General features: G+C 52.7%; 5 protein-coding genes across 16 annotated transcripts in view; all 5 read right to left on the bottom strand.

Moving 5' to 3' along the window:
- LOC129405627 (collagen alpha-1(XIII) chain-like) overlaps nucleotides 1-8,158 on the bottom strand; it is a 75,418-nt gene extending 67,260 nt beyond the window's left edge. For all 8 annotated transcript variants that reach the window (XM_055142288.1, XM_055142289.1, XM_055142290.1 and 5 more), the window contains exons 1-3: nucleotides 8,056-8,158; nucleotides 7,500-7,559; nucleotides 6,840-6,977 (exon numbers count right to left, since the gene is read on the bottom strand). The gene's annotated coding sequence lies outside the window, so the exon portion shown is untranslated. The remainder of the gene's footprint in view (nucleotides 1-6,839; nucleotides 6,978-7,499; nucleotides 7,560-8,055) is intronic.
- A 27,141-nt stretch (nucleotides 8,159-35,299) lies between these two features.
- SV2B (synaptic vesicle glycoprotein 2B) lies at nucleotides 35,300-115,612 on the bottom strand. Of its 3 annotated transcripts, none has more exons than XM_055141069.1 (13): nucleotides 115,355-115,612; nucleotides 63,795-64,642; nucleotides 54,441-54,621; nucleotides 53,811-53,962; nucleotides 52,990-53,123; nucleotides 52,009-52,098; nucleotides 49,126-49,236; nucleotides 47,632-47,720; nucleotides 46,022-46,186; nucleotides 41,127-41,260; nucleotides 40,315-40,515; nucleotides 39,812-39,971; nucleotides 35,300-37,295 (listed from the first exon to the last, which is right to left on the bottom strand). In XM_055141069.1, exons 2-13 carry the CDS (start codon nucleotides 64,333-64,335, stop codon nucleotides 37,112-37,114), a joined length of 2,142 nt encoding a protein of 713 aa, XP_054997044.1. In that variant the 5' UTR covers nucleotides 64,336-64,642; nucleotides 115,355-115,612; the 3' UTR covers nucleotides 35,300-37,111. The 3 variants fall into 3 exon arrangements, with proteins under 3 accessions (XP_054997044.1, XP_004617685.1, XP_054997045.1); XM_004617628.2 differs by lacking the exon at nucleotides 115,355-115,612 and adding an exon at nucleotides 115,177-115,331; XM_055141070.1 differs by lacking the exon at nucleotides 115,355-115,612 and adding an exon at nucleotides 115,177-115,331 and having other exon boundaries at nucleotides 39,812-39,947.
- Nucleotides 115,613-117,948: 2,336 nt separating this feature from the next.
- On the bottom strand, nucleotides 117,949-138,756 carry SLC28A1 (solute carrier family 28 member 1). The gene is made up of 19 exons (XM_055141071.1): nucleotides 137,438-138,756; nucleotides 137,224-137,282; nucleotides 133,349-133,445; nucleotides 132,964-133,034; nucleotides 131,897-131,988; nucleotides 130,809-130,992; nucleotides 130,028-130,169; nucleotides 129,537-129,650; nucleotides 129,347-129,424; nucleotides 126,138-126,218; nucleotides 125,604-125,684; nucleotides 124,725-124,850; nucleotides 123,171-123,301; nucleotides 122,034-122,202; nucleotides 121,747-121,944; nucleotides 120,121-120,202; nucleotides 119,442-119,540; nucleotides 119,255-119,366; nucleotides 117,949-119,154 (listed from the first exon to the last, which is right to left on the bottom strand). Exons 3-19 carry the CDS (start codon nucleotides 133,427-133,429, stop codon nucleotides 119,082-119,084), a joined length of 1,914 nt encoding a protein of 637 aa, XP_054997046.1. The 5' UTR covers nucleotides 133,430-133,445; nucleotides 137,224-137,282; nucleotides 137,438-138,756; the 3' UTR covers nucleotides 117,949-119,081.
- A 1,330-nt stretch (nucleotides 138,757-140,086) lies between these two features.
- On the bottom strand, nucleotides 140,087-165,437 carry ALPK3 (alpha kinase 3). Of its 3 annotated transcripts, XM_055141065.1 has the most exons (14): nucleotides 165,240-165,437; nucleotides 161,720-161,758; nucleotides 159,347-159,468; nucleotides 154,985-155,102; nucleotides 152,514-154,635; nucleotides 146,113-147,730; nucleotides 145,621-145,768; nucleotides 145,132-145,259; nucleotides 144,991-145,041; nucleotides 144,026-144,306; nucleotides 143,482-143,570; nucleotides 142,821-143,035; nucleotides 141,631-141,679; nucleotides 140,087-141,442 (listed from the first exon to the last, which is right to left on the bottom strand). In XM_055141065.1, exons 1-14 carry the CDS (start codon nucleotides 165,380-165,382, stop codon nucleotides 141,136-141,138), a joined length of 5,430 nt encoding a protein of 1,809 aa, XP_054997040.1. In that variant the 5' UTR covers nucleotides 165,383-165,437; the 3' UTR covers nucleotides 140,087-141,135. The 3 variants fall into 3 exon arrangements, with proteins under 3 accessions (XP_054997040.1, XP_054997041.1, XP_054997042.1); XM_055141066.1 differs by lacking the exons at nucleotides 143,482-143,570; nucleotides 144,026-144,306 and having other exon boundaries at nucleotides 141,305-141,442; XM_055141067.1 differs by lacking the exons at nucleotides 140,087-141,442; nucleotides 141,631-141,679; nucleotides 144,026-144,306 and having other exon boundaries at nucleotides 142,895-143,035.
- Nucleotides 165,438-173,917: 8,480 nt separating this feature from the next.
- On the bottom strand, nucleotides 173,918-207,746 carry ZNF592 (zinc finger protein 592). The gene is given in 12 exon segments (XM_055141068.1): nucleotides 173,918-175,024; nucleotides 175,669-175,804; nucleotides 175,961-176,073; nucleotides 176,158-176,445; nucleotides 176,529-176,688; nucleotides 176,856-177,032; nucleotides 181,017-181,195; nucleotides 184,568-185,941; nucleotides 185,943-186,774; nucleotides 192,454-192,640; nucleotides 196,685-196,793; nucleotides 207,511-207,746. Coding segments are annotated over 9 exon segments (3,729 nt in total). The 5' UTR covers nucleotides 186,756-186,774; nucleotides 192,454-192,640; nucleotides 196,685-196,793; nucleotides 207,511-207,746; the 3' UTR covers nucleotides 173,918-174,535.
- Between the last annotated feature and the right edge of the window lie 20,634 nt (nucleotides 207,747-228,380).

Below are 228,380 nucleotides of genomic sequence, written 5' to 3'. Positions count from 1 at the left end.
TTAGTATGCCCATGCCTGAAAAGCTTAGCCAAAAATTCCTGTTTCATAAGCAAAGAATAAATAGCCATGGTCTGAGCATGTAGGGGTGTGTGTGTGTGTGTGTGTGTGTGTGTGTGTGTGTGTGTGTGTGTGTGTGTGCACATGCAAGAGAGATAGTAAACAGACATTTGACTGTGAATTTTGCATCTGCCAGTTACTACCAAAGAACATGACTGATTAAAGCCAAACTTCAGTGAATGGGCACCCATGGATGGGATCACAGTGGCAAGTGAATGAACATGCAGGCCTGTGCCTGGTCTAAGGATCAGGATCAGGAAATAAAGCAGTGGCAATCACACCTAGGTGGTGAGCCATGCAGGCTTACTTGCCAGCCCGTACCTGCATCTAAGGCATAAGACAAAGCTTTGTGTCTGTGTGTGTGTGCATTTGTGATTAGCCGATCATAATTGATAACTTATGGGTAGCAAATCATATGTGAGACACAAAATCATGGAACAAGAAATACAGAAAATACAGACACAAGAAATACGGGACATACAGGTATAACAAGAAACATACACATCAAACTGTTGGATATCATTGGTTTGTCCTTTCCCCCTTGCCACTAGGAGCTTAGGTTTATCAGTCACACCCATCAAAGTGCTCCCGAGTGACTCCCATTCTTTTGTTTATCTGTAACCAATTCTACCAGTTTATCTGCTCTTCCCTTAATCAAACTCTGTTAATTGGTAAGGTCAGAACTTCCTAGGACACTGAATAGTATAACATTGCCTTTCTCTCCTCTTTATGCCTTTTGAATAATTTACTTTAAAGCTATGTCCTTTTTGTATAGACACAAGAAGACAATATTATGTTTTTATAACTTAAGACTTAATTGGCCTCGATATTCCCTCCTGGGCATCTGCTCTCTCCACTTAAGCCTCAGTTGCCCTCAGTTCCTAGCACCCCAAAGTAGGGTCCCCGACGTGGGACGGGAAGGATCCAGGGCAAGCGGTGAGTTATGTGCTACCCTGGCATCGAGATGGGCCTGGCCAAAGTGCCTAATTCTTAACTATAAGTTAAGAGCTTGATCATAGACAAATGCTGTCATGATCCAATAGTAATTATGAGACTGGGACCCTGCTAGGGATAGGAAAGACTGATCTGGCCTGAGCACTGTAGTCTGAGATTGAGATGGCCCCAGGAGAGCAATTCTATAAGCTTTAATGCATCTCTTATTGTGTCCATACAAAATGATTAATATTATGAATTCTTATATGTTTGCTGGCTGAGGAGAAGAGAAACACATTCATGGGACTCTGCCCTTGGGTGGGTCTTCCTGCTGAAAGAGAATTAAGTCCTAGGAGAAGCATCCCCTGAGGAAAAAGAACCTTACCCTATTGCTGACCACACCTATGTGTATGCCCCAACCCCCTCATGCGGTGGAGATTTAACTAGGCTGTAAGAGTGGGTTGGGGGCCAGATCCACGGATCCAGATCCACGGGGCCAGATCCATGGGAGCCAGATCCATGGGGGCCAGATCCACGGGGGCCAGATCCACAGATTGAGAGAGAGACCGAGAGCCGGGAGAGAGGCAGAGAGAGAGAGAGAATGAAGTAGGATGGGGGAGAAAGAAGCAGGAGGAGAATCAGAGGAAAATGGAGATGGACATGAAATAAACCGATCGAGCAACCAGTTTGGCCTTCTTCCTTCCTTCGCCTGCCTCGCTCGCCTGCGCGCCCTTTCTTTTCTTTTTATTTTTATACACAAACAAGATATAGGGAACATAGAGAATTGAAGAAAACGGTCAGCACTACATGTTAAGCAACAGCTTACTTAAGTCAAAGCCAGAGCATGATAAACCACAACACATGCAAGAATGAGTATAATTTGAACCTTGTTCTCAGCAGCTGGCTGGATAAAAGGTGATTTCTGCAAATGCATCTTATGCGAGCAATGAATTATCGAGACCATCTGTGTTCACCTGTATCCTGTGATCACAGTTTTTGCGAGTTTTTTAAGTATCAGCACAACAATCTTAACATACCCATGTAACCATTGTAACAGTAATCTAATATAACCATACCAATGCTCAGAAACACTAGATCATGGTCACCTCAGCCATGACATAAAACCTAACAGCAAAAGCAGCAACACCACAAAGTAAGCACAAACAAACATTACACAAACATAAGTGAATTAATAAAAAGACCCAGGCACAGGTGTTGTAGTCTTTTATTAGTCTCCTCAAAACACACCCAGCGATGGTGTGTTGGGTGGCCTGCTCGTCACCCGACACCATGTGTTGGTGGTAAAAGACACACTGCAACAGCACCCCGACCACACAAAGTCCAGCTTCTCCAGGGAGTCCGGAATACAAGCCAATGGCCAACATCACAGCAGACATGCAAGTGTCCACAAGGCAGCGCTGAGGTCAGAAGAGGAACCCAGCCAACACTCTTCCACTCACTCACCAGAGGCCTTCCCGAGTTACTACCAGAATGCCAAACAGAGCAACAGGGACTGAAATGTCCATCCACAGACCACAGACTTGACCACACACACATAACTTGCAGCACCTACCCAAAGTGACAAAAGGCACAGAGTAAACTGAGAAGAGAAATAAAGGCCTCCCGAGTGTTCTTACTGACAGTGAATACTCTGAACACTAATCGATTGTGTGCCTACCTTACAGAATGTCATCATGAATGCACCTTCTCAAGGACCGACTAATGCCCTGAAAACAGGGGCCTCCCGTGTCCCCCAGTTCACTTCCTCTCCCTCACTGGGACTTCCTCACTGGCCCACTTGTAAGGCCAGAAAAGGGAGAAAACTTGCAAAGCCACACATTGAGAGAACCAGTCCATAAGAACTAACCATCTTTCAGGATGAATGCAGTAGCAGACAATCCAAACACTGGCATTGCTGCAACTACTAATACAGTCTCAGTAGAGAATAAAAGCACACTTGGATAATACATGGAGACAAAGTACAGCGTGCCACATGAGCAAGGGTGGCAAATCCACACATGAATGCAACGAGTCTGGAGAGCCCAAAAGAAACTTGAGACTCACTTAGCATCCATGTGAAAGTGGAAATCCATCAGAAATATTGCATGTATTTCTGCATATATAGTGCATATATTTTTTGCAACATATTACATGTGCTGACAGTGGTCTTTCCAAGCATGCTTTGTCATGGAGTTGCTGAGTCCTGAAAAGCTGTTCAGGACTCATGGTCATGAAATACAGGTGGTGCTTCCCAGGAAGCTCCTTGTGGGGAAAGATGATCTATTTTCAATGATGATCAGCAGTGTAGGACAGCTGTGTCACACCCAGCAAACAGTATGCAACCCCTAAAACGCCCTGCACCCAAACCAAGGAAACAAAGCATTGGGGAGAGGTTTATACATGCTTATACATGCCAGCAAGTACACGTGCAAGTAACTAAGAATAAAACAAAGCTCCATGTCTCTACATGCAGGTGTGTGCATGTGTGGCTAGTCAATCATCATTAGTAAATCATGTGTCACACTGACATGTACCACAAGAATGCACATACAGGAACACAGCACTAGGGAAAAATGAAGTACGATTTCCTGAGACAAGGATGCAGGCATGTTTCTGATCTGACACTAGGTGGACTTGGGCTGTGTGGCTGCAGTGGGAAAAGCACTGCCACTACACGGCATAGGTGCAGTAACGCCCTGCGTGCGTCTGTCAGAAATCAAGCCATTAAAACTTAAATTGAGCCACAAAATCTAAATGGCACAGACCACAAAACAAATTCTGGACAATAACAACATGGCATGCCATAGCAGACCGTCTGATGTGACGTCCAACCAAGAGCCACCAGAGGGACACAGACATGCCATGGACATTGCCATGGACATGGACATGCAAAGGAAGTGCTGCAGAGTGTATAACATATTTTTCATATGTTATGTTTTCAAAAAGCATAGACACGAGAATGAATCATGACTTACTCTTGTGTCCGGCAGCCTGCTAGACAAATGGTAATTTCTGCAAATGCATTTTATGTGAGGACTGAATTTGTGAGAACATCTGTGCTTGCTAACATCCAGGGCCTCCTCAGTTCATGAGGCCCCTGACCCCATGCTTTTTCTCTCTTATTTCTGTCTCTTTCCTGAATCCTCGTCGTGTTACTGCTTCAAAGCCTTTTCACCTTCGACTGGTCCCAGGCTACTGGCACCAGAAAAATGCCTCAACAATAAGGACTGTCTGATACAAAATCTAATCAGAAAACCACAGTAAACTGTGAGGACCCAAAACTGTAGGAGTGGATCCCTGCTAAAACAGTAAGCGAACCTCCGATTGTGAGTGTGTTCTGGGGATTTGCTACTCAGGGTAATAATCAGCCAAAGTACTTCAAAAGACAGGGAGTACATTCTAGTCCTTCGACAAACCAGCAGGAGGAAAATTAGAAGAATCAGGTTCACAGTGACATAGGGTATTGCACACAGCAGAAACACCACCGTCATAGCAAAAACACACAGAGCTAAAGTGCAGGGCTATTGCTAAAGGAGCACGGTACAACAATTTGAACAACTGCCAGTCATGAGGTGAACTTCACAATAAAAGGACTCTGCAACGGTTAAAAGTGTACAGTAATAGTACATCGCAGCAGACTGGACCATTCAGATGGATGGCTTTATAAGCAAATAAAGAATCCAGCAAGGCAATAAATACTGCAAAAGGACTGTAAGTCATATCCATAATTTCATAACAGCTACCTGAGCATCATAACAATTTCAAAGTCAATGAAGGACAAATATTGGTAACAATACCTGGTTCGGTCAGTCAAGCTCTATTGTTGCCCACCAAAGACACCTGAGATAAGATCATACAGCAGCAGACTATGCAAAGCACACGCAACAGACAAAGCAAGGATGGCCATGCTGCTTAAGGAAATGTAGACAGGTCCTATTTATGCCTCTATCATTTCACTAGCAGTCTCAAGATCTCCACACTGGGCAGAATCAAACAGTGGGAAAGGAGCTGTACTCGGCTGTTGACCGCATCAATGCTTCCAGAGAGGAAATGCAAAACAATGGGCCTGTGGAGAAAGCGGGAGCTACAAAATCCGCACTAGCATTCAGTCAGCAATGAGAGAAGCAAACATAAGTTCTGCAGTACAAGGGGGAAAATTTTGAATAAAATTAAATGGAAAAGGGGGCTGGAGAGATAACAAAACCGGGAGGGCATTGGCCGATTACCAGCATGCCATAGGGTCCCCCAAGCACCACCAGGAGTGATTCCTGAGTGCAGAGCCAGGAACCGCTGTGCATTGCCGGGTGTGACCCAAAGAGAAAAAAAAGGGAGAAAAGGAAAAGAAATCCATTTATTTTAGCTTGGCTTTGCACTCAAAGCACACATACACCTACCAGCCCTCAGGGTAACACCTGGATCTGTGCTCAGAATTATGAAGTTATTGAAGGGATAAAATCTCGACCTCCTGCAAGATGCAGTGCATGCTGCCTGGACCCTCATCCATTTAAAATCAAGGGGTTGGAGCGATAGCACGGTGGTCTGGGAATTTGCCTTGCACACGGCTGACCCAGGTTCCATTCCCAGCATCACATACAGTCTACTGAGCACTGCCAGGGGTAATTCATGAGGGCAGAGTCAGGAATAACCCCTGAGCATTGCCAGGTGTGACACAAAAATAAAAAAAAAATTAAAAATAACAAATATAATGAAAAGGAGTGGGAGGGATGCTGGGTTTATTTGTAGTGGAGAATGGGCACTGGTGAAGGGATGGGTTCTCAAACTTTGTATCAGGGAAACAAGAGCACTAAAATGCATAAATCTGTAACTGTACGCTCACTGTGACAACTCACTAAAAATAAGTAAATTTAAATATATATATATTATAAAATAAAATAAGATAAAAAAATAGGGGCCGGAGCGATAGCACAGCAGGTAGGGCGTTTGCCTTGCACGCGGCCGACCTGGGTTCGATCCCCGGCATCCCATATGGTCCCCCCAAGCACCGCCAGGGGTGATTCCTGAGTGCATGTGCCAGGAGTAACCCCTGAGCATCGCTGGGTGTGACCCAAAAAGCAAAAATAAGTAAATAAATAAATAAATTTTTTTTAAAATAATAATAAAATCAAGGAAGGGTAAATATACCAAAAAAAAAAAATCCACTTCAGCAAAAGGGCACAGCCCTTGCACATACAAGATCCAGACGGAAGTATCTGGCACAGCAATGCAATGTGCCAGCCTGGGGGGTCCCTGAACTGCCTGCCCTGTGCTCCCTGTGTCCCAGTGATAAGGCAACCAAGCGTGCCCTGGGGCCACCATGGGCCCAACTGCAGCCCCTGGAGGGAAGCAGAAGCCCATAATCGTGCCTTAGGAGGCATTTCTGGAGTATACCCCAGGGGCTCAATGCCTGACCCTGTGCATATGCTCAGAATTGCACCCCAGTGCTATTCAGAGGACATAAAGAAAGGATGAAACTGGGTGATCTGGTGGCCAAGAGACAAACAGCACCCCCTAACGCGTAGGTCTGGTCCCATAGTACCAGGAATTTAGGGAACAGGGTAGAGCCTGGTAACTGTTACTCCTTAATGCTGCCAATGGTGGATTTCTTAGAATCGAATCTCTTATCATGTTCTATAGCAATGTCAACACACACAGAAAACATGAGGTCAGGTTCTGTACATTACACACGTTTCACCGTATAAAGAGAAACTTCACTCCTGAATCATCGTTAGCCATTGTAAAAACTGGAAAAGATTAACCACAGTTGAATGCAATGACAACTTTTCCACGTGATGTGAAAATGAGCCTGTGATACGACACACGTGCATTGTGTGTGATCGGCGATGACTCACCTCTGCACAGCACCTCAGGCACGCTGGAGCTGGAAGCTAACAGTGTTGCGGCAGGAGCAGTCATGTGGGTCTATGGTGGAACATGATGAACATCAAGCCATGCATGCATGTCGGGGTTCTGGAGGCCGACAGTAAAACCTAGAAAACAGGCATGTAATGGTTGCTGAAAACCCATGGATGGATATGGTCAGGGATGTGCCTGTAAGAGCCAGAGTGATGTCTGCAAGTGGTCACTGGCACGATGCCCAGCACACTCCATTTCTGTGGATTTCTCCTTCAGACCTTTTGTGGGAGGGGGGTGGTCACCCAGTGCTCTCAGATCTGTATACTCCTATGACTGTCAATGACTGTGCAGAGGCAGAGCAGTGTGTGAGGACATGCCACCCTCCATCTGACAGTGAGCACTAGTCACTGTCTCAGACAGGGTGAAGCTAACTAGTACTCTACAATCCTGTCACGTATTGCACGTGAGTAACTGAATTTTTAGCTCACTGACACTAAAATGAATGCAGTCTGAGAACGAGTGCTCCCTTCAACACTCCATGACCTTTTAGAGTTGCTCCCTTGAGACACTTATGCTAAGAAAGGGCAATAATGATCGTCTTACAGTAACACCGGTTGCTATGCTAAAGAGGAGTAATAAGCGAGCAGGAGTCCTACCTCAGAAGCTCGGGAGCTCTGACATCATCTTCTGGTGCCCATCCCAGCTTCCAATGGAACCTAGTGACGAAAGAACACAAAGATCAGGCAAGGCACATTTCTGGTGCACACAAGTGCACCCGGCCCTGAGGAGGGAAACTGGGAACAGTGGTGGTGAGAAGCGTACACTGGTGGTGTTGGAACATTAGGATTTCATGACTGAAATCCAATCATTGACAACTTTGCATGCGTATCTCACTGAGTCGGTTTCTTAAAATGAATAATTAATTAAAAATAAAAATAAGAGCTTAATTCAAAAAAATTAAAAGGCAGGGGACAGTTCCCAGCAGTGCTGAACACAGCCAGGCATCACTGGCCAGCGCTGAGACGGGAAAGACGCCTGACCCGCCTGCCTGGCCAAAGCAGCGCCCCTCTCCGGGCGGCACGTGAGGGAAACGCCAAACGCCCCCGCGCTGCGTCTGCGGGAAGAGTCGGCAGCGAAGGGCGAAGGGCGAAGGGCGCTGAGGTGAGACGGGAGACAACACCCGGCACTGAGGGAAACCTGGCCCGGGCTCACCGAGTCTGCGACCCTCCCAGAGGAACAGCCGGAACCGAACTACACGGACGATCGGGCGCAGAGACCCCCAGTCACGGCCGTCTGCTCCCCTGCACGAGCGCCGGAAATAGGGAGGGCCGCGAGGAGGGGCACGGGCGAGGGCACACCCCCAGGGGGCACACGTGAGGCATGCGTGGCCACACCCCGGGAGGCTACAGGCGCCGGAAATAGGGAGGGCCCCGAGGAGGGGCACGGGCGAGGGCACACCCCCAGGGGGCACAGGTGAGGCACGCGTGGCCACACCCCGGGAGGCTGCCAAGTGGGGCCACACCCCCAGGCCCCCAGGGCGAGGGGCCACACCCCCAGGAGCCATCTAGACTCTGCCCCCTTGGCCCTGGCAAGCGAGACCATGATCAATAAAAGGGGTTCGGAGAGAAGGTGAGGGGTAGGGAGAGTGTATAGCGGGAAGATTGGAATAAACTGCAAGTGATGATGTAGGCAGGTAGATAGGGAAAGGCCCTTGGCAATGAAAATTGAGATTTAACAGAGTCTCTGGGAAGGGGACTCTTAAGATGTGCAGATTCAAGAAAACAAAAGACCCGGAAGAAACCATCAGCAGACCCTGAGGACAATAGACCCCTCCCCAGGGGGTTCCCCAAAGAAGGCCATCACCACTCCCAACCTCCCTGGTAACCTCCTTAGCAACGGACTTTTACCTGGGAAGAAGCCCCCACGTGGGGGCAGGTTGAAGAAACCCTGTAAAGGCCACCTTGAACAAAGGAAGGGCGCGCATATGCTGCCTGAGCCCATGTGCTGCTTGTGCCATGTGGCCGAGCACATGTGTCGCCCGCATCTCCCCCCTTGAGATGTGTACTTTCATGCTTTCGTGTCCAGTGCTAGGATGTGTGTAGAGCTCTCTCCATCTTTGGAGGAGCCCTCGTTCTCTCTTGAGCGCGTTATTCTTACTATTCTCTCTCCCACTTATCCCTTCCTCCCTCCCTCAGCAACTTCTGAATAAAATCTATTTACTTCACTGCTTGTCTACTCCTGAAATTCTTTTCCGAGAGCGAGACAAGAACCCAGTAACTCTGGGCCCCGGGTGGTAGAGGCGGTTGGGGAGAAAGTGACCGTCTTTCTCCTCCCCACTTCACATAAGTCACCCGTGGGGCCCACCGACATCAGTGAGACCAACCATCTTGGCTCTGTTCCTTCCTTCGCCTGCCACATCATCGCCATCAACCTCCCCGGGGAGGGGGAAGCGGCCGGAGACTACCGAACTTGGGTGGCAGGAGAGACAGCGCTGCTGCCCTAGGCCCTGTGCCTGGCTCAGGCGGTGAGGCATCCCTTCCCTCGCCCGCGCCTTTTCTTTTTATTTTTACACAATCATCCAAATACCACATGGCTAAATTGGAATAAAATTGATGAATATCTAATCATCATGAAAACATGTTATTTTCCAAATCAGACAATAGACATTTTCTTTGATTTGGGGGTCAGGCCTGGGAGTACTCCACGTTTACTTCCTGTATGACTCCTGTCCCCTCCCTGTAGTGCTCAGGACATCAGGTTAGTAGAATTGGAAAATGAACTTGGGCACTCATGTGCAAAGCATGAGCCCATTCCATTGCGACTACCCAATTGCTCTCAAGAACAATGTTATAATTATTTTTGTCAAGCTAGGAGTATCTATAATGAGAAATATAGGGTTTCATTGATTTTTAATTCAATTCTTTCATTGTTTTTACTAAATTACTAATTATGATCCAGGATGGTTTTTATTTTCAGTTTATATTCGTAAAAAATAAAACAGACATAAATGATACAAGAAGGATTGAAAAAAGAAACACATCTTATTTAATAACCTGGAGCTGGAGCCATAGCACAGCGGTAGGGCATTAGCCTTGCACGTGACAGACCCATGTTTGATTCCTCCGCCCCTCTCGGAGAGCCCAGCAAGCTACCTAGAGTATCTCGCCCACATGGCAGAGCCTGGCAAGCTCCCCGTGGTGTATTCGATATGCCGAAAACAGTAACAAGTCTCACAATGGAGACATTACTGGTGCTCGCTCAAGCAAATAGATGAGCAATGGGATGACAATGATACAGTGATTAATAACCTGAAAATAGAGCAGAAAAGGTAGTAAAAATATATGGCTAAATTTGGTGATTGAAAACAAGTTTTCATCAATTTAAGAATGTTTCCAGTGGGGGGGCCGGAGCGATAGCACAGCGGGTAGGGCGTTTGCCTTGCACGCGGCCGACCCGGGTTCGATCCCCGGCATCCCATATGGTCCCCCAAGCACCGCCAGGAGTAATTCCTGAGTGCAGAGCCAGGAGTAACCCCTGAGCATCGCTGGGTGTGACCCAAAAAGCAAAAAAAAAAAAAAAAAAAAAAAAAAAAGAATGTTTCCAGTGGGTTTAGGACAAGCATTCACTCCAGGTCCTTCATGAGCTTTGGGGTCAAGCCTCCTGGAAACTGCTGGTTTTGGTGCAGCATGGGGAGACAGCACAGGTGAGGGCAGGGTAGCGAGGATTCTCCGGTTCTAGGCCTGCAGCTGTGCTGGGACAGGACACCCGGGACACAGCTACAGCGAGTCATTTGCTTTGTGTACTAGGAGACAACCAATCATCTTAGTGTTATACCCCGCTTAGAATACTGAATTGGCAAAGAGAACTTCCACCACATACTGTGCCCTGTGGGTCCACACAAGGGTTTCAGGTTTGTCCTCAAGATCCGCGGGCACCCCTGTGTGCCCACTCTTTATCTCCATGCTGTCTCTAACATCTGGGTAGCCCCTGCACTTCTCTAGCACCACCTGGACTGGCTCCCTACACGGTACGGGAAAGTGTGCCCTGACCCTGAGCCATGTAAAGGAAATGGGTTCCTCCCATTTGCTCACATGACTGCAAACACACCTTGTTCCCTCACCTCTTGTCAGGATGTGAGACAATGTTTTGTTCCCTACATTCAAGACTCCATCTTGTTTGCTCCTAGTTACACACTGGAATGTAGTTTTGAGGTACAAATCTGACAGGAGTCTTGGGGTCCTTGGTGGAGGTTAGGTCACTGCACCCTGACCCACAGTGCGGTGATGGGTCACTGTAATAATTAACGCTTGTTGTTCATTTCTCCTATTTGGCACCGAGGGCTCTCACTGAGCTCAGGAGAACTCGGGTGCCACATCAGAGCTACCGTGTATGTGAGGGAGCAACTCATCCACTTCCGTTCCCCACACTGCCTTGTTTGTGCATCCGTGTTTATTTTAGTCCCATTTTGTTGAATTTGTTGGATACATTGATTATTTATGACCAGTAATGCTGATTTTTAATCAAATTTTAGACCATATATTTGGTTCCTTGGATTTATCTTGGTGTTTCACAGAAACAGGTGGTAAATTAAGTGATGCAGCCTGTGTCTAGGCTCGATTCATTTGGGGCTGGCGCTGGGTAACACCTGGCAGTACTCAGGGTTTGTGTGCTTGTAGCCTTGTCGAATGTGTGAGTCTGAGCACTAAGACAAGGCTCCCTGCCCAATGCATGTGTGCTGAAGGTCCTCCATGAGCTCTTTCTACGCTCCTGACAGGGTCAGGATTCCTCAGTGATGACCCCAGTACAGGGTCCTGAGGCTCATGCTGGTCTCTGGACCCTAAATTATAGACAGGACAGTCTTGTCCAGCTATAAATCCATCATCAGTGAGCAGACACATTCTAACAACTGCCCTAATAAATAGTTAAGGGTATATCTCCTCCAGGGGAAAGAATTTTCATCCAAGATAAGTGTGAGAATAAACGACTGTAAAATCAAACTGACTTTGGGTTGAACCAAACCCTATCAGAATTCACTATAACAAGAAATCTGACTGTTCAAATACAAATTTTGCTGCACGGTAGAAGGCCAGGACTTAAAATAGGAATATAGAAGGGCAGAGGCCTGTCTACGGGGTAGAGGCCCTGGGAGGGCTGGGTTTGGTCATCAGGGACCTGAGACACGGGAACTCTCCTCCCCAGCTGCCATTTCCCTCTCAGCAATTCCTGTTTCCTGAGAGCTCCTCAGCATGTTTCCTGTGCTGGAGGAAGAGGCCCGGCTCTGACAGGGCCCCAGGGACAGGCCTGAGTGCTCTGAGCCACAGTCAGCACCTCCTCCCAGGGAGCCCACCAACAACCTCCCCCGGGTCCCTACTTTCTCTACAGAGACGCCCCATGCAAATCTGCACTCGGGACCCAGGGTTAAAACCACGTTCACACTCACCCCAACTCGGGCTCCCTCTCACCTGACACGGTGTCTGAGATCATGGACCTCGTGGGCAGGAACATGCATCAGCGCTGGCTCCTCCGGAGGAGGAGCCAGCGCTGATGCATGCAGCTCCTGGGTGTGAGTATCCCCTGGACAGAGGCTCCAAGGTGGGCAAGGGGCCTCTGATCCCGTGACTCACTGTGGGTCTCTGTCCCCAGGTGTCCTCTCCCAGCTGCAGCTGCAGGAGTCAGGACCAAGCCTGCACCGTTTTACCCCACTATTTCAGCTCTCCTTTTAGGTGTGTACCTATTTCGTCTGACCAGGGTTTCCTGAATCTCTTTGCTTTGATGTGTACGGTGAAAGTTGTTCTGAAGTACACTGAAGTGGATGTCATTCTATGTGAGCTTCGTTCATGGGCACTAGAGTGTAGCAGTGAGAGATCACCCGGAAGTGAGAGTATTTTTATAGTTGAAGAGTTCCACTGTATTCGTGAAATCTTGTATATTGTGGAGTTACATGATAGACATGTATATACTAGAGTTACATCAGGCGACCGTTTAGGGGAATGTGGTTCTGGCGGTGGAATTTCAGTTTCAGTGTACTGATGACTGTTCAATATCATGGATCGCTCCAACGCCAGTTTTAGATACGTGCCAATTTCATCTTTTCCCGGTTTTTTGAGGCCTGTTGCAATAAGGGCTCCTCTTAAGAATGCCTTCGAGTACCGCATCACATCAGTGCATGTGAGGTGAAGCCCCTTCCTTTCATTGGAACCAGAGAGTTACAGTAACAGCTCTCAGTGATCTTCCTTTCTCGGTATATTTCAAAGTTTGTATTTTGGTCCTGATCTGCATATATGTGTAAGAGACCCTTGAAATGAGTTAAGAGGAATGTGTATCTCACATTGGAAGTGGAGTTTCAGTTGCCCTTTGACAGTTCCATTTTTAAGACCGTTACAGCACAAGTATTCGGTGTGGTCCCCAATGCTCTGCAAGGTGTTTTCTGAAGCCCTGGTTTGGGTGTTCTCATTAAGAAGGTGTGGAAATACTCCTCAAGTGGATGTCAGGTTTTGTGAGTTTCTTCCTCAGTTTTAGTGTGTAGAATTGAGAGCTCACATGTACGTATTAGTGTCCGTATATTTGAAGGGTTGTAACAAGTTCACGAATATTTCCAGTGTAGGTAGAAATTACAGAACTGAGGCTACAGTCTAGGTCAACCCTAATCCTAACCCTAACCCTAACCCTAGCCCTAACCCAATCCCAAGCCCTAACGCTAGCCCTAGCCCTAACCCTAGCCCTAGCCCTAACCCTAACCCTAGCACTAACCCTAGCCCTAACCCTAGCCCTGAACCTAGCCCTAGACCTAGCCCTAACCCTAGCCCTAGCCCTAACCCTAGCCCTAGCCCTAACCCTAACTCTAGCCCTAGCACTAGTCCTAACACTAACCCTAACACAAACCCCTAACCCTAAACTCTAACCCTTGCTAACTCTAACCCTAACCCTAAACCCTAACCCTAACCTTAACCCTAACACTAAACTCTAACCCTTGCTAACCCTAACCCTAAACCCTAACCCTAACCCTAACCCTAAACCCTAACCCTACCCCTACCCCTAACCCTAACCCTAACCCTACCCCTAACCCTAACCCTACCCCTGACCCTAACCCTACCCCTACCCCTGGCCCTAACCCTACCCCTACCCCTAACCCTACCCCTACCCCTACCTCTACCCCTAACCCTACCCCTACCCCTACCCCTACCCCTACCCCTGACCCTGACCCTGACCCTGACCCTGACCCGAACCCTAACCCCTAACCCAAACCCTAACCCCTAACCCGAACCCGAACCCTAACCCTAACCCGAACCCTAACCCCTAACCCGAACCCTAACCCTAACCCATGGTCGTCCGTTGATACTCTTTCTCTGGCTTCTATTCACTCTGGGACTTCTCTCTGTAGGGTTTCTGTTGGTGATTATCTAAGTCTTATCAGGCTTCAGGTGGAGTTTAAGCGCTTTTAAATTATGTCCCAAGAATTCGATGCCATGGTGTTCCTTAAATACTCGTCTGAATATCTGCTTCAGCATCATCAGTGACGATGAAAAGATCCACCTTATAACTATCTTTAAATGTCAGAGTTTCACTCACAAGGTAAGTGTCACTGTCACTGTCATCCCGTTGCTCATCGATTTTTTGGAGCGGGCACCAGTAACTTCTCTCATTGAGAGACTTATTGTTACTGTTTTTGACATATCTAATACGTGCGGGTAGCTTGCCAGGCTCTTCCTTGTAGGCTCGATACTCTCGGTAGCTTGCAGGGCTCTCCGAGAGGGGCAGAGGAATTGAACTCGGGTCGGCCTTGTGAAAGGCGAATGCGCAACTGCTGTGCTATCACTCCATGAGTGAACAAATACTGAGAAATTTGAATAATCTTGGATTGGTCCTGCCCTGTGATGGTCCTGCCCATTCACTGGGCCAATGACCCTGTGAGTTAGATACCACAATTTGCATTCATGGTGTGTGTAAAAACACAAAAAGAGAAGAAGGCCCAGTGGGGCTCTATCTCTCCCGCTGCCCACCGTTCGCTGCCCGCCATTCGGTAGTCTCCAGATGCTTCCCCACCCCGGGGGAGTTTGATGGCGATGATGAGGCAGGCGAAGGAAGGAAGAAGGCCAAACTGGTTGCTCGATCAGTTTATTTCGTTCTTTCTCTCTGCTTCTCTCCCGGTTCTTGATCTCTCTCTGGATCTTCCTCTATTTCCCTTTCTGCCCCGCTCGCTCTAACTTCTTTCACCTTGTGCTCTGCTTATGTGTGTGCCATTGTGCTCTCTGTGTCTGTCTCTCTGTGTCTATCTCTCTGCATCTTTAAGAAATCCTGTTTTAAGAAACCCTGTTCAGACGAGTATGGAACACACTTCTAACTCATGCAGTAAATGTCGAGGAATTGCACTTTCAAAGCGAAACTGAAACTCCCCTGACAATGAGAGAAACACATTCCCCGAATGGGTAAATTCTTTGCAAGGATCTCTTCCACAAAAAGGCAGATTAGGACCAATGTACAAACTTTCAAGTATGGGAGAACGGAAGATACATGAGTGCCGCTCCTGTGACACTCTAGTTGCAATGAAAGAAAGGGGCATCTCCTCACATCCACTGAAATGGTACTAAAAGACCTTTTTGGAGGAGTCCCTAATACAACGGGACTCAGGAAACATGGGTCACACTAAATTGGAACGCACCTGAAACTAGTGCTGGAACGATGCATGAAATGGAACAGTCAGCAGACCACTGAAACTCCAAAAAGAACATTGCCAGAAACTCATTCTCCGAAACGGTAGAATATTTTAAAGTTACTCTTGTATACACAGGAAGATGGCACGAATACTATATATCTTTTCAAGTATAGAGAATCGGTTAGTTCCATGTGCACTCTCAACCGCTGCACTCCCGTTCCCATGAGTGAAGCTCACAGAGAATGACTCCCGCGTTCTAAAAAACGCTGTTATCCGTACACGTCAATGCGAAGGCCTTCAGGAAACCCGTGTAACGAAATTGAAACACACCTAAAACCAGAGCTGTAACAGTGGGTTAACATTGAATAGTCACTTGATGCACTTGTAACACTGCACGTCTAGAGACAGAAAGACATTCAACTAGACACTAGCCTCTTCTCAGTGTTTACGAAACACACTGGAAGATTCGCCAAGGACCTAGGACCCTAGAAATACGCAGACAGTCATAGTTACAGATGTTATCTCTCACGGCTACACACTAGTTCCAATGAAAGACACTCAAAGAAACGGACATCCCTCTATAAGTACAAGATAACCCCCTTCAAAGAGCACATCAAGACGATCACTTTAAGAAACTCTGTTCAGATGAGTATGGAACACACATCATACTCGTGCTGGAAAGTTGGAGAAATTGGCAATGTCTTGCGAAACTGAAACTCCACTGTGACAATGAGAGAAACACATTTCTTGAATCGCTACATTCCTTTCAAGGATCTCTTACACAAACAGGCAGATCAGGCCCAATGAAAAACTGTCAAATATACAGAGAACGGAAGATACATGAACGCCTCTCCTGTGACACTCCAGTTCCAAAGAAAGATAGGGGCATCTCTTCACATCCACTAAGTGCTACGAAAAGACCTTCTCAGGTGGAGTCCTCAATGAACGGGACACAGAAAACATTGGTTACACTCAATTGGAACGCACCTGAAACTAGTTCTGGAACGATGCATGAAATTGAACAAGTACGCCAAAACACCAGAAAGAACACTGCCAGAAACTCATTCTCCTAAACGGTAGCCTAATTTCAAGTATCATACTCATGTATATACAGAAAAATTTCATGAATACAATAGATCTTTTCAAACATAGAGATACTGTTATTTCCTTGTGCGCTCTCCCTGCTGCACTCCAGTTCCCCTAAGAAACACGTTTTATAGAAAGCCGATGTCAATGTTCGTGAGTTTCCCTCAGGGGAGCTGGAATTCAGCATTGAGAGAGAACACGGATCCAAACCGCCAGCCTGGCCCTGCCGGGTCAGGCCGGACTGCCCGAATCGCGAGCCTGGCACTGCCGGGCCTGGCCTGCCTGACCTGACTGCCTGAACAGCCAACCTGGTTCCGCCGGGCCTGACCTGCCTGTCCTACCTGCCCGAACCGCCAGCCTGTCTCTGCCGGGCATGGCTTGCCTGCCCTGCCTGGCCGAACAGCCAGCCTGGTCCTGCCGGGCCTGCCCTGCCTGGCCGAACCGCTGGCCTGTCCCTGCCTGGCTTGGCCTGCCTGACTGAACAGCCGGCCTGGCCCTGCAGGGCCTGGCTTGCCTGCCCTGTCTGCAAGAACAGCCAGCCTAACCCTGCCGGGCCTGGCCTGCCTGCCCGAATCGCCAACCTGGCCCTGCCGGGTCTAACCTGTCGGCCCGAACCACCATCCTGGCCCTGCTGGGTCAGGCCGGCCTGCCCTGCCTGCCCGAACAGCCAGCCTGGCCCTGCCGTGCCTGCACTGCATGCCCGAACCGCCAGCCTGGCCCTGCTGGGCCGGGCCGGCCTGCCCTGACTGCCCGAACCTCCAGCCTGGCCATGCCGGGCCTCGCCTGCCTTCCCGAACCGCCAGCCTGGCCCTGCCGGGCCTAGCCTGCTTGCCCTGCGTGACCGAACTGCAAGCCTGGCCCTGCCGGGCTGGCCTACCTGCCCGAACCGCCAACATGGACCTGCCGGGCTTGGCCTGCCTGCCCGAACCGCCAACCTGGCCCTGCCTTGCCTGGCCTGCCTGGCCTGCTTCCCTTAACCGTAAGCCTGGTCCTAAGGGCATGTCCTGCCTGCCCGAAACGCCAGCCTGCCCTGCCGAGCCTGGCCTGCCTGGCCTGACTGCCCGAACCGCCAACCAGGCCCTGCCGGGCCTGGCGTGTCTGGCCTGCTTGCCCGAACCGCCAGTCTGGCCCTGCCGGGCCTGGCCTGCCTGCCTAAACCGAAAGCCTGGCCCTGCCGGGCATGTCCGGCCTGCCCGAAACGCCAACCTGCCCTGCCGGGCCTGGCCTGCCTGGCCTGCCTGCCCGAGCCGCCATCCTGGCCCTGCCGGGCCTGGCCTGCCTGCCTGAATGGCAAGCCTGGCCCTGCCGGGCATGTCCGGCCTGCCCGAAACGCCAACCTGCCCTGCCGGACCTGGCCTGCCTGGCCTGCCTGCCCGAACTGCCAGCCTGACCATGCCGGGCCTGGCCGATCTGCCCGAACCGCCGGCCTGGCCCTGCTGGGCCTGACCTGCCCGGCCTACCTGCCCGAGCCGCCATCCTGGCCCTGCCGGGCCTGGCCTGCCTGGCTGAACCGCCGGTCTGTCCCTGCTGGTCCTGGCCTGCTTGGCCGAAGTGCCAGCCTGGCCCTGCCGGGTCTGGCCTTCCTGCCCTGCCTGCCAGAACCGCCATCCTGGCCCTGCAGGGCCTGGCCTGCCTGCCCAAATCGCTGGCCTGGCCCTGGCGGGCCTAGCCTGCCTGTATGAACCACCACCCTGGCCCTACGGGCCTGTCCTACCTGCCCGAACCACCAGCCTGGCCCTGCCGGGCCTGCCCTGCCTGCCGGAACCGCCAACCTGGCCCTGCCAGGCCTGGCTGGCCGGCCCTGTCTTCAAGGACCACCAGCCTGGCCCTGCCGGGCCTGGCCTGCCTGCCCGATTTGCTAGCCAGGCCCTGGCGGGCCTAGCCTGCCTGCCCGAACTGCCAGCTTGGCCCTGCCAGGCCTGGCCTGACTGCCCTGCCTGCCTGAACCGATGGCCTGGCCCTACCGGGCCTGGCCTGCCTGGCCTGCCTGCCCGAAGCACCGGTCTGTCCCTACAGAGCCTGGCCTGCCTGCCCGAACCGCCAGCCTGGCCCTGCCAGGCCTGGCGTGCCTGCCCTGGCTGCGCAAACCGCCAGCCTGGCCCTGCCGGACCTGGCATGCCTGCTTGCCTGCCCGAACAGCCGGCCTGGCCCGGCCAGGCTGGCTTGCCTTCCTGAACCGCCGGCCTTACCCTGACTGGCCTGGTCTACCTGCCCGATCCGCCGGACATGCCTGTCGGGCCTGCCGTGCCTGCCCGAACCGCAGACCTGGCCTTGCCGGGCCTGCCCTGCCTGCCCTCCCTGCCCAACCACAGGCATGGACCTGCCGAGCCTGCCCTGCCTGCCAGAACAACCAGCCTGCCCTGCCGGGCCTGGACAGTCTGCCCTGCCTGCCCGAACGGCCAGCCTGGTCCTGCGGGGCCTGGCATACCCGGCCTGCCTGCCGAAACCGCCGGCCTGGCCCTGCCGTGCCTTGCCTGCCTGGCGGAACCGCCGCTCTGGCCCTGCCGGGCCTGGCCAGCCTGGCCGAACAGCCATCCTGGCCCTGCCTGGCCTGGCCGGCCTGGCCTGCCTCGCCTGCCTCGCCTGCCTTCCCGAACCGCCAGCCTGCCCTGCTGGGCCTGGCCTGTCTGCCCAAACAGCTAGCCTGGTCATGCCGGGCCTGGCCTGCCTTCCCGAACAGCCATCCTGGTTCTGCTGTTCCTGGCCTGCCTGCCCGAACCGCCAGCCGGGCCCTGCGGCCTAACCTGCCTGCCCTGCCTGCCCGAACCACCAGCCTGCCCTGCCGGGTCTGGACTGCCTGCCCGGAAAGCCAGTCTGACCCTGCCAGGCCTGGCCTGACTGCCCTGCCTGCCCGAACCGCGGGACTGGCCCTGCCGGGCCGGGCCGGGCCTGCCTAGCTGATCCACCAACTTGGCCCTGCCGGGCCTGACCTGCCTGCCCTGCCTGCCCAAACAGCCGGCCTGGCCCTGCCGGGTCTGGACTGCGTGCCCGAACCACCACCCTGACCCTTCCAGGCCTGGTCTGCCTGCCCTGCCTGCCCGAACCGCTGGACTGGCTTGCAGGGCCTGACCTGCCTGCCCTACCTGGCCGAACTGCAAGCCTGGCCTTGCCGGGCCTGACCTGCCTGCCAGGCCTGCCCGAACCGCCGGCCTGGCCCTACTGTGTCTGCCCTGCCTGCCCGAACCGCCCTCCTGGCCCTGCCGGGCCTGACCTGCCTGCCCTGCCTGGCCAAACCGCCGGCCTGGCCCTGCCAGGCCTGACCTGCCTGCCCTGCCTGGCCAAACCGCCGGCCTGGCCCTGCCAGGCCTGACCTGCCTGCCCTGCCTGCCCTAACCGCCGGCCTGGACCTGCCGTACCTGGCCTGCCTGCCCTGCCTTTACGAACCGCCATCCTGGCCCTAACAGACCTGAAATGCCGGCCCTGCCTGCCCGAACCACCAGCCTGGCCTGGCCGGTACTGACTTACCTGCCCGAACCGCCGGCCTGATCCTGCCGGGCCTGGCCTGCCTGCCCGAACCGCCTGCCTGGCCCTGCCGGGACTGGCCTGCTTGCCCTGCCTGCCCGAACCGCCGGCCTGGCCCTACCGGGCCTGCCATGCCTGCCCGAACCGCCGACCTGGCCTTGCCAGGCCTGGCCTGCCTGCCCTCCCTGCCCGAACCACCGGCCTGGCCCTGCCGGGCCTGGCCTGCCTGCCCGAACCGCCAGCCTGGCCCTGCCGGGCCTGGCCGGCCTGCCCTGCCTGCCCGAACCGCCGGCCTGGCCCTGCCAGGCCTGGCCTGCCTGGCCGAACCGCCGGACTGGCCCTGCCGGGCCTGACCTGCCTGCCCTACCTGGCCGAACCGCAAGCCTGGCCTTGCCGGGCCTGACCTGCCTGCCTGGCCTGCCCGAACCGCCGGCCTGGACCTGCTGGGCCTGGCCTGCCTCTTTGCCTGCCCGAAGCGCTGGCCGGGCCCTGCCGGGCCTGGCCTGCCTGACCTGCCTGCCCGAACGCCATAACCCTAACCCTAACCCTACCCTAACCCAACCTTAACCTGAACCCGAACCCTAACCCTAACCCTAACCATAACCCTAACACTACCCTAACCTAACCCTAAGCCTAACCATAACCTCAACCTCTAACCCTAACCCTAAACCTAACCGAACCCTAACACAACCCTAACTCTAACCCTAACCCAAACCCTAAACCTAAACCATAACCCTGACCCCTAACCCCTAACCCTAACCCTAACCCTAACCCCTACCCTAACCCTAACTCTAACCCTAACCCTTGCTAACCCTAACCCTAACCCTACCCCTACCAAAACCCCTACCCCTACCCCTACCTCTAACCTAACCCTAAGCCTAACCCTAACCTTCCCTAACCCTAACCCTAACCCCTAAGCCCTAAACCTAACCCTAAGCCTAACCCAAACCCTAATCCTAACCTAACACTAACCTAACTCTAACCCTAACCTTAACCTAACCCTAACCTAACCCTGACCCTGTCCCTGAAACTAAGCCTAATCCTAACCCTAACCCTAACCCTAACCCTTGCTAACCCTAACTCTAACCCTAACCCTAACCCTAACTCTAACCCTAACCCTAACTCTAACCCCTAACCCTAACCCCTAAACCTAACTGCTAACCCTAACCCTAACCCTAACCCAACCCTAACGCAACCCTAACCCAACCCTAACCCTAACCATAACCCTAAACCCTAACCCTAACCCAACCCATAACCCTAACCCGAACCCGAACCCGAACCAGAACCCTAACCCGAACCCTAACCCTAACACTACCCTAACCCTAACCCTAACCGTAACGCTAACCTCTAACCCTAACCCTAACCCTAACCCAACCCTAACCCAATCCTAACCCTAACCCTAACCTAACCCTAACCTAACCCAAACCCTAACCCTAACCTAACCTAACCCTAACCTAACCCTGACCCTGACTCTAACCCAAACCCTAACCCTAACCCCTAACCCTAACCCTAACCCTAACCACCAAGTAAATGTGGTTGGAGATCCCGCTCAGGAAGGGAGATTCATGCTCAAAATAGATTAGAGACTGAACATGATGGCCACTCAATACCCTTATTGCAAACCACAACACCCAAAAGGAGAGAGAGAACAAAAGGGAATGCCCTGCCACAGAGGGGGTGGGGTGGGGGGGATGCAATAGGGGGGTGGGAGGGATACTGAGTTCATTGGTGGTGGAGAATGGGCACTGGTGGAGGGATGGGTTCTCGAACATTGCATGAGGGAAACACAAGCACGAAAATGTGTAAATCTGTAACTGTACCCTCACGGTGATTCACTAATTAAGAAATAAACTAATTAATTTTTAAAAAAGAGTTAAGAGCAGTTAACTAATACTGGTCTATTTTTAACATTGGCCCTATTACATCAGTGGTCAGCAATTAGACAGCGGGTACCAATAACGGTTTAGGGTTCTTCCCAAGAAGGGTGTGGTAACCCCTCATGATTGGCCAGATCCAACTGCCCTGTTTCTTATCCAGGTGAATTACTCAATTAGGAGTTTACCAGAAACTGCAAGTTCGGCCTCAGGGAAACAGAACCAGAGGCCTAGTTGAGACTTAATGTTAGCTGCAGCTTGTCACGGCATCAGCTTCGCCCTCACATTTCCCCCTTGGCTTTGAGCTAAACTGAGGACACTTCCTCAGCCACAGGGTCATTAATGTATTGGTATTGCTGCCTCAAAACCATCAACTGTACTGTATTTATTCTGCCCTTCACAAGAACCGCTAGCTTGTTGAGGATGCGGGGGTCCAGGGTCAAGAGCAAAAGCAGGAGCACCAGGTGGGATAGGATCGGGTGACAAGTTGACTTTCCCAGTTCCCTTCCTATACCTGTAGCACCATCTTTATCATTAAACATAATTCAGGAGTGCTGGGATTGGCAGAATAGGAAGGAGACAAACAAGTGCCCAGTAGAGGCGCTCTTCTCGATGACCAGTGGTCTAATCCCTGGGAGGCCACTAGAGTTTGGGTTACAATAGGCTCGGTAGGGGGAACCTTGCAAGTTATCGGTCTCTGAACAAACACAAGTCCCAGCGTGAGCCATCACTGGCACAGATCAAGGTGAAACTATGGAGCCTCCTTCCCTTCCTGAGTGGTGCTGGCTGTAATTCTACCTGGCTGAGCGGCAGAAAGTACCCATCGCCAAAACTTGGGTGCGTAAGGAGCTCGCTCTGCAGCTGAGCACGCAGAAGTAGAGAGTAATCCATACCCCTCCTATGGTTCCCTTAAGTCACCTTCTCCAGTTTTATCTTGAAGGTAGCTTCTCCCGTTGTCAGGACACACCATTGGTCAGTGTCGTCCTGTCTTCAAGCGGGGAGGCAGCTTTCACACGTGAAGTGTGGACCCAGGTTTTGATTCTGTCCACCTTCAGAGCGGTTGGCGGCATCAGGATCACGGTGTAAGGACCTCTCCACTGAGGTTCAAGGGTGGCAGTCTTATGTCACCGAACCTAGACCTGGTCTGTCGGTGACTGTAGGCGAGGAGTTACGGATTCCCCCTCACTCTGGCGGTGTGCTCCAGGCCCCATATGCAGCTGGGTCCGAACGACCTGCAGGGCCTGTAATGACTGGAGGAGTCATACAGTCACACAGTGATCATACATTTCAGCCAACACTTCTTCTTTTGGGCTAAATTGGAATGGTGGCGGCTGACCAAGAAAAATTTCAAAGGGAGTGCAGTTCTTCCAGTAGGAGGCTTTCACACCCACAATAGTGCAAGTGGAATCAACCTACCTATATCATATCCTATAGAGATTTCACCACCTTAAAACTTTAAAGGGAAAATGGTCAAAGATCCGGCTTATGGAGCTTCTTTCTGCTGACAAAGGGGCGCTGAGCCTGCCTGCACAAAGGGGTGATGATAACCTCATGATAACATTCTTCCTCTTCTGCAGAGTTCTAGCTTGGAGCAAATATTCTCCAGATGGAGTATAAATCCCATAATGGAATAAGAATTTAAGAGCTGTTAAAAAAATCCCTGTTTCTCCAAATGACTATGCATTTTATAGGGCTAAGATTGAATACCTAGAACCAGTTAAATGTCCACTAACAGCACGTTAACCAATTGACAGGCGGGGGGATAACAATTAATCTTGCCCTTTGGGCTAAGGTTTCCCTAATAAAACTCTGGCTTCCACTACCCTGGCCAGGCTGGTGGCAGCCTGTGCAGCACTGAGTTTCTTAGAAGCCTGGGATGCTTACTTACTGAATTACCCAAAGGGGTACCTTTTTAAATCAAGATTAGAGTATATTTATTCAATCACCTCTGTAGAATTAGAATCTAAGTCTTATAAAAAGCAACTTACAGAAACATGATTTTCTCTCCACCTTCATTTCAAATTTGCTCTGACGGCTTAACAAACCTGGCTTGTTCCGTGACGGGAGCGATAGCACAGTGGGAGGGCGTTTGCCTTGCAGGCAGCTAACCCGGGTTCGATTCCCAGCATCCCATATGGTCCCCTGAGCACCCCCAGGAGTAATTCCTGAGTGTAGAGCCAGGAGTAACCCAGGTGTGACCCATAAAAAAAAAAACTAGCTTGTTCCTTTGCAGAAACACAGCGAGATTGGAGAACTCTCCATTTGGGGTACCCCGTTATTATATACTATAATATATATAACGTATATATTATATACATTTGGGGTACCCCATTATTATATATTATGTAATATATAATATATATTATATATTATATTATATTATATTATATTATATAGTCCTAGGGATTGGCCAAAGACAGAGCAGGAGACACACCAATAACAGCATTTAATGTTTTATCTCATGTCAGGGTTACTCCAGGCTTGGCCATTGTGAAAATACAAGAATCAGGTCTCAGATGAGCTGAAAGTGGCCCTGGGTTTCTAATCTACACGGAGTGTCCTGGCAGAAGGGAGCTCATCCCATCACTTCTTCAGGGCTGGGAGGGGTCCTGCTTTCCAGGTTTCTCTTTTTCTTGATGCTGAAAGTAGGGCCCAGGCTGAGTGGTCATTGCAGATTTCCAGCTTTCTCATTTTCCATTGGACAGATGATGTCCAGTCCTTCCTTGAGACGGTCTGCCTCCAAGGTCTCCCTGAGGCTTGTAGGGTACTTGAAACAGTACCTGATGTACTTGTTCCTGTCATTTAGACCAATCCCTGGATCTTTCCCTAGAAGAGGGCTTTTGGGGTTCCATAACTGGCTTTCCTGTCTCCTTTAGGGGTAGACCCTATTACAGAGTGGAGAGACTCTTTATCTGAGTTTATGAAACAACATAGTGCCATGAAGCATTAAAAAAAACATACTGAAGGTATAAAGAAGAGAAAAGCAAGCATCTCACTTTACTCACAATGTACCTGTTTGCTGTGGGTCCTACTCGCAAAGCATTAAAACCTGCAGGGATAAAGCATGCAGTTTAACTTCATATTTAATTGATTCAGTCCCATGTTGAAAAACCTTGATTTCCTGCAACTTTTTAGAGAATTCAATTATCTAAGAGCACTGTAACAGGAGTCCAGATAATTCGTCTATTATCCTTCTCATAGATCTTGCCAAAAAGGTACTAGAACAATCCTGCAGGTGTAATTTTTCTAGATAAAATAGGGCCACAAGATTCACAAGATTTATATATTTCATCTACTACTACACTTTCCCTCAATCTTTGCCCACTTTATCACTTCCAGTGGACTGTATTTTGTATTTTTGAAATGACTTTTAACTTTTAACTTTAAACAAACTAGTAGGGGCAGTCTTGGGCTGGGGCTGGTACTGGCTCCGGCTTGCGCTCCACCGAGATTCGAACCGGGTGGCCATGCATGGCCACTTTGCTGCTGAACGACCAAGATCCAGAGCCAGCTAGATTACTTCTGAACCCAGCAAGTGCTCGCACCATGTCCCCAGACTGTGAACTAAACTTTTGCTTTATGCTGCCCCAGGAACGGAAATAATGAAATTTCCCGCTTAAATCTCCATGTACTTAATGACTAAAACACAAATCCTAAACCGCGCAGCGGCTGCGCGACCTTATATCTCTTCATTCTCATTAGTGGAGAACTAATTATCAAATGTTTCCTTGTCAATAGGGCCGTATTTTGGGGGGATAAACTCCAAGAAGAATAGTGAGTTCTGTGTTGAAACCCCAACAACAATAGTGAGTTTTGTGTTGAAATATGGAATGTAATATAGGTAAAGAGAAAATGAAGTGAATTTTATCAGTTATGCAGGTGGGGGTGGGGGTTGGAGTTGTACTAGTTTTTTTTTTTTTTTGGTGGTGGAATATGGGCACTGGTAAAAGAACAGGCATTGTATAACTGAGACATAAGCCTGAGAACTTTGTAACTTTCCACATGGTGATTCAATAAAATAAATTTAAAAAAAAGAAAGAGAGAGACAGATATAGAAAGATTGCACTCATCTGTGGAATATAGAATAACAGAGTAGGAGACTAACACCCAAGCATAGTAGTACCAGGAAGTTGACTCCATGGCTTGGAAGCTGGCCTTACATTCTGGGGAGAGGGCAACTCAGATAGAGAAGGGAACACCAAGTAAAATGTTGTTGGAGGCCATGTGGGGGAAGGATGATGCATGCTGAATGTAGAGTAGAGACTGAACACAGTGGCCACTCAAAACCTTCATTACAAACCACAACACCTAAACAGAGAGAGAGAAAACAAAAGGGAATACCCTGCCACAGTGACAGGGTGGGGTGGGGGGGAGATGGGAGGGGGGGTGGGTGGAATGCTGGGTTTATTTGTGGTGGAGAATGGGCACTGGTGAAGGGATGGGTTCTTGAACTTTGTATGTGGGAAACTTGAGCACGAAAATGTATAAGTCTGTAACTGGACCATCACTGTGACTCACTAATTAAAAAATAAATTAATTAAAAAAAAACTAGTAGGGCTGGAACGATAGCATAGCCAGTAGGGCGTTTGCCTTGCACATGGCCAACCTAGGTTCAATTTTCAGCATCCCATAGGTCCCCAAGCACTACCAGTGCATGAGCCAGGAATAACCCTTGTGCATTGCTGGCTGTGACCCAAAAGGCAAAAAAAAAAAAGATAACTGCAAAAATTTACTTCACCTTAAATTAATCAAAACATACTAAGTTGTTTCTTTAGAATTCCAATTTCTAGGGAAACCGATATAAAAGAGCAAAGACACTCACAGAAAGCAGACAAGTTATTTCATTTGGGCGTCACTTGTAGTTGCTGGGGCAGCTCAGGGCCTTGCGCCTCACGCACTTTCCAAGGCCAAAGGGGCTGTATGTAGTCGCTTGAATTTTAAAGTGGCTCATTTTTCTCTTTTTATCTCCAGTAAAAGAAAACTGATCTGGAGCTTCAGCAGGAAAGCCCTATATCTTTAAAACATTTCAGACTATCAGGCTGACATCTTAACCCACTATTAACTTTTTGCTAATCAGCTCCAGAAATTTAACTTACTAAAAATCTCAGAGATCAAAGTAAACACTGGTAGGGTAAAAATTTTGCAACCAATCTTACAACTCTAAACACTCACATTTTAAGCTAAACCATTACTCTTGTAATTCACGTACCATAATAATTATTTTTTTTAACTCACAAGGTTTTCTAGGTCAAATATTCTAATAATCCAATGCAAAAACAAAACAAATATGTACATTTTGAGACACGAGCATAAGAAAGCCTTTGAACCATCAATTTTTCATGAAACATGAGAAACCTTCTTTGGCTTAATTTCAATAGTTATACCTTAACTATTTCAAATCATAAGCTTCCTACACCAAATACTTTAAAAATTTCACAATATAAGCATGCTTTTATTTTTTTTCATCTTTAGTAATATGTTTTTATTTTTTATTATTATTAGTTTATTTTTAATTAGAGAGTCATCGTGAGGGTACAGTTACAGATCCATACATCTTTGTGCTCATGTTTCCCCCATACAAAGTTCGATAACCCATCCCTTCACCAGTGCCCATTCTCCACCACCAGTAAACCCAACATCCCTCCCCCCCTCCCCAGTCCCGTCTCCCCCCACCCCACCCTGCCACTATGGCAGGGAATTCCCTTTTGTTCTCTCTCTCTGATTAGGTGTTGTGGTTTGCAATAAAGGTGTCGAGTGGCCATTGTGTTCAGTCTCCAGTCTGCACTCGGCCCGCATCACCCTTCCCCCACATGACCTCCAACCACATTTTACTTGGTGGTCCCTTCCCTGAGTTACCCAGAATGAGAGACCAGCCTCCAAGCCATGGAAACAATCTCCTGGTACTTATTTCTACTATTCTTGGTCTTATAGTCTATTATGCTATATTCCACAGACGAGTGCAATCTTTCTATGTCTGTCTCTCTCTTTCTGACTCATTTCACTTAATATGATACTTTCCATGTTGATCCACTTATATGCAAACGTCATGACCTCATTTTTTCTAACAGCTGCATAGTATTCCATTGTATAGATGTACCAGAGTTTCTTCAACCAGTCATCTGTTCTAGGGCACTCGGGTTTTTTCCAGATTCTGGCTATTGTAAACAGTGCTGCGGTGAACATATAAGTGCATATGTCACTTCGACTATACTTTTTGGCTTTTCTGGGATATATTCCCAGCAGTGGTATTGCTGGGTCAAATGGGAGCTCAACCTCTAGTTTTTTGAGAATCGTCCATACTGTTTTCCAAAAGGGCTGAACTAGCCGGCATTCCCACCAGCAGTGTAGAAGGGTCCCTTTCTCCCCACATCCTCTCCAACAGCGGTTGCTTTTGTTCTTTTGGATGTGTGCTAGTCTCTGTGGTGTGAGGTGGTATCTCATGGTTGTTTTGATCTGCATCTCTCTGACGATTTGTGATGTAGAGCACTTTTTCATGTGCCTTTTGGCCATTCGTATCTCTTCCTTGGTAAAGTTTCTGTTCATTTCTTCGCCCCATTTTTTGATGGGGTTGGATGTTTTCTTCTTGTAGAGTTCAACCAGTGCTTTATATACCATTGATATCAACCCCTTATCTGATGGGTGTTGTGTAAATATCCTTTCCCATTCTGTAGATAGTCTGTATTCTGGTCACTGTATCTTTTGCGGTGCAGAACAAGCATGCTTTTAGACACAAAAAAAGGTCATTGGTTCTCACCACACTTTTGAATAGCAGCATAAGAAAACACTTGAACTGTCCATGTTTAAGACAATATGGGAATACTTTATCTTAATGGCTTCTGTACCTCTGTTATTAAACTAAATAGCCTAATTTTTTTGCACTATTCCACAAAGCTCCTGGGCTCTAACGTTCAAGTATTTCACACAGACAGACATGCAGAGACTAACTGACCACACACCTCACATATATGTGCACACATATTGTGTTCCAAGAATCTCAGACAGAAAACTGATGGACTAAGAAAGGAAGGGGAGGTCCCCAAGGCAAATGAACCCTGTTGGCTGATTGGGATCCTCATCCCCCACTTTCCCAGCCTGATCAGACTGTTTCAGACAAAGGAGACCCCCTGGGAACTGAAAACAAGTCCTGAAGAGAGAGGACCACAGTCCGTGTTGTGGGAGCAACCGCCAGGTCCCCGCAGAATGAACCAGACGGAGGAATATCCTCCTCGCCAGGAAGGTTGGGGACATCTCCCACAACCCTGGTTGGCTACCATTCAGCGTGTTTGCCTAAGTAATCTGCCAACCTTCATAACCAGATAACCAGATGCCGGCTACAGAGAAAGAGATAAGAGATAGTCTTAAAGTGCAAAAAGCAGAACAGAAATGCAGAAAACTCACCGGCCAAGGCAAAACAGACTTGCTGGCCAGTGATCCAGGGGCCACCCCTTACCGAAAGTGGGCCATTTGGCACTGCAAAAAAGCAATAATTTCCCTTTTTCAACATCTACACTGAGATTAATGAGAGCTCTTGTCTTAACGTCTTTAAAATGGTCAGTCAGGATGGACAGAGTCTGAGACTGTCCCATGTTCGTCAAGAGAAAGTAAAGCAAGAGTAATCAAGGGAGAGAAAAAGAACGCCTGTCAGAGGATACGGGCAGGCAAATAGTTACTGGATTCCACGTCAACAACACCGGATTCCTCGCCAGTATCAACTGGAGACAGGGTTCCACACCAGCTTCCGGTAGCCCTGCCCCACAGTCCCCACCAATTTTCTGGGGGCCAGAAACATCTTCCTCAACCCCCTGTCGACGGTCCTGCTGCGAGTCCACTTAGGCCTTCTGTCAACCACCCAGATAACCAGAAACAGAAAACTTAGACCTTTCCAGAAAACAGAAATTGGTGCACCTCAGAATAAGACCCTCGTGCCCCTCAACATTAGTTGAGACTTAATGTTCAGGCAATTCCTCCAGAATTAGAGATCCCAGATGAGCCCCCAAAATGTTAAACCAGGCCAAGATCTCCCCAGAGGAATCACACAAAGACAAGTTGCGATGCAATAAGCAAAGGGTCTTCATTGGCTAGCTCGAGCTAGGGTCCAAGTCTCATCCAACTCAGTGGGGTCTTGACAAGGACCCTGACTCCAACTGACAAGCAGTTTACCATAAACTGCATTTGGAGTTTACCATAAACTGCAAGTCCTGCCTCAGGGAAACAGAACCTGAGGCCTAGTTGAGACTTCATGTTAGCTGCAGCTTCTCATGGCATCAATTTTGCCCTCACACAAGCAGGTAATTAGTGCTTTCAATGCTATAATTGAATTTCCTGGAAGCCAAGCCCTGGCCTCCAAACCCAGGTGCTGCTATTTGTCTACAAACAGACTCTCTAGACAATTGGAAGGCGGAAAGTCCTGTTTGTGTCTTCCTCTTCCACGTGGGGGTCTCAGGAGATCAGCTTTAGTGAAGAGTAGGGATCTAATTGGTACAGAATGTCTTCAAATGATGCCCCAGGAACCATAGCTCAGCTGGAAGGGCATTTGCCTTGCATGTGGCCAACTCTGGTTCAATCCCTGGCATCCCACAGGGTGTCCTGAGCCCCACCTGGAGTGATCCCTGAGCACAGCTGGGTCTGCCCACCCCATAAAATTAAATACAAATATTTTACATAAAATAGGCAAGATGCTTGTCCAGTGAAAACATAGAAAAGGCCCACAGACCTACAAAAGACACGGGGGAAAATGCTCAATGTGCTTATTAGGGAAAAGCAAATGAGTATTGTAATGAGTAATTATAATTACAATTGTAATTGTAATCTCAAATCCCATAAAAGTGTGGGGGTCTCCTAGGCCATGCCCAGCAGTGCTGGGGGGTTGGGGGACAGGGATGGAATTGGAAACTCCTGCACCCATTCCTCTGTCTCCCATCTAGCATTCTCGGCCTCTCCCTGTCCCCCCTCTCTTTCTCTCCCCTAAACTCAGTTCCCCAGCAGGGACAGTGCTGTGCATGCCATGTAAATTACAGTAGAACTTCATGGAAAGGCAATATGGATTTCAAAACAAGATTATGTAAATTGGGGAAAGTCTATTCCTTGGCTTGCTGAAAATCCTTCAGAAAAATTGCAAAGTTAAAGTTCTTTTACATGAGGCCAGCGGCTAACAAGTCAATTCAGAATGGTCAAGCCCTGAGACACACTTCATATAAGCACTTAGCAGAGCTGCATTCAGACAAGATACGCATCCTGGGTTGGAGCGATAGGGCAGCAGGTAGGGAGGCTTTGTCTTTAAGCAGACATTCTCCAATACTCAATCCCCGCAAATTCCCAGGCGCAGCCGGGGCTCTGCCTACATGAAATCAGACACCAGTAATAAAATGAGCAGCAGGGCTGCTAAAATGAGAAGGGTTTAAATACCAGCTGTGGGATTCCAAATCTGAATCTCCATCTAAATGGCCCCAAAGATGACCCAAAACTAAATAAATGAATAAATAAATAATAAAACAACCTCTATCAAAGGATCAGGGGGATGCTGGGGCTTTGAGTGAATGTGGTCTGGAATGACCCTCCAGGTCCCAGCACCCGCTAAAGGCTAGATGTTCATGGGTTTGTGAGTTTCTCAGAGATGACAGGAAACTCGGGCCAACCTGAATGACAGCATCCCGGTCTCTGCTGCCGCCTAGTGTTCAAGGATGGAATCCAACTTCCCCTGGAAACTAAAACCCCAACTCAGGCATAAAAACCCAAAACAGAGTCCTGTAAAGAACAGCAATGAGAGGGCTGGAATGCAGGTTTCTGGAATTTATCCTTATTCAAGTCATAAGTCCTGGGGAAATTAGCTATCATCATCCTACATTGGCTAGAGTTGCATTTTCTGGACCAGCGTCACAGTGGAAGGAAAGTTCGACCCTAAAATGCAATAGGATGAAATGATAATTTGGAGCTAATGGGACATCTAGGAGGTGATAGGTCCAAGGACCCAGGTTTGATCCGAGGTATTGCCTGCCCCCCTCGAGTGGCCCCTTTGGCCAGGAGAAGCTCCAGGTCCCAGGAACACTTCCTGGTGACAATCCCACCTCCTGTTTTTAAAATATAAAAATAGATTAATAAACGCTTGCTTTATCTCTTTGTACTATTTTCAAGGTGGGAATGACTTTGTCACTCTTCAGGAGAAGCATTTCCTTCCAAAATAAGAATCACAGTTTCTTCCCAATATGTGGAGCGTTCTGGTACAATTGGAGTCGTGTCTGCTCCTATGTCTGCAAGTGGGTCTCAATGGCTTTGCCATCGTTTGTGCTACAAATACAATGCCTTGAGGCCCTTTCACAGCCAGAGAGAAGGAACCCAGAAAGCAATGCTGTGAACCAACTTTGCCCAGGGAACCACCCTCTCTGGCTTCCCACTCTGTAAAATCAAACGTGGGACAGTTGCATACTACGCAGCTCTAAGAGAGAACAGCATTGGGGCCGGAGCAACAGTACAGCAGGTAAGGGACTAGGCCTCCAGCAGCTGACCTGGGTTCAATCCTGCCCCCCATATCCCCTATGACCCTCTGATCCCACCAGGAGTAATTCCTGAGCTCAGGGCCAGGAATAACCCCTGAACACTGCCAGGTGTAGCCCCATTAAGAGAAAAAAGAAAAAAAGAAAGAGGAGGAGAAGCTGAAGAAGAAACATAAGCAAAAAAAGCAGAAGCAGATGAAGCTAAAGAAGCAGAAGAAGTAAAAGATCAGAAGTAGCAAAAGCAGAGGCAGAAACACAAGAAGGAGAAGGAGGAGAACCCTTACTCCTGGCTTGAATGTTCCAGAAAGTGTTTTATGTCTCTTAGTACATGTTCTTTCTTCCACGCTATAATTGGAGGCAATGGTAACAACCTTTATTCTTCCATCCAGCCTCAATGAGTTGTCCTAAGTCTTTGTTCCAGTTATCATTAATTTATTTGGAGGGGAGACCTCACTGCTGTCACCAAAGCAAGCACATAAATTCCCCACCTTGTAATGAAATAAAATGTGCTGTAAACTTGCCTCAAATGCAAAGGTTCAATGGGGTTTATTTACAAACTCTTCTTACAATTTTCCTAAAGACATACATGGTGACAGAGCTATGCAGCAAAAACGTCTCTAGAGAAGCTTCCAGAACCCTTCATGCCACAGCCCTTTACGCCCAACTTCCTTCAAAAGCACCAAGTTTTACTTTTACTTTTTTTTTCTTTTTGGGTCACACCCAACAATGCACAGAGGTTACTCCTGGCTCATGCACTCAGGAATTACTCCTGGTGGTGCTCGGGGACAATTTGAGATGCTGGGAATCGAACCCAGGTTGGCCCTACCCACTGTGCTATCGCTCCAGACCCTTACTTTTACTTTTTACCCTTTTTTTGCCTTTTTGGGTCAAATGCTCAGGGGTCACTCCTGGCTCTGCACTGAGGAATCAGTCCTGGTAAAGCACCAAGTTTTCAATAGAGGATCCACACAGAGGCAGCAAGGGACAGGCGATCACTATTTAGGAAAACACACATTGCCTAAGGATTGAGTACAGGCATCTGCCCCTTTCCCTTCTATTGAGCTTTCAGTCTTCTCCAGAGATGCCTCCATGTCGCACTCATGCTGACGCTCCAATATATGTGTCTTGTCATAGACTTACTAGCCTCTAATGCAGCCCTGTGTGCAGAAGAAAGCTGAGGGTTGTTTTGTTTTGTTATTTTGAAAAGAGAGAACCATTACCAAAGCCAAATGAATTACAAGGCACCACAACATGTTTTATGTCTATGAAAAATCACTGCCATGTATAGGGTTGGAGAGACGAAACAGGTGAAGCGTTGGCCTTGCACACAGCTGACCTGGGTTCAATCCCCAGCATCCCACATGGTGGCTGGAGCCAGCCAGGAGTGAGTGTATAGCCAGGAGTAAGCCCTGAGCATTGCCAATATGTCATGATTTGGAGGGAAAGCGCCGTTATCATGTACACTTGGGTGACCGCGCAGCTAGACTGGCTCTAGACGCTGATGGTCCCTTCTTCAGGATGTGAGCTCATGAGTGTCAATTCAGTCTGGTAGTCAATCATTGGGGCCATGAACTTCCCCCAACAAAACAATATTGACACATCAGTGCAGTCCCAGATGCGGTTTCAGGACTAACACTATCCGTGTCACCTGGGAGCTTGTAAACAATACACATTGCTGCTTCCTGTCTGCACTGTGGATGTGAGGACCAGTGCTCCAGCAGCCTTCCTGGTCCACGAGGTAGTCTCAGGAAAACATGCACTCCCTCAGCATCACAGAACCTCAGGCAGGAGTCTGTCCTCAACCAGAGATGACAAAGCAGTCAGGGCTGGCTTTCCTCTAGGGCCCCCTCAGGAGAGAGAAATAAACTTTTGACTTATTACCATTGTCTGCTTAGCCTCTGAGCTTGGGTTTCCAACTATAAGTGAATCCTAACTGAGTCTCTAATATTGGGTCGATGTTAATTGAGGTGCCGCAGAGGAGGAAACAGTTCTCCTGCCCCACTCTCAGGTCCTGCCAACGTTTGCTGTTGCCCTTTATCCTTCCACGCAGGCAAACCAGTTTCATTTCTACAAACATGACCCGGCTTTTGAGGGGTCACCTGGCAGCTCCTGGAGGAAAACAAACACAGGTGAGCTGGTCTTACTCAGACCCCCTCCGTGAATGGTCCAGAAGCAGGAGTCCCTGATGGAGGAGGCATCTGAACCACGATACTTGGTGCCAACTCACCCACTTGCTGTAAATGGGGAATGACAGCAAGAACCACGGCCCCCAGGGCCCAGCCCAGAGACTGGCACCCAGGAAGGAGAATGGATGAACACACCTGGTGGATTTATATCGATTTTGAGTTTATTTATGCCAATCTTGTATGGATACTAATCTTTCTATTTTCTAATCTTCTCACTGCACCTAGGTGAATGGTATCATTCTCAAAGCCTCTATGGAGAAGGCCACGGGAGGTAGAGGTTGGGGGAAGAAATAGTCCAGAACTGAAGGAACAAACCACAGTCATGAAAGCAACCACTAAACTCATGGAGCACCTGCATACATAAGGCCTGTATCATTAGGTTACACTGGCGGTGTGGTAAGACTGAATGCTTAAAATGGCTATATAAAGAGCAACTTTGTAAATCATGGTGTTTTAATAAGGACTTTAATAATTTAATTTTTTTAAAAACAAAGACTTACCTCATTTGACCTTTCAGGAGCCTTCTAAGCAAAATTAGAAAGTTGAAGGGAACAATTCTCAACACCCCTCCTACAACACACACACACACACACACACACACACACACACACACTCACACACTCACACATGTACTGATATAATCAATCTAAGAATAGACAAGAAACCTACATATCTGAAAATAATCTCTAGCCTCAGCTCTTCAAGGTTTGTTGACAGTTTTTTTATTTTTATTATTATTATTATTCTTTTTAATGAACAAATACAAGGTTGCCAAGGGGCCCTGGGAGTGGGGGATTACTGATTACACAACCTTAGGCTAATGGGCTATCAACATCCCTTGTAGGATCCCCCCCCCAACACACGCACACACTAATCATTTCCAATAAATGACAGATTGAAAACCAGCGTCCAGAGATGACACGGTTCAGCTGAGACTCTCACAAGCAGATGTTCCCCAAGCCGGGCACTGTAGAAAACTGTGACCTTCCCCCTCTTGGTCGTGGGGAAGACTCACATGTCCTTAACCTCCCAAGTGTGTCATCCCAACAAGATGCCAGCTTTGAAACAAGCGATTCCTCTCAGGAGCAGTGACAGCCCTGATGGCAGCCCAGTGGCAGCCGGTCCTTCACAGGCCCAAGACACGATCCTTATGCATCCCTCAGTCCAAGTGATGGGTGAAAGAGGAATCACCCTGCTTTGCTTCGGAGGTTGGGGGAAAGTGCCAGAAAGAGACGGAGGACGTCAGAGCTTGGAAATCAAGTGGATTTCACGCCCACGACGATTGCAACCACTTCAGTGCCAGAGAGACACGGAGACATGGAGCTCAGAGATTTGCCCCTGGGACCTCACCCCTAGAACAAATCGGTCTCTGGTTTGGCTGCTAAAAGGAATAAAGGATTTACAGGGAAGAATGTAGTCTCCTTGCTCACTCACCCCGCGTGCGGTCAGGTAATGGAAGGGCTTTGTTGGTTCTCAGCGAGCAAGAAAGTCCATAGCCAGTGCTGAGGGGTGAGGTGAGCAGACAGAGTGCATCTGTCCACCCTCACGAAGGAGCAGGAGTGTACCCAGGTTACATGAACTATGCAGTTCTATTTACCCAGTGTATCATCCCCCAGGCGGAAAGTTAAATGGCTTTAAGAAGTTGTGCTTGCATTCCAATCCATACATCGAATCTCCCTGGACCTCACCCAGCCCATCCTTCCAAACGATGGGAAATGTTTGCAGGTTCCAAGTTGCGAGATCTTCCCGTTACACCCAAACACAGCTATGTACAAAGTTAGTTTACAGAGTAGCAATGCCTTTTCTTGGAGTGACCCAAAATAGGCGTGAAGAGCATCATTGAACTAACCAGTGCATCACCCTGGATAGCTGAGAACACTTTGGTGGGGAAATAGGTCCCTCGGGAGAATGCCGGAAGGTTTCGATTTTGATGATCAGAGTATCCACAGGGCAAATCTGCAAGTTTTCCAGGGGAAAAACGAGAGAGGCGATGCTTTGAAGTGCAAAAATTAGATGGAGCCTTTCCTGCAAGTGCTCGGGTGAGTTGGTCAGATCACCGCCTCCGAGGAAATTTCTGGGGGAGGTTGAGAGTTTTGTAACATCAGGCTCTGCGGTGCCAGGACACATGGAGAAACACACCCTCCTTGCCTAGTGCCTGGGAACTGTGGTCTTTCTCAGGTCGATTCCTGGGTATTCTGACTTCTCTTGTCACTAAAAAGATTTAGACTTTATCACCTCAAAGATATTTTGGTTTTTTTGTTTTGTTTTGTTTTGTTTTTTGGGGTGGGGTTTTTTTTTTTTTTTGATTCTTTAAACACAGCCTGGGGCTGTGTTACCTGACGTCAAGAGATCAGGGAGTGCAAAGGTGGCCTGAGTAGCCCCAAATCCATCACCTGAGTCAGACACACTGACAGCCCTGAATAAGGGGGTCACAAAAGCAACTGGTTTTAGCTGTCCGGGGGTAAGGACAGGAAGCGTGGGTGCCTTGGAAGCTCCTGGAAATGGTTCTTCTTCCCCTCACATCAGGACCTGTTCTCGAGTCTCTGGTAGCCGAAGTGCAATGAGGCCGCCACCCACTAGGGATGCAGCTGCCAGAAGGATGGGGATCACCTTGGTGATCCCAACAAACGAAGCAAAGATGGTGTTCCCCAGGATGGCACCAAACTTGCATATTCCATTGAGGATGCCAAAGGCAGTGGCCCTGCAAGGGAAAAAAGGTCCATAAGGATCACGGGATACTTGCTCTTCCTGGTGGTGGGAGAAGGTACAGAGACAGTAAGAAGAGAAATTGTTCTCCTAGGGTACGAAGTGATAGAACAGTGGGGAGGGTACCTGCCTAGCAGACAGCCAACCCAGGTTCAATCCCTGGCATCCTAGATGAGTGATTCCTGAGTGCAGAGCCAGGAGTAAGCCCTGAGCATCTCCTGGTATGGCCTCCCAAAAAAGAAGAAAGAAAGAAAGAAAGAAAGAAAGAAAGAAAGAAAGAAAGAAAGAAAGAAAGAAAGAAAGAAAGAAAGAAAGAAAGAAAGAAAGAAAGAAAGAAAGAAGGAAGGAAGGAAGGAAGGAAGGAAGGAAGGAAGAAAGAAAGAAAGAAAGAAAGAAAGAAAGAAAGAAAGAAAGAAAGAAAGAAAGAAAGAAAGAAAGAAAAGAAAGGAAATTGCTTTCCTAGCCTAATTGGAAATATAGAATAGTCCAGAGAAAAAATAATTCATGATAATAATAAAATTATTTTTTAAATAAAAACAATAATTTTAAAAATTATTTTAAGCCATTTCTATTTCAAATAATAAATAAAATTAAAATGATAATAAAATAATACAGAGCAAAAAAGGGGAAGGAGAAAAAAAAGGGAAGAAATTGCTTTCCTAGATTAAAAAGTAGCACATTCTCATTGTGGCCTAATTGGAAATACAGAATACTACAGAGCTTCCAATACAGTCCTATCAGGGAAAGGTAACCACCATTATTAACATTTGCAAATTTTGACTTTCAATAATGTTTTCACTGCATTTACGGTTGAAAAGTTCATAGGGAGCGAGTATTTGAACCTTTGAGAGAATGCGTGAGAACAGAGCAGAAAAGGTCAGTGCCTTGGCCCTTTGGCGGAGACTGACCCAACTAGACAGGTTTGGTTTTGTTCGTTTGCTGGGGGGGCTACACCATCAGTGCTTGGGGTCTACTCCGAGCTCTGCACTCAGGGGTCACTTAGGGGGGTTCAGGGAACCATATGGGGCCTGGGGGTCAAACGCAGGTCAGCCGTGTACAAGGCAAGCGCCTACTGACCTGACTGTGTTTGTGAGGCTACCTTTCCCAGCCCCCCGGTGTGAGAGGGTGGTCAAGTGGCTGTACGCAGGCCAATGCTGGGAGGTAGAGAGGGAGCTATCTAGGAGGAATTTTACTGATTTGGGATGGACTCAAGTTAAAGGAAAAATAAGGAAAATTCAATATTCATGTCATAATTTAAGCTTGGGATGTGACCTAGTGGTTGACAGCAAGGTATGTGAGGTCTGAGTTGGTATCTGTTCCCCCCCAACCCCCCGCAACATACACACACACACACACACACACACACACTTCAGTACAGTATATCTTGACATATATTTAAATTGTCTTTTATATCTTCCAGTAAAGCTTTTTGGTTTTTACTTCCCATAACTGTTCCATCTCTCTCATCAAATCAATTCATGGGTATTCTCCTTTCTCATGTCACTAAAAAGATTTAGATTGTATCACCTCTACTTCTGATAATTAAAAAAAGAAATCCATACGTTGTTGGTTTTATTCCTAGTCACTTACCAAAGCATTTCATGGCTTCTAACAGTATCTTGAATGATGTCTCTTGGGTTCCCTAGGTACAAAAATCACTTCCCACTCACATAATAATCTGTTCCCTCTCATTTTAGATAATACATAGAAATTCTTTGGCTCAAGAGAGAGGGTGTCCAGCTGTGCTTCTCCAAGCTGCCTCTCCCCAGTGCCCTGGGCAGGAGAGAGAGGAAAGCGGAGAGGACGCTTGCCTTGCATGTGGCTGACCTGGGTTCGATTCCCACCATCCTAGAGGGCCCATCAAGCACCACCAGGAATGATTCCTGAGTGCAGAGCCAGGAGTAATTCCTGAGCACCACTGGGTGTGACCCCAAAATAAATAAACTGGGGGGGGGTATAAAAGAAAACTTTGGAACAGGGGGAAGGTTCCCAGTGGACTTTCACTGACCTGCTATTCACACCCCTGGACGTCCCTTTGCTTCCTTTAAAAGTCACAACTGTCCCATGAAGGGAAGCATAGCTAGCAGGCGATGTGCCTTTCCTCTGAAGAGGGCATCTCCCCAAGTGACGGGCAGAGGAGTGAGGCTGGCGTGAGCGCCCCAGCCGCCTTCTTAGCAAATGTCCCCAACCCCCAGGTTCACACCAGCCTTCACTTCTCTGCCTCTCTTCCTGGCCCATTTTCTCCCACGATCAGGCTCATTCACGGTGCTCTCTGGCTGGCTGCGTGGGGGTTTCTCTGCCTCTCCTGGAGCTGGGCCTCTCTCCAGCCCACCCACTGCTGGTCACCACACAGGGGACACTCAACCACTTAAAAAGAGCTTAGTCCACAGGACCTCAGGCAGACCCGAATGGCTCTTGGGAGCTTCTGATCTCTGGCTAGAAGATCGCAACAGATCAGATCTCAAGAGCTCACAGCTCAGATGAGCAGGTGGGAGAACAGGGGACACAGACCTCTGGTTGGTGGGGTACAGCTCCACCGTGATCACATCCAGCGCGTTCCAGGCGGCAATGCTGGTGCCACAGAACAGGCACTGCCAGCCAATCATCGCCGACTCACTGTTGCCAAAGAACAGGAAGAAGCAGCAGCCTGCCGAGATGAGCATGGAGCCCCCTGTGAGAAAGAGCGAGGCGGAGATTCAGGCGCGCCCGTCCGCTCGAAGCCCCACTGTACTCTCGGGACCCAACAGGGAATGAGGAAACTGGACTCGACCAAGGGTGAGCGTTTCAGAGGGATTTATGCATTCTCTTACAAGCAATTGGGGTGAGGGGAATTCATGCCCTAACTGCAGTGCTAAGTGAATCAGGGATGTCACAGACATGAAGGGGCTTCCCAGGGCTGGAGCAGACATGTCACCCCCGGGCCACACACCAGCACAACCACGTGTCTGACCACTCAGCTTTCCTTGGACAGATCCCACTGCCCCCCCCCCCCCCCAACCAGTGCCTCAACTCACCGATCATCTTGAGCCTCCCGATTCTGTCCATGAGCAGAGCAGAAATGATGTTCCCAGGCAGGACAGACAGACTGCCCAGGAAGCTGACGAGGTAAATGAGGAAGTCGTTGTCCTCCTCCAAGGCCATGTGGCACCCCTCCTTCTGCTTCAGGAATGTGGAGTTGACGAAGCGGCAGTTGATGAATTTATGCTCGTAGAGGTCTGGGGAGAGAAGGAAATACATGTCTGGCCCACGGTGGGCAGACAGGGCCGGGGAGACTAGGGCAGGGGTGGGCTGTGGTCCAGAACTTGACCCGAGGCAGTGTTCTCATTTATGACGGTGAGGACACAAGCCTGGACTGGCCAGTTCCCACTAGGGCTTACACTATCATTTCACCCGTGTCCTCAAAGGTTCCTGCAAAGACCCTTCACATGTAGCACTAGTTACTTGAGATCAAGAACTTTGGTGCCCAAGAATGGAGCAATAGCATAGCGGGGTGGGCGCTGGCCTTACACGCAGCCAACCTGAGTTCGACCCTTGGCATCCCATTTGGTCCATGAGCACTGCCAGGAGTAATTCCTGAGTGCAGAGACAGGAGTAAACCCTGAGCATCACTCTGTATGGCTCAAAAAACCAGAAGGGGAAAAAAAAAAACAGTGTGTCTGGTTTGGGCCATACTTGAACCCGAAACCTATGTCCCCATCCCAAAATTCAGAACTGGGCACTCATATCTGTGAACACGTTTCTAATCTGAAAGCTTATACCAAGCAGTTTGAGTGTTAGACAAGAACAGGCATGTCAGAGCCAAGCTAGCTGCGCACCCACATCCTACCTGTATTATAAAACACCGATGACTCGATGGTGCAGTTTCTGAAGTAAGTATCAGTAGATGTCACATCTTCAAAGAAGCACTCGTTAAAGAAAGTGTTCTCGAACAGCACATGTTTCAAGTACATCCTTATGAATCTGTGAAAAAAGACATTAGCTGGTGAGTGACTCAGCCAGTTAGACGGGACACAGGAGATCAAAATCAAGCCCCAAATAGACCAAGTACCGGAATATTCTTTCCAATCCAGACGAGTTGCCCATTTCTCATTTGTGTATAAGATTTCTACATTTCTTTCTTTTGTTTTGGTTTTTAGGGCCACACCAGCTATGCTCAAGGATTACTCCTGATTCTGTGGTCAGGAATTACTCCTGATTTTGTGCTCAAGGGTCACTCTTTGTGAGCCCAGGGGGCCATATGGGATGATGTGGTTGACCCAATAAGCTGCTTGCAAGATAATCACTCTACTATCTCTCTGGTCCTGTACATAAGCCTTTCTTATATCAGTGTAGTCTCTTTGAAAAACAAGTTTGCCTACCCTCCCTTTGCCTTAGAAATATTTACAGGACTGTAACAATGTATTCCACATATTCTTGGTCATGCATTCAAAGAAATGTATTCACTAGTCTCCCCTAGCAGATGGCAGGTACATACATACACACAAACATGTATGCCCCATGACATACATGGGGCATACATGTTTGTGTATTGTAGCCATTGTAGTAATTAGAAGTATCAGTATGTCTTAAACTGCAATAATCTCCATGACATATCGTTAGATTAAAAAGTCTTTTTAACAGACACACAGATGAATCTCAGACCTGAGCAACCTGTGGCTGAGACGTGCCATCTGAACTTTGCAAAAGGCCTTCTCCGCTGGGCTGCTCCAGACAGGGGCGGGTGCTGTCCCTACACCTGCCCTCTAAGAGCCCCAGTGGTCGCCATTTTCTAGAAGCCAGCGAGAAGCACCAGGTACGAGTTCACAGTGGTAGCAAATCCCAATTCTCGTGGGACAAGGAAAAGTGGGCCATCCTTCCCCCCTGCCCCAATGGGATGCCGAGATGATGTCACATCCACCCACTGTCTACTTAAGCTCCCATGTGGCCACGATCCAGAGACACACAGATGAATCTCGGACCCGAGCAACTTGCTGCAGCGATTTCTTCAGACCCTAATTATTAAAATCTTAGAATTCCTTGAGCAATATTATATTATATCCATAACAAGCAATACAAAACAAATTGTACAACATTGCATTTTTGGCAGGTATGAGGGATGGTATGACTGGTCTTGAAATATCAAAAGTAACTAAAGTAGTGAAAGAATACCTTGCAAAGGGAGGTGTGGAATGAGGGGTAGGGGAATCTGGGGGTTTTGGTGGTGGAAGGGATGGGTGTTAGGTGACCATATGATCAAAGTTTAAACATGAGATTTTTCTTATTGTACCTCACGGTGAATTAATAAAAATTAAAAATAAATCAATTTAAAAAATTAAAAAGTCTTTTCTAAAAAGGGCTGGGATGGAGTGATAGAACAGTGGGTAGTGTGCTTTCCTTGCACACGGCCAGCCTGGGTTCGATCCCTAGCATCCTGTATGGTCCCTTGAGCACCACCAGAAATGGTTCCTGAGCACAGATCCAGGAGTAAGCCCTGAGCATCACTGGGTGTGGCCCAAAAACAAAACAGACAACAACAACAACAAAAATCTGTTTTCATTTTGTTCCCAGAGATGCATCAGTGAGTTTGCAGGTTGTTCACACAAAGGTGATGCTGGAGGCGACTCAGGTCCTGGCCACTTTTGTTGCTATTGGTCTTTATTTTTTGCTTCTTTTTTCTTTTTTCAATTTTTCTGCTATGTTGGGCTCAAGCCCAAATCAACACATGCAAGGTAGTATTTCTACCACTGAGGCACAGCCAGGCCCCAAGTTTTTGCCTTTCTCCTCTTTGATCCCATGAGACATGAATGACATAAACTTTGGTCATATAGAATGTTTTATAGTGTCGCGGAGAAAGTTGAGCCATAAATCAGAAACAGGCCTGGCCTTAAAGTATCTCACTGAGTCAGTTATCAAGAGCTAAAAGAGAGGAGAGGAGAAAGGACCATGGGTTAGTTTATGAGACTAGGATAAATCATGTCTGCCCACCGCTAATTTATAGGGTGAAGCGGCAGAACGGCGAGATTGGTTCAGGAGAGTGCATGGTCCAAAAGGCAGTTACTAAGTGCCTCTTGTGAGATGTCCCTAAGGAAGCAGAAGGTGTAGTCAGGTCACTGTCTGAATTGTGCCATTGCCATCATTTTATCTCAGGGACCCTCATGCCCAGGAGGTGCCCTAAATCTGCAGCTGCCATGTTTCAGGCAGGGGCTGGGAGACGGTGCGGGAGGAAGGGCATTAGCTTTGCACTTGGTCAGCCATATGGCTCCCGTGTGCACACGTGACCTTCCTCCTGAACTGTAAATCAGTGAAGATAAGGTCGCTGCCTCCAGATACACTGTCCCTGCCCTAAGCTCTGCCTAGGCAGTGCCCAGCTGTAGGGACACACCACAGCCAGCAGGTGGCAGCACGACGCAAGAAAAGACACAGGGTTCTCCTTGCAGTCCTCTGGGATAGGAAGTGGGAAGTGTGTGTGTGTGTGTGTGTGTGTGTGTGTGTGTGTGTGTGTGTGTGTGTGTGTGAATGTGTGTGTGCAGGAGCGTGTGTTTGTGCGCATGCATGTGCATGTGTGTACGTGTGTGTATGTGTTGTGTCTCTGTGCACGTGTTCTCTGTGTGTCTGTGTCTGTGTTGATGTGTGTGTATGTCAGTTTGTCTGTGTGTGTTTTTGTGCATCTGTGGTGTGTGTGCCTGTATGTATTTGTGTCTGTGTCTATGTGTCCATGTGTGTGTCCATGTGTGTCTGCAAATGTCTGTGTATTTGTGTGTGTCTATGTATCTGTGTGTGTCTGTGTGTGTCTATGTGTCTGTGTGTGTCTGTGTGTGTGACTGTATCTGGGGGTGGTGGGGACAGGTGATTACAAGTGTTGCTCAAGGGTCTGGGGAGGGGGGTCCCCTCCCTGTGACTCTCAGCCCAGCTAAAGGACCTATACAAGGGCCTTAGACCCAGAGTGATAGTGCTTGCCTTGCATGAAGCTATCCCAGGTTAAACTCCTCGAGTACCACATGTCCCCGAACCCACCAGAAGTAATTCCTGAGTGCAGAGACAGGAATAATCCCTAAACATCACTGGGTGTGACCCAGAAATAAAACAAAAACAGCCTAGAGGGAGAGGGCAGTGGATAGGCATTTGCTTAGTGTGTAACACTCCTGGGTTCCACCCCCAACACCCCATGTGGTCCCTCAAGCACCACAGAAGTGATCCCTGAGCACAGAGCCAGGAGTAAGCCCTGAACAGAGTGGATGTGGCCACTCTTCCTTCCCCAACCCCGAAAAAAAAAAAGAATAAAAACAAACCCCAGAGCCCTGTGGGAACTGGGTTTCCCAGTGAGACACAGTTGTGTGAATATGTGTGAATGTGAGCTGGTGGAGAGTCACCTCCGTCTCCATCCCCAACCATGAAAGAGGAAGTGTGCTTCCTCCTCCCAGGTCCCAGGGAAGACTGAGCTAAGATCTTTTCTCAGAACCTGGCGCACAGATAGAGGCTCGTGCTGGCTGCCCTGGTTGCTACTGTCAGTGCCCACAGTCACTGAGACGGTACACACGGGCTCTTCCTGTGAGCTCGGTGCTGCAGGAGCACTCTTGGGGGTGGGGAGCACTCTCGCAGGTGGGGAGCTCTTTCGCAGGTGACATCAACCCACTTCTCATGTCCCCAAGTGCCCAGCATTTCTAGTGCTCCAACAAAGCCACGCATCACCTGTCCCACACAAGGTCTCTGAACCTCCGAGGTGCCTCTCTCGCCATGACTCTGGCGTCCCTGGTTAGTGATGCCATCATGTCTGTGGAGTGTCTGTGTGCAGGTGCAGGCAGGGAGTGTAGACAGGTGTGACTGCGCTTCAGCACTGAAAATGTCAACGCCCAAAATTGGATTCGGTCCCCACTGCCCTCGCCCAGGTAATGTCTACTCCCAGGTCTCACATCTGTCTCACAGCTCACATCTTCCCTCTCTCTTTCTCCAGATACTGCAGGGAGTATGTGCTTAGGCCTGGCTCCTTCCCTGAGAGCAGGCAGGCAACAGACCCCCACTGGCTGACTGCGGTGGCCACAGGGGGCAGAAGACACAGGGTGGACATCTTGATGGAGATGGTCAGTCTGGGGCAGTTAGCACTGCCCGTGGGCAGAGCCTGCAAAGCCCTACACCAGAGCAGAAAACACGGACAAGGAATCAACTTTGGATGCCACGACCCAGAGAAATCCAGCCAAGATGCTGCCTGCCCAGTCGGGGGGCTCCAGCAGACAGACGCCTACAGCCCAGTGAGCGGGGCTGCCAGCCCGGAGCATGGGCCAAGGGTACAGGCCTGCAGAAACATGGACAGGATGCCCCCAGACTCCACATCCCACCTCACTCCTGGGGCTGAGGGGGCCACATGGAACCACCCGGGAGGTAATATTCAGTGAAAGAATAACACAGGATGGTCTCAAGTGAGCCTTGGCATGGAAAAGCTTCTAAAAGCAAAGAACTCTGTGGTCAAGCACGGCCGAGAGTGGGCAGTCTGTGGACTCACGGCGTCGGCCAGAGGTGAGGCTCCAGGAGTCTGCAAGAAAGTCTCATCTCTGGAGATTCGAGGTGTCAGTCCCAGGGCATGACGGGCCTCTGGCAGCTGTGACTATGCCGGTACATGGTTGCTATGGCAGCCTGGAGCCCGGAGCCCTGCCATGATTCATTCCTGCCTTTACACCAGCAATTTCCCAGGGGCAGCTCCCCAGCACTGTCCCTGGGCCCGTTGAGGCCCCGGGCCCTCCCACTTACTTGTCATTCACAAATTTCCCGTGCTGGTGAATCTGGTTCTCCATCGTGAAGTTGATAGTGGCACCATGGACGTGCTCCCCGAAAAACAACTTCATCTTCGACTTGTATTCTTCATCTTGGAAATACCGGATCATGTCAGGGAACCAAACCGTCAGCCCATAGTAACTGCGGGAGAGAGGAGGCCACGGGCTTTGGTCTCTCTGGAACAGAGGGCCCTGGGCTCCCGGCTGGACACAGGACAAGTTTACTTCAGACATATTAAAATAGTGCCCTACTGGAAAACTTAACCTGTCACATTAATAGGCTGAAGGGGAAAATGACAATCTCTTTAGCAGAAAAGACATTTGATAAAAATCAACATGATTCCAACATGATTTTGAAAATATATATTAAGAGGAACCATAGGGATAGTACAGTGGGGAGGGCACTTGCCTTGCATGCAGTCGACCTGGGTTCAATCCCCAGCATCCCATATGGTTCCTCAAGCACCACCAGGAGTGATTCCTGAGTGCAGAGGCAGGAATAACCCCTGAGCATTAACAGGTGTGGCCAAAAAGAAAAAAAAAACACAACCAAGACGTCAGGAATGGATGGAGACCTCCCAAACATGCAAGAAAATAACCATCTCAGTTCAGACTGCCAGGGCTGACTTCACAGGGAAACTGAACTTGCACAGAATCAGGAGCAAGGCCAGGCACCCATCCCACCTCTGCCCCATGATCCTCTCGGGAACAAGCTCTCGGGGATATAAAACTGCAAGACAGGAGGCAAAATGACCTCTATTTGCTGATAATGTGAACTGAATCCAGGACAATTCAGGATAATGCCCATTAGACATTCTATTAAAAAATATATGAGAAAGAAAAAAGAAAAGTCGTCCCGTGTCCCATCCCCCTCGTTAAAAGAGAAATGCAAATGATAAAACACTCGGAACTAACCTTTCTCACCATGAGAGCATTAAAATCCCGAAGCTTACAAGAACGCTATGGCTATGCCAGTCAGGGTCAGAGGGCCTGGGGTCGCTGGCAAGGACAAACGGGCTATATGACAGTGGGAGGAGAATTAGTCTGTGTCTAAAGAGTTACTAAGGGATTCACCATCTTCCACATGACAGCTGCTTTTGTAGGACCTCGTCCACTGATGGACTTGCCCATGAACAAAGCAGCTGCAAGTGGCAACTGCCTGTGGCCTTACATGAGGCCCTGGCACGAGGCGGCAGAGAAAGGGAATGTCATGGCCCTTCCACAGTACAGAGAAATGAGGACAAGCTCCAGGGACTGCAGGGAAAGTCCAAAGGTACTGCTGGGTGCAAACAGTGGGTTCGGGATAATGGGCCTTTGGAAAAAGAAACCCCAGAGCAAGAGCAGGCGGGGGATGAGGGAGGGGCTCTCTTCCCAGGCATGCCCAGCAGAGAAGGCCTCTGGCGGCTGCCTTTCCCAGGGTTCTTGCTTGCAGGGCCAGGATGCATCTGGACGGGCGGCCACGCGGCGGGCATGCATCTTCTGTTCCCTGCAGTCAGGTTTCCAGGGTGACACCACCCAGGAGGGGCGCCCAAGCACAGGCCTCAGAGGCCCGAGAGGCAAAGTCCCAGAGGGAGCCCCTGGTTTTACCTCAAGGCCATGGCGAACCAGACGACAGCCAGCATCAGCGTGTTTGTCCGGAAGGGCCCCAGCACACAGTACAGCGCATTGTCCAGGACCTGGAACCCAGAGACGGGACGTGAGCGGGGCCCTGGGCAAGTGGCAGACTCCTGCAAGGCTTCCTGTTTGGGTCTTGTCTGGGACCCGGTGATGCTCAGGAATTACTCCTGGCAGTGCTCGTGGGATGCCAGGGATCGAACTCAGGTCAGCTGCACGCAAGGCCAGTGTCCTCCCCGCTGTGCAATTTCTATGGTCCCTGTAAGACCTCTGTCACTCTGCCTAGGAGCCTGCCTGGGAACAGGATCCCAGGGTCAGACAGAAGGAAAAACCCATCTTACTCTCCGGCTGGCCTCTGGGAACATGATATCCCTTACCCGTGAGCAAAGACGCCCAGCGTGGGGAATGTCAAAGCACCTGGAAATCCTATACAGTGATCTCCGCCCCATGACTGTGTGAAAGGAGCACAGTGAGGACACAGTGACCGTTCACCTCAACGTCACCCAGGCTCAAGCAACCTGCTTCTCCCGAGAAGGGTCCTTACCCTTCCAGAAGGCTCTCGGAGACTTTGCATGGACTCAAAGGGCCTTTTCTTTCCTTTGTCCTTCCTTCAGGGGGGAGCTGTTACTCATACTGGATAGCTGACCCCGTCCCACATCCCGGCTTGAGCAGAGAGATGTATAGAGGGACTGGAGCAACAGGACAGCAGGGAGGGTGTTTGCCTTGCATGCAGTCAACCCAGATTTGATCTCTGGCATCTCACAGAGTTCCCTAAGCCCTGCTAGAAGTGATCCCTGAGCCCAGAGCTGGGAGTCAGCCCTGAGCATCACTGGGTCACTGTCACTGTCACTGTCATTCCTTTGCTCATCGATTTGCTCGGCAGGCACCAGTAATGTCTCCATTGTGAGACTTGTTGTTACTGTTTTTGGCATGTCGAATATGCCACAGATAGCTTGCCAGGCTCTGCCGTGTGAGCAAGATATTCTCAGTAGCTTGCCGGGTTCTCCAAGAGGGATGAAGGAATGGAACCCAGGCTGGCCACGTGCAAGGCAAATGCCCTACCCACTGTGCTATCGCTCCAGTCCAAAAACAAAAACAAAAATGTAGCTAAAGAGAAGAAGCTATTTGGAGAGTCTGAGCAAGGGCCAGGGAGACAGTACATTGGGGAAGGTGTTTGACTTGCATTCAGTCAACCTGGGTTTGATCCCCGGCATCGCATATGCTCTCCTGGGTATCACCAAGAGTGACCTCTGAGTGCAGAGCCAGGAGTGAGCCAGGAGCGAGTACTAAGCCCCACCAGGTGTGAGTGGCCCAAATCAACAGAGAGTTTGGCGTCCTGGTGCAGAAAGCAGAAGAGGCCAGGCACAGACAGCTGGCCCAGCCCAGCCCCCTTCCCATGCGCTGGGCTTCTGGGCTCCGCCCTAGGTCCCCAACTCCCACAGCGCCTCCCTCAGGCCCCCGTCGTACCTGCTTGAATGTGGTAGTGAACCTGACCAGCCAGCGCTGGTACCAAGTTCCCGTGGCGCTCTGGATCTCGATGAATTCATCCATCTGCTTGGGGGTCTTGATGTTGGAAACCTGCAGAGCGAAGACGAGCTAGAGAACCTCCAGGAAACCCAACTTTGTTTGATATTTTTGATTTGGGGGTCAAAAATTGTCAGGGCTTATGGCCTTCATATATGCAAACAATGAGGCAGAGGAAAGGGACATGAAAAAAGCAATCCCATTCACAATCGTGCCCCAGAAAATCAAGTACCTCGGAATCAGCTTAAACAAGGAAGTTAAAGATCTCTACAAAGAAAACTACAAAACACAACTCCATGAAATCAAAGAGGACATGAGGAAATGGAAACATATACCCTGCTCGTGGATAGGGAGAATCAATGTTGTCAAAATGGCAATACTCCCCAAAGCATTATACAGATTCAACGCGATCCCTATAAGGATACCCATGACATTCTTCAAAGAAATGGATCAAGCAATCCTAAATTTCATATGGAACAACAAACGTCCAAGGATAGCTAAAACAATTCTTGGGAAAAAGATGATGGGAGGCATCACCCTCCCCAACCTCAAACTTTACTACAAAGCGGTAACAATTAAAACAACATGGTACTGGAACAAAGGCAGAGCCGTAGACCAATGGAACAGGGTGGAATATCCCTACACACAACCCCAAATGTCTGATCATCTAATCTTTGATAAGGGAGTAAGAGATGTGAAGTGGAGCAAGGAAAGTCTCTTTAACAAATGGTGCTGGCACAGCTGGTCAACCACATGCAAAAAAATGGGCTTAGACCTTGACCTGACACCATGCACAAAAGTCAGATCAAAATGGATTAAAGACCTCAACATTAGACCACAAACCATAAGGTACATTGAAGACAAGGTCGGCAAAACCCTCCACGATATTGAAGATAAAGTTATCTTCAAAGGTGATACGGAACTAAGCCATCTAGTAAAAACAGAGATCAACAAATGGGACTACATTAAACTAAAAAGCTTCTGCACTGCAAAAGATACAGTGACCAGAATACAAAGACTATCCACAGAATGGAAAGGATATTTACATAATACCCATCAGATAAGGGGTTGATATCAATAGTATATAAAGCACTGGTTGAACTCTACAAGAAGAAAACATCCAACCCCATCAAAAAATGGGGCGAAGAAATGAACAGAAACTTTACCAAGGAAGAAATACGAATGGCCAAAAGGCACATGAAAAAGTGCTCTATATCACTGATCATCAGAAAGATGCAGATCAAAACAACCACGAGATACTACCTCACACCACAGAGACTAGCACACATCCGAAAGAACAAAAGCAACCTCTGTTGGAGAGGATGTGGGGAGAAAGGGACCCTTCTACACTGCTGGTGGGAATGCCGACTGGTTCAGCCCTTCTGGAAAACAATATGGAATACTCTCAAAAAATTAGAGGTTGAGTTCCCATTTGACCCAGCAATACCACTGCTGGGAATATATCCTAGAGAGGCAAAAAAGTATAATCAAAACGACATCTGCACATGTATGTTCATCACAGCACTGTTTACAATAGCCAGAATCTGGAAAAACCCGAATGCCCTAGAACGGATGACTGGCTGAAGAAACTTTGGTACATCTATACAATGGAATACTATGCAGCTGTTAGGAAAAAAAGAGGTCATGAATTTTGTATTTAAGTGGATTGGCATGAAAAGTTTCATGCTAAGCGAAATGAGTCAGAATGAGAGAGACAGAGGTAGAAAGATTGTACTCATCTGTGGAATATAGAATAACAGAGTGGGAGACTAACACCCAAGAATTGTAGAAATAAGTACCAGGAGGGGAAAGGGCAACTCAGAGAAGGGATCACCAACTATAATGTAGTCGAAGGCCATGTGGGGGAAGGGAGTTGCGGGCTGAATGAGGGCTAGAGACTGAGCACAGTGGCCACTCAACACCTTTATTGCAAACCACAACAGCTAATTAGAGAGAGAGAACAGAAGGGAATGCCCTGTCACAGTGGCAGGGTGGGGTGGGGGGAGATGGGATTGGGGAGGGTGGGAGGGATGCTGGGTTTACTGGTGGTGGAGAATGGGCACTGGTGAAGGGATGGGTTCCTGAACTTTGTATGGGGGAAGCATAAGCACAAAAGTGTATAAATCTGTAACTGTATCCTCACGGTGATTCACTAATTAAAAATAAATAAATTAAAAAAAATTGTCAGGGCTTACTCCTGGCTCAGCACTCAGGAATCACTCCTGGCGGTGCCTGGGGGACCCTCTGGGATGCTGGGGATCGAACCCGGGTGGGTCATGTGCAAGGCCAGTGCCCTCCCCACTGTCCTTTGGCTTCAGCCCCAGGAACAAAATTCTTATTCCCTGACAGTTTTAGGAAGGAGCCCGGCATCTTTATTCTGGGCAACATGCTCCCTCTCTCTTAGGGGTTGGAGCAACAGTGGGTAGGGCAACTGCCAACCCAGGTTTGATCCCCAGCACCCCATAGGGGTCCCCAAAGAGCACCAGGAGTGATCCCTGAGCACAGAGCCAGAAGTCAGCCCTGAGCACTGACCGGTGAAAAAAATCAAACAAAATCCAAAAGTGGATTCTATTACCTCATCCAACAAATCACTGAGCTCTGTGTGTATGTGTGTATCTGTGTTCTGTCTGTCTGAGTCTTTGTGTGTATGTGTGTATCTGTGTTCTGTCTGTCTGAGTCTTTGTGTGTGTGTGTGTGTGTGTGTAGGTGAGCCCAGGCTAAGGTGATACAGAACCTCCTGTGAGGTCTATTCCTCTGACAAACGTCTTTGAAGCAAGCCTGTGCCAGGGAGAGGCCCCGCCTGAGGTGCGACCCGTGTCCACTCACCGTGAAGACCTTCTCCGGGGTGCCCTTGGCCCTCATATTGGTGTCATGGACACGCTTGAGAATCATCCAGGCTTCGTCGTGTTTGCCCATCTGGGAAACCAAGGATCAAGGCATGAAAGAACAGCCAGCTGCGGGGGGAGCACCCCAGGGGTCTGCTCCTGGGCCACCCCTGAGTGAGAGGCAGCCTGGGTCTGGGCCACTCCTGCCCAGGTCCACTCTGGCCGTTAGAGGCACCAGCCTGCAGGGGAAATGCTTGGCTCTGCTGGGCCGCTCCCGCCCCGCCAGCCGCCGGAAGTGGTCAGCAGCAGAACAGCCGTCGGAAAGCTTTCTGCTCCTCACAGGCGGGCAAGGCCAAGGCGGCTGCTGGTGGAAGGGCTCATAATGTGGCCTCCGGGGGGCAGGAAGGCCCCGAACCCAGTTGGGGGGTGCCCTTGTGAGAAGGGAGCCTGGGATGACACTCATCGGTCAACCAGGAGCCCCTGAGCTACCTACAGGCCACCAGCCAGATGCCCGGACCGGCCAGGGGGAGCACCCAAGTCTTCTGAGGAAGCACAGCCCTGCTGGCATGGGGGTGTCTCTCTGCCTCTGTTGCCTATGGTCCACGCAACAGGAGCCCGGGGACCCGAGCCCTGACAGGGCCACATGCTGGCATTTCCCTCCCGGGGAATGTCACCGGGTCCCGGGCCAGGGCTCGCTCTGCAGGAGGCTGGGAGCTCTCGGGCTGCCCAGGCTGGATGGCCCCTCGGACGGCAGCCTCGGAGAGGGGCTGGACAGCGCCTCTCTGCAGGGCCAGGAGGGGCTTGGAAACACGGATGAGGGGGGCGGGGGGGCGGGAAGGGGGGCTGTGGAAAGCAGCGCGTGCTGGAAGGAGAGCAGTTAGCAGTTAGCCTCAGGGGAGCAGTTCGCAGGGACAGCCACATACCCACATGCACAGAGGGGGGCCCTGGACTAGGAGGGCAGCTGCAGGCGCCAACTCCTCACCTCGAGCAGAAACCGTGGGCTCTCAGGCATGAACTTCAGGGTCACCAGGGACACGGTGCAGGGCAGGGCGCAGACGATGACAAACAGCCTCCAGCTGTGGTAGTGGTAGGCGGTGCCCATGCTGAAACCCCAGCCTGTGGGAGCCAGACACCGCCTGAGGCCCGCGGGCCGAGCCCCACTTCCGGCCACACCCCCAAAACAGGTATCTAGACATGCAGGTACCGGAGCAGACTCCCCACCCCCACGTCTGAGGCAGCACTGGGAACCCAGAGCCCCACCGCCCCGGGGAGGCCTGCCCGACCTCTGTGGGGCCTTGGATCAGAAACTGGACTGAGACAGCGTCCCACAGTTCTCAGAGGGCATGAAAATATCCGTTCATGGGGGTGGAGCGATAGTGCATTGGGGAGGGCGTTTGCCTTGCACACGGTAGATCTGGGTTCGATCCCCAGCATCCGATAGGGTATTTCAGGGAGTTATTCGTGAGTGTAGAGCCAGGAGGAACCCCTGCACAGGTATGGATGGCCCCAAAATAAACGTGTGTGTGTGTGTGTGTGTGTGTGTGTGTGTGTGTGTGTGTTCGTACCAGTTCCACTGGCAGCTGTTTTCCCCCTGCTTTGGTTGGAGGCTGAGCTACATGGGGTCTACCCCAACCCCTCCTGCACAAGGAGGAACAAAGACATGAGGCTCTCCCACTCCCCCACCCATGTGAGGAGAGTAGGGAGCCCTGGAGTGGCCCCGGGGCTCAGCCTGTGCTGTGACAGGGAGGATTCAGGCACGACAAAAGCTGAGGCCCCTGTGCCACCATGGGGCTGAGCACTCACCATAGTGCGGGATAATGGTCCAGGCCATGACTGACGCATAGATGCCCCCGGTCATCCAGAAGATGCCTAACCAACTGAGGTGCTCCCCTCGCTTCTCTCGGGACAGGAATTCAGAAAAATAGGCAAACACGATGGGCAGAGCACCGCCAATACTGCAGAAGAGAAAATGCCAGAATCGAGTTAAGGTCAGAGAGAGAGCACAGCAGGGAGGGCACTTGCCTGGCACGAAGCCAACCGGGTTTGATCTCAGGTGCCCCACAGGGTCCCCCAAGCCCCGTCAGGAGTGATCAGGAGTCAAGAGTCAGCCTGAGCACCGCCAGGTGTGGCCAGGAAAAAATTAAAAATAAAAAAGTAAGAAAGAATCAAGTCAGACTCGGGAAATGGCCACAGCAGAAACCAAGGGGTGGGGTGAGCCCTCTGACCCACCCCGAAGTGAAAAAAATCCAACAGATCTGAAAATCTGGCAAGAAAGACAAGAAGGGCAAGGTGGGGGAAGGGCGGGTTCTCTCTGGGCGAGTCTGGCCTGGGGGTCTGCAAACGGGATTCCAGGCTGCTACAGTGTCCTGTTAATCAAACAGAAAGCCAGCCCCGGCCTCCTGGAGGACCACGCGGGCAGCACTGCAAACCTACCCTATGCCTGAGATGAGCCGGCAGAAGACGAAGGCGCCGTAACCCTGCACGAAGGAGGAGAGGGAGGCGAACGAGGCATTGATGGCCAACGAGGTGCTGAGGACGCGCTTTCTTCCCAGCTTGTCAGCCAGGCCACCCAGAACGAAGGCCCCCGCCATCATCCCCAGATACACGATCAGCCCTGTGAGGGGAGAGGAGCCGTCAGAGGCCACGCAACACTTTAGAAAGCCCAGTTCCCTGGGGCCCGAGCGACAGCACAGCGGGGAGGGCGCCGCCTGGCACACGGCTGGCCCAGGTTCAATCCCCGGCATCCCATAGGGTCCCCTGAGCACCGCCAGGAGTGATTCCTGAGTGCAGAGCCAGGAAGAACCCCTGAGCACCTCTTTTTGGTGTGACCCAAAAAGCAAAATCAGAAACAAAGAAAATCCAACGTCTGTTTTCAGGCCTCTGCAAAATTCCATAATGGCTGTCAGAGGTGCAATGCAGCAGAGGGTGGTCTAGGGATGCGCAGTAACCCTGATCCCCCAGCTGCCTCCCCAGGGGCCCCAGATGCATGCTAAAACAGACTGACCATTTTTACATGGCTTTCTTGATGACTTGTAGGTGAATGATCCACTGAGAAAGGAAACGAGGTTATTTTATTGAAAGCAACAACAAAGAAGTATTTGAACTACAAATATCCATACCTGCAGGGTTATGTTTATATCTGATTTTTTTTTTCTTTTTGGGTCCCACCTGGAGATGCATGGGGGTTATTCCTGGCTCATGCGCTTAGGAATTACTCCTGGCGGTGCTCAGGGGACCATATGGGATGCTGGGAATCGAACCCCGGGTCGGCTGCATGCAAGGCAAATGCCCTACCCGCTGTGCTATTGCTCCAGCCCTGCTGCAGGGTTATGTTTTAAGACAAAATTTCTCGGGGGAAAAATTATGGCAGAGTGGGCCTGGGGACATTGGGAAGGAAGGAAAATAGAGGCAAATTAGGGGTCAGAGTGTTAGTACAGCAAGTAGGGTGTTTGCCTTGCACAGGGCCAACCCAGAGGGTCCCTCAAATCTGCCAGGAGTAATTCCTGGGTACAGAACTAGGAGTAAGCCCTGAGCACCACCAGGTATAACCCAAAACAAAACAAACAAACAAACAAAAAAACACCCAAAAAGAACATATTAAAAGCACAATTGGAGCTGGAGTGATAGTACAGCAGGGAAGGCATTTGCTTTGCATGCAGCTGATCCAAGTTCGATCCCCAGCACCCCACATGGTCCCCTGAGCCCCAGCAGGAGTGATTCCTAAGCACAGAGTCAGGAGTAAGGCCTAAGCATCACCAGGTATGGACCCAAGATAAACCAACCAACCAAACAAACAAACAAAAAGGCACAATTGCCAGGAAGGCTGGCTCTTTTTCTGAACATCCATGAAGGACCTTTTCAAGCTATTGCTAATGTTGAGATTCTTGGTGGCAAAGCAGCTGTGAGCTCTTCTTAAGACACACAGAATTCAAGCAGCATGACAAGAAAACCAGTCCTGGAATAAACACACCAAGTACAACGCGGCCAGCTCACACACGGGACTCGCCGGAAGCCAGCTTCCTCACTTGAGGTGGCAACTCTCCAGAAACCCATGGATAATTCTTCCCTATTAAGCCTGAGTGCTTGGTAATTATCAGTGCTGGGCACACACTTTATGTCCTAAACCAAGGAAGGAAACGTTCCAGGATGTCTCGCCTGCGGAGCAAAGACTGAATCGAGTTCTTGGTATGAGTCTCGCATGTCCAGTTCAGGCTCACGTCGTCAGGGAGCACTGAGTTTTGTGGGACAAAGGCTTCCTAGCCAAGGTGCTGGCTTTGTGCAGAGGCAGGTCCGGAAGGGCCTGGTCACCCGAGCAAAGACCTTGGAGAGAGATGTGTCATCCACTCAGCTGCAAGGCCCCCAGCCAGCCTTTCTCTTCTGTTCATCTGGCTCTTTGAAATGGAAAGAGATGATGGTGCCAGGGCTACCACCAGCGCTCCCTCGTGAGAATGCTCTCCGCTCACCCACCTTGGAACCCGACACTGCTCTGTTGCTCTGAGCTATGGAATCGGGGTCCTCCCTTTCCTTCCCATGGATGGGGCTCTGCCGTAGAGCCTGGCCAAGTGCCCCAGCCACTAGGAGACACTGTGGTTAGCTAAGCACTCTTTTTTTTTTTTAATTTAAATTTATTTATTTTTTAATTAGTGAGTCACAGTGAGGGTACAGTTACAGATTCACATATTTTTGTGCTTGTTTTTCCCTCATGCAATGTTTGAGAGCCCATCCCTCCACCAGTGTCCATTCTCCACCACCAATGAACCCAGTATCCCTCCCACCCCACAACCCCCCCACCTCTGTGGTGGGGCATTCCAATTTGATATCTCTCTCTCCTTTTGGGTGTTGTGGTTTGCAATAGGGGTACTGGGTGGTCATCCTGTTCAATCTCTAGTCTACTCTTATCACTGCGGGGACGTAGGGAAGATCTAGCACAGTGAGCCTGTACGGAGCTTATGCTCTAGGTGGGGAGAAGGGGATATGTAAGCAACCGAGGCAGGCTCTAGTGATTAGGGGCTAGTGATTGTGCATTAGGGGGCATGTGGCACCCCAAGCCCCACCAGAGGGATCCCTGAGCCCAGAGCCAGGGGGAACCCTGAGCACCACCAGGTGTGTATTCTCCAAAAAGGGAAAAAAAAACTAAAAAGCTATCTACAAAGTGCGTCATTGAGAGGCTTACAGAGAAAAATATCACAAAACAGAAGGGACTGGGGTGAGGCAGGTGGAGGTTTCAGTAAGATGGTGCAGAGTGATTTCACTGGGAACCAACTTGCTGAAGGAAATGAGTCCTGGGGGTGTCTAGAGCAGACTGTGAACCCCACCTGGTGAGTTTCCCTCAGAAACAGAGAACAACTTCCTGCTGCATTCAAACCATAGGAACATTCTAGAAGATGAGTCAGAATTTGCAAGTTCAGGGTCAGAGAGAAGGTAAAGGGGTCAAGGGTCCTGCCTTGCATGCAGTTGGATGCCCAATACCACATATGATCCCCGAGCACTGCCAGGAGTGAGCCCTGAGCACAGAGCCAGCAGTCATCCCTGAGCACTGCCAGAATATGCCCCAGCAAAAAAAATTATATATATTTTTTTATATATATATATATATTTGCAAACCCAACTCATGCCCAGGTGGGTCAGTGTCTTCCTGCAAGATTCAGGCACATCCGCCTGGTCCAGCCCCACCAGGCAAAGATCTTGCACATTAGTTCTCAGAGACTCAACCCCACCAGTTCCGAGCCCGGGACCTTCCTCTACAAGGGCAGCATCTTCTGAGAAGGTCACGGAAGCCGCAGGGCGCATTCCCACTGAGAAAGTCACGGGAGCGGCAGCTGAAGGGCAGACAAGCTGGTCCATTCCCAGAACCGCAGACCATGGCAGACTGCCCAGAGGTGGAGAGGTAGCCTGGGGTGCCCGTCGGTGCCCGCCCTGCAAGCAGCTCAGTAGGACAGAGACTGTCCGGGAACTGGCGGGGGGCTTGGGTCGGAAGGCAGCTAGTGTGTGTGTGTGTGTGTGTGTGTGTGTGTGTGTGTTATGTCTGGAACCCGGGGAGAAGGGGAACTGGAAAATCAAGGGTATTCAGATAAATAACTCAAACTCTCCTGGCCCCGGCCCAGAGGGAAACAATGTGATAAAGGGTTTTTTTTCTTTTTTTTTTTTTTTTTGCTTCAAAGCAATCCTCAGTTCTCCAATTTTACTGTGCGTGCAAATCTCAGAGTGGGGGGTGGGGGGGTGGAAGTTTGTTATAACTGGATTCCAAGGCTGGGGAGAGAGCCCAAGTGTCCAGAACATGCCTGGCCTGTGCTAAGGCCCTGAGTTCAAGCCACGCTCTAACACTGAACATCACCTGCTGAGGGTGGGCCATATGAGAAATAAACTATAGTCTACTTCTGTGTCCTTCATGCCTACAGTGTGCCAGACAGCCAGAACCCCTCTCTAGAGGAGTTCCAACAGGGCTCTCTTCTCGAAACTTCAATTTATGACCCCTCCTTCCCCCACCTGTCTGCACTCCCCAACAGGCTGGAGAAACCCTGTGTTACTGTCTGAATGAATGAATGAATGCGCACCTCTGCTGTCTGAGTGAATGAATGCACCTCTGCTGGAATCACTGCATGATTCCCTCTGTCCCACACTGTCCAGGTACTGAGCCATGAGAGAGGAATTGGAGGCCAGGTTTGGGCCCAAAGCTTGTCTTCGCAGGAGTGGAGGCCGGAGCAGCCGAAGCAAGGTAAGTGCCCTCTCTGCTGTCCTGTCACTCGGACCCCATCAAAATGCTCTTGAAGAGGCCTTCCGCCCAGAGATGAACCAAGAGCCGCGGCACGAGAAGCAGAGCCTCCCGCCTACTGACTGTGATCCTGAGGTCTCCTAACCCATTTTGGCACCAGAGCAGACTCTTGCAGCCATGCATTTTGACTGCGAACTGAACTACAACCTCGTGCAGCCCGGGAAGGGATTTTTTTCCCTCTCCACCCCATTTTTCTGAGCGAAAATGGCGGCAGCGGCAGCAGCCACGCGGTGAGAGCCACCCTCTAAGACCCCTACACCAGGAGGTAGGACTTTCTTTAGTGACGTAGCCTGTAGGTGATCCTGGGAGGGGAGGTGTTCCCGGCGCGCCTTCCGCCCAGAGATGAACCAAGAGCCGCGGCACGAGAAGCAGAGCCTCCCGCCTACTGACTGTGATCCTGAGGTCTCCTAACCCATTTTGGCACCAGAGCAGACTCTTGCAGCCATCCATTTTGACTGTGAACTGAGCTAAAATATTAGAAACCCAAAACCGCGCGGCCGCTATCGCGCGGACTCAAAGTCTTCACCTTTGCCAAGGAAGAGAAATTATTAGATGATGCTTATTCAGCAGGCCTGATTGTTGGGGAAAATTTCCAATCAACAATAGTGAGTTCTGTATGGAAATATGAAATGTACTCAATATATAGAGAGAATAATGGGAATATCATCAGCTACTTAGATGGGGGGAGGGGTGGGAGGGGGGTGTATTGGGGTTCTTGGTGGTGGAACGGGTGCACTGGTGAAGGGATGGTGGTTTAATCAGTATTTGACTGTGACTTAAACCTGAAAGCCTTGTATTTTTTTTGTTTTCACGGTGGTTCAATAAAATATTTCTTTAAATAAAAAAAAAAAATGCTCTTGAAGAGACCCAAAATACACCGCCTTAGCTTAGGGTTGGGGAGAAGACAGCTGGGACACAGCAGGTGTGCGGTGGGGGGAGGGGTGGAGAGGGAGGCATGGGGGAAGCTCTCTGCTCTCCCCCACTTTCAGCCCTAAAGCAAGTTTGGGTCCTAGTGGTGACACCTGAGCCCCCAGGAAGCCACAGTATTGGCCGCGTCCCCCACCTTGCGCCGGAGACACCGTCTTTTTTTCAGAACCTCCCCGGAAACCTCGGGCCTCAGTCCTTCTCTGTCTCGTCACTTCCACCCGCTGTGCTCTCTCTGCAGCTGCTCTTATGCCACCCCTACTGGACGCACAAGCCGTCCTTCACTTCTTGGCCTTGAGCCAGTTCAAGTCACAGACAGAAGTCACTGAGCCCAGGAGAGAAGTCACACAGTTGCCTTGCCCTGGGCTGCCTGAAGACTTTGGTGCAGAAGAGGGGGAGAAAAATGAGCGCCAGGGAAGTACAGCAAGAGACTAACCCCCACCACCACCACCACCGACTGCACCACTGAACTCACTCATAACCTGTCGTCAGCAGGAGAAATGGACTCCATAGAGTTGGTGGATCCAGCAAATATAGAACTAGCGGGAGAGTGAGGAGGGCTATTAGCCTTCGATTGACTGCACAGCTCCACGGCCCAGTGGGAGAAAGGTACCCTCGCACAAGGTTAGGCTTTTATTGGCCTTTATTCTGGTCACCTGGTAGAGGCATAGTGCTTGGGGGCTGGGATCAAACCCAGGGTCTCTCACACGAGCACTCCAGGCAGACCCGGCACTTGGCGAGAAAACCCAAAAGCTGCAATTGCGACTTGCAGAAATGGGGACCCCAGAGGTGAGGAGAGGAGCTTTGCATCCACGTTGAACTGCTCCGGGGTGTGAAGGATGCCAGTGAGGAGGCCAGTAGGCACCGGGCGGGTCTTGAAAGAGGCTCTGGCCCAGGGCCTGAGCCTGACCTCCTGCACCCATTCTCCTTCTGAGAGCCAGGGCTCGGGGTTCAGCACGCAGAGTTGTCAGCCTAGGACTCATGTCTGGATGCTCAAAGTTTCTGGTTGCTTTCTGCGAATCGGTTCCAGGGACTGGAATGTCGAGGTGAGAGGGGTTAAGATGGCACCAGTGGCTGCGTTAGCTGCGGGTTGGAATCCAGAGAGCAAGGCCCACTGAGGTCTTCATCACTTATAGCAAAGAAGCCACTCCCTTGGCCCGAGGACATAGGAATTCAAGGTCTGAGTCATCCAGGCAGGACCCCAAGCCCCTTTTGCTACTCCCTCTCCTACGTTTAACTGTTTGCATTCGCTTTGCTGGGATAAATTCCCCCACCTCCTATCCAAACTCTTTCCACTCTGTTTCTCTACTCTGCAACTACATATGTGCTCTCTGAAAGGTCATATTCCCTTGACCGAGCACAGAGCCAGGAGTGAGCCCTGAGCTCAGAGCCAGGAGTGAGCCTTGAGCAGAGTCAGAAGTGAGCACTGAGCTCAGAGCCGGGAGTGAGTCCTGAGCACAGAGCCAGGAGTGATCCCTGAGCACAGAGCCAGGAGTGAACCCTGAGCACAGAGCCAGGAGTCAGCCCTGAGCACAGAGCCAGGAGTCAGCCTGAGCACAGAGCCAGGAATGAGCCCTGAGGGCTTGCAGAGCACAGGGTATACTGGGTCACAAGCTACACCTTGATCCATGAGACAGAGGCTCAGTCACAGATGCAGAAGTTGACGGGAAAAGGTCCACGTTGCTTCCGATGCTGGCTGGACATTGGGAAGGAAATACAAATGCTGTGATTGTGACTTGCAGAGATGGGGGTCATGGAGCTGAGCAGAGAACGCTCTGGACTTGCAGATCACATGCACGCCAGTGCGCTGAGGGCTTTGTTGGTGTGACATGTGGAATATGCAAACACTTCCTGCGGATCAAGGGATTTGGCAAAGAAAACGTTTGGCTTTAGCAATCTGCCTAGTGGGAACCAAACCGCCAGTCACCATAGTGGGCTTTGCTGATTCCTGGTGTGTCCAGGAAAGCCACGAGGGGCTGACTGAGACCATCCTCCGCCTGAGTTGAAGGAGGAAGATGTGCTGGGAGCGGGGAGTTTTGTGGCCCCAGGAACTGGGCCCTGGGCCCAGAGCATGTGATGGACCAAGCTTATTTGCTCTTGGGGGCCCAGTTTCTTGAAGGAAGACGAGACGGGCATGCAGGGCCTTCTCTGTCCCTTCATGGTCCCACTGACAATGCGACCTGTGACCACAGCCCCTTCCTGAGGAGGTCACGCCCAGGAGATTCCTCTGGGCTTGCTCCCTCACGCTGGTGTGGGCCTGTGTCAGCATGTCTGCACAACAGCTGGCGCTGTGCACTCGAGCCCGCCAAGCCCTGCAGAGGAACGAGCTGACACGTCCCTGACATCGCTCTGGCTGCCCACTCCCTCCTCCCTGCCCCAGGCTCAGTCTCTCAGGCTTCTGCTCTGGAACCCAGGCCAATTCTTTGCAAAGTGAAAAGCAACGGGACTCTCTCAGGCTCCACCGTGATGCCAGCCAAGGTGAAGCCCCAGGGTCTGTGAGTTCAAGCAAGTGGGCAGATGCTCTGTCCTGGGTAGGAAGAAGCTGAAAGAAACCAAATCTCAGAACGCTGGAGACGGGGAAAGCCTCCCTCCCGATCCGCGGCTTTCCAGCCCCCGTGCTTACCTGCAGCGAGCGGCTTCACCTGGGACTTGGGATGGTTTATCTGCAGGGCTGGGTGGTGGAGGTGAGGGCATTGTTTGGTGGTGGCCGGAAGGAGCAGTACTGTTGGGTCACACCTGGCAGTGCTCAGGGATCACTCCCAGCTCTGTGCTCAGGGCTCACTCCAGACACTCCCAGTTCTGTGCTTGGGGCTCACTCCTGGCTCTGTGCTCAGGGATCACTCCTGGCTCTGTGCTTGGGGCTCACTCCTGGCTCTGTGCTCAGGGATCACTCCTGGCTCTGTGCTTGGGGCTCACTCCTGGCTCTGTGCTCAGGAATCACTCCTGGCTCTGTGCTTGGGGCTCACTCCTGGCTCTGTGCTCAGGGATCATTCCCAGTTCTGTGCTCGGGGCTACTCCCGGCTTTCCCGGCTCTGTGGTCGGGAATCACGCCGCGCTCTGTGCTCAGGAATAACTCCCAGCTCTGTGCTCAGGGCTTACTCCCAGTTCTGTGCTCAGGGCTCACTCCCGGCTCTGTGCTCAGGGCTCACTCCCGGCTCTGCTCAGGAATCACTCCTGGCTCTGTGCTCAGGAATCACTCCCGGCTCTGTGCTCAGGGCTCACTCCCGGCTCTGTGCTCAGGAATCACTCCTGGCTCTGTGCTCAGGAATCACTCCCGGCTCTGTGCTCGGGGATCATTCCTGGTGGTGCTTGGGGGACCATATATGATGTCAAGAATGGAAGTGGGGGCATCTCTACGCAACGCAAAGGCCTTAACCTCTGTACTATCTCTCCTTCCCAGTTTCTAGATGCAACTCTCTTTATTTGCTGCACGCTTATTACAGACTACTGAATTTACCCATCAGCTTTCTATTAGCAAATGTCTGACTGGGAATTCTCTCTCCTACTACAACAAACAACCAGCTGTGTGAAAACACGCAGCCCTTGATGTGAGCTATCTCCTTTGCATACATTTTCTTCCTTATAAAAATTAAACAAGAAAAAAACTCATGCTTAGAACAGAAGTTGCTGACAATTCTTCAATTTTTAAGGGGGGCAACCAACCAACCTCGTTCTCCTTAGCTTGGATGTTCAAGTCTCATCTACGTGGTCACTAGAGTAGCCAATGGGGCTCTCTGGGGACTCTCCAGTGCCACATCCCACTAGGGCTGCCAATCTTCTATGGGCTACCGGAAATAGTTGGCTGTATCTTTAAACCCAGTCAGATCAGAGACCCGACCCCTAAATTCCAGAACCAACCCAAGAACCTTAAGCTTCTGTTGCTCTAAACCATGGTCAGAACCAGAACCACTGGGGCTGGATTAGTCTAACCCTGAGGTTAACCTCAGAATTAGTCTAGTCCTGAGGTAGAATCCTTTTAACGGTATTAAAAGGCTCTGTGACAAATCGAAGGTGTTTATGCTACATGGCTCTCCTTCATATGTGAAAGTTGCAAAGGAAACACCTGCGACCCACTTCCCACTTGGACTTACCAAGCATTCCTTTCTTGGCACTCGACAGACACATGTCCTTCTCTGCACTGGGCAGGGCAAAGCTCACCACGAACACCTCCACTCCGTCTGCCATTAAGGCCAAGCCCAGGACGAAGAAGAGCATCCACTGGAAGCGCCCGTGGCCACACTCCTCCATGATGGTTTCGTACTGGTGAGCCAACTGCTCCTCGTCCTCCATCCTCTCCGCCATCATGTCCGCCTGCCCGTGAAAACCATCGGCCCTGGAGGGTGCCATCTTGGCCTGCTTGCCCGAGACATCATCAGGGTGAGGGATGCCCTGGTACTCGCCCTCGTAGACCTCATCGTCCTCATCGTGGCCTTCCGTAACATCACTCTGCGCATCCTCGTCTGGGTTGGACTCCCCGCCACGGTAATAGCCATCGCTGGGGGCCTGGCCCCCATAGTTTCCCTCATATCCGTAGTCATCCACCCCTTGGTTCCGGGACTGTCTGGATGCTTCCCACGCTATATCCCTCGCCCCCCGGTAGAGGTTTGGACTGTTTCGATAACCGTCCTCCATGCTGTGTGCAGAGATCCGAACGCTGAATAAGTCCACAGGACTTCTCGGGGGTATAGGCGGTGCCTCTCTTTGCTCCTTTGTCTCTCAAATAGAGCAGATTGATGCCAGAGCAACGTCTGCGTCTTTGTTCATTCGATGGTTCCTGGAAGTCTGTGGAAAACTTCAAATTCGGGTATGGGTCCCCCCAGAAGATGACGGACGGGAGGTGTTAGTTAGAAACAGGTGCAGCTAACTTCAAGAACAAGGTGCTCAGCTGCCCTGCAGCTCCGTGGGTGGTCCGATTTGTTCAGCCACATAAGGGGAAGACCTGGGAGTACAGAAAAGGGAAAGACAAGGCATTAAGAAGTGGCAGATTCTGGGCAAAGTCTGGGCAAAACACTCTCCAGATTGAACCTGTGTATTTCCGAATGGCCCTGGTGTGGAATGGAGGGAATCTTGAGCTGCTGTCAGATTCCTTCTCAATAAACATGGGTTGGGTCAGGGAGATGGGAAGCCAAGGGAGAGAGAACAAGGCCCTCTGATGGGGGGACAAACCACGAGCCCCCACTAGCATGAGCCAGAAAGCAGACACGGGGTCACACCTTGCCAAGCCTTTGCCAACACAGCAGCCTGTTTGCAGCCCTGTGGCCTTTTGAAGGTACCAGCTTCCCTGGCCTCAGGATGAGTGGCCTAGCAGGGCGAATCTGCTCCTAAAAATGTGTAGCAGAGAAATCTCTGGGACCACTTTTCCCAAAGCCCTATTCCTCAGAGAGGCATCACGGCACTTGGCAGGAACAGTCAGTGACAGGGCAGACAGGAGGGCCAGGGGGAGGCAGGGACCAGTGTGTCTCAAAGGCAGTCATTAATGAACCTGGGTGATGGGACAGCAGTGAAGGTGTTTGCCTTGCACAGGGCTGACCTCCACATGCCATACAGACACACACACACACACACACACACACACACACGAGAAACCCTTGAGTGTTGCTGGATATGTCCAAAATGAAGAGTCATTCAACACACAAATCCCAGACCAGAGGGTTAGTACAAAGGGTGAGGTGCTTGCCTGGCATGTAGCTGACCCTAGTTTGATTCCCACACTGCATATGGTCCCGCAAGCACTGCCAAGAATGATTCCTGAGCACCGCCATGGATGGCCCAAAATCACTACTGAAAAATAAAAACTCTAAAATAAATAAAATCCTAAAACAGAAGAAAAGGAAACAAAGAGAAAGAAGAAAGAAAGAAAGAAAGAAAGAAAGAAAGAAAGAAAGAAAGAAAGAAAGAAAGAAAGAAAGAAAGAAAGAGAAAGAGAGAAAGAAAGAAAGAAAGAAAGAAAAGAAAGAAAGAAAGAAAGAAAGAAAGAAAGAAAGAAAGAAAGAAAGAGAGAAAGAAAGAAAAAGAGAAAGAAAGAAAGAAAGAAAGAAAGGAAGAAAGAAAGAAAGAAAGAAAGAAAGAAAGAAAGAAAGAAAGAAAGAAAGAAAGAAAGAAAGAAAGAAAGAAAGAAAGAAAGGAAGGAGGGAGGAGGGAAGGAAGGAAGGAAGGAAGGAAGGAAGGAAGGAAGGAAGGAAGGAAGGAAGGAAGGAAGGAAGGAAGGGAGGGAGGGAGGGAGGGAGGGAGGGAGGGAGGGAGGGAGGGAGGAAGGAAGGAAGGAAGGAAGGAAGGAAGGAAGGGAGGGAGGGAGGGAGGGAGGGAGGGAGGGAGGGAGGGAGGAAGGAAATTCCAAGATTCTTCCCCCAGGCCTGACGCAAAGTTGGGGGCAGAGCCTGAGAATCTGCATTTCTGACAAACCCCCAGGACCCCCCAGGCTGGCATTGGGAGCCCCAGAGGAGAAGGAAACAGTCTTACCCTCCTACCAGGAGCTGCACTATTCCCAGGAAACAAATGCCCTCCAGATTGTGCTGACCACTGTGTGTCAGACAAACATCGGGGGGGGGGGGGCAGCAGGATGAATGGACATGCAGGCCGGGAGTGTCCTTCAGGGCCAACGGTGCCAAGCTCTGACGCAGCAGCATGGAGGGCAGCACAGAGCAGTGGAAGAAAGAGCCCAGCATGGTGGTGGGACGGGGAGTCTCCCCACTGAGAAATGCCAACTCAGTGACTTTCACCAGTTTCTAGATCCTATGATTGCTGATAATCTCAAAGTTCCCACTCCAGCTGTAGCCCAGGGGCCCCCCAGCCCCGACCCGGCAATGACCTTCGTCGGAAGTAGCTCTGGGCAGTGGCGATAGGGTCAAGAGGAGGTATTAGGGTGAGCTCTGATCAAATAACCAGTCACTTTATGAAAGGGGGGACAGGCTGTGGCCAGGCCCCCAGACCGACTGACTGTAGGGCTTGGACGTGGGATATAAAGCAGAACAGTTTAAGAGCAAAGACCTTATCCAGATTCAACCCAACTCTGCCCCTTCCAACTCCTCACGTTTGCCTCAGTGTCCCCACCTGTCCAAAGGGCTACAAACTCAAACTGGAGGAGGAAACTGGAGAGTATCCATACCATGGGGTCCTCCAACTCTTTCTGCCGAGCCTTTTTATTGATTTTCTTTGTTATTTTTCCAAACCCAGCTGTGCTCAGGACTTACTCCTGCTCTGTGCTCAGGAATCACTCCTGGGGGAGTTTAGGGGGCCCAGGTGGTGCTGGGGCTTGAACTAGGTCAGACGTGTGTAAGGCCAGCACCTTCCCTGCTGTACTGCTGCTCTGGCCCCTGGCTCCTTTGACCCTTGACCCAATCCACGAAAGAGAGATTCACCAGAGAAAACCATTCAGTCTCATGCCAAACAAGGCCCACTGGGTATGGGCAATTCTGCTAGGAGCTTTATGCAGCTTAGAGACAAAGTTGGGAATTGGAGAGAAGCGGCAGGCATTCTGGTGAGCAACGTGGCCCGGACAATGCTCCGGACCCGAATCGGGGCCAGCAACACCGGGGGGCCGGAGGGAGGAGGTGCCGCCTGCACACCTTCTCCGGATGGAACCCCGGCGACACTGAACAGCAACTAACACGGCTCCAGGATTCAGGACTGGGACAGATCCGAGCCGCGCGGCCGCTTTCTCAGAGAGCCAGCCCTGTGTAACCTCTGAGATCCAGCACCTGAGTAACCTCAGAGAGCCAGCACCTGTGCAAACTCCGAGAGCCAGCACTGTGTAACCTCAGAGAGCCAGCCCTGTGTAACCTCAGAGAGCCAGCACCTGAGTAACCTCCGAGAGCCAGCACCTGAGTAACCTCAGAGAGCCAGCACCTGTGCAAACTCCGAGAGCCAGCACCAGAGTAACCTCAGAGAGCCAGCCCTGTGTAACCTCAGAGAGCCAGCACCTGTGCAACCTCAGAGAGCCAGCCCTGTATAACCTCAGAGAGCCAGCACCTGAGTAACCTCCGAGAGCCAGCACCTGAGTAACCTCAGAGAGCCAGCACCTGTGCAAACTCCGAGAGCCAGCACCAGAGTAACCTCAGAGAGCCAGCCCTGTGTAACCTCAGAGAGCCAGCACCTGTGCAACCTCAGAGAGCCAGCCCTGTGTAACCTCCGAGAGCCAGCACCTGTGTAACCTCAGAGAGCCAGCACCTGTGCAACCTCCGAGAACCAGCCCTGTGTAACCTCCGAGAGCCAGCACCTGTGTAACCTCAGAGAGCCAGCACCTGTGTAACCTCCGAGAGCCAGCCCTGTGTAACCTCAGAGAGCCAGCACCTGTGTAACCTCCGAGAGCCAGCCCTGTGTAACCTCAGAGAGCCAGCACCTGTGTAACCTCAGAGAGCCAGCACCTGTGTAACCTCAGAGAGCCAGCCCTGTGTAATCTCAGAGAGCCAGCACCTGCGTAACCTCAGAGAGCCAGCACTGTGTAACCTCAGAGAGCCAGCACCTGTGTAACCTCAGAGAGCCAGCCCTGTGTAACCTCAGAGAGCCAGCACCTGTGTAACCTCAGAGAGCCAGCACCTGTGTAACCTCCGAGAGCCAGCCCTGTGTAACCTCAGAGAGCCAGCACCTGTGTAACCTCAGAGAGCCAGCACCTGTGTAACCTCAGAGAGCCAGCCCTGTGTAATCTCAGAGAGCCAGCACCTGTGTAACCTCAGAGAGCCAGCCCTGTGTAACCTCAGAGAGCCAGCCCTGTGTAACCTCAGAGAGCCAGCACCTGAGTAACCTCAGAGAGCCAGCCCTGTGCAACCTCAGAGAGCCACAGCCCTGTGTAACCTCAGAGAGCCAGCACCTGTGTAACCTCAGAGAGCCAGCCCTGTGTAACCTCCGAAAGCCAGCACCTGAGTAACCTCAGAGAGCCAGCCCTGTGCAACCTCCGAGAGCCAGCACCTGTGTAACCTCAGAGAGCTAACCCTGTGCAACCTCCGAGAGCCAACACCTGTGCAACCTCCGAGAGCCAGCACCTGAGTAACCTCAGAGAGCCAGCCCTGCGCAACCTCAGAGAGCCAGCACCGGCACAACCTCAGAGAGCCAGCACCTGAGTACTAGACTATCAACTATGCCAGAGCCCCACGCCGGCTGATGACGGGAAATAACCATCCTCTTCGGTTTTTTTTCCCTTTGTCAGACAGCGTGGCGATTACTAAACAGGCGTGAACTCGGTGGCGCGGGGCAAGGGGGGGAAAAGAAAAGTTATGTAACAAACAGCGGGACTTAATATCTCTATATTCTTAGCAATGGAGAGCTATCAAATGCCTCCTTGGCAATAGGACTGTCTTTTTCTTTTTTGGGGGAAACCCCAGCAACGGTAGTGAGTTGTGTGTTGAAACATGGAATGTAATCGAGATAAGCGTAAACGAAATGAAACTTATCACGTACAAGGGTGGGGACTGGGGAGGTGGGAGGGGGCGGCAGATATACTGGGGGGGTTGGTGATGGAAGATGGGCACTGGTGAAGGGAAGGGTGTTTGAGTATTGTATAACTGACATAATCCTGAGAACTTTGTAACCCTCCACTTGGTGATTCAATAAAAAAATAAATAAATAAATAAATAAATAAAATTTGAAAAAAACAAAAGTTGGGAATTGGGGCAGCGGGGGGAGGGGGGAGTGATAGTCCAGCAGGTAGGTCAGCCTTGCATGTGACTGACCTGGGTTCGATGCCCGGCATCCCATGTTTCCCAGAGCACTACCAGGAGTAATTCCTGAGTGCTGAGCCAGGAGTAACCCCTGAGCATCACTGGGTATGACTCCCGCCCCACCAAAAAATCAAAAATAAGTAAATAAAATTTTTTTAAAGCTGTGAATCGGTGTCGGACAGAAAGAGGACATTCTCCCAGGCTGGTCTGCTCAAGGCACGCACGAAGTGAGCTGAATGGAGTGGACTCCGCCAGCCCCAGCCCACACGGGGTGGTCCCCGCCGCCCCCACCCGCAGCCTGTCCGCCAGGCACACTGCTCTCCTCTTGACAGAGATTCAGCTGCTTTGGGGGGAAGCAACAGCAGGAAGGTGATATTCATACACTGTATCTTCCATCCAGAAAAACCCACGAGCTGCTCAGCACGACTTAGAGGCCCGTCCTGAGGACTCAGGAGATAGTCCAGGAAGAGCACTTAGCACAGTACCTGAGCCAAACACAGTCCCCAGAGATGTGACCTTCCTGTCACCATTGCTGTCATTATGGCTATCTGAAGGGACATTGATCATGAAGTGTGTAGCCAAGAACACAGAGGGGAGCCTCTCCCAGTTCCGCCTGAGATTTGGGGCCCATCTGGGCTAAGCTGGAAAACCAAACGGTGAGAAAAACAAACTGACATTTAGTTACTCACAAGCCAATCGCCTCTCCCAAAACTCCAAACTCTGATTTCTCTCTTTTATTTTTTGCCTTTTAAAAAAATTTTATTTTCATAAGGTTGTTCACATTGATTACATTTAATATTCCAACACCAATCCCCCCACCATTACACCTTCCCACCACCATTATTTCAGACTTTGCCACCACCATTTAAGCCTGTCTGCCAGGGGGCAGATGCTAGATAATTTATTTTCTATTGCTTATTATGAGTATCAGAGAGGTCGTGCAGCCACAAAAATGTCTGTATGCTTCTGGAATTCTAAAACTATAAATGGTTGGGGTCCAGAGACAGCTCTGTAGGGAGCTAATCCATTTAGAGATTCATTTGATTTGGGAGTCTCTGAATCAAGGCCATTGATGCGCTGAGATGGCAGATTGTGGGTGTGACAGCCAGGACCCCAAGTGGGTGGGAAGGCAGGAAGGGCTGGCCAGTCTCAGCTGCCGTGATGTGGCCTGGAGTCTTAGTCCCTGAATCCGAGTACCTGGATTTTTCTTCTGGAAGCTTGTGGCCACCAGGGTTTCATCTGGAGTGGGCAGAAAGGGCATACCCACTCCATATGAGGTGCCCCAGTGAAATTGGCTCAATACGGGGTCTGGAGAAATCTCTGGCGAGCTACTGCCTTCAGGATTCCGGGATTCACTGCTATGTCTCTGGATCAAGGCCATTGATGCACTGAGATGGCACCCAGAGCGTCTCTCTGTTTTTATCTTTTTTTTTTTTTGCTTTTTGGGTTACATCTGGCAATGCTCAGGGGTTACTCCTGTCTCTGCACTCAGAAATCACTCCTGGCAGTGCTCAGGGGACCTTAGGGATGCAGAGAATCGAACCCAGGTCAGCCATGTTCAAGGTAAACGCCCTCCCTGCTGTACTATCGCTCTGGCCCTCGAGATCTGATGTCTTCAGCACCTCCTCAATCATGCAGCTCTGAGCTGGGTGCTGCTGGGCCCAGGGCAGGTATAGAGGAAACACTTGTTCAGAATTAAATCGCACAGAGAACAAAGCTAAAAATAATTTTCTGGTCAACTGATGCAATGCATGCCAAATGGGCTGTCAAACACTCACCTTTAGGCTTCTCTAGATATAGTATCATATCGTCTGCAAATAGTGAGAGTTTGATTTCTTCCTTTCCTATCTGGATGCCCTTAATCTCTTTTTCTTGTCTAATAGCTATCGCAAGTACTTCCAGTACTATATTGAAGAGGAGTGGTGAGAGTGGGCATACTTGTCTTGTGCCTGATCTGAGAAGAAAGGCCTTTAGTTTTTCCTGTTGAGGATAATGCTTGCCGTAGGCTTGTGATAGATGGCTTCGACTATCTTGAGGAAAGTTCCTCCAAACCCCATTTTGGCGAGGGTTTTCATCATGAAAGGATGTTGGATCTTGTCAAATGCTTTCTCTGCATCTATTGATATGATCATATGGTTTTTATCTTTACTTTTGTTGATATGGTGGATTATGTTGATTGATTTCCGAATGTTAAACCATCCTTGCATCCCCGGGATGAATCCCACTTGGTCGTGATGTATGATCTTTTTGATGAGTTGTCGGATCCTATTTGCTAGTATTTTGTTGAGGATCTTCGCATCGGTGTTCATCAGGGATATTGGTCTGTAATTTTCTTTCTTAGTGGTGTCTTTGTTTGCTTTTGGTATTAGGGAGATGTGTGCTTCATAGAAACTGTTTGGGAGAGTTCCTGTTTTTTCAATTTCCTGGAAAAGTTTGAGGAAAACAGGCAACAGGTCTTCCTTAAATGTTTGGAAGAATTCGCCAGTGAAACCATCTGGGCCTGGGCTTTTGTTTTTGGGGAGATTTTTGATTACAGTTTCAATTTCCTTAACATTGATGGGTCTATTCAGGTATTCCAAGTCTTCTTTGTTCAGTCTTGGGAGATTGTAGGAATCGAGGAATCCATCCATTTCTTTTAGGTTCTCCTGTTTTGTGGCATATAGACTTTCAAAGTAGTCTCTAATGATCTTTTGAATCTCACTGGTTTCTGTTATGATGTCCCCCTTTTCATTTCTGATTCGATTTATTAGGGTTCTCTTTCTTTCTTTGTGAGCCTTGCTAGCGGTTTATCAATCTTATTTATTTTCTCAAAGAACCAGCTCTTTGTTTCATTGATCTTTCAGATTGTCTTTTTGGTTTCCATGTCATTAATTTCTGCTCTAATTTTTATTATTTCTTTCCTTCGATCTGGTTTGGATTCCTTTTTCTGGTCCTTTTCTAAGGTCTTGAGTCGTGAAGTCAAGCTGTCTATGTGGGCCCTTTCTTCCTTCCTGAGGAATGCTTGTAGAGCTATAAATTTTCCCCTTATCACGGCTTTAGCTGCGTCCCATAGGTTTTGGCAGCTCGTGTCTTCATTCTCATTTGTTTCTAAGTATTTTTTGATTTCTTCCTTGATTTCCTTCCTGACCCACTCATTGTTCAACATTGAATTGTTTAATTTCCAAGTGTTTAATTTGATTCTCCGTGTTGGTGAGCGGTTAGCTTCTATCTTCAGCGCATCGTGGTCTGAGAAGATGGTTGATACAATTTCTATTTTTCCGATTCTATTGAGGTATGTTCTGGGGCCCAGTACATGGTCTATTTTAGAAAATGTTCCGTGTGCACTGGAGAAGAATGTGTATTCTTTCTTTTTGGGGTGTAAGGCCCTGTATAGGTCTATTAGGCCTCTCTCTTCAATTTCTTCTTTCAGAGTCAGTGTTTCCTTGTTGAGTTTTGTTCTTGTCGATCTATCTAGAGGCGATAAGGCCGTATTGAAGTCTCCGACTACTATTGTGCTGTTAGTGATGTCCTCTTTGAAGTCTGTTAGGAGTTGTTTTAAATATTTAGCTGGTCGCTCATTAGGTGCATATATGTTTAAGAGTGTGATTTCTTCCTGTTGTACATATCCCTTGATAAACAGAAAATGACCTTCGCTATCCCTTTTAATCTTTTTCAACCTGAAATCTATGTTGTCGGATATTAGGATGGCCACTCCAGCTTTTTTAAGGGGATTGTTTGCTTCAGGATTGTTTTCCATCCTTTGACTTTGAGTCTATGTTTACTCTGTTTGTTCAGGTGAGTTTCTTGCAGGCAACAGAATGTTGGGTTTAATTTCCGGATCCATTTTGCCACTCTGTGTCTCTTGATAGGTGCATTTAGGCCATTGACACTGAGAGAGATTATTGTGATGGGGTTTTGTGTCATCTTTCTGTGGGATTTGTTGTTCTTATGGGGCTCCTACTTGTCTCACAGTAGCCCCTTTAGACCTTCTTTCAAGTTTGGTTTTGAGTCTATGAAGTTCCTGAGCTGTTGTTTGTCCGAGAAGTAGTGTATGTTTCCTTCGAGTTTGAGTGAGAGTTTAGCTGGATAAAGTATTCTAGGTGAGGCATTCATTTCATTGAGTTTTTTCACTATGTCCCACCATTGTCTTTGGGCTCGGAGGGTTTCCTCTGACAGGTCTGCTGTAAATCTGAGGGGTGGTCCTTTGTATGTGATTTCCTTCTTAGACCTTGCTGCTTGCAGAATTGTGTCTCTATCCATAGCATCCGTCATTCTGACTATGATATGCCTTGGAGTCTTTTAATTTGGGTCTCTTTTTGCTGGTACTCTTCGGACTCCTTGTATCTGGATGCCTGCCTTCTCCAGCTCTGGGAATTTCTTAGCAATGATGTCTTTGACTGTGTTTTTTTCATTGGGGTTACTTCCCTGTGGCTCTGGTACTCCAATGATTCTAATGTTGTTCCTCTTGAAGTCATCCCCCAGGGCTCTGATTCATTCTATAGCCATTTTGAGGTCTTTGGCCATGATTTGTTGTTGTCTATAAGCTTTCTGTAGCTCATCTTCTAGGTCGCTGATTCTGTCTTCGGCTGTAGTCATTCTGCTGTTGAGGCCATCTAATGAGATTTTTAGTTCATCTACTGATTCCTTTATTTGTGTGACTTCCGTTCGTAGGTTTGAAATTTCTGCTCTCATTTCTTCCTGCATTTTCTTGGTAGACCGTTGCAGTGCTTCATTCATCTCCTCCCGTAGCTTATTGGATGTCTGTTCCATGGTTGCTTGTAATAGGTCGACTCTCTTCCAGATTTCCTCTCTGAATTGTTTATCTGAGAGGTCGTAGATGTGTGTAGCCCCTGATGATGTTTCTGGAATCTTTTCATTTCCTTCTCTTGGTGGAGGGGATTTTCGCTGCTTCTTCATCTTGATATGGAAGTGTAGAGTCTGAGCTTTATGGTTCTTTATTCCTGTTCCCTCTTGTTGTGGGAAGGAGGATTTCTGTTTGTGCTAAGCTTCCCTTATTCAGTGATAGGTTGTATAAAGTTAGACTAAGCTAGTGGGTATTTTGCATAGGTGATTGAGATGATTAAAGTGATTTTCAAAGAAATAGACAATACCTATTGTGCTAAGGTCAGAGATGATATCTGTGGAGCCGCTGCTCCGACAGAAGGCCACGCCCACTTTGAGACCACGCCCACTGAAATACAGGCCACGCCCCCAGAATCTTCCTGGCAGGGTCGCAGTTTCTTGCAGGTCCACGCAGCAGCGCAGGGAAGCGTTTCCCGGTCGGTCCTCACTGTTCAAGACGAGGGAGATGGGGCGGCGCTGGTCTGGAGTGGCCGCCGCGGCAAGGTGGAAGAGGATGCAGAGAAGCCCAAGCCGGCAGGAAGCCGCCTTGGGGGACCTGCAGAAAGCCTTTCTAAGTGCTATTTCCTACCTTGGCATGGGGCTGCCGGGGCCCCACTCACATTTACACAACCCACCTGGGGCCACAAACTTGCCTGTGACTCAGCTCGTGGCCTGACCTTCAATTTTTGTCTCTCTCCACAGGAGACAAGGGGGTTAAGGGAGGGGTCACCGGGTGGTTGGGAAGAGTCAGTGAGCTTCTGTGCCTGATCAGAAGGTGGCTATGTAGAACTATGGAAACTGCTTTGAGTCCAAGACCTCATTCTTCTCTAGGTACCCTTGGAGGTGGCCACGACACAGCCCAACTCTGCCTCTCATGACTGAAAGCAAATGAGAGCAGAGAGGATGGGGACAGAAGTCACCCCCATCCCTCTCCCTGAAGATGCCGGCCCACCAGAAACAGAAAGACGGACCTGAGAGTCACAACTGCTCTGATCTCAGAAGATCTCCCTGCCTGATCTCTCAAACAACCCTGCTCTCTCTCTCTCTCTCTCTCTCTCTCTCTCTCACACACACACACACACACACACACACACACACACACACGCACGCACACACACACTGAATACCCCTTGGCAGTGCACCAAAGTCTCCCCTACTTAGGTAGCAGATTCTTTCTCAGTCACCTATCACAGCGAAAAGCTCCATAAAATAGCGCAGGAAATGACTGAAATGACTGAGCACAGACATGCATGACTTTGCTTTCACTCAGCTCCACAGCAAGACAGAAACCTGGGCCGGTAACAGCCTAAATGTCATCCCCCGGTGGAACTCTGTCTCTTGCCGGGGGCCCCAGACTCCAGAGGCAGGCTGCAGCCCTGCCCTCAGGCACCCTGCTGGCTGCCTTCTGTGAGCTCATCCCATTCCTGGCCGACTAACCCCCCAACCAGCACTTCCCAAAGTGGAAACTATTCCCTTTGTGGGTTCCCAGTAAGATTCCAAGCCAACACACTGTTAAATAACACTGACGTCCCAGACACAGCGTGGCTCCACTGCCCGTGTTCTCTCAATCTCCTTTGCTTAAGGGAAAAGACTCAGGTGCGGTGCAGGGGGGCGGGGGGGCGCTCCCCTCTCCACACCTTTTTTTTTAAAAACAAGATGACATCAAGCCTTTGATTCACGGGCTTTATTTTATTATTTTTTGGCTTTCTGAGTCACACCCAGCAATGCTCAGGGGTTACTCCTGGCTCTGCACTCAGGAATTACTCCCGATGGTGTTCAGGTGACCATATGGGATGCCGAGAATTGAACCTGGGTCAGCCTCAGGCAAGGCAAATGCCCCCACCCTCTCCCTCACTGTACTCTCTGGACCCAACTCACAGCCTTTAGAAGGGAACCGTGTCTGGCAAAACATCAGCCATGAAATTCCATATCACTTCCAGTTTGTTTCTTTTATGTTTCAAACAAAATTCATGTTTTCTTTAGGTAGAAATAAGCTATACATATTTGATTTTTCTCCCCTAAAGATTAACAGCAATATTTTCATATTTCGCCAGGACGGTTGGAGGACACAGAACAATGATCCTTGCACATTTCCAGGGTTTGCTTATAAACGAAGATGAAGCAGCAAATACAGTGACGAGGGAAAAACAAGAAAACAGACACATCTGTGCTCGGTACCCCTGGGCTCTGGGCCTGTCTAAACCATGAAACAGATTTGCTCCACATGCAATAGCACAGCAGGTAAGGATTTGCCTTGCACTCGGCCAACCCGGGTTTGACTCCTCCGTCCCTCTTGGAGAGCCCGGCAAGCTACCGAGAGTATCCTGCCTGCACGGCAGAGCCTGGCAAGCTACCCATGGCGTATTTGATATGCCGGAAACAATAACAACAAGTCTCACAATGAGGCTGTAGTGATAGCACAGCGGGTAGGGCATTTGCCTTGCACGCAGCCGACCAGGGTTCGAATCCCAGCATCCCATATGGTCCCCTGAGCACCACCAAGAGTAATTCCTGAGTGCAGAGCCAGGAGTGACCCCTGTGCATCATCAGGTGTGAACCAAAAAGCAAAAAAAAAAAAGAAGAAAAGAAAAAAGAAAAAACAAGTCTCTTAATTGAGCCCTTACTGGTGCCCGCTCAAGCAAATCAATGAGCAATGGGATGACAGTGCTACAGTGCTACAGTGTCCCTGCTAAAGGCCTGTGAAAAACCCCGGCAGGTTGGAAGCAATGGCCGACTCATCTTCAGAACGCAACGCGTTCAAGCCCCTTTGAAAAAAGGACAAACTCTCCACTAACACCCTCCTCTGTTCTCATTTTTCTCCATCTGATCATTCATTTTACTGTCTGCTCCAGATTTTGAACAATAAATTTTCAAACTCCTACCACTCCAAAGTCAGGCGTGAGCTTCCACGCAGCATTTTGTGGACTAGATTTTTCCTCCCACACAGCCTCAGGATGTGTTTCTTCAAAGAACTGATAGCTCAATAGCCCAAATAGCTCAAATGGATGCTGTGTTACCCTGTGCATATGCTCAGGAGTGAGAGTTTCGTTCCTAAATCAAGGTACTTTGTGAGTCAGGATGAGCTGGTGTTTGCTCCGGGGGCGGGGTGGGGGGGCGACGGGCAGAGGCAGGATGCAGCAGGGAAAAGTGAATGTAAGGAGAGAAGAGTCTGACCTTAAGGAAGGTGTACCCAGGCCCTTGGACCTCGCCATCTTCTTCCCTCTCCTTCCAGAACATTTCTCGGCTGTCCACTGCCCCTTACAATGAGGTACACTCAACAAGGAACACATGTCTTTCCAAACTGGGCACAGCCCTGTAGGATCCCTGAGAGCTCACGTGCCCAAGGAAACGCTAAGATGGGCCGACTCAGAGACTCAGAGCAAGTCTGAGCAAATTTGGACCAAGTCCAATGATGGGAGGAAAGTTCTGGGGTGGGGGCCGGTGCACGCAGCAGCAGCTCAGGGCAGGAGACATATGTGGAAAGGCAGGAGGGGCAGATCGGGGGGAGCCTGGAGACTCTCAGAGGGTGTTCAGCCTCCTGAACCCTGACATGTTTCTGGGATGAAGCCAGCCCAGGCTCATTTGGAGAGGAAAAGGCAGCGAATGGGGGACACATTAGTTATTCTGGTCTGCTTTGCGTGGCTCTTCCCAGGAGGCAGCATTCCCTTTGGAAAGAAGGGAAATATTATTCAAAGGGAGCCCTGGGCGCGGCCCAGATCTGGAGACCGTGAGGGGGTCTGATCTAAAGCGCCATTTATAGACCGTCCACAGTACTCACAGATTCAATCTTCCGGAGCAGGAACAGATGTAATAACCCGCTGAGTGTTTCAGACACCTCTTTCTCCTTCCCAAAATACACGCGATTCCAATCCAGTCAACGGGATGAAAGTTGGGTTCAAGAGCGGAAACCAGCCCAGATCACAGGACAGGAGCAGGACCAAAGACACAGACTCTGGCCTGATGCTGCTGGTCACCCTCGGCACTCTAACGGGTCTGGAGTCAAGTTCTCAAACCCCCCCACCAGCTCCTCTGGCACCTCTTACCTGAGGAGCCCCCAAACCATCTGCTCACTCTCCCACAGCTCAGCCAGAGATTCTCTTAATGGCTTCTCGAGATACTCAACATGTCCTCAACTCACCTTGACAGATGGGCCCTGGTTGCCACCCCTCCGTTCCTCTCACGTCCCGTTCCCCTCTCTGGCTGCCCCTTGTGAGGTTCACAAACACTTGGGGGGCCCTTATTCAGAGGAGGGGGCTGAGAACACCAACGAGGCTTTTGCCCTGCCTGCCTCGGGGCCTAAGAACAGACTCCGAGTGGAATATCCCTCTGTCTTCACACACAGGGCAGTCTCCACCTCCTGTTCCCGGGCAGCCGTGCCAGCTTAGCCCCAAAAGTCACAGTGAGTACTGGCATGAGACATCAAAAGAGATTAATGGCTCCAATAAGGGGGCAGGAGGCTCAAAATTTGGATTCCTTCCTAAAGGATGAAAACTGCAGTGAATACAGATGGATGGGAGAGTGCAGAAGACGGAGCCTGGCAGATGGCGAGTGTGAACTGATGATGTTCAAAAGGAGCTATGACACCCCCACCCCCAGCCCCAGCCCAAAGCAAGCAGGAGGCCACAGTATGCTGGGGGCACTTACTGTCTTGCTTTGCCTCTGTGTTCACTGAATATATCACGGACCAAATGTACCTGCTCTGAGCTACATTTGAACCTTGCATCAGCCACGGAAATGCCCCTTCTCTACATTTGGCTGGGGGTGGGGGGGTAGGGCGGCAGGGCTACGGTCACCCTCAGCGGTGCTCAGAGACTACTCCTGGTTCCATGCTCAGGAATCACTCCTGGCAGTGCTCAAGAGACCCTATGAGATGCTGGGGGTAAAACCTAGGTCGGCCACGTGCAAGGCAGATGGGCACCCCCCCACCCCCGTTGTCCTAGAGCCCCAGCAATCCCCCTTCTCGGCTTCTGTCTGCAGTGAGCATTCCCCACACCTGGGGCAGAGGGCTCACCCCATGCCCTTGACTAAGAGCCCCCGAATTTCTTCTGCTGTACCCCACTTTCTGTGAACGTCTCTAGACGTCCAAAACTCTTCTTTGGGAGACAACTACATAGAGACGCAAAGCTTGGCTTGCCTCTCTCATCAGCTCCACACATTTCCCTGAGATAATTCTTTTCTTTTCTTTTCCTTTTTTTTTTTTTTAAGACTACATCTCTGCTTGCTGCCATTCCTGTTTCCAGCTACTAATTTTCCTGGAATAAGGCACCTCCGGGCCGACAGCCCCGCCCTGGAATATTACTTCTCCATAATTAGCCGCTTCTTCTCTCCACCCTCACCCCTAATTCTGCTCTGGGAAGTATAAACTTGGTAATTAGGAAGGGCTCAAACGCTGCCAGGAAGGCAAACAGATTTCAAGCCAGATCTTAGCATTTTGCACGTGCTGGGCTCTGCTCCAAATCCAAGAATCACCACAGAAGAAAGGCGGAAGAAGGAACCCTGGGAAGGCCCTTATGGCCCTGTGGGGGGCCTCCCCTCCCCCGGCTGCGTCTGAGCCTCCCAGAACCCTGAAGGCCAGTGCGGACACCTCAGAGAGGCCACGAGAATGACCCGCTGCCACAACCTGCAGGAGATGCTGCATCCAGCCCAGGGAGATTGAATCTGTGCCTGCTTTGCAGTCATCTTCATGCTCCCCTGTCAACCCAGGAAATCAATGATAGACCTTAGGGAAATCCAAATCAAGACAACAATAAAATACCGTCTCACACCAGTGCAAACGTATAGAATAATCTCTGCGGGCGGGGATGTGCTGAGAAAGGAACCTGTGTCCACTGCTGATGGGGAGGTTATCTGGTCCAGCCCCTATGGAAACCAGAGTGGAGGGTTCTCAGGGAACTCAGAACTGAGCTGCCATACAACCCAGTAATTCCATGTTGGGGTGTCTATCCCCAAGACAGAAAAATGTATGCACATCATTATTCACTCAAACCTCAGGACAATAGCCAAGATTTGGAATCAGCCTGGGTGTCCAGCGACAGATCAGTGGGTCATGAAGATGTGGCATATATACACAGCAGAATACTACGCAGCTGTAAGGAAGGATGAAACCATGCCATTAGCTGCCACATGGTGGAACTGGAAGACATCATGTTAAATGAAGTAAGAGAGAAGAAGGATTAACACAGGATGCTATTGCTTACCTGTGCTAGAGTAACTGGATGCAGGAATGCAATGGTTTAAAGGGGGATTCCCAGAGCAACCTCGGCCCCACAGTGTAGGGAGAAGGAAAGAAAGAGTGGAGAGGAGGGGGAGAAGAGACAGAGGAGAAGCAACAGGGGCCAGTCAGGGGAGTCAGGCACAAAGGCGGTGATAAGGAATGATAGAGCCGGATATCCAAACTACAGAGTCAGGTACACTGAAATCAAGAGGCCCAAACTTTAGTGACCAAATCCAGAAAGGGGCGTGTAGGAGGATGGGCTAGGAAGTCAACCCTGCTGGTGGGCTCATGCTGCCATACGATGCTTAAAACTCAACTATGAATAACTTTGTAAGTCTTAAGGTTTTCATTAAAAAAAAATTTTAAAAGAAAGAAAATCAGTGATGGAGGCAGAGATTACTGGACCCCTGCACTGCCAGCTCAGATGATGGCTCCTGTCCACACGCCTTTGCCCACAGCCCAGCTGCCTGTTGAAAGTTACTCCTACACACTTGGCGGGGAAAGCTTGCAAATGACATCAGTGCCTCGGGAAGCCTGGTGACATCACCAGCAGCAGGACTGTGTGGTCACTCACATCCCGGCTGCAGGGACAAAGCGCATGGGGCCAGGGGCTCACAGGACGGGGCAGGGACAGGCCTGTCATAAGTAGCACTGTCATCCCATTGTTCATCGATTTGCTCGAGCGGGCACCAGTAACATCTTCATTGTGAGACTTGTTACTGTTTTTTGGCATATCGACTATGCCAAGTGCAGCACTACCACCAAAAAAATCACAATGAAGACTGGGGGCAATCTGGATTTCGAATCCAAATCCAGATTCAATCACTGCATGACTGCCCCGAATCTGGGCCCCCAGTACAGACCAACCAGGCAGGATGAAGAGAGAATTTCTGTCTGAGTGACCCAAGGCATCTTGAGAAAGGAGAAGAAATGGGGCTTCTTGATGTTGGCCCAACAATACAGTTAACATCAGGCAGAAGAGTGGGATAAAAGAAGCAACTCTCAAATGCAATGACTAAGGTATGGGATCCTCCTGGACAGGAGCCCCAGAGCCAGTTGGGGTGATAGATCCAGTACAAGAGAATGAACCAGGAGCCTGAAGTTTCCAGAAGAGGGGCAGGGTTCCCTGGAGAAGGGAAGAGACCCACATTGGGGCCAAGGGCTCTGAAACCAGAGCTTTAATGCCTGGCACTGCTGGGGGCTCGCCACCAGAAAGGACATTTCTACAGAAACTTTAGTTCTGGGTAAGACTCCCCCACACCCCAATTTCTCTTTCTGCATAGTTTAGGGTGTGGTAAAGGTTGCTCATGAATCTCCATGGCTTTTGTCATCTGAGCTCAAAATAACCCCAAGGGAGAAGCTGGTTCTGCTCGACCTGCTTCTCTCTCCCTCTCCCTCTATCTCTCCCTCTCTCTCTCCCTCCCTCTCTCTGTCTCTCCCTCTCTGTCTCTCCCTCTCTCTCTCCTTCTCTGTCTCTCTCCCTCTCTCTCCCTCTCTCTCCCTCTTTCTCCCTTTTTATCTCTTCCTCTTTTTTCTCTCTTCCCTCTCCCTCTTCTCTCTCCCTCTCCCTCTATCTCTCCCTCTCTCTATCTCTCCCTCTCTCTCCCTCTCTCTCTCTCCCTCTCCCTCTCTCCCCCTTTTTATCTTTCTCTTTTTTCTTTCTCTTCCCTCTCCCTCTTCTCTCTCCCTCTTTCCCTCCTCTCACTCTGTCACTCACTCTCTCTTTCTTGTTTTCTCTCTCTTGGAGCACAGGCAAAGTTGCATCACATCCCTCACCCAATCCCAGCGTTCTGAGACATGTCCTTGGAGTTGAGAATAGCTGAGAACATTCTATCCTGGTGTCCTGAGAAGGGATAGAGGAGAAAGAAGGTTGGGATAGGAGAAAAAAGCCCAACTGGTGACAAGAAGTTCCTTTCCAGAAGGCCCCTTCCTGGACCTGGAGCAGTAGGACAGTGGGGCGAGTACTTGACTTGCGCACGGCCAACCTGGGTTTGACCCTGGCACCACAAAGGATCCCCTGAGCCCATCAGGAGTGGTCCCTGAGCACAAAAGCCCTGAACACAATAGGGTGTGGCCCCAAACCAAACAAGACAAATGTCCTCCTGGCCTTACTAGGCACAGAGCTATGGCACACGAGGAGGAAAACTGGCAGGGAGATTTGTGGGTGCCCCAGGGAAACAGCTGGACTAATCCTGCACCCCAAGAGCAAGAAAGACACTTCCAGTGCAGGACACACCCCAGAGCTGCCTGCAGCTGACACGGGAGGCACCAACCAAGAGCCAATAACCTCAGCCTCTGAAGGTGAAGGGGCTCAAGAAACTTTCACCCACGAAACCACATCACTGGGTTTTTCTTTAAACAAAAAAGAGGTGAAAATCTATTTTATTTTTTATATTTTTAAATATATATGTATATAATAGTCTGTTTCCTTAGAATACACACAACTTCAAAAGCAGGTCCTCACTGAGTTGTTTTTCAAGGAAAAGTCAAGCACACAGTAGTAACACCCAGACAGCAAGGAGGCAGGTCATCCGCAAGCGGGTGTGTGTAGAAACAGAATTCTTAGGGGCTGGCGCCATAGCACAGAGGGTAGGGCGTTTGCCTTGCACATGGCTGACCCAGGTTTGATCCCTGGCACCCCATATAGTCCCCCAGGCATCGTCAGGAGTAATTCCTGAGTGCAGAGCCAGGAGTAACCCCTGAGCATCGCGGGTGTGACTCAAAAAGAAAAAAGAAGAGAAGAGAAGAGAAGAGAAGAGAAGAGAAGAGAAGAGAAGAGAAGAGAAGAGAAGAGAAGAGAAGAGAAGAGAAGAGAAGAGAAGAGAAGAGAAGAGAAGAGAAGAGAAGAGAAGAGAAGAGAAGAGAAGAGAAACAGAGTCTTACAGCTTCATTTTCCTTACGCAAAATGGTGGTGCTGAGAAATTCTATGGGAACTGCTTAGACACCAGAATGCAGCTCAATGCCAGAGAAGCTCGGGAGCTTCCTCTGGCTTTCTGGCTGGGGGCACTGGGGGATGCTCATCCACCCAATCCCCCTCCCGACAGCAGACCAGGCTTGGGTCCTGTCAGTTGCCTCCTGCTGGCAGGAATCAAACACAATCACATCTACGCTGTGGGACTCCCACAGACTGGCACTAAGAAGGTCCCATCCTGAGACTGTTCTGTGTTCCACAAACGTGTTCTTCAATCCCACTGTTTTGAAAGGTTCAGGAAGAGAATTGTTAAATTTTCTGCTTTAGGGACCCCCTGAATCATAGCAGTATTCAGCCCCCCAAGCTGGACAGGCCAGTGCCAGGGATCCCCAGGGCCAGGTGAGATATGGTCAGGGGCTTTCAGGGCTACCCCAGGAGGGAGTCAGGTGGCCATGAGGTAGGCAGGGATTGACCCGGGTCCATGCACATCCAAGCCCTCGATTCTGGAACACTACTTGGCTATCAGAAAAGATAAAACATGCTGTGGGCTACTGTGTGACCAGGACTGAAGGGAAGTGCTGAGTGAGGTCAGCCAGAGAGAGACCTCTCACATATGTGGGGATGAAGAATAACAGGGAATAACAACTAGCCAGGAGTAAGCGCTCCTGAGAGCTGGCCTGCCAAACTCTTTCTTCACAGGGCCGGGGGGATGGGGCATGAAAAGAAAATAGTGATTTGTGAAGATGAAAACCCACAAATCCCAAATGTTACTTCCCAGCAGATGAATACAGAAGCTTATTAATATAGCTGAAATTTACACTCCATAAAAATTTCATGAATCTACTTTATCTTCACGGTGAGGAATTTTTGTTGCCACAATCAAATGATTTCAAGCTTCACACTATTCTCCTAGGTAGAAAACCAGTATTGGGCAGATGTGACCCTAACGCCCACCCATAAAAGCTCTACTTTAAGTACCGAGGTATTTTTAACATTTGCATCAATAGAGCAAACCCCAGGTGGCAGCGGCTTTCAGCACCATGGACAGAGCACCTGGCGCTCTATGAGGCTGGACTCTGCTGCAGCATCAAAAATGATTGATTAAATGTGAGGCTCTGAAGCTCATCTATCTCCCTAAGAGACACTGGAGGGCAGCTAAAATTCCCCTGCAAAAAAATCTATGGGGAAAGCAGAATCCACTTGCAAATATGGAGAAATCTTTCTTCAAGCAGTCCCACCAGGTCGACAAATTTCCCCAAAATGTAATGCCAGTACTTCCTTTTTAAAATGCAGCTCTCCCGCACGCAGAGATGGTGCATGCAAATAGTTCTGTCGGCCAGTCCCTCCCACACACATGGTTTTTCTGCCAGTACTCCACATGCATGACTCAGACTTCTGTACTTGTCATAAGAATAAAGCGTGCCCAAACAATTCTTTTTCTGGCACAGGCAAAGAAAATAAAAAGCGAACTTTTAAAAGATAAATTGCTTTGTGTATGTAATGGCCATGCCAAGCTAAGAAAGACTTGTATCTCCTCTGAAGTGTCAAAGGTCATAGGCACCTACGTTTCTTCCACACCCTCTAACTTGCTCAATCACTTGTGAGTAGGTGTGATTATTTCCTCTTAACGTCAGAAACTGGAGCGATAGCACAGCGGGTAAGGCATTTGCCTTGCATGTGGGTGACCTGGGTTCGATTCCTCCATCCCTCTTGGAGAGCCTGGCAAGTTACCGAGAATATCCCGCCCACACAGCAGAGCCTGGCAAGCTACCCGTGGTGTATTCGATATTCCAAAAACAGTAACAACAGTAACAACAAGTCTCACAATGGAGACATTACTGGTGCCCACTCAAGCAAATCAATGAACAACAATGGACAACAGTGCTACAGTGCAGTACTACAGTGCTAACATCAGAAACCAAGTCTCAGAGGGGTGGAGGGACATGCTGAAGATGCACAGCAAGTCACAACCGGATCAAGCTGAACTTTGAAACTTGCTTCCACCCTCCAGGCAGGCATGATGCCTCTTCATTGCTGTGCTGCTCCATGGCAGTATGCTTGACAAATCACTTTTGCCTGGTGGTTGATCTTATTTGCAGCAAGGCATAAAGAAGCCAATTTAAACAGTATCATTAGTTCTATTTATATCAAAGAAAACACATTTATGACAGTGAACTGCCAAACATATCTGCAGAAGGCATAGAGTCACTGGCTTTCTGCACAAGGAAGCGGTTCTGTTGCCTTCACAATGCAGAGCACTGAGAAGTACCCAGTTTGGCCAGAGTCCATTTTGTTAGGAGGAAGGAAGTGGGATATTCTGCGCCAACATCCATTGCCTGCCTGAAGAAAGACACTGCAGTGAAGAAATGCCCTACCAAGTGCCTACCTCTTGTTTGGGGGTGTTTTTTTTTAGCTTTTTGGGTCACACTCGGCAATGCCCAGGGGTCACTCCTGGCTCTTCATTCAGGAATTGCTCCTGGAAAATCCATATGGGATGCTGGGAATCGAACCCGGGTTGGCTTCGTGCAAGGCAAATGCCTTACCCACTGTGCTATTGCTCCAGCCCCAGCACCCACCTGCTTTGAAGGATGAAGTTATAAGAGATAAGGAGGGGGGTCCAGGTACAGCCCTGGACAAGATGCAGGCTGTGTCAGCAGGGGTCTGGTAAACTACTAAAATATAAAGAGGAGGAGGGGTGGAAAGATAATACAGCAGTAAGGCACTTGCTTGCATGCAGCCAACCCAGGTTCGATCCCCAGCATCCCCTATGGTTCCCTAAGCACCACCAGGAGTGATTCCTGAGTGCAAAGCCAGGAGTAACTCCTGAGCACCGCTGGGTGTGGCCCCCAAACAAAAACAAAATAAATAAAAAATTAAAACTTGTAACAGGGCAAACTTGGAGACACCTTTCTCCCAGATTCTTCACACAAAACAGCAGCTTCCATTGTAGATTCTTTCCTTGCCTGTACGATGTCATCTGCCCTTCCCCAGAGACTAAGTTCTGTGATAAAATGGGTTTTATTGTAACACACATTCTCTTTGCTCTGTAACTGCCTGAGCATTCATCAAACTGATGAAGGAAATGAAAACCCCGGCCTCAGAGCTGTATGGATGTCAATGAGCAAAGGGGTCAGAGATGTAAACAAGCCAGATCTACATTCGCTGGCAATGAGCAGGAAGCAGAATGGGGAGGGGGGGTGCTTGGGAAGAGGGGGGTAACGGGATGTTTACGCCAGGGACATTCCAGAGCACACAGACTGAATCTTCCTCCTGGCCTTTGAAAACATTGATATATTTACCTACTCATCATTTCTCCATGTCTTATTTTCACAACTTGCTTAACACTCTAAATTATAGCCTTGGGCCCAAAATACAATTAAACTTAGCAGTAGTAAGAGGACTTAATAGCTGGTGTTGGGGCTGGAGAGATAGCACAGCGGGTAGGGCGTTTGCCTTGCACGCGGCCAACCCGGGTTCAAATCCCAGCGTCCCATATGGTCCCCTGAGCATGACCAGGGGTAATTCCTGAGTGCAAAGCCAGGAGTGACCCCTGTGCATTGCCAGGTGTGACGCAAAAAAAAAAAATAGCTGGTGTTATTATGGTGAAAGATTATGGGGCCAGAGAGATTGTGCCGGGGTTAAGGCCTGTGGCTTCCCTGGTCACCACATGGTCCCCTGGCATTGTCGGGGGACCTCCATTGTAGCCTTGGAGTCCTGCCAGCACCATCCAGATGGCCTGGGGTAATCTCTGGCACCAAAGGCTCAAAGCAGTGCTTCATTCTTGCATCCTTGCCTTGAACCCCAGATTGGTTTGCTGAGAATGCCTAAGAGAGTTTCTGAGCACTGCGTCAGAGTCCCTGTATTCTCAGCCCACCCCCACCACCCACCCCCAGAAAAGAGTATATTACAGCCATCTTCATCTTTCATGAAGGGTCTAGAACACTCAACATCCTCAACATGAGTTAATAATGCATGAGTGAGGCCAGAGAGTTAGTATAGTGGGCAGAGCACTTGCTGTGCTTCAGCCGACTCAGATTTGATTCCCAGTGCTACATATAGTCCCCCAACTCCCACCAGGAGTGATCCCTGAGCATAGAGCCAGGAGTCAGCCCTGAGCATCGCTGGGTATGGCCAAAAAAAAAAAACAGAAAGAAAAAAAGAATGCATGAGGAAGGCTTGAAGCATCTCATTCCTCCCCACTCCTCACCCAGAATCTAGCTCTGGCCTATCCGTATGCCCTGTCAGTTGTTTTCATGCACTGAAACCCTGTGGGGCATGAGAGCAACTGGCCAAAGTGTCCAATGGGAGGCAGGAAGGGTCACTCAGGTAGCAGAAATCTGAGGGGTCTAGAGTCAAACAGGAGAGGCTGAATCCAGACCTCTATTTCCCAGCCACGTTATAGTGGGCAAACGGCCCAAATGCTCTCACCCTTAGCTTCCTTGTCTATCAAGAGGAAATGATTTCTTACAGCGTAGGAATAAGGTGAGAAATAAATCAGATCGCGCATATAGACACTCAGCACTTGGGTGTTCTCTGTCTCCTTAAAGCACGGAACAGGCTGGCTTGTCACAGATCAGTGAAGCGCAGTGGTTTCCTCTCCTATTTGTAGAGAAGTGAAATGGGGTACTTTCAAGATTCTACCAAAAATGCCCTTTTTTCTTTTCTTAATTTTTTCAATTAAAGAACTGTGATTTTTATAGTTCTTGATTTGTACAGTTCTTGATAATTCTAGGTAAATGTCCCAGCACCAGTTCCTCTGGTGCCAACTTCTCTCCATAGTGCCCCCAAGTTCAGCCCCCAGCCTGCCACCTTGACAGGATCCGTTTAAAGTTTGGTGGTTGACCACTTCATGAATATTCTCTGCAGAGATGCCAATCTGCAAAGAACTTCAGGTACCCCAGTGTCCAGGCTGAGAACCCTGAGTTGGTCTGGAGTGATAGCGGGCAGCCTTCCTCACCCCCAGTACTTCTGGAAGCCCCTAAGGCCATGCCCACCTCCCAGAACTACTGCCATGCCAACGCATGACACCTCCCTATTCCTCGATATTGAAACTCCAGCAGGTACCCACCAAATTAGATGGGAAAGTAACAGAGAAACCGACTAAACTAAACAAACAAAAATAATAACACAGAAGGCTCAACTGGCAACAAACAACTTAGTAAATTCTTAGAGTAGGACTTACCAACCCTATAATCAGATATAACAATTTTCCAGGCCAGAGTGATGATAGAGCAAGTAGGCCACTTGCCTTTCGTGCGGCAGAACCAGGTTTGATCATCCCATATGGTCCCCGAGCCTGCCAGGAGCAATCCCTGAGTGCAGAGCAGGAGTAATCCCTGAGCAGTGCTGGGCATAGCCCAGAAACAAACAAGCAAAAAAATATATAACAATTTTCACAATAAAAAATTGATTTTTAACCTCCAACAGCATCCCAAAATGGGGAGATGAAAGAAGTTTCCTCAAAAAAATTAATACAAATGGCCAAAAGGCACATGAAAAACTGCTCTACATCGCTAATCATCAGGGAGATGCAAATCAAAACAACAATGATATATCATCTCACACCACAGAGACTGGCACACATCAATAAGAACAACCAGTGCTGGTGCGGATGTGGGGAGAAAGTTGTTGGTGGGAATGCCGACTGGTCCAGCCTTTTTGGAAAACAATATGGGCATTCCTTCAAAAATTAGAAGTTGAACTTTCATATGACTCCGTAATACCACTTCTGGGACTATATCCTGAGGGTGCAAAAAAGCACAGTAGAAAAGACATCCATACCTATATGTTCATTGCAGCACTGTTCACAATAGCCAGAATCTGGAAACAACCCAAGTGCCTGAGAACAGATGACTGGTTAAAGAAACTCTGGTACATCTACACAATGGAATACTATGCAGCTGTTAGTATTGACAGATGAAGTCATGAAATTTGCTTATAAGTGGATGGTCATGGGGAGTATCATGCTAAGTGAAATGAGTCAGAGGGTGAGGGACTGACACTGACTGCACTCATTTGTGGAATATAAATAACATAATATGAGGCTGACACCCAAGGACAGAGACAGAAATATTGCTCCATGGTTGGAAGCCTGCCTCAAGAGCTGAGGGACAAGCTTTGTCCTGTAGTGAAATAGTACTTAGATACAAAGCATGGATATTGTCTACAACATTCTTGGAGAATGGGGAGAGAAAAATTCAATAAATTTCCCTGCCCATGAACGAAATAGTTGGTAATGCTTATACAGGATTGGTTGAAATGTCTAACTGAATTGTCACTTTCAGTATTGTTCATATCTGTAAAGGGTTGTTATTTAAGCCATTTAGTGTATGGCTTTCAAGCCTTTTAGGAAAGAACACTACTCAGTATAAACTGTACGTATGAACTAAAGACCTGATCAACAGACCTCCTGAATTATTTAAATAAACTTCTTCACAAACTGGAAAAAAAAAAGAGTTGAGGGAGAAAGCAGCTGGAATAGAGAAGGGATCACTAAGTCAATGATGTTTGGAAGGATCATTCTGGATGGGAGATGTGTGCTGAAGGATAAGGACCAAACATGATAGCCTCTCAGTATCTGTACTGCAAACCATAATGCCCAAAAGTATAGAGAGAGAGTATGGGGGAGATTATCTGCCATAGAGGCAGGGGGAGGGGTGGGATGAGGGAGGGGATACTGGGGACATTGGTGGTGGAAAATGTACCTTGGTGGAGAGATGGGTGTTCATCATTGCATGACTGAAACTCAAACATAAAAGCTTTGTATCTCACAATGATTCAATTTTTAAAAATTGATTTTTATACTTATTGATTTTAATAATGGAATTTTGTTATCCAATCGATTTCAACTCTAAAGCTGTATCAACAACTGAGGCTTTTGTCTACATTAAAATTAATTATTTTTAATTTTTTAACTTTAAAAATTAAGTTTAGTGGTTGTAGTTTAATTCTTGTGTCCTCAGTGTTGTGGGCAGCTGTGATCTAGCTGGTTGGCTAGAAGCAGACTCTGCTTTAGACACTCTCCAAGAAGCCCACGACCCACCACATTACCCACAAAGCCCCTCCTTCATGTCTGGCCTGTTCTGGCCCTCTTGTGACAATGTCACAGTGAGGGACCATCTCAGTGCTGATGATTGTTGATTGCGCTTGACTATAGGGGGGAAAAAGTGCATCTTCAAGGTAAGCTATTTATTCATTTCAGTATGGTTGGTGGATACTAATAATAATAGCAGCAACACTCATCGAACATTTGTTCTAAGCCAGAACCTTTGTTTAGTGCTTATGTCAAAGGGCTTGATCTTTAGGGTAGGAACAGGACCGTCCACACAACTGGGAGGACAGTGGCTGCAGGAACCGGGAGGAGGGGAGAGGTCTCTGGTGAGAGTAAAGTGCTCAGTGCTGTTGGCAGAAAGAGAAAGTAGCTCCGACAGAAATCAGGTGGGCAGCAGAGACTTCTTGGGGCTACTTCTTATCACTATCATCATTATGGCTTTTCTGGCCACAGCTGATGGTTCTCAGGGCTTCATCCTGTTTCTGTGCTCGGGGATCACTCTTGGTGTTGCTTAGAGGACCATATGTGGTGCCAGATCTGCTCTGTGCAAGGTGAGTGGCTTTATTCTCTGTATTATCTCTCAGGTACCCCACCAAACCAACCCCGGAGTTACTTAAAGTTCAGTCTTAAAATTGAGGCAGATTCTTTGTAGGGGTAAGAAATCAGCCATGACTATAGATCAAACATGATGGCCACTTAATACCTCTATTGCAAACCACAACACCCAAAAGGAAAGAGATCAAAAAGGAATGCCCTGCCACAGAGGTAGGGTGGGGTAGAGGGGACGGGGTAGGGGGGAGGCAGTAGGAGGGATGCTGGGATCATTGTGGTGGAAAATGGGCACTGGTGGAGGGATGGGTACTCAGCCACTGTATGACTGAAACACAAGCACAAAAGCTTGTAAGTCTGTAACTGTACCTCATGGTGATTCACTAATAAAACTTTTTTTAATGAAGAAATCAGCCATGAACCTTGTCACAAGTGTGCATAGAGGATGGAGAACAGAGAGCAGAGAAGGGACCACTATGACAATGATAGTTTAAAATGGTCACTGACTGTTGAAAGTAGGTAAAGGGATATGCCTGATAATCTTTCAATATCTGTATTTTAAATCATAATGCCCAAAAGGAGAGAAAGAGGGAAGGGAGAGAGAGAGGGAGAGAGGGGGGGAGGGAGGGAGGGCAGAGGAGGGAGGAGGGAGGGAGGAGAAGAGTGAGGAGAAAAAGGAGAAGGAGAAGGAAAAGGAGGAGGAGAAGGAAGGAGAAGAGGAGGAGGAGGAGGAGGAGGAGGAGGAGGAGGAAGAGGGCCTGCCATAGAGCATAGAGGCAGAGGGAGGGAAACTGGGGACACTGGTGGTGGGAAATGTATGCTGGCGAAGGGACGGGTGCCATCACTGTATGACTGAAACCCAATCATGAACAACTTTATAACTGTGTATCTCACTGTGATTCAATTTATTTTTTTATTTCTTTTTGCTTTTTGGGTCACACCCAGCAATGCTCAGGGGTTACTTCTGGCTTTGCACTCAGGAATTACTCCTAGCAGTGCTTGGGGGACCATATGGGATGCCGAGGATCGAACCTGGGTCGGCCGCGTGCAAGGCAAACGCCCTACCCGCTCAGGCCCCATCACTGTGATTCAATTTAAAAAATAAATTTAAGGGGCTGGAGTGATAGCACAGCGGGTAGGGCGTTTGCCTTGCACGCGGCCGACCCGGGTTCTAATCCCAGCATCCCATATGGTCCCCTGAGCACCGCCAGGGGTGATTCCTGAGTGAAGGGCCAGGAGTAACCTCTGTGCATCTCCGGGTGTGACCCAAAAACCAAAATAAAATAAAATAAAATAAAACAAAATAAAATAAAATAAAAATAAATTTAAAAAATTTTAAAAGACGGGGCTCGAGCAATAACACATGTGGCCTTGCATGTGGCCGACCCGGGTTCGATTCTCAGCATCTTATATGGTCCCCCAAGCACCGCCAGGAGTAATTCCTGAGTGCAAAGTCAGGAGTAACCCTTGTGCATCGCTTGGTGTGACCCAAAAAGAAAAAAAATTAAAAAGAAAAAAAATAAGCCATGGTCAGATAGGTTATATATTTTGTTGTCCTGTCTAAAGCCACAGCTGGGTTGATACCCATGTAAGAGTGTGTGTGTCTTACCCATGTAAGAGTGTCTTACCCATGTAAGAGTGTGTGTGTCACGCACGCACATTGCCAGAAACTGAACCCATGTCTCGTTAAGAAAGACCCTTCCTTCCTGCTGAGTCACATCCCCAACCCCAGGGGAAATACCCACCCCAGGGAAAAATCTACCTGAGGGAGAGGGAATGAGGAGGTTTGGCCCTAGTCTCCGTGCAGACTTTAGCTGAGGTTTCCAGAAAGTCAATAATGAGGGCAGGTGCAGAAGCTCAGAGCAAACAATCTGGTGGGCGGTGCTGGCTTCAGTCTTTAACTCTCTGTTGCCCACTTAGACCCCAGGGCAGCCCAGACCCAGAATATATCTCCAAATGAGTTTCCTTTTCCTGAATAGATTAAAGGGCAGGTGGCGGGCACGGGTATGGGACAAGACACAGGGGCTGGGGACACCCACTCACCTCTCCTTTTTTATTTCTGCTGCTCCATCCCAGTCATAAGCCTGAAATTCTTCCACAGGGAAGAAGAGGGGTGAGCCACAACAGTACCAAATCTCTGAGCAAAGCCCCCACTCTCTGAACACAGGAGTGATTCCTACACCGAGCAGAGCGGGAGAATTCCTCTATTTTTGTCTCTTTGTCTCAACCTAAAGTGGGCCAATTTGCATAAAGCACAGAACTGTGAAAAGCACTGAAAAATCCAGATGTCAAACTGGAGAGATAATTCCAGGGTTAAAGCACTTGCCTTCATGTGGCTGACCCTGGTTCCATGCCCAGGACCACGGCCTACAGTCCCCAGAGCCCACCCCTGTGTTTTGCCAGAAGTCACCACAGAGCACTGCCGGTCATGGCTCCAAATCCAAACCCAGAAACAAAAAGGCACCCAGACTTCAAGCTGTAGGACAGAGGACAGGGGAGGCAAAGATGAAAGTACGGGTGACAGGAGGTGACAGACTCATATACGGAAGGGGCCAGCCAAAACTAGCCTTCCCATCCTCCTGTGCAATCCTCAGCTTGCTCCCAAATGGTTGTGTGCAGAATTAGCCCCAGCAGCACGTCAGACTCCAAGAATGGAACTAGAGGGTAGTCTGGCTCCCAGCTCCCAACCTGGTGCCCGAGTGGAGTGGGCCAGCTCTAATCTCATCGCAAAGATGAAAACTCAATTGGCATGAGAGCAGCGTCACAGGACACCAAGCCCGAGACCTGCAAGAGTGCTGAATTGGTTCTCTGGTGTGGCCCATGATTGGGAGGTGCTGGGGGTGGGGGGGACACAAAGGCCACCTGAGGAAAACTCAGCCTGTGCTCAGAGGGAGGGAATCACTGCCCCAATAACTCGCTCAGGACCTACCCACTCACCCTCCAGAACTGAGCTATGCATTTCCTTACATGGAAGTCGGGGTCTCACCTGTGTGGTGACATTCAGAACCATCAAGTGGGAAGAGACACGCAGGGTGGCCTCGATGCCTTACAAAGACAGGAGGACAGTGTCCTGGGAGGAGCAGAACAAAGGACCAGACCAAGAGGAGACACAAGGATAAAACCAGAGCTGCAGGAGATACAAACGCTTGGGCAGAGCCCCCAGGAGCTCAGAGTACTGGGGCCTCCTCCCGGTGCCACTCAGGTCAGTGCCAGGGACAAGTGTGTCACCTAATGGTTCGAGAGGTCACACCCGGGAGCCATACCTTGGAAAAACTGGGGGAAGTCGGTGGTACCCGAAATCAAACTTGGATCGGCTGTGTGCCAGGCAGTCACCTGAACAACCCCTGCCACCCTGCTCTATCTCTGCGTCCCCCAGTGAGATCTTCTGAAGATGGAGCTGGGAGAAACAAACTGAGGGATGAAGGCCCTGAAGAATGAGAAGGGTGCGTGCTGCAGCCCCCGCAAGCCTCAGAAGGAGCGTGGGCGGCCAGCACTGAGCTTCACACTCTGGCCTCTGACAGCAGGAAAATAAAGCCATGTTGAGCTCAACTCCCAAACCCATAACGGCTTGCTACGTCAGGAAAGGGAATATGGATGATCTGGAATGACGCCAAAAGGGGGCGTTTGGGGGCAAGACGCCAGCCTGAGGTGCCTCCAGGGTGGGGAGAGTCCAGGAAGGGGCCCATGGGGCACCCAGGACAGCTGTTGGGACATTAGATTCAGGGGCACAGCCACAATAGTGCTGACCTTTGCTTTGTTTTGCTTTGTTTGGGGCCACACCTGGTGATACTCAGGGCTTACTCCTGGCTCTTACTCAAGGATCACTCCTGGCAGGGCTTGGGGACCTTAGGGGATGCTGGGGATTGATTTCAGGTCAGCCCTCCCCGCTCTCCTATCTCTCCAGTCCTTGTATTGCATAAATGTTTGCTCTCACGATTGTCTATACAGAGATGAGGAGATGTGAACAAACTTAGGATGATAACACTGTGTATGTCAACATCATTGAAAATATTTTGATGAGACTCTCTGGCTGTGTTGACAGGGTGTGTGTGTGTGTGTGTGTGTGTGTGTGTGTGTGTGTGTACTACACGAGAACACAGCAGCAACGCTTGTTTGCAAACCCTCTGATGGACAGTCATCATCCCTCCCACCCGTGAACACCAAAAGCTTGCTGAGCTAGGAAAAATTAACAAGAGGCAGCTACTAATTCGCAGCTGTCTTTGAGAGTATTAATTATCAATTCTTTAGCTAATTTAGCTATAACAGCTTGTTCCTTAACATTGCCTTACTAAACTTGTCACACAATACTCAAAATTGGAGGCAAAAAACAAAACAAAACAAACTCCTACGATCCCCCCGGGAGAAGTGGTCAGATGAGTCGGGATGCATAAAAGGTTCTTGAGAACAGTGAAGAATTTTTGCTAGGCAATCGCAGACAAAATGATGGAGATTTGGGCACAGAAATCTGATTTGGACAATCTGGTGAGCTCTAAGAGTCGAATTTGTGATGGAGCATTGAAATGGAGTCTGCATATGTACAGCCAGTGATATCTGTCATAGCTAATGATAAGAGCCGTGTGGACTGGGGACAGTCCACCACACGGCTGCTCCAGGATCCACCCCTGGCCACCAAAGCTGATACCTGAGCACCACACAGTGTGCCACGCCCCAAAATAAACAAAAAGAAAGAAAGAGTGGGGTCTCTGTTCAGCTTTCTTCCTGGGTCAGTTCACTTCTGGAGAAAACTGGGGACAGTTGTCCCTCATGCTGGATATCACTGAGAATTAATATTCAACTACACGTGTGGCCTTTAATAGATACTGAATCCTTAATAATCAACTTTGAGAAGGAAAGGAGCTTTGCCTTCTCTAAGATATACTCGAATACTATGAAAACAAGCTATTTGTCTCACGGGCCAAAACCAAACACTGTCCTCAAAATCATTGATGCCAGATGAAAACTAGGAGAACGCTTAAGTTATGAATAAGAGCCTTCAAAGGCAAGTGCTTAAACATAGCCCACAAAAGAGAATTCACTATTTGTATAGCAACAACAGATGCTGCATTAACATGAATAAGTTCATTTATTAATATGAATGAGTGCATTTCGGGTCAGCATTCCTTCCAGTTAGCTACATTATTGATGGTCTTAGGGACCGACTGGCGGAGGCTAATCTGCCCTAAGAGTTTGCAACTTACCCTGTGATACCCTACAGGGGAGGAGAAGGCAGTCAAGGGCCTGAAAAGACATAAAGTTGAACCCATTTTTCTAATAAAATTGTGGGCTATTTGCGACAATATGGCATGTGACAGTATGACAAAGGGCAAAGAGGTCAAGACTGTCTGTGTGCAGAGTTAGGAGACCCTGGCAAGCAAAAGAAGGAAGAAAAGGGACCAGCAGAAGGAGGAGATGAACCATCAGGAAATAAAACAGGCACTGTCTGATACTGTAAGTGAAAGAATTTGAGATGAGGATTAACTCCAAGCACCACAGATAAGACGCCCATTGCACAGGAGTGCCCCGAATCCACCTGCACCTTTAAATGCATCTTACACTATAGCTTCCAATGGATGTTCGGTGCTCAACTTCCCCCTGTAATTTATTTTCCTTCAACTGGGGATACTGGTGCTGGGAAATGTACACTGGTGGAGGGATAGGTATTGGAACACTGTTATGACTGAAACCCAACCATGAACAATTTTGTAAGGGCCTATTTCACAGTGATTCAATCACTGTCACTGTCATCCCATTGCTCATCAATTTGCTCGAGCAGGCACCAGTAACATCTTCATTGTGAGACTTGTTACTGTTTTTGGCATATTGGATACGCCATGGGTAGCTTGCCAGGCTCTGCCGTGCGGGCGAGATACTCTCAGTAGCTTTCCAGGCTCTCTGAGAGGGGCGGAAGAATTGAACCCGGGTCGGCCATGTGCAAGGCAAACACCCTACCCCCTGTGCTATCGCTCCAGCCCATGGTGATTCAATAAAAATATATATTTTTAAAAAATCATTTTTTCCTTCTTTGTGGCTGACTCCAGGATGAGGTTGAAGAAAGAAATCATGTGATTCTGCACGACTTTAAATTTCCATCCCAAAAAAGCACCTGCCTGAAGAAAGGTTGCTAGGAGGAAGTATGAAGGATCTGAGCATTAATACATGTGTGTGTGTGTGTGTGTGTGTGTGTGTGTGTGTGTGTGTGTGTGTGTGTGAGGGTTTGCTCAGTGACTATGACCCTAAGGTAGAAGTCTCCTACCAGAATTCACCGCAAAATTGTCACACCCTGTTGTTTTAGTCCAAGAGCTGGGTTGCAACCTTTTATCACCCAATTATAAAACAATCTAATTCTGTTTGTGACACCTCCTAGGTACCCAGAGCAATGACCTGCTCACTGCAGCATGTGGGCGAAGCATTTGTCTTCTCTGGCACCGCAAGCCCTGGGCACCTCTGTCAGTGTGTGCCATGTGCTCTGTGCTTCACAAGAAGGATGTGCTTCACCAGCAAGCACCCAACCTTGGGATGATTCTTCACAGGCAATAAAGAAACACAAGGATGGTCCCAAGGATGGGTGGGGCGCTGGCCTTGCTTTCAGTTGACCTGTGTTCTATCTCCAGCATCCCATAGTGTCCCCCAAGCCCTGCCAGTAGTGATGCCTGAGTGCAGGGCTAGGAGGAAGCCCTGAGCACCACTGAGTGTGGCCCAAAATCAGATTTGAAAAAAAAAAAAGAAGAAACAGCTGACACTGGGACAGTGATTCTCTGGGGCCATATGACACCCCCCATGGGGCCCCAGGATATCTCAAGAAGGTCACTGTAGGAGTATAAAATAACATCACATGAGGCTGACACCCAAGACAGTAGATACAAGGCCAGGGGGATTGCCCCATAGCTGGAAGACTGCTTCATGGGCGGAGGGGAGAAGGCAGATGGAATAGAGAAGGGATCACTAAGAAAATGATGGCTGGAGGAACCAGTTGGGATGGGAGATGTGTGCCGAAAGTAGATAATGGACCAAACATGATGACCTCTCAGTGTCTGTGTTGCAAGCTATAATGCCCAAAAGTAGAGAGAGAGTATGGGGAATATTGTCTGCCATAGAGGCAGAGGGAGGGTGGGAAAGGGGGGGTATACTCGGGATATTGGTAGTGGGGAATGTGCACTGGTGGAGGGATGGGTGTTTGATCATTGTGAGACCCAAACATGAAAGCTTGTAACTATCTCACAGTGATTCAATAAAATTTAAAAGAAGAAGAAGAAGAAGAAGGTCACTGTGAAAAAATTCACATCAATGGGGGGGGAAGGGTGGTGTATGGCACAAAATTACGTGGCCACCCAGTAAGGTCAGGAGGAGCACAGGGAGGAGCAAAGTCTGAAGGTTGCCATGGCGAGGAAGGGCTGAAACACTGTAGACAGGGCACAAATGTGGCCAGTGAAGATGTGGACACACACATGCAGCTGAGGACGGCAGGTCAGAGAAGGAACCTGTCACAGTGGCACAGGCCTCAGTAACCATACTTCACAACACCCAGAAAATTCACCGCCATTAGTTCTCTTCTGTAATCTTCCCATTATAGCACACAAATCAATAACAAATACTGTGTTCTTCACCCTCCCACCACCCTTTTTTTTTCAGACTGGAAAAATACTGAGTGACCACAAGGAAATTCTGCACACTGATTTGGACTATCCCATTGAACAGATTCTTCGCGAGCCATCTGCCCAGCCTAGTCTTGCATGGAAGACTGTTGAGAAAGAAATGATTTTTAACACTGGCATCATATTCTTTTTAATCTTCACCAAATGGTCATCAGCCACATTTTGCCAAAACCAAAACAAAGAAACAACAACAACCAAAAAAAAAAACCCTCAACAACAAAGAAAACTCAGCATCGAATTCTACAGTAAAATCCGGGTTCCCTCCACATTGATCAACCCCACACACAGGCTGCAATCAATGATAGGCTCATCCTAGTAGGACTGACGCAACGGTGATGCAGCCATGGAGACAGGCTACCACGGGGACTTCAGGCCACAGGAATATCCTGTGGCCCACATCCAGATTGCCCAGGCAGGAGGCAGTGGGGAAGAAGACAAAGGCCAGTTCTCTAAGGCAGGCTGGGGTGGGCACAGGCCCTGCGGGGAGGGCGCTGCCCAGTTCCTCCTAGGCAGACATCAGAGTCACATGGGGAAGAAGCACTTCAGGCCAGGAGGGTTTGAGAACTGGACCGGAAGAAAGTACCACCCTGTGAAAACCTTCTTGGGGAGAGGTTATGTGGGCATCTGTCTGAGAGAATCCCCATCTCTCTGTCCATTACAGATGACCTGTAATGGTCTGTGCCCTGGGAGGGCACTTACCTTGCACACGGCCAAGCCGGGTTCCAACCCCGGCACCCCATATGGTCCTCAGAGCCGCGCCAGGACTGATCCCTGACCGCAGAGCCAGGGGTAAGCCCTGAACATCACTGGGTGTGGCCCGCAAACAAAATAAAACAAGAGACAAGGTGGCTTGGAAGCATCTGCTCATCGGAGGGGGAGCTCAGGGAGCTCAGGGGACAGCTGGTGAACAGCTCTCCACCCCGCCTCCCCCGCCCCCCACCCCACTCAGGCGCCTCTCCGGACCCTCAAAAAGCCCCATGGACTGACATCGGCAAGTTCAAACGGGAAGTCGCGGCCTAGGGAGCCATGCTATTTGTGCCTGCATCTGAATAATTTAACACTCCCTCCAAAATAGAATATCATTAGGGCTTGTCAATTCCTGCACGGGGGAGCAGACCGCCTCACGGGAAGGAAGGAGGGCAAGGAGGGGAAGGAAAGGGCCCTCGTAGCCACAGTGGTCCTTCTCCTCTCTAGGCCTGGAGGCCACCAACAGAAGCGCTGCCCTTTAAGCCCTGTGACCATCCCCCTGTGCTCACATCTGTTTCCTGCCCTGGGCTTTCCCGAAAATGCCCACCATGCAGGACCAGCCTGGCTCTCCCCACTCCCCTACCCCAGCACCCTCGCTTTCTCCGTCAGCCTGTCAGCCCATCTTTGGGGTGAGCCTAGGCCAACCAGGTTAAGGATTTGGGGACAGGATCCCTCCCCAGGGGCTCCCTGGGAAAAGCTACATGACGGTTCTCATGTCCTCTCGAAGGTGTGTGGGGGGGGCTGGGGGGCCAGGGTCACTGCCCGGACCCCTTCCCCTGTTCTCACTCCGGGCAGAAAACTCTGCTCACAGGCGCCAGCGGGGATTTTCGAGGCCGAGAACAGCTTGAGCGTTCTCGCACCTCCTCCGCCTGCCTCTCGCACCCCACCCTCAGCCCAGCCTCAGCCCCCGAGGGTGACTCAGCAGTGGGATGGACGCCAACATCTCCGGGAGGGGCTGGCAGCCACTGGCGAGACACAGAGTCCCCTGCCCGGCCTGTGCCCGGGTACTCGGCTGTGTCTGCAGACGCTCAGGGTGACTGAGCTAGCAGGGAGAGCTTGCACAGAAGGCACCTTCCAGGGTGTGCTGCCTGCTTCGCCTCGTCTTACTCCCTCGTGGCCTCCACGTCCCCCCATACCCCCTATAACATTATTCCCCGTGGCCTCCACATCTCCCGAGATTCTGGGAAGTGAGTGAATGTTGCTTTAAGGAAGCTTCCAGCTCTACCCCCAATCTGCTTAGCTGGGCGGAGCTAATATGGAAATCTTGCTGGACCTCCTGGGAATTTGGGGAGGAGGGCAGCATTCGGGACCATGGCTCAGGGCTTACTCCTGGCTTTGTGCTCAAGGTTCACTCTTGGCGGGGCTCGGGAGGCCATCTGGGGTGCCGGGAAGGAAACCCAGGTCAGTCATGGACAAGGCAATCGGCCTATTGCTGTGCTATTACTCAGGCCCCACCCCTGGGACTCTTTACGCACCCCAATATGCAGAGTGTGCAACCCCAGCTCCACGGGAAAGCCTGTGGAGACCCCCCAAAACACCAAACCAGGCGCCTCACTCCTTCCCCTGGACCCTCGACTCCCTTGCACCCCTGGCCCCAACACCAGGGCTCATTCTGTGTCTACCCTGGGCTGCTTCCTTCTTCCTCAGCCGAAGGTTTCTGATCGGGAGTAAGGAAGAGGAAGATCAACTTCCTGGACCCCTCTGAGCATGTCTGCCCGTGCGGCAGAGAGAGCTGCTGACATAATGCATTCCTGGCAGCCCGCCACGGGGCATGATAAGCTTGTCCTGGAGCCACGCAGGGCAGAGAGCTGATCTGTGTCTGCCTGGACTCTGCCCGTTAATCAGAACATCCCAGAAATGCTTCGCTCTCCTGCCCCACTCCCCACCCCCGCGCTCTCCACTTTCTCCTGTAAAGATGGAGCCAAGCGGAGGGGAAGGACATCACTGCCAGGAGAGTCCAGGCAGCCTGGTTAGCAGCGCCTGCCCCCACCGTCGATCTGCTGCCCGGCTCCCCGGCCTCTGTGCAGTTCGTTAACGATGGCGCCCAGCCCTAGGTTTCAGAGCCCAGGCTGGATCCCGGGGGGACACAGGTCCACACAGCACTCCTGGAGAACGAAAAGTCTAAGTACCTCTATTGTCTACCACGTTCACCCAGGAAGGTACAGACTGGGTAACAATAATAAAACTACCAAAAAAAAATTTTTTTTGAGGGGGCCACCTCTGGTGGAGTTCAGGGGTTACTCCTGGTTCTGCATTTAGGAATTACTCCTGGTGGTGCTCAGGGACCTTATGGGGATCAAACCTGGGTTGGCTGCATGCAAGGCAAACGCTCTCCCCACTGTACTATCACCCTGCCCCCAACCCCCGCAAAAAATTTAATTTGAAAGAGTCTATCCACACCTGGTCATCACTGAACTTGGTCCAAGAGCCAGAGCACTAGTGAGCAAGCCCTTCCCAAGCAGGACTGCAGGGCACTGCCAGGCTGGCCTTCCCAAACAGTCCTTAGCTGGATGCTGGCCAGTCAGCTCTTGGCTAACGTTCCTTAAGAGAGTTAGAGGTCTTGATTTTAATTCGCTGAGAGTGTCGGGTATCTTTAGAAACACAGAGATTGAGTGAATAACACATCTTAAGTACTTAGCACATGGCTGAGGAGAGCAAGTGCTCAACCAAATGTCAGTTCCTCAGGCCTGGAGCCAGAGTATAGCGGGGAGGGCGCTGGCCTGGTACGTGGCTGACCTGGGTTGGATCCCCAACATCCCATAGGGTCCCCCAAGCACCATCAGGAGTGATCCCTGAGTGCAGAGCCGTAAGGAAGCCCTGAGCACTGCAGGGAGAAAGGAAGGAAGAAGGAAGGAAGGAAGGAAGGAAGGAAGGAAGGAAGGAAGGAAGGAAGGAAGGAAGGAAGGAAGGAAGGAAGGAAGGAAGGAAGGAAGGAAGGAAGGAAGGAAGGAAGGAAGGAAGGAAGGAGGGAAGGAAGGAAGGGAGGGAGGGAGGGAGGGAGGGAGGGAGGGAGGAAGGAAGGAGGGAAGGAAGGAAGGAGGAAGGAAAGTAGGAAGGAAGAAAAGAAGGAAGGAAGGGAGGACAGGCCAACCTAGCCCCTTTCCCCACAGGCTGCAAAATGTCTGCTTGTGTGGCCTGGACGGTGCCTCCCGGGATGCGGCTGCTCGTGAGTCCCAAGGAAGGAGGCACGTTTGTCCCCCAGTCCCCAGGGGGACCCGCTCAGAAACACAGAGGAAACACCACCCCTCCCTGAATCCACGCGAGGGGGGGTGGTGACAGTAAATGCAAATGACAGATTCGTGACTTCCCAGAGGGAATAAATAGCAAGAACAGATGGCCTGAGGCTGGGAGACTTCATTTAAATCTTAATAACATTTTGATAATTGAGTGAGTATGCTGAAGGAGAACAGACCGGAGCCTGCGAGCTCTCTCACTCGGACGCAGGACAGCTGGGCTGAGTGCCTGCCGGGGGCACACGGAAACGGAGCTGTGTCAGGGCTCCAGGAGGGAACTTTCTAGAAAGCACCTCAGCTGAAAAAAATCAAGAATTTTATGATTTTTTTTTAAGTTTGACTCGTTTCCAAATCCTATCAAGTACCACTTTTCTAACCAGAAAGATATATATGCATTTATTTAAAATATATATAAATATATATAAATCATATAAATTTACAATTTTATAAAAATATATATATGTAAAATACTGTAGCACTGTCACACTGTAGCACTGTCATCCTGTTGTTCATCAATTTGCTCAAGTGGGCACCAGTAACATCTCCACTGTGAGACTTGTTGTTACTGTTTTTGGCATATCAAATACGCCACAGGGAGCTTGCCAGACTCTGCCATGCAGGCAAGATACTCTCGGTAGCTTGCCGGGCTCTCGGAGAGGGGCGGAGGAATCGAACCCAGGTCAGCCTCGTGCAGGGCAAATGCCCTACCCACTATGCTATCACTCCAGCCCCTGTAAAATATAGTTATATATAATATAAACATATATAAAATAGGTACCTATTAAATATTTGTAAATATATTTACATATATATTTACGTATACGTGCATAAATATTTCTATTTTATATATTTATATTTTTCTAGTTAGGAAAATGGTACTTGATAGGATTTGGAAGTCAAATATATATTCGATTATATATAATACTATACCTGACAGATAAGTTGATTAGATATACAATAACAAAAATCCATTATATATACAATAACAAAAAAGGAACCCAACTGCTCAGACGGAAAGAGAGACAGATGCGTCTCAAGGCCCCTTGCAACTATCTGCCGCCAGCGGCACCTGACCCACTCTCGATCAACACAGCAGGGCAAGGTCGCCGGCCAGATTATCCTCCACAGCCTTCCTTGCTCTAGCATCCCACAGACACAGCTGGTCCCCCCCCCCCCCCGCCCCTCTCCCCTCTGGCTCTGCCATCTCCCCCTGAACACTAAGAACTCCCAACTCTCTCCGGACGATGCTTACCATCAGGGAAGGCGGGCGCCCTGCTCCCGGAGAGAGTCTGCTCCCGAGAAGCAGGTGACTGGGCACTCACAGCGGCGGCCATCTGCTGCAGGCCAGGCAGATGCTGGGGATTAGGAGTCAAAGCCGGGCGCCTCTGCCCACAGGATCAGCCCGCTCCCCGCACCCCTACCCGCCCTCTGCCTAGAGAAAGCTCTGTAGCTGGTGGGTGGGTCGTGCTCCTGGCTGGCCCCAGAGCTAGAGGGAGGCCTGGGAAGGAGCTGGGAAGCAGAGAGGAACCAAGGCAGAGGAAGGAAATGAACTTGCTGCCCCTGCCTGCCTTGCTCTGCCCTGCACGAGTCCCGGCCCCTGGACTCTGCTCAGCCTTACGCAGCCCACGAGCACTGTGGACCTCCTCTGAGAGTCGCCGATGGAGCTGCCTGCAGTTATCATGCCCTGGGCCGTGTCCAGGTGGGTGAGGACACAGCTCTCTCTTGCCTGGCTGAGCTCCTGCCTCCAGACCCCCAGCCAAAGCTGTTCCAGTGGGCCCTGGCACCACACAACTATGCATCTCGCCCAGCAGGTCTGTGGTGCCACCTCCAGTCAGTCTTCCTGGACTAGAAGCGGACAGTCTCCTGCCTCTGCCAGCCCAGTCCCCAGGAGCACAGGGCCTGGGGGGTCTTCTGCCATTGGGGCAGCAAACATCTAGGTGGGACCCAACTTTCCCAATCTCTATAAGACACCCCTGCATCCTTCCCAGCACCCCCATCCCCCGGCTCAACACCCCGGCTCACGAAGGATTTTCTCACTTGACTTTGTGGAAAGGGAAGGAAATCCTTTGCCTCCAGACTGAACAGTCTAGAACAATCTCAGGATTTCTGAGAGCGTCCCTCTCCTCTGTCTCGGCATGGTACAGACCTACCTGGGGACTTAGGGGCTCCATGGCCAGCTCCGGAAGACCAGGAGTTACTGTGGCCCCCTTCTCCCTGGGGGCAGGGTGGTCCCAGACAGCCCCTACTCTCAGCATCGGTCACAGTGTGGATTGCACACACGTCCCCTGGGGTGGTGACAAGTCCTCACACTCCCCGGAGCTCCTGTCCCTTGGTTTCAGTGGCCTCAGGCCTGGGCCATACCAACCCCAACTCTCCCTACAACTGGGGCAGGACCCGCAGAGCCAGGAAACAGCCCAGGTGACGCCATCCCTGGGGTGACTCCAAGTGGCGCTTATACTGGCCGGGGGCAGCCTGGGTATGGCACAGAGGCTCCCCTGAGCACTGGGACCCCCGCTGTGCCCCCATTTGCTCATTCCCTACTGGTGAGAAACCGGCTCAGGGAGGCCCGGGGGCCTGCAAGGTCCCAACAGGACTCGACCTCCCCGGCCATGTCCTGGGGCCCGGGATTAGTCTCAGGAGGAGCCATGTACAAGGTCAACAGAAACTGACCTCCGGGGACAGGCGTGGCGGCACAGGGCCCCAGAGCCCAGGCGAGGCCCGGAGTCGGAAGCCCTTAATCCCCTGGCTGGTGACTCGTCAAAGCAGATTAACCCTCGGACAGAGTCCCGGGCCAAATACAGAGCAGCCCCAGCAGGGCGAGAACAGAAGTGCCTGGAACAGGCAGAGCCGCGTCCCCTCCAGCACGCAGAGCCTGGCCTCAGGTCAGGATGCTAGAGGCTTCCTGGGAAGCCCCCACCACTCCCGGCAGTCAGAGCACCTCGGGTTTCAGGGTTCCCCAGAACGAGGCTGGTTTCGGGGTGGTGCTCCTGTGTGGTTAGCAAGACACACGCTGGGTGCTGGGGTCCCAGTTCTCGGGGGTCCCCATCAGTGACACAGATGGCCACTAGACATCCGCCATCGCTCCCCTCAGCCGCTGGGGCCCCCAGAAGCACAGCTGGCCCTGACCTTCTGCCGAGAGGCCCAGGGGGTTGAGAAGGGTAACAACACACCCCAGATTTGCCTCAGCGTTTCAGGAGCTGAAGACAGAATCAGAGCATGGAGCACTGCAGACTGAGCTGCCGTTGGCTTCCTGTCACTTCAGACGGAACAAGAGACTCGCCTGGGGAAGGGGCGGAAGTTCAGGGAATGTTTCTGCCGGCCCTCTTTTCTCTGGGGCCCTGAGAGAGCTCTAAAACGTGAAATCCAGACACACACAAGAGTCTCAGAACCCAGCAGCTCACCACAGAGATGCCTCCGGCTCTGCACCAGCTGATTTCACCGGGGTGCCTGACAGGAGCAGGCGCTGTCCCTCCACCTGCCCCCTAGGAATCCCAGTGGCTGCCAACTTCCACAACCCAACGAGAAGCCCAGGTACTCGGGCTTAGTGACTGCAAACTCCAGACCTCAAATAGGGGATGGTCTGGTCCTTCTCATCTCCCCACCCCTTTGGGACCCTGAAGGTCACTCCCGAGAGCTGCCTCCTGTAGGATAACATAGCCTCAGTAGTTTAGGTTTATTGGGTTACTCCCGTTACAGTGCTCCTATTCCTCTTTGTTTATTTGTAGCTTCTTTCTTGGTGTTCTGTTGACTTGTAAATAATGTTTTTCTCTTCTCCTTGAGTCCTTTGCATAGTTTATTCAGAGCAAGTCCTTTTTGTATGGACACAGGAAGACTTAACAAATGTTATGCTTTTGTAACCTGGGAGTCATTTGACTCTACATGATATTTTCCTCCAGGGCATCTGTTCTCTTGACCTAAGCCTCAGCTGCCCTTACTTCCTAGCACCCCCAAAGCACGGTCCCGACGTGGGACAAGAAGGACCCAGGGCAAGCGGTGAGTTGTGTGCTACCCTGGCATCGAGATGGGCCTGGCCAAAGTGCCTAATGCTTAACTATAAGTTAAGAGCTTGATCATGGACAAATGCTGTCATGATCCAAACAGTGATAACTAGATTTGGACCCTGCTAGGGTGAGGAATGATTAATCTGGCCTGAGTGCTGTGGTCTGAGCCTGTGGCAAGATGTTGCCAGGAGAGCTGCCTTGCAAGCCTCAATGTATCCCTTGCTATGTCCATACAAAAATAACTAGTATTAAGATGTTAATAAGTTCCTGGACTAAGGAAAAGAAAAAAACCTTAAGAGTGAGGAAGGGCTTTGGAGTGCCCTGCCCTCAGGAAGGGCTTTCTTATGTTGATTTTGCGACCTGGCTGGTTGTAGCCTGGAGGGTAAGGTGGGAGAGACAAGTAAGTAGGAGGAGAGAGAGAAGCCAGAGAGAGAAGCAGCAGTTGAGCAGTAGATCCAGAGAGAGGCTGGAGCTGGGAGTGCGGGAGATGAGAAAGCTTGAAGATTGAATAAACGGTAACTAATCAGCAACCAGCTTGGTCCTCGTTCTTCCTTCGCCTGTCCTTGACCACCGGCCGTCCCGATCCAGTCCACACACTGCGGTTCCAGAGCACCGAACGCGGGTGGTGAGACAGAGCCGCCCGGAGAGCCCGCGAGTGCACTCGCCCCCCCTTGGCGCTCTTTAGTTTTTTACAGCCTCCGGCTGCTATTTGAGCTCCTTAATGGCCATGATCCAGAGACACACAATAGAATCTCGGAACCAAGCAGCTCGCTGCAGAGATTTCTCCAGACCGTCATTATTTAAAAGTTTAGAATTCTAGGAGCACGGGGCCACTCTCAAGGCCATACAGCATCTTATGCTATTCATAACAAGCAACGCAAAATAAATTACCTAGCATCTGCCTTTTTGGTAGGTTTGAGCGGTGGCGGGAAAATTCAAAATAATGGTGGTGGGAAGGTGTAATGGTGGCGAGACTGGTGTCAAAATTTTGAAAGTGAGGGCCGGAGCGATAGCACAGTGGGTAGGGCGTTTGCCTTGCACACGGCCGACCCGGGTTCGATCCCCGGCATCCCATATGGTCCCCCAAGCACCGCCAGGAGTAATTCCTGAGTGCAAAGCCAGGAGTAACCCCTGAGCATCGCTGGGTGTGACCCAAAAAGCAAAAAAAAAAAAAATTGAAAGTAATCCTTTATTGTGAAAAACTTTATGAAAATAAATAAAATTTTTTAAAATAAAATAAAATATGAAATCTTGGGGCCAGAGCGATTACAACCGCAGGGAGTCAGCCTTGCAGGTGGCCAATCGGGGTTCCATCCCCAACATCCCAGTTGGTCCCCTGGGCACCACCGGGAGTGATTCCTGAGCATCATCAGGTGTGACCCAAAATGCAAAAACAAATAAAAAATAAAATATGAAATCTTCTGCCCACTCCTGCCAACGCCAAATGCATCATCTGCCTCCCACCCATGATCTCTACCCTCACTCACTAGGCCATGGACCCCCACCGAACCTGCCTCTATACTGGACCCTTTAAACATGCCCCCTCAAAAAGGCAGCTACAGGGAAGGAGAGACAGGACAGCAAGGAGGGAGCTGGGCTAGCATGCAGACCACCCCCCCAGTTCCATCCCCAGCATCCCAGAGGGGACCCTGAGCCCCTCCAGGAGTGATCCCCAAGTGCAGAGTCAGGAGTAAGCCCTGAGCATCACCAGATGTGGCTCCAAACCAAAAAAGGAAGCCACTGCCTTATGTCCTGGTCCTTTAAGAGGATGGGCGGGTGGGTACACAGCCCATTCTTCACTCACCTCAGGGGGCCCTGGAACCCTCCACAGCTCAGGTCAGGTGCCCCTGACATCCAGTGACCTCCCCTATGCCCTGCCCTGTGCCCAGAGCAGACCATGACACAATGCTACTTCCTCTCCCTCAGAGCCACCCACGTGCCAGCTGGGTCCAGCCCCAGTACCATCTGCTGCAGCCCAGATCCAGCGAGAGGCCACAGGCAGCCCTGGGACATGGCAGGAGAGCAGGGCTAAGGGGCAGACGACCGTGGCCAGGAGCTGGCCAGCAGGGGAAACCCCAGAGGATTTGCAGCAGCAGCTCTTGCCCAGGCAGGTGGAGGGGAGTTGAAGCAGGACAGTGAGGAGGCCCGGGCTCCCACCCCGCCCTCACATGGACCTGCCTTGCTGCCGACCTCTGTCGTCCTGTGGGACCGTCAGCAAGCCAGACTCCACAGCCGCCTCCTCGGCCCAGGAAAGAGTTTAGATTCCTGTTTCCTTGTTTGGGGGCCACACCCGGCTCAGGGTTTATTCCTAGCAGGGTTCAGGGGACCCTGTGAGATGCCTGGGATCGAACCAGGGTTGACTGCATGCACGGCAAGTACCCTCCCTGCTATCCTACTCCAGGCTCCAGATTTATGTCTTTTCAGGTCTCAGCAGCTCTGAAACACTGAAATCCAACAGCTCAAACCCATCTGTCCATTTTAGCTTTCTTCTAGGCCAGAGAGGAACCCTCCTACAGAACAGCCATGCTGAGCACGTCTGCGCGCCCCAGACAGTGACAGATGGCACGCTGATCCCGAACAGGGCCACGTGCATTGCAGGGTCCTGTCACAGGAAGACCCTGAAAACACACCTCTCAAGGCTAAGCTGGATTTCAGGACCCCGAGTTCCTGCTGGCACATGTATAACCCCTCCCCCAGATGAACACAGCAAGCAGTGAACAGCACCCAGCACCCAGCACCCAGCTTGCCAGTTTCCACACCCAGACATCTGTGAGTCAAGGAGACCCAAATATGCATTTTCTTTAATCACTGCAGAGCTGGAAACCAAAGAATGGAAATTGCTCTTCTCCTTTCCCAAACCCTGTACTTCCTTCCTGAGTCTCAGATTTCCCACCTGCATGATCAGAAGTTGAGGCCGGGTGCATCCACCTCCTGCACGACCAGGTGGGGGCCAGAACAAAAGCACAGCGGGGAGGGCCCTGGGTTCAATCCCTGAGACCCCATAGGGTCCCCTGATCCTCTGCCAGTAGCACAGAGCCAGGAGTCAGCCCTGTGCACCACCAGGTGTGACCCCCAAAACAAAAATTAATCAATTCTATTTGGTACAGCCAGCTTCCACTAATGTCCTGGTGTTCACTCTCTCACTCTTTGTTGTTGTGTGGTTTGGTTTGGGGTCCACACCCAATGATGCTCAGGGGGTTACTCCTGGCTCTGCACTCGGGAATTATTCCTGGAGGGGGCTCAGGGTACATATAGGATGTCGGGGATCAAACATGAGTAAGCTGCATGTAGGCAAATGCCCTAACCACTGTACTATTGCTCAAGCCCCCTCAACACACACACACACACACACACACACACACACACACACACACACACATACACACACACACACTTTTTCATATTCAGTACTTTTCTTTTTTCCCTCCCCCATCATTATTATGAACAAGATTCACACAATATTCGGCTACATTGGCAAACATAAGGGGTTGGGTGGGGAGCCTAGGGCTTCGAGATGAGGCTGTTCCAGCCCCTGTGTCTTCCCTCTGGGCCATTTCTCTTTTGACCAACAGGAACCCTTTATGCAAGATGCCGTGGACGTGTGATTTTTTTCAAGCAAGTCAGTGATGCTCTCACTTGGCATAAAATAGATGCAAATAAATTCCCCACCCCATGTTTTTTAGAGCCTTCCCTGCTCCTGCTTTTATCTTAAATTAAGAGCAGCACAATAATAACTCGAGAACATCACAACTCTGAATTTCAGCCGCCTCTCGGGAGGAGTTGCCTCTCTTTTTTTGAAAGTATGAGCTATTTTTTTTTCAACTCACTTCTCTGTCTCATTGCACATTGCTTTCCGCACGATCCAAGCGATCAGAGCCTTCACATTTAAAGTCTGTTTTTAGTCCACAATTAGGCTCCTATGAGACCTTGGAAAGGAAGTAACTTTGGGGGTGACACATTAAGACCCACCAAAGAAGAGAATTGCAGCCCTCCAGCAACTGCACCCTCTTACTTCCTCACCCCACAGAGTCCCACATGTGCATAGGGTGTGCCGGGAAGCACTGTGGGTGCAGACACAGCAGTGAGTGTCCACTGAAGGACTGATGAAGAACGCACCCACCATATGCGAATGTCCTCCTTCCTGAATCTCTTCCTCCATCTCCTCAACATCTTCCACTGGGAATCCAAGACACTGGCTCCAACTGTCCCACATCTCACGGCCCCAAACTGTCCTGCATCTCAGCCATCCCTACTCCTCTGTTTCTCACATGGAGATCCCTGCATCCACTCTCAGCTGCTTTCTTTCTTCCATACCTGGAATGGGTCCCATCAGCAAATCCTACCTGCTGTCATCTAGAAGACTGGCCACTGGCCTCCCTGCAGCCCACCCTGATCTGAACCAACCCACCACTGTCTTGCTCCTGGATCACTGCAGCAGCCTGGAAGCCCATCTGACCCTCTTCAGTCAGGACCCTGCAGATCTAAAGCCCTGAGCCCCTGTGAGCATGAGAAAGCATCCATCAGATCAGGCGGGCAGGGCTCAGAATGCAGCAGCAGCTTCCCACAGCTCTGGGGGAAAGCCATAGTGCAGTCGAGGGCAGAAGAGACCGGCCATTCGCCGGGCTCACTGCTGCTGTGCCCACCTGTTCACAGCGCTTCTCAGCACAGGGCACCGTCAGGCTCTCAGAGCCACTCCCTTCACATCATCCTGACCACGAGAGATCAGGTTCCCAGACTTAGCACAGCCCTCAACCTACATCCATCTTCCAGATATCTCTCACCCACTACAGTGATTCCCCTTGTTTCATGCCCAGCACTCAGGAAATAGCTGATGAGCGACTGTCTACAACCTAGTAGGTCTTGGTTGATCAGCCAAAGAAACAGAAACAACTAGAATAGTCCAAGTTCAGATGTGGCCCATCCAGAGTCTAGGAGGAAAATGAGCCTCAGACAAGTGAGATGTCTCTCAAGGCCAGAGAGGCCTCATGGGGGTTCCAGAGTTTTCCTTGCCTGTGGCTGACTCCAGTTCAATCCTTGGTATTGCATGTCCCCCAAGTACAGAGCCAGGAGTATCCCCTAAGCACACTGGGGGTGGCCCAAAACTCCCCCTACCAAGAACAAAACTAAGCGAAGATTACCCATGGAAGATAGCTGCAAAAAATACCTTCGTCCTTCCCCTCCCCAAGTCCATGCTCTGTATTTGGGCTGCTTTGCTCTTTGTCCACATCCCCTTGGACACAGAATTAAACCTCCTTTCAGGGCTTTGGTTCTGTCTGATGCAGGAGAGGGAACAAGGAGGTCAGCAGAAAGAGGACAGACTGGCCATGCCCTAGTGTCTCGGACCTTGCAGATACACAGGCAGGCAAACGAGTGAGAAAAGCAACATGATGTCCCAGAGAGACAGATCAGATTCCTACAGCAGCAGAATGAAAAGCCAGACTGTGGATGGATGGGTGGGTGGATGGGTGGAGCAATGGCGTGGATTGGAGGATGGATGGATAGATGGATGGATGGATGGATGGATGGATGGATGGATGGATGGATGGATGGATGGATGGATGGATGGATGGATGGACGGACGGATGGAAGGACGGATGGACAGATGGATGGGTGGGTGGGTGGATAGGTGGATGATGGGGAATGGGGGCCAGATGGATGGATGGATGGATGGATGGATGGGGGACAGATGGGTGGATGGGGGACAGATGGGTGGATGGGGAATGGAGAATGGAGGATGGATGGATGGATGGATGGGGAGAGATGGGTGGACAGGTGGATGGATGGAAGGGGGTGGAGAATGGAGGATGGATGGATGGATGGATGGATGGATGGGTGGATGGGTGGATAGGTGGATGATGGGGGATAGGGGACAGATGGGTGGATGGGTGGATGGGGGACAGTTGGGTGGATGGGGGACAGATGGGTGGATGGGTGGGTGGGGAATGGAGAATGGAGGATGGATGGATGGGTGGATGGATGGATGGATGGATGGGTGGATGGATGGATGGGTGGATATGTGGATCATGGGGGATGGGGGACAGGTGGGTGGATGGGTGGGTGGATGGGAGATGGAGAATGGATGGATGAATGAGGGAGAGATGGATGGGGAAATGGATGGATTATGGGTGGATGGACTGATGGGTAGGAGATGCGAGATGGGTAGGTGGATGGATGGGGGATGGATGGGTGATGGGTGAATAGATGGGTGATGGATTAATGGACAGAAGAAATTCAGGGAGGTAGATGTCACCTTCTGGAGGAGACATGGGTACACATAGCCTCACCAAATCTTATTTCAGGGACCAGAGAGAGTACGACAGGGAGGGCGCTTGCTTTGCACACAGCTGACCCAGGTTCAACCCCAGCATCAGACGGTCCCCCAAGCCCAGGAGGAGTGATCCCTGAGTGTAGACCCAGGAGGAACCCCTGAGCACCACCAGGTGTAGCCCCAAACAAAAACAATCCTGTTCCACAGAAGCTTTTGCACAGCTCCTCGCCTCTGTGCAGACACTGAAGCAGCTCAAGAACGAGAGAGCGGGGGGGTTGGGGGGACAGAGAGTTCTTATCCCCACATCAGACTCTTGATGAAAAGCCCCCCCAAAGGGCAGAGCAGGAGAGGGACCTTTACATGCAGTGTGTAGACGAAATCAGGAACGAGTTTGCCCATGAGAGTATGTAAACGCATCCCACCTCCTAAAGACTGGGTACGTCCAGTTGACCTCTGCATCCTCCCATCCCCACAGAGACCATCATCACTCTCAAAGCTGAAGAGAAGGGCAGCCAGTAGGCACACTACCTGGTCACTCATGCCAATCCTGTCACACCCCACTGGGGAATGCCGTGGGCATTGCGAAGACCATGCCCGGGAAGCACTGGCCCCTGGCTCCTGTGCTCCTGCCACCTGGCAAATGGCCCTGCCTGTGTCTGTTTCTGCTGACTGACCACTGGGACCTTCTCTGACACACAGTTTAGGATTTCAGCCACTCAAAAGAGAAATCTTACAGATACAAACCCTCAGAGGCAGTGATCGCCGGAGTGCTGACCCTGGGTCCTGCATCTGACCCCTCCATCCCCCAACCCCTCAGCATACCTCTCTCCCACCACAGGCTCTCTGCAGGTGTCGTTCTGCTCCTGGGATTCCCTCAGACATCCGCCGGCCTCATTCCCTCACTTCCTAAGGTCTAGTCAAAATGTCACTTCCCAGCAAAGCTTTCCATGCCCAAATGGCAGAACCAAGTAACCGTCCTGTCACGCCCCGGCCAACATGTCCCCCCACCCCACTAGCCCCCGCCCTGCTCTCTCTCTCCCTTGTCACGGACAGTCATTGCCTGCATCATGGACATTCTCTCGTTCACAGCCATGTCCAGCTCCGTGAGCAACGAGCAAACATGTTTAAGCATCAAGGAAGGATACTCAGGCATTTTGTGCATGTTACACATCAGGACCTCAAACTTCCGAGAAGCTGAGAAACTCTCCAGAGACGCTCAGCAGGGTCTGAGCACATGATGCCTTGCAGCAGGGGGTGTCAGGGATGGTCTCGTGATGAGCAGCGCAGGGCAGCTGCTGAAGGGTTTTCCAGAACCCTCTTCTGTCGTTTCTTATCACCCAGCCCGGTCTTCGCTCAGGAGGCTGGATTTTGCCCTCCCACACGGATAGTGCCCATAGACCTTGATTCCATCACTGAGAGACAATTAAGGTCAGCACTTTCCTTGGAGCTGGGACAAGGACACACAAGCTAAAGACCCAAGAGGCAGTGGGGTGGGCTGGGGGGGGGGGGGCGGTGAGGCAAAAGTTCATCTGCTCTAAAATGCTCAGAATTTTCCCCTTAGCCCTGCTTTTCTGAAGTTCTTGTAAAACTTCATGATCTTGAGATTGAAGGAAACAATCCACTTTTATATATTTATTTTTACAGCTTGCAGTTTTGCAGGGGCAGACCCTGAGGAGCGAAGGGCTCGGGGAACCCTATGGGGGGGAGGTGCATGTATTGAAACCAGGTGCAAGGCCAGCATCCAGAAACCAGTTATTTCTCTCTGACCAGGGAAACAAACTTTTTTTTAAGCAAGTCTGACCTGTAAAGGGCACGCCCCTCCGGCAGCTCTGCTGTGTCTACTGAACCCTGCCCCCCCACCCCCACCCTTGCAAGTGCCAACAGAGCTCAGGACCTGCCAGTCTCTGCCCACCTGGTGGCAGAGGACAGGAGAGTCAGCTGGGTCTTGGGGGAGCAGGGAACTCCACCCTCGCTTCATCAACGTCCCTATGACCCCTCTGCCCTCACCTGCCCCTTCCCCATTCCTGCTGTTCCTCTCCCCTAGGCGGGTTCGGAGAGTCTGGACTTTGTTTGCACAGCTCTGGGTCCCGGGAGGGCTGCCTCTGGCTCCCTGAGGATTTGTAGGGCGTGGGCTGCAATCCAGGGGCAGCAGGGCAGGGCAGTGCTTAGGGAAAGGGCAGTGGGTCCTCAGAGGAGAGAGCAAGGAGCTGGCCGCACTCTCCTCTTCTCCCCTCTCTGTCCCTCCACTCCCTGCGGCCACTCAACCTCAATTCCCCACGGGCTTCAGCAAGAGAAAATAAAAACAACAGCGCCCGGCGCCCCCGTGCCCTCAAGTGAGAGCTTCCATCCTCACCCTCGCTGGGTTCTACTTACCTTCCTTAACGGCCAGACCAGCTGGGCTTACTGCGGGGACGGTCCAGTTTCAGCGGCAGCGTCTCAGCTCCTCTGCGGAAGCCACAGCAACGCCTCGCTCCTCCCCTCCTCAACACACTCGCTCCCCCGCCCGCCCCTGCAGAGCAAATCATCTGCCTTCCCCCTGCACCAAACCCACCTAGAAACAGACTCTCCGGGAGAGTCCGTAAGAACCCGGCGCCAGCGGCCCCGCGGAGGGCGCCCCGCCAGCTCCGGGATGCGCGCCGGAATGCACGCAGAGATGCACGCAGAGATGCACGCACGGGATACACGCCCCGGGATGCACGCAGAGATGCACGCTCCTGGATGCACGGGGCGCGATGCACGCTCCTGGATGCACGCACGGGATGCGCGCAAGGATCCACGCTCCTGGATGCACGTACCAGTATTCACGCACCGGGAAGCGCGCGGCGGGATGCGCGCTCCTGGATGCACGCCCCGGGATGCACGCACACCTGGTTCCAACGTCCGTTAAAAAAAAAAAAAAAACCCACAGCAAGAACCTCCCTCACGGGAATAGCGTAAAAGCAAAAGGCGGAGGTTCTAGGAAGCTCAAGAGTCTAAATTCCAAAACTCCACGCAGCACCAGCAGCCCCAAAGGGGATTAACAAATAGGAATCAGACCAGGTCCACGGCAGCCTTCGGAAACGCTAGCTTTGAGCGCCGCTTTTCCCGGACTGCCCCCGAACTGCCGGGCCCTTCCTTGGACGCAGGGACACCCACGGTCTCTTGCCCTGGACTCGGGCCAGTCTGCACGCGCCCACCTGGCCGGCAGGAGCGCGGGGGGGGGGCGTCCCTCCGAGTCCAGGCACAGCGCACAGCTCCGGGTGGCTCCCGGGTGCGCCATGCAGAGAGGCCGGACTCAGCCGCGCCTTGCCCGCGCCTTGCCCGCGCCTTGCCCGGATGGTGCTTGGGAGACCAAGCCCTCCCCCGGAGCCCAGGGTGAGACGCGCCAGGGCTGCACCTCCAAGCACACATTAGTCCTTGCTGCTTATGCCTCGCTCTGGGGGGCGCAGGGAGGTGCTGTAGACCCCCTTCACTCCTTTTAAAGGATGGTGCTTTAAAGTCTATTTTTATTTTATTTATTTATTTATTTATTTTTACTTAATTACCATGAGATACACAGTTACAAATTTGTTTGTGATTGGGCTTTGGTCATATAATATCCCAATACCCGTCCCTTCACCAGTGCACATTTCCCACCACCACCAATGCCACCAGTTTTCCTCCAACCCACCCAGTTTCTCTCGTCTGTCTCTGTCTGTCTGTCTCTCTCTGTCTCTCTCTCTCTCTTATAATGGTTTGCAATACAGGTACTGAGAGGTTATCATGTATGTCCCTTTACCTCCTTTTTTTTTAATGATGTATTTCTAATCTAGCTCAAGCTGTGCTTTTTTATTTATTTATTTATTTGTTTGTTTGTTTGTTTGTTTTGCTTTTTGGGTCACACCCGGCGATGCACAGGGGTTACTCCTGGCTCTGTACTCAGAAATCACCCCTGGTGGTGCTCAGGGGACCATATGGGATGCTGGGAATCAAACCTGGGTCGGCCGTGTGCAAGGCAAACACCCTGCCCGCTGTGCTATCGCTTCAGGCCCCCTTTACCTCCTTTCAGTCAGTACTCAGTTCTTGTCCAGAACCCTTATTTCCAAACATTACTGTCCTGGTGCACTCCCCCCACCCACTTAGAGGAAGGAGAGGGGAGGAGGGGATGGGAGGGGAGGGGGGGAAAGGAAAGGAAAGGAAAAAAAGAAAAGAGGAGATAATTAAATACTACTCATTTACAAGAAAAGTATAAAATCATGCAATTTGCTGCTACATGGACGGATCTGGAGAGTATCGTGCTGGGCGAAGTCAGGCAGGAGAGAAGCAGACAGGATCGTCCTCAGATGTGGGATCTAAAGGGACACAGGAGGGGAATAACAGATGCCCCAAGGCAACTGAAACTGATGCCAGGTCTGCAGTAGGAAGCTGACCAGGAGGGGCATAAGACGGGGTGGACACTAAGGGAGGGGTGCTGGGCTACAAGAAGCCCCGCCGTGAACAACTGTAAACCACAGTGCTGAAAATAAAATAAAAACACTTTCAATAAAATGAAAATAATGTCTGTAACTTGTAGTGTGTCTCTGAAGGTCGGCAGGCATGAACTGACATCTGGGACTGAGGATGTACCTGGAGTTGCTAAACCGATTCTCTGGCAGGGTGCGCAGATGGTTTGTGTTTTTCCTTACAGGCAGAGTGGCATCCGAGCATCATTTAATGGTAGCATAATTGAACCCTCAAACTTCATGGAGTATTAAAGTCCAGGAATTAAACCAGCTAACCGGCCAGGCAGGCTCTGTGCATGCTCCCACCCCCACCCCACTTCTTTGGTTGAGTGGGAGGGAGCAGAGAGGAAGGGGGGTAATGCAGACCCTAGTATGGAATTTGGGGGGGCTTTCTGCTTTTCTTTTCCCTTTTTCAGGTGTGATTATTTTATTCCTGCATCCAAACAGATCATAGAAACTGTTTATAAAACTGTTTCTCTCAGGACTGGAGCCGTAATACACTGACTTACACGCAGCTGACCCGGGGTCGATCCCCAGCATCCCATATGGTCCCCAGAGCCATGCCAGGAGTCAGCCCTGAGCACCACCTGGTGTGGTTCAAAAACAAACAAAACCTTGTTTACCTGCAGTGTCAGGTGGCACTTTCCATCCTCTGCACCAAACAGAAATCCACCTTAGTAAGTTCACAAAGTGAATCTGATTATTTTGCATAGTTTTTATTTGTTAAGTTTTGGTTTGGAGGCCACACCCAGCAGTGCTCAGGGCTGACTCCTGGCTCTGTGCTCAGGAATCACTCCTGGTGGGGCTCAGGGGACCATCTGCGGGTGCTGGGGGTCGAACCCGGGTCAGCTGGCTTAGGCAAGTTCCAATCAGGCCAGATACTGCATCATCCCGGCTTGGAACCTCCGTGACGTGCTCCAGAGTGTACCGGTTCCACCAAAAACCATAGCAGGTCCTTGCCCTGTGGCCTCAACGCTGCCCCTCCAGGCAGGCGCACAGCACTGGGGGCTCCTGGGGGCTATAGATGAGGCCAGCAGCCCACAGGCCCCCATGGCTGTTCCCAGCTTCAAGGCTGCAGAGAGCACCCACTCAATTCCTTGGCATCAATGATGCACCGGCTCACTCGAGTGGATGCCACAGTCTGAGGGCCTGAGAAAGAGGCCCCATCAAACACGTTTCTTCTTGTTTGCTTCCTGCTTTGCGGCCACATCTGGCAATCCTGGGGATTGACTCCTGGCTCTGCACTCAGGAACCACTCCCAGCGGGCTGGGGGGGTGGCCCTATGGGATGTTGGAGATCCAACCTGGGTCGGCCACATGCAAGGCAAGCGCCCTCCCCGCTGTGCTGTCTCTCCAGCCCTCAAACACGTTTCTTAGGGTGAAATGAGTCTAGAAAATGTCTCACAGCATCCGTAGCAAAACAACAACAAAGCCAAAGCACCTGCCTAACTTTATTAGGTCTGGGGGTCCCCAAACCCAGCACATTGTGGAACCCCCTAGAATCACCAGTGGGGAGGATTAGGGGGTGTCCAGTGTCCAGGGGGCTCTCCAGGAGTAACTGTCCATAAGAATGAAAGTCACAGCAAACCCCAGAGTCCCAGAGATGGGTGAGCCTAATAGAAGGGGGAAAGAGAGGACCAGCGGGCGGTGGGGTAGGGGTCCTGGGGCCACCAGGTATAAGGGGAGAGAGGAGGTTAGGGGACCTGGAGATTCCCCCTCGGGGGAGCTGACCTGGGGGGCTCATGAGGCACCCTCACCCCCTGCTGCCCATCCATCACCCCCTCAGGACCTGTGACAGAGGGTCCTGCACAGGAGGCCGTCACCCGCACAGCGTGTGATTGTAGAAGTTACAGCAGCTGGACAGGGCGGCGGGGCCCAGGGCTGGGCCAGTGCTGCAAAGAAGTGAGGCTGTGATGCGCACGCCAGGCCCAGCGCCAGGGACACGGGGATGCTGCTGCCACCCCCTGCACCCCCTTCCCGCCCCCTGCTCACCCCTGGAACTGTTCCTGGCAGCACAGGTAGAGCTCGTAGCTGGCATTGCTCACAGTGGTGTTCAGCAGGGACGCGCAGTCCACCACGGGGTCCCTGGGCATGTAGAGGATGCCTGGGCGGGGACACAGCCAGGCCTCAGGTGGGGTCTGTGCCCACAGACCCCTGGCCCCACCCCACCTGCACTCACCTGCCACACAAGCATTAACCAGGGACACGCAGGCCCCTGTGAGGAGCGCCCGCAGCACGATCCCCGAGAAGTCGCCCTTCCGATGGGGCGCCATGGATGCTGCAGGGGACACGTGGGCTCAGGCTAGATCCCTGCCTGCCTCTGGGCAGCCTGATGCCCCAGGCAGGGGTGGTGCTTAGAGCTCTCCTAGCGGGTCCTGGGTGAGCCCCCACCCCCACAGGTCTCCGTGGCCCACCAGAGGCCACAGAGGAAACGTGTGCAGGTCTGGAGTTGGGCCATCCCAATGATCTCAGCCATCAGCTGCTGGGGTGACCGGAGCCCCCATTCTGGGGCAGTGTGAGGAGGAGCTGAGAGCTTGGGGGTACGTCCTCTGGAGGCCCCCCAGGCCTGCCCGGCCCCATGCAGTGGGAACAGCAGGCCAGAGTGTCAGGACAGGCCAGCAGTGGTCGGCAGTGGCCCCACGCCCACCCCCCACGCAGGCCAAGGTGTATACACAGGGACCACCCAGGCACGGCCAGGAAACCATCGGCTGGGGGAATGCCTCAACCATGTGGTTAGAGCTGGCCGTGGACAAGTGGGCCAACTGAGGCATGTTGGAATTTGGGCCCCAGGAAGCGGCTCCAGGGCTCAGACCAGCATCTCTGACCTCCGAGGTGCCGAGAAGCGCCCCAGGACTCACTCAGGCCTCCTAGCATGATCCCGATGGAGCTGAAGTTGGCGAATCCACAGAGGGCAAAGGTGGTGAGTGTCTCCGCTCTCACCTAGGAGGTGACACCAAGTCAGGAGGACCCTCGGCTCTGCCCCCGCCACAGCATTCCCGAGAGGAAATTTTTGACTAGAGATCATCAGGGAAGTCACACAAAGGAAAAGGTGGGTGTGGACCTGTTGTGTGAAAGTGCGTGTAAAGTGATTGGCACTGGCGGGGGTGGGGGGTGCAAAAAACAGGGCGAGGTGTGCATAGGGACACGGGGAGGGGGAACAGGTGAACCGGGGTTTTCAGAGCTGCGTCCTGCCAGCTTCTAGAACATCAAAGTGATACAGCCAGAAAGACTCGCTTCACCTCAATCCAGTTCTAACCAGGTAATTCCAAACCCACCAGGTGCTTCTCAACCCCAGGACCTTTTCACATCCTGCTTTCTCAACCCAAAGGTTTGCCCACCCCTGTCTTGTCTCTCCTGTCATGGCTCCCAAACGCTGATGCTCCGAGCCCATCTCTGAACATGAGCTTTAGCACTGGGGCTATCCCAGTTTTGTTTTTTAACAGAGTGTATTCCTTTACCACTGAAAACATAAATTGTTTGGGCTGGAAAGACAGTACAGCAGCCAGCTTGGGTTTAATACGAAGCCCCCTGAGACCAACAGGAGTAATTCCTGAGTGCAGTCAGGAGTCGGCCCTGAACATCATCGGGTGCAGCCAAAAAGAACAAGACAAAGAAAGCGTTAGAGAAGGGCCAGACAAGAGCTCAGCCACCTGGTGCCCGCTGTCATTGTGGGAGGCCTGGGATCCATCCCAGCTTCCCTGGCATCCCCAGGGGAAACCCCCCACCCCCACACACACTGAGCTGAGACCAGTGCCTCAAGCATCACCCCTGTAGCTCCAAAGTTAAAAAATAAAATAAAATTAATTAATTAAAAGACAACAACTAAATCTCTGGAGCTGAGCGTGCCCCGGGGCAGAGCCGCCTGTGCCCAGGTTCCAGGGCTCCCCACATGTAGGAGGGGTCCAGGGAACAGCCCAGAGGAGGGATCAGTTCGAGTTCAGAGAACAGCCCGGCGTCGGGGTGGGGGAGGCGTATGGAGAGCACAGGGGCAAATCACAACCACTCAGGCGGGAGCATGTGCCTGCACAGTCGGGATGGACCGTGAGGGACACACACTGCCCTGTGCCCCGTCCAGGAACCGCCACCCCGGCCCCGACTCCCTGGGATGCATTTCCCTTGCAGGCGTCCAACCCAGGTTGGGTCCCTGGTGTCCCACAGGGCACCCTGAGCCCTGTCAGGTGTGATCTCTGAGCACAGAGTCAGGAGTCAGTCCTGAGCACCACCTGTGGCCCCAAAATAAAAACCAACAGAGAACTTCAACAGAGCAGCCCCCCACCAATGAGATCAGGCAGCCCAGCTGTGAGCAAACCGTCCCCCCTTTCTCCAGTCCTGGCTCCTGGACTATCCCAGGGATCCTTGGGAGTCATGGCAGGAATCACCCGGGCCGATGGCTGTTGCCCAGCTCTGGCCCAATGAGCATGGGGGAGCCGACATTGGCAGGAGGACACCTGGCTGGGCTCCCCTGGGAACAGACGGGCACTCACTGAGATCCACTGCTTCTTGCCGTCGATCCACTCCTCCATCCCTGCCAGGCGGCGGTCCTTGTACACAGAGAGCTCCTGGTAGGCCACAAACTCGTTCAGAAACAGCTTCATGCCCAGGAGCTCGGCCACCACCGGGCAGTCCTCCCAGGTCACGCCCAGCAGGAAGGCCACAGGCCGCAGGATGTAGGAGCAGAGGAGCTGGGGGTGTAAGTGAGGACACTGCTGCCACCGGGCCCTGAGGGGTCTCCCTGACCTCCCTGGGCTGCATCCCCCTCAACAGGCCAGACCTGGAAACTGAGGCCCTCCACATCCACCATGCCTCCCAGCCAGGCCAGGGCGGCGTTGATGAAGGCCAGCACGGCCAGGAAGGCGATCAGATTGGCTGCAATATTGGCCACCACCTTCACGGAGATGGCAGCCCCGCTGCTGGCGGCTTCCAGAAGGTTCTGAGCATCCCTGTGGGTGAGACGGGCAGCTCCTGTCATGGGTCTATCCAAGCCACAGCACCTACGGGCTGGACAGCGTCCTGCTTCTCTCTCCGAGCCCGGAGAAGGGGGAGCTGGCCCGAGCAACAGGGACCCCAACTTCTAGCAAAGGTGCAAGCCAGTTGCCATAGAAGCTCTGGGTTTATACAGGAAACTGGTCCTGATTCAGACACTGCAAATGTAGAATATACTCCAGACATCGGAGGTCTAGTGCCAAAAGAAAATGCCACACCAGCAGTGCTCAGGGCCTGCTCTGCACTCAAGGAACCATCTATGGTACTTTGCCTTTGGGTGGGGGGTTGAACCAGGGCTGTCAGGCACTCCAGCTGAACAGGCATATTTCTTATGAATAATTGTTCATGTTGAGGCCAGAGCAATAGGACAGCAGTGAGGGCGTTTGCCTTGCATGCAAGTAGAACCAGGTTTGATCCTGGCATCCCCTACGGTTCCCTGAGTACCGCCAGGAGTAGTTCCTGAGTGCAGAGCCAGGAGTAACCCCCGAGCATCGCCAGGTGTGGCTCCCAAACAAAACTAATATGAATAATAATTGTTGGTGTTGCCCCCTGATTGAACCAGCCATACGGTGCTGCTAGCGGTCTGACTCCAATTCTCCTTTTAGACCGGCTGGCCTGACGTGGATGAGCGGGTAGACACCCCCAGGAAATGGTGAGGTTAGGATTTCACACTGCACCCTTCAGCCCAGCTGTGAAGGAAGGTGTGAAGAAAGGTCACAGGGCTGCTGGGACGCCGTGAGGAAGTGTCAAGGGGGTGCTGTGCAGTGTCCACAGCTGGTAGCACCCCAGCCCGTCTCCTGCCCTGCCCTGGCCGGTTTCTGCGCTCAGTCTGCGGGTGAGAGTGAGAACTGGCACATCAGCTCCTGATGGCCAGGGTAGGGCCGTGACGGGCAGGACCACAGGCCCCCCAGCCGCACTGGCTCACCCGTAGCTCAGCTTCACGCCTTCCTGGCTTCTGAACTTGGATTCCTCCACCTCGGGGTAGACCAACTTGGACAGGGCCAGGGCGCAGGGCGCTGCCATGACGGAGGCTGCGATCAGAGACGTGGGGTCGATCTGCAGGGCAGTGAGGACAGGCTGAGGGGCCCAGCCGCCCTGGAGGGCTGGCAATGGGGAGATCATGCCTCCCCCAGCCCGTTTGACAGCCGAGGGAACAGACCCCCCAACACAGCAGATCCAGGACATAGTGTTTATGGGGGCTGGTTTGAGGGTTCTAGGCTGGCTGCAGCTGGGACGGGGGCTGTGACAGTGTCCACCCCCCCACCCCCCCATACAAGGCAGCTGAACCCTAGCAGGGCTGGGCAGCAGAGGGTTAGGGGACCCTGTGGGCATGTCGCCCTCTAGAGGACGCCTGAGTTACTATGGGACACAAGGGTGCTCTCCCCCTCCTGCCCCTGGCTGAGCCAGCTCCTCCCTCAGCACCCCGTCCTCTGGCCGTGTCGATCTCCTGAAGGGCTCCCAGAAAGAGACAGGGAACCACCTGCACCCCTGGGACCCTCCCTTGCAGAACTGCACCTCATGGAAGCCACTCCCCCCGCCCGCCCATTTCCCACACTGCTGCTCTCCTAGCGGGTAAGTACCCAACAGGCACACTCAGTGCTATGTGGATGGCCATGAGCAGAGACAGGACGGTCAGTGGTCAGCGAGGCCTCTGGGGAAGGAGCAGGTAACCATGATAATGAGAAAAAACAGGCAGAAATCACACCAAGGGTTCAAATGACAGATGCCATGAGTCTCTCCTGGCTTGGGGGACCCAGGCTAGGTCCTTTGCCTTCTGCCCCCATTGGTGTTTCTCTCAATGCCCGGAGTGGGTGATTCCGCCCCCCTAAACACTATTGGGTACCATCCAAAGAACAAAAGATCAATTTAATGATTTCAGTCAATCCCGATACATCCAAAATATGTACTTCTCCACTCATTGATATTAAACTTAATATTCCTTTTATTTTTCTGATTTGTTTGGGGGTTTGGGGCCACATCTGGCAGTGCTCAAGGGTTATCTGGCTCTGCACCCAGGAATCACTCCTGGCTGTACTTATGGGATGCCAGGAATCAAACCCAGGCCAGCCGCATGCAAGGCAAGTGTCTCACCTGCTGTGCTCTCTCTGGTGCAATAAATTCATCCCCCCACCACCTTACTAAGCAAGTCACCATACTTTAAGGGCTCAGTGTTGGCGGGGGAGAGAAGCCCGGATTTTATAAATAAAAGGGGTGCAGAGTAAACAGAGCAGGAAGTTGGGCAACAAGAGAGGACTGAGGAGAGAGTGCAAGGAACCTTTCTGGAATTACACTAGGAGTGGCTGTCCAGAGGCGGCTCTAGAGGGCCAAGAGGTAGGGACTTGCAGTGGTGGCTGGAAGGCAGCAGGGGGCAAGCGAGAGCTTCTGTGGATTCCAATGAGGGCTGATTGAGGCTGCAGGGAGGGAGGGACCCCAAAAGATGGGCTTCGGGGTGTCCACCAGCAAAGGAACATGCCCTTACCCCAAAGGAGATGTAGGCGCCCAGCAGGCTGCCCGCGATGGTGGAGTAGCCGCCGGTCATGACCACGTGCAGCTCGGACAGAGTCATGTCCGCCAGGTAGGGCCGGATCAGCAGGGGCGCCTCCGTCTGCAGAGGGGACAGGGCCCGAGCTGGCTGGCCCTCCCCACCGTCCAAGGGAGCCAAGAGAGAGTCGGGGCGTGTCAGAGAGAAGCTCACGCAGGGGCACTGGCCATGCCATGCTCCCATCCAGGAGAGGGTGGGGGCCCGGGGGTGGCGGGGGAGGGGTCCTTCAGGAATCTCTGAGGGAGAGTCCTGGGGGATCTTTACAAGGGAGTGATCAGGAATGGCCACTGGAAGTGTCCGTTCCCGCCAAGTGACCAGTGGAGGCCCTGGGATCCACAGCTGGCTGGGGGTCCCGAGGGTGGAGCCCTGCTGGAAGCAGGGAGAACCAGCAGGAGGTGAGGTGGGGTCCAGGTTCCAGGCACCGAATTTCTTGTTTCTGGGCACTTGATCACCCCCAGCCTGAACTCCCATCTCCCTGGTGGCCTCACTATAGTGCTTGAGTCTCTAAGCCGGAATTTCCCCAGATTGGGGAGGCCCCCAAAAGGGCATGGGGACAATCCAGGGGGCGGCGGTCCCCTTGAGTACAATTGGGGCTGCTTTCTGCTTCTGGCTTAAAGAAAGTGGACCTCCCTCCTCGGAGCGGCGGGCGACTTTTCTTTCTAAGTCAAGGACTGTCACCAAACGGCTCCGGGCCCTGCTCCAAGCTGGCAGGGAGGCCTCAGGACAGAGCAAGCCCAGCAGAGCCACCCAGCAGGCGTGTTCCCCGTGCAGCACCCTTGGTGATCCCCCCGAGATAGCTCCAGGCGCAGCACCCACCTGGCTCACAAAGATGTTCCCGGCCACACTCAGGGTCTCCGTGGCGGTGGTGTCCATGGTCACCTGCATCACCCAGGCAATCTGCAGGCAAGCAGCAACCCCGGAGCCAGGAGTGGGGCATGAGTACCCCCAATCTCCCAACCCCTCCCCAGAAACATCCCCTCAGGCCCCTCCAATAGAGTGTGTGTGTGGGGGGGGGGGGTCTCCACCATTCCAACCCTCTGGGAGTGTGTCCACACCTGGGCAGGCCTGTGCAGGCTCCAAGACGTGTGCCCACCACTTTTGACTCTGTCTCACCCAACAGCCAGCCCAGATGCCCCAGATTCTTCCACCACCCAGGGGTCCTTTTTCTACCGATGCACATCAGGAACGGGAGTTTTGCAGGGAGAGCTTGGGGGAGGGGATTCTGGGGTGTCATGGGGTCCAGGAGGAGGATGTTGGGGACCCTGGTCCCTGTGGGAGGGGGCAGCAGGGGAGAAGGTGTGGGTCCCGGAGCGGGGCGGCCCAAGTGCCCGGGCGGCCGTGCAGACTCACCTTTAGGATGACCCACTGCATGAGGCCAACGTAGTAGAGCATCGACATGACACAGCTGAAGAAGACTATGATGGGCAGCACCTGACGGGCACAGGTGGCACTGAGGGGCCCCGCAGGCCAGCAGCCAAACCCCACAGGCTCCGGTGGGCCCCTGGGGTCTGTTCCCTTCAAAGTCTGACGTCCAAGCAGGACCCGACCACCCCTTGTTACGGCCACCTCTGTCCGGAAGGGGGTCCGGGGTGCATGCCGGGTCCACCCCTTCCCGAGCAGCGTCCCAGACTCTGGCCTTGACCTCGCTCCTGCGTGTGGCTGAGGCCGGGATCCCCCATTTGGTGGGTTCTCCTCCCACCCCTCGTCACTCTCCCTCCCAGTCCCCCACCGCCAGCCTGTCTGCACTCGGAGCGGGCTGCCCCCTGCCTCTGGTTTGAGGGAGTGGCCCCTACATGTGTGCCTGGGGGGCCAGCTCATCCTCTCCAGAGTGACAAAAGGACTAAGGCAGAACAAGCCCAGAAGGCCATCAGGATGGCCACCAAGGGACAAATGGCTGGGACAGGGGCACTGGCCCCAGTGCTCAGACACGCACGGGGGTGGCTCTATGTGTGGTCTCTGCCGTGGCCAGGCAAAGTCCCAAGACAGCACTGGCCCCAGGCAGGAACAGGCCTCGGGGTCAGTGGAGAGGAAGACTCACGCTGGAATGTTCTAGTTCCTGTTGTGTGATGGCAGGGAGGTGTGCAGACACAGTGGGGGAGCCCGGACAGTCCAGGGCAGAGGGAAAATGGGGCTCCCAGGCCACGGTCACGGGCGAGACCCAAGAGCCCGGGGCTTCTCGGCCCTTCTCCACAGCCCTCACTGTGGGCAGCTCCTCCGGGGCCCTGCTCGGCCAGAGCTCCAGACGGCGGGAGCCAGGGCAGGAGCCCCATCTGCGACTCAGGGGCCCGGCCATGCGGCCATGGCCATGAGAGAGGGGTAGACATGAGCCAGCCTCAGAGGAGTGGACAGGAGCGGTGAGGTTCGGGGGCGGGGACAGCCCCTGGGAGCAGCACAGGGCGCTGGAGTGTGGGGGGCTCCCTGGCACCTCCTAACCTGCAGGCCCTGCTGGAGGGCCCCCCAGAACCCCAGCAAAGCGACCTCAGAGCACAGAGGGGCCCAGTGCTGTAATTCCCATTCCTGGCCCTGCAGACAACTGCAGCCTCGTCCAGACACTAGAGCCCCGGCCATCCTGTGACCCCGCCTGGGGGACTGTCTACACACTCAGGGCTCCGCCAGGGAGGGCAGCTGGTCTGTGTCCCGTGGGGACCATCCTGGGGAGAAGGTGACCAGGAAAGGGGAGAGGTAGCCCAGCCGTGTGAGGGACAGTCCCGCCCTGGTCCCTGTGGTCCCCTGAGTGTGGGCACCAGAGGCGAGGGAATTGGGGACCCCAAGGCCACGGGGACGAAAGACCATCTCCACTTCCTGGTCAGGGTCCCGGTGGGTGACCTCTACCCCCTAACTTAAAAGAGAAGCTTCTAGCCCTCAAACTCCGAGATTCGCCCGGTGGCAGGTGGAGGGGTGGGTAGAAAAGCACCTTTTGGGCCCCCCTGCAGGTCCAGGACCTCACACGCGGTCAGTGGGGGGGCCTAAGAAACCGGCCTCTGAGAGCCAGGCAGGGCCCCAGCCTGAGACCCACTCTCTCCTCCCTGAAGGCCCAGCCCCAACTCCACAGCACACAGAGGGTCTCCTCCTGAGCACTGTCCCAGAGTCCACAGCCCAGCCCCGGGCCAGCAGACGGACAGACTCCCTAGAGCGGACCCTCCACCCTCTCCAGAGAGCTGAGGGGATGCAGTAAGGCAGACCCTGGCCCCCACCCAGAAGGACGTCACCCTGTCAGAGTCCCCTGGGAGGCCGCGTCCAGCCCATTGCTCCACACTCCCCTCTGCCCCCCTATGGCCCTCACTCAGCCACAGCCTAGCAGACAAGTCCCCGCAGCCCCCACAGTCAGTGCCTTGCCCACCCTTCCATTTGGGATTTTGTGAGATTTGGTTCTGCTGGCCTCTGGGGGTGGAGGAGGAGGGGGCCGGACACCCTCTCTGGAGCTGCAGCCCCCTTGCTGGCTGCCCTGAGTTCTCTCCAGAAGCCTTGAACCCAGCTCAGGCAGGAGCAGAGACAATTCCAGAGGCAGGAGGGTCAGGGGGACAGCCTGACCCAGGAGGGATGCACGACTGCTGGAGGCGCCAGCTGGGTGGGAAGTTTCTAGAACAGAGATGGTGCCAAGCTGCTGTGACTCATCGGGATGAGGTTCTGGGAGGTAGAGGCCATGTCAGCTGAGCTGGCTTGGAGGCCGGCATTTGGGGCCAGGGTTTGGAGGGGCAGGGGCCGAGGGGGCCTGGGGCGGAGCTCAGGCCCCCAGGAGTGAGGATCGATCGCCAGGGGCAGCTGGACTCCAGAAGGGCTGAGAGAGGCCCAAAGGCCTGGGGCTGGTCTCATGGGAGTCATGGCAAGAATGCCAAGAAAGTTCTGAAAGATTCCAGCTCTGTCCCCAAACCCAGCCCACCTTGGTCAGCAGCACATGTGTGTGTGGCGGGGGGGGAAGGGGGGTCATGTCATTCATGTACATGTGTGCAAGTGTGTACATCTGTGTGTCCTTGAGTGTGTGTTCATGTGTGTGCAAGATTATGTATGTGTACTCATGTGTGTGCTCATGTGTGTATATTTGTGTGTGCTTGTGTGTGTGCTCGTGTGTGCTCATGTATGTATATTTGTGTGTGCTCGTGTTTGTGTGCTCATGTGTGTATTCATGTGTGTGCTTGTGTATGTGTGCTTGTGTATTTGTGCAGGCTCATGTGTGTGTGTGTGAGTGTGCTTTTGTGTATGTGAGTGCGTTCATGTGCATCTTGCATGAGGCACAGGGACAGCAGGACTCAGGGTGTGATCTGTCACTCTGCAGGGGGCTCTGGGGCCCAACAGCATCAGTCTGATGGCATCAGTCTGAGCCTTTCCCCGTCAGGCCTGTTGCTAAGCGGTCCTGGTGCACCCAGGAAGGACAAGGTCCCCCGGGGTCAGGATGCTGGGACACGCGGAGGCCCCATCACAAGCCCCGTCTCCTGCTTGCCCTGTTCTCTGGACAGCACCATCCCCCTCCGCGACTGGGCACTGTGATCCTGCTCCAGCCCGATGCCCACACTGCATGCTGCTGCCCAGGCCTGTGACAGAGGGGGCAGGAAGGGGCTCACCTGAAAGGCAAAGACGTCCTTGACCAGAGCTTCCCCGAACACGAAGCTGGAGCCCGCCTCGGTGTAGCTCAGGAAAACCTGCAGGAGACAAGCGTGCCGGCCCTCCAGGCTGGGTCTGAGCTGCAGGCCAGCACCCAGCCCCTCTCTGGGGCCCCACCCACTGGCTCCTCCTCTGGACCCCGGGGCCCACCTGGATCTGGTCACCCAGCCATCGGAAGGCGACAAATCCTGGTTCTGTTCTGATGACAAAAAGCCCAAGTGCAAACTGCAGGCCAAGGCCCCAGAACACGGCCCGCCAGGACACCTGTCAGAAGAAGCACCGTCACCCGTGTCTGGGGCTGTCCAGGGGCGGGGCGGGGGCTATCCAGGGTCCCCCCCCGCCCCCCCCCCCCGCCAGCATGGCCGTCCACAGGCTGAGCTCAGCTAGGCCCTGGGTTACTCTCTCAGGGTCATAAAAGGCTACACTGGTACCGGCTGTACTGGGAGTGTCCTGTGTGGAAAGGTGCCAGCTAGGAGGTTGGAGACTGGCCGGCTATGCGGCCTGGCCAGCTGTGTGTCCTGTAGCCATGTATCCTGGGTCTGTGTGTCCTGCCATTCGAGGCCCGGGTGCCCTCCCGCTCCCCACCTTCCCCATGGGGGCTCCCGGCAGTCCAGGTCTCGGGAGACGAGACCCCCACTCACTGCCTGGTGCTGCTTGGAGCAGGCGAACAGGAAGCCCACGAAGACACAGAGCCCCCCGAAGGACACCAGCTGCTGGGGGCGCTGCGCGGTGTCCAGTGCCAGCCATAGGACCAGGCCCAGGAAGGCGGCAAGGGCCAGGGCTCTGCAGGGGACCAGAAGCCGTCCCCTCAGTACCTGCCCTCCCTGGACGCCAGATTGCTCTGAGCAAACACAGGCGCCCGTGGAGGTCACAAGCGCGTGTTTGGGGGCAACACCTAGGTAGACGCTGCACAAGAAGGGAGGGGGCGCCCCAGCCACGGCCCTCCTCTCCGCCCATGTGGTGGCCCTGGCCCGGCCAGCCTGCACGCGGCTGCAGAGTGGCCCTGTCGGGTCAGGGCACAGGCAGTGGACTGAGGTTCCCACTCCCGCTCCCACTTTGGGATGCACTAAGACGCCCCCTGAAATCTGGGTCTGGACCTGCTGCCCAGGGACCCAGTGGGCCCCGGGCAAATGCCCCAGGGCTACGTGCCCCTGGAGGGAGAGTCCCCTGAGGCTGGACAGTGCCCACGGCCCATGGGAGATGGTGGGCAGCAGGGACCCTGGCCTCCCCCTCGGGAGGTTTGGGCACTGCCGGGGGCCTGAAATTGGGACACAGGGGCACCCCGAAATGGGTAGCTGCCACCGAGAGAGAGGCTGACTCAGGACGGCCAGCACACACCAGGCAAACACGGGGGACCACCTCTGTGCCGGGCCTGACCCAGAGGCCCCAGTCGGCCCCGCCCTGAGGCTGCCGCTCACTCACCTCTTCAGCCAGAGGGTCAGGCGGGGCCGGGCCAGGGGCTCCAGGAGCCTCTGCAGCTTTGGAGCCAGCAGCGGCTGGAGCAGGCTCTGGGCCAGGAAGAACAGGACCACACAGGTGAGGATGAAGAGCGCCAGGGCCCGCTGGAAGTTCAGGAGGCAGGCTACCAGCAGGAAGGCCACAAAGGCTGGACAGGCGGGGGCAGAGAGGGGTCAGCCACAAGCAGGCGAGGGGATGAGGAGGGGTGGGTCAGCCCTGAGCAGGCAAGGGGATGAGGGGTGGGTCAGCCCCAAGCAGGCAAGGGGATGAGGCATGGGTCAGCCCTGAGCAGGAGAGGGGATGAGGGGTGGGTCAGCCCCAAGCAGGCAAGGGGATGAGGGGTGAGTCAGCCCTGAGCAGGGCATGGGGAAGGGGGATCAACCCTGGGCAGGTGGGAGATGAAAAGAGGAGTCAGCTCTGGGCAGCTGGGGGGACATGAGAGGGGTCACTGCTGAGGAGCTGTACCACCCGCATGGTCATCAGGGCTCAGGCCTGGGAAACCCTGTGTCCTGGGGGGCCCTAACTTCCTGCCCCCACACCTGCCCATCTACCCTGCTGCCTCTCGTGCAGCCCAGTGTAAGAGTGACTGTGATACATGCCTGTCTGAACCCTGCCCTGAGGCAGACCAGTCCCAGATGACCTGTAACCCCTACCCCCTCTTCTAGAACTTTACCCTGGGCCCCTCCAGCCAGTCTATCAGCTCTCTGCCCACACCCTGAGCTTTCACCTTTGCTCCTGTGCTTCCTCCACTTGGGGTACCTTCCCTATTGACCTGCCCCTCCCTCTCATAGGCATGCTCAGTCTAGAAGACCCAAATGCTACCTCCTCCTGGCAGCCCTCCTTGATCACTCCCACCCTCCCTGGGATTCCCAGCAGGCTGGCTATATCAAGAGAGAAAGAGGTGTGTTCCCCTCTCCCTCACCCACTGGAAAGAGTCTTGGGGACAAGATCTGGGGATCTGAGCTGGCTCTTGGTCCCCATCGACAATTTGCTGATGCTAAAAGGTGGAGTAGGGGTGTGGTGTGAGGCGGGCGGTGAGCCCGGGGGCTCACCGGTGCAGGCCAGGCCCCTGCAGATCCATCTCCAGAGCTGCGAGTGCTCCCTGCAGAAGCGTCGGAGCCTCTGGGCTGGCTGCAGGCTCCTCCTGGGGACGGTGGTTGACAGGGTCAGCCTGGCCTGAAGCTGCAGAGCTGATGGCACCCCCAGCCCAGCTGCCTCAAGCCCTCCCACCCTGGGCATCAGCCCCAAGTCGGAAGGTCCAAGGGGACCAGCACCCGGCCAGGTGCGAGGTGCAGGAGCCGCCCCGCTGCCCCGCACCTTGCACTGCAAGATCGAGTCCCTCCTGCGGGCCCCAGCCCTCCCATCGGCTGCACTCCTGCACCCCACCTCCTACAACTTCAGGCCTGAGAGCGCTGAGGATCCTCAAATCTGCCCCTGGGGTAGAAGGCAGCTGAGGGGCGGGAATCCCCGCAGCCCAGCCTGAGCAGCCAGGATGCAACTGGGGGTAGAAGCCTCTGGCCACTGGGTTCAATCCCCAGCACCCTACAGGATGCCCCAAGCCCGCCAAGAATGAGCCCTGAGCACAGAACCAGGAGTAAGCTCTGAGCACCTCCATGGCCGCATCTTCTCGGCTGAAAGTGGCCCAAAATCAAGGGGAAAAAAAAAAAGAAAGAAAAAAGGAAAATAAAAGAAAGAATAAATATTTGGGGTTGGAGTGATAGCACAGCAGGGAAGGTGTTTGCCTTGCATGCACCCAACCTGGGTTCGATTCCCAGCATTCTGTAAGGGTCCCCTGAGCACCACCCGAAGTAATTCCTGAATATAGAGGCAGGAGTAACCCCTGAGCATTGCCGGGTGTGACCCAAAAGTTAAAAAAAAAAAGGATAAATATTTGGGGGCTGGAGCGATAGGACAGCGGGGAGGGCATTTGCCTCCTTGCACACAGCTGACCCAGGTTCAATCCCGGCATCCCATCCCATATGGCCCCCAAAGTACCGCCAGGAGTGATCTCTGAGCACAGAGCCAGGAGTCAGCCCGAAGTACCGCCAGATGTGACCCAAAAACAAACAAACAAACAAAAAAGAAGCCCCTGGCCAGCCCCCCACCCCCTCACCCCTACCATCCTGAAGGGCGCTCCAGGGGGTCAGCAGTCCAGCTGTGCCCTCTCTCAGTGGGGTCCCGGCCTTCCTCCTAGAGAGACAGACCATCAGGAACATCCCCTGTGGGCTGCCCGTGGGCAGTGGTCGCGTTTCTCGGGGTGGTGGGAGATGGCGCCCCATTCCCTGGGCCTTGCCTGGGGCGGCCTGGAACCTGCCTGAGCCCCGCCCTCCGCTGCCCCTTCTCATCCCCCAATCTCACTGCACCAGGCCCTCCCACGCACGGTGGCCACGTGCAGTCGGTGCCAAGCTGGCCGTGAGGGGAGCGAGGGGGCCGCAGGGTGTGCGGTCGGCCCTAAGAGTGCAAAGGAGGTGGTCACGATGGACAGGGCAGGCAAGGGGTCAGACCAGACTCCGCAGGGACACAGCATCCGGGTTCTTGAAGCTGAGTGAGAAGGAATCTGAGCCTTGGGGCCGGGCCTCCTCCATGGCCGTGTATTTTCAGCTGAAAGAGAGTCGGGGCTGAGAGGCGGCAGGACCAGGCCCTGGGGTGGACAGGGGGCAAGGGGGGCACTCCTCCTGCAGAGACACCCCTGCCTTCCCAAGCCCCCGCACGATGGAAGAGGCCCTGTTCTTCCTTGCTCTCTCTGTTGGACCAAGAGGCACATCTGTCCACTTCCCAGAGGCCGGGTAGAAACCGGGTGATTCCTGGCCAGCACGAGAGCAGGGACATAATGCACCTGTGTGGTCCTGAAGCTGGCGCTTCATCATGCCCTGCAACTGGCTGGAAGTGTGGTCGCTGAGTCAGCCTGACCATCCTCCCTGCCCTGAAGCTGAACCTGAAGCCAGCCCTTCCCCGACTCCTCACACGGTCACTGTCGCTCTGGTTCTGTTGAGGGGCCAACGCCCCACTCTAAATAAGTTCCTGACACCCCCATTCCGTCTCTCCTGCACACCTCTTCCCTTCTTGCCTTTCCCCTGGGGGGTAACAGACTCATAAACTCGTTGAGTTGATATACCATAAACATGCACAGGCACGAGACAGAGAGAGAGAGAGAGAGAGAGAGAGAGAGAGAGAGAGAGAGAGAGAGAGAGAGAGAGAGAGAGGGAGAGAGAGAGAGAGAGAGAGAGGGAGGGAGATACTCCCGAGCACGCCCCAGGGGGCACGAAGCTGCAGTGATGATCTTGAATGAAGTGGTTTGATGCATCTGGCCAGGGCAGGGTCCCCCCTCGGGAGGCCCGAGCCACCCAGGGCTCCCTTCTCAGCTTATGCAGTGCCATCCGTCTGACCATCCGTTCTCCCACACTTTCTGCTCCTGTGCCCACTTTGTCCGGTGTGCTGACCAGTGGCCTGGACAGGGCGGGACATTTCCTGCCCTGCTGACCAGCCCCTTTCCCTCGGCTTTTGACTCTTGGTTCCCCTCCCAGGATCGCCTCAGCAGAGCAGCTGTTTTTCTCCCGGCTGCCTCGGGAGAAGCCAGGCCCTCCCCGACTCACGCGTTTGCCGTGAACAAGCCACGCAGGATGCCTGAGCACGTTTCCACGGGCCCCAGCCGCTGCCAACCTGCTCGCCTTGGGCCTCTGCTCCAGATGGAAATTTCCCGGGCAGAGTCCAGAGCTGAGTAGGTTGGGCCTTCCAGCCAACTGTCCAGTGCTCTGTGATGCCAGGGTGGGGGCCTCAACTGCTCTCAGGGAAAGGAACACAGGGCACCTGCTCTCCACACTCCGTGGCCCCGCGCAGGCCCTCCTCTTCCAAGTGGTCACCTGTGTCAGACTCACCTTGCCGGCAGCCCCTGCCCAGGCTGCTTCTGCACTGGCTCTCTGTGCTATAATGATCCCACGTGTGTGTGTGTGTGTGTGTGTGTGTGTGTGTGTGTGAGTCTGTGCACCTGTGTGTATATGCATATGTGTTAGTGTGTGTGTGTGTGTTCTATATGGCTGTGTATCTATGTGGCTGTGTGCACACATATATGTGTGTATGTCTATATGGCTTTATGTCTGCATGTGTGTGCATGTATCCGTGCATGTGTGTGTGTCTATGCGGCTGTATGTGTGTGTATGCGCATGTGTGTGTTTATGTGGATGTGTTTGTGTGTATGTGTGTACATATAAATGGGTGTATGTGCATGTGTATGTGTCTATGTGACTGTATGTTTGTGCATGTGTGTCTTTGTGGCTGTTTGTGCATGTGTGTGCATGTCTGTGTACAATGCATGCATGTGTGTGTCTCTGTGGCTGTGTGTGTCTCTGGCTGTATGTGTGTGAGTGTATGAGTGTGTGTCTATGTGGCTGTGTTTCTGTGTGTGCGTGTGTACATGAGTGTGTGTGCATGTGTGAGTGTGTGTCTAATGGCTGTATGTGTGTGAGTGTATGCATGTGTGTCTGTGGCTGTATATGAGCATGTTGTGCATGTCTATGTGTCTGTGTGCTTGTGTGTGTGCATGTGTGTGCATGTACATGTGTGTTAGTGTGAGTATACGCATGTGTCTGAGTGTGTGCATGTATGTGCATGTGTATTATGTATATGTGCATGTGTGTGCATGTGCGTGACTGAGTGTATATGTGTTCATGTTGTATGAATGTGCACATGTATGTGTGTTTATGTGCGTATGCATGTGTGTTCGTGTTGTATGTGCACATGTACGTGTGTGTGCATGGGTGTGCGTGTGTGTGCCTGTGAGTGGGTGTGCACATGTTGTATGTGCATGTGTGTGTGTGTGTGTGTATCTGTGTGTGTGTGTGTGTGCTGAGAATCAACCCTCATACACACCAGCCTAGACTCTAGCACTGAGCTGCACCCCAGGGCCCTCGGCAATCAGGCATCTTGCTGCCATTTTGCCTTTTGTAGCTCTCTGTCCGAGCACCCTCTCCGGAGCCCGGACAACAAGGATGCCACATGTCTGCCCGTGCAGTCCACTGTTCTCCGAGCACCACAATCACTGCCTGGCCCTCCTGGCATTGGTTTGTTTTTTTCTTTTTAATCTCACACCTAAGCAAGTTGCAAGGTGACCGGGCGGGGCGGCTGCTCACTAAACATTAACCTCCCGGCCCTGCTACAGCCTTCAGAGACTGACCCTCAGGTCAACATCCTCCCTCCTGGGTGCAGAGGCCTTTGCTGGAGGCTTGGGCATCACTGCCTGGCTGAGGTTCCCCCTTTACAGCTTCCCGGGGAGTCACTGGCACCCTCAGCACCACACGTGGCCCTCGACGACACTGCAGATCCCCACTTCCCTTGGACAAGGGGCCCTGCAGACCAGTGGGGGGCGGGGGGACGGGGGGGGGCTGTGCCCTGGGGTGGGGCTCACATCCACCCTCTGCTGGAACAAGGGTGGCCATGACTGAACACCATGGCCCGGGGCCTGGGTGTCCCTTTCCTTCCGTCCCTCCTTGCCCCCTGCTGCCTGCACTCCCCCTCCATCTCTCCCCTTCTTGAAAACTTCCCTTGGGGTCAACCTCCTGCACCCCGCCTTCCAACAGGTCAGGAAGCAGACAGGAGGGCCAGAATCCCCTGGGGGTAGACCAAGGCAGAAACCTAGGGGGGCTGCTGTGGGACTCAGCACAAGCTGGCAGTGGGGAGAGATGCCAACTCCACCCCCAGCAACGCCGGTCATTCCGGTGTGGAACCTTCCCAGTGCCCGAACCCTGCCCCCCCATCTGTGGGGTGGGGTCCCCTTACCCATTGCGTCTCACTGTGCCCACCCCAGGGTTCCTGGATGCCAGGTGAGATCCCCCTAGACTTCTTTCCAAGGGGCCACAGTGCCCCTCCAGGCGCATCTGGTGAGAGCGGGTGATGCACCTGGAGACTTTGGGGCTGTCATCTCAGGCCGAAGCTCCCGCCTCCTTTTCATACCACCCTGGGAGGAAGTGGAGTGGCTAAAGGGAGAGTGTAAAGCTGAAAGGCTAATCAGGGGCCTTCCCCCAGGGGTATATTCACTATCTGGAAGCGAGATAAGGGACAGCACGGCGCCCCCAAAGTGGGGAGAGGAGCATGGTTTGCCAAACCATGGAGGCCACATGGCAGCCAGTGGCACCTCAGCATCAACCAGGCATGACTGTGAAACTGAGTGGGTGAAATGGGAGTGACCGGGCCGGTGCCCTAGGACAGCGGGGAGGCGCTTGTCTCACATGTAGCCAACCCGGGTTCCATCCCCGGCATCCCATAAGGTCACTGGAGTATCTCCAGGAGTGATTCCTGAGCACAGAGCCAGGATGTAACCCCTGAGCATCACTGGGGATTGATGCTCAACCAGAAAAAGAGAGAGAAAGAACATGGCAAAACCTACCCCTGCTCCTTTCCCATTCTGTAGACTGTCTTTGTATTTTGGCCATTGTTTCTCTTGAGCTGCAGAAGTTTCTTAATTTAAGATAGTCCCATTTTAAAACAATATGAACAGTCCTTCAAAAACTAGAAATTGAGCTTCCATATGACCCCGCAATACCACTTCTGGGAATATATCCCGAGGATGCAAAAAAGCACAGTAGAAATGACATCTGTACCTATATATTCATTGCAGCACTGTTCACAATAGCCAACATATGGAAACAACCCGAGTGCCCTAAAACAGAAGACTGGTTAAAGAAACTTTGGTACATCTACACAATGGAATACTATGCAGCTGTCAGGAGAGATGAAGTCATGCAATTTGCTTATAAAAAGATATACATGGAGAGTATCATGCTAAGTGAAATGAGTCAGAAAGAGAGGGACAGACATAGAGGGACTGCACTCATTTATGGAGTATAAAATAATATCACATGAGGCTGACACCCAAGAACAGTAGATACAAGGGCCAGGGGAATTGCCCCATAGCTGGAAGACTGTTTCATGAGCGCAGGGGAGAAGGCAGATGGAATAGAGAAGGGATCACTAAGAAAATGATGGCTGGAGGAACCAGCTGGGATGGGAGATGCATGCCGAAAGTAGATAATGGACCAAACATGATGACCTCTCAGTGTCTGTGCTGCAGGCTATAATGCCCAAAAGTAGAGAGAGAGTATGGGGAATATTGTCTGCCATAGAGGCAGGGGGAGGGTGGGAAAGGGGGGGTATACCCAGGATATTGGTGGTGGGGAATGTGCACTGGTGGAGGGATGGGTGTTTGATCATTGTGAGATTGTAACCCAAATATAAAAGCTTGTAACTATCTCACGGTGATTCAATAAAATTTAAAATAATAATAATAATAGTCCAATTTGTTTATCTCTATTTCCACTTGCTTGGTCAATGGCATTTTGTCCTTAAAAATACCTTTAGCTTCAATGTTGTAGGTGGTTTTGCCGACCTTGTCTTCAAAGTACCTTATGGATTCTGGTCTGATGTTGAGGTCTTTAATCCACTTTGATCTGATTTCTGTGCATGGTATTAGGTAGAGATCTGAGCCGCCCCCATTTTTTTTTTTGCATGTAGCTGTCCGGTTTTGCCAGCACCATTTGTTAAAAGAGGCTTTCCTTGCTCCACTTCACATTTCTTGCTCCCTTATCAAAGATTATATGATCATATACTTGAGGGTGTGTGTAAGGATATTCAACCCTATTCCACTGGTCTGTGGATCTGCTTTTGTTCCAATACCATGTTATTTTAATTATTACCACTTTCTAGTACAGTTTGAAGTTGGGGACGGTGATGCCTCCCATCTTTTTTTACCCAAGAATTGCTTTAGCTATTGGGGGGGGCTTGTTGTTCCATATGAATTTCAGGAGTGTTTGATCAATTTCTTTGAAGACTGTCATGGGTACCCTTATAGGGATTGCATTGAACCTGTATAATGCTTTGGGGAGTATTGCCATTTTGACCATGTTAATTCTCCCAATCCATGAGCTGGGATGTGTTTCCATTTCCTGTGTCCTCTTTTATTTCTTGAAGTAGCATTTTGTGTGGAGTATAAAGTAACATAATAGGAGAATAACACCTAAGGATAGTAGAGATAAAGGCCAGGAGAGTGGTCCCATGGCTTGGAAGCTGATTTTACGCGACAGGGAAAAGGCAGGTGAGATGGAGAAGAGACAACTAAGCAAATGATGGTTGGAGGGATCACTAGGGACGGTAGATGTGTGCTGAGTAGGCTGTGGACCAAACATGATGCTTAGTGCCTATGTTGCAAACCATAACACCCAAAAGGACAGAGAAAGAAGGAATGTGTCTGCCACAGAGGCAGAGGGTGGGAGGGGGAGGGGGTGGCGGGAGGGACACTGGGATCATTGGTGGTGGAGAATGGGCACTGGTGGAGGGATGGATACTCGAACATTGTTTGACTGAAACGTAATCATGAAAATTTGTAAGTCTGTAACTATCTCACGATGATTCATTAAAATAAAAATTAAATTAAATTAAAAATAAAAACTTACCCCAGCTCGCTGCCTGTGGGGAGGGAGTGGCTACAGGAAACAGGAGGGGACCCACGCCATTATAACCCCTCGTCCCACACAAATGAATACATCAAAGTTCACATGACACCCTCTCAGGTCGAGGGGGCTGGGGGGGTGCTGCAGAGTGAGATGGGGACTGGCCATAGGCAAGGCCTAAGGCCCTGGAGAGGGCAGGACAGGCCCCACCAAGGGAAAGGTGCTGTTAAGGAAGCGGGCAGGGTCGAGGAGGACATGGATAGTCCCTGGGCTCCCTGGGCCGTCCTCACCTTCCGACACCCTGGAGGACTTCGGAACTGAAGATTCGAATTATAAACATGAGTCATAAGTGCCACTTGCCACAGTCTATCAGAGAAGTTCATCGGACGTCCCTCGTCCGTCCTGCCTTTCCAGGGTACAGGACTTGGGCTGGCTGTGAGTTTTCACGGGTTTTTATGGGAGGGCACACCCAGTGGTGCTCAGGTGTAATCCCTGGCAGTGCCCAGAATAGAACCAGGGTCACTGGCATGCCAGGCCAGCGCCCTAACCCCTGCAACTGTCTCTCCAGCCCCTGCATGTGGAGTCTCTCTCACACACTCCCTTCTTCTCTGTCTCTCCCTGCCTTTCTCTCTGTGTCTCTTTCTCTCTCTCTCTCTCTCTCTCTCTCTCTTCCCCCCCATCTCTCTCTCTCTCTCTCTCTCTCTCTCTCTCTCTCTCTCTCTCTCTCTCTCCTCTCTCCCTCTTCCCTTCTCTCTTCCTCCTTGGGTGGAGCAATTCCAAGGCCCAAGTGCCAGGTGCCCTACTCAGGGACAAAGCCAGCGACTCCATGTACCAGAACCGTGCCAGATGGGCTGGAGTGATAGCACAGAGGGGAGGGTACTTGTCTTGCACATGGCTAACCCAGGTTTGATCCCCAGTACCCCGTGGGGTCTCCTGAGCATGGTCAGGAGTGAGCCCTGAGCACAGAGCCAGGAGTCAGCCCTGAGTACTGCTCGGTGTGGCCTAAAAACAAAACAAACAAAAAAAATGAATAAATAAATAAATGAGGCCAGAGCTGGGGCTGCCTGGCTGGGGCTGCACCACGTCTCCTGCTCCCCCTGTCTGTGGCCCCTGGTGCAGTCAGAGAGGGGCCTGCACCTCTGCCCACCCCCAAGCACGGCACAGGAAGGAGAGCGGGGCAAAGTTGATGCCTTTATTGCATTCTGTGGAGGCGGCTCCAGACCCCCATTCCAGGAGGGTGCTCGGGAAGGACCCGGGGCTGAAGCCTAAAAGCAAGGCCAGGAGGGCAGAGGGCAGAGGGCAGGGGCAGAGGGCAGGCTCCAACCCCCAGACATAGGGACTGTCCCTGCACCCACGGGTGGGTGGCATCCACCCCAGAATCGGGACACATACACTCCCCATGCAGAGTTCATGGCTGGGGTGGGGGCCCGCCTGGCTGCATTCCACCCCTTTGGGCTGGGGCACCAGCCCCCACCGAGTCCACAGCCCGGTGTTGCCGCCCTCATGTGGGCAGTGAGAGGGAGGCGGGGTCCAGCCCTCCTTGAGCAGGGGGTGTGGGCGAGGGTCAGGCTGGGGTGCATGCGGGGCGGGCAGCAGGTGAGTGTGTGCTGGGTGGGGAGAGGGAGATGCACAGAAGGGCCAGGCACAGAAGGGCCGAGTGAGTGAGGTGCAGTGAGTCAAGGCAGCCCGGGGCACAGCCGGTGTGGGCAGGGGCCCAGGGCGTCTGTCCGGCAATGGCCAGTGTAAACTTCAAGGGGGGAGGGGGTGCCCCCACGCCGGGAGAGGCCAGATCCGGGGTAGCCCCCAAGTCTGCTCCTCGCTGGGGCGCAGCTGGGCAGAGGCCCTCGGCGGAGCTACTGCAAGCCCTGGGCCTTGGGGGCCCCATCTCGGGGCTGCGCAGCGCTGGCCTTGGAGCTGGGGGTGGCCCTCCGCGTGCCCTGGGGACTGGCCAGGCCTCTCTGCTGGTGCTGGGGGCTCAGCTGGGGGCCCTTCCTGCCCGAAGATGGGCTCTTGGAGCCCTTGGCCTTGCCCTGGGGATGGGCCGGCTCGGGACCCTTGAGGGCCGTCAGCCCCAGCATGGCGCAGAAGGCGTTGCATCGGTGGGAGGCGGCGAACTGGTCGAGCAGCGCTGGGGCGCAGCTCTCCTTCAGGCCCTGGTACCTGCGGCAAAAGGGGCGCTCAGCCGGGCGTTGTCTCCACCCGACCTGTCCCCAGCGGCCATGCACACCGGGCCCGCTCCTCCCAGTCTGGCACTCTCAAGGGGGCCAGGGACCCCAGGGGGCGGGTGGCCCCCCTGAGACAGGCCCAGGAGGGGGTCTGACCCCTGAGAGACCTCCCGGGACACTCACCCCCCCTGCTTGGTGGCAATCTGCACATCCGTCATTTTCCAGCCGACCCCTGAGGAGAGACAAGGTGGGCGCTGAGGGCAGCGGGGCGGGCACCCCACACGTCTCTGCCCCTCTCGTGGTGCAGCAGGTCAGAGGCCCCCCCCCCGATTCATGCAGGGCCCCCTTCGGGCCCCCCAGCGTGCACGTGACACCGACTCCATCCCGCCCCCTGCCCCGGCCACCTCGCCCACAGCTTCCTCTGAGCAGGTTAGCTGGGAGACAGGGGCTGAAGGTGGGTGCAGACACCAAAGCCCCCAAGGAGGTGGAGTGCTGATGGGGTCTCAGACTCATAAGCACCCAGGACTCAGCACCCACATGAGTGACCTGACCCCTGGCCCCACACCGTCAGGCCCACTCGCTGGCCCTGTGTGATGCTCTCTGAGACCCATGTCCTCCTGTGGGGAGGGTCCCCAGTCCGGACTGTCCCGGCAGAGCAGCTGAGCTTCAAGTGAGACCTCAGGGGCCCTGCCCTGTCCACCCACGGGCAGAGGAGGAGCCCGGTGCTCGGCTCTGGGTCACGAGCACTCATATCTGTGCACACACACTCATGTCCGCACACAAGGATTCACACCTTCACACACCTGCACACACTCACACACCTGCACACACACCTGCACATACATGCACTCACACTCACACACCCACCCACACACACTCACACACCTGCACACACTCACACACCTGCACACACTTACACACCTGCACACACTCACAATTGCACACTCACACTCACACACCTGCACACACACGCACTTACTCACATACCTACACACACTCACACCTGCACACACACACACCTTCACACACTCACACCTACACACACACTCACACACGCACACCTGCACAAATGCACACATCTGTACACACTCTCATACTTGCACACACTCATACACCCGCACACATTCTCACACACCTGCACACACACTCACACCTGCACACACATACCTGCACAACACACTCACACACCCATACTCTCACACACCTGCACACACACTCACACCTGCAGACACTCACACCTGCACACATACTCACACACTCTCACACACACCCCCACACACACTCACACCTACGCACACACACACCTGCATACACACACCCGCACGCACCTGCACACACACACACCCATACCCCCTTACCCGCACCCCGCCTACCCGCCAGGTCCGTGACCAAGAAGCTGCCGTTGGTCCACTGCAGCAGCCAGTGCTGGAAAGTCTGGCACTTGTGTGAGGCCTCAGAGGTGCCGGGTGTGTCGCTGCCACCCCACTCCCGAGAGCAGTGGACCTCCAGGGGCCGGCCCAGGTCCTCCTCCAGTGTGGCGTAGGGGATGTGGTTGGCCGGCCGGTAGATGAGGTACAGCGGGATGACCCTGCACGGGCAGCCCCACCCCATCAGTGCCCAGTCCTGCCCGCCCTGAGGTCAGTGGGGCAGGGGAGGCCCAGCCAGGAGGACAGCATAGTGGGCACGCGGGTAACAAAAGGAACATTCTGGAGAAGACCCCACCAGACCGGGCTGGGTGCCCAGCCACCCACAGTCTGGGAAGGCCTAGACCGGACTCAGGGTAGCACAGGCAGCGGGGACGGCTGAGTCCTGCCCCAGGGGCCCAATGCCCTGACTCTGCCTCAGGGAGACGTCGGCACGCAGGGGGCAGGCGGGGACACCGGGCTCCACCCAGGGGTTCTCGTTCTTGGTGTTGCTGTGATGTAGACGGTGCCCCAGAGAGGCTATGAAATCCTGTCCTTTGCAGACGCTCAAGACGACAGATCTGAGCACCCCAGCGCCCACCCTTCGCCGGCACCCAGCACACACACTCACTCGGGCACCTCCCCAAAGCCAGGCACGGCACGGGCCTCAGACGCAAAGATCTTGCAGTATTCCCGGGTCATGTTCTGGATCTTGCAGCCCTGAGGGTGATGGGGACCCCTAAGCAGATCAGCACACGTGTGCCCTCCGCACCCCCGCCACCTCGGCACTCCACCGACTTCTGCCTCAGGGAGAGACCCCCACCCCATCCAGGCAAGGCCGGGAGAGTAGCTGCCCCCCGCTCCTGCCCTGCGCCCGGCCTTGAATACACCCTGATTTTCTCATTCATCAACTAAGAGGCTTTCGGATTTGGTTCACAGCAGCCTCCAGGCAATCCCCTGGCACCTGGGGTTACCCACGGAGAGAATGGTGCCACGGAGAGAATGGTGCCACCAGAAGGGGGCGCTCAGACCCACAACGGCACCCAGGACCCCGCTCCTGTCGGAGGGCAGCGGCAGAGGGTTCTACTGCTTGAAGCACAGCCCCAGTGGCCCAAGCGCACGGCCTCTCGCCCAGGGCCAGCTCGGGCGGAGATGACTTGTGCCCCTGTGTATACCTGGATGGTGACATCGTAGTTCCTGCCCAGGAGCGAGGTCTCGCTGCTGGGCCCGAACACCAGCAGGCTGGACACCTTGATGATGCACGTGCAGCCTGATTCGAAGATAGGCTCCAGCCCGTAGATGACCTTGGCCCGAGACGCCTTCCGCAGCCCGCACCCGCGGCCCCGGCCTGGAAGCTCCTCGCTCACCAGGCGCCCAAAGAGCTTGTCCCCCCAGCAGCCGGAGCCCGCCAGGCCCTTGGCAAACACCATGGGGGTCATCTCGATCTCTTCTCCCACTGAGGGTGAAGGACACAGGTGGGAAACAGGCGCCCCGTCCCCCGCCTGCCTGCTCGCCGGCCACCTGTCTCGCCCTCTGAGTCCCCCACCCCAGCGGCAGCCAGGCCAGTGTCTGGGGTGGGGGTCGGGGGGAACTTCAGAGCAAGCAGCGGAAGCCAGAGACTCCGTCCTGCCTGATCAGCACTGAAGCCGACAAGCAGACAATTTCCTTTTTCAGTTTTGGGGCCACCCTCAGTAACGCTAAAGGCAGACTCCTGGCTCTGTGCTCAGGGGTCACCTCTGGCGGAGTTGGGGGAACCATATGGGGTGCCAGGGATGGAACCCGGGCAAACACCCATCACTCCCGTCCCCAGACTATTCCCTTTTAGCCCCCGGGTTTTATTTTGGTTTGGAGGCCACATCCTGCAGTGCTCAGGGGCTACTCCTGGTCTCAGAAATCACTCCTGGCAGTGCTCAGAGGACCTACGTGGTGCTGGGGATTGAACCCAGGTCAGCAGCGTGCAAGACAAACACCCTCCCTGCTTTTCTATCATCCCAGCCCCAGACTATCCCCCTCTTAGACCCCATGTTTGACTGAGACAAAACACCTGCAGGACCCAAGGAGTAGCAGGACCCCTGACCTTCCTCCCTCCCAGCAGCCGAGCCCCCCTCGCTCCCCGGCCCGTGGGAACCCCAGCTCCTACCTCGGGGCGCCGAACCTTCGCCTTCTTCTCTGGAGATGAAGCCAGACAGGACTGTGGAAAGAAGGAAGTGACCGTGGCTGCCCCCAGCTCCCGCCCTGTGCCCGGCCTCGCCGCACAGGGGGGCAGGTCTCGGGGGCTCACCCTCAGGGCTGAGGCGGAAGTCGGTGGAGGCGGCCCCGTGCTCATTCCGGATCTCACAGTGGTACACGCCGCAGTCCACGTTCGACGCCCGCACGATGGCCAGGGCCGCAGGCCCCTCATCCCCTGCACTGCAGGAGGGACCTGCCCGTGAGGTACACCCTGCCCCCAGCTGCGGGGACATGGGGGTCACAGGGATGCCGTGCAGACCAGCATGGGCTGGGGCATGGGGGGACGTGACACCTCAGCCTCGCCTGCCTGGTGGCGGACATGTCCTGGGGGTCAGTGGCACGAAGGCGGGGGGGCGGGGGGCTGTGAGGGAGGGTAGTGGGCTCAGGGCAGGGTCCCGGGGTCTGACCTCCTGCCCGCCTCGCCCACTGAGGGGGGGAGGGCAGCGGGCCCAGGGCAGGGTCCTGGGGTCTGACCTCCTGCCCGCCTCGCCCACTGAGGGGGGAAGGGCAGAGGGCCCAGGGCAGGGTCAAGGGGTCCGACCTCCTGCCCGCCTCGCCCACTGGGCGCTGGTCCTTGGTCCAGGTCAGCACCGAGTCGCTGAGGAGGTTGAAAAACTGACACCAGAGCTTCAAACTGCCAGAAGCGTCTGCAAAGGCCTCCACCCGGATCTTCCGGATCACCTGCGGGGCTGAGGGCAGGGCAGGCTGCGGGGCTGGGGGCTCTCTGGGCAACCCCCTGACCCCCGGGGATCTTCGAGGTGCAGGTGAGAGCTGACCAGATCCCAGTGTCCACACCAACCCCCAGCGTGCTCCCTCGGAGCCCACCAGCAGGAGAGAGGCCCCCAGGGCCCCCCAGCCTGGACCAGGCAGCGCTACAGAGAGGGGTCGAAGCTGAGGCCACGTGGCTTAACCCCAGGGACCTGCAGTGCTTCTGGTTCCATCCTTGACTCGGGCATGGCACCAGGAGCACTTTACACAGAGGCTCAGTCTGGGCTGGCAGCCTACTGGCAGGCCACCCCTCCCCCCTGCTCACCTTTCAGTGGGTCTGCGGCTCTGCTGGGCTTGGCGGGGCCGTCCTGCTTGGCCTCCTCAGGGGCGGCCTCTGTGCCCACTTCTGCCGGCTCCTCCTCAGCCCGCGGCACCTCCAGCAGGCTGGCCCGCCGGGCCTGGGTGGGGGACCGCCTCTCCCGCCCTGGAGAGCCAGGCGCCAGGCCCTTCCTGGACCCCCGGGGGGACACTGTGGGGCTGTCCCTGTCCTCCCCTGCCACTCTGGCCTTGGGGAGGAATCGCTTCCTCCGAGCCCCCAGAGCCAGTTCCTGAGGCGTCGCTCCAGGGAGGCCCGTGGGGGCTTCCTCTGGGCTCGCCTGTGCCTGCCCCTGGGGGGGCTCCGGGCTGCTGCCCTCTGCAGGGAGGGGCTCCTGCAGGCCTCTGTCCACAGGCTCAGGCGTCTCCTGCCCAGGGCTCTCCTCGCCCACCACAATGGCGGGGACGGAGAGGCCGGGGTTGGGGCCTCGGGCAGCCTCATCCAGGGCCTGCGCCTCCCGCTCCAGGAGCCCCGTGAGGCGGCGGGAGGTGCAGGGGCTGAGGGGCAGGGTCTGCGCGCTCTGCACCAGGTGGTCGCTCCCCGCCTGCTGCAGGAGACGGCGGGACGTGCGGGGGCTCAGGCCAGCCACCTCCACGCCGGGCTCGGCACCAGACAGCTGCAGCAGGAGCAGTAAGTAGTTCTTCAGGGAGTCGATGAGCCCTGGGTCACAGCTCTGGGGGCGTGGTGCGTGCCCGTGCCTGCTAGGTGCCGGGGCGTCCCCCGACTGACCCTGCTGGGGGGCGGCCTGCAGGGGCGGAGGAGCTGCTGCGCTGGGTGGCCCCTCCTGTGGGCAGCTGCTGGGGCCGGACACCCCTGCGCTGAGGACAGCTGGGGGACAGCCGGCTGCTCCCACGCATGGCGGCTCCCCAGGCGGCTGCTCCAGTGGCCCGGGGAGGGTCAGGCCGCCATCCAGCTGCGCTGCCCCTCCTGGTGATTCCGGGCCATCTTCGGGTGGCCACTGTCGGGGGCGTGTGCGGGTACCAGTGGCCGGGTCTGGACATGCTGCCCGCTGCTTCCCAGAGGCAGGGGTCTCGGCCTCCTCAGATCCAGGACTAGCGGCAGCAGACGCTTGAGGCGTCAACCCGGGGGGCTCGGTCTTCAGAGGAGACCCCTCTGAAGGGAGTGGCTCAGGGGCTAGGGGCTGTGGGCTGAGGCCACTCACTGACCCCTTCTCTAGCTGACCATCCATGGTTGTGGGCAAATTCTCTCCTTCCTGCCTCCTCTCATCCTGCATCCTTCCATCTTCCTGAGTCCTTTCTGCCCATGTCCCCGGCCTTTCCTGGGCCACCACGTCCTCCAGGGAGTTCTGGTCAGGCTCAGGCCTTCCTCTCTCTCCAGCGGCCTCGTCCACCGTGGTCCTCCGCTCTCCCCGTGGCCCCCATTCCACCTGTGCATTCCACCGGTCACTAGCCATGCGGTCGGCGCACGTCGACTTTTCCCCCTGGGCCGCTGTGTCCACGGGCTCTGTGGGGACCCGACTAGCAGGCATGCCTCGGCCAGCGGGATCCCGCTCTGCCCGAGGGTTGCCCAGTGGAGAAGGAGGCAGAGTAGCTGGGGCGTTGGGGACCTGTGAACACAGGGACAGATGCGAGAATGTCAGCCACCCTCCCATACTCTCTCCCTCCAGCCGCCCCAGGGCAACTGGCCCCCAGCTTCTCAGGCCTCGGGGTGGCAGGCGAAGGCCTTGTCCACGGGGCCATCCTGAATGCCAGACTGGAGGCAGGGATGCCCCACCCCTTGCACATCTCTCTGGGGGACTGCCTGGGCCACCCCATCCCTCCTGCCTCACCCCAGGGCTCCAAGCCACCAGCTGACTTCAGAGATGGTCCAGGGTGGGACCCAGTGGACAGGGAGAGGCACATCCACCATTACAGCTGAGTTCAGAGTGATGCCGCCCCCACCCCCATCCAAACAGAATAATGCCTCCACAACAGATCTGCCCCTCTGAACACACGCTGTCTGCAAAGCGCCACGCAGGGCCCTCAGCCAGCAGGGGGTCTCACTGACCCCCAGCAACACAGAAGCCACAGTGGTGGTTAAAGGGCGTGCCCAGCTCCAGGAAGGAAGGGCGTGAGGAGGAGAGCAGACAAGAAGGGTCTAGAAGACGCCGGAAGCTTCAGGCCCCATGCAGCCAAGGCCCCATCTATGTGGGGTGCGGGCACCTGCCTACATGGGGACAGACAGAGGTGCTCTGTGTCCTTCTCGTGTTTGACTTTGGCTTTCTGGAGTTTGATTTTTGGGGACCACACCCGGTGATGAGAGGTTCAGGCGTTACTCCTAACTCAGGAATCACTCCTGGCTGTGCTCGGGGGACCCTATGGGATGCCAGGGATCGAATTAGAGTCAGTCATGTGCAAAGCAGGCACCCTCCCCGCTGTGCTATGGCTCCAGCCTCTCCTTCTGGATGTATTAAAAACAACAACAATCATTCAGGCATAACAGAGGCACCACACAGAAACCTAAAGCAAAACACGGACCAAAGGAGTTTAAAATATATATCGTTATAGTGGGGATGTGGTTCCGTATCTAAAAACCCCCTTGCATGTGTGAAGTCCTGGTTTGATGCTCAGCGCATGTGTGCATGCACACGCACACACACACATTCAAGTTATCCAAATTAATAGAACTTAATTAGTTGAATATAGGACTCTGAAGAAATGGTATAATTATGGGGAAAATAGAAGTATGCCGAGATTTTTATTATGGGTTTGGAAAGCAAAGGAACTGACCAAATCTATTCAGCACTGTTGTCCCTTGGGGCTGAATATACACATGGCATGAATAAGATTGTAATCTTACGGAACCACCTCCACCACCCCCCTCTCCACTCAAAAACTCCTTATAGAACCTGCCAATCATACAAAAGTGTAGCCAGGAGGGCTAGAGAGATAGTCCAGGGGGTAGGGCACTTGCATGCAGACAGCCTAGGTTCAATCCCATCCCCGGCATCCCATATGGCCCCTGTGCCCCTCCAGGAGTGATCCCTGAGCACAGCCTGCAGTCAGCCCTGAGTCCACCAGGTGTGACCCGAACACAAACAAACAAAAAATATTGTAGATAGACTCTTGCCCTGGAGCACAGAACTAGGAGCCCAGCCCTGAGCACAGCTGGGTGTGGTGCAAAAGCCAAAACCAAAGACTGTGCCAGCACTGATACCAACAAGAGAAAGATTTGGGGGCAATAAACACCCATCAGCAAAGATATCCAGACTTTGTGTCTGACATCAGGATGCTAGGAAATAACCACATGGGCCTGTGGGGCTATGCATTTAGGAAGAAGAAGCTGATGCGCTCACACAAAGGGTCAAAACTTTTGTTGCTTGTTTTTTGTTTGGGGGCCACAGCTGTCACAGCTCAGGGCTTGTGCCCGTCTCTGCACTCAGGGGTCATTCCCTGACGGGCACAAGGCTCATATGGGATGCCAAGGAATGCACCCAGGCCAGCTGCGTCCAAGGCAAAAGCCTTCCCCACCGTCCTATTGCTCCAGCCCCCCCTTGTGAAAACTTGCTGGATGAAAGGTGGATGCGCTGGCCGTGTCCCCCAGCTGCTCAGGCGTGGGGTCCTATGGAACCCACTTCCCCGTTATCACCACCTCCCTACTGCCCCTCCCTCCCTACAGCTCACTCAGACTGCCAACAGCTGTCCTCACTGCTGCCAGGCCTGGCTTGTCCCCATGACTCTTGCCCTCACTAAACCCCTCGAACCCCTATGTGACTTTTCCAAAACACAGTCTGGCAGGGACACGCCCCTGCTTAGAAGCTCAGCTTCACCCTCGGGGATAAACACTAAGAACCCAGTCGGAAAGAACAAAACATTTAGGAACAGTCTGTGGCCAGGGTCTAGGGGACAGACCCCACCACCATCTGGCATTATCTTGCAAAGCTAAAATTAACATCTACCACACTTTGACCCAGCGATTCCATTTCTCAATTCCATTTCTCAGAATTCAGCCTCCAAAGAGTCACGTATTCATTCTGCTGATAACGTCAGTACTCAGCCTCGGGAGACGTGGAAATGGACTTCGAGATAAGGGTAGTCACCACACCAGAGTTTACAAGAGTGAAACACCGGCATTACTAAATGCCATCAGAGAGGAGAGTTGAGCCCCTGAGCCTTGGGAGACTCTGCTGCTGTCAATGAGGAAGTGGCCACGTAGAAAAGTTAAGAACAGGAATGTAAATAAACATGCAACCTGCAGGCCAGCCAGGGAGACGGTTCAAGTGTCAGAGCACGCACAGGGCGGAGGCCTGAACTCCAGGCCCAGCCCAGCAGGAGTCCTGGAACACTGCCAGTGTGAACCCTGGAGGGTTTCCATTAGACTGCGCAGCTCAGAGGCAGAGCGTGAGGGCTGACAGGAGGGAGGCATCCTGCACCTCAAAACAAAGCACAAAAATGGTTTTCCTTGCATTTAAAAAAAAGAGGGGGGACTGGGCAAAAGGAGAGAGAGGGGGGTAGGCAGGGTGAGAGAGGCGAGGGGAGGGGGAGAGTGAGAGAGGGAGAGAGAGAGGAAGTGAGAGAGAGGGAGAGGGAGGGGGAGAGGGAGAGAAAGAGGGAGAAAAATAGAAAGGGAGGGAGGAAGAGAGAGGAAGAAAGGAAGAGAGAGAGGGAGAAAGGGAGCAAGGGAGAGAAAGAGGGAGAGAGAAAGGGAGAGAAGAAGGGAGGGAGAATGGGATAGAGGGATAGAGGGAAAGAGAAAGAGAGGGAGAGAGAGAGGGAGGGAGAGAGGGAAGGAGGGAGGGAGAGTGGCTGTCATGGGTTTCATGACTGAAACAAAACGGTGAACAAACTTGTAACTATGTATCTAAATGGTGGCTCAATTTTTTAAAAATTAAAAATAAGGGGGCTGGAGCAATAGCACAGCGGGTAGGGCGTTTGCCTTGCACGCGGCCAACCCAGGTTCGATTCCCAGCATCCATATGGTTCCCTGAGCGATTGGTCCCCAGGAGTGATTCCTGAGTGTATGAGCCAGGAGTAACCCCTGTGCATTGCCAGGTGTGACCCAAAAAGTAAAAAAAAAAAAAAAAAAAAAAAAACTTAAAATAAACAATAAAAAATGGGCTGGGAGTAAAATTCAGGTGGCAGAATGCAAACCTGGCATGGGGGCAGCCCTGGGTTTGAGCCCTGCCACCACACTGGAACAGGACCAAGAGTGCCCCTTCCCCAAAACATAAGCACATACACTGGGCCAGAGACAGCAGAGCCTGGAGGCCACTTGCCCTGCACGCAGCCAGCCAGGTTCCATCCGAGCCCCACATAGGGCCCCCAGAGTCCTGCCAGGAGTGATCCCTGAGCACAGAGCCAAGCGTCAGCCCTGAGCACTGGGCCGGCTGTGACCCAAGAACAAAAGGCAGAAGCCAGGGGGCTTGGGGGCTTCGGCCACTGTTTCATCTCCCGAGCAGGGCACATGGCCAGGCCTTGCCTGCTGGGACCCAGGTCCAAGCCCTGGAGCTCTGCCTTAGGGCACGCCATGCCTTCCCCCAGCCCCACTGCGACTCCCTACCCCTCCCTCTGTGCCTGGGGGTGTCTCCCACCCCCAGTCTCCCACAAATATCATCCTTCCGCCACGGTGGCCCTCTCTCCCCACAAATCCGAGGTCCTCCTTCTCCCTCGATCCTGCTTCCTGTCCCTCGTCACCCGCCTACACCTCTCGGAGCGCCACAGAGCCCCACCGAGCTCTGAAAGTGCAGACAGAACGTAGCCATGGAGGCGAGACGGAAAACACCAGCGCTCAGCTGCAACCAGACCACGGGACTTTGTCAAGTGCCTGCCCAGGGGGCGGCCAGGGGGTGGGGGTGGGGAGGGAATCTGGGAACACCCGTGGTAAGACTGATGTTAAAATATTATATATATGCTGGGTTCATGCCCAACTCAATCAGCTTCATCAATGGCTGAACAAGTAGCAGTACTCCTACACTATTTTTTTAAAAACAAATACAAATTAAAAATATTTTTAAAATTTTAATAAAAATAAATAATAAAATAAATAAAAATATTATATATGTATGTATATGTATATATGTATGTGCCTAAAACAACTACCAATGACTTTGTAAATCACAGTTCTTTAATTAAAGAGAGAGAGAAGCACAGATGGAGCCTCAGATCAAGGCAGACCTGTGCGACTTTGAGAAGCAGGTCGAGAGGCGCCAGAGCACTGTGCCTGGTACCCCCTCCCCAAACCCCGGCTGGGTGGAGCCGGCAGAAAGCGCTCTCTGCTGCCCGTCTCCCCCCTGCCGTGGATTCCCAGGCAGGGCCAGGCCTGACCCTGCCTCGCCCCCTCTATGAATAGCCCCAGCTCACCAGCTGCCCGCTGAGCTCAGCTTCCCAGAGCAGCCGGCTCCCCACACTCACCTCTCCGGGAGCCCCGGCTCTGCGCCGGGCTGGGGGCGTCGGGCTGGGGGCAGGAGCCTGTGACAGCTGCGTCTTCTCTGAGCTCTGGGCTGTGGGGTCCGGAGCTTGGATTGGTGGAGCATTAGGATCCCCTTTGGCCTTCGGAGGGGCGAACCTCTTCCTGTTGAAGGGCCTCGGGGCCTCAGGGACCAGGGAGGGTGTGGGCTGCCCGGGGCCGCTTGTGCGAGGGCTGGGGGCCTTCCCTGGGACCCCCCAGGACTGGGGATCCTCTTCCCTCTGAGGCCCAGGTGTCTGGGTGCTTTCTGCATACAAGTCCTTCAGGGAGAAATACACGTCTGGGCCTGGGGCCGGGGCTGGGGCCCTGGCAGGGATGAGAGCTGAGACAGAAACTGGGACTGGGGCAGGGATAGGACGGAGGGGTGAGGTAGATGCCCGGGCAGGGGCTGGGGTCTGGACAGGGGCAGGTTTCTGGACAGGGGCAGGTTTCTGGGCAGGGGCCGGGGTCTGGACAGGGGCAGGTTTCTGGGCAGGGGCCGGGGTCTGGACAGGGGCAGGTTTCTGGGCGGGGGCCGGGGTCTGGACAGGGGCAGGTGGCCGGGGAGGGGATGGGGTCTGGACAGGGGCAGGTTTCTGGGCAGGGGCCGGGGTCTGGACAGGGGCAGGTTTCTGGGCAGGGGCCGGGGTCTGGACAGGGGCAGGTTTCTGGGCAGGGGCCGGGGTCTGGACAGGGGCAGGTGGCCGGGGAGGGGATGGGGTCTGGACAGGGGCAGGTTTCTGGGCGGGGGCCGGGGTCTGGACAGGGGCAGGTTTCTGGGCGGGGGCCGGGGTCTGGACAGGGCCAGGTGGCCGAGGAGGGGCTGGGGTCTGGACAGGGCCAGGTGGCCGAGGAGGGGCCGGGGTCTGGACAGGGCCAGGTGGCCGAGGAGGGGCCGGGGTCTGGACAGGGGCAGGTTTCTGGGCGGGGGCTGGGGTCTGGACAGGGCCAGGTGGCCGAGGAGGGGCCGGGGTCTGGACAGGGGCAGGTTTCTGGGCAGGGGCTGGGGTCTGGACAGGGGCAGGTGGCCGGGGAGGGGCCGGGGTCTGGACAGGGGCAGGTGGCCGGGGAGGGGATGGGGTCTGGACAGGGGCAGATGCCCGGGCAGGGTCAGGGATCGTGGTCTGGACAGGGGCTGGGGCTGGGGTCTGTACAGGGGCAGATGCCCGGGCAGGGTCAGGGACTGGGGTCTGGACAGGGGCAGGTGCCCGGGCAGGGCCGGGGGCGGGGGTCATGGATGAGGTAGAGGCCCGGGGAGGGACAGGGGCAGGGACAGATGCCTGGGCAGGGGGTAGGGGTGAGGTAGAGAGTGGGGACAGTGCTGGGGCAGGGGCTGGGGGGCTCAGGGCCTGCCCTGGAGAGTCTGGTGCTGACCGCCTGCTACTCTCTGCCACAGGGCTGCCCTGTCCACCTGCAGTCCTGCCTCTAGGCTGGGGCTGAGCTGCGTCTGTGGCAACCACAGTCCCCAGGGGCCCCTGGGCATCTGGCTTGTCCGAACTGGGGGCCGAGTTCTCGTTAGTCGGGGGGCTCCGCCTTCCCAGCAGAGGCCTCTCGTCCTTCTTCTTCTTCTTGGGCCCAGACCCCTTGGGGGGTGTCCTACGGGCACTCAGCTCCATGGCCTCACAGATGTAACCCAGCAGGTTCTGCTCCCTGTCCTCGCCGTTCTTGGGGGCAGCCTCGCCATTGGGGGTCCGCTGCTCTCCGGGATCCGCACTCTGGGATAGCCCCAGGCTTGGCTGCGGGCCAGGTTCAGCCTCCCCAGCCTGCCAGGCCCGGGGGGGCGCGACCTCCACCTCCTTGCTGGGGGCGGCGGGTGCCTGGGCCCCACTAAGCCTGCGTTTCCGCTGGAATCGGTCGGGGCTGAGCTTCCTCAGGGCGTCAGCCTCGCCCGCCGCTCCCTTGCCCTGCTTCCAGTTCTGCTCCACGTCCCGCATCTTGGCCACGGCCTTGCGCTTTAATCTGGCAAACCAGCGCTGGTGGATCTTGTACTCGGTCATGGGACCCACCTCCAGGACCCCGGAGCAGGACACGATGCCCTTGGTGTTGTGGGCGGAGGCCTGGTAGATGGCTGCATCTTCCTCTTCGCACCTGGGGCGAGGGGTGGGGGCTTAGTCATGGGGGTCCCCCCGGCTCCTCACCCTGCACAGGGGAGGGGACGAGGAGAGCATGCGGTGAGCTGGCCAAGGTCGCCCTCCTGGGAGCGACGAGACATGGGGTCCCGGCAGGCTCCCTGTGCAAGCAGGTGATGTGTGCACAGTCCTGGCGGCCACCGTGATGACACGGGAGCTATTTCTGGCAGCTGACCTCATGGAACATGTTTCTGTGGGCCGAGCCCTCTTCCCTGGCTGTCGGAAATAGCCCACCCCGGCCAAGGACAGGCCAGACACTGGCGGCAGAACCCCCTGGGCAGAAAGGATGGGACGGGGCCCCTCCTCACCTATAGAGCTGCAGTGTGTGACAGTTGCCCTGACGTGTGATCTCGTACTTGGGCAGCCCACAGTACCGGTCCAGCTCCACGTCATCCTTATACCAAGTCACCTCGGGCTCGGGGTACCCTGAGAAGGAAACAGGAGGAGACTGGGTCACCATGCCACCTTGTCGGCAACTGGAAGGCAAAAACGACTGGAGTCCTGCTACGACGGAAGGCCCCTAGCCCTTGGCTGGGAGAGAAGTACTTCTGTTCCATAACTCAACTGCAATGAAAGTCCCACTGGCACCAACACCCCACAACCACTGTCATCGTTTCAAGGACCCTCATACTCTAGCCTGCTGGCTCTCCCACCCACCCCGCCCACCTGCCAGACACCTATCAGCTACCCAGACCCAGATATTCATCTATTTGCCCATCCAATAAACCCATTCACCTATCCTCCCATTCACCTATCACCCAGCCATCGACCCAGCACACATTAATCCATCAAACGTACATCCACCTGTCAATCCATCTAACAAATCCACCCCATCTGTCCTTCCAATTATCCATCCAGGTCTCTCCCTCCATCCACCCATCTGTTAATCATTCATTCCTCTATCTATCCATTCTCCATTCCTCCCCTCTCCATTCGTTCTGTCGACACCTACCAACCCACCAGCTCACAGCTGTGACACTGTCTGCCCAGGCTCTGGTGACATCTTGTGGCATCCACCTAAAGAGTATCCAGTTGTTTACCATATTACCCTCTCTCCGTGGCATAAAGCTGACTGTCCCCAGCCAGTCTAATCTAATTCTTTAAGCTAGAATTCGGAATTAGGACCTCGAAAAATCTGTAGACCTTAATTTTTTAAAAAAAAAATTGGGCCATACCCACCAAGTGCTCAGGGATCACTCCTGACAATGCTTGGCGGGGGCTGTACGTGGTGCTGGGAGTATCCAACCGGGGTCGACCACATACAAGTCAAGCTCCCTAGCCCTGTTCTAGCTCTCTAGCCCCTATATTTAGCTGGAAATTTTACTTTGAAAAGGTACAGCCATGTCCGCCATAGGGACCGAGAAGCTGACAGCGTGCTCTGCAGCAAGATGGAAAAAGCAGAGCTTCAATAAAAAAATAAAATAAATTTAAAAATAAAAAGAAACACTGACTAGAATCAAAAGATACTATAAAAAAAAGAGAAAAAAAAGCAGAGCTGATGTTCACAGAGGAATGAAAGGTGGAGACGGGGATTCTGAGCAGCCGCTCCAGCCCGGCCCAGTCAGTGCCACAGCCGACCACTGTGTCTCCTGCCCTCCCAGACACCCTTGTCACATGCTTGCAAGCAGGTGAGTGAAGGGCAATGTGCAGAGTCCACACCTGACTGGGGACAAGGACAAGCATGTGGCCTGAGCAGAATCTGGACAGCCTCCGAGGGGGGACAGAATTTCAGAGGAGTGGGTTCCCAGGACCGGAAAGATAGTAGCACTTGCCTTTCCTGTTCCATCCCCGGCACCCCACATGGTCCCCCGAGCACCATCCAGAGTGATTCCTGAGCACAGAGCCAGGAGTAAGCCCTGAACACCACTGGGTGTGGCCCCACCAAAATGAACAGACCATAAAGAGTGATTCCTGACCGCCTCTGTGGCCTCATCCTGCGCCCATAATAGACTCCTTTCTCTTCTGGGTGTTTCACGGATCTATCCCCCGGGGGCGGGAACCAAACCTTCCTGACACCCCGTTTCTGCTGCCTCCCACTGTTCCTGCCACAGAAAAGGGAGCCTCGTGGAAGTAGGTCCAGGCGGAGGCACCCGAGGGCAGGGCTGATGGGAGGGCTGCAGGCTGAGGTGGGGGGACAGGTGGGGAGGGCACACTGGGGGGGGGCTGGGCAGCCCAGAACAAACTCTGGGCAGCCCCAGCTGTAAAGCGAGCCCTGTGTTTCCACTGAGCGCAAAGCCCCCAGTTACATCATGTGTGTGTGGCCTGGCCAGAACAGGTGTCCCGCCTCCAGGGGGTGACCTCACCCCTGCCAGAGCACTGCCGCATGAATCACACCCCAGGGCTGGGGAGAGGGGGTGGGGAGGACAGGAAGGGCGCTCCGCGTGTCCTCACAAAGATGAGAGCAGCCTGGATGCGTAGGGCGGCTATGGGTTCAGGAAACCTTCCCTTTAGTTGGGAAGGTTTCCCCCAATCTCTCGGTGAACTCAAGCTGTAAAATCTAAAATCCAGGGGGCTGGAGCGATAGTACAGTGGATAGGGCATTTGTCTTGCATTCGGCCAACCCAGGTTCAATTCCCAGCATCCCATATGGTCCCCCAAGCACCGCCAGGAGTAATTCCTGAGTGCAAGAGCCAGGAGTAATTCCTGTGTATCACCAAAAAACCAAAAAAAATAAAAAATAAAAATCTAAAACCATGAAAGCTGAGGTTGTGCCATCCTGAGACCCCCACACATCAACCAACCTAAAACACGTGATGCTCAGGGCTTACTCCTGGCTCTTCACTCTGGAATGACTCCTGGTGGTGCTCAGGGGACCTGCCGGGGGATGGACCCAGGATGGACCTGCCAGGCAAGTGCCCTCTCAAATAATGGCTCTGGCCCTTTATTTCCTTCTTTTTTGCTCATGAGGCACCTTCTGCTCTCTCCCCTCTAGAGCAGCTTCTCTCTTGTATGTGGTCTCTCTCTCCTCATAGGTCCTTAAATAAAACTATTTTATCTCACCAAAACATATATACATACACACACATACACGGGAAAGGTCAATCCAGCTTGTGGTGTACGTGTGTGGCCTTGTGTGTGTGCCCACAGGCAGGCGTGGACATTTGCTGGCACGCACACACACACTCACATGTACACACACACACACACACACACATTCACAGGCATGCACGCTTGGACATGCACGCACGCACACCTGCCCAGCGCTGGCGGTCCGGGAGCCCTGGCTTGCCTCTTGCCCTTCACACCTCAGACAGTACATCCCAGGCAGCAGACCGAGGGCTGGGACTCGGCCAAGACTTGGCCCCTTTTCCAGTTGCTCCCAGGTGGAAGCAGCTCAGTTGAAGGAGAAAGAGGCGAGTGCATGCAAAGCTTTCAACACGCTTTCAGAGCCAGTGTTTCCGTTAGCCTCACCAGGGTCCCGTGAACACAATGCTAAAGTTTACTGAGACCTGTGGTGTGCCAGGGTTATGGGTTATTGGTTATCAATGCCCCACTGAAGGCAGAGGAAAGCAATGCCTTTGAAATGAAGACCCTGTCCAAAGCCATCCAGCTGATTAAGTTCAAGGCCCAATTCCCAAACCCTCTGTCACAGGTGACAGGGGTGACCCCACGTCATGCTCAGATGCTTAGAAGGCCAGTGCTGGCTGATCAGCCACACTGCAGTTCCATGCTCAGGCCCAGTGGCGCTTGGGGGACGTCCAGGCTGTACCCATGGGTGCTCGGGATCAAAGCCAGGACGTGCATTGGGGTGGACAAAGGGAAGGGACATGTACACCTCTGCATTCCAAGGCTGTGGGGTCGGGCAGAATCACCCAGTCCCAGAGAAGAAGAGCAGCTGGCTGGGACAGACGAGTCTCCCGGTAGCAGGGCATGCCACCGTGGCACCACCAACACCCTCCATCTACATAAAAAGCAAGGGAACCTGGGCCTGGGGCCCAGAACTGCTGACTGCATGGCCAGCAGGGGCAACACCCGAGGGAGCTCCCAGCGTGATGCAGGTCAGGGGGGGCAGGGAGAGTCTCTGCAGGGTAGCCTGGACCAGGGACTCCTCTCAGTCCCGGGGCCCCTGACCCTCCTCCCCCAGCACAGACGCTACAGAGCCTGTCCACCACTTACCCGGCACAACTGTGGGCCCCGCTCACTGCCAGTGCTCTTTGTCTAGGCATCGGTCTCACGGTCGCCCCACTTGGTAGGCGAGGCACCCAGGGTCTACCAGGGAAATCACTGTCCAATCCCACCTCCTGGCCTCTACAGGGGAGCTGGGGGTTTGCAGCCTAGAAAGCCCCTTTTTTAAGCCCCACTGTTTGTGAAGTCTACCTGAAGGCCAGAGGCTTTACCTAAGACAAAACACTTTTTGTTTTGTTTGTTTGTTCTGGGTCACACCCTTCGATGCTCAGGGGTTTACTCTTGGCTCTGCACTTCAGGAATCACTCCTGGTGGGGCTAGGAGGACCAGATGGGGTGCTGGAGATTGAACTGGCTCAACAGCATGCCAGGGTAGTGTCCTGCCCAATTTCCTACCCCTCAACACCCCCAAGACAGGTTTTAAGAAAAGTGGGGAGGGTTCGAGGTCACACTCCATACGAGGAGATTAAACCAGAGAGAGCTGAGAAAATCCAGACCAGGTGTCCAGGCTGGGGAGAAGGGCTCACACAGCCAGCCCCAACTCACCAGTGACGACGCAGGAGAACTTGACATCGCTGCCCTGGGACACTGCCCGGGATCTGAGCGTGGTCTGGAACACGGGCTGCGTCTCCTCCGTCAGCTGCGCGATGATGGAGCAGAAGGTGCTCCTGGGGGAAGGCAGAGACACATTCAGGGCGGCTTCTCAGAGCTCCAGGCCCAGCGGGGGCCCTAAACTGGGTCTCACTGCGCCCTTCACCGTGATGGAGACCCCAGCACTACAGAGCGGAGGGAAACCCGCCCCAGGACTCAGGGACCCCTCCTGCAGTGCCCGTGTACGCAAGCAGGCACTGCAGGAGGAAAGCAGGCATCCGCTGCCAGATTCCCTTTCCTGGGGGACGAGGGTTTCCGAGAGGCTCGGGTGAGCGCTGGCTGGAATCTCCCCATGCCCGCCCCCCCCCACGCCCCATTTCCACCCACCATTCCCCCCACCATCACCGGGCACCACATGCTCAAATGCTAACCCCGCCGTGGCTGGCAGCCTGGGCCACACTGCAAACCTCCCAGACCACAAATAGATCCTCCCCGCGGCCACTGCCGGGACGCGGCGTTCCCTCGTGCTGCCCAGACTCCAGGGGCACCCCAGTCGGGGGGCGGGAGGGCAGCAAACCCCATGCCAAGCCCTCCCGCGGGCCAGCAGAGACAATGCGGCCTCAGGCATGAAGCGCGGCCTCGGGGCCAGGTGACAGACGGACGTGGTGCGCAAGCGGTGCCCAGCCCCCACCCCCCATGTGAGCAGCACTCCCCACGGCAAGGACCTGGGGTGTGGGGGGGCAAGCACGGGACTTGAGTGGATGGCAAGGCCTCCAAGGCTGCCCTTCTCTGTGCCTTGGAGTCAGGGGCCAGGTCGTGCCTGTCTGTCCTGACTGCTGCCCCGGGCTGAGTCCATTCCAGGTTCTCGTTTCTTTCTCTGGCTTTTGTCTGTTTGGGGGCCACACCCGGCGATGCTCAGGGGTCACTCCTGGCTCAGGAATCTCTCCTGGCGGTGCTAGGGAGATCCTATGGGATGCCAGGGATCGAACCCCTGTCAGCTGCGTGCAAGGCAAACGCCTTATCCACTGTACTGTGGCCCCGACCCAATAGGAAATCATTTCTGAGGCGACCACTCGGCCTGAGATGAAAGGGGGTGCTCCGGGATAGGTCTGGAATGGAGAAGGGAATGCAGGTGCCCGGGCCTTGGGAATGCTGGCGGCCCAGAAAGGGAACCCCAATCCCTCACACACTTACACACTTGCCTTGGCTCTGTGTAAGGCTTTCTGAGCCCTCCCCGCTCACTCTCGCACTCCCTGGGCCCTAAGGAGAACAGCCAGTGCTCCCCGAACACTGTACTTGGCAAGCGGCTGGTGCCGACTTGGGGGGAAAACAAACCCTGACGCATGGTGCCAGAAGAATTTAGACTCTGATTTTTGCCCCCAATTCGGCACGGCTCTGAGGCTGTCCCCCTGGGGAGAGCGAGCAAGCCTGGACCCAGCAGCAAGGCCAAGACCAGCTTCAAGAAGGGCAGCCTAGTTTCTCAGGCTCGGGAGCCCATTCCCTTCTTGGCGCGTGTGAAGGGGAAGCAAAGCTGGCTGGACTCCGTGCCTGGGCTAAGCTACCTCGTGTGGCCGCTGGGAAACTTGAGCGGGGAGCAGGACCCTGGGGAAGGAGACTGCTACGCGTTCAGTAAGGGGCCCGTGATGCCATCCCTGACTACACACTCCAGGACGAGTCCAACCTCAGCTACAGCCCTCCAGGAGCTCCAAGGGGCCCAGCCCTGCCCTTCCAGGGATCATTTTTCTTGTCACCCACCACCTTCCAGCTATTCCTGAAATAGTTTGGATCCTCTCTCCTGATCCCCAAGAGCCTGAATCCCCCAGAAACCTTCAGAGCTGCATCCAGAGAATTTGGGAGCCCAGGAGACCAGCTGGGCTCTGCTGCATCCCCATCCAAGTTGGAGGGGGGGGCACATGGTGGCCAGTGGCCTCAGGAGTCTGACTCTGGTGATCCCCTTCAATTCATCCTGGAGAGGGCTGGGCCTCAGAGCCCAGGCTGCAGAGGGTGGACAGGGGGAGGGGAAGTGAGCTGGCACATTGGAAAAACAGTGCCCAAGGTGGGACGGAAGTGGGAAGGGGCGTGGCTACAAAATTCTGGAACCAGGGCAGGGGCAGAGTGGACACAGAGGGACAAAGCAGGCTCTGTGGACCCTTTGCCCGTTCCAGGGTCCCTGCACCCCTCCCCAATGCCCATGCAGCATCCAAGGTGGGTGAGCCCCATGCCCACGCCACCGCCCTCCCGCCCGGCCCCCAGCCCTCCCTCCACCCATGCAGCCTGGTTAGTGCCAGAGGCCCAAGAAGTGCAGCCCGAGACACGCAACGCCGTTACCTTCCGGGGCCCGGGTGGGACGGCCGGCTGCTTGGTAAGCTAAGCGAAAACAGCAAATGGAACCATTAGGCAGGAAAAGCCACGGGGAGGTGGGAGAGGCGAGCTCCACGCAGCCACCCAGCACCTTTCTATTAAAGGGACCAGCTGTCTCGGTCTCGGGCCGGCCACCAGCGTATCTGAAACCAAGGGCTCGTTAAGGGCAGCGGATCAGGAGTTAGGTACCAAGCAGGCCCCCAGGGCTGTATGAAGGGGGCGCCCGGTCCCCACACCACGCGCACACACCAACTCGAGGAGCCACGCTCCCCGCCCCAGAGCCCACCAGCCCCAGGCCGCTCCTGAAAGAAGCATCTGCATTCCTGGAAGCCCCCAAGAGGCTGGGGAAGAATCAGGGATGCATTAATGTGCTCGTCTGCTTACAGAGGCTGGGGGAGCAGGTGGAGGAAGAGGAGGCAGGGCATGGGGGGCCCTGCTCAGGGGCCCAATGTCTGACTCTGGTGATCTTCAATTCAAACTCTGGTGATTCCCTTCACGGGCAGCGGGGCAGGGACCCCCGCCCCTCCCAAGGGATGCCCTTCCTGATTCTTGACTACCCAGCCCACTGGGTAAGAATTCCAGTCTGTCTGCCCAAACCTTCCTGGGCCACCTCTGTCACAGTCCCTGGGAGGCTGTGCCCGCACTCCCTCCTGCATCTGGGCACCCACCGTTGACCTCGTGCTGGCTCTTCATAACCAAAACTGGCCCCCTGCAGCAAAGCCCCCAGCACAGCCCTAGCCCCCGGGGGCTCCCACATGTGGGTGCCCACCCTTCACGCCCCACGCTCCACAGCTGCCTTCCCTGCTGCCCTTCCACTCCCACGCTTCACCCTCCCTCACCCTCGTGGCCAGAGCACCGAGCAGCGCCACCAGGTACTGCCCGGGAGCATGGCCCAGGGCTCAGCCAGCCTCCCTCCTCCTCGGCTCCTGCAGCTCCCAGACTCGGGCCCAGGGATGGGTGGGAGAGAGGGAGTGAAGGCGGGAGGGCTGAGGGGAGTGCCTCTTTCAAACCTTCCCAACAGAAAGGGTCCTCAGACACTGGGCAGGCCTGCTGCAGCCAGCCACACCCTTCCCTGCTGGAGTTTGCTGGCCACGGTTGGGGAGAAGGGGGAGAGAGAGGAGATAGGTAGCTTCCGGCTGGACACCCCATGCTGCGGGCAGCAGCTCAGGCCCACCGGGGCCCAGGCTGATGGCTCTTGCTGGCTCTCGAGTACTGGGCTCAGGGCTCCCACAGGCTGGCCTAGAGGATTAGAGTCAGGCATGTGGTAGGCCTGCTGTCGAGTTAAGGGCACCTTCATTACACAGAAGGGGGTTGAGGGCCCCAAGAAGAGAGAGACAGAGCCTGACACCCCAGAGGGTCTCGTGAATTCCAAGAGCAAAATGCTCTCTGTCTTATGGCTCTGGCCCCTGATGCTGTTTTTTTTTTTTTTTTTTTTTCCAGAAAGTCTCAGACAGTCTGCCTGGCCCACACTCGCTCTGAACCTTCCAAGTCCACCGAGACCAGGGTCTCTGAGAAATGGGGGGGCTCCTGGAGCTCCTGCGAGTCCCCCAGAAGCTGCACCCAGCCGACTGGCTCTTCACACCTCCAGCTTACCCTACACACCTCCCCTCCCCATGAGGGTGAGGTCCTGGGGACCTGGTGATGGCCGAGAATGCATGCAGGGCTGTGAGACCTCCTGGAGCTGGCCCTGGGCCGGGAGTCCGTCCATGACAAGGGGCCAGAGGAGGGGTGCACGGGGAGACAGTGGCCTGAGCCCTTATCAGGCAGTCCATGCTCCGCCTGGACCAAGACTCCCAGGAAATGTCGGGTGGCTCTCCCAGGGTTCCTCTGGGCCGAGTTAATAGGGACAGACCTCAAGGCTCCTCCCCACCCCGTCCCCCTGCCCCAACAGAGGCTCCCGCTGCACCCCTGCACTGCCTCCTCCAGCCCCCCTCACTCTGCGCCCTCTGGACACAAACATCTATCTCCTGGAGGTGTGGCTCTTTTCTGTGGGGTCAGCGGCCAGCCCAAAGTCAGCCCTGGTCAGGGCAAGAGCAGCTGCAGGTGTGGGCCCAGCTCCGTCCCCTCAGGGCAGAGGAGGAGCCCGAGTCTGGACTGGGGGAAGGCCACAGGTCCCATTCTGGCAAAACTACCGGCACCTCTCAATGGCCCATCCTGCAGTGCCTCCACTGTCCTGCTCTGTTGGCCTCTGCAGGGAAGGGGCGGTGGCCTGGCATGCAGCCAGTCCCTCCAAGGCGAGCTCTGAGTGCCCATATTTTCCTTTCATCTTTTCTAGGGAGACCTGGGGGGGGGGGCTCTGGCAGAGGCCTGAGTGCCGGACAGCAGGCCTGTGGCCTCAGACTCAAGCTGATTCCAGCCCTCGGCTCGGGCCCCAGACATGTGACACCGTCGGAGTTTTCTGCAGAAAGCAGTTCCGGTTACACATGAACTTTCCCGGCTCCAAGGTCAACAGAGCCAGCCCATCGGTGAGGAGGGGCCAGTACGACCTCTCCTGCCTGTCCTCGGACAGGGCTTCTCCAGACGCTACCCAGAGGGGCAGCTACTGTGCGCCTCCGCAGCAAGTGGGCCACGAGGCCTGCTCTGGTCCATGACCCTGGACACAGGCTCCAGAGGGGGACAAGGCCGGTGCCCAAAGGGAGTGGGCAGTGCTGTCTCCATGGCAATGTCCGTGTGCCCAGACGCTGTTCCTCCATCCTCGTGTCCTGGGGCAGCTGCACCTCCTGACCACTGGGTCCAGGGGGGAGAGCATCACTGGTGAGGCCCTCCCTGGGCATCCCTGTCCCACACTGGCAGGCCAGCCAGCGGGCTGTGTCCGAGGGACAGCGGAGGATCTTCAGAGGCCAATCAGTCCCTCACCAGCCCTTACAGAGCCTGAGCAGCCGAGGTCCCGGCCCACAGGAAGGCCCCAACACACATCTACTCCCCATGCCCAATGGAGCGGCCCCTCAGTGTAGCCCCCTCCCCCGCCCAGCCCTGCCCCGCCCCCCCATCTGGGAGGGCTGGTGCTTCAGGGCTTAGCCCGGAGGAATTTCAGCTCCTCATGGCCTCCTTATCACTGACTGTGGAATCTGGGCCAGGCAGCAGGCGGGGAGCAGAGCTTGGGGGAGGCTGAGGTGGGGAGGGGGCACCAGGGAAAGTCAGGAAAAAGACTTGGCCCACTTTGAAACCCAAGCACCCCAAAATCAGACTCTGCTCCCCTTTCCTGAGCCCCGCACAGCCTGAGGCCTGATGCCAAGGCCATAAGGGTCAAAGGGAGGGACTTCAGTGAGGGCTGAGCTGGCCTGTCCACATCCCCAGGACCCCTCCCCACCCCCCACTCAGGCCCCCCAATAGGACTGCGGACACCACGAGTCCTGCCCCCAGATCTCCAGGTTCCAGTGCCCTCTACCCAACTAGGCCTCCGGGTCCCTCTGTCCCCTCTCAGCAACACCCTCCCCAGGCCAGCCCCACACCCCACAGCCTGCCGGTCCCCCGGCGGTGCCCTCACCTGGCCTCTGGTCGCACGCTAAGCAGGTAACTCCGGCTGGCCGGCCCTGGCGTCCACACCGGCCCTTCATCCTCGCTGTCGCCCCCGGCCCCGGAGCGCAAGCCTGCACCCCAGCCATGGCCCAGGCCCCTCCGAGACCCCATGTTGTAGTCGCCTTGCTGCCGGGCAGCCGCTAGGCCCCTATTTATAGCCCGGGAATGCGTCACCTGCTGCTGTCTCTCCCAGGCCCGCCCCCACTGCACCCCACAGGGGCCACCTTCCAGGCTGGCTGGCACCCCTCCCCCACCCAGGCCCTGGGGTCAGGCGACAGGCGACCCCTCCCGGCTGCCCAGCCCACCTGCCTCCTCCCCGAGCTGGAGGCTTTCCGGAATTGGTTGAGGGCAGGGGCTAGAGAGATAACACAATGGGTAGGCACTGGCCTTGCACCCTGTTGGCCTGGGTCCGGTCCCCAACACCCCACAGGGTCCCCCGAGCCCCACCAGGAGCGATCCCTCATCTCAGAGGCAGGAGTCAGCCCCGAGCTGAGAGCACCGGATGTGGCCCCCCAAAAAACAAAAAGAGTAGACAAAGAACTGCTTGGACCCCTCTGCATGACCTCGGTCCCGAGTCCTGAGCTCCCCTGGTCATGAGCCTGAGGGCATGAGCACTCTACAAGTCCCCCTCCTTTGGGTCCCCCTTTCCTTTCCGGGGGTGCCTCCAAGCCCTGCCTGACTGGCTTCTAAATCTGAGCAGTGACCTCAGTGTGGTGGCCGTCCCCCAGCCGGGTGGCTGAACCCAGGCAGCGCGGGGCAGCCACTCCCAAGCCGAGCCCCGTCATGCCCGTGGCAGTGGCCTGGGCCTCAGTTACCTGTGGATCCGGCTGTTCTGGATCCCCATGGCCCTAAGCACCGTGCTGGGCGGGCACGCTAAGGAGGATGAGAAGCGGAGGCCAATGTGCTGGTGGCTCTCGGGCGACTCACAGCAGCCGTATTCCCAGCCTTCCTCACAGCTGACCGCTGAGCCAGTCCTTGGGCACTGAGTGCCTGAAAAGCACTCAGTGCTTTTGCTCAGACAAAATTTCTTAATAAATTTCTGCTTCATAAATTTCTGTTGGCAGGGCCCAGAGAGATAGCGTAGTGAGTCGGGCACTAGCCTGCATGCAGCCCTCCAGGTTTGAACTCAGGATCCCATGATATGGTCCCTGAAGCCCCACCAGGAGCAACCCCTGAGCACAGAACCAGGAGTAAGCCCTGGGCACCACCAGCCCAAAGGCCAAAAAAAACACACCAAACATCCTAAATTTAAGACTGTTTGAGTCCAGCACTGATCCTTCCTTATGTTTTTTCACCCTAAATGCAAAAATGTACTTTTTAATTTGGGGGTGTCATATCCGGCAATACTCAGGGATTACTCCTGGCTCTGTGCTCAGGGACCCTGTGGGATGCAGAGATTGAACTAGCTTGGCTGTGAGAAAGGCAAGCGCCCTCCCCTCTGCACTAGCACTCCTGCCCCTGTTCAGAAGTTTTAAAAGAATTCTTCCTCACCTTCTTGGTCCCATGCTTCCTTTCCCTCTTATGGAAATATTTGTTGTTTTGGTTTATTGGGGGGGGAGGAGCATACCAGTGGTCTCTGGGTGCTGAGAGTGCTCTAGCCCTATCTCCCAGTCACTGGGCTTCTCGATGAATTCTGCCTGTTGCTCATGGTGGTTATTCTTCCATGCTCTCTGCCCCAGTCAAAGGATGCACTTTTTTTTTTTTTTTTTTGCTTTTTGGGTCACTCCTGGCTCTGCACTCAGGAATTACTCCTGGGGGTGCTTAGGGGACCATATGGGATGCTGGGAATCGAACCCGGGTCAGCTGCGTGCAAGGTAAACGCCCTACCCGCTGTGCTATCGCTCCAGCCCCAAGGGATGTGCTTTCTTCCGAGTTCCTGACCCCTCGAAGAGGGATGCTTAGTGTCTGACGAGTGCCAGGCTGGGAATCGAGACAATTTCACATCCTGTTCTTTCCTCGGCCAGGTGTGACCTTGGGCAAGTGCTCCACCAGCTTTAAGGTCATAATCGAGGTCAGAGCTATTTGTTTGGTAACTCCTCACAGCCATCTTCATTTTATTTTCTTTATTTTCTTTCTAGTTTGCAGGCCACACCTGGGTGATGCTCAGGAGTCACTCATGGAGGGATTGTGGAAGGCTACTCCTTCCCATCTGCTGTTGGAATGCCGGGGCTGTGCTCCCAGTGGTGGTGCTCACACATGCGCTCACTGGGGGTGCATTCACTTTAGCTGTGACTCAGTTCGAGTATGGGGGTGACCATGCTGAGGACCGGCCCTCAGGGCTCTCGGGTTCTTGCAGGACTCCCTCGCCCCCCAAGAATATTGAGTGCATATGACTCCCTGCCAGCCACTGGCCAGGGACCAGGGGCACAGAAGAAAGGGTCGCCCACGCCCTCAGGAATCTCTGGAGTCTAAAAGGTGGAAAATTCAATAACCTGAGTACTCAGAGCACAGCCCTGGCACCAGGGTGCTGCCTGATCCCAGTGGTCAGGGTCAGGCTCTCTACGAAGTCTTGCTGGTGAGGAGCCTCCACCCGAACACACCCCCCCCACACACACACACACACCGTGCTCTATTGGGCCTTGCAGTCATCACAAGGTGACCGCTGCTTTCTGAAGCACCTATTGGAGGCCGCCTGCACCAGGACCCCTCCCCCCAAGACCGCTTTATCTGACCGGAGAAGCAGAACCTTTCATGGGGGTTCAGTTCCATCTCTTCCCCTTCCAGAGACCACAGAATTCCCAGGGTACCAACAGTCACTGTCCTCTGAAGCACTAGCCAGGGTCACACAGGACCCAGTGTGAGCCTTAGGGCTGGGCTGAGATTTCTCACTGACTTCCTGCAAAACCTCCCAAGTCCAGGCCAGGCACCCCCAGCCAGCAGCACCCCTGACCTCACTCTCTCAAAGACCGCTGTTTTCTGTGTGGGGGGCACACCGGGCGATGCTCAGGGACTACTCCTGGCGGTGCTCGAAGGACCCTATGGGGTGCTGGGAATCAAACCTGGGTCAGCCACAAGCAGGGGAAGCGCCCTAGCCTGTGTCCACTGCTTGGAGGGAAGCCCGGCTGCAAAGGAAGAGAGGTGCCCAGTTCCCTCCCTGCCCATCCAACTTCCCTCCCACAGCTGGACGGCTCCCAAGCTCACCTCCCCAAGTTTCCCCAGACCCAGAGAGTGGCTCAGTCTCAGGGCAAGGTGGGGGACTCTGACTTCTGCTCCAGTTCTGGTCACTAGCCCTTGGTCCTGACAGGAGGCCAGCACTGTGCCTCACCTAGCCACCGTTACTTATAATAGGATGGGCTCCCTGGTGCTGCGGGAAGGTGGACAGTGGGAGCCGATGGATGGGGGAGAACCCTCAAGAACTCAGACCTGACCAAAGCTGGAGTTTGGGCGTGAGGGGGGCCCAGGGATGATGTGGAGACACCAGGCACCTTCAGAGTTGAGGGCTTGGGCCAGGGAGACAGCTCCAGGGGCTAAGTGGGAACCCCAAGGTCCACCTCCTGAGACTGCTTGGATGTGCCCCCGAAAGCACACAGAAGAACCACAAAAATCCCAATCTGGCATCCTTGTCACAGAAACTTGCGTTTTCCTGTGCTTTTGTTGGTGTGGGGGGGCCACCCCAAATGTGTTGCAGCAGAGAGATCAGGAAAGGGAGGCAGCCTTCGGTCCGGGCTAAGAGCTGCCCACACCTGCAGCGCATCTCAGGATGGCCAAGGCAAAGCATTATGTGTTGGCCAGGAGTTGGAGAAGCATCACACACACACACCTCTTGCATGTCGCCAGTTCTTGCTGGACCAATCTTCGACCAGAGCCTCTGCAGTGTCCCCTGCACCAGGCAGCCGAGCCCCATTCTGGAGGGCATGAGCTGGCTCCTGGCGAGGTCACCCCCCGGGGACATCAGAGGGAGACCCAGCTGTGCTGGCAAGGTGGGAACCAATTAAAGGATTACTAGCCAGCAGAGGCAGTCCTGGCTACCTCTGATTGGAAGGGGAATTGGGGGCTCCTGTAGTGTGCCACCTGCTCCACTCGGTCTGAATGGAACTGCTTAACCCTGCAGGCAGGTGCGGGGAGCTGGGCTCGGCTCCCCTCCTGCTCCTGCTCTCCTGGTGAGTCTCAATCCCAGGAGCCTTCTCGCCCTCTCTGGCCCTCCTTGGCCACCAAAGCTCCATCATCTTCTATTTTGTTGTTTTGGGTCACTCCCAGTGATGCTCAGGGATCTGGCAGTGCTCGGGAGGGCAGGTGGAGAGGGAACCCTGTAAGACGTTGGGGACTGAACCTAGGTCAGCCATGTGCAAGGACTACCACTCCAGCCACAGTCTCTATCGCCCCTCCCACTCTCTCCAAGTTATGAAAACCTCCATTCCCACTGAGGAAGGCAACCCCCACTTCTGAGCTAGCCAGAGCTACACACATCCCCCTGCCCCCATAACTTACCACACAGAAGTCAGCTGGTGTCTCAGGTCGTGAACCCCATCCTCTTCCAGGCCCGCCCACCTGCCCCCTGAGCTGCCCCCTTCCTTGCCATCACCAACCCCCCTGTGCCTCACGTCCAGGTCATGCCCAGACCCCCTCTGCCTCACGTCCAGGTCATGCCCAAAGCTCTGCCAAGACTAGTCCCGAGTATGAATAGAAACCTGCTTCTTAGGCCAGGCAGGACCTACCTTCCTTCTCAGGGACCCAGAATATTCTGCCTGGTCTCTACAAAAGTCCTGGAAAACTGGTCTGGATGAGCAAACTTGGGGGCAACAGAAATTGCCTGGTGGTGACAGAAAGGGGAGGCTGAGGGGCGGTGGGGTGCACCTGTCGAACAAACACCAGGGCTGCTTCATGTCAAGGGCATAAGCAACCAACTGGCCCTGTACTCAGGGAAAATACAAAGGCTATGGGATCCCAGTTGAGTCACATCTGACGTCTCCCCCAGCCACTCAGGAGATCAGGAAACATGGCTGAGCCACTCTCCCCTGAGAACTTAATATGATGGGTTCTGTCGAACTAACTGAAATAGTTCTACCTGATCCTTCCGCCTTTTTTCCCTCCGCACCATTTCACATTTGCTGATTGTTTAGTATTCATGCACTGAGGGCTCAATTTCAATCTGCAAACAACAAAAACTATACAGTTACTCCTGGTTCTGTGTTCAGAGGTCATTCCTGGCAGGGCTCGGGGAACACAATAAGGTGCTGGGATCAAACTCAGATAGGCTGCTTGCAAGGCAAATGCCCTCCCTGTGTACCATCTCTCCAGCCCACATCAAAAAAGGTCAGTTCTGAGCACTGGTTCCTTCGCAGGATGCTGTCAGATACCAGAAGGACATGACCCCACGTGGGAATGGCCAAGGAAACAGCTGAACTAGGAAGGGTGTCACAAAAGGCAAGGGTGGCAGTAGGTGTCAAAGAAAAGCCAGAATTCTGTGAAAAAGCAAAACTTCATTGCAAATATAAGTGCAAAGTGCCGTCAAGTGGGAGGGAGGAGCTGACAGGAACCCTTCACCACTTCCATGTCTATCTAAGCCAACACCAAGAAGTCCAACAATTTGTGCAGACATAGAGAGTGCTCCATGGCTGAGGAGGCCTGAGGTAAGCTCCTGCACCACATTCTGTCACCACCAGGAATGAACTGGAGCACAGCCACGTGTGGCCCAAACCCTGTGCTCTCCCCTGCCCCCCTCTTCCCACACACACACAAACCAAACAACAGGAAACGTGTAAGGAAAATGAGGTTGATTCGAAAATGATCACAGTGACTGAAAATAATGATTAAAGGTTACATAGGTGCTGGAGAGACAGTAAAGGGTTCAAGGCACTTACCTTCCATGCAGCCAACCCCAGTTTGACTTTAAGGTCCTCTGAAAACCACATCTGGGAGTGGCCATGGGTATCAATCCAACAAGCACCAAGGTCTGAAGGCAATGAATCAACCACTTTGAACCTCCAAAAGCCTGATTGTGGTAGCATGCTCAGGACTGTGAGGAAGCTAAGTCAGGAATGAGTGTGAGGAGCCTGAGCGACAGTAGAGCAGGGAGAGCGTTTACCTTGCACACTGCTGACAAGGGTTCAATCCCTGGCACCCCACAGGATCCCCCAAGCCCGCCAAGAGTGACCCCCTGAGTGCAGAGCCAGGAGTCAGCCATAAGCATTACTGGCTATGCCCTGAAAACAAAAACAAAAAATAAAAGGAAAGAAATGTGTGCAAATAAAAAATGTTTGATGGGAGTCATGGGTTATCGTCTCGATCTTGCTGCAAACATTCTCCAGGAAGACTAAAAAGTGACAAGAAAAAGTGAACACAGCTGCAAAGGTAGATGAGGATTACAAAGAAGTGTTTTAAATTTTTATATTAATGTTATCCTATTCCAGTCGGAAAAAAGGCAGCTTCAATCAGGACCCCTCGGAGGACCTTCCAATCTTGGGGTCTGGCCCTGACGCTCTCTCCTCCAGAGGGGCCCAAGGGTCTTTGTATCCAAGTCCTGAAAGCTACTTTGGCATCTGCTGGTGGCAATGATGGTTCAGGGCCTGGCCTGGAGCCCTTGAAAATATCAGGAGCAAGTTCTAGAATCTAGATCATCTTCACAGATGGAATCCTGAGAGTACTGTCGAATCAGAGCCCCTCAGACATGGATGCATGCAGGCACTCACTCACTCATTCACTCTCGACTCTGCGAGGAGCTCCCCAAAATTAAGACTGCCCCACAGGGTGAATCTGGAATAATCTTCATTAGGTTAAAAAACAAAACAAAACAAAACACATACACATAACCTGAGCTTCAGAATACTGTGTATAGAATGCTACCATTTGTATTAAAAATAGATATATAAATATACATATTTATAAACTTATAAATGCATAGAATTGCTTGTAAAGGGTACACAAGATAACAGTGAGTCACGCGAGGGGGACGGGGCTCTGAGGGCTGACTGCTGGCCGGAAGCTCGCTTTCCACTCTGTAAAGTCTCAACATCTTACCATGTATACGCATTTTTTTTAAAATCTTTTTTAATAGTAAAAGCAAGCATGCCCGGTGCTGACTGTACAGTGAATACAGTGAGCAGGGGGTGGCGGTCAGGGGCTCGTTTTTGGGGGGAGGCAACATGTGTTGGCCTTGCGGGAAAGAGCTGGGGCGTGCTCACGGGCCAGACTGTTGACATGCGTTAAGGGAACAGTTCTCTCTACACCAATTAGCTCCCAGCAAGCCAAGGATTTTACAGAGATAAAGCAGTCAGGGAAATGAAGGAGCCGTCTGCCAGGACTGACAGGGCTGTAGCTGTCACGAGGGTGGGGCCTTATCTGTGGGACTGGATCAACGAAGCCACCGCCAGGGGAGCAGCTCAGTGCTTGTCGCAGCAACTGTTCTCTCCCGACAAGACTGCACAACCATCCAAGGACATGCTTCCCTAGAGGGCTGGGCAGCTGTACCTGGGATGGCTCCCCGTGATGAGAGGTGAGTCCCCGTGAGAGTGAAAAGGGCAGAAGACACGGTGTGTGCACCTGGTCTTCTCTGGGTGACAAGGCACAGATGGACTCAGAAGAGAACCTGACAGTCGAGGGCACCCCAGTCGCAGGGGAGGGAAGAGATGGCCACTGACATCACACTCTGGAGAAGTAGGTGGGTCGGGCCTTGGGCAGTCACTGAGGACCAAGGGACTGCTGGGAATATCAGCAAGAGGCCACAGGCTGGGAGAAGGTGAGCAGTGTGTGCCTTCTTGCTCTCACTCAATGGCCGCAGGGAGCCCTGGATGCTCAGGGCTGGCAACCCACACCTGCAGCTGGGGCCCAGATGGGGTGATCGTGTTCCAGCACCTGATGGCCTGGGGTGGGTCACCCCAGGATACTGCTGAGAATACCCCGGCATTCTTGCCACTCCACCCCATTCCAGGAAGGGGTCAGGAGCATTGTGAGCGACCAGGAACCCTCCACCCTCTTTTTCCAGAGGTTCTGTCCACACACCGCACACACCTCCCAGCCTCCTAGACTGCCTCTGACACAGGCTGGAGAGGCAGCAGGCCCTACACCAGAGGCCCCCAGAAACCGAGGCAAGCATCAGCATGTCCGTGAAGGAACCTGGCATTTGCTAGAGGAAGCAAACATATTTCTTTTTTCAACTGTGGAAAGGTCAGGCATATTTACCTGCCTTGATAATTCATCACTGATATTCAATGCCTCCCTTGAAAGGTCACCTCTAAGGCCTTGGCCAGCATCCCCTTGCTATCTCAGGACCCATTCCCGTCCTGCCCAGGCGGGCGGGCTGCTTGGGTTAGAGGTCAGAGGTCACCGCCACACAGCTGGCTCCCCCCAACTCTCCCATCAGCGAAAAGCCAATCTAGTTTGCCCCTGCTCGTCCTAGTCCTGCCACATCAGAACTGGCAGCCGTGGTAACACCAGGATCTCTTGAAGTCTGCACGAAAACCATAGGGTTCCTCCTGTCAGCCCTCCTCACTGGGAACGTGTTCCAGATGGCGAGCCACATGGAAGAGACACAGGTACCCAGAGAGTCCCGAGCGGCCCTCCTGTCCGTGTCACCAGACCCATCCCCCTCAGACATCTCCAGAGGCTCTAGAGTGCAGAGGGAAGCAGCTTGGGGACGAGGCAGTGGAGGGCACCGGGCTCCTTGGGCAGGCCCCCGCTCAGCTGGAGAGGAATACAGGAGCCTACCTGCATGGTAAGAAGATGTTTTTATTTGAAATACGGTCTGAGCAACAGGAGGGGCCAGGGCGGCAGCCTGAGAGCCCAGGGCCGGGGCACAGACGCCCCATCTGAGCAGGAGCAGGTGGAGCAAGGCTGCAGCTCCAGGGAGGGCCTGCCCTCGGCCGCCTCACTGCTCCCCAGCGCCACCCCCACACCTGGGGGCCATCGGGACGATTCTCTTTGGGAGGAAAGAATCAGAGCCAACAGGAGCACCCTCACCTCCTTCCCAGCTCCAAGGGAGCAACAGCGGCCGGCGGTGGGCCATGCGCACTCAAGGAGACCCTGGCGGGAGGCTACTGGCAGCTCTCTACAGAGGGACACGGCCACTGGGGCTCCCAGCCGTGTCAACAGCACTGGGGCGAGACCACTTACGCCAGGGCAGCTGGGGTGTGGAGGGGCACAGACCAGACTCGGGGTACCAAGAAGCAGCACAAAGCCATAAATAACAGAAGCAAGTCCAAGACGGCAAGGTTCCCCAGGTGACCCCACCCCACGCCTGCTCCAGGCCACACTCACGCAGGGCAGGATCTCAACCTCCCGCTGGACACGTGACCAAGGTGCGCCTCAGCACAGGCCCAACAGCCTCGGTCACACCCGAGGGGATGGAGCACCGCTGTCCTGGTCCTGAGGGGCCTGCGGTTGGCTTTGAGTGGCCGGGGCACCATCCTCCTGGGCGCCCGGGCCCACGGAGCTCCTGGCTTCGGGGCTGCCCGCCAAGGGCTCAGCAGCACATCCTTCCAGTCCATTCTCCCTGGGGTCCACAGCCACCTCCTCTGCAGAGCCCGCCTCCGGCTCCTCCTCCTCCTCCTGATCTCTCACCTTGTGGACGATGAAGAGGTGGCGGCTGAGGGAGCTGGCAGAGGTGTAGCACAGGGCGCAGAACGGGCACTGGGACGTGGAGCTGTCTGTCTGGTGCTGAGGTATGTGGCGCTGGAACTCAAGCCCTGAGTCTGTGGCAAAGCTACATTTCGCACACTGGAAAAGGGACTTGGGCCTTTTGGTGGAAGAGACCATCAGGCCATTGCTGGTGCCTGGGGCACCCCCTACCCCGCTGACGGGTCTTTTCCGGTGGTTCACCTGCAGAGGGAGACAGGGAGAACCCCAGAGGGAGCCACGGTCAGAACCGGGGCAGAGCCACTCAGGCACTCAGACTGTGTCAGGGGCCCTGGCCGTCGGGGGGATTCCGTGCTGCTGGCTCCTTTCTCATCTCAGAGATGCGGGGAGAGTTTGAAGTAAGTCAGGCACGCTTCTCCCCATTATCTGTAGGGGCTCTTCAAAGGGTCCATCTGCATACCAAACCCCCAAAGTGGCATCTGACAGGAGGTTCAGAGTGTGGGCGTGACACAGGTCCCTGTAGAGGCACTCTGGCATCCACTGTGGCCTGGCAGCACTGTAGCAAACACCCTTAACCTGCATCTCTCTCTCTCTCTCCACCTGACAGGAGCCTGACAGGAGCCTGACAGGAGACACCCAGGTCCAAGGGCTTGCACACCAGAGAAGGGCATGTCACAAAGTGGGACTATCACAATGGCGCCCACCTGCTGTGTGTGCCAGGGAGGGGGGTCCACTCTGCCAACCAGGGCCTTGCTGAGGTGCCAAGGAGGAGCCCCCCAGTGTCAGGCAGAGGGATGGCTTGAAGGGCTGAGGGAGGCTGTGGTGTGGCCGCTCCCGGATCCCTTCCACCTTCCTTCTGCCCCAACTCCAGGCCCCCCCGCACACACCTGAGGGGGTTGTCCGCCGGGGGCTCTGGCTTTGGATGACTGGCTCAAGTCAGGGTTCCTGATCCCGTGCATAAGGCTGATGTGGCTCTCCAGGAGCGAGAGCCGAGGGAAGCTGGGGCTGTCCTCGGTGCAATACCTGCGTGGGAGTGGAAAGATGGTAGGGTGCTCTGAGGCTCTGGGGGGTGGCACCTGAGGGTGTGCCTGCCCACTCTGCAGGCTCAGAGGGCTGTGGGGGCCTCTGGGCCAGCCCCCACCCTGCCCCCATGGCCAGCTGCTGTGCTGCGGGACTCACCCGCACACATACTCCTCCTTCACGGTGTCATGGTTGTTGCGGATGTGTTTGCGCAGGCTGTTAGGGGTGTGGAAGGACTGCTCGCACTGCCGGCAGGGGTAGCGCCTCAGCGTCTGCAGGGGTCAGAGCCAGGTGTGTGACCAGAGCAGGCTGGCCCCAGCCCCACCAACCTCACAGCTGGCACTCCCCGGCCTTACCCGTCCATGGCTCTTCTTCATGTGGGACACATAACTCTCCCGGTCAGGGACCCACTCCTGGCACTCTGGGCAGGTCCAGCCCGTGGCCCGAAGCCGGGGCCTGGCTTCGGTCCTGCGATGGGCTTCGGGCCGGCCCCAGCGGCTGGAGGGCAGAGAGCTCCCTCGGGAAGCCACGCTGGGGGCCGGGGGCTCAGCAGGATCCCGAGAACCAGGGCGGCTGGAGGACGGGTCCGCCGAAGCCTGGAGGCTTGATAGCTCATCCACATTCCGAGGAACCCCGTGGACACTCTAGGCAGAGAGAGGGGCAGCATGAGAACCCCATCCTGAGCCCCTCCCCAAGGCCCCTCTCTGGTCCCCATCTGGGCACCCACCTTGACGTGCAGCATGAGCTCCGGTTTCTGCAGGAACAGGAGGGAGCACTCAGGGCACTTGAAGACGCCCACCTGCGCCGTGCTGGCGTTCTGGTAGAAATGCTGCTGCATGTGCCTCTTCTTGTTGAAGACCATTTCACAGGAGCACTTGTAGATGAGCCTACGAGAACAAGGCGGCTGAGGGGCCAGTCAGGTCTGGGCAAGCAGAGCCCTGGGTCCAGGCCCTTCCCACGCTCCCACAGCTCCCCAGTCCTGGGCCCTCCCAGACACCCGCCTCAGGCTTGTTGTCCCCCAGGACCACGGCCCCACACCCGCTCGCTCACTCACTGGGAAGGCTTGTGGGGCTGGCTGGGGTGCTGGGAGGAGCTGTGCTCTGCAGTGCTGCTGGCGGTCTTGAAGGCCATGGGGCAAAATGCACATTTGTGGAAAACCTGGCAGTGCCACTCCTGGATGTGGCTTTTCAGCAAGGCCAAGGTCAGGTGCACGACCCCACAATGGATGCACCTGGGTGGCAAAGGGGAGGGTGAGGCTGTGCTTGCTGGCAGGAGTACCGGTGCCGACTCAGGGTCCCACTGCCATCCCACACACACCCCAGAGCTGACTAGCACCTCACCAAGGCCCCATCACTCCCCACAGAGTAAGGGGAGAACCCTGCCCCCATCACATGGGCCTGAAGACCCTCTGCTGTTCACTAAGACCAGTGATGAGGGTGGTAGGAGGGCATCAGCCCCAGGAAGACACAGCTCAGGAGTCCAGAAGGGGGTCTAGGGTGGTGCACAAGTGTGTGCACAATGTCAGGGCAGGCCATGGGTCAAAGGCCAACGAGGAAGTGCTCCAGGGACCACCACAACAGCCATGCCCACAGCTCTGTCCTCAGAGCCCTGGAGGAGAAACACCAGAACACGGTGAATGGGTGGGGACACTCCAGCCACGAGCATCAGGGTTTCTTCAAACAGGGGAGGACAGACCAGGCAGCAGCAAGTCAGGGCCAGGGTGGACCTCTCGGAGGTGCCTGCAGGGACAACTGTGGACAGCGTCTTTTTTCCTCCCTACAAAAACCTGTTTTCTGAGCCTCCTTTGGAGACTATATATTTCACAGTGCATAAAGTGACCAAGCACGCCTGGCATGTGGAAAGGCTCCCTGTGTGCACTGTGTGACCCCTGCCGGAATAATACAGGCTTCAAAAGCGCGACTGAAACCCCCCAAATCACAAGTTCTCTGGTTAGCAGTCACCTCGCTAAAAGTAAGAACAAAAAGGAGAGAAAGGACAGGTGCCAAGTGCCCCTCAGAAAAGGCCAAGTGCTCCTCAGAAAGGGTGGGTCAAGCAACGTTCATGGCGCACAGAGAGGTGCAGGAAGCAACGCAAGCCCACAGCAAACAACACACAGAACCATGCATGAGGTGGGATATTTGAGGAAAGATAAAGAACAGTTAAGGCACTGAATTTGAGTAATAATCACAAATAATAAAAAAATAACATGATTGATGCAGTTCCTCTTATCACTGGTCATTATTCAAATGAGGAGCAGAATAGTTTATAAAATTCTTATACACGATACCCACAATTTGCATGGAATAATAGAAAGATAGCAATGCACAGGCTGCGTACATTATCTTCAAGAACAAGCAAAAGCACAAAACATATTACAAAGCTCTATGGTAGAGCAAATGAAATGCAGCATAGACACCTTTTAAGAATTTACAAAATTCTGGGGCTGGAGAGATAGCACAGCGGGTAGGGCGTTTGCCTTGCATGCGGCCAACCCGGGTTTAAATCCCAGCATCCCATATGGTCCCCTGAGCATGGCCAGGGGTAATTCCTGAGTGCAGAGCCAGGAGTAACCCCTGTACATCGCCAGGTGTGACCCAAAAAGAAAAAAGAAAAAAGAATTTACAAAATTCTACTCTCATAGAAGAAGATATTTGCAAATAACTTATCTGATGAGTACCTGTATATATAAGAATACATACATAAAGAATTCCAACAGCCTAATAAAATAGCAACTCGGGGCCAGAGCGATAGCACAGCGGGTAGGGCATTTGCCTTGCACGCGACTGACCCGGGTTCGATCCCCGGCATCCCATATGGTCCCCCAAGCACCGCCAGGAGTAATTCCTGAGTGCAGAGCCAGGAGTAACCCCTGAGCATCGCTGGGTGTGACCCAAAAAGCAAAAAAAAAAAAAAAAAAAAATAGCAACTCAATTAAAACACAGAGTCAAGCGAGGCCAGAGAGATAGTAGAGCAGGCAGGGTGTTGGCTTTGCACACAAGGCAAGTGCCCAACCCTGCTGAATCCCTGGCACTCCATATGGTTCCCTGAGCACTGCCAGGACTGATAGCCGAGAGTCAGCAGAGCCAGGAGTAACCCTAAGCACCACCAGGTATAGTTTAAAAAACACAGGGGGCAAAGGATTTGAATAGACAATTCAAATACAACTACCTAAAGGCCATGGAAAGATGCTGAACAGTAGAAGACATAAGGTAAATATAAATCAAAAGCATGATATCACTGTGCACCCTTGGGAATGACTAAGGGCCAGAGAGAGAGTACAGTGGGTAGGGTGCTTGCTTGCCTTCCATGCAGCTGACCTGGGTTTGATCTTCAGCATCATATCTGGTTCCCTGAGCTCCATCAGGAATGATCCCTGAGCACAGAGCCAGGAGTCAACCCTGAGTACCACCGGGTGTGGCCCCAAAAGAAAACAGAAAGAAGCAGGAAGAGAAGAAAGAGGAGGAGAAGAGGAAGAAGAAAGGAGGAGGAGGAGGAGGAACGGAGGAGGAAGAGGTAGAAGAAGAAGAAGAAGGAAGAAGAAGGACAATAATAACAAATGTTGGCAAGAACAAAGAGATCACAACTCTTGCACATACACTTCTAGTGGGGGCATAAAAATGCCTCCACTTCTCAGTGAGAGCTCAACAGTGATTTGCATGCGGGAGGCCCAGTTAGATCCCCAGTAATGCATGGTTCCCTGAGCATTGAGAGGTGCAACCCTCAAACAGAGCCAGGAACAGCCACTAGGTATGACCCAGAAACAAAACCCAAAAACAACCATTTTGGGAAGCTGTCTGGGACATCCTCAGAGTTAAATAGAGTTAGTGTCTGACCCAGATCATCTATTCCATGGTACATATACAAAAGAACTGAAAATTCGTACCACACCATGACTTTGACATAAATGTTCATCAGCAGCAATGTGTCAGAAGGTTGAGAAAAAACAAGTTATGCAAAGTAAACTATGCTGAGCAACTGATAAATAATGTGTATCCATACAATAGAATTATAATTTTGCCATAATAGGAATGTCCCAACAATGAGGCTTTAGAACACCATACTAAGGCCACATATTATATGATTCAATCTATAGGAAAAGTCCAAAAGAGGCAAATCTGTGTGACAAAAAGGAAATTAGTAATTGCTTGGAACTGGAGGGGTAAGGTAGGGGGGTTAGTGAATGGAAGGAGTACAAATTAAGTGTTTCTTCTGGGGTGATGATGTTAGAAAATTGAGGCAGCACTTGAATGCCCAACTCTAAAAAAATCACTGAAATAAATAAATATACATTTATTTCCATTTTTGTAGTACTGGGGATCAAACTCAGGATCTCACGGGTAAGACTAGTATTCTATTACTCAGCTATATCCCAGACCAAAAATTAACCACTTTAAAATGGGTGGAATTCGGGGCCAGAGTGATAGCACAGCGGGTAGGGCGTTTGCCTTGCACGCGGCCGACCCGGGTTCAATTCCCGGCATCCCATATGGTCCCCCAAGCACACCAGGAGTAATTCCTGACTGCAAAGCCAGGAGTAACCCCTGAACATCTCTGGGTGTGACCCAAAAAAAAGCAAAAAAAAAAAACAAAACAAAACAAAATGGGTGGAATACATAGTATATAAATTACATGTGAGGTTCTTATCAAAATACAGATACCATTGATTTAGACATTAAGTATACTGAATACCTGAGTGGTCTGTCTTGGGTTTACTATTACTATTCAACTTATTATTGAAAGGATCACACAATACCACGATCAAGATAAATCTCTATACTTCTAAAACTCAAAGTGACAAAGTGAACACCTTATCTGGCCCAATCTGCCCCAAACCCTCCCCTTCAAAGCTTTCCCCCACCACCCAAATGTTCGATCCTTATTCTTCCTTCTTGGCTTAATGGCTCCTGGGTGAAATACAACAATCTTCACACACTTTCCTCTAAGGAACCTTTTTTGGATCATTTTTAGACAATTATTCATTAACAAGCAATACAAAATAAATTATTTCAGTTCTGCTTTGGGGCCAGGGTTTGGGGTTCGGGATGGAAACATTCAAAATATGGCAGTGGGAAGATGTAATGGTGATGGGATTGGTGTTCAAATATTAAATGTAATCAAATATTGTGAAGAACTTTATAAAAAAATTCCTTCTTCAAATGCTCGTGCACAAGGCAGTCAATGCATTTGCACCAGGGTGAGGGCCAGTGGAACCTACCTGTAGCCCACCTTCCGGGCATAGTGCAAACAGTTCTCCTTCACGTGGGTCTGGAAGTAGGCCGAGCGGCACAGGACTCCACACTCCGGGCAGCAGTAGGGGGACTTGTGTGCGTGTGTCCGCTGGTGGGCACAGAAACTGCACTGGTTGGGCAGCAGCATCTGACACACCTGACAGGTCTGGGAAGAGCAGCAGAGAGCAGTTCACCTAGGCACTGGGAAGATGCTCTGCCCACACATTCCCTCCTCAGATATGGGGGCTCCCCCACGCTGGCCCTGGCCTCACCGTGGCCATATAGACACCAGGCCGGCTCTCCCTGCTTCCTCCCCCCCCGCCCCCCCATGGCCTTATCAACCCAGACAGATTTGGCCCTGCATAGCCCAAGATTGGTCCTGCCTCCTTCCCTGGGATTTTGAGAGAACCAGGGTTTCCTCAGCAGAAATATGAGGTTCTTCTTGAGCTCTGAGCCCAGGCCTGCCCTGGTCCTCAAAGCCCCCGGGAAGATGCAGGGGCCTTGCCAGTTTGTGACCCTGGTGTGCCTACTCTGGGATGCCCAAATGAACACCATGATGGGGAACGATAAGCAGTAGACCCTTGGAGCCAACTCAGGAGACATTCAGAGGGAAACAAGTCCTCTGGCCCCCAGCCAGATTCTGGAAGGCTGCCAGCCCCAGGGGAAGCAGCCAGAGCTGGTGCCAACACTTGGAGGGGTCCTTCTTCGAGGAAAGGAGAGAACCATGCTAATTACTGGGGGGGCTCAGAGAAGCAGGCTATAAGGGAGGGCAGGGAAAGAGCTCTGCCCTCATCGCAAGAAGGTGGCGCCTCTACAGACAAACCAGTTTCTTCAAAGAATAAATTGCAAGGAAAGGCCAAGAGAGAGAGAGAGGGGAACAGTGACCAACTCATGGATTATAAGAGATGTAAGAGCTACTTTCCACAATTGCACTGTATGCCACACTTTAGGACCCCAACTCCTGATTCAAGCAAGCCACGTGTAAAAAGACAAAGCAAGGGCCGGAGCGACAGGACAGCAGGAAGACCGATCGCAGCTGACCGGGTTCGATCCCCAGGACCCCAAAGGCTCCCTGTCCCCGCCAAGAGTGAGCCTTAAGAATCTCTCGGTCTGGGCCTGGAGCGATAGCACAGTGGGTAGGGCATTTTCCTTGCACGCAGCTGACCCAGGTTCAATTCCCAGCATCCCACAGGGTCCCCTGAGCACTGCCAGGAGTAATTCCTGAGTGCAGAGCCAGGAGTAACCCCTGTGCATTGCCGGGTGTGACCAAAAAAAAAAAAAAAAAAAAGAATCTCTAGGTGTGACCAAAAATTAGTTGGGGTGGGGGGAGAGGAGAAAATACAATTAGAATTCCTCGCAAGATTATTGCGTGAGCAGCAACTATGAGTTGAGTCTTAAGCCACTAGGAAAGATAGTCTGGGGATCTATCTATAATGAAGGGATCTGAACATCACTACCTAAACTCATAGATCTAGGGGCTGGAGAAACAGCACAGGCGGGGAGGACGCTTGCCCAACATGCAGCTGACCTGAGTTCAAATCTGGGCATTCCAGATGGTCGCCCGAGCATGACCAGGAGTAATAAGTGAGTGCAGAGCCAGAAGTAACCCCTGAGCATGGCTAGGTGTGGCCCCAAAACCAAATTAATCAATAAACTCACCAATCCAGTTTGGCATCATTAAAAATGAGGCACTGAGGCCAGCGAGACAGTAGGGAGCTCAGGCACTTGACTCAAATGTGGCTTCAAGCCTGGTTCCAACTCACTTTTGGTACCCAAGCACCTCCAGGGGTCAATCCTAAGCATGGCTGGGTGTGGCCCCAACACCAAAGCATAGGTCATGGGGCCCTGTGTGCCTCCTGAAGTCAGGAAACAAGGACATGGCTTTCACCTATCTAAAACAGAACCTGAGTCTGAGCACACTCAGTGCTGACCGCCAGATGAAATAAACTGCAGAAGGCAGTTTATTTACTGAGGAAGCACTTAGTCGCTCCCAGAGCTGCACAAGGGAATTCTCATGATACATTTTCAGGGTCTTCTACAAATTAATGACACATATGAAGGTGGGATGAGGAAGGAGTGGCACTGTTCCAGAAGCAGACATCAAAGATAGACATATGCAATATCTGGTTCACATTTGAATCCTGATTCAAGACAAGTCCAACTGTAAACAATTTTTTTTAATAATGGGAAAAACCTGAAGTATTAGGTATAAGGTAGTGTAAAGGGAAGACACTGTTCTTCAACAAAAGCCTGGAGGTGGTGGAGCGATAGGACAGCAGGGAGGGCACTTGCCTTGCACATGGCCGACCTGGGTCCTATCTCTAACATCCCACTGGGTCCCCTGAACATAGCAAGGAGTTATCCTTGAGCACTGCCAGGTGTGGCTCAAACCCAAAATTAAAAGGGGAGCCTTATACCCACTTCCGTCCACCCCTCCCTATCCCCCATTCTCTGGCCCTCCTTTGGGCCAGGTTTTGGTCACAGAGCTCAATGTTCACTCTATCCCCTGACACCTGGGGGCCCACTAATGGGGAGATGGTGTTGAGGGATTCCGACGAGAAGAGGAGATCCTGGTGGGGAGACACAGACTGCACGATCTCCAGACATTAGGGGGCCACAGGGACACATGTGCGAGACCCACTGATCACCACAGGGCCTGCAGAGTCCTACTATGCCCAAGGGAAGCCTGGCAGAAGGGAACTCCTGGAGAGGGAGAGAGTCTTCTATGGAGACACCCAGACTGCAGTCTGCAGTGTCACCAACTCTGACAGGAGCACCAATAGGCGGGGGGGGGGGGAGGGGTTCCGCCGGTGCCAGGACCAACCCCAGGGCCTCACACACATGGAGCATATGCTTAAGAGATGAGTTACATTCCCTAGCCCTGTGCCAAAAGCTACCGTCCACAGGTGGTTTTCGAGATCTCATCAGGGGTGACTCACACAAGCACCAACACTGACACACAAGTGCTGTCCAGGGAAGCTGAGGCCCCAGAGCTGCTACAAGGGGCAAGTGCACCCTTCGCCCACAGCCTGCCCATAGCAATCCCACCGCAACAGCACACAAATGAGGACAGGGCAGCACTTGACTTCCCACTGGTCCTGAGTTGGCATATGGGAGCCTATCCAGCACAGATACCAGACACTGGCAGAGTGTCTGCAGAGATGCATGCCAGCCTGACGACAGGCCCCAGTGTCTCCCTGCAGGACACCCCAAGTGTGGGGCCAAGGAGACTGTTCACTTGCCTGTGAGAGGGCCCAAGTTCAATTCCCAGCACAAGTCCCCCTCACTGCTAAGCGTGGCCCCTACACAGATAGCCAGAGCCAGGAGAACAGGGCTAGTTAGCTTTGTTGTGAGACAGACGCTGGTTCAGTTAATTCACATCATCCTTGAGCACACGGCTGGGTGGCCTACGAGTGGGCAGAAAGCTGAACCCAAGCCTCACGGGTCAGGTGGGCACTGCCCAGCCACATTTCTTCTTCTAACCCTCACGGGCAGATGCTCGCTGTGGGAGTGCCCTGTGTCAGGGGTATCCACTTACCAGCCCCTCCGTCTCCTCCGTGGTCCTCTGGAAGTGAGCCGCCATGGCCATGTAGTCACGCATCTGCCGGTGGCACTCCAGACACTTGACCCCATGCCGGATGAGCCTCACAGGGTCCGGGTAGAGCGGCAAGGCCGGTAGCGGGGAGCTGGCACTGGCTGAAGGGAGGCTGGGCTTGGGGGAGGTGGCGGCTGGGGGCGCTGGCACAGGGGAGCTAGCAGGGGCCGCCACAAACATCTGGTCAGCGGAGATGGGCTTCACCAGCAGCTGGGAGCACTGCATGACAAGGCCCTTGCTCTTGTGGTCGCGGGCATGCCGCAGCAGGCTGCACTTGTTGAAGAAGAGCAGCGTCTGCGAGCAGGGCACGCACAGCACCTCGATGTGGACGCTGCGCCGACCATAGTGCTGGTTCAGGCTCTTCTCTAAGGCGAAGGCGTCCCCACATTCCAGGCAGCAATGGCCACAGGCCGGCACCTGAATCCTGCTTTCAGCAGGCGGGCTGAGGTTGGGCGCGTAGACGGGCACAGGGTTGGAGCTGTGCAGAACCTTGCTGAAGGCCTCCACGGCCAGCGGGGCGGCCTTCTTCACCTGGTGGACCAGGGGCACGGACATCTGTGTGGGCTGTGGTTGCCCACGCCGCTGCGCAGAAGGCTTGGCTGTGACGGAGGCGGCAACGCTGTGAGGCACCAGGTTTAGGTTGGCCAGGTGCACGGCTTTGGGCAGCAGGTTGGCAGGCCCCGGGGTAGACGCCTGCAGCCCGGTGCTCTGCGGGGGCTTCTTAGCAGCCCCCTTGGCGGTGCGGGCCCCAGAGCTGCTGCAGGGAGAGGGGGAGGTGCCTGCCTGGCTCAGGCTCCCATCCCCTTTCCTGTCACCCGAGGGGCTCCCTAAAGTGGGCCCCGCCTCTGGAGAGCCTTCCACCCCGGCCGGACGGGGGGCCTCCTCCTCTGGCCCCTCATTTGCGGCGCTCCCCAGCGGTGACCCTGCAGGGGACTTACTGGGATCGTCAGGATCCGGCAGGATCCTCGTGACGGTCCGTTTGATCTCGCCCGATGACGTCTTGATGGTTTTGATTCTAACTTTGGGGATTGCTGGCGGGGACCCTTTGCTACTGCCATCGCTGCAGATACTCCGCGGGCTGTCCGATGGCTTTGCACTCTTCCTGGTGGCCTCGAGTGGGCTTCGGGGACTCCTCGGTGACTTGGGCATCTTGGGGCTACCTTTGGAGGCCTCTTTCATGGGCCCTGAAGGATCCTTGGGGGGAGCCGGCTGCTCCTCCTTGGTGACACTGGCCACCCTTTTGGCCTGGAGTGCCACCAGAGCTGCCACGCAAGACGAAAGTTTGGAATGAGCTGGCTTGAGCCGCTGGCGGGGGGGGTACTGACGAGCAGGACGCGAGCTCCGGGGCTAGGCTCCTGGACTCCCCAGTATTATTCCCGGTGTGGCTATTGAGCTCCAAAGCCTCCCCAAAGATCCGACCAGCATCCAGCTCCTTGTGGGACTCTGCTTTCTGGCTGCCTCGCTCACACTGCTCCGGGCTCCCCAGGGGCAGCGGTTCTGGCTTTGGCTCTTTCTTACAGAAGTGATCGAACATGTGCAGCTCCGGCACCGGGAACTTGGCCAGAGCCTCAAGGACAGGCCCCGTCACGGACCCGCACCCAGGTGGGGCTGGGAAGTAACTGTCAGGGTGCTTGGCCTTCCCCCCAAACCCATTATCTTTGACAGCACCCTCGGGCTCTGGGCTAGAGATGGGGCTGAACTGGTCAAAGGTGGGAAGAGGCTCCGACTTCGCAGGCTCCAGCTTGCCAGAGACAGTCCGGCTACTGTCGCCATTCATAAAGGCCGCCTCGAACTTCCCACAGTCATGCCCCAGGCCGTGGGGGTCTGCGGGCAGCTCGGCACCCCGGAAGCCGTTGTGCAGGAGGCTGGGGGCGGTGTGCTCCTTCTCCACCTCAAAGGACTCCTGGCGGCTGGTGTTCTTAACGATGACGCTCACGGCCGGGACATCAGAGGTGGCCCCCGCGTGGACCAAGGACACAGCCTCCTCCATACACATGCCGGGTGGCTTCAGGGGACTCTCGTTCTCCTCACTGGGCGTCTGGATGGCCTCCTTGGCATCAAGGCTGGTGGGATCTGGGATGTCAAAGGCAGCCAGAAGATCATCAAAATCCGGAGTTTTCATATCCCCCATGGCTAGACGCTGGCGAGGGCTGAGGAGAAACAACAGAGTTAGTGAGCCAGGTCCCTCAGGACTCTGTCCAGGGTCACCTCTACTGTGTCCCATCAACAGGCATGCACACAAGAGCCCCACACACACCTGAGTTTGACCCAAACAAGTTTCCATCGAGCTGGGCACCTTTCTAGAACCTTTCTAGAACCTTCTACACTGTGGCAGTGGAAGTTTCTACACTGTGGCAAGCCGGCCCCACAGCCATCCACCTGAAAATTCCTGGTGAGGTGGGTAGCCAAAAAGAGGGTACACCTGCCCCACTTTCCCTCCGTTCTGGGGAACATCACTCTGTGACCGTGTGTGTGTTAGCGAGATGCAGAATGCAGGGCTGGGCACCCAGGGCTGCCCCAGTGGCAAAAGCTGCCAATCCCACCTATGTGAGACTCCATGCTCAACTTCAGTTGCCACCTGCATGTCCCAAGCACGGTTCTGGCAGCTGTGCTGTCTGGGTGGGCCAGCACCAACATCTCAGGGGCACTCTAGGCAGGTGTGTGTAAGCACCACCCCTCAGACTGTGGGAGCACCACAGCCGGGAGCACACGGAGGCCCCAGCAAGCACCCCAAGTAGATGTGTGTGATTCACATGCTAGTGTGTGAGTGCCACCACCAAGTATCCAAGCACCGAACCAGCACGAGCAGGGGCCAACCACCAGTCACCACAGCAGCTGGGGGCAGGCATGGCACCTCCTTTTAGCTTCATTTTAGCTTCAAAAAACACAAGCCACAACTGGTGTTTCTCGGCTTGTTCCTGGCTTTGTGCTCCAGGGCTACTCCTGGAGCACTGGGGACCGAGCCAGGGTCAACCGCTCCTAAGGTCAGTGTCTTGGCCCTGTGCTATGGCTCAGGTCCTCAGTACCTCCCTTCTTTATAGGAAACCTCCAACTCATTTAAGACTTGTCTAGAACTTTTGCTAACTTACTCTTAGTAATTAATTAACAACATTTTATAAATTTTGTCCCTTGGATGCATTAAATCAAATAAATTCAGAATAATTTGCTATTGCCAAGATTTATGCTGTTTCATAAATAAAGTCTAAAAACTTAAATTATTCCTGGCTTTTTTTTTTTTTGGTCGAGTAAGCATCTATGTGTTTAATTCATTCTCACCCAAAAATTTTTACTGGTAAGTGGCTGGACCTCTAGCCCTATGAGGCAAGGTGGCTTTCATAGTGCCACATAATAACCAATTCAGTCTGGCAGCTATTCTTTTTTTTTTTTAATTTTTTATTGAGTCACCATGTGGAAAATTACAAAGTTTTCAGGTTTAAATCTCAGTTATACAATGCTCGAATACCCATCCCTTCACCAGTGCACATATTCCACCACCAAGAATCCCAGTATAGCTCCACCCCGCACCCCCACACCCCTAACCCCCCACGCCCCTAGCCCCCCACCCTTAACTACCCCGCCTGTGTAACTAATAAATTTCACTTTACTTTCACTTTGATTGCATTCAATATTTCAACAAAACTCACTATTATTGTTTGGAGAGTCTCTCCCCTAAAGTCAGACCTGCTGAAAAGGAAGCATTAGATAATTTGTTTTCCATTGCTGAGGATGAAGAGGTATGAGGTCGAGTGACCACACTTAGCGGCCTCTCCGTTTCGGGTTTCTGTATTTTAGTATTTTAGTAACTAAGTCCAGAGAGATATCTGCCAGAAGTTGCATCGTTGCCAACTTGTACTTCTCAGTTACATTATATTCCACATATGAGTGCAATCTTTCTATGTCTGTCTCTTTCTTTCTGACTCATTTCACTCAACATGATACTTTCCATGTTGATCCATTTATATGCAAATTTCATGACTTCATGTTTTCTGACGGCTACATAGTATTCCATTGTAGATGAATCAGAGTTTCTTTAACCAATCATCTGTTTTGGGGCACTCTGGTTTTTTCCAGATTCTGGCTATTGTAAACAGTGATGGCAGCTATTCTTACGAAGTCTGAAGTCAGGGGCCAGAGAGATAGTGCAGCACATATCTGACCCATGTTTGATCCCTAGCACCCCACAGGGTCCCCCAAGTCTGCCAGGAGTGATACCAGAGCACAGAGCCAGGAGTGAGCCCTGAGCACAACCAGATGTGGCCCAAAACCCAAATAATAAAAAAAAGACAAGGGAAAAAAAATGGAAAAGGAACCTGAATCGTATTTAACAAATATACAAAGGAAAGACAATCCACCTAACTTCATAATGATCTGGAGAAGGATGCAGAGCAAAACAGCTGTGAAGGACTTGAACGAGCTGGAAAGCCACCTGGCTCGAACCAGCCTAAAGAGGAGAAAAGCCCAATGACTCCTCTGCTCAGTGTGTGAACCTGCACCCGCATCCGCACCAGAGACCTGCAGGCATGTCCATCTCGATTCCTGGTTGGAGCCTTGCCTTGTATCAATGGATGCAACTGATGGAAGGCAAAGACAGTAGCTACACAGAACCACCTGAGCGGGAAGTCCTGGCACCTCAGAACCTTAGAGGCAACACTCTATGCTAAAGAAAAAAAATTCTAAAACACAGAAGAAAAATTATATGCTATGTTATTCAGGCAGCATCGAAGAGAAATATATGCAAAAACAAGTGAGAGATCTGAGATCAGGGAATGATCACACAGTAGGGGCACAACTCTGAGCTGTTAGAAAGCTTCATTACAGGTATGTCCTGGGAGACAGCTTGCATGCCCCCTGAAAATACTGCTGGGTGTAGCCCTGGGGGTCCCCAGTACTGCAAGGCCCAGGCAGCTCCACATCCTTGGGCCCTACCACTGAACCAATCAGATTACCAAGGATCACTGGGAATCCCTGCCAAGTACTACTTAAGAGGCCCCGTCACCCACAAAACCACTAATTGTGAAAACCATAGAACAACATAAAAATGACTAATGGTGTGTTACTTAACACGAAAACACTGTCAGTTATAACACAGATATAGCTGAGTCAAGATGTAAGTGTGCGTGTGTGTACATACGAGGTGGAGAGATCACTGGTGTTTCGTTTTCCCAAAACCCTTGCTGTGCAGATTTTCACAGTCTTATAGCAGGACAATCACGGGAAACCCAGTTGGAAGAGCAGGGAACAGGTGACAGGGTAGAGATAGGATCAACAGGTTTGCAGTCTGGGCCCTGTACCCCCCTCCCAACCAACAAACATGTGTCTGCTATAGAAAATGGAAAATTGCTCCCTCCCCCATCGAGAAGATACCCAATTATGGCAGATAATAATAAAGGAATATACCAATTATCTAGACTAAATAGAGAGTGGCAGAATAGCTGTCTGGAATGAGATGTACTGAAATGTACAATTTCCGAATGACAAATATCTCCCAGACTAGGGAGTGTTGAAGCCCATAAGCAAGAAGAATGGACCACGCCTCAGTGGAGACATGGAGCATCCCAAGTGAACTATTACTATGCAAACTGTGCCCGATCCAGGGAAACGCCATGGGATGTCTGCGAATTTTCATCCCCTAATCTCAGAGCAGAGAAGCAGCCCAGCAGGGAAGGCATTTGTCTTGCATGCAGCAGACTCAGGTTCAATACCCAGCACTACATATGGTGTTGTCCAAATCACTGACTCCAGCCCCACTATAAGTGATCCCTAAGCACAGAGCCAGGAATCAGCCCTGAGCACAGCCAGGTGTGGCCCCAAAACCAAAACAAAAAAAACTCCTCTGGCCTTTTCATTATTATATTTTATCATTATCATCAGGAAGAGAAAGAATAGACTTATCCTTTCATGGGGGAAGGAAAAGCCCAGAGGGAAGAGAGGGAGAAGCTGATGGTATATGGAGAGATGAACTGGGACTTCACTGTTATCCAGCTCATCACAGGGACTTGAAGGAGAAAGGAATCGCAGCACAGGCCTGAGAACTAGAACAGCAGGAGGGCACTTGGCTTGCATAAAGGCAACCCAGGTTCCATCCCTGGCATTATGTACAGTTCCCAAGCACTGCCAGGAGTGATCCCTGAGTGCAGAGCCAGGAGTAACCCCTGAGCATCACTGGGCATAGGAAGGAAGGAAGGGAGGAAGGGAGGGAGGAAGTGAGGGAGGAAGGGAGGGAGGAAGGGAGGGAGGGAGGGAGGGAGGGAGAGAGGGAGGGAGGGAGAGAGGGAGAGAGGGAGCAGATGGGCAGGCAGGAAACAGAATAAAGCAATATTCTCTACACAGAGACAGAAGAACAAAGATTCTATAAGGCACCTATAGGCTAGAAGAATCAGAGCTGACCAATGTTGTGGTCACCTTGGCAACAGCAAACCTTCCTAACCCATGAGCTGTACTAAAGCTGAAGCTTGCAGAAGACCCAGAGTAAGTCCTGTTTGGTTTGGAGGAAACCACACCAAACCAGCATCAGCGATAACTGAGAACAGTGAAGGACATGTGATGCACATGCAATACATATGTGTTTCTTTAAATCTTGCTCCAAAATAAATATCACATTATTTAGCAGTAGAAAATAGAGGTAAAACAAAATGTACTGTTATAAAAAGCAAAGCAAGACTATTAAGTGTTACATTCATCAAAAACCTGTCAGCAAAGACAAAAGGAATACTGGCAACATGATATTTATTATAAGCTTTAATATATATACAATGTTAATATATAAAAGTTACTTCATTTATATGTATTTATAAAAACCCACAAGATGTAACTAAAAGAAAAGCAATCCAATAGAAAGAGCAAATCAATTTAAAAGAAGAAACACAAATAGGCAGTTAATACATTTTAAAAACCTGCAAGCAGGGCCAGAGTGATAGTACAGCAGGACTGCGGCTCTTGCTCTGCACTCAGCCGACCCAGGTTTGATCCCCAGCATCTCTATGTCCCCCCAAATCCACCAGGAGCGATACCTGAGCACAGAGCCAATAGTAAGCCCTAAGCACCACCCAAAACCAAAAACAACAACAACCAAAAAAGTTGCAATCTCACAAGAAATTATAGAAATATTCATTAAAATAGTGAGAAACCATTTTTGGTCTATTCAAGTGACTTTTTCAACAATAATCCCAACTTTGTAAATAAAATAACCCTTCCTAAAATGCAAATAATGGAAACTGCCCCACAAAGAAATTTAGCAATATGTACATAAGCCCAAAAATTTCACTTCCAGAAATTTATCTTCAGGAAATAGGGATGTGTGCTTTATTAATTTACAAATTTATAATAAAGGCATTATATGAAATAAGAAGACACAAAGTTCCAACAGGAGAAAACTAAAATAGAGTATGACATATTAACTCAAATAATTACCAGGTATCATATGAATCAATATTTAAGGCTGTAAGAGATGGCAGGGAGACGGCTCAGTGGTAAAGCACTTGCCTTGCATGTGTCAGGCCCTGGGTTCAATTCCTGGCACCACCAGAAAGGGATAAAAAGGTCACTGAAAATCATCAGTACAATATTCCAAAAGCACATGGCTCTGCAGGGAAGCCACAGCTAGAAAAGTGCCAAAGGCTCTGATTCACAGGAAATGCATCTTCCAAAGAGAAAAGAGCCACATCTGCCCGTGTCCGTGTCTGTCCCAAGCAGCGCAGATGAGCAGGGACAGCAAAGCCTGGGCCGCCTGGGATGACGCTTGGAACCCCGAGCCAGGGGTGGCCCCTGCCTGGGGGCCCAAGGGGCAGCTTGGTCCCCTGCGGAGTACGAGGATGGCACGGGAAGCTTACCCAGTGCACTGGAGTGGCCTAGTCAACAGGCAATGCCGGCTGGCAGCGGGTCAGTTCCTCACAGGGGCGATGCAGGAAGCATGCCACCATTGGCACACAGCTCTCTGGGGTGAAGAACAAGTCCAGGACACAAGCGGGTGCTACATACTCTTCAAGGCCAAGGCTCTCTTCACGGAACACCTGAACACTAAAAAGAGAAAAGGAAGTTGAGTTTAAAGGTTCCCAGCAGATCTGATTGGAGAACTCTCAGAGGGGGTCACAAGACCAAGTGGAACTCCTAGGCAGAGCCACTGTGGGCTTAGTCATTCTTGAAAAATTGATTCCTCTTCTCTTCTCTCTGCCCTCATTGTTGCTGCAATGACCAGAGACCACACACATTTGGTTGCAGTGATTCTCTGCAAGGTGCACTTTTTATTTTGGGGGTGGGGGTGGGACACTAATCACATCTGTGCTTGGGACTTGCTCCTGATTCTGCACTCAGTGGTCATTCCTGGCAGGCTCAGGTGATCTTCTGGGGTGTCAGGAAAGTGCCCCACCTGCTGTCCTGTTGTGGCCCCAGGGCTCCAGAGAGCAGAGTGACTGAACTGAGGGGTGACCTCACAGCCTCACTAGACTCAGACTTGCAAGGCCCTCGTGCCTCTGCCACAGAGCTGATCCTGAGCCCCTAGGGAGGCTGAATTTCTCTTTCTTTGGGCCTACCCCTGGCTGTGCACAAGGCTCCATGCACAAAGATTGTGCGCCAGCCCTGTGAGACATCCACCAGTTCTGCTCGGCCATAAATGCTAAAGATGTGCCAACAATTATTAAAAAGGTAATTTTCATAAAACTTAGAAAAATGTTAAGATGTGTGTGTGTCCATGACTGCCATTTACGGGGAACCAAAAATAGTAGGTTTCTAGACCACTGACCAGTTCTGGAGTGTAAAGTTTTCCTAAGTTATCTATAATGCTAGTTCCCATACTATGAGAGAGCCCAATTGTATATCCATAGATGCTTTCTCAATGACCAATCACTAAAAACACTATTACTAAATCAGGGTCTACGAAAACTTAATTTTCAAGCAGGGTGTCACGTTCCAAATGCTTTGGTAACCCAGTACTGATGTACAGCTCTGAGCTATAAGCTTCTTGAAAACAGAGGTTTCTTTGCGCCCCTGAATGCTGCCATTTCCATTAAGAAAATCCTTAATAAATACTGATTGGAGCTACAGTGTGAAACCTTTAAGGCTACAAATGGCCTTAGAGCTGTTCCATAAATCAAAATGTGAAAATTAAGAGACAAAGTCTCGTGAGACTGTGAAAGCATTAGCCAAGGAGCATCAGGGAAAGCACCTGGGAAGAACCTGCCAATAAACGCTTACAACACCGGGGTCCAAGCTAAACTGCTCAGAACACAAGACATCACCTTGCAGTCTTCACAAAAAATGTGGAAGACCCTGGGGCTTACCATGAATGAAATGAGTAACCCTTAACCACTCAGTGTCTAGAGCCTAGGAGTTCTGTTTAATTTGCATCCTTTAAGAAGGGCCAGAACAATAGCACAGGGGGTAGGGCATTTGCCTAGCATGTGGCCGACCCGGGTTCAAATCCCAGCATCCCATATGGTCCCCTGAGCACCACCAGGAGTGATTCCTGAGTGCAGAGCCAGGAGTAACCCCTGTGTATCACCAGGTGTGAACCAAAAAGAAAAAAAAAAGGGGGGGGGCCAGAATTGGAAGAACTAAGATTTAAGTTATAGAGGGAAGGGTTTTTCTGATAAAAACGCAAAACCAAACTGCATTTCCTAGTCAAATGAAGATTTAGGGGGAAAAGGGCATGCAAAATTGATGTGCAGGTTCATTAATTAAACCTCAAAACAGGAGTGGAGAGTGGCTATTTGAAGTTTGACATAAAAACTGTGAACAAACCAAAGATGAGCCCTTCATCAGTAGCTATGTAGGGCAGGGACAGGTGGTCTTGTCCACACTGATCCCAGCCTATGTATGAGTCAGAAGGTCCCCAGAAACTAAGAACAAGGAAACATGCAGAACGGGAGATTTCAGCCCTGCTCTTTGAAAGGGTTCACACTTCATATAACACTGAATGTGAGCTCTGCCTTTCTGCCCAGGGCTGAATTCAGCAACAGTAGATTTGTAGAAGTTCAGTAACAGGACAGGAAGCAGGCAGAGGCAGTCTAAAGCAGTCAGAAAGTCGATTTCTATTTGGTCCACACTGAGATAAGCCAGCACGGCATGAGGCAGACTTATCAGATGGAAGCAAAAGTAGGATGGCTGAAGAGCACTGGGCAGAGACCACAAACCTGCATCCTAGAAAGGCCACTGAGCACCGAGGACTAGGGGAACACAGAGGAATGGATGTTTCACACCCTGTGGATCAACTCTTCCCCCCCCCGCCCCCCACTCCCACACATACTGGCTCACACAATGATGTCATTCGGCTTCAATTGCCGACAGAATGGTCAGGAGTTTAAAAATGGATGTTGGGGCCAGGATGACCACATAGAGGGCCAGGCGCTGGCCTTGCACGGGGCCATTCCAATTTCAATTCCCAGCACCTCATAAGGCCCCCGGAGCCCTGCCAGGTGGGACCCTACACCTCCCACTCCCCAGGATAGCCACTGATGCCTATGAAAGTTCACTACCAGTAAGGCATCTGGCCAACTGATTAGGCTGTTTAGGTTTTCAAAAGGTTTTTAAAAACAGAGAGGTTTCAGTGGCAACAGGACTTTGGCCAGTGGGAGAGAGTTCAAGTGATGGAGCAAGTCACCGTCAATACGTCCCGGGCTCCCAGGGGTGCTAATCCTGTCACTAGTTTACCCATGGAAAATGCCTCCTGGCCAGGTCCCCATAATCATCTTTCCAAGGATGGGGTCCTAGTGGGCAGCATCACAGGGAAACATAAGCCACAAGAGAAGGTCCCCGAGAGGCCACTGAGTGGGCAAGCACTATCTGTCATCTGACTCTCAGTCCAACGGGGTAGGCACACTTTTCCTAAGAATGAAAATCAAGAAGAGGAAAAATCGTAGGCAGGGGCTGGAACTGGAGGGAGTTGGGATCCCAGGACTCTAAGGCCAGGAAACAGATACAAGTGGACACAGGAATAAGTAACAAAGCTGACAGGGACTTCCAAGAGGAGATAAGTGACCCTGTATAGTCTCACTCCCCTTCCCCTTTCCTCCATGCAAACATCAACCCGGGTTAGATCCATATGGTCTCCTGAGCCTTGTCAGGAATGATTCCTGAGCACAGAGCAAGGAGTGACCCCTGAGCACCACTGGGCGTGGCCCAAAACAATAAATAGATAACTAAATAAAATGGACACCACATTTGACTTTGTTATGGATATTTTACCACACCTTTAAACAGCTACCAAGAAATATTAAAAATTCCCTTACTCAACTTTTAACAACATTACTAATCTCTTACACGAGGGCTTAATGGCTCCTGGGTGAAATAACAACAATCTTCACACACTTTCCTCTAAGAAACCTTTTTTGGATCATTTTTAGTGGATTATTTATAATAAGCAATACAAAATAAATTATTTTGGTTCTGCTTTGGGGACAGAGTTTGGGGTTTGGGATGGAAATATCCGAAATATGGTGGTAGGAAGTGTAATGGTGGTGGGATTGGTGTTCAAATAGTAAATGCAATCAAATATTGTGAACTGTATTTGTACACTGTAGCACTGTTGTCCCGTTCTTCATCAATTTGCTCAAGTGGGCACCAGTAACGTCTCCATTGTGAGACTTGTTACTGTTTTTGGCATATCGAATATGCCACGGGGAGTTTGCCAGGCTCTGCTGTGTGGGCGGGATACTCTCGGTAGCTTGCCGGGCTCTCCGAGAGGAACGGAGGAATCGAACCCAGGTCAGCCGTATGCAAGGCAAATGACCTACCTGCTGCGCTATCATTCCAGTCCAAATATTGTGAACAATTTTATAAAACTAAAATAAATTTTAAAAATTGAAACAACTGGGGCTGGAGCAATAGCACAACGGGTAGGTCATTTGCCTTGCATACGGCTGACCCAGGTTCAATTCCCAGCATCCCATATGGTCCCCTAAGCACCGCCAGGGGTACTTCCTGAGTACAGAGCCAGGAGTAACCCCTGTGCATCGCTGGGTGTGACCCAAAAAGAAAAAAAAAATAGAAACAATTTTTTTAATTTAAAAAATAAAAATAAAAGTTCCCTTAGCCCCCAACTATCAGCCCCAGGCTGCTAAGACATACCCTCACGAGGTTCTCAAGACAAGGGTGTGGCAGGCACTGCTATGGGTGTTGGGCGATGGAGAAAGCAAGAACTTCTACGGAGGCACATTGTCTAGTTTCCAGATACCGCCTAGGGAAAGGAGAAGAGAATGTTTTTACAGTCTGAAGTAGAGGGGATGGTGGTGACGCTGTTGAAGGAGGAGAACGAGGAACAAACAAAGCTTTAGAAGCACAGGTCCAGTCAGGGATCCTGAGTGAGAGAGCACTGGCCTCAGATGATGGGGCCTTGAGTTCCATCCTGGACCTACACGCCCAACCTACCTCCCCCTCCATTCCAACACCACCAGATACTGTCCCCAAATGCCACTACCACATAAGAACAGAAATGTAATTCAGACCCTGAGAAAAACCTCCATACATACACTCAAAACAATTCTAAAGGTAGTCCAAGACCAAACTCTTCACAGGCCAGACCCCCTCCTCTTTCGCTCTCACAGAGTGGTGGTGCAGCACATACTCAGGCTGAGTTCAAATCCTGATATCACTCCCTACTAGTCATGTGACCTTGGGCCAGTCTCTTCATTCCAACCTGTTTCCTTATGCATCAAATGCATTGTTTCAATGATTAAGTAAGGTCTGGAAAGACAGTACAGGGAGTGAAATGCTTGCCTTGCATGCAGCCAAACCAGGTTCAATCCCCAGCACCCCATACAGTCCCCAAAACTTGCCAGGAGTAGTTGCTGAGTGCAGAATCAGGAGTAACCCCTGAACAGTGCCAGGTGTGGCCCCCAAACAAACACCAACAACAAAATGATTAAATGAGTTCCCATTCATAAAGCTTCTACAACACTACAATAAGCATACCAAATATATGTGTATGGGGACACAGACAGGTTTTCTCAGTCTCTACTCCCAGCTCAGCGCTCAGAGAACCATGTTAGCACTGAGCATTAAACCTGAGGCTCCCACAAGCAATAATGTTCCCTGCTCTTTGAGATACATCCCAACCCCAGAGCAAGTACATGCATTTGTTTTTTTTTGTTGTTGTTGTTTTTTTGCTTAGTACATGCATTTGTATTATTTGCCACCAACCTCAGTGGACTGCAAGCTTTACTTCATATTTTCTTGTATTTTTCTTCAAACTTGGTTGCTTGGTTGGTTTTAGCGCCACCCCTAAGAATACCCAGGGCTTATTCCTGGCTCTTTGCTCCGGAATCACTCCTGGTTGTGCTCAGGGAACCAAATGTGGTGGCAGGGATTGAACCCAGGCTGCCTGCAAACAAAGCACATGCCTTTCTCCAGCCCATACCTCCTACTTATTAAAGTGCCCAGCACAGTAATGAATCCCTAACTTAGCTCAGGCTGTGGAAAGCATCCAAACTATACAGAAAGGAAATAGGGAAAACGTTTCCTAAAGCTTTTCCTTTTGTTTAGACCTTCCAACTTCAAAACATAAACTAACAAGCAGACGGTGTGCTGTGTGGAGGAGGAGGGAAGTCAGAGATAGGGATGGGAGTCTCTGCTGACTGGGCCCCAGAAAGCCTGGTGTTTGCAGTTAGTGCATTCGCCAAGGCACGCAGAGACTCTTGGACCCAGCGGCAGGCTGTCTGCAGAGATGGGCAGGCAGACTCTGCACCCAGCTGGTCGTTTTCCCACCTGACTTATTTTGCTCTGATTTACAAGAGCTCTTCCATCTATAAAACCAAGCCCACACCCCAAATGATTGGCCAGTGAGTACAGAGCCTCACCTGGCCTCCACCTGCCTAGAAGGACTGGGCACCTTTCCCTCTGGAACTCTGAACAAGGAGGTCACACTGCCCAACACCCCAGCTTCCCATGGCACACGTTTCCCCTTCTGTGGGTACTGGGACAGTCCCTGCTGGCCTGGCGTAGGGTCTCACGGTACGGTGCTGTAAGAGCTAAGTCAGAAAAACACCGAGAACAATGTTCTAGATGAGAGGTTCTTCCAACCTCAGAAAGATTAGGAAATGCCAGAACTGAAGAGATTCTAAGAAACCTTTGAACTTGAGACATTACAAGCAAGGAAACTGAGGCCAGTGAGGTGAGTTCATCAAAGGTGATAAAGTATGAAAGTCACAAAGAGCTGCTGTGACTGTGAAAGGCTCCAGTACTTCCTGGCAGAGTTCTCGACCCAGCCTTAGCCTTCCTAGAGGGGCTTAAGTCAGTGACTCGATCACCCATTCAGACTCTCCAAACTCCAGACACAGGTTTTCCCTGTTCCCATAAGTCAGCATGCACAGATAAATTCCTCCCTGGAGGAGGCTAGGAAAGTGTATCTTAGAACATCTGAAATGTTTGCCATGGGTCAAACATCAACAGAGAAATAGTATAGTAGATAAGGTGCCTCCTTTGCATGCAGTCAGTCTGGTTTAATCCCTGTCAACACCTATGATCCCGGAGCACCACCACAAGGAATGATCCCTAAGAGCAGAGCCAGGAATAAGCCCTAAGCACCACTAGGTGTCCCTAAAACAAAAATGTTTACCATGTAAATAAATTGTGATTGAACATTCCCAGGCTCCCAAGATAACCAAACAAGAACATTCTACTTTGGGATCATAGGGAAATCTGCTCTTGGCTTAATCATACGTCAACTGGAGCATTCAGCCCACTGTGGGTCCCAAGATATGCCAAGGGGCCACAGGAAGGAGACAAGGTGGGAAGGGAGCCAGAGTGGGGAAAAGGGTAAGAACACTGCCCCAGAGCATGGTGCTGGTGCCAGAATGGCGCAAGAGTCCCGGCTGCATGTGAGAAACTCCTGGGGAGCCATACAAAGCCTAACCCTACCCCAGAGCAGCCAACCCAGAGCCTTTAGGGTCAGGACCAGGCATTTTCCTGTTTCAGATGTCCCAAGCACCAGCTGCCAACTGGGGGTGTGAGACACACGTCTCGAGACTAAACACTCTCCGGGGGTGACCCAGGGGGTCGTTGGCCTCAAAAACCACCCAAAAAGCTTAAGAACACTGCACACAGGGGCTGGAGCAATAGCACAGCGGGCAGGGCGTTTGCCCTGCACACGGCCGACCCAGGTTCGATTCCCAGCACCCCATATGGTCCCCTGAGCACCGCCAGGAGTAACCCCTGTGCATCGCCGGGTGTGACCCAAACAGCAAAAAAAAAACAAAAAAAAAACACTGCACACTAGGGGCCCTCTGTGGCCTAGGCAGGGTGGGCCCAGGACTCTGAAACAGTTACTCCTACCTGGAAGCTAGAGAATAAGAGTTCTGAGTGCCCTGAATCCCACCTGTGCTTCTGCTGGCCCTGGAGCTGTGGGGGTGCTGGCAGAGGGACTGGAAAGGGTTCCCGGCTCAGAGCCATGACAGCCCCCAACCACAGCAGAGCAAGCTTCACAGAAGGAGAGGGTGTCCATAACTACTCCACATTGGTCACTGCCTCCCACCTCTAGGGAAGCCCAGGTCCCCCCCGGGGCTCCCCAGTCCTTCCTGACCCTAGCACTAGTCACACCAACTTCCTTATGGACCCTGTTCTCTCTCCTCCCAGAAGATATCCACAGGGTCTCAGAACTCTGCTCAAATGCCTTCATTCATCAGATTTTCCTTTTCTGTATTTAAAATAGAAAGTCTGCCTTCCATCCTCCATCCCTGCTTTGTTTTCTCCACAGTTCTTCCCACCATCTCTCACCACTTGTTTATTTTCTGAACCAGCCCCTCCCCAAAAATATGAGCTCCACGAAACAGGATAAGGGTTGTTGGTTGGTGTGTTTTCCCCTTCGGTTAGGGTTTTCTGTGTGTGCTCACGGTGTTCATACATGCAAAGCATGTGCTCTGCCATGCCCCCACCCAGATAAGATTCCTATTTATTTTATCCCAGTAATCTTTCCAGTGCCTAGAATTGTGCTTGGCACATGGACATATGAGAGCCACCAGCAATTTAAAACACAACTTGTACCAAAAAGGGTCATAAAGAAGTTGATTATACAAAGTCACCTCTTCACTGATCTCATGCCAAAAGTCTTTTAAGAAGCAGGCTAGAAGCCTAATGAAACAAAAACCTTTTAGAAAATAAGTATTTCCAGTCAATTAATCCCATCCAAATGCATTGTGAGTCCGAGACACTTTGTTCTCAGAAACAGACAAAACTACAGAGACAGAAAATGAAGCTGAATGAAGGTGATGGAGCCAATGGGTTTCAGACACCATCCTGCTTTGTCTGTGGGTGCAAGAGAACCCCACGAACTTGGAAAGCTCCTCTTGGACAGCAAGTAGCTTCCAGCTGCTGGATGTGACAGGACAGGACTCTGCACTTACCACCAGGCAACCCCACAGACCCAAAATGGGCCCTTCCCTCCCGGTGTGTCCGCCCCCCACCCCGCCCAGCTCCCAGAGCTCATGTGAAGCACTGGCATTACTCTGTGCTCCACCAAATTTGAATTCAGGCTGGATGCCTTTGGCAAGAGAACTACACAGTGTAGGTAGGGTGCTGAGACCTCGGTGGCTATTGTGGGCTCAAGGCTATTGTGGGCTCCAGTCTTCCTCCTTTTCTCGCATTCCAATATCCTGCCACGCAGCACATGATGCCAGGACCCATGTCCCCGCCAACAACTCTCCATCACACCAGCCACTCAGCCCCAGAGCTGCCAAAAGCTCTGCACATCTCTGCCCAGACCCAGCCTCCAGATGCTTTGTTTCAGCAGCTGCTTTCACCAGCCTCAGAGCACAGGAAGAGGAGCTTGTAGAGCTGGAACAGCCTGGACTGCATCTCCAAGCACATCCTCCCAGGGCAACCATCACGCCTTCCCATAGGGTTACCCGAGCACCTCTAGGAGAAATTCTTGAGCACTGAGCCAGGAGTGACCCCTGAGCATGCCATTATGGCCCGTAAAACAAGAGAGAGAAGTCAGAGTGGTATTCTCCCTTCCAAAGCAGGCAGGACAGCAGGTCACAAAGAGATAAATGAGAAGGTTTGAAGGAGAGAAACAAGTAAGCAGACCTGAAGGAGGAAGGTCCTTGGTACATTCCAGGAGGGATGCCAGCAGCCAGAGGACTGCAGAGGGTGAGGGATCCTGCCCTAGAAAGGAGGCCACAGGGCTTTGGGCCAAACACCCAAACATGTTCCAACACACTCCTGGCTGTGGTTGGGTCTAGCACAGTTCAGGGGCCACCAGAGCTATATCCAACAGTGCTGGGATGGGGGATGGGGGCAGGGGGTGTTGGTAACGTGGTAACCAGGGATTAAACTCAAGAGGCCAGACTCACAGTTCACCCTCTGAGTCCCGGACATGACCTCAGCCCATCTACTTCAGCCATATGTCACTAGTACAAAACCATGAGGGAGTTGTTCCTGGTGTCTCTAAAACTGAGTGTGTGTGATTTTTATAATGAAGGGAAGGGGAAAACAAGCTCCCCAACTCCTTAACACTTCACTCCAGTTCCACATCTGCCTCCAAACCCCCTGGAGGAGTAGTCAGCCTGGCCAGGAGTCCCTGTGGGGAGGATGTGGACACCTATGTGCCCTCCAAGTCTGGGTGCCTTCTCTCCCCCCCCACCACCCAATGCAAGGGCATGTCCCTCAGGACTCCCTTGCTCCCAAGTGCCTTCCTGGGTCCCAGTCTCTCAGTTGACTTAATTAATTCCCGGTAATTAAAGCTCCTCTTTGGCGATGAGCTACAAGGAGCCTGACCTCTCCCTGGGGGTGTAAGTATTTTAAAAGTGTGTGGAAATGCAAAAAGGTGGACTCAGAGGACTGGAGTCACAGCAGTGGTGTGGGAGGCACTGGGATTCAGAGTTTTCAGGCAGACGGTCCCCAACAGGACACGGGTACCTGGAGAGAGTGAGTGCCAAGGGAAGAGCAGCAGGGGAAGATGAGATCACACAGCCACCTCCACTGCCCTCCTCCCCAAAGGACATGTGATCCACTGCAGGTACGAGCAAAGGCTCTAAGGGGTAACCCCAGCCATCTCAGAGGGGTGACCTGTGAGAAAGGACACACCCACCACCCTCTGAGAGCAAAGCCCTGTAGGACACTTCTGGTCTGGAAGAAAAGTGTTCTAACTAATTGCTTTCAGTGGGGGAACTCCTCCAGGGCAAAGTTCACACTCTTTCATGCTCCACCAAGCACCCAGTGCCAGGCAGGCCCAGGGTGGGCCTCTCTCAAGCAACTGGTTTGGCAATGGGGGCTCCTCTGCAGCGAAAGTCTCCACAGAAAAGGAACAGGAGCACCCATCACACAGCTGCTAGTGGGAGAAGGGCCTGAAGGGGCAGGACCGGAACACTGCAGCACAGCGAAGCCGCTTCTCCCAGCTCAGCCAGTTCAGCTCGGGTCACGAGTCTGTCTAACGAGGTCAAGGCAGAGAACACCCTTTCCCCCGAGGACCAGAACCCCAACTGGGCCAAGTCCCCAAAGAACCTCAATAGGCTCCCCCCACCTCCGGAAATGCCCCAGTCCTGCCTCCAGTTCCCGAGGCTGCAGGGCACTGAGGTGCCTATCTCAAGATCTCGCTCTGATCTCACTCTGCCCCTGGCTTGCTAAAGGAACAGCTTCGAATTGGCAGGATGGAGCAGAATGCTGTAAACTGCAACAAACGTGTGTTCTGCTCTGGCTGCCAAGGCCCCGCGTGCTTTTGTCAAGGCAACGCCTGGGCTGGGTGGACAGGGAAAGGGCAGCTCCCACCCTAGAAGCACATGAGGCTCAGTCTCACAAACAGTCTGCCTCTGCAGTCCTGTCTGCCCAGTTCACCAGCTGCCCCCCTGCCCACCTCGCCACCCACAATGCCCAGGCCCTCAGCACCCTTCTTACAACTGTGCCAAGTCCAGGCCAAGGCCCACAGGAAAGAGAGCTCTTCCTCGAGAGACCCGCCTAGAGAAGCCATCAACTCCTCCTACCTGCTGAGGCCTGAGCCCCTGAATTTAGAAGTCACTCGAGGCCTGAGCCCCTGAATTTAGAAGTCACTCGGGCCATCTCCCTAGAGAGCAGCCAAGCCCAAATACCATCCCTCATGGTAGCTGGAATCATTGCTCACGGGCATGAATATTCACCTCCAAAACAAAACTAGGCATACCGGTTATTTATTTTTCAGGTGCTAAGGGGAAGTCAAAGGCTAAAACCCACCCACTCCATCAGCCAAGGATGCAGGTGAACTCTGGGTAAGTCTGCCCTGCTGAGCTTGAGATCCCTGTGGAGGGGACAAGACGGAGCGCAGGCTTCGCTAGAATGAGGACCAGCTTCTGTGGGAGATCCTTAATGCCACCTCTAACCTACTCTGCTCCTCAGAATGGAAGGCCAATAGTCATTCCTGGGCTCCACTTCTCGTCACAGACCTACAGCCAAACCAGAGTCCCTATGCCCAGCTGACAGTCCTTCCTCTCCCCAACCGGCCAACCACACACACTCACTGGCTCCTACCAACTGCATCCCCTTCATCCCCTCCAAATCCAATTCCTGCTGACTCTAAAGAAGAAAGTGAATGAAGGACTCTCCGAAGAGGAAGACGGCCTGCAATGCTGACAGGTCTAGGGACCTCAAAGCCAGATGCGGCATTTACACACACACAAATTTACCCTGCAGAACACAAGGAACAGCACCCCCACCCATGCCCGGGAAACCCTCCTCAGAAGGGCCTCGCTGATGGCTTGTCACTCGGTGCATGCGGGGAGAACACGGACCAGGTGCCCACACGCAAACACACACAGACCTGGGCCCATGTAGCCGCTCCTCATCAGCACACAGAAACCTCTGCCACTTGGGATGTCCCTATTTTTGTAGAAAAGGCTGAAATGGACATGAAAGGGGCCAGGGAGAGGGCATAGGGCTTAAGGTACCTGCTTTGCGCATGACCAAGCCTGGTTGGATCCCTGGCTTCACATAGTCCCCCTAGCACTGCCAGGAGTGATCCCTGAGCACAGAGCCAGAAGTAAGCCCTGGGCACTGCTGATGTAGCTCAAAAACAAAAACCAAGAAGTTAGCAGTAGCTTCAGGCCACAGGATTTGCCAGTTTTGTTTCCTATTTACATGTATCTGTATTGCTATACCAGTAGTTTCTATATGAATTTTCCACGTGAATATTCTTTTTTTTTTTCTTTTTGGATCACACCCGGCAATGCACAGGGGTCATTCCTGGCTCATGCACTCAGGAATTACCCGTGGCGGTGCTCAGGGGACCATATGGGATGCTGGGATTCGAACCCGGGTCGGTGGCGTGCAAGGCAAACACCCTACCCGCTGTGCTATCACTCCAGCCCCCAATCCACATGAATATTCTTGCATGATTATGAGTTTCATTTTATTTTTGGTGGTAGCAGGAATTGAACCCAGGGCCTCCCCCATGTGCTCTACCACTGAGCCACATCCTTGGCCCTATTATTAGAATTTTAAAAGGAAAACAAAAATCCACAATATGGCTGGTCTTCTGTTTAGAGTTTCTTTTTTCACTGTAGGAATATGGGTGCAAAACCCTGGTGGGTGCATTGCTCTTCCCAGGCATTGGGGAGCAGAAACAGGGCTCGGACATGGCTCAGAGCTTAGTATGGTACCACTCCTCTGGGAAATCACCCCTTGAGCGAGAAGCCAGCATGACTGTCCCTTCTGTCCACGTGCAGAGGGAGGATAAAGGCTCTGGCCCAAAAGTCTCCCACTGCCCCTCCGAGAGTTTCTGGGACTGCTCCCACAGCTGCCAATACATCTGTGGATACCAGCCCATAGCCACACAACCCCCCACACCACTTCAAAGCCTTAATCAAGCCTTTGATAACCCAATTCTAAGAACAGCCGTTTCCAATATTTCTTTCTGAAAAAGAAAATATCCACAGATACAGACCCCACCAAAATGGTTTAAGAGCATTCGTCCCATCGACCACTAATTAGTGTTGGTGCTAAAGTCTGAAGAGCTTTTAGAGAGGCCAGACCATGCTAGGAGTTTTTCATGGCGTTTGAGAAACGCAAAGGAACCAAGCAGAACATCTGCTGGTCTGCTCCAGCTGCGATGGGGGAGGGGATGACCCAATCCCAGAGGACAGAAACATCTATCATTCGCAAGTGTTTCCTGGCCAGTTAGGAGCCTGAGTTTAAGCATCTGTCTCCACCAAATCTGGTTAATGAGCCCATCTCGCTGGGCCTTACAGACCGGAATGTGGGGGAGACGGCCGAGAACCCTCACTCTCTGGCACAACACCTACTGCCGTGTTTCTGATACAGCCTGGAGGTACCAGTGTCAAATCCACACCCCCTGACCTGCCTTCCAAAGCGCCCGCTAGGCTTCCCAGCCTCAGCCCCAAACAAGTCAAGTTATTTAGGGTTCCACACTGTCACCCATGGCCCTCTCAAACCAGAACCTTCTTTGTTCAGTCTGACTTGACTGTAAAATTCCTGCTCTTTCTCCAAGGCTCAGTTCAAAGTCTCTGCAGTCCTCTCCACTTTCTCAGGATTTAGAGAAGCAATGACAGGTACAGGAAGGACAGGGAGAGTAGAGAAACATCATTGTGGCTCATTCTCCCAAATATGTGACCTCTCTGAGCCCCCCAAGCCCTTGGGGGGAGATGGGAGCAATGCATCCTGTAGCCAAAAGAGATAGCCCCGTGTCAAAAAGTGGGGAGCCCAACAAGGCACGGGCACTATTGTGTATACAGATTTTTAGTATACACATATTGTTTGTTTGGGGTCACACTCTGAAGTGCTCAGGGCTTACTCCTGGAGCTGCACTTGCAGATCATTCCTGGTGGTCCTTGGGGAACCATATGGGAGGGGGGACTGTGTATAAAACCTGAATTGACTGTGTGCAAGGCATGTGCCCTCCCTGCTGTACTATTGCTCCAGCCTGGGCAATAAGTTGGGTTGTTTTTTTTTTTTTTTTGGCGGAGGGAGAGAGGAGAGGGAAAAGGGAGAGAGGGAAGGAGGGAGGGAAACAGAGACAGAGAGATGGAGAGACAGAGAGAGAGAGAGATGGAGAGAGGCACTGAGAGAGATGAAGAGAGAGAGAGACTGACTCACAAAATTCAAGAATGAAGTTGCACTTTCAATCTGACCCGACACGACCAAAGTCAGATCCAGAGGCAGCAAGGCTGTTTTCCATTTTCAAATGGTGGAAACTCACCCTTAAGCTGAGTGCTACAATGTTTACGCCCTAGTTCATTTGATCTGGAGACAACCCTTGCCACCCTGGTACTTTCAAGCGCCTTTACATGGGGCGAAGTTTGAAGCTTCTCCAAAAGGAAAATGGGGCACAAACGAGGTGAAATGACTCAAAACCCTTCAGTGAAGCCCGGGAGAGAAGCTAGATGCAAATTTCAGGAGCGTGGCCGCGGGCGGGTGTGGGCTTCAGAGCGGGCATCCCGGCTGCAGGCGGGCGCCCCGCCCGACGAGGGGCAGCAGGAAGGGTGGAGGTCTCTAACCCTGGCGAGCCCTGGCCAGGGCATGTCCCCGGCCCTAACCCCTAGGAGCGGGCCCCCGCCTGGGGCCCCCCTGGGAGTCAGGACACCCCACGCCTAAGGCCACAGCAGCTTATCTCAAAGTCCATTCCCTCAGCGGCCGGAGACCCTGCAGAGGTCCCGCCCGTCTGCGAAACTTGCCGAGGTTCCTGGGCCCCCTCCAGCCTGGCCTTCCTGCCTCCCCCTGCGGCCCCACAGGCCTCTCACTTCCTCACATGCTTAACTCCTCAGCCTCCTGCAGGGCTTGCCCAGAAACGTCACTTCCTTCGGGAAGCCCTCCCGGTGGCCCCGGCCACCCCCAGCCAGGCCCAGACCCCGGCCCGAGTCCGTCTGCCCTTCCAGCCGCCAGACCTGGGGAAGACGCGCTGCCCCCACCCCAAGTTTTTTCCAACGACCCTTTCCGGGGGGCCCGGGCGGGCCGGCACGCCGGCGCCCTCCCCGGCTCACCTCCTCCCGCCGCCCTCCGGGCTTTCAGCCCCGGCGGCGCCTCAGCGGGCCGCCCGTGTGCTCGCCTGGGCGCGGACTCCGGTGGCGTCTGTGCCGCACGGGCCCGCGGCCTGCAGGACCCGCCCGCGCGGCGCTGGCCACCAGCCGTGCGGCCTCCGAGGTCAGCGCTCGGGCCGGCTGGGCGGGAGGCGCGGAGGGCCCGGCGGGGCGAGTGTCCGCTGCCCGCGCGCTCCCGGCCTGGCCCGGCCGCTCCCGCGGGGTCGCCGCGTCGCGCCCGGCCGGGCCCGAGGAGGCGGCGGCGGCGCGTCAGGCCGGCCCGGGCAGCGCTTACCTGGCTGCGGGGCCGCGTCCCGGCTGCGGAGCCCAACATGGCGGCGGCGGGCGGGGCCGGCGGGCTGGGCGGGGCGCGCGGCGGAAGGCGGCGGGGACCCGCGCCTCTGGCCCGCGCGACCCGCCCCGGGCCCGCAGCGACCCGCCGCCGGCCCCCGACCCCTGCCCCGGGCCCGCGCGACCCGCCCCGGGCCCGCCGCGACCCCCGCCCGGGCTGCGCGACCGGCCTCAGGCCCGCCGCCTCAGGGCCCGGCGTGACCCCGCCGACGACCTCCGCCTCAGGCCCGCCGCGACCCTGCCGACGCCCCCGCCTCAGGCCTGCGCGACCCGCTGCGACCCCGCCGACGCCCCCGCCTCAGGCCCGCCGCGACCCGCCTCGTCGGACCCTCCGCGACCCCCGCCCGGGGCTGTGCCTCAGGTCCGCGCGACCCGCCTCAGGCCCGCCGCCTCAGGGCCCGCCGTGACCCCGCCGACGACCCCGGCCTCAGGGCCCGCGCGGAAGCCCCGGAAGCCGCGAGACTCGGGCGGCGGCGACGGCGCCAGGTGAGAGCCCGGCGGGACCCCCCAGGGGATCCCGCGGACGCCCAGGCAGCTCGTGCGGGCTGAGGGGCGGGAAGGCGGCCTGCGGCTATCGGGACCGGGCGACAGGGAAGGGGCCTCCTCCATGATCACGGGGACCTCCCCTTCCTGCCGCTGAAGACACATCAGGAGCTGGGGTGGGGGGCACACAGCCCTCACCAATGTATTTCCCTCATATATACATATGTGATATATGTGATATATATTTATATATATATGACACCCGGTGATGCTCAGGGCTGACTCCTGGCTCATTGCCCAGGGATCACTGATGGCGGTGCTCAGGGGACCCTAGGGGGTACCAGGGATGGAACCTGGGTTGGCCTCGTGCAAGGCAAGTCCCCCCCCCTCCCCGCTGTCCTGTCGCTCCCACCAGGCCTCAGCAGTATTTGATACCCAGGAGGCGTGGACACCCAGCCCCACAGGCTGCATGCATCAGCTGCATGCATAGCACGCCCCCCCCCCCCATAGGCTGAATGGGGTCGTCGTCCTTTCAGACTTACTGGCAACTCCCCAAACCCTGCTGGTCTTAAAGCACAGGGAGCAGAGCCCAGCAGACTTGCCTGGAGTGCCACACATTCTCAGGGCACTAGGGATATTTACATCTCCCCCCCACACACACACACACAAAAAAAAAATATCCCCAGCCCCAATTCTCCATTCCAAAATTAAAATCCAGGGCGCTTGCAACAGGAGGGATGGTGAAGCAGAGAGGGCACCATCCCTGGCATCCCATATGGTTCCCTGAGCACCGGTGATCCTGTGTAAAGAGCCAGGACTAAGTCCTGAACATGACCAGGAGTAGCCCAGAAACAAAAAAGAACTGGATAGCTCTACCCTGATACCATCCCGTTCACCCTCCCCGCAACCCCCCCCCACAAAAAAAAATACTAGCCATATGCAAAAACAAACATAATATCTCATGTTTACATGCAAATTAAAGTTCTTTGGTAACCATCAAAAATTATGTTGAATGGGCCAAGGAGATACAGTGCCTCACACACAGCTGGCCCAGGTTTCATCCCTGGCACCACATGGGGTTCCCTGGACACATCAGGAGGGATTGCTACGCACAGAACCAGAAGTAACCTTTGGACACTGCCAGGTGTGACCTCCCCTAAAAGAATCCTGTTGAAGAGGGCCAGAGAGATAGTAGGGGTTACGTCAGTTGCCTTGTCTGGCTGGGACAAACTCCTTTTCCATCCCTGAACCATATACAGTCCCCCAAGTCCCACAGGGCCCGTAAACCCTGAGCACAGGGCCAGAAATAGTACCTGAGCACCTCCAGGTGTGGCCCCAAACAAAACCAGAAAAGAAGTAATTAAAAGACACAGTATATGATAATGTAATCCTAGCTTTAATAAACATAATCATATGTCATGTAGAGGGCAGAGTGGCCCTGGGAGTGTGGTTTTTTGTTTGTTTTTTTTTTCTTACTCCCTTGGAACAGCAAGGTGAGCAGTAAAGTATATTTTAAAAGTATTTCTGGGGCTGGAGCGACAGCACAGCATCACCAGTTGTGACCCAAAAAGCAAAAAAATAAAAAATAATAAAAAATAAAAGTATTTCTAAGGAAGGCTTGTCATGCTTTTTAATTTTCATGGAGTCCAAAATATGTCAGCAATCAGGAGAGGAAAGAGGTCTTTGAGCTGGGTGGAGACCCTGGGTGAGGGACTCAGAGGGAATGTAGTGCCTAGGGGACAGCAGGAGGCAGTGGGGTCAGTGCAGTCACATGGGAGAAGAGTAGGCTCATCCATCTGAAAGATAAGGCAGGACTCTGGTCTCAGATGCCAATCACAATTTCTTGGAACCTCTTACTGAGATTTGAGAACGGGTCCTTCCACCCCAGAGATATCTGGGCATTTGATTGACGCCAGGCAGGGACGAAAGGGCCACAGTTTTTGCATTCCAACTGTTTGCAGACCTGGAATTGGCCCCTGCCGCTCTGGTTACTAATTACTGCACTTTTTATTCAAAAGGAAGAAGTGACAGAGATCAAAGTGTCAAAGAATGAAAATGAAAGAAGAAATGTGGATTTTAAACCAGTGCTTTGCAAACCTTTAAAAATAACTTAAGTTTGACTTTTTAAAGATTCCACATTTATGAGGCTGGTGCTGGTGCGATAGCACAGCGGGTAGTAGCACAGCGGGTAGGGCGTTTGTCTTGCACACAGCCGACCCAGGTTCAATTCCCAGCATCCCATATGGTCCTCTGAGCACCGCCAGGGGTAATTCCTGAGTGCAAAGCCAGGAGTAGCCCCTATGCATCGCCGGATGTGACCCAAAAAGGAAAAAAAAAAATTCCACTTTTAGGGGTTAGCAGGAAGGAACAAGAGTGAAAGCATTTGTCTTGTCCATGGCTGATTCAGAATCAACCCTAACACCGCATACAGTCTGCTGAGTACCACCAAAAGTGACTCTTCAGTATAGAGTCAGAAGCAAAACCTGAGCACTGCTGGGTGTGGCCCCAAAACAAAACAAAACAAAAAGATTCCACATGTAATTTGAGATCATGCAGTAGTTTTCCCCTTTGCTTAGTGTCCCCAATGTCAGTCTATGTTGTCAAAAGTGACAGAATTCCTATCTTTAATTGCTGAATGATACTTTGTAAAAAATATTTTAACTGTGACTCTCATTAAGAAATGCATTCCAGGGGCTGGAGCGATAGCAGAGCGGGTAGGGTGTTTGCCTTGCACGCGGCCGACCTGGGTTCGATTCCCAGCATCCCATATGGTCCCCTGAGCACCTCCAGGAGTAATTCCTGAGTGCAGAGCCAGGAGTAACCCCTGTGCATCGCCAGGTGTGACCCAAAAAAGGAAAAAGAAAAAAAAAAAAGAAATGCATTCCAAGACCAGAGAGGTAGTGCAGTGGGGACGGCGCTTGCCTTGCACATGGCTAACCCCAGTTCGATCCCTGGCACTGAATGTGGTTCCCTGTGTACTCCTGAGAGTTACCCCCTGCACAGCAATGGAAGCAGCCCCTGAGAACCACTAGGTGTGACCCAAAAACTTCTTTTTTAATAACTTTATTTTTTTATAACTTTTCTTATTTTTTAAGAAAAAAAAATACATTCCAGGATATGAGGATAGTCTGGCTGCAACATCTGTCCTCCACTAGTTGCCAGGGTTGACCTGGCGGATCTGGCTAGCTGAAGGGGTATCCCCTCCCTCCCTGTGCACACAGTGCCACCCACTTGGTTGAAGCACATAGCTTCACAGGAGGGCACATCAGTAGCTGTGATCCTCTGCTGGAACCTCCAGAGAGGCTCTCCGGAAATGCATTCCAGAGACTGAAGGTGGCTCTTGGTGGCAGAGTGCATGCCTTCCATAGGATAGGAAAGAAAGAAGGGAGAGAGGAGTGGAGGGAGGGAGATAGTACGTTGTGTAGGGTGCTTGCCTTGCACACAGGCACCCCAGGTTTTATCTCTGGCAATCTGAGCCCTGTCAGGAGTCAGCCCTGAGCACCACCAGTTGTGATCTAAAAAGCAAAAATAATTAGTAAAAGGCTAGAGTGGTTGCTGTGCTGGCGGGAGCATGGGCTTGATTCTGGCTGCACACAATTCCCAAACACACTATCAGGTATGCGCCCCCCATAAAGAAAGTGTATTCCACAGGCCCACCGGGAATGATCACAACCCTGCACAAACATACATTACTCTGAAGCCAGAACTCGTGAAATATCACCCTTGTTTTATGCTGCCTTGCTGGTCAGTCTCAGCTTATTGTTCTCATCTCCTTGCAAATGCTGGTCAGAACCTACTCCATTGAATTATAACCTATTACTGGCTCATGACATGCCTTAAAAGACTAAAAACAGACTCAACTGTTCCCTGCTCTATTTGCTCTTCTCATTTAAGTAGCCACACAGGTTGTGACCTTAACCTTGGCATGTTTACATACCTCAGAAACAGGACAGGCCCAACTCTCGGGATGCAGTGGGGGAGGGGACAGGATTGGCAGAAGAGGTTTGGACTCCTCTTCCCAGCAAACATTTCCTGAGGCCCATGTTTCTCAGGCGTCATAAATACTTTCTTCTCTGTGTATTCTGAGGTCCACATTGAGCTTCAGACAAGTCTAGTCTATCAGCAATCACCATTCAGAATGCCTCTGAGGTGTTTGATTTTTTTGTTTGTTTGTTTGTTTTTAGGTCACACCCGGGGATGCACAGGAGTCACTCCTGGCTCTTCACTCAGGAATTACCCCTGGCGGTGCTCAGGGGACCATATGGGATGCCGGGATTAGAACCAGGTCGGCCGCGTGCAAGGCAAATGCCCTACCCGCTGTGCTATCGCTCCAGCCCCAGAGGTGTTTGATTTCTTTAGCATTCCCTGAATTAAAATTATCTCCCCAAACTCCAACCCCCTTTGTGGACACCTGACCATTGTAGCCATGTGTTATTAGAAGAAAGTCCAGTCTCCTCTCTGAGGGCTAGCAGAGCCGGGTTTGCAAGTGAAGAAAGCTGCTCCTTCAAAATCCCACCTACCTGTCTCTCAAGAAAGGGAACGGATTTGACGGGGCTGGAGCGATAGCACAGCGGGTAGGGCGTTTGCCTTGCACGCGGCCAACCCGGGTTCGATTCCCAGCATCCCATATGGTCCCCCGAGCACCACCAGGAGTAATTCCTGAGTGCAGAGCCAGGAGTAACCCCTGACCATCTCCGGGTGTGACCCAAAAAGAAAAAAAAAACAGAAAGAAAAGGAATGAATTTGAGACTAAAGAATTATTTCTGCCCAGATTAATTGCAGTGGGATCAATAATTGACCAGTTACTTGGAAACATAAATTAGTGAATTCTTTCATGCATACACTAAAAGACAAATACACTTTAATATTTAGTTTTCACATAAAACCCACAAGAAACATCCACTAGCCAGTCTTTCCAATCTTTCCTTTGAACAATAGTCTTTTAGCTGTCTTTCTTATATAATTTATATTCATGATATATTTTCTATGCTGTCTAATTTGCTTCTTTAACCATCTTACAAAGCAATATAAGTAGAGGCTCCTTTAAAACAGAAAAAGCACTTTGTAATTATCTCACCCACATCAAGTTTGACAAAGATTTCCAACTGGTCTTCAGCTAATATTGCTAAAGTGCTCAACTGGCATTTCATAGAAACAACTCTGGCTGTTCACGCTTAATGTTTCATCAGTTTGTGTCATTTTCATTAAATTAATTGTACTCTGACATACAGCTGTCATAAGCAGTTTTGGGATTGAACACACCAGACTCTCATTATTACATGTTGGTTTTTTTTTTTTGGCTTTTTGGGTCACACCTGGCGATGCACAGGGGTTACTCCTGGCTCTGCACTCAGGAATTACCCCTGGCCATGCTCAGGGGACCATATGGGATGCTGGGATTTGAACCCGGGTCGGCCGCATGCAAGGCAAACGCCCTACCCACTGTGCTATCTCTCCAGCCCCTCTCATTATTACATGTGACTTGACTTGTGGGAAGCTATTGTAGGTGCTCCTGAGTCCAGCTCCCCATCTAGAATTTTCATCAGCCTGGGATGTCGATTTGGAGGGAACAGAAAGTGTTGATTCTGGGGCTGGAGTGATAGCACAGCGGGTAGGGTGTTTGCCTTGCACGCGGCCGACCCGGGTTCAAATCCCAGCATCCCATATGGTCCCCTGAGCACCGCCAGGGGTGATTCCTGAGTGCATGAGCCAGGAGTGACCCCTGTGCATTGCTGGGTGTGACCCAAAAAGAAAAAAAAATTAAAAAAAAAAAAGTGTTGATTCAAGGCAATCAGTTAGGAGTGAGGAGATGCCAGAGCTACTGTACAGCAGGTAGGACTCTTGCCTTGCACATGGCCAACCTAAGTTCAATCCTTGGCACCTAAAGAGGTCCCAGAGCCCTACCAGGAGTGACCCCTGAGCACTGATCCAGGAGTAAATCCTGACACAACTAGGCATGGCCCAAAAATAAACAGACCAAAAAAAGAAAAAAAAGATTCTGTGCATGTGTCCTGACCTTCATCTTCATCCTTCCCCCCCTCCTACACCCCCCCATTTTATAAACATTTGCACTCTCCACGGGGCCCTGGGAAGCTGGTCTGTCAGCAGCCAGAAGAGGCTGAGGAGAGGCTATGTCCATACCTAATGGGCAGAAACATAGGTATGATGCCCAACAGCACATCACTGCCCCCAGCACTGCATAGTGTAGCCCAAAATACAGAAGGAAAGAGGAATGTTGGGCACAAATCCATTTATTCCCAACGCAGCATCCTTAAAATCACTGCTCTTTCATTTTTGTTTAGCTAAAAATGGCTTTAAATGGGTTGGGGTTGGCAGGGCTGTCAGAGAAGTTCAAGCAGTAGTAATACTACCTGTTACCAACTATACTGCTGTAACATATATGTGGTACACACACACACACACACACACACACACACACACACACACACACACTTTCTTAGTGCTATTAAGGCGGTTCTTGGCACATTACCAGAAAGCCATAGTGCTATGAATTAGTGTCATCCTTTTGAGAAGCAATTTGACATTAGGACTTCTGAAGAACCTTAATGTTTATGTAACTCCCTCCTGACTCATCAGTATCACTCCTAGGAACTTTTCCTTGTGAAATATCTACCCTCAAAAAGATGGCCACATGGATGATATTTACTATGTGGGGTTTTGTTTTTTGGAAATGAGGGTTTTTCTTTTTTTTTTTCTTTTTGGGTCACACCTGGCATTACTCCTGGCTCTGCACTCAGGAATTACTCCTGGTGGTGCTCGGGGGACCATATGGGATGCCAGGGATTGAACCCGGTGGACCACATGCAAGGCAGATGCCCTACCCACTGTGCTATTGCCCATTGATTATTTTTATGTTGTGTTTTGGTTTCACTGATCTCAACTCTTAGCTCTGACAGCCTTACTGTTTTGGCTGTTGTTGTTAGGGTTTGTTTTTGTGGCACTCCTAGGGATGCTCAGGGCTCCTCCCAGCTCTGTGCTCAGGGTGGACCAGTTTCCGGGAACTAACCCAGGTCTCCCTCCCCCATGCCAAGCCTGTGCTTTGTCCATTGCTCCTGGCGGTGCTCAGGGGACCATATGGGATGCTGGGAATCGAACCCGGTCTGCCGAGTGCAAGGCAAACGCCCTACCCGCTGTGCTATCGCTCCAGCCCCCGGTTTTTCTTTTTTTAATAATTTTATATGTTCATTTTGGACATTAGGCCAGGGTAGCCCCAGTTATTTTTGTACTATTGCTCCAGCCACCCCCCTTGTTTTTATTATTGTTTGGTTTGGGGACCACACTGGTGATGCTCAGGGCTCTTGCACTAGGAATCACTCCTGGAGGTGCTCAGAGCACCGTGCTGAGGATCGAACCCAGATTGGCCCCATGCAAGACCAGTGCCCTTTCTCCAGCCCTATCTCTCCCCATTGTTATAGTTCTGTGATAATGAAAGTTTGGAACTTGAATAGCAACTTTTGGTATAAAGCCACATATGACTTGCTATTATGTAGCGAACAATGGGATAACTTGGAAAACATTTAATTACATGTTAAATGTTTAAAAGATACAAATTGTTCAACTTCACTAAAATCGCTTTCCTACTGCTTATCCGGTTGTTTCTTTAAAGATACAATTCTCCCTGCTGGAGCAATAGCACAGCGGTTAGGGCGTTTGCCTTGCAAGCGGTTAGGGCGTTTGCCTTGCAAGTGGCCGACCTGGGTTCAATTCCCAGTATCCCATATGATCCCCTGAGCACTGCCAGGGGTAATTCCTGAGTGCAGAGCCAGGAGTAACCCCTGTGCATTGCCAGGTGTGACCCAAAAAGCAAATAAAATAAAATAAAGATACAATTCAGTTTCTCGGTTTTTGTTGGTGGTGGTTTTGGGGTTTTTTTTTTGTTTGCTTGTTTGTTTTTATATCAAAATCAGCAGGAAACAAATTACTGGCTCAAAATTTGTAAGGAAAGCTAACAAGGGCCTTAAAGAAAGATGTGGGTAAAGCCGGCTGAGAAGAAATATCCTTCTTTCTCGGGAAGAAATGCGGCGTGGTGTCAAACATAATGTGATGTCCATTAAGCAAACAGACCTGGTGGCGTGGGAATGGGATATAAGGAGAAAATTTATGTACATGGACCAGCGGGACGCTGGTGGTATCTCGAGCCGGAGCCGATATCAGCGCAAGACCTTTGGTTCCAGAAACTGCTTGCAGACACTCTACTAGACTATCAACTAAGCCAGAGCCCCACGCCAGCTGATGACGGGAAATAACCATCCTCTTCGGGTTTTTTTTCCCTTTGTCAGGCAGCGTGGCGATTACTAAACAGGCGTGAACTCGGTGGCGCGGGGCAAGGGGGAAAAAGAAAAGTTATGTAACAAACATCGGGACTTAATATCTCTATATTCTTAGCAATGGAGAACTATCAAATGCCTCCTTGGCAATAGGACTGTTTTTTTTCTTTTTGGGGGGAAACCCCAGCAACGGTAGTGAGTTGTGTGTTGAAACATGGAATGTAATCGAGATAAGCGTAAATGAAGTGAAACTTAACACGTACAAGGGTGGGGACTGGGGAGGTGGGAGGGGGCGGCAGATATACTGGGGGGGTTGGTGATGGAAGATGGGCACTGGTGAAGGGAAGGGTGTTTGAGTATTGTATAACTGACATAATCCTGAGAACTTTGTAACCCTCCACTTGGTGATTCAATAAAAAATTTTAAATAAATAAATAAATAAATAAATAAATAAGAAAGATGTGGGTAGAGTTTGGGGGAATACACAAAAGGATAGGGGCAGAGAGAACATAGCAGAAGGCTGCAGGTGTAGGCTGCCCGGGCTGTAGAAGCAAGAGGAGACCCCATGCACTGGTTCGGGGCTTGGGATTCTTGCATCTTGGGCTCCATACAGCCCCCCCGGGGCACAATGCCGGGTTAACATCCTACTTCTCCTGAGTTGCATCCCCTGGGCACCTCCCATTCACTGGACCCACAAAAAAGCAGGAGGACCTGAGGACAGTCACCGTGGGCAAATGGGAGCAGATCTAGGGGGACAGAGACAGTTCAGCAAGGTGATAGCCTGGGCTCAGACAGCCCAGGACTTTAAGAGGACCCACAAAACTGGCGTTACTGGAGATTAAAAGTAGCAGAAGGTGGGGTCAGGGGACAGGAATTTGGGGGACGGAGCTTGGGGTCTAGCTAGGGGTGAGGTGCATGGATCTGTGTCCTTCAGGTTAGAAGACGGAAGAAAGGCCACAACTGTCCTGGATCTGTCTTTCCTGGCTAAGTGTGTCAGCAAGTAATTGCTTAGTAGGGTCATGTGCCAGGAGTTGCTTGGCCCTGGGAAGGGGGGCGGCGAGAACCACGTGAAGGAGCACAGAGAAATCTAGCTCTGCTGTGTGGTCCCTTCCCGCCCTCTGCCCTGGGCCAATCTGTCCCCATGCCTCAGAGCACCTAAGTGTCCTGTCTGTCTCTCATTTGGATGGAGACCATTGCTGAGAGCCCCAAGCCCCTCTAGCTGATCCAGCCCCTCGGAGGATTCAGAGATGAATCATGATCCCTGCTCAGACCCTCAGTGTCCTTGGTTATTTCTGCTGTGGAAACATCATGGGTTTTGGTGGTTTGTTTTGCCACCCCTGATGATGCTCAGAGCTGACTCATGGCTCTGCACTCAGGAATTACTCCTAGTGGCGCTGAGTATCGAACCCTCATCAGCCACATGCAAGGCAAGTGCCCTTCCCACTGTGTTGTCTCTCCAGCCCCCATCATGAGTTTTTGAATATAGTTACATGCACACATCACGTGCCCATAGCTTTTCTGTCTATAGCATTTTTTTCCAAATAACATATACTCATTTTAGTTTCCTTATTAAAAGATGTTCATCATACCCTGATTCTTCATTTTCACTGCTACTGTTCCACAGCCCAGAATCACAGTGGGAGGTGGCAGGACCGTGGTATGTGACTCTGCCAGTATTAATCCCATCCCTGACAACAGGGACACTTGGTTTTCTGTTTTTCTCCTCTATCTGCCTTGATTCTAGCCAAGCACATGTGCTCAGTTTCTTGGGTGCTCCCAGCTACTAACACCTCCCTCTGGCTATCTCAGACCCAGGCCTGCCCAGTTCCAGCATTAGGGCCCAGCGAGAAGTCCCGGATGATCTTAGCCCTCTCATCCACGTTGCTGGTGAATGCTGGGGGTCACGGCTGCAGCCCCAGGAAGCACTTGGTATGTTGTGGCACTCGGCTCTATGTTCCTGGTCTTAGGGAGCATGCCTGGTCCTCGGAGCAATGCAGACATCACTGTGGAATAATCCACTGGTGGGCAGGTTAGGACAGGAGAGCAGCCAGTCTGGGCCAGCTGTAGCCGCAGCTCCCTGATGGCCAGTCTTGGCTAGGGGTCCCCAGCGGTGAGTCTTTGTCTCGAGGGAGGGACTGAGTAGAGGGAGATCATTTGATCTCAGGCTTTAACCAGTGACAATTAAAATGTCAACAGTCTAGTCATCTGCTGGCTGGATGCAGGGGAAAGAGGGTAGAGAGAAGGAAGCTGGAGATAGGAAAAGGAATGAAGGGGCCAGAGTGACAGAACAGCAGGTCAGGCATTTGTCTTGCATGCCACTGGCTGAGATTCAATCCACAGCACCCCATAAGGGCCACCAACCCCACGCAGAGTCATCCTTGAGCACAGATTCGGGAGTAAGCTCTGAGAACTACCAGGTGTGACACATAAAACAAAAAAGAAAGGAAGGGAAGTGAATGAATGAAGAAGTGGCTAACTAGAAGCTGGAACAATAGTATAGCGCATAGAGCGTTTGCCTTGCATGCAGGGGACCCAGGTTCTATCCCTGGCATCCCACATGGTCCTGCAAATCTGCCAGGAGTGGTCACTGAATGCAGAGCCAGAACTAAGCCCTGAGCACTGCTGAGTGTGGCCAAACAACTAGAAGGGGAAAAAAGTGACTGACTGTGGAGGAGAGGAGTCTACGGGGTGGTACAGATTCAAGTGAAAAGCTCATGAAAACAATGCCTTGTTTCTCAAAGGCGGACATGCGGCTCAGCGCAGGAGCCACTGAGTCCCGGGAGCCCTTTGCACTGGGAGAACTATGGCAGCGTGTGCTGCACGCCCCTGCCCTGCCGCTCAGCTGGCCGTGTGCAAGGCACGAGCAGGGTGTGGGCGGCGGACATGTGGACAGCGCAGCTGTCTCCGCAGGATGTACAAAGGCACCTGCACAGCAGAGGTCCCCAGAGAACACTGTCACCCCCTCCCCGGGAAGGGAAGCACTGAGAATGGGGCCCAGCTGGCAGGCAGAGAGAAAGCAGAGCTGAGAACTTGGAGTGGAATGAAGGACAGGGAAAGCAGAAACCAGAGAAGGAATTAAGGGCGGGGAGTTGGGGGGGGTGTTTCTTTTTCGGGGGGGTTGTTTTTTAATGGGAAAAGATCATAGTGGTGGAGACGCCCCACTCATGATCTGCTCTCACCCCTGGAGGTAGCAGATGGCAGTGTGGGGGAGGGCCTGGCTTTAGCAAGCGCCACTTCCGCTGCGAGCCGGCAGGGAGGAGCTGCAGGTGCAGGTGCAGCCCTGGGGAGCCACAGGCCAGCAGGAAGGAACATCTGTGGGGCAGGGAGGGCGCGCAGGGAGAAGGGGCACAGCGCTGACATGCTATGGAGGCAGCCACACGCACACGGACACACGAGGCAGGAGATGAGAGTGCTGAAAAGGCTCCTGTCCTCCTCATAAGACAAGCTCGGGGGGCCAGAGAGCCATCGAAGAGGAGATGAGCACCCTGCCTCTGGGCCCTTCGAGGCCAGCCCTGCTGGGTGACAGTGGAAGCATGTCACCGCAGTGTCAGCACAGATGATACACAGCGGAGATGAAGAGAACAGTGAGGCAGCAGCTGCCCACTGCAGACAGCAGGGCTCAGGGTCCTGACTTGCAAGCGTGCAATCACCAGGTCAACACCCAGGGGCCTCGTGTGGGCACGGCGTGATCCTGATATGTTGCATGGTTTCCAGCCATACTCCATATAGCCATGTGTGAGCTACACACACACACACACACAAAAGGGGCCCCGAGGTTGGAGACAGCACAAGGTAAGTGAGGTGCTTACCCTGAACCCTGCCAGCCCTTGTCCGTGTCCCCAGTGCCACATATGGTCCCCCCAAAAGCTACCAGGAGGTCATTCCAGAGCACAGAACCCCAAGAACTGTCAGGTGTATCCTCCCAAAACAAAAAAGAAGGGAGATGGTGTGATCCTGGCAAACATTAACGAGAGAGAGATGTTCCAGCCCCAAGGCCAGGAAGTGCACCCTCTGGCTAATACCACCTTAACTTGAGTCACCCCAGAAGCATTAAAGAAGAACCACCCTCAGTGGGCACCCACAGTCCTCTCGGCAGGACAAGGAGAGCTCAAGGGGCGTGTCCAAGGATACGGAGCATGCCACTCGAGTTTAGTCTCAGCACCGCAGTTCCTGCCACCACAGGCTTTGCTGGGCCCAAACACCCATGCGTCAGGCCACAAGGCCCCACGCTGTTCGGCTGACTATCGCCAGGAGTAATCATGGGCAGCCCCAGTCTCTGACAAGCCAAGAGGGAGTGCCAAGGGTTAGGGTCCCACCACAGGCCTGTGCCAGGACAGATGCTGAGAGCCGTGGAGAGCAATCCAGGCGGGCGGGGCCCAAGGACAGGACACAGGGCAGACCCTTTTCCACAAAAATGCCAGCCTCTGAGATCACCCCACGAGCAGTGCAGGAAACGCCAGGGTTCAAGGACATCTAGCAGACTGGGAAAGGCCAGAAGAGCAGGTGGAACAGAGACACTGAATACAGCTTCAAATTAACCTCTAAATGGCCAGGGTGCAGCAGGAAGTCCCTGGTAGCCAGTTAAAAACAATGAGAAGAAACAGGTGAAGTTAAATGTGCTCGGGGGTCACCTCTGGGAGTGCCTCTAGGAGAATCCAGGTCTCTTACACAACAAGCTTGCCCTTTGAGCGCTCCTGCTCCAGCTGGGATACATTTCATTCAGATAGAGCAAAATTATGATCTCAGCTTATACTCTCTTGGACCACTGAATTCCATTCACACCAAGCCTTCGAGATCTAGGGTCTGTTTTATCCCACAGCACCCCTTTATTCAGTCCCTTTCTGCAGCTTTGTGGGCTGTGTGGCTGGTGGGGTGATGTCATAGAATGCCGGCCTGGAGACGAGCATTCTTCCTAGCTAGCATTCAAGTGTTTTGTCTGGCAACCACCAAGATAGAGCAGTGGGCTGGGCACTAGCCTTGCACAGGGCTGAACCAAGTTAGATTCCAGGCTCCACACTGGGTACTGAGCACAGAGCCAGGAATAAGCCCTAAGCACCTCCAGATGTAGTCTCCAAACTAAAGTTCTTTGTCTGGCCCTGGGGGTGTGGCTCAGCAAGAGGTCCTGCCATCCACGTGTAAGGTCTTGAGTCAGATCCCAGGACACCCCACATGTTGACTATGACCTGGCAGCCAAGCACCACAGTCAAAGTTATAGTCACAGGGGCTTAAGCGATAGCACAGCAGGTAGGGTGTTTGCCTTGCATGCGGCCGACACAGGTTCGATTCCCAGCATCCTATATGGTCCCCCAGCACCGCTAGGAGTAATTCCTGAGTGCAGAGCCAGGAGTAACCCCTGTGCATCACCAGTGTGACCCAATAAGAAAAAAAAAAGAGTTACAGTCGCAGCAATTGTAAATGGGAGGGAAGGAGAAAAGGGGAAAATATGTTTTTAACTTAAAGTACTTTGTGCATTTCGCTTTCCCTTTTTTTCTCTCATGGCTTTAATCATGCAATAGGGTAGATTCTTAAAAGAAGTGGCGCACGGAGCGGGGGCGAGGTTGGAGTTCTTAGCGCATTGAGTTTGGAATTTTAAATATAGCTGCAACAATGTTCTCTATCCCTGAGAGGTAGCTCTTTTCCTTTGAAAGCCCCCCAGTGCCCAGAACATCTGGGGGGGAAATGAGAATGGAAATGAGACATGGTCTCCACTCCCTGACTTTCCTTTCTTCAGACATTCACTCATTCATTTTTTTCCCTCTGACTCTCAGTGAATGTTTTGTAACACCTTGCCTGGAGCAAGCTTTACAGACATTCCCCAGTTCCTAAAGCCAAACAAATTACAATAAAATATGGTAAGTGTGCGATAGAAAAGTTGAAGGGTTACACATCATTTAACCCATCTTGGGAGATAAGGGGAGGCTTGCAGGGCAGGCAGGGAATGTAGGGCCAATCCAGTGGAGAATGGCTGAGCCAGTGAAAAGCAGGCTTTGGGAGCAGGGGGACTCATGGTCCCCTGACAGTGCCTTTAAATAAAAGGAATCATCATCATCATCATCATCATCATCATCATCATCATCATCATCATCATCATCATCATCCTGTTGGTCTCAGTAATGTTCTCCATTCGTCCTAACCCTGAGATTTTAGCAGCCTCTCTTTACTCATCCTTCCCAACAGTGCCGCACTGGAGGCTCTTTCAGGGTCAGGGGAATGAGACCCATCATTGTTACTGGTTTTGGCATATGAATACGTCACGGGGAGCTGGCCAGGATCTCCCATGCATCAACTACGGATAACTTTGTAAATCATGTGCTTTAATAAAAGCTTAAAAACAAACAAAAACCTTCCACTCACAGCCCAAAGGGCTGGGTGCAGTCTGACCCCAGCAGCAGAAAGAGGATGAGGAAGGTGAAACCAGACAGGAGAGTCACTGGGGAGGAGCTGGGAGGTCCTCGCTTCCAACCCTTGGGCCCACATCCAAGTCCCCCCAAGTGACTAAGGAACCCAAACACAACGCCCCTTGCCAGCATTCTGGGCAGTGTGGTCCCTGCTACCCCCAAACGCCCCCTGCATCCCTTCCCCAGCCCTCACAGGCAACCCCAGAAGGTGACCCAAGCAGGCGAAGGAGCTCTTTCCTGGCTTAAATAAGAGGAGCTGGGGGAGCTGGAGCAATAGCACAGTGGGTAAGGCGTTTGCCTTGCACGTGGCCGACCCGAGTTCGATTCCCAGCATCCCATATGGTCCCCTGAGCATCGCCAGGAGTAATTCCTGAGTGTACAGCCAGGAGTAACCCCTGTGCATAGCCAGGTGTGACCCAAAACGCAAAAAAAAAAAAAAGGAGCTGGGAAATTTTGTTTGGTTTGGTTTGGTTTGGTTTTTGGGTCACTTCCGGCGATGCACAGGGGTTACTCCTGGTTCTGCACTAAGGAATTAACCCTGGCGATGCTCGGGGGACCATATGGGATGCTGGGATTTGAACCCGGGTCGGCCGCGTGCAAGGCAAACACCCTACCCGCTGTGCTATTGCTCCAGCCCCAGAGCTGGGAAATTTTCAAGCAGAAGGGCTTTTTGGTTTTGGTTTTTGTGTCACACCCAGCGATGTTCAGGGCTTACTCCTTCCTCTGTGCTCAGGGTGGTGCCGGGGGGACCAAATAGGATGCCAGGAAGGGTCGAACCCAGGTCAGTCACATGCAAGGCAAGTGCTCTCCCCACTATGTTATCTCCCTGGCCCCGAGTTTCAAGCAGAAGGACCCATCCTGGGAAAGTCCAGGGGTCTTACAGCTCCTGGGAGGGACTGCAAGGCAGGACATGAACAAATCTGAATGAGAAGTCACAGGCCAACACATCCCCCCACACCCGAAATATTCCTTCAGCAGCAGCAGCAGACTCAGATGAGTTAACAAGGTGCTCTTTGGAGAAGCAAGACTCTCATGAGTTTTCAGATTTTGGCTCAGAAAACTCATGTCCTGGGCATACTTTACCAAGAGTCTGGAAAGGCTGATCACTGTTATTCCCCACATTTCCCACCCAATTCTCCATCCTTCGAAAGCACTCAAGGTAAAGGGGCTCTTTGCAGCAGCTACTGGAGTTGTGAAATGGCCTTGATGCCCGATTATCAGTACCTGACTCACTGAAAGAGTAAGTTCCCTGGGCTGCAGGTTTCTCCTGGAGGGGAGAGGGGGGGCAGGGGGGCTTAGGGCTATCCCTGGGTATATTTGAGCCTCTGAAATGAAAGGTCTTCCCCAGATACCCGAAGAGCATAAGAATCAGGAGTTGAGGGCTACTTTTCCATACTTCTTAGGAACGGCAACAGCCTATATGGAGGAAGACCTGAAATAAGAGGTTGGGGCATTTCTTTTCCTGCAGGGATTTGAACTCCTTTTAAATGATGTTTCAGCTGTAAATTTCCACTGTCTGCTATAATTTCTGTGGTTAGGAGCCATTCATCCCTGAGAGTTGTGAAATGGTGACGCCATAGGGGACGTCACCCAGGCCCTGAACACTGCAGGAGGGGTGCCACAACATGAGAGATGTCAGTGGCCTCTGCACTCACCCGAGGCATCCCTGGGGATCTGGTCAGTGCCACAGGGGACATGCAAGGAGAGGGGACATGGCACATTCACACACGGTCCAGCAATCTGGTCATCCCCCTCCCATCTCCCTCACCACGCCAAGGCAGCACACTTTCATATCTGATTTTCCTCCTTCCTCTGGGAGAGCCTCAGGGACACGGATGCCAGTGGATGGCCAGGGGTGGCAACAGCCTCCAGGAGGAGCATGCCATGTTCTCTCTCTCCACCTCTGCCGCTGACAGCAGCTGAGGAAGTCAAGGACTGATCAGAGTTAGCTGTGAGCCTTGGTCTTTGCAGGAAAGGAAAGTCATTCTAGAACTTAACCCAGGACTCTGGGTCCCTCCCCTAGCCTCTCAGACAAGGATACCAGGAAGAAGCAAGCAGTGATGTAAAAACCGGTTTTAAAGTTCCAAGGAAGAAGACAGAGAGAGGGAGAGAGAGAGAGAAAGAGAGAGAGAGAGGAGAGAGAGAGAGAGAGAGAGAGAGAGAGAGAGAATAACAAGCTCAAGAGAAAACTTGGGCCTCTCCATTGTGAATGTGTCAAGTACACATCATTCCGGTTTTAGAGTATGAAAGTCCACATCTCGAGAGAAATGCTGGTGACATGTTCAGGCAACACATGTGTACCCAGGAAACACATGTGCCTCATCTGCAGTTTGAACACTGAACATAAGAATAATCCTGCCTAAACCCCACAGTTCCAAACACTTCTTCCCCCCACACCAAAGCCTAAAGCTAACCCTAAGCCAGACAATCACTGACATCCCAAACTATGAATTTCCCTAAATTTAAAATCTCCCTATGCTTAACTTTCATTTAAAAGTATGAATACAGGGGCTGGAGTGATAGTACAGCAGGTAGGGTATTTGCCCTGCACGCGGGTATTTGCCTTGCACGCGGGTATTTGCCTTGCACGCGGCCGACCCGGGTTCGATTTGATTCCCAGCATCCCATATGGTCCCCCGAGCACTGCCAGGAGTAATTCCTGAGTGCAAAGCCAGGAGCAACCCCTGTGCATCGCCAGGTGTGACCCTCCACAAATCTAACTTTAGCTTCATCCCTAGGTTAATCCCAATGCTAAGAAAAGGCAAAAATCTTTTCTTACCAAATTTTCCAAATATAACCATCATCCGATACTTAACTTTCCTGAGAGACAGAGGTAGGCAGGAGGGAAATTGGGGACAGTGTTGGTGAGAAATGTGTGCTGATGAAGGGGCGGTATTGGAACATTGTATGACTGAAACCCAATCATGAACTTTGACTGTGCATTTCACGAAGGAAGCCAACCCGGATTCCATCCCCTGCATTCCAGAGTGTCCCCGAGCACAGACAGGAATGCTCCATGAGCACAGAGCCATGAATAAGTCCAGAGCAACGCTGGGTGTTACCGGAAAAAAAAAAAATGAAAACCAAACTTACCCGAACGGGGTCCCACCCAGCCCGAGGCAGCTCCCCCCAGTAAGGAAATGCTGCAGTGCCAAGTCCGGACCGCCCCCCATCTCTGCACCAACCTCTCTTTTTTTGCAGTCTCTCTCTCTCAGTTAACATAACCATTTGCAGTCTCTCCCTCTCACTCCCTCCCTCTCTCCCTCTAACTCCCGTCTCCCACACTCTCCCCCTCACCCCCTCCCTTTCTCCACCCCCCTCCACTCCCATCCCTTGGCTCCCACCTCCAGTCCCCACCCTCAGAAAGGAAGACTTTGTTGGGTTTGGGGCCACGCCCTGCCCCGGCTGGGCACTCGGGTATCACGATCCTGGAACCATATGGGTTACTGAGGTCCCGGGAGGCGGAGCAGTAGGACTACAACACACATGCGCAATGAGACCAAGCAAGGTGCATGCTGGGAAGACGAGGCGGCAAGGAATGCTTGTGTAGCAGAGATGGCGCCGCCAGTGGTCTGGCGGTGGAGTCTGCCTAGCAAACGGGTGAGTTGGATCACTGGCACCGCAGAGGGTAACCTGAGCCCACCACGACTGTTCCCTGAGCAGAGTCATAAACAACCCTAAAGTACCGCGAGAGCCAAAACCTTAGGGGAAAAAAGTTTCAAAGCATGCCTGTATAGTAAAAATGGCGCCGCTCACAGGCGGAGCCGTAGTTCGCTCAGCAAGCGTCCCAACTAAGTGGGATCCCGGAGCACAAAGCCAGGAACGAACTGAGAACCACCTAGCGAACCAGAAACAAAAAAATAAATAAAAGTTGGCGTCCAGAGCCGCGATTAGCCCAAGTGAGCGGGAGCCGTCAGGAAGTGTCCGGTGTCCCGGAACGCGTCTCCCACGCCTCCCTTTCAAAGATGGCGCGAAAACCATGACGGACCGCCGGACCGGGCGAGGATCTGCAGTACGCATGCGTACTGTGGCGATGCACAGCATTCTGGGAAGGTGAGGCCCCGAGACATGCCTGTATAGCAAAGATGGTACCGAAAACACGCTGAAGACAAAGTACAGCTGACCTAGCAAGCGTTCGAACCAAGTTCGATCGCTGGCACCCTATAGGTCCCCCTCACCCCGCCAGAAGGGATTCCTGAGATCTGACCTGTGCAGTCTGGGAAGGCAACCAGGCATACCGGTATACTAAAGATGGCGCTGATGAAAGTACCGGAGACACAGTAACAGCTTGCCTTGCGAGAGTTTGAGCCCCACCACCCCAGAAGCTCCCGCGAGCCCGCCAGGAGTGATCCTGAGAATAGAGCCAGGAATAAGACCTGAGTGTGAGCCAGAAAATAAAAAGAGACCAAAAGATGGCATCGACAGTGTCTGGCGTGTGCGTGGGGGGCCGGAGCTTGCAGCAAGAGGAGCGAGCAAATGTCATTCTGGGAAAACCAAGAGTTTAATTCATGCCCCCTCTGAGGCGTCATACCTGCCCGAGGACGTGCACACGCAGCACCACCAGAGGGCACTGGTGAGCCACGAGTAATGCGAACGAGGCAGGCAACTGAGCAGTGTTCAGGGCATCCATCCCTCAGGTGTTGGAGGGCCATAGGTCTGCTGCAAACCCTCCAGCCCGTCATGGGGGGCCTGCCCCCCAACACATACACCTCACAGCGCCCACCTTCCTGATCCCTCTCAGGACATCCGGGATAAGGGCAGTAGGAAAAAGCTCTGGGGCTGCTTTTCTTCCTCCCGGTCCCTCTCACTGCCCGTCCTCACTGGGCTCCAGCGTGCCATAAAAGTCTGTTAGAGGGGTTTGTCATCCCCAAGACACAGAATCCGTGCCAGTGGTGCAGTGAAGCCCAGGCCTACTGTGAGATGCAGAACTCAGCATGTTGCACCGTTGCAGTTCCCCTCACACAGCCTTGCGGCACCTATTTCAACCCTGCGCAATTGAACAAGTAGCCCCCTCTCTCCATTTGTGCCCACTCAGTGCTGTACAGTCGGAAACTGCATTTTTACCCCTGCATTCATCCTTCTCTGACTCAGAAAGCACTTCCACCAGATACTATGAACCATCTTTCAAGCATTCATACTGTACATATTTTCTATACATTTTGCCCATGTATCAATGTATTCAAACACTCGTTTTGTACGAGTGCCCCATGTGCACAACCATGCATGCAGCCTAACCATGCATGCAGCCTATTTGGACACTGCATTTATCATATGTGTTTCATGATGTACCTATAATCTTTTGCACCCATGACGT

Source organism: Sorex araneus, chromosome 6, assembly GCF_027595985.1.
Source record: "Sorex araneus isolate mSorAra2 chromosome 6, mSorAra2.pri, whole genome shotgun sequence".
Classification (NCBI taxonomy): Eukaryota; Metazoa; Chordata; class Mammalia; order Eulipotyphla; family Soricidae; genus Sorex; species Sorex araneus.
Note: the sequence above shows the minus strand (reverse complement) of the source record. Positions and strands in the feature narration are given on the sequence as shown.

Coding starts and splice junctions, on each gene's coding strand:
- SV2B (XM_055141069.1), bottom strand. CDS start 64,335: ATGGAGGACGGTTATCGAAACAGTCCAAACCTCTACCGGGGGGCGAGG. Junction 41,261..46,021: donor GGGAAATTTGTGAATGACAA/GTAAGTGGGAGG, acceptor CTTTTTTCACAG/ATTCATAAGGATGTACTTGA. Junction 37,296..39,811: donor CTGTACCCCACCAACCAGAG/GTCTGTGTCCCC, acceptor TTTCCCTTGCAG/GGCCACTGCCTTTGGCATCC.
- ALPK3 (XM_055141065.1), bottom strand. CDS start 165,382: ATGGGGTCTCGGAGGGGCCTGGGCCATGGCTGGGGTGCAGGCTTGCGC. Junction 145,260..145,620: donor GTGGGCGAGGCGGGCAGGAG/GTCGGACCCCTT, acceptor TCCCTCCTGCAG/TGCAGGGGATGAGGGGCCTG. Junction 144,307..144,990: donor CGAAGGTTCGGCGCCCCGAG/GTAGGAGCTGGG, acceptor CTTCACCCTCAG/TGGGAGAAGAGATCGAGATG.
- SLC28A1 (XM_055141071.1), bottom strand. CDS start 133,429: ATGGAGGAGGCCCGGCCCCAAGGCTCAGATTCCTTCTCACTCAGCTTC. Junction 133,035..133,348: donor CTGTGTCCCTGCGGAGTCTG/GTCTGACCCCTT, acceptor CTGTCTCTCTAG/GAGGAAGGCCGGGACCCCAC. Junction 126,219..129,346: donor AGGACGTCTTTGCCTTTCAG/GTGAGCCCCTTC, acceptor TGTGCCCGTCAG/GTGCTGCCCATCATAGTCTT.